At 43.5% G+C, this 222,592-nt stretch overlaps 7 protein-coding genes and 1 non-coding gene across 13 annotated transcripts; 4 read left to right on the forward strand and 4 right to left on the reverse strand.

The window, feature by feature from the left end:
• Positions 1-11,055: 11,055 nt before the first annotated feature.
• Positions 11,056-46,746, forward strand: LIMD1 (LIM domain containing 1). Its single transcript, XM_027793596.2, has 8 exons — positions 11,056-12,445; positions 22,889-22,990; positions 34,314-34,381; positions 35,680-35,742; positions 37,206-37,336; positions 38,450-38,501; positions 39,670-39,738; positions 40,589-46,746. The coding sequence occupies exons 1-8, from the start codon at positions 11,290-11,292 to the stop codon at positions 40,724-40,726; spliced, it is 1,779 nt and encodes a 592-aa protein (XP_027649397.2). The 5' UTR covers positions 11,056-11,289; the 3' UTR covers positions 40,727-46,746.
• A 989-nt stretch (positions 46,747-47,735) lies between these two features.
• Positions 47,736-47,808, reverse strand: TRNAR-ACG (transfer RNA arginine (anticodon ACG)). The gene has a single exon. It is a non-coding gene; the product is annotated as a tRNA-Arg (tRNA).
• A 357-nt stretch (positions 47,809-48,165) lies between these two features.
• Positions 48,166-79,245, forward strand: SACM1L (SAC1 like phosphatidylinositide phosphatase). Its single transcript, XM_055803747.1, has 20 exons — positions 48,166-48,361; positions 55,972-56,069; positions 57,653-57,727; positions 60,189-60,316; positions 61,325-61,474; positions 63,872-63,931; positions 65,471-65,504; positions 68,204-68,305; positions 68,999-69,084; positions 69,275-69,361; positions 69,805-69,873; positions 69,977-70,056; positions 71,844-71,942; positions 74,459-74,597; positions 74,829-74,898; positions 74,986-75,058; positions 75,508-75,601; positions 75,685-75,777; positions 76,426-76,483; positions 77,154-79,245. The coding sequence occupies exons 1-20, from the start codon at positions 48,303-48,305 to the stop codon at positions 77,288-77,290; spliced, it is 1,791 nt and encodes a 596-aa protein (XP_055659722.1). The 5' UTR covers positions 48,166-48,302; the 3' UTR covers positions 77,291-79,245.
• An 818-nt stretch (positions 79,246-80,063) lies between these two features.
• SNRPD1 (small nuclear ribonucleoprotein D1 polypeptide) lies at positions 80,064-86,507 on the forward strand. Of its 3 annotated transcripts, none has more exons than XM_055803752.1 (4): positions 80,064-80,283; positions 80,880-80,956; positions 83,852-84,043; positions 86,326-86,507. In XM_055803752.1, exons 1-4 carry the CDS (start codon positions 80,270-80,272, stop codon positions 86,400-86,402), a joined length of 360 nt encoding a protein of 119 aa, XP_055659727.1. In that variant the 5' UTR covers positions 80,064-80,269; the 3' UTR covers positions 86,403-86,507. The 3 variants fall into 3 exon arrangements, with proteins under 3 accessions (XP_055659727.1, XP_005242270.1, XP_027649540.1); XM_005242213.3 differs by lacking the exon at positions 80,064-80,283 and adding an exon at positions 80,764-80,786; XM_027793739.2 differs by lacking the exons at positions 80,064-80,283; positions 80,880-80,956 and adding an exon at positions 81,021-81,282.
• Positions 86,508-86,779: 272 nt separating this feature from the next.
• On the reverse strand, positions 86,780-108,125 carry SLC6A20 (solute carrier family 6 member 20). Of its 2 annotated transcripts, XM_055803749.1 has the most exons (12): positions 105,841-108,125; positions 105,559-105,767; positions 97,656-97,796; positions 96,830-96,921; positions 95,930-96,157; positions 94,226-94,336; positions 93,590-93,831; positions 92,550-92,712; positions 91,859-92,063; positions 91,004-91,163; positions 89,793-89,958; positions 86,780-87,976 (listed from the first exon to the last, which is right to left on the reverse strand). In XM_055803749.1, the coding sequence occupies exons 3-12, from the start codon at positions 97,768-97,770 to the stop codon at positions 87,827-87,829; spliced, it is 1,632 nt and encodes a 543-aa protein (XP_055659724.1). In that variant the 5' UTR covers positions 97,771-97,796; positions 105,559-105,767; positions 105,841-108,125; the 3' UTR covers positions 86,780-87,826. The 2 variants fall into 2 exon arrangements, with proteins under 2 accessions (XP_055659724.1, XP_055659723.1); XM_055803748.1 differs by lacking the exons at positions 105,559-105,767; positions 105,841-108,125 and adding an exon at positions 101,656-102,281.
• A 134-nt stretch (positions 108,126-108,259) lies between these two features.
• LZTFL1 (leucine zipper transcription factor like 1) lies at positions 108,260-118,822 on the reverse strand. 2 transcript variants are annotated; one of them, XM_055803751.1, is made up of 10 exons: positions 118,718-118,822; positions 117,012-117,136; positions 116,337-116,531; positions 115,793-115,853; positions 114,846-114,914; positions 113,397-113,462; positions 113,211-113,288; positions 110,637-110,795; positions 110,049-110,152; positions 108,260-109,237 (listed from the first exon to the last, which is right to left on the reverse strand). In XM_055803751.1, exons 1-10 carry the CDS (start codon positions 118,718-118,720, stop codon positions 109,219-109,221), a joined length of 879 nt encoding a protein of 292 aa, XP_055659726.1. In that variant the 5' UTR covers positions 118,721-118,822; the 3' UTR covers positions 108,260-109,218. The 2 variants fall into 2 exon arrangements, with proteins under 2 accessions (XP_055659726.1, XP_055659725.1); XM_055803750.1 differs by having other exon boundaries at positions 110,637-110,810.
• Positions 118,823-121,045: 2,223 nt separating this feature from the next.
• Positions 121,046-143,969, forward strand: CRTAP (cartilage associated protein). Of its 2 annotated transcripts, XR_008747465.1 has the most exons (8): positions 121,046-121,642; positions 125,160-125,309; positions 125,930-126,101; positions 129,140-129,268; positions 130,804-130,949; positions 133,375-133,458; positions 142,909-143,023; positions 143,234-143,969. XR_008747465.1 is itself a non-coding variant. In XM_013303091.3 (7 exons), exons 1-7 carry the CDS (start codon positions 121,199-121,201, stop codon positions 143,291-143,293), a joined length of 1,185 nt encoding a protein of 394 aa, XP_013158545.2. In that variant the 5' UTR covers positions 121,052-121,198; the 3' UTR covers positions 143,294-143,969. The 2 variants fall into 2 exon arrangements, 1 of the variants encoding a protein (XP_013158545.2); XM_013303091.3 differs by lacking the exon at positions 142,909-143,023 and having other exon boundaries at positions 121,052-121,642.
• Positions 143,970-150,228: 6,259 nt separating this feature from the next.
• Positions 150,229-194,110, reverse strand: SUSD5 (sushi domain containing 5). The gene is made up of 5 exons (XM_005242210.3): positions 193,868-194,110; positions 185,412-185,589; positions 172,322-172,440; positions 163,360-163,548; positions 150,229-153,703 (listed from the first exon to the last, which is right to left on the reverse strand). The coding sequence occupies exons 1-5, from the start codon at positions 193,959-193,961 to the stop codon at positions 152,421-152,423; spliced, it is 1,863 nt and encodes a 620-aa protein (XP_005242267.2). The 5' UTR covers positions 193,962-194,110; the 3' UTR covers positions 150,229-152,420.
• Between the last annotated feature and the right edge of the window lie 28,482 nt (positions 194,111-222,592).

Genomic DNA, 222,592 nt, shown 5'->3' on the forward strand with positions numbered 1-222,592 from the left:
TCTTTGCTCCCTGTATCTCATGTTTGGGTACCCTACCATTAACTAACATTTTAAGTTGTAAGAAAACGATACTACTGACTGTTAATTCAAAAAAAGGATTTCTTAAGTACTGACCAATAGCCTTGGGCACAGCAGGTAGCCAGAGTGGGGCGGTTTGATATATTTCATATACGTTTTAGAGCCAAGCCAAGAGAAAGGTCAGGCTATTTAGCCAAGCCCTGCCTTAGCCAGGATCCTTCTTTCTCACTGGCATATTTGTGTTGGCTTATACGTGAGAGGTTGAACTTCAGCGAAGTGCTGGAGGTTGTTTCTGCATGAAACGGTATGGAAGTTACTTCCTATGCATGAGCCATCTCAGAGACTTTGGGGGGATTCAAGAAAGGGATGAGTCGGCTGCTAGAAATGCAGCAGTGGGGAAAGCAGACAGCACGCTTTTTGCCTCTACTCCTAGTTCTTGTAGTGCCTACATTGTAAAACTTGAAATATTTTTTTTTTCTGAGGCATTCATTAAGTGGAAATAGCCATCATGTTTCTGAAAACCGATCAGACACTCATAAAATACAAAGCCATTCTCATGCCTCATTTCAGCTATTTTATTTGTACACTGCATTGCCATTATATCCACATGGAAATGTTTATTGTATTTAGCAGATGCTTGCAAAAGGGTTTCCAAAGAAACAATTACAGGGTTCATTGTGTAAGAATGTCTTTTCTTCAACAGCCATTAAACTAAGTAGTCCAAAAAGCCAGCCATTTATGAGCCATTCTGATAGTGAAGAAGTGGACAGTAACAACCAGCTGGGGAGATACAGAGGTCTGTATTAACCCTCCAGCCCAGCAGGCATCCAGACTCTGTATTAGAGCAAAAGGAAACCAAGAAAAATCTCCCACGTTGAAGGTAAATGAGTCCAATAGATTCTGAGGCACTAGGATCAAGACGGCTCGCTATGAGTGTGAGTGCTAGCCAAGCAATGCCATTGTTGGGTTTGGTGTTACGCGTTTTTGGTACCGAAGGTCTAGCTACGTAGCAGAGATGCCAGGCTCAGTGAGCATCCTCAGAGAACATCCCTACCTCTGCAACGAAATTCTTCTGATTTCTGTCGCCTCCTGGACCACACTCGTGCAGATTTTCTCTCCAGCAGTCCTTTGACACAAGAATGACTAAGAAATGGAATATTTATAATGAAGATATGGTCTTTGCAGTTTAAGACTCCAGAAATCTCAGCCACAAAGGAATGCATTCAGACATTCAAACACAGGCCTTCAGTTGGAGTTAAAATAATTTGAATTCCAGTGTCTGCCTGACATATATGTTGTTATAAATTCATAAAACACTCGTTCAGAAGCCCCTAAAAGGACTGTGAAAGAGATCCTTTGCAGTAAAATCTGTAGCACAGCACAGTCCTGCCTTTTTTTTTTTTTTTTTTTTTTTCCTTCCCGCTGTATAAAAGTTTAACACAGTCTGTGGAACCGTTTTAACAGAGATTTTCTTTGGGGAAAAGGTGGCGTGCTTGGTGTAAATAAAAAACTTGTAAAATGTAGAAGGATGAAGAAAGATGTTGTAAGGCCAGCAGCCCTACGGTGCCTTTAAACAAAAGCTGCAGTCACTGGGGCTGAGCAGCAGGACACAGCATTTATTGCTGTTAGCACTGGCCGGTATTTGCTTTTGCGGGAGGAAGTGAATTGTAGATGACATTTGGTGATTCAGGCAAAAATCAAAATGAGGAATGGACTTCTACAAGCTAAAAAAGGCAAGGTGGTTCACAGCAGTCGCACAAAAAGTGTACGGTCAGAAGTCACGCCAGCGTGTTGACGGTAAGTTGAAATTCAGTGGGGTCTAGAGGATACAAAAAAGGTGGTGAAAAAGTGAGTGAGAGAGATGATGCAGAAAGCCTGGCAGAGCCTAATTCCCTGGTGAGCGTGTGTTTGAAAGATGGCAGAGGTGCTGGCCGTGGTGGCGTGCCGTTGTCCTGACAGCTGCTGACATTTCTTACAAGGTTAATCTGCTCTGAAGCACGATCCCATGACTCACAGATTTGGTCTGTGCCTAGATGGGACTGATCCTGATACACGGGCTGTAGCCTGTTACCGAGCCTTTTAAAAATAACTTATCACAGGTGCTTCTTCTCTATTTAACAGTTGTTACTTGTCTCACAGTGCAGATGGATCTTTATGCTGGAGGTAGTATTAAATGTTATTACGGATTGTGCACCCTTGAAGAGTTCAGTGTTTAACTACTATGGGAGTTTTAAGTCTGGGAGGGGATACTGGAGAAGTCAGAAGGAAGGGCGCTGGCGAGCCATCAGTGGAACTGCAGTGTGCTCGTCACACGCGTTAACATGGGTGTGATGCTGCTGTCCTTACTCGGTGATGAGCCAAAGAAGACGTGGGAGATTTGCTAAACCCAGTGGGACAGACCCAGGACAAACTACTCCAAGAAGCGCATCCATGACACCGAAGGGGCGTTTTCTGCATCCTGTTGCTCAAGGTGATAGAAGACTGGTCACAGCACTGATCCAGTCTGTCAAATTTCTTATTTTAAGTGATACAAAATGTAAAAAAGAAATATGGGCACACCTTCTACCCCAAAATCATTCACGCAACTGAATTTCCAAAGTCCAGCCTTCAAACATTGGTTCTGGAAAAATAAAAACTGGCAAAGTCCCGAAAGGTCACTATTACTTTTCCAATGCCACTGATTTCATGAGAAAGGATCTCAGGTGCTGGGATAATGGGGAAACTGAAATGTGCTGGAGACACCACCGTGTAGAAAAATGTGTTACTAGGCATGGGTGTTTTGTAGTCATCTCCATGACTGAGACGACACGAACATACCAACGCTGCTTTGCAATAAGGCAATAGGGCTTTTTACATCACATCAAGGAACAATGTTACAGCTTAGGTCGCTGGCTAAGGCAGTTCTCTAGCCAGGACAGCCTATGCTTCACAAAAAACCTATGTGAGGTTACTGGTGAACAAGCATGTGTTTTTCCAAGCCCTTCACCAGAATCCAAGCATGCTGATTTGGTGCAAAATAAAATCTCTGTGCTCTCTCAGTGACTTACGGGATTAAAGTAACGCCTCAGAAGTGACAGCCGGTTCATGACAGCTTTTTCTGATCTGACTTTGTAAAAGCCTGCTTGTTTCTCCTGGAGGGAGAAAATCCACAGATGATGCAGGTCATAGTGTCTCTATTCCGTGTTTCTCCTTCTTCACTGTAAAGCCTCATAGAAAGCTATCCCCCTTCTCTAAACTTTTTACAATCAACATGAGCTAGAAGGGATGTTAATTAGCACTTTGCAGGTTGTTCCTTCCTAGGGACCTTTGTAGTACATAAGTGTTTTCTAAAAGCTTGGCTCTAAATGAGGACAGGGGGAGAAATCACTGGGGTTTCTTTTCTGGTTTTGCAGTGCATTATCACAGTTCACACACACGGTTCAGGGGATTGGCTTTATTTATGTACGTGTACCAACTTGGAAGAGTAAATGCACTGGTTTTGCTGGATGCTTTTTCTGCTTCTTTATTTTTTCGGTCCCCTCCTGTTCTGATCTGAGCTGATTTTGTATCAAAGGACTGGGCTGTAAGAGAAGGGTTGAATGAATGAATGAAGCCAAGTCCATCACCAGAACCCAAGTGGCGATTGCACTTATGAGCCCACTGATTTCTACCAGTCCAGGTAACATCTGCTTTTGACTTTAAAAAATGTTGCTGGAACTGCAGCCATGTTTTGGGGCTTTTTTTATGGAAATGGGTTTTATGTCTCAAAGAAGAAGCATGAAGCTGATCACAGTAGATCGGAGGCAGTTTTTAGTGTGTCCCAGCTGTAGCAGGAGGAGAACTGAATGGGAGCATTATCTCTGCGCAGGAGGGCACAGGACCAACGCTGTCATCTGCAGCCCAGATGATAAAAAGAGATCTTGCCTGACATGTGGAGGAAAGGTGGGATTTTTTTTCCCCTTTCCTGAATAAAGTGACTTTCCAGCACCATGAAGCATTCTGCAATTCACTAACCCCGTCTGTTCCCAGAGGCCTCAGGTCACACACAGCCTTTGTGTCTCGGGGCTTCTCACCCAAGTAAGCCTTGGGGCGGAAAAGTTCAGCCCTGGTTTTAGTCCTGAAGAGCTGCAAACCCACATCACCTTCCATACAAACTTAGCTCGAGTTTTATGTGTAGTCAGAGTTTGAACAGGTTTTCTTGGGTTTGTAAGTTGTTAGTGCCTCTGAATGGGAGTATTTTTGCCTGGGTGCAGCAATGTTGCTGAGAGAAGTCCTTATGGCTTTTGTTTTACCTGCCAGCCTTTACGGTGGCCATGAGAGACTGGAAACACAGCCAACATCAAGCAGATGCATGTATTTATTGTCAGGTGAACATGGCCCAAACCTGTGAGAGATTTTGATCCCAGGAATCTCATCAAAAGTACCCCCCAATATCGAACAGCCAGGACAGGTCCCTGTATGTTCCCCTGCTTGCACCACACTGATTTGCTCTGCGTTTTAGGCTGCTGAATTGCTCGCTCAGCAAAGGAACACGTAAATGGGAAAAGCTTAACTATAATGAGCCGAATATTCTCTTTCTGCTCGCACTTGTGACACGGCCTGGGACTTTTAGGGCACAAGAAGTTCCTTTATTTGAAAAGCCTGTTCTTCTTCAACATAACTCTAAGCAGGATGGGTATGTTTCTAGGGGCAGAAATGAGCGCCTTTGTGCTTGCTCTCGTAGATACAACACACTCTGGGCTGGCTGCAAGGGGAAGGCCCACAGTCACATCTAAGGCTCTGAACTCCCTTATCTACCACTAGTTTTTTTATACGTGCCAAACCCAAGCATAAAAGGTCCAAGGTTCTCCAGCACAGCCAGCTCCCGCTGCCAGAAGAGACGCACGAGCTGCCGAGCGAGGGGAATTGCTCTCTGATAACCGTGTTTGGTGCCAACAATATACAAAGCGAAATACGTACAGTTGTAACAGCTGTAGGTGATCGAATGCACTGATCAGGAGTAATAAACACAGGACACATAACCGGGGCAGAAAAGAGAGCCATTTAATAACAGAGCGTGACACATTACTGGCGATGGCAGCCTGGGTTTGTTTCTGAGGAAGATTAAGAGAACTGACATAGCAGGAAATGGTTTTCTGCTACAAAGGGAAATCAATTGCCTTTAAATACACAGCAGTGTCATTAGCAAATCTTACTAATTGCTGCAAAACAGAAATACGAGTGTGCATTGCCAGGCAGGCTAAGTCAAGAAAGTATCGTGAAAAGGAATTGTAGAAGCTTTTAAAAATGAATATTTTTCTGAAGTACGTCTCCATCCCTGGAGATCCATGTGGCTGGATGAAATAGCAAGGGTGCAATAAAAATATGCACTTCCCAATTTTCCCATGTGAAAGAGCATTTAAAAACATCTGTTAGTCAGACAGCTTCTCCGAGGACATGCACAGAAGAATGGGGTGGATGCACTGACTGCATCTGGCAAGTCCACTTGAAGTCCACCAAGGCACGTGAGGCTGATGATGGATGGCAGGATGTCAGCTGCCCTGCGGAGTACTTCCAGCCCAGGATTACTAAAGGCCACGTATGTTGGTTAAACAGGTCACAGTGCTGTTTGTGTTAATGCGCTGATAAAGAGGCATGGAAATGGAGCTGGAAAATTCTCCGGGCGAATTCTAGTCCTGATAAAAGGCTCTTTTTTAGTAGAAAATGGAGAAAACGAACTGTTCCATGTTATTTCGAGCAGCAGTAGGAAAACCACCAAAGCTGCCTACGTCATTCTGGTGCAACTCTGCAGCCACCAAAAGCAAGTGTTTGGCTCCATGGAGTGATGGTGAAGGCAGATGGGGGTCTCCACCATCGCTGATGGCACCTGGAGAAACTGAAGAGAGGAAGGCGAAGGGAGTGGCAGTTGAGCACCTGGCAGCCAGCTCTGCCCTTCCTCAGGGAAACTGAATCGCTGCAGCGTCTTTTCCCTCTCTGCGGCTTCCTGGGCTTCTGCTTGGGATCTTGGTAACTCCCCGTGGCTTCTCTCATCTTCCCTGCCTCAGTTTACCCACCTGTGAGCAGGGCCCTCAGCATCCCCACTGAACCAATGCTGCTGGTGCAGTTATTTCAGGAACACAACCCTGAAAGCCTTCCTGCGAAGCATCCCTATCACTCCAGAAAGGCGGTTTGGAAGGCTGTCCCCCGGCCCTTCTGTGCCATTAGCGTTAATTAAATGACTCTCAGTGTAATCCCCTGCAGAGATGGTGTTCCGTAGCAGGCAGCTGTGCAGCAACAGAAGCAAAACATCCCAAGTGTGGACCCACTGCCGCCCCGACCCTGGGGGCAGGGAATGCACAAACCCCGGCTGCCCCCAGCCCCCAGGCTGCCCCTGCAGCTGGGGGGTTAAATGCAGGCAGCAGGCAGGGCAGGCTCCCGGAGGAATGCAGAGGCCCCTGGGGCACTGGTGGGGAGGAACTACATCTCCCAGCCCTGCCTGCCCTGCTGCCTTCCTGCAAATTTTTTGCAAGGTAGAGGCAGAGGTTTGGCCTCTCCACCTCCCCAGCATCTCATTTCTGAGTTCCTGATGCCCGGCCAAGCTGGCATTCCTGCATGCAGCGGCCCCCTCCAACCCTCCCTCTGCCACCTGCTTATTTACCCTGCAGGCCTGTGCATCATCCCTCTGTGTAAAGTGCACGTTTGTTGAAAACCCCTATGAGAAAGCCAAAAGGAGCGTTCACCATTTCCCGGTGCCATTCACAGCTCGGGGATGCTGTGGTGCTGCCCTGCGAGAGCCCAGAGATGCGTTTGCTCCTGCAAGAGCCACGCCAGGCTCCATCCTGAGCATGCTTCTGCTCTATGAACCGCACACTGTTTATATTCTAGCACTGAAGTCTTTATTACTTTCCTGTTAAAACACACCAGAGCACGTATCTCGGGCATGGCAGTGGCGTGCACAGTCCAGGCTCCCGCAGGGAATGACCTGACTGGGACAGCCCCAGTCCCTGGGAGGCAAAAGCACCAGGGATTAGACCTGGAAATGTCCAGAAAGACAAAGGTGTGCTGCCAGCCGCTGGTTCCTCATGCTCCTTCGGTGGCAAACAGGTAGCATGAGGATACGATAGTTGCTTTTGGAGAGCGAGCAAGTGAGCTACAAGTTGTCGCCCAGGCACGTCCTAGTCATCTTTCTCCATAAACTATCCAGCCCCACGCTGATGTTGTGCTGCAAAATCTGAGAGCGTTTTCTCCCAGGCAGAAAAATGATCAGGAGGGCGGGGGGTGGGGTGGTGGATTTCTCCGCATTTTCTCCATCTCTCTGCAACGTGAGCCGGGAGTCAAACGTGGCAGCAAGAAATAAAGGCAGACGATCCCTCCCTGCTCTTGCTCGCCGCTTCGCCGTTCATCAGGGCAGCCTGGCCTCCGCCCCAGCCTGCCGGCATGGGGCTGAAATCAGCGAGCGCCGTTGGGGGCTGCTACCCCCAAACTGCCACCTCCCTCCGCCCCACCAGCAGCTGCGATTGCCACGTGGAGCAGGGCTGGGTTACAAGCTGTCAGCATTATTTTGCATGAGTAAATGCAGCATGTAAGCCTTGCCCACAGGAACAAAACCAGATTAAATAAGCAATGGGGTTTTTTTTTTCCTCCGAGGGGTAGGGTTTAGAATAATTTAATTCAAGTCGGCACGTACATTTTGGTCCTGTGCTACAACAGCAATCCTGGACCCCTTAATTTCTTTATAGTCATGGGTTGTAAAACTCCCAGGAACTACAAAAATGTGGGACCACATCTAATCGCAGCAGAAGGGTCTGCAAGTCAGTGTAGTATTACATCTCTGCTCTAGGAGAAAGTTCAAGTTAATCATCTGCTCACTCGGGAATACCCAAGTCTCACAGAAAAAAAAAAAAATATCCAAGCACGAAACTTCAAAGGCATTTTGCTGCCTAACGTTCGCTGAAAGCATTGCGAATTAAACACCAAAATGCCTTTGAATCGCTTGGCGACGATCTCCCTTCAAAGGCACTTGCCGTCAAAGTGTCTGCTCATGCGTGTGGAGCCTGGCAGGAGGCCAAGCCCGGCGCGACGGTTCCTGATCCGAAGGGCTCCGGCAGCCTGTCCCGCGTCGTCCGCGCGCGCATTGTTCTGCAGACAGCTGATGTGATCCTTTGGCATAGGAAGGAAATGTACTGTACGTAGCTGGTGAAGGTCAGCAGCACCCAGAGAGGCCATTTGGCAAGAAGGCTGCTCCCCCGTTCCCCACCACCCCCAAAGTGGTGAGCTCCTGCGGGTCCAACTGTAAAATGTCTTACAGATGTTAGATAAAAAGTAATGGCAGAAAATGTATGCATGACCCTTAAAAAAGAAAGTCAGGAAAAAAAATAAACAACCATGATCTGAGGGAAGTTATAGATTCTTCCTTGGTTTGTTTGTCGACTGCTGGAAGTAGAGATGTCTGTTCCCAGATACTTCTGTTCCACCAAGGGGTTTGCTTCCTAGAGGTCTGAAGAGCTTCATCTCGGTGTGTTTGAAGAAAAAAACCCCATAGACAGCGGCTGAGTCTCTGATATGCTGGATAGGAGCGTGCCTTCCCTCAACTAACTTTACACCCTTTGGTGAGAAGGAGGGAAGAAGGTGCGAGAGCCATGTGTAATTTCCTTTTCGATTGCTCTTTGTCCACTAATGTCGCAGATTCCTCCCATGAGTAGAAGTGTGGAGGGGTTCACGCTCCCATCCTTATCCACCTGCTGCTCTGTTGCCTTTCCGTCATTCTCTCGGGCTGGCTGTACAAATATGGACTCAACCCATCCATTCTTCAGTACCAACTTTGTTGCTTATCCTTTTAACATTGGGCTCTCCCCATTTTAAATGAGAGCAGTCACACGAAAACTTGGCATCCCACTGAAGCCATCGAGGAGGAGGGGGCATCCCACAGCTCAGTCACGTGCTGTGGTTCTCCTCATCGGCCCAGGACATTGCCAAAGATGGCCTTGCACTAGCCCTTTTTGAGGATGCTCTTCAGACACGGCACTCAGTTTTGGCTTTCACCACCCCAGCTGAGCTTAGCCTCAGACTCAACAGTTTTGGTCAAGTCCCTCAAAAGAGGTGGTCACTCTGGCTCTCGGTAACTGGTGGCCTGAGCCTACACCTGCCTGGCCCAAAGCAGCTGCTAGGGGCCACCGCGACCCCTGCCAGCCACCACATGAGAGGTGAACCCTTTCCACCCCAGCCAGCCCCCAGCTCGGGCAGGGGTGTGCGGCAGACATCCAGGTGCAAGCTGAACCCCCCTGAACTGCTGGGGCTTGTGCCAAGCGGGGCTCAGCCCCCCAGCGCCCCGCTCCTCCCAAGGGAAGCAGGGCTTGTGGGGCCCAGCCTGCGGGAGCCGCCATACCCCTCCTTCCCTCACCGCCACCAGAGGAAGGCTCAGAAGGTTTGATAGACCGGGTTGCTTGGTAGATGGGAGGTTTTCCTGATACTGGGTGAAAGCTCCAGAGCTATTGATCCCTTAAAACCTCAGCAGGCTGTGGTTAGGGGCAGCACATGCCAGGGTCCCCCTTCCCTGGCTCCTGGGGACTGGAGGAGCTCCACTGCTGTGCCTGGCATTCCCACCCACCTGCCTTCCCTGCAAACCAAAAAACCCCTTATCTAACCCAGTCTCCTGCTGGGCTAACTTCTGTGAAGGCCGCTAGCTCCTCGGCTCAGGCTGGAGCCTCAGGCTGCTGCTGCAGAGATGCCTCCTGGAGCTGGTCCCCTCCAGGAGCCTACTTGGAGGCTCCAAACCGGTTTGGAAGTTGCTTTGGGAGAAGACAGGAACCTTTTCCAGGGGCTCCCAGTGCTGTGATCTTTAAGCACATCGGGCCGAAGCTCGCTGGAGGAGGCAGGCCATTTTAGATCTGGCCCCCGTTGCTCAGAAGCACTTTTGTAAGGGACTGGTCAAAGAGGGGAGGGCATGGCTTTGGCTTCTGCCATGGCTTTGGTTTCTGCCATGGCTTTGGTTTCTGCCATGGTTTTGTCACAGCCCAGTTTGTGATTATTAAAGGCAGCAAATCCTCAGGTTCCTTAACATCTGGCCTTACCTACTGGAGCCTGGGGAATTAAAACAAGCCCCGGGAGCGCAGGGGACACGCCTGGGCCCGTAGGATCAACCGCACCGGTCACTTCCCTCAGAGGTGCCACGGCTCCCTCTGCCCCCAGCCCAGCAGAGACCCTGCCGCAGCCCCCCACCTCCGGGCACCCCCAGCTGCGTTTTGCCATAGAAATTCCACACCTGGACCGTGCTGATGGAGGAGAGGGGCTGGGATGCGAGGTATAGCATCACACCGGTAAGTATTAACACCCACGAAGGTGGCGTTACACGCAGTTCTGACACCCCCCAGCACCCCCGGAGCACAGGATTGGGCTGGTGGCTGTGTAACGCGCATGCGGCCACCTTCCGAAGCAGCTATCACCTTAGGATGTCGTCACCCATCTGTGTCCTCCTAGATCTGAACGTCCCCGGCACTGATCTTGCTGCGGTTACTGTCTGTGATGCTACATAGTGTGTGTGTGGGGGTGTTGGGGGGTGTTGGGGGGTGGGGGGGGTGTCACAAAGGCACTGGCGGGGTTGGGGTGTTCCCTGGAGCACCCAGGGGTGCCCTGTACTCCCCAGGGTGGGGGCTGTCCTCCTTGCACCGAGTTGGGGTCCTCTCCTCATGCTCTCTGCAGCACAGGCATGCAGCCACGGCTGTGCATGTAATACGACGTAAAACACATCCATATTAACTAAATTCATATGATGAAGATTAATTGGCGCAACAGTTACAGAATTAGTTTTCCCAACAGGTTGTTGTTTTGTGGGGGTGGGTATTTTTGGGGGGGAGGGGGCTGTTTTTTCACCACGAGTGGGTGCGAGCTTTCGCAAGGGTTTTGCCCCGGGGTTTCAGGCCGCTGTGGCGGTTCCTCAACGGCCCGTAGCGGGCGAGCGACGTGGGGAATAACACCCCTCCCCCACCCGGCCCGCCCGCCCCGCGCGCTCCTTGCGCGCCTTACGTCTTCGCCCCCACACGTGACCTCATCCCATCGCCCGCAGACGCCATCGCGTCGGACCGGTGACGGGCGGCCGCCACGCGCGGCGCGGCGGCGGGGGCGGGGCCGTGCCCCATCCCCGCCTCCTGGCCCCGCCCCCTCCCCCTGTCCCGCCCCCGTCGGGGACGGGCGCGGCGGGAGCGCGGCGGCGCGGCGGGACGGAGCGGCCGGCGGTGCCGGCAGTGGCCCGAGCCCGGCGGGGAGCGGCAGCGGCAGGAGCGGGACGGCGGGGGCCAGCCCGCCAAGCCGGGCGGGATGGATAAGTACGACGATCTGGGTCTGGAAGCCAGCAAGTTCATTGAAGACCTCAACATGTACGAGGCCTCCAAGGACGGTCTCTTTCGGGTGGACAAAGCTGCCGGCAACAACCCCGAGTTTGAGGAGACCAGGCGGGTCTTCGCCACCAAAATGGCCAAGATCCACCTTCAGCAGCAGCAGCAGCAGCAGCAGGAGGAGATGCTGATGGCCGCCCTGAACGGAGGGGCTGCCCTCGGCGCGCCCCGGCCCAGCCCGCCGGCGGCACGGGGAGCCAAGCCGCCCCCCGCCGCCGCCGAGGGGCCGCGCCTCAGGCCGTGCGACGGCGGGGAGCGCGCCGAGGCCCCGGGCGGCCAGGCTGGGCGCCGCGGCTGGGAAGCGGAGCCCGACAGGGCCCCCCGGGCGGGGGGCTCACGGCCCGGCGCCGGCCGCGGGGAGCAGCGGGCCGGCAGCCCCGGCGACCCCCGGGCCGGCCGCGGCGGGCAGGAGAACGGCGGCGAGGCCAGGCGGGGCGGCGGCGGCCGTGACCCGACGGCGGCCGGGCAGCGGTCCTCCTCCTTCTCGCACGCCCGGAGCCCCCCGGCGGGGCCGGAGGAGGGCGCCCCCGGCGCCCCGCCGCAGCACAGGTCCGCCTCCTTCTCGGCCCCCTCGGCGCAGCCCGCGCGCGGGTGTTCGGGCCCGGCCGAGCCCGGCGCCCCCGGGGCCGGCGGGGAGGGCAGCCAGCCCTGGTACCGGGGCGTCCCGCCGGCCTTCCCCCCGAGCTCCGCGCTCGCCACCCCCGGCGCGGACTGCCAGCACGCCGCCGCCTGCCCCGGCCCGGCCGGCCCCTTGGTGGCCCACGGTCACAACCACCGGCCCAACGGTGGCAGCGCGAGCCCCGAGCCGGGCTCCTCGCGCCTGGCCTCGCGCGGGCCGGCGGCTCCGGATGCGCCGCATGCCCCGCACGCTCCGCCGCCGCTCTTCCCGGAGGGTGCGAGCACCGTGCGGCCAGATGCTGGGCACCCGGAGGGCTCCGGCACGGCAAAGGTGAAGCTGCCCTGCCAGACCCTCCTCCCGCAGCCGGAGCAGGGGCCCTCGGTGGCCGAGCTGAAGCTGGAGGCGCTGACCCAGCGCCTGGAGCAGGAGATGGACGCTCGCCCAAAGGCCGATTACTTTGGTAAGGAGGCAGTCTGCCAGGCTGTGTGGAGAGGGTTCCTTGCGAAGGGTCGCTGCAGGGTTTGCACCTGCAGGGTTGTGTCCGCCCATACGCCCGCTTGGTTGTGCTTTTTCAGTTGCTGGCTGGCTTGTTATTTAACTTGCATTTATTGGGCGCGGGAGGTTCTTCTGCCTGCAATGCTTTTTTTCTTTAATCCTATGAAATTTTAAGGTGAAGGTAGTTTAACAGCTTTGTAGGGGGCAGCGCTGAGAAGAAGCTGGAGCAGTGTCTTTTGAAGTGCCCTTCGTTGCCTGCAGGGAGGCACCTAACTTTTCTTGACAGTACTTCTGGTTCTCTGTGTCTTAAAAGCACGCTGCCTGACCACGTGTGGGTAGGAAGGCAGCCGTCAGCGTGCAGAGGAGTCACGCCTGCGTACGCTGCGGGCGCAGAGAAGGGTACAGAGCTCAGGGGAGACTTGCTGGTACCCTCCATGGAGGTGGGCATGGCCGGGCATGCTTGTGGGGTCCCTCGAAGAGGAGTTGTTTGGGGATGAAAGGGGTGGTGGTTTCTCAGACTCTCCAGGATTTCCCTCCCCACCCCCAGGGGCAGGTCCTCATCAGCTGTGAGAGGATCGGTGTATCCTGAAGGCAGCATGGGAGGTGGAAGGCACATTCCTCCCTAAATCTGGGGTCTGCAAGTAGTCCAGACCCAGAGGTTATTGCTGGTGCTTGACAGTGAAAAAGGACCGCTTACATGTGAGGATCTCCCAATAAGAATATTAAGTGTCCTGCTGGATTAAACTGATTTACTACTCCAGGATGGCAGAAGGTCAGGGGCAAATCAAGTGTTACCTTTCCCTACTGTGCCACTTTGCAATTTAATAGCGGGTGAGAGAGTTCAGCTTGTGGGAGAAGGAAACTTGGAAGTTGCTGGGAAGGCTGAGAACTCCACAGTTAATTTAATGAATGACGGAGCAGGTCTAGCGTATGGCTTTTCCTCACGATTATAGACCCACTGTCACAGAAGTAGAAGTGGGGGCAGAATAAACTCCTCAGCCTGGTGCAGAGGAACAGTTTGCATCTGAGGCTGCGCAGGTGCCATTGCACAGGGTCCTGTCTGGTGAGGTTGGGTGGCTCGGCGGTGGTCTGTGCACACAGGAGCAGCCATGGCTTTCACACCAGTCTTTGGGGACGCAGCTGGAGGGACCACTGAGTGCTCAGTTGCAAATTGCGTAACAAAATGTGTTTCTTGGCATCAGGCAGTGGCACTTGCCTGCAGAGGGCTGTGCTGGGATGTTTACCTTAATATCTGAGGCTGGATTCAGCCTTGTGGCAGGGCAGATGTGTTTTTCTTCTGTCACAGAAAAGTGATGTGTTGAGTTGCTGTACTTGGAGCGTTTTGGCCTGGAAACATGTTTTGGTGCTTTCTGTCCCACGCGGGCAGCATGTGGTTTGAATGAGCTCAGGGAGCCTTGTCTCAGGGGTGAGGGGGGCTTTAGTGCCGTGACAAGGAGCACCATGGTAACAAAGATGGAGTTGGGACAACAGTCTCCTGGGAGGTGGTGCTCAAAAGTGGGAGTATTTTGCTGGAGGTGGCATTCAGCTCCACTGGAGACATGTTGGAGGTCTCTTCAACAGACCCCACTGCATGCGTCTTCTCCTCATGATGCAAGTAAATCAGCTGGATCATACCGTGTCCAAAATGCGCATGGGGATGGGATGAGAAAGCCGAAGGACCTAGTAGGTGGTCAGATTTTTGCAGTTTTGTCACAAAATGAGGGGTAGCGCCAGGGGGAAGCTTTCATCCTGTGAAAAATTGGTAGTGAAGCAGGAGTAATTCTGGCAGCACAGAGTCCTGCTGGTCAGGCGGCCGAGTTATTGGTGAGCCCCAGGGAGGGAGGAGGGATGGAGGCTGCCTGATCCCTGGTGTTGTTGTGGTCTTTTGACATCCTCCCGACAGGAGGTTTTACACCAGGATGTAGTGTCTTAGAAATTCGGGAAGGAGGAGAGGGAGAGGGAAAAATGAAATGATGTAGTACTCACGGCAGAGGAAGAAGGAAAGTTTTGTGGAGCCTGAACTCTGGGGGGGAAGGCTCAGCAGATCTGCCCTGTGGAGGAGCAGGACGGGGCAAGTACCAAGGGCAAGTACCAAGGTATTTTAATTCTGGGCCTCCTCCCCCTTGTTTTCTCACTTTTGTTTTCGTTTTTTCGCAATTACCTTACTTCCTTTGGAGGAACAAAAAACCTAGCAGATCATCTGATTCTATCTTTGCTATGCCCTACCCTCAAGCTAGCAAACTTTAGGATGGAAAACAAATTATTTTATGCAGTAGTGATAAAAATGATCAACAGTTTGTTTTGTTGCAGACTTTTCCCCAGCAAAGGGAAGTCTAATGCAGCAGCTTTACAGTACATCTGAGCCAGGAAACAAAACCAGGACTGAAGTGCAAATGACCAAATTGTTTTATCTAAAATACTTTCATCTCTCTTAATTTTGAGTGCTGCTTTTGTAACAGGGGGATTATTTTTTTTTAAGACAGGTCTGTCCATCTTGGTAACATACAGTCCTTCAGTCTGGACCAGATACCTATCATGAACTTTTAATTCTGATCACAGTAAAGGAGCTGCTTTTTACTTTGCTTTGTGACAATGAGTGTTTGTAAATGAAAGACCAGGAAAGGGTAAGCTTGGGGCTAGGTGCAAAATAGGTAGGCTGCTCTGCTGAGGAGTAACAGGCTGGTTCTCGTTATCTGTCAGCACTAGCTTGCTGTACAAAATACTTCTGTCTGCTCAGAGTATGTGTAAGTGAAAGGAAAGAAGCAAACAAAGCCAAGAATTATTATTTTTATTAATAGCGGCCTATGTGTGAGCAGCATGAGCCACACGTGTCTCTGGAAGAATTTGGGTTATCCAAGAGTGCTTTTGAAGCGCTGACTTGATTTATGTGGGCTGTCGAGGAGGAAGTAGGGAGTCTCAGGTATCACCCAGGTCTTAAGCTTGGGGAGGGAAATCCTGAAATTGCTCCTGGAGAGGCTGGTTCTCACGCAGCAGAGAAGGGGCCCCATGTCCCTGCGTGGTGTCGCTGAAAGCCAGCTTAGGTCGTATTCATGTTTTTGGTGTACTGTTTCCAGGGAACACCCAGGAGTGAGGTGCCTGAATCCCACTGATCTTCTGTGGTGTTCCTTTGGATGCACCAGCCTTCATTTCCACTTGGCAAACAGGAATTTTAACTAAACAGGAGGGAATGGGGGAGTTGCAACTGCTCCGCCAGCACCACCCAGTGCAAGGCAGGTGGGTTAGGTGAGGCACCACCATCCCAAGGACTGGTGCTGGGTGAGTTTTCAGGTGAGAGCCAGGCAGGTGCACAAGCAAAGCGAGCATCTGCCTGCACTGTCTGAAAGTGACTTGGTAGGGGAGAGGCCTGGCTGAGAGGTGCCAGGGTCTGCAGCGAGGTTTTACCGTTTGTTTTAGCAGTGCCTGTGGTACCACACCGTTCCTTGGTCTGCAAGCGCAGGTGGATGCTTTTAGAGGTGTAACATGTAGCATTGTGGTTTCACCAGGGCTTATTTCATATAGCTAGATGGAAATCTCTGTCTGATGAAGACCGTCTACACCCTTACCAAGATCTTTTTCTAAAACCATTTTTATAAATAGTTTTCTAGTTATAAGTATTTTTTAGGTGTTGCATTTTGGCTTCCTTATTATTTTAAGCAGAGCTGATAAGCTACAGGTATTTTAGGAGCGCGCCAGGTGTCTCGTTATGCAGCAAAATACTGGGATGCTTCCCAGCAGTCAGGCAGAGAAGATTTCACAGCGAAGTCTGCAGATTTCTTTTCCCCGTGGCAGAAACAGAGGAGTAACCAAATGGCTGAACCCTGTGAAGACCTGGAACCCCAGCGCCTCTGAATCGGTGTCACCAGCTTGGAGGCCAGCAGTGCTGTTCCAAAGTCTTGTGCCTAGTGAAAACACTAATGTTTTACCACTGCCAAAACCACAATTTGTTTAACTTCAAGCCTGTACACATGTGCAGACTTTACCAAACCTTGCTGGTGCACCAGGATGCTTTGGTGGCAACAAGGGTAATTCCAGGGCTGCCAAGTGGAGAATTTCTGGTTAAAATGAAAGTTTTTCTGAGGTTTGTTTTGTACGTGCTTGATGGTAATGGTGTGGTTTCCACTGGGAATGAGTGCAGGCATCCCCCACTGCCTGTCCCCGGGAGAACACCACAGCTGGAAGGAGATGCCAGCCTGTAGCAGAGAGGAGGGAGAGGTGGCAGGGCAAGGTGGGTCCTGGTGGAATGAGAAAAGCTGGAAAGATTGTGGCATGTGGACTAGTGGGTGTGTGCAGATTGCAAAGCTTATCTCACTGCAAGGAACGAAGCAAGTAAGTATGTGTCAGGGATATGGCTCTTCAAGATTACAGCAGTATGCACTTCTCCTCCCTTCCTCTTGGGAGCTCAGCTGGGTTTGCAAGCTAAGGACAAATCTACAAAAAGGAAAAAAAATGGAAGGAGTTGAGGCAAAGTAGCAATAGGCCTTTCAGCCAGGATACTGTGGCAGGGGAGACTGAAAGGAATAAGGAGCCTCATTCATGTGGCACTGGAGTTAACATAGTGTCTGACATTGCTATAGGGTACTTAAAATGTCACTGGTGTGAGTTTGATGGCATTTTTGTACGTTGCTGGCAGTGTGTACGTGACTGTCTACAGCAAAGTCAGAGGTCAAGAATGTGGCATGCAAAAACAGTACAGAAAAATTGCATTTACCTGCTTTGTGGTTCTTTGGGCAGGGAGTACCTGTACGTCTTTGCTGCCATTGAGTGATGACCCAGTTGCCCAGTGGTGAATGGGACCAAACTGCCAGGTTTTCCAAGCACTGGATCCCACATGGGCCTCCGTATCTCCTTGAAATCAGCTGTCTGGCAAGAGTGATTGCGCAGTATTGGATAACGGCACAGTGAGGCACACAATGTGTCTGATTTAGTTTGATGGAGAAGTGGCTTGGTTAAGGTGAGCCGCAGGGAGACGGCATCAGGTTCTGGAGGAGGTCTGAGGTAAAACGTGAAGAACTGAGCGTCTCATTAGGTATGACAGGATGAAATCTTTTCTCAGTGCTCAGTCTTTGAAAAATGTGTGTGCAGGTGGAGTGCTTGGTTCTCCTGCAATGAATAGGTGGGTTGGAAATGCCGAAGCTGTACCTTCACGAGGCATGTGCCAGCTTTCCCCTTACCTTGTTCCCCTTTCCTGCCCTGACGGGGAGGGCCCTCGTGAAGGTTCCACTTCTGCCAAGAGGCATCAGGGTCTGCTTCTGAATTAACCACCTGCGTGTCTGGGCAGATAGGAAAGATGATACCGGATTCTTTACACGCAAAGGCTCTGGGCGTTTATTCCAAATGCAGCTGGGGGTTCTTCAGCATAAATTCAGACTCCTGTAAGGAAAGGGCAAAAAAAAAGTTGTGTGTTGTAGAAGGGTCAAGCTGATTGTGGAAATGTGGCTTGCATGGGAGTAAGTGGAAGGGTGGGACAGACTTACTCTTCCAAGTGTTGTTTCTGGATTAGCTGTACATGCAGACCCGTGCCACATGCAGAATCATCCTGCTGCTGTACTCTTATCTGGGACCAGATTGGCATGGAAATCTCACCACTGAAGCAACACACCATCACATTTGGCTCCCCAAAATTAAGTGACAGGCATAGCAAACCCAACCATGAGCACGTGTAGGAAAGCTTGGCTGTCCTGGATGTTGAGAAGGGGGATGCTGCTGGAAAACCCACAACTTTGTAGATAGATGATGTCTGGCACGTGGAAATAAACCATACCGACCAGTCCCAGAAAATGCTGCTGTTTAGCATGGTTTGCCTTGAATTTTTAGCAAGTGGGATATAGCAAATAACGGAGCCTCCTTCTGGTGAGCGTGAAACAGCAACACTTAGAGGAAAAAATGTCTCTAAAGGCTTTGAGTCCAGCAGTGAATGGAAATAAACTTGTTGAACTTTAAGGGTGGGATTGGCATTTCAGACCGAGCACCGGGTTCGCTTTCATTTCTGACAGCCCATGAGGTCTGCATTGGACCTGTTTGATCTTGTGAGCTGAGGCTGTTCCCAGTGGCAGCCCACCTCCCGGTTTGCAGTGCCGAGATGGAGTACGGTGAGCGCCGGGAAGTGCCTTACAGGGCATGTTGTCCGTCCCAGCTCTGCCCCAAAGGTCCCTTTGTTCAGGCGCTCAGCTGCAGTGCAGGCGGTTGCTCGCCACATGATGCGAAAGGGAACAGAGATTTCTTTGTTGTCCGGAGCCCGGCTGCCCTGCCGGCAGAAATTGAGCCGAAATCAGCAATTTCCATCCCTTTCGCTTTCCAGATCTGGCTACCATTCTGCCGCTGCGCTTGAGCATGGATTTACCGGTGCTGTGCATGTGTGGTGCTTCAGGCTTGTCAGCCTTTTATTTCTCTTTAATAATGCCTTAATAACATTGTCTGAAGTTAAAAGCCATAATTTCAGGGGGGATGTCTGCTCCAGTCGGCGCTTGCATAAGCGCTTGTTACTTCCAGCAAAGTAACCTGAGTGCAGAAATTGGGCATCTTGCTGAGCCGTGGCTACTCGGCATCCCCCTGCTTCGAGCTGAGGACAGAAGTTTTTGCTAAAAGCAGCTCTATGCCAAGAAAATTACGCAGAACCGCTGACTAGTGTCAGCGGCATGTGGAGCTGGACTGATGCTGCTGACATTTTAACTCTGTGTCCTGGGTAGCGGAAAGCACGCTCAGCACTGTTTCGGGAAATAGTCGCTGGAGCTGGCATGGAGCACGGTGCAGAGTCTGGTTTGCAGCAGGATAGGGTTGGATGTGGCTCATGCTGTGCTGCCTTCCATCAGGCTGGCTTTGCACATGTGTTGCCTAGCTCAGTGACTGGCCACTCTCAGCAACAGGTACTGGTTTTTCCTTGCACAGTCTAAGCCGAAAGAACAGGATCATTGTGGCAGCAGGGAATGAAGGGGGAGGGGGGGGGGGGGAAGTAGAAAGGAAAAAGTCAATAAAACCCACCTTTTTTTCCCCTTTCAGGCCAGGTGTGTTGGGAGTCAGAGGTGAAGGCTCAAGTATGTTGCTTAAAATACTTCATCATACTATATTTGGAAGAAGCAAAGACTTATTTCTAGAATAATTCCAATTGCTACTGAGATTTAATTGGCTTTCCAGTAAGATTTAGCAGATACAAGTGAAAACGTAAACTATACATAGATTTGCTGTAGTGCCATTTTTCAGTTGTCAGCCTTGCCACAGCTATAAATATTTATAGCTTGACTGCTTATTACATAGTTGGGTAATTTAGCACATTATAGTTTTTGCAGACAACATTGTTGATTTATTTTAAAAGCCCTTTCATTCCGTGACTTAAGTTTTCATGTTTTGAGGGCCTAAATATTTAAAGAAGTGGATATAGAAGGGTTAATCACGATGAAATGGAGCACCTACTGAAAGCAAGGAGGAAGGATGATGGGGGTGGTCGAGGGGCAGGAGATGGAAGAAAATTTGGGTAAGGATGCAGGAGCCCAGGCAGCTCCTGCAGGACCTGGCTGGACTGTCACCTGTCCCGTTGGGGAAAACACAGGGGCAGTGCCTATGCTCCGGAGCCTAAATGGGATCGACTGGAGGCAGCAGAGGCAGTTTCTGCCCTCCGTGGGGTTTGCATTAGGGTATTTTATAGCAGCTTCGGGTTCCTGCCAGCATCTTTACCGTGCACTGTGTGTGCAGTCAGCTGCTGTGCCTTCTGCCTCCCGCTTCTTCTTGCTGCTCATCCATATTCAGTGTCACCTGGCTGCTTTCTGGAAAGGAGGAAATCAGAGCACGCTGGTGAATTTTTTCTGGAGCAGCCACTCATTGGCACGGGGAAGGGGAAAATGCAGCGCTTGCAGTGCAATAAATACCTTGGTTATCTGGAAAGCCTGGTGGATGTTGTGGAAAGGTTTCGACCAGCAAAATTGGCAGGTTTTGCGCTCTCAAAACTTTCTGCTTGGCACTGTTGTTCAAATTGGAATTTTGTGAGGTGGCTGTTAGCTCTTGTGTCAGATGATTGTGCAGCACCTCAGGCTGCCGCTGAATGTGCTCATTCCTGGGAGAACATATCTATTTGAAAAGCTGAATTTTCTTATCTTCGTCTTTTCTTTTTTGCTTTGTAACGCTTGCATGATTAATCTTTTGCTTTCTTAAATGTTTCTTTCAGTAAATGAGATAAATCTGCTTTGTTCAAAAAGAACCAGCAAGTTTTGCTAACTTGGTGCCAGTCTGCGTGCTGAAGTGGGCCCGTGGCCAAGCTAGCATTTCAGCTCGGGTCAAATTTGGACAAAGCAGAGTAACTAATTATTGTCTGCAGCCTTGTCTCCAGGTTTGTGTCAGTGTGAACTCCGGCTGTGAGTGCAGCGGGGCTTGGAGCAGTGCTAGGGCAGCTTTCAGTATGCTGGTTGAATGCACAGGGGCAGCTGCAGTACCGAGCGCCAGGTCTGCTCTGGGAAAATGGAAGTATCTGCTTTTCAGCAGCCGTGTGTGAGCTGCTGCGAAGGGGTCCTGAGCGTTTTTATCCCCGTAGTGTGAAAACTGGCAGCTGCAGCTATCAGCTGCAGGAGGGAGTTGTCAACCACCCTGGGAGTGCCAGTGTGGTGCTGCTGGAGTTGGGAGTTAGTTTTCAGCACTGTCGTAAGTGCATCATGTTTCTTCCCAACTTTCACCAGACCGTTCCAATTACTGTGGAGCTTGCGGTGTCCCAAAAGATGTGAAGTTTTGTTAACCGCAGCATGACTAAGGATCTCCAGCAGGATGATACTGTCCCTCTTCTTGGCCCAGTAGGAACGAGACGTGACTGACAGTCCCTGCCCCAGGGAGTTTAAGAACCAGTGTAAATGGGACTGAGCAGCAGTGGAAGGATAGACCTGGAGATGAAGTTACATCTGCAGGGTCCTATCAAACCAGAGGCAGAAGCACATCATCTGTTTGTCCTTCACACTGTCTGTCCTGGGTAGAACTGTGTTTATTTGCTTAAACAGGGCTTAAACTTGCTTGTTTCGAGGTAGTTGAAGGGTGATGCTGCTTTAAAACCAGTCTGTGGCAATCACAGTGTAATGCCTGAAGTAAGTGAACTGGTTTGATGTGTCATTTTCCTTGGACAAGGACTTTCTCTCCGCAGCCACTAATAGTGGCTTTGGGTGGCCTTGCTGCATTTCTCCCTGCAAGGTGGAGGGAGCAGGTCCTGCTAGCAGATGCTGACAAGGGTGTGAAACTCAGTAAAATAGTTTTAGATGAAAATGTGAGACTCGAGAGGCCCTAGGTCAACGCCCTTTGTGAACCTGCAGTGCTAAAATCTTCTCCCTGCACTTCTTCACCCGCACCACGGCGCATCTGCCCCATCGCCACGATTCCCATCCCCCATCAGGCAGGTCTCTTCCTGGAGGGTCCCAGAGCAGAGGCTTCCTTGTGAGGTGGAAGTCCTCACCCTTTGCTCTCTGTCTGGCTTGGGGTTTGGGCTGGAGCCCCACACTGGGGTGGGCGCTGGTGGAAATGAGCTTGGCTGTGCCAGCAAGAGAGTGAGCTGAAGAGCTAAATGTGATCATGTCCCTCCTCTGGAGCTGACCCTGCTGTTTAGGTGATGGTGCTGACGGAAAAGCCTGGCTGTGAGGAGCAGCTTGGACTTGCACTTGGGACAGCTTATAGCCAGAAGCTGGCTGTATGTGCTTTCCCTGGCTCTCCTTTGCCCCGAGGGCTGCCTGAGTATCAGCCCCCCTCGGCTGCTGCCACCAGTGGGTGTCCTCTCCTTAAAACTGACTTTTTTCTTGCCTTGTCCTGCAAGAGGCCAGAGGAACATCTGGGCGGGATATGTAGTCAGTACGTAGTGCCTACACTGGGTCTGTGTTCAGATGTGACTGACAGAGGGGAGGGAGGGAGGTGTCAGGTAGTCCAGCTCTGTTTTGGTGGGAAATCCTTAGGGCCTTCAGCAGATGCGACCAGGGTCTGAAATCAATACACTTAAAGGGGCTAAGTGAAGAGGTGTGTTTTCCTCACGCTGGTTGCAACCAACAAGCTTATTTTATGCAATACATAGCAGAAACTGTCAGTCTGTGAACAGCCCTGAGTATCACTTACTACCACCCCAGCTTTTGGGAGGGTCCTTAAAAGTGGTTTTAAATGTATATAAAGGTTTTGGGGAAGGATGGAGATGTCGCTGTAGCCAGACAGGGCTGTTCTTGTGCAGTTTACTTGTTTGCAAAAGGCTTTTGCTGTGGCGGTCTGATGACCATCCTGACTGCTCTTAATAGCATCTCTTAGGGTGGGTGACGCCGATGTTGTGTACATCTTATGGCTTTGGTGAACTGCTGGGTCCTAAGCTGCTGAGTAATGCTGAATTACAGGTGTGGTCACCTGGCCAGTGACCCCAGCTGCCTCACTGAGTCCCGCTTCTGACTTCTTGTCTCCCTCTCTCTTCCAGGCACCTGTGTGAAATGCAGCAAGGGGGTGTATGGAGCAAACCAGGCTTGTCAGGCCATGGGCAACCTCTACCACGACGGCTGCTTCACCTGCGGAGCCTGCAGTGAGTACCCCGGTGTGGGCCCCTGGGGCACTCTTTGGGCTCAACATTTTTCTGGTGTAAAGGGGAAAAGAAAGGAGGTGGTTATTGAATTATCTGCCGGCTGGAGTCTGCTGCAGCTGTATGTCTTGATGGTGGTGGTTTCTGTTTGTTTTTTAAAGGATTCTTGCAAGGCATGTAGAAAAGATATTTTGGATTGTGCTGGCCGTGGTAAGGGGGGTGGTTGTTTTCATTCCTCTGCCTCACAGTTACAGCCACATTTTCTTGCTTGTAAGAGTATTTTTTCAAAGTGGCAGTGAATATGCCTTAGTTAGCACGTGGATGTTTGTTGTTTGTCACGGCAAACTGTACAGCCATCCTGGTCTTTCAGTCTGCAGACCCCAGGGAGAGCTGCCGGGCCGGTGCCATGCCGTGAGTGCAGGCAGGGCGCAGGTGCCAGCAGTGGGCTCTGCGAGTGCCAGAGACACCTTTATAGGTGGAACTGCTGCGCAGTCGATCCAGTGATGGTGTTTTCTTCGTGTGCATTACTTTTACTCTAAAATCATTTTGCCTTTCTGAGGGACCTGCAGTCAAGGCGTCAAATGATGATGAGAACGACTCAGGTTACACATCTTGCTTGTTCTTTCTTCGGAGGAATGAAGCTGTGCCCAGAGACCGGGGGGCATGTCTCTGCCAGCTTGCTCGCTGGTTATTGCAGGGAGGGAGCTGGTTATTATGCCAGAGGTATCAGGCTGGGAGCAGTGATGATGAGCCTCTGTGGAATCTGCCTGAGAAGCAGGGTAAATAGTTCCAGCTGGCCCCACTGACTCTTTGCCACTTGTCAGACCGACATCTAAAGTTTGCTGGAGCGTACAGCACGCTGCAGTGTATGGATCCTCCTAAGCAGCTTTTCAAAGACGTCTGTGATGGAACTGGGGTGAGGAACAGCACGCTTGATTTCAAATCACAGCTGTGATTGTAAGACAGTGGTTTTCCTGGTTTGTTATGTTTAACTCTAGGGCTAATAGCATATTTTAAGAAACATAGCTGTATATGTGGTAGCAGAAAAAAAATATCCATCTGATGCTTTTGTATACATGAGTTTGGTTTTCCCAGATGAGTCTTAGGGGTTTTCTCCTGCATTGTATTTAGAGTTGTAAACTCATCAGGACTGCATGTGTTTTATTTGGAGCTGTAAAGTGGGAGTAAATATAGAAAGATGTGTATACTTTTTAATAATAGCTGAACCTTGAACTGTGCTCATTTCCCAGCTGTCCAACACCAGCTGCCTTGCCTCACCTATGTTTTCAGTAGAGCACTTCACTGGTGACTGACCAAAGGCGGGAAAACTGAAAAGAAAAAGTGGTGTTTGCACATAGTGGCAGCTCCCTAAAGGCTCAGAAGTCAACAACTTGCTCTTTTGTCCTCTCTTGTAAATTAACTTGAAATCTTCTGTAGAGTGGATTCGTGGCTGCAGCCAGGGCTTTGCTTCAGAGACCTCTCAACCTCTGTGGCCAGGCAGTCTCTGAGCTGCCCTTTCACACAAAGTTCCTGTTAAAAATAATCCAGCACTACGTTCGAGCTGTCTTGAATTTCTAAAATTACTACCATGCAACTGGTGCTTTAGAAAGAAACACTTTCAATCCTCCTTTTAGAACAGATTTTACCTTCTTTATTTGGAGACCAGCGCGAGAGGTACTTGCAGTTGCAGAGGTACCAGTGGTTACTTCCATTTATGTTTGTTTGTGTTTGTGTTTGGTTAAAAAATAGCTTAATCCCATTTCTAATGGGGTGGGTTTGTGAAGGCTCAACACTGTTCGCTATTTGCTGCTTATTCTAAAAGGAAGCCCTTTCCAAAGACTTCCAGTGCAAGACAAAAAGGTGTGGGTGTCAGGTGACTTAGATGGATGGAAAGAAGCTAACTTTAGCAAAGTGAAGTCAATTTTTGCTCTTACCCTGGCTGTAGCTGATAAATATGCTGAGGAGATGTGCTGGGGCAACGGGTTTCAAATAGGAAGTAAGGAAAAAAAAATCTAGGGAAAATGGTAGGGGAAAAAAAAACCCAAAAGGATGGGGAGCAATAATAATATTTTCCTGAGTAGAAAATACTGTATTTCCATACAAGATAAAAAAGGGGAATGCAAGTCATGGGAGCGTAATCAAAAGCCTAATTCTACAATTCTACTATCATGTATAAGGAATGTAATTCTACATTCATGTAAGGAATGCTCTGAGGGAATGTTGGAGTTAAGCTCAGGAAGCCAAGAACGTATTGTGGAAGAAAACAGGGTTCCATCCTTAAATCACAAGTATTTGGTAAAAGTCTGAAAAAGGCTGAGAATGGGAAATAGGAGAGTAGTGACTCATGAAGGCTCAAGTTGTTCCCGTTGGGGCAGCGGCCGCACTAAGGTGGAAGGTGGACGCAGCAGTGGGCAGCAGGGTGACGCGGATGGACGGAGAGGAGGGTGTGTGGTGGCATGGGATTCCCAGCACTGGGAGGAGGGTAGTGCTGGAGGGGGGCCTTTGCAGCAGCGGTGTTTCCCTCTTGTGCACGCAGCTCTATGAGTGGCAAGGCTCACAAGAAACCCTCCATTCCGAGGGGTGTTTCCTGCACGGACTGCCCCTGCAGTCTCTTGCTGCAGGGCTTTGCTGCCTGGCCTGTTGTGCTGTAAAGGGGAAGCTGGGCTGACTTTCTGATTCATCAAAGCCTCTTCGTGTTGCGGCTGTTTAACTGTGCTTGGGGTGGCACACAGCATCCTGCCCTGCACTCAGGGAGCAAGTGTACCCGAGGGGACTCCCTCTTTTCAAAGACCGAGGTGGTTTCCCAGTCCCCCAGCTGCTGCGGGGATGAAGGGCACACAGCCCTGTTGTTCACCCAGAGAGGGCTGCCGGCTTTCTGTCATCTGTGCCACTGCAGTAAATGTGAGGAGACCATTTTATCTGCTAGGAAACAAAATATTTGTCCGGATGGTGTTGTCTATCTAGCTGCAAAGCACATCTTGAGCAGCCTATATGGAAACTCTGGTTTCCAGCTGAAACACAGTGCTTTTGAGGTCAAGTGGAGTTCATCTTGGACACCATCCAGTGCAAATTTGTCTTTGAGAAGTCAAGGTTGCTCATGATTTCAATCCTAAAATTTCTGCTCTGGTGGAACACTGAATATCTCCAGTCCAATAAATAAAATACAGAAAATTACCTATTAAGGTAAAGCATATTGTGCTCCAGATATTTATATCTGCTGTCCTGCTGTTCTCCTTTTAGGGGGGATTTCTAATTTTGCTTATAGTTGAATTTGTGTCCAAATGTGCGTTGGCTCCCTGATACAGAAAACAGGGTCTGAGGAGGAGGGGTGTGTGATACCTCGTAGTGCCAAATTTCCTACACCCTTGTTTCCCAATACCACATATGTTCAGAGATAAATGATAAAGCAGTTTGTTGAGCAGAGCTACACATACATTACAGGGTTCAGTTGTCAGGAAAAAAAATGTACTGTTTTATCTGAGCCACTGGCATGTAATGCAGAAAATTTGGCTTAGAGGTCAAAACAGCAGATTTAGAATTATTACTTTGGCATAAATTTCTCATTTGTCTTCATGTTTGTTACAGGGCAGAGGCACAAACAAGACAGCTTTTTGCAGAGAGAGAGGAAAAAACTTCAGGCTCCTTCTGTAGGATTAGTAATAAATTATATTTGCTTTACAGGAGGGCCATGAAAGTAGGTTAAAAAAAAAAAAAAGTCATCCTCGAAACTCATACAGCTATTTCCTGCAAGCTGAAGGTGTCTGTTTCAGTCTTGTTTGTTTTTTTTTAAACTTTGTTGGACAAACAGTTATAATTATCAAATGGTTTGTTACATATTAACCATTTAAGTTAAATCACTAGTTTATGCCTCCTCAGAACACAAAAGATGCAGGTATTTCCAGATGTCAGTGTTTATTATTTGGGTAGTAAATGTGTATATATATATGCCCATATAAATACCTTATAAATGATATAAATTTAACTAGACAGTATTGCTCTAACCTATTGTGGTGTGTTAGTTTTTTCTTTAGGATTCAGCCAGGCGTATATCCAACTGCCACAGGTTGCCTGGAAAACTCTGCTAGAAGCGTAGTTTAGACCATAAGGGTCTTGTACTTGAGCTACTTGGTCCTCAGAGGAAATCTGAAAGCTAAAAAAGTGCAAGGGAAGTGTCAGTGATGACTGTGAAGGAAATCAGTAGGCAAGGAAGGAAGTCAGAAAGAAAGAACTGATTGCAAGGTAGTTTGAAGGAGGATTTGATGTTGAACTACGGAAGGGCCAAAACAAGGACCAGCTTTTGGCCCCTTATTGCAAAGAGGTGGAAACTTGGCATGTTTGCCAGATTACAGAATTCGACCTTTGACATGTCACATTACTGCATTACTTTTCTTTTTCTTTTTTTTTTTTTTTGTAAACTCAGATTAATGATGATGTCTGTGTAAGGGTAACAGGCTGCTGCTCCAGTGGCAGAGTTTGAAATCACACAAGCTGGTTGTCTCTTGCTACTCTCTGGGTATATGTATTTTTCATTTAATATTTCACAATGTAGTTGTGTTTAGAGGTATCAAGGGTCATTTACTAAACGCGGTAGCTAAGCTGTCAAAGCAGTTTTATTTGCGAGCGTAGCCCTCTGCTCGGGCTAATTAGTCTTGCTGCAGTGATTATAAAGCATGGCTACTTAGAGCAATGCAGCTCTTGGTGTCTTTGGGCTAATTACTTTGAATAAGCATGCCCTGTATTGGTATGTAACCCCTGGAACAACAAGGCTGTGTCTTTTTTTTTTATTGGCACCACTAAATAACTCTACAAGTAAAAAGTTGCCTTTTTCTGCAAGTGTGACTTAATCCCAGACAGCAGGACAGCCAGGCTTGCCAAGTGAATTTCCCCACGGTGAGTGTATGGTTATCTTCAGATGCAGAAACTGCCAGCTCTTCTGGTGGAGGCAGACTTTACCGCCTGTAGTTAGATATAAACCCACTACACTGGTTGACACATGTGAGAAATGTGCAGATCTTCAAAGCAGTGTGCAAAGTATTGCTGGTAATCCTTCCTCAGCGTCCCTTCAATAAAATTATCATGCCAGAGCCCACGTAGTAATTTATTTTTTTTTTAATTACCAAAAGTAGTGTCAGAAAAGATTCAGATATGCCTGGTTTTACAGTTTGGAAAATAGGGAAGGCATCAGTGTGTGTTTCTGCTCCAGTCTAAATTCCTGCTTTGTTCTTGCTGACTTCTTGTCTTCAGTCTCTCAGCTCACTGGTGAGAAATCGCCACTGTTTGGCACAAGAAGTGCTTGCTGTAGGTGAGAAATGCCAGGGCAGCCTTCACGGTAGGATGCAGTACTTGTTCCTCTCCTGGCCAAGGTTTCAGGGTGGTAGCGCTTTGGGGTCTGAGCTGAAGGGGCCTTGGCATGGTCCAGGTGTCCTCAGTAGATATCCCTGCTGGAAAGGTGCAAGCGTTCAGCTCACACAACAGGGGATGCGGTCAGGGCTTTATCAGTATGCTAGTAGTTTGAGTCAGCTGCATGTGTTTTAGTACTGGCTGAAATTCTGAAGGCGTTAGGACAATGTGAGAAAAAAGGTTGAAACCTTTAATGGAATACATTTCCAGTCTTTCTGGTCTTTTTATTTTATAATGTCATATTCAAAGTACTGTTTTTTATTAAGAATAGACATGGGGTTAATTGTGCTGTAAAGATTTTAGGGGGTTTCTTATGATGTTTTAGTGGTACCTGTGAGTAATCTTCTGAGTAGCAGCTCAGTAAGCACTAAGGCCTCTTCCATACCTAGAGGAATTTAAAAATTGCTCTCTTATAGTTTTGATGCAGAGTTGCATTCACTGAGGACACAGAGATTGCTTTCTCCTTCTTCCTCCTCTGAGCCTCCACACATTTCAGTGACAGTCGGTGGGTGATGGGGTGGGGAGCCAGCCTAGTTTGGGTGTGTTTTGGGGAACAGGGCAGTTATCCCGAGTGGTGCAGAGAGCATCTGGGCACTGGATTGAAAACTGGTACCTCAGCAGGGACTTGCCAGATAGTACTGCTTTGTCCCAGGGTGGCTTTATCTTACCTCTGAATTTTGAAGCTTCTAGAGGTTTTCCCTAAACAGAAAAACATTTGACTTCCTGCAATGGTTTGCCGTCAGCAAAGGAGAGATGTTGCTCAGTTGTGTGTGGCTTACTGTGGTTTAGCAGTGTTTCCCTCTGAGGAACCGTTTCTGACTTCACCTGTGGTTCTTTGCCGTTAGAGGCAGCTGACCTCCTCTTACGTGTGCCAGAACATGCTTTTGGCTTGCAGACATTAGATCTTTTTCTCAAAGTTGGTGGTTGGTTTTTTTTTTTTACTGCCTCAAGTGTGTGGTGAGAGCTCAGAAGGCATTTTTTGCAATTGTACAGTACAGCTGGTATAGATGAAAGACAGACTGAACATCTTACATGGTAATGGAGCTACTACTGTATCCTAGCACAGTTTCTTCTAACAGATACCCTACCCTCTTGCCTACAGTTTCACCAAAGCTTTGGTCTGACCTGGGATAACTGCTGGTTGATCACACTCTGAATTTACCTGATTTGGAGGATGTGCAGGCATCTTAAGTGACCGTTTCTTGCAACTCCAGTTTAAGAGCGGATTGGAAATAGTGACACTGCTACGTCAGTCTCAGTGCTGCATCCTGCTTTAATGGTGGCCAACAGAAATGGGACAGATGGCAGAAATTAAGTAAAGCTCTCTGATGCCTGACCTAGTCTGCTGCACGTGGTAAGACACCATACTGCCTGTCAGCAGATTATCCATGGAGGGCTCCGAAAATGCATGTGCTGGCTGGGGACTGGTGGGTCTCACGTAATGCTGAACTGTGGGCAGCAGGGACTTTTGAATGGAATGGGGGAGCCAAGGTCTCTGGGCTCTGCCTGCACCTGTTGTACTGCCTGCACAGTGTGCACGGACCAGCGTAGGTTCTTTGATCTGAACCTCCTTGCAGCTTTACATGGGAGAAATTAAAACTAGGGTAAGGACTGCAGATTGAGCCTGAGCCACCTGGAACTGAGGAGGAGCTTGTTTCAATCCTTAGAAGCTAGATGGATGTTTTTTCCAGCCTGCCGTCCCACTAATGTGTCAGGAGGTTACATTCAGTGATTTTAAAACCTGGAATCCTTTTGTATTTAACCTGCCATTAGTGATCACATGTCCAAATTTATCTTACAGCTGTGGTGCTGTTTAAGAAGGACTGATTTTTATAATGACAGAGGCCCAGGGCTGTCAGCATGGAAGGGACCAAGAAGCAGCTGCTGGTCTGCAGTGATTCTTACCAATCCGCTGTGCAGATACCGCAGGGAGCTCCACAGTGCTTAGATAAGTGATAAGTGAGGTCCACACTGCCTCCTCAGTAAGGCAGGGTCCTGGTTGTGCATCCCCATAGAGCCCTGGGATCCAGACGTGGCCCTGTACCATTATATGCATTGAAAGCGATCTCTTGTCTTTGAACATGGGTTTGTGACCTCATTGTCTTTTTAATAAATAATGGAAAAACAACTTCAAAAGAGAAAGTTGGGTCCAGGTCCCCAGCAAGCAAATGATGCATCTCCCAGCATTCTCCTATGGCCGTTGCAAGTCCCTGGCAAATCCCTCTCCCTATGAACTTCAAAAGGAGGGAGCTGTCATTTGAGAAAATGATAGGCAAAAGCACCAGCATCCTGGGAGTGGAGCCTGATGGTATGCCTATTATCACCTGCTAAGCAAAGTGTGTTTATTTTAGCACAGAGGCAGTAGTGACTAGGCTTGAAATATTCTGAAATTGGTGCTGGAATGACCTCGAGGTCATCCTGAAGGTCCCACAGCTAAACAGATCAGACAGATGTGTTAGGGATGAGCAGTACATAAAAGCTCAGGGCTCAAACTTCCTGTGAGGGAGAGGAACAAAAAGGTTTTAACAAGGAGTGAAGAGGGTAGGGTTGAAATGCTGAAGAATTTTAGTTGTCTGAATTTTTTGGGGTGAGAGATTAGCTAAGTTCAGGGTGAAGTGAAAGTGAAATATGGTCAGGAGCCAGCAGCTTAAGGCATGTAGCAGAGCAATTGATCCTGAAAGCAGCAAGCCATGCATTGATATTCATGGGTTTATCAAAGGATATGGTCTCTGTAGTCATCATGATGCATGTTTATAGCGATGTATGTTTGAACCAGGCAGTGACCAATGTGTGATTCCTTATATGCCATTTATGTTCTCAGTCCTTCCTTTCGGTGAACAGCATCCCTGTGCTCAAGTGAAACCTATGCCAGCCTCTGCAGGCACACAGCCAGAAGTATCACTTTTGAGAGGGACTTGTTTAATTTAAGGCACTGTCCATGGCAGGGAGCTCAGCGCAGGGACAGAAGCCACTGCCACGCTGTTCTGTGCTGTGGGGCAGTCCCAGTGCTGTTTGTTTTACTGGTGTGGCCGCAGCCTGGGGAAGTGAGTTTTTCCTGCATCTTGCTTTCCCATATGTATGATGAGGAGATGCTTCCTTACCTCCAAGGAACATTGGGAGAAGTCCATTCTGATGTGGGCAGGGAGAGGCTGAGAGAAAGAAGTTGGCCCTGTTTGCATGCACCACTCCTGCAGTGGTTGCAGGGCTACCTGATTACCCATGTTTTTGGCAAATTCCCAGTTACGTTTCTGACAGGGGCTTAAAGAGATTCGTGGAAAGGAGCTAAAAATACTTAAAATGACCACCTCTTTCCTAAAGAAAGTAATTAAATCATTCCGCCCTTCCGTCAAAGTGTTCTTGGTGTCAGCATCTCTTCTTCATGGGCCCACGTAATGCCAACAGCCAGATTATAAATCCTTTATAAAGAAGGGGTTTATCCCTCTGCTGAAAGAGTGTACAACAGAAGCCCAGGCGCAGTGTGCTGGCTGTGGCACCTTTTCTGAAGGTCTGTTGCCATCAGTCTTGACCTGCTAATGTCATGGGGTTAAAAATACACCGGGTGCAGAATGGCTGGCAGATGTTTTTTTTGTCACCGGTGAAGAGTGGTGTGGTGACAGCGATCCAAACCTCATCCCTTCTGCTGAACGGCTGCTGCTCATGCACCAGCCAGGGCCTTCATCCAAAGGAGCGTCTCCTCGTTGCATGGCTCCTCACCACTGCCAGCTTGTCTTTAAGGAGAGGCATTGCATACAGGTGGAAAGTTGTCTGGGCACCTGCTTATTGCACTGAACTGCAGCCCACACTGTTGCAGAATTTAAAATCAAAGTTAAATGGTTTTTGTTTGTTTTTGATTTTTAAGAGCGCCAAATCCCAATGGTATATTTAAATCAGTGGGAGATTTTCAGGGCTATTTCTTGGTGTATTACGCTTGTTGTTAACTTGCTTAGGACCACCATTGACAAGGGTGCTGCAAATCCCGGGTGTCCCCATGCTTCTCCTTCCCCTCCTCAGGAGCTGGTACCCTGCAACTGCTGGCGAGCGTGCCGGGCTTCCCCGTGCATGGGCAGGCATGAGCGGGGGTTATCTTACAAATACACGCTCTGGGTTATGAGCCCAAAAGCTAACACATCCAAGATTAAGTACCTTTTATTTCGGTGTTGGCAACCTTGGCAAAGCATCAGGGTGGGTGAGAGAAATCGGAGTGGGATGCTTTTGGGTTTGTTGGGTTTTCTTCCATGTCCCATCCGATGCCTGCGTCACTGCAGCAATGGGCTGGTGCCCCGACTCATCTCTGACCTCCGGGTAGCGCAGTTGTCCCCAGCGGGGGTTAGAGGAGGATGGGGGATGAGGACTCTGCTGGGGTGCCTCTGGCTCCCGCGCTGCCGGTAAACACGTGGCTGAGCAACGCCTGCAGCTTAACCACGAAGCTGCTGCATGTGCAAACGGGGCTTCATCCCTTGCGAAGCAGCTGCCGCGGCCTCCGCCTGCCTGGCTGGCTGAAACCTGGCCAGGGCACCGAGGGTCACTGGGGAACGCTGGGCTGGCTCAATTCATGGCAAAACCTCACCGGAGCATCTCCCTTTCCCAAGGAGCGGCGGGAGCTGTTTCCCAGCCGGAGAGTGCCCTCTGGCGTGCTCAGGAGACAGTAAAAACTGTAGTTTACCGAAGTGGTTTTACTTGGCTTCCTCCTTTTCTTAAAGCTTTGCAGGCACCGTGGTTATTCGTTGAAGGCCGCCAGGTAGGTGCATGCCAGAAAGCACCGAAATGTGACCTCCAGGCCAGTCCTGCGTGTCGTCCACATCCACCCGGCAGCTGATGATCACTTTTTTTAATGATGCTTGCCACGTGTAGCATATCAAGCAGGAGGCTTCTGGGGGCCCCCTTGTCTCAGTTCTGATTCCCTTCCAGCAGCGCCTGGCAGGTTCCTGAAAGCACGCAGCTCCGGCTGTGCCCGGGCAGCCTGCTCGCCCTGCCCGGGGTGCTGCTGCCTCCAGGCACGTGTCTGGGGCTCCTTGGCCCAGCAGCACGGGCAGAGCCACTCTGGTGCCCAGCTGCAATTCAACCCCCTGGCTGAACAGGGGAACTGGGCTGCAAAGAGTAAGAGATAGGAGCAGCTTTTTATGAACAAACAAAATCTGGCCCTTTTCTCTGGGGGGAAGGCAGGGCGTTTAGGAGAGGTGGTAGCAGCCTGAGCATGCATTGCCATAGTTACGTGGAACTGAAAACAGATGGTGAATATGAGGCTCAAATACAAAATCTGCAGTAAATATAAATCTTCCCCATATGTAGAGTCCTTTCTTGGAAAAACCTTTGTCATCTTCTTTCTGTTACGGTGTTCTGGTTTGAAAAAAAATATTCTTTAAATGGTTTCAAACTTTTGTTGGCAGCTGCAGTAACAAACGTGCTGGTGGTGAGCGCTCCAGTGTTGTGCTCTGCTGGGGGAAGACCAGGTTGCTGGGTGTTTCAGTGGCTTACGTGGCAGCTGCCAGTTGAAAGCACCTTCTAGTGAAACAGCATTGGTGTGACATTTTGAGGAAGGACGTCAAGCATGGATCACTCTCTGCATGCCCTTTCTTCTTTCCTCCTTGCTCCTCTCCTGGGCTGTTTTCCAGTGTGAGTCAGAGTACCCTCACTTGCTCTGGCCACCAGGTTGCTATTTCATGTTGTAATCTGCCAGGAGGTGGTCCAGGCTTGCAAAGCTACCCCCTCCCACCCAGAGGTGGAACTGTTACCTGGATCCAGTGATGGGCATTCATCAGCCATCACCAGGGGAAGAGGAGACGGGGTTAGTTGGGCTGGAGGCTGGGAAGACCCGTGCTGGGTTGGGTGCTTCTCTACAGCTGTGCAGCAGCTGTGCTTGGATGTCCTTGTTGTCTTCTCCCTGCTCTCTGCTGACCTTTCTCTTTTTTTTGCATTTTTTCCTCAGGTCGAAAGCTGAGAGGAAAAGCCTTTTATTTTGTCAATGGCAAGGTGTTCTGTGAAGAAGATTTCCTGGTAAGCATGCAGCTGACCCTTGTGCTGGCATGTCTCAGCCTCCCCGGCAGACATGCAGCCTTTCTGCCTGTCAGCTTTACTTGTGCTTCACACAGCTCTAGTCCGGCATTCTGCCAGACCCTTCTCTCCACCATTAACCCAGGGCCAGCCCCAACCATGGTGGCTGCCCACATGTGGTGCTGGAAACAGCCAAGCTGGGAGGCCATGGTTTTGCAGCACACAGCCCCTAGTTGAAGCCATAATCTCTTGTGGTGGCTCCTTCAAAGCATGTCTCTGTGGCTGTGCTGTGGAGACAGGAGTGAAAAGGATGGCTACGGAAGAATGAATGAGTGAATTTCCCTTTCCAATGAACTGGGTTTGCTTGGGCTTCTTAATAAATATCTTTCTGTTGCCCTCAATGGGTTTTGTGTGAACGTACCTGAGCATGAAGCAACCCCACAGTCCTGTCCTTGGCTGGTGGAGATAAAAAGCCATATACCCTTCTGCCGTGAGTCCTGATAGATTAAGCCTTCATTGGGACTTGAGAAAGTCATATTTGCCCACTTATTGAGAAGTCTAGTTAAATTTCTGTCAGAGAGAAGTGAGTTAATCTTTGCTCTCATCAGTATATTCTATATAAGCTGAAAATGGAAGGATTTGTTAAATGCGTATAAAACACTTCATTTTTCCACCCTTCAGACAGGACTGAAACCTTAGACAGAGGATGTGTTGTGCCTGAGGTGCATGTCATGGACATGACAGGCTGTTCCTCACCATTAGATCTCAGCAACAGCACCAAAAAAGTTGCTCTGGGCCAAATGTGGCTGTTACCCTAACAGGGAGCTGGGACAACACCACTGACCTTGGAGAAGCTTTAGTAGACCTATGACAGTGTAACCAAAGGAAGAATTTGGTTTCCCAAGCCTATATATACAGATATTGTGATATGAATGTGATAAACACAAGTAGTTCCTGGCTTGTAGATTCACATCATCAAATAAGCATGTAAGTCTGATCAGTAAATGCCTTATTTGCATGTGCATTTATGGTATTTACTTTTATACCTAATTAAATTTAAATTTAGGACTTGGAAGTTACAGGAACTCGTACTCCCTCTGAACACTGGAAGTCTGCTGTCTTTATAGAACATCCTCTGGAGATCCATCCACAGCTTCATGTACTGAAAAAAAGCACTGGATAGTTTAGCTTGTGGAAGAAGTATAGAAAAAGGCCGTGCAAATAACACCCTGCAATGCACTTTTGCTTATGCTCGACTAGCCTTGTGAAATTTTAAGTGAATTCTGTTTTTGTCCTTGCAGTATTCTGGTTTCCAGCAGTCAGCAGACAGGTGTTTCATTTGTGGTCATTTGATAATGGACATGGTAAGTGATAATTGCTTTAGGAGAAAAAAAATCCCACGGCTTTTTAGAAGAATGCATCAAAAGCAAAATATATTCATATCCAGTACTGTCTGTTATCATCTGGTAGTCTGTCTAGTGTGAGATTGGTGGCAGAAAAAAAATCCACTAAGGCTTTTGTTGATTTTTGCTGAGAAGTGAAGCTGGCACCCTGCTGTGTGAGGTGCAGAGGCTGCTCTGCCTGTCATCAGGGCGTGCTGAACAATAGAGCCTTCAGCTCTTTCATCGCCTTTTGGGCTTTCCTGGACAGTGTATTTGTAATCTGCTGGTGCTTCCTGCTCAGAAGCGCCATGCCTCTGCAGTGCTCCTTTGCTGTGGAGGATCGGCATGGCTCTGCTGAGCCTGTCTTTCCTTGTAGCCAAGCTGTGGCTTCCCCTGTGTCTTCAGGATGAAGCTACTGTCTCATTGCCATTTTCTGTGGGTGCTGATACTGTGGGAAACAGGTTTGACCCAGAGTATGTGATCCAGACCTCTGTTCAGATCTGCCCGAGTCCTTGCAAACTCTTCGGTAGATGTGCAGACATCCTGCTGAAGCAGGTGGTTCTGATGAGCTTACAACAGGTATCATCCATTCAAGATGTGCACAAAGCAGGTCACAGCTCTGAGGATCAGCTGGCCTTTAGCCAGCACCAGGCAGCGTTCAGTTTTGGGTGGTTCAGAGGGGGACAAATTCATGGTCATGTAGGTGGTGGTGTATAACTACAGCTGAGGCAAAGAAATTAGGAATTTCTGGATGGTCAGTTCACAGCACGCTTTCCAAGATTTTCTCATGATTATTGTTAATAGTCTTTGCTTTCCTGTTTACACTGGAAAGCATATAAAGTGAGAAAAGCTACTTTATACTCCGAAGTCTGATCGCTCAGCTGATGGACCATGGTATTCTAGGTCGTAATTGCTGCCCCAAAGCTAGCAGGTGAATTGCAGCTATTGAGTTCAACACAGTTTCCATGATCTGTGTTAATTAGAAAGCCAGGCTAGCAAGTACAAAGGTCTTCGATATCTAAGGAATTATGAAAACCTGGCAATAGTATTTGTTGCAGCCTCTCATGGAGAATATAAAGATGTATTTCCTTTTGTTGGCTTGGTATGTATTACCTTGTGCATTGTCTACCTGTTGGCCTCAAAAATTTTTTGCTTTCCTTTAAATTCTGTCACTTCTTTCCTTTGTAAGGCTAAATACCTTGACTGAGACTCTGAATTGTTCTCTTACCCATGCTAATAACTCATTTCTCTGGAACCAGGTGATACATATTGATTCAAGCTGCCCTTTCCATCCTTGTTAATTCTTTTTTCAGATGAGGTGCCTAGAAAAAGACACAGCCCTGCTGATCAATATGCAGCATTGTCTGGTATAAAGCTGTGTGTTTATTATTTTTACCTTTATTGGCTGTTCACATGCATTTTTCCTGTCTCTTGGTTTGTTACAGATCCTGCAGGCTCTAGGGAAATCATATCATCCAGGCTGCTTCCGATGTGTGGTCTGCAATGAGTGTCTGGATGGTGTGCCATTCACCGTAGATTCTGAAAACAAAATCTACTGTGTCAGAGATTACCACAAGTAAGGACAAAATAAACAGCAGAGGTCCACAAGCTAATTTAGCTTTTCAGCTAGCTGGGAAGTGTGGATTAGTAAAACAGGGGCAGGGTTAGAAGCTAGAAGTTTGAGGATGGGGCTAGACCCTAGAAATTCCTAATGTCTCCTCTTGTCCTGTCATTGACTCCTGTGTAACTCTGAGGAAGTCATTTAACGCCTAGGCTTCAGCTGCCCCTTCTGCAAAGCACAGGTAGTGAGAAATAGTGCTCATGAAGTGTTCAGTGAGGTAAGAAATTAGTCTGCTCTAAGGTAAGACTGAATGCTTGTGGAAATCAGTGTGGGTTACTTTTTGAATAGTTGAGGGGCAGAGTTTCACTTTTAAAGAATCGCCACCGAGCCTGCAAAGCAGAACTTACCCAGCTCTAAATTAAACGACTGATAAATCCACTTAAAGACTCACTTGTCATTTAGACAGTAAGATAAAACGGCTGTGCTCTTAGCTGGTAGTTATGATATTAGAGCTGCGTACAATTTGAGTGTCTTTCTGACTTGCTTTGCTCCTTGCTCCATTTTCTGAGCAGGCAGGGTATTACGTGTTGCTCAGGCAGCCCCTGGAGCGGTTCTGCGTTGTGCCAAAACTAGATTTACCTCCGTGTGCCACTGTTGCTCTGAAATGATGCATATGTCTTTGCAATTTAGTTTAATTTAGTTATTTATTTATCATGTTACATTGTGTTATAAAGCCCTAAAGAACCATGCAGTCCTGCAGTATTTTATCTGAGGTTTCCTGCCCCAGAGCTGCCACTTCTTTTGGTATGTTTTTCTGGGGATGGTTCTGCCCAGTTTCTCCTCATTCTCTCTTCCAAATCTCTCAGTAGCAGCCAAGAATTTTTCAGGGGGCTTTGGTTTTCTTCTGGCACTGTGTGAAATGTAAGGTCTCTTTTTGCCTGATGGAGCAATGTGTGCTAAGGATTACTTACAGTCAATGCTGAAATGCGTTTATGATCTCAGGATGCAAAGCTTTCCTGTGGATATGTTATTCACAGCTGCAGCTTTTCTTCTTACAGCCAAGAACATACAGGCCTCTCTTTTTATGTTGATCTATAACTTGTCTTCAATTTCTCATTGCTCTTCCAGAGTTTTAGCTCCGAAGTGTGCAGCGTGTGGGCTTCCCATCCTGCCCTCTGAGGTGAGAGCCTTTTTTCCCGTATGCCCCCAGGGGAGGAGGCGTTGTTTCTCAGGCCCTTGCAGATGGGGAGAGATGATCACTGCCCCCAGTGTGCAACCTTTTGGCCTAAGCTCATAGGCTGTTCTTGAGATGTGACCCGTCTTTTGCTTGATAATGAAGCTTAATCTTGCTGGCTTAGGCTTTTTTCATCTCCTGCAGGGTTATACTGCTGCTAGTTTTATGTTCGCGATACCTTTCCTTGATGTCAATCAATTGCTGGTGGCACTCGTGAATGACCTCTGTGTGACCCCTCTGGGACTAACTTGTTTTAATACTTGGAGGAGGCGACTCTTGGGCAAAACTAATTCAAAATGCTGAGAAATTGTGATATACTGAAATTACCAAATCATTAATGCATGGATAGATGTGACTGTCAGAGAGACTTTTACATTCCTGGTGCTACATCGTAGACAATATCTGCATGTAGAAGAATGGCTGCAGAAGCATGGCCTTAGAATCTCTGAAGATCTGCACAATCCAGGCCTGGTATTAGAATAGGCCTGTAATCAGAATTGTACTGAAGTTGCTGTGCTGAAGTTAACAAGAAAGGTAGCCTTGAGCTATTCTTGAATCCTGAGACCAAGTAATTATGTTGTGCCAACAGGCCGTGGCTGTAACAAGATACAGCTGCTGGGAAAGCAGGTGCAGGGCCAAGGAAGATAGGGACCGGTATGGGAAAATAGGGAGTAACAAACTACGAGGCTGAAGCACAGCAACACAATTAGCTACATGGATAGAATGCTTATTTTAGTCATGATAATTAGGGGTGTGAGAACCACGCGTGTTTAGAGACTACTAACCAATTGTATTTCTGCTTTACAAATATGCATGTGTATCGGTTCTCTATGAGTAGTGTTAGAAACTAATAAAGTTGAGCAAGATGCATAACTCATATTGAGCGTCTTCTTGACTCTGGCGAACCCGTCTTCCAACATCTGCAGTCACTGGATGATGCTTTCCTGTGAAAATAACTGCAGGTGACAGGATTTATTTGTCATGTCCAACCAGCAGCCCAAATGCACAACCTCAACACTGACATTGTCGGAGGAAGCAATCTACAGAGAGCATGTGTCTGACCCTGCTGTAATCCTTTGTAAATTCCCTTCTCTTTTTGCTTGAATGCTTACAGGGGTCTGATGAAACCATTCGGGTTGTGTCCATGGACAAGGATTACCATGTGGAATGTTACCACTGCGAGGTAGGTCAGCAGCTTTCTCAGGGAGTGGGCACCTCATAGTGATAACTACTGTTATTTTTAAGATGGAAATAAATCTCGCTTCCAATTGCAGTAGACGAGCAATTCAAACCTTGCATTGTGTGACCCTTTATATCAGTGGCTGAAAGATTTCCAGTCTGAGGACAAAAGTTTTTGCAGTAATGTCTCAGCTGCTATTTCATTTGCTATCCATAAAGGTATGGGCAAAGAGTTAATTATTACTTTTAAACTTGGCAGTTTATTTGTTAATGAAGGAAACACGGTGACTTGGTAAGGTTTATTGCTGCCTTTCAGAAGCCCTGAGCTCCAGATCACATTAATGTATCTGATTTCCAAGTTAGATTGTTCAAAAACACTAAGGTGGTGACTCACCCCGTGTGGTGTAAGTTACCTTCACTCTTATCGGAAGTGAAGGTGTCATTGGGGCTGGAGAAAGGATATGGCTGCACAAAAAAATCCCAAGAGATGGCAGCTCTTCAACACCAGTTTGTCTCTGTGCAGGGCTTCCCAGAGTGTCTTCATACTAATGCTGTGAATTAAAATACCTAAATGTCTTCTCTCACTCTGCTCATAATACAGTGAAAAGAAGCCCTGACTCATCAGGCTGGTTTCACATCAGTACAACAGCAATTAATGTAATGTGAAGAGGTGAATCCTACCCGAGAGTGTAAGGAGACACGAGCACATTTAAAATACATAGGGTTTCGCCTCACAACAAGATCAAGCTTATTCAATAAAACTGCTTAAGACAAATTTGTACAAGCCTGCCCTCAAAATACCCGTCAGGTGCTTTCCTCCTCGTGTTCTAATAATTTGCACGGCCTCTCTGCAGGACTGCGGGATGGAACTGAACGATGAAGATGGGCATCGCTGTTACCCACTAGACGAACATTTGCTTTGTCACTCCTGTCATCTGAAACACATAGAGAATGGCACAACTCCAGCAGCTGCCTACCAGCACCACTACTAGCCAGCGTGGCCGACATCGGAAAGCTGGGACAGACAACTTGTTACATGATCTCCCTCTCCCCATCCTCAGCTGATTTCCTGTGCATGTTTTTCTGCCAGTTGGCAATATTCCTGTAAAAGGATATGAGAGATTTTTGCTGGATTCCCAGAGTGTCTATGCTTGTGAGTTCCAGCTCTATCAAACCATGTCTACTTGACCAAGAATGTGGCATGTTATCTAAACTGATTGGTTTACTTCTACGTGCCTTTTTCTGCTGTCTGGAGATTCCTCTTGGCTCATTTTGGAAGCTTCTTCAGTGAAAGCACAATTTGCTATCGTGCCTATGAACTCAGATCGTGCCATGCACAATTGAAAAGCCAGAGGCTGGCTTGTCTGCCTGCCTGCTGGGGACATCCCGTCAGTCTACTAAATGTTTCCTGACAAGCACATTTCATCAGATTCCCTGAAGGACATCAAGCGATTAATATCAGGTTTTAGATGCTCTTTTTTTTAATTAATTCTTTAGGAAAAGAAAAGAAAGAGGTCTGTACAAAATGGTGCACTCAGACCTTTCAGTTAATTCCCCAAACTCTGGTATCAAGCCTGGCTTCAAAAGCACCAACTCTCCAAGGACAAACCAGGTGCACTGGCTGGCAGCTGGAGGCTGACACACCATTTCAAACAGAACAAAAAACTGGAACAAGCTAGGCAAAGCTACTGCAATGACTTGGGGCCCAGGCTTCCGTGTCAGCATGATACGCAGGGGCCGGTCTGCTGTGTCAGAGACCGAACAGAGGATCATGTTTGAAAAGGAAAGGTCGGGATGCTGAAAGTGTGGACACGGGGGAAATCCATCCTCATTCTTGCTTGCAGAGCTCACTTTGGAAAAAAGCTCTCTGTACACAGACACTCGCCTGAGTTTTCCAGTTTGTCCCCATGGCTCAGCCCCCAGCCTGGCCACTCCTTTCCATGGTGTTTGCCCAGCACAAAGCCATTTCATAATGGTGCTTATTTAGAGCTCTGGGAACAAACTTGAGATTGTTATGAAGGCTTTGTTACACAGGGATTTAGAGCCCAGCTCCACAACCTGTACTCAGATGAGTATGTTGGTATAAACATATTTGCTCCCGTGAATAATAACAGCTTATCTGAGCAAGGGGTTAGAGGGCACTTACTTTCTGTTCTGCTGAGAAAGCAGAATGGCAGATGGTTTCACTTTTTGAACCCCCCTGCTTTATAGGCAAAGAAATCTGCTCCCTCAATGTGTTAATATGTAAGCGTGCCTGCAGTGCATGTTCTGTAGGTACCAAAGCTGTGCAGCCCCTCACGTACAGGTACAAAGTTATTGTTGAAGAAAAAGCTCTTTAATTTAAAGCCTCACATGCAGTTGGGGATCTTAGCTACCTTTTCCAACATACTGTTGTGGAAAACTAGCTAAATCCTCATGTGTCTATGCTAAAGATGTAAATTTGGTTCTGGCTGGCAGAGAATGAAATGATACTCTTTAATACCTTCTTAGTGAGGAAACTACAATAAATTAGCTGAGCAGTGGTACTGGGACTCCTGAAATGAGTCTGTGCCAAGAACCCACTATGGTTCAAACAAACCTTTTTTCCAGTAGCATGGATGTAGCTAGATAGGTGCTTGAACTTTACATCATGGAGTCAGACTGCCCTGTGTACTCATCTGGAGCAGCACAGGCGCCAGGTAGCAGCAAGCTGCCTGTCTGCTTGTGCTAATAAATACCATAGGCCTCTGTTTTGAGTGGTGCAAGATGCTGCACTCAGCGTTAAACAGAGGCACAAGCATCTGCTGTAAAACAAATGGAGACCGTGGCCTGTTAGCACCCTCCTACACGTCGGTATCAACTTCCTCGGCTGAAATGTGAACGTCCGAAACTGCCCAAGCCTCGCGAGCTTGGTGGTTTTGGTATGCAGTTTCATCGGGCTGACAGATCATCCAGCCTTCTGCCCCATCGAGTCATAAGCGCCTCTACTATTGCTGCTGCCCTTGGGGACAGGGGTGGCAGCAAGTGGCTGGAGGGTCCTGCCCTATAAACCATCCAGAGTTCCAGGTTTGTGTAGCTTGGCTCTGTGGCACCGTTTCTCCTGGGGACATGCAGCCCCTCAGTGAGTGACCAAAAGCCTGAGTGGGGGGATTTTCCCACCAGTACAGGTGGCTCTGGGCCATATCTGTCTTTGGAGAGTTTTACCCGTGAACTTAGAGGAGGTAAAATTGACCTCAAATATGTGAGCCCCCTAGAGCCGTAAATTTAGCCTCCAAATGCTGGATGGCAAAGGGATGGGAGCTGACACAAGATACAACCGGTGCTGCATGCAGGCAGTATGGATCGGGGCAGCAACAGCCGCGGCAGATCCTGTAGTGCTCTCACCCTGGTGCATGGCATCAGCTGTGTCCTGCAGCACAGCCAGGGCCAGGGGGATGTGTATTTCAAGGTGTGACTGTGATCTTAGGACTGTCTGAACCGACTGAGGTGAGAAATAATGCCAGCTGATGTCCCTGGTAAAAAAGTCAGATAGTCCCGGGGAAGTGGTTCCCCTCTCTGAGCTTCCTTTGGCAGCGAAGGCAGGGAGATACGAAGTGGCTTCTGGAAATCAGCTGGAAACACCAGCTTCCATCAGCTGTTACTCTGTCTCTACAATACCTGCTGCTGTGTGGCTCACGCTTTCGCTGGCTCTTGATTTTTAGAGCAGCCCCTCACGCACATTTTCTGGCTTTTGTTTCGGAAAGATCTGAAAACGCCAATGGGACTGAGACTTTCTTAAACGGTGGTTTAAACTGCTGTCTAACTCTTGCAGCCTTCCCCACAACCCCAAAATAAGCAGGAAAGGAGGGGAGGGGGAGAAGGACGGTTTCCCGTTGTGGAAGGCCTGGAGCAGCCTGTGCGGTAAGCTGTCTGCAGGAGCCCCCTTCGCATCACCGGGGAGCTTGGCCTCTGCTCCCACGCCGTGTCACCTTACTCCTACCAGCTGTCCCATGTCCCTCAGCGCTGGGGAAATGAAGGCTGCCCTACTTTCAGTTTTGAGGTCCCGTATAAATTATTTAGTGCCAATGCTCTCCTTTCCTGTATTTACGAAGAGCTAGGAATGACAATGTGAAGCTCTTGCAGATGGAGCGTGTGAGTTCATGCTTTTAAAGCAAAGGCACCTACTGCATTGCTCTGCTCCCCTACGCGTGCTCACTTGCACCGCTTGTATCTTTGGGAGTTTGAATTCGTTTAACCACGTTGTTATTTTTCCTAGGCTGTGGGTGTCTGAGTCCGTGTTGATTGTCCCGGGCTTGTCCCTGGCTCTGCAGCTGCCTGACAGTGGGTCCAAGGAGGGGGGAGGCAGGAGCGTCCTGCACAGGGGAGGCTTCTCCTCCTGACCCCCCCGCCAGACATCTGTGGAGCTGCAAACCCTCGCTGCCTGCTTCCAGGCAGCTCCCCCGCAGGGAGGAACGGGCAGGCAGGTAGCTCTGGAGCTGGAGGTGTGAGAATTGCATCCTCTGCAGAAGAATGTCAGAAAACATGCTGAATTGTGCCTATCTCCTGGCTGATAGCATTGGGTTTTGCTGTTCGTGTGAACTTTGGGGTTTTTATTTATTAAGGTGCTGAAACGTGCTATGAAAAGTTAGTCTTTATTCCTCCCCCAGAGTGCTCTTCTGACTGGTTTTAGGGTAAGGGACCCTTGGAAGTCCCATTGTGCTGGTAATGAGTAACTGTCATGCAAATGGTTATTCAAGTGAGTTCTCTGAAACTTGCTTTCAGGAACCGGCGCTTAATAGATATTTTTTTTCATTCAGATCATGCTGTTAAATTTCTATCATTTAGAATACAGAAACTCATTTAAATCGGGATTCTTGCATGAAAGCTGGGGAAAAGCCCCAGCTATAGAAGCAGCAGACGTTTTTCTGTCATTTGAAGTGTAACAAACACCTGTGTGATCAAAGTGATTTAGGGAACTGCCCTGATGTTTGGTGAGGTCTGTGGCTCTTCAGTTTCCAAGTTTCATTGGGGGGCTTTTAAAATGTTTTCCTAGTCTTTCAGGGTTTAAGTGATTTTTTCGGTAGATCTTTTTACTACAAAGTGACCAGCTCCTTGGTGTGGAAGTGGTGGAGTTCCATCAGCATCAGGTGTGCTGTGGCAGCCTCAAAAGGGGGAGACTGGGCCCCTCAGAGCTGGTGTGGGTCTGGCTGGCTGTTCAACAAAGGGGTTATCTTTGGCTGCCGAGAGAAAAAAGTAAATATCTTCCCATGCTTTTTCCTTGTACTGATTTTTAGCACTGGGAAAATATTTGGCATCCCTGAAATTCAGTATTCAGGTCTGTTCATAAGGACTGCTGTGACCTCTGCCTCTCTCCCCCATGAGTTCACCGCCGTGGGGAGAATCACAAGTGTATGCTTCCTAATGAATTTAGTCCCTATTTTGCACTTCCCTGGAAATCTTACCACTTCATTATTTCAGCAACAGCAAAACCAGGTCCTTGCTGGAAGGAAAATTAACACACGCTCTCCATCCTTACTTTGACCTGATCCTCCGAATTACCTGATTATCGGACTGCTGCCAGTCGATGCAGCAGAAGCTTTGTACTGTTTTTGCTAAGAAAATCACATGAAGGGCTCCATCAGCATTGGAGTTGAGAAGCGCAGGCAGTCCCACTGAAACCAGTAAGATGTGCATGTAGATGAAAATCGATGTGTGTGTGTAGGGCAGTTGGGATCAAGGGCAGAGTTATTTTATTGCAGATGAGACATACTTGAGGGTAAATCTGTGGCAGTGTAAAAGTTGCCTTGAAATGACCACTGAAGTGGACTGTCAACTTTCTTGCTCAAAAAACAGTGTGGGGGTGCACAGAGAAAGAAGGATGCGACTTTAAAAATACGGTAGCTGTAGGAAAAAGAGAGCAGGTGATTACAGAGAGCAGGGGAGAAGGCGGCACGGAGAGGAGTTGTTCTAGTTTGTCGTGTTCCTGGACACTTATTAGAGGGGGTTTTGTGGGGAAGTGCAGCTGCATACACTGGTCTGGACCGTGCTTCTCCCATGTCAGCCTTGGCTTCATGCTCTGTGTTCGCTTTTGGGGTGGCGTGTGCTGTCGTGTCTATGCACGTGGACATACGCGGCATGTGCTGCTGTGAGACACCCGCCCTTCATGCCTCTGTGCCCATACCAAGTGTCTGTAGATGCATTTTGAGCAACTTTCTGTGCATGAGTGTAAGGACAAGTTGACCCAGGCTTCATCACTGGAGAAACATCTCTGGAGTCAGTACTTGTGGGCAGGGAAGGGCTATGGCCAAATACATGTCCCTTTTGCCCCAGATTCTTGAGGCCGAGCGCCTGCGTCGCTGGGAGAAGCTGGGAGGGGGGGTGCATCTCTCATGGCACCGCATTTACGCTTTCATTTTTCTTTTCCATCTCTGCGTCCTGCCACTCGCTGGTTGCAGTGGCGCTAGGTGTGCTTACCGGAGCTGGCTGGGCAGGCTGCCTGTTGTGAACCCAGAGGGAGCCTGGAGCTGCTCACCCACCCTTTTCTTAAGGAGAAGCAACATTAAGCTTTTCAGAGCAATAAAAATCCTCCCCCTGCTTTCTTCCAGGGCAGCCAGAAGCTCGCATGGCAACATGCATCCGTAGCCTGCTAAGGCAAGATGAGAGACGGGAAGAAACTGTCCCCGTGGGGTGGCCAGGCTGCAGCTCCCATGCTGGCACCGGCCCTGGTCCCCGCGCAGCAGGTCTGCGGTGCACGGCCAGGTGGGGACCTGGGCACACACACGCAGGCTGTGGCTTTGCGTGCAGAGAGCAAATCCAGAGCCTCACTAACGATACTGAACGGTACTAATTATTTGGTTTCGTGTTTCCTTCAAAGCTCAACTCTGGGAGAGAGTATTTTAGGTTTTGTGCTGGTGTAACTAACCTTAGCCACCTGTGAACACAGCCCTCTTTTCTTCTGTGCTGTTAAATATTTATAAAGAATGAAGGCCGGCAACGGGAGCGAAGCCACGGGCCTGTTGTGATTTCAGTGATTAAAGACAGTATCATCAAGCAATGCTCAGCATCAAGTCTTTCCTAAAATTACAATGATTGTCATCGCCCAGAGTCCACGAGGAGGAAGTTACGCTGTGAATGATTGTTTCCCAAGCTCTGCCTTCCTCCTGCCCCCCCCCCCCCCCCCCATCAGTGGCTGAGGCTGTGACTGGTCAGGGGAACCTCCCTAGTGGGGTTCACTGGGGATTTTCAGTCCTTCACAAGCAGGCCGTGTTTGCTGCAGCCCCATCGGAGGCTGTCCTGCCCCATCAGAGGCTGTCCTGCCCCAGCGTCCCTCTGGGGAGACCTGGTTCCCTTGGTGAGGGACTGGGGAGGGATGTCTATGGGTGGGAGCAGGCTCTGGTCCCAGCATGGGGCTCTCCTTTGCAGTGCTGGTGGGGATGGGTTCCTTAGAGGGTTTTGGGGTGCCACCATAGGCTTCATTATCAGTGGCCATGCCACCTTATGTCTGAAGGCAGGATGCTCAGGTACCACTGGCGGAAGAGCACCACGGCAGCATGGAGCTATTGGCTAAAATGAAGTGAATAAATAGCATTAACCGTAATTACAGTGTGGGGTTCCCCCTCTTCAAGGCAAGAAGCTGCCCAAAACTGGGGCATGGTACCCAGGGGGTTGGATCCAGTGGGAAAGTGGCCAGGAGGTGCCCCAGGCTGGGTCTATACTAAACCCCCAGAACTGGGCTCCCCGCCCCAGCCAGGGTGCCCAGGTGGACACCAGCCTCCCCCACAGCAGCCATCTCCGAGGTGGCGATTGCGGGGTCAGGGGGTGCTGGCAAGAGCATGAACCCCTGTAATGCCAGCCAGCCCTGGGGTGCTTTGGAGGCCCCTGCACCTGACAGACCCCTACACTGGGGGAATGAAGGTGGCCACGGTGGGTCTGAGCAGGAGCGGGGGCTGCCCAGGAGCGGTGGTGCAGGCAGCACCCTCAGGCTGGAGTCCTGGAAGGAAAAAAGAGTTACGGTGTGGCAAGAAAGGAAAAAAAACGAGCAGCCGAGCCAGCCAGGAGTCGAACCTAGAATCTTCTGATCCGTAGTCAGACGCGTTATCCATTGCGCCACTGGCCCTGCTCGGATGATAATGTTTCCTCACACTGACTTCACCACAGTTCGGGCCTGGGGGCGGGGCCGCCCCCTAGAGGACAGCTAATCCGACACCACCTCCCCGCCGACGCCCCTCCCAGCGGCTCTCCCGGAGCGTGGCTCCCCACGCACCCACGCGCTAGTCAGTCCCCACCGGCTCCGTTCGAACGCCTCCGCCCCTCCCGCTCTCGGCAGCGCGTCACCGTTTAGCGGCCTCCTGCTGGCCCGCGCCGCGCCGGGGGCGGGGCTAGAGCGCGGCGGTCCGGCCAATCGCGGGGCTGGAGAGTCAGGCCGGGCCCTCCCCCTTCCCCTATAGGCGGTGCCCCGCCCTGCGGGCTCGCTAACGTGCCCGAGTAGGTTTGTCCTGTGCGGGGTCCCGTCCCTCGCGGCTGGGGGACGCGTCAGTCTGGAAGGGAGGGAGCGGCCGGGCCGGAGGGGGCGAGAGCGACGCGGAGCCGGCGGCGGCCGGAGACGGACGAATGGCGGCAGCAGCAGGAGCGGCGGCAGCGGCGGCGGCGGCCTACGCCAGCCTGAAGCTGTGAGTGACCCGCCGGGGGGGGGGGGGTACGCGGCTCGGTCACCTGCCGCTACCGGTCCCGCCGGAGGGGCGGGGCGGGGCCGGCCGTGGGGAAGCGGGCGCCTGTGCCCTCCCCGCCCGTCTCGCGCTCCCCTCACGGACCCGCGCGCCCCGGGAGCCCCGCGACTGCCCGCCGCCCCCCGCCGCCGTGCCGTGCCTGCCGCCGCCGCCCCGCCTCCTGGGCCGGCGCGGAGGGCTCGGCCCCAGGCAGCGGCTGCGTGCAGCCCCCGCGGCGGGCGGACTTTGGCCGCGGCACGGACCCGATCCCCTTTCGCCCGCCGCCTGATAGCGCCGCTCCGGGCAGAGGCGCTGCTGGCGGCCACCCGGCCGGCTCCTTTCCGCTCCTGCACACACCGGAGGGCGGGTGCCGGCGGGCCCTACCCGGTGCCCTCCGCGGCGCGGCCGGCGAGCCGCAGTGCCCGGCCCTGTCCCGGGGGCGCCGGCGGAGCAGCGGGCGGGGGCTGCCTGGGGCCCGCCCCGTGGGTGACTCGTAGCAGCTCCAGTGCCGGTGCTGATGTAAGGGTCTGTGTGTACAGTGGCGCTTGCCAGCAGAAGGCTCCTTAAGCGTACTTGCCCGTCAGTCTGTTGTGGCACAGTTGGTTCTTTCATGTTGATTTGTTTTGGGTTTGGGGTTTTTTGGTTTTGTTTTTGGGTGGTGTTTTTTTGATGCCAGCTGATGATTTGAAACGTTTGGGACTCTTCTGCCTAGCACCTACTGTAACTTTTCAAATAAATTCTTCTAACCTCGCGCTGGAATCGTTTTGTTAAAGTTTTTCGGGGGAGAATGTAGCCCTTTGAACTTATGCGTGCCAGATGTTTGCTTGCTGCCTTTTATACAGCCAAAGAAGTTGCGTAACCCAGGCACTGCAAAGTTAAAACTGAAGAGGCGTTTCTGCCATAAGCCCTCGTCCTGGCCGGCTGGGACTCCTGGAAAAATGACTGTGAGCATGAGACTCTCCATGGCTGAAGCCAAGCGAAATGTCCTTGTGTGTCCTAAAGGCATTCCCAGGCTTCTGACCTCTAAAGATTAGCTTGAAACTTTGTAATTGAGTTACTGATGCCATTTTCAGGCAGCGGTATCTGAAAGTGATTTTTAAGCCTGGCTTAACTGTATTTAATGCTCTTGTAAATTTCATTTGACTGTCATCTTTTGGATTCAGAGCAAACAGATATTTCTTACAGATCTGTGTAAACAGATTGACATAACGCTGTTATGTGTTTAAAAATCACTGGGCTTCTTTCCTTATTTTGATTAGGTAGCTGTGTGAGGGTACACAGACACTGGAGATAAAATTGAGTATTACTGAAAAGTAAGGTCATTAGTGATGGCTGAAAGAGTTGCTTATTTGGCAGAAAGTTTTTTTCCTCTTGTCACCTGAACAGTATTTGTCTGTCTTTAAGCTGAATTTGTGATCTTTTTGCCAGCAGAAGAGAAAAGGTAAGTTGTAGGAGTAGCAGTTGTGTGACTTGTAGTACACAGTCATTCCTACTGAGAATTTTTAAGTAAAAGCACTTTTCTGGGTACAGGCTAGTAAAGAATTTTCTCATTTAATCTTAACTAAAAGTAAGCTGTGAATTTTTTTAGAACAAGGCTGTCTCAAATGTGGTTTAACATGAATTATTTTTTTTACAAACTTGAAAACAGTTGTCTCATGTTCTGAAAAACGGGCTTTTTCCCTGTTGTTACACCAAGCTGCGGCGATGCCTGCAGACTTTCTGCCAAGCATTTTAAGATACAGGGCCACAACTTGGGTGATGAGCCAAACTTACTAGGTTGGCAAAGTCAAAGGAGAATGTTCTGAGAAATCCAGGCTAGATTTCAGTTTGGGGGTTTAGTGGTAACAGTGTTTTGGTGGTTTTTTTTAACTGACCTCTCATTTTCACTATGAAGAGGTCAGATACTGCAGTTGCACCTTTTCTGGCTAGTCTGGTGGCCCTCTATGAAGCCACACTGATTGTAGCGCTCTGTGGGGTCCCATTCATTACATGCAATCACAGGATCTAGCTCAGAAGGCAAACCTTATGTTTTTCTATCAAAAGTAGTGACTCAAACCCTTTGTGCCTTGACCAATGTAATCAGACAAGTTCAGGTGATACAGGTAAAAATGCTGGTGCCTAGTGTCTGCTACCATCAGAGCTAGTGGAGTTACACCAGCAGTTATTGGGGAAAACTATTAACCTGAAAACTGCTACCTATAGCTGTCATCTATGTCACGGTTATACTTATTTAGCTTCCTCCCATAGCCTCATGAATAAATTGTAAAATTCAAACAGCTGTTCTAGGTAGCAAGCTAGTAGATGGTAGTGAAGCTACCACTCCAATTAATGAATAAAAACCGATCGGTAAAGCTGTCTGCAGAACAGAGAATTCTGGCTGTTGTTTAGGCTCAGTTAAAATAACTTTTTTCCTTTGTATTTGGATGATGACTTATCTTGCTGATAGCATTCTCAGTATCCTGTGGGTCTCTGATACTGTCTGTTTCAAATTTAACTCCTTTTGCCTACAGTTATGCCTGCATGCTTTGTGAAAGTACTTGTCAGTCATTAGTAGCTATTGCACTTGAACACAGTGCCTTCCACCTGTCTGTATTTGGGGAGGGGACCAAAAGTGCATCTTGTCTTTCTGGGTTTTTTTTTGCTTGTTTTCTAGACTGAGTTTTCAGAGACTGGATAATACTTCTGGAAAAAACAGCTACACATTTTTTTTTCCTACTTAAATTAAGTGGCTGTCATGGACAAGCTCAGGGATGTTGATTGAGGGCATTTATTTATGCAGTAAATTATTTGTCATCTTAAGTGACACTTAACTGGACATAGCTGTTATGAAGCTATGCCTTTAATACGTGCTTTTTTTTTGTTGTTTTAAATGGTATTTCCATTAGTGGTTTTTTAATCCTGGGATTATACTCCCTTTCTTCTCCCTGCAACAACTACTGCTCCATGGGAGATGTTCCAATTCCTTGAGCTGTTTCTGCTTGAGGAGTAATATTTATGGTAGATGTATAATTAGCACACCTGTTCACCTAGAAAATCTGGAATCTCTGGAGTGTTGAAACCATCAGCGTGTTAGCACTGTTACTTAACATGCTGTTGGGACTCTGTGCATATACTAATGCCTTCCCTGTATCTTGCTGCAGACCACTTCGGTATCTTGAGTACAGCAAACGCATTGCTGTGCGGTACAGGGTGTGCTTTTTGGCTTGCTTTATTACAGTATTTAGAGGCTGACATCAAAGATTTTCCTGCATTAGAGCAATGTTAAGTATTTATGGTGAAATAATCAATTACTGAAGTAAGGGTTTGGCGATTGAGGCCTGGAAGGTTTAAATGATATTGAGTGAAGTACTATCTTTAGTTGCCATTAGAGCGCGATGGGTCCTCTTTCATGCTGTATCTGAACACAGGAATATTCTTGCAAGATCAACCAAACTAAAATGTGGGCTGTAACTCTGCATCATCTTCGTGATACACAACAGTGCTTTATATAGTCTAAGTAATGAAGTGAAATTTCACCACAAATATACAAATGAAAAAAAGCCTGATTTTGCACTTGGTGTAAGTGGGCAGAGGTTGATTTTTGCTTTTACATTTCTGTTGTGTTGGGAATCAACACTTTTCTCAGCTTTGAATTGTAGAAATGAAATCTAGTGAGCGAGTTGCTTTATCTCTTGGCAGCAATCCACACAGTTTCAGGAGAAGATTTCAAAATGACATCCAAGTCACCTTCAGTAATATTTGAAACATGAATTTGGTGGTTGCAGTTCAATACCTTTCCTTTTCTTGAGTAGTATCGATGCCAAATATTTCCATTTATCACTCCCTTTGTTCTTTAGCAATACTGAGAAATAGCCCGTGATGATGGTAGTCATGATTTTTTTTTGTATTAGAAAAGTAAGAAGAACCCAAATTTTGTGAAGGCTTTATGTGCTGTTAAGCTGTAAGGGAAGCAAGATATTGCTGTTAAAGTTCTTGATGTTTTGGATGGCTATAGACAGCAGTGACAACATAGCCAAGGAGAAGGTAGGCTATGCTATCAAATATGAAGGTTATACAAAAGCAGAACATGGCCTGTTGAATGGAAACCAGTTTCAAAAATAACTACAGACTTTATGGGCATCTTGAAAATACAGATTTCTTTATTATATTTCATATAATACTAGCACTTGGACTTTCATCTGTTCCTTAATTCATTAAAAGAATAGAATGAATCTGTCTACAGATTCCTACTCATTGTGAATGATCCTTTGTTCAGCATTTAGTATCTCCTAAGATCATTAAAATAAGCATGTGTTATCTTTCCAACCTTGTCATAGACTTACAGACTTGATGCTGAGTAGAGTCTGTGGAAAAACACCATTCTTGCAAGCAGTGTTCATAAGCTTCCTACCTGAAAGAGAAGTGAGAGGCAATCTTAGTTATAGCAGTCTTACAGTTTAAAAGCTCATCTAAATGAGAATGAGACTACTAGCCTAGTTCTGGTAATTGTTAAGATTGTAAATGAACACTTGAGCTGAAACCTTTTTGAGTCTTGTCCTCTTCTTCAACCATATTAATTATAGAAAACTTTCAGCTATTTACACAAGTGAAGCAAGGATGAAGTGATTCATCTTCCTGTTAAAAACTTTGAAGAGCACTAATTCTCCCACTTCTTCTGAAGCAAGGATTTAACATTTTGCAGGGCATTAGGCTTTTCAGTTGGTGTTGTACAGTTGTGTTTTAGGCAGTTTTTAATGGTGATCCCAAGAGAGAAGTATTTAAGTTCTCTCAACTTCATAGGCTAGCAGCTTGATGTCCTCCTGTCCCTCCTAAAAGATGACCAAAACAAAACCACGCAAAGCTTTGAAACAGTCAACAATGAGACTGTTCTAGTGTGCTGCAAGCTGCTGAAGCCTGGAGCTGATTTGGTTCATTGAACTGAAAACAGGCATAAGTTGTCTTGTGTTCTCCATGATGCTTTTGTGACCAAATCTGGTCTTGTAGAAGACCATGGGAAGGAGGATTTTGATTGCAAAGTTTTCTTTTTTTTTGTGTGTTTGTTGAAGGCAAAATGTAGTTTAAGCAAAGTTAGAAATGTGCAAGCATTGTGTAAGAAGAGATCAAGGTGATGAAAAAAAATGTTTAAAAAGGCAGTGGTAGGTGACAGAAGGCAAAATATGGGTGAGGATTTGAAAGAGAAATGCTGGGGGCTGGTCTAGTGATGCAGGGCATATGACACATACTGAGAGACCAGGCATAATTTGCACCTTAATTCTCTCATTTATCTTAACTTGTGGATGGTGAGAGTAAAAGACTTCATGTTCTTCAAGGAGAAATTATTATTCGAGTGTAGTAAATATAAAACTTCTTTATATGATGACTATTCTACACCTGTAATCTTTCTCAGTTGTTTGAGAACAGGCTATAACTAAACACAATGAATGAGTGCTGACACTATGATACTGTCATGGCTGTGTTTTATAATGAAAAAAGCAGCTTTTAAAAATACTGATCATGGATGGAAATACTCAGTTGTGCTCTGTACTGTCAGTGTAAGTGTCTTGCCTAGGTTGTGGTTTTTGTACAGAGTATTTAAAAACAGAAACTATCGTTCTCACAACTTTAGGTGCTATTTTACATCCTGCTGTGTTTAAAGGATTTTTTCAAATTATTTTGCTTAAGAGAGTCAGATGAGTAAGAGTACGTAAGCATCTGTTAAAGGCATAACGGGTCCAATATTAAACTTTGCAGCATCTTTTCCTCAGTTTTTTTTAGCTGGAGTCTTGTGTGTCAACTGATGTCCCAGAAAAAGGTGACTGTTCAACTAAACTGATAGAAGTAGCTGCAGCTTTCTACTGTGGGGAAGAAAGCCTGCTACTGTCTCCTGCCAAGTAGCAATAAGTTCCTGACTGCAGCTTAGATAGCATATCCTGATTTCTTTTTTAGTTCTTTAACAAATTGAGGGCTTCTAAGTATCCTTAAACTTGTCTTGCCCATTCTAGCTGTGTAAGCTTGTTTGCTTTTCACTGTAAAAATGGCTCCTATTATTGTCATGAAACCCCCTTAAAGAGCCAGGGGTGCACATGTGCATGTCATCAAAACTAAAAGCAATGAAAGCAGCGGTTTTAAGGCTTCAGTGTTTAACAAACAGCACATTTGTGGTTCTTAGTCGGATGTTTTTAGTTTCAAAGAAAAAGCATTTCATACATGTACGTGAAAATTTTAAGGAGGCTGTTCTACAAAGGGAACACTGTTGATACATTTACCATTTTAGGGCCCATAGACTTAATTTTCCTTTAAAGAAGTTAAATGACCTGATGAGCACTTAACTATAGATTTCAGTTTGTTGTGTTACGCTGTTTGGGGTTTAGTTCAGTTAAGCATTTGGTGGTCTCTGGCTTTCCTCTAATTGCCCAGAGAGGTTGTAGAACCCTCATCCTTGGGGAGAGTCAAAACACATCCTAAGAAACAGGGTTTAACTTTGAAGTTGGATAAACTTTGAAGCTGGTCCTGCTTTTGGTGGGTGGAAGGGGGTGCTACACATGTTAAGTGGTCCTCTAGACCTCTTTTAACATGGGCTTTTCTGGTCTAAATTGGGATTCTAATTCGGCTTTCTGAAGGATTAAAAATGCACAAAAGATGTGAAGAAATGCAAGTTCTATTTAGGGAGACAGAGCCTAAAAATATCTATCTGGTAGAATAAGTTCCCAGAACAAGATATTTAAAACTCTGATCTCTGCTCTTGTCAAGCCTTAAAGAAAGAAAAAATAATTATGAGAGTTAAGAATGCTAGTTCAAGAGCGTTTGGGTTGGTTTGTTTAGCATCTCCTATGCACAGCTACGAGTCCTTTCTGCATAACTCTTGAATTGTTGCACAGTATAACGTGTCTGGCTTCTTGCAAGTACCTCAACTGGTGTATTTTAAAGAATATTTCTGAAAACTATGTTTAATTTTATGGCTAGCACTGTACTACATACAGTTTTTCTGACAGGAAGGATAGCTATGAAGTCGGAACAGGATGTCAGTGTATGGCTTGTCTGATGTGTTCAGTGGGGAGGGTACATGTTACCTACCCCGTGTGTGTCACACAGCCCTGGCTAACTAAGCTGTGACATGGCAATGCTGAGACACCTGCTTCAATAAACTAGTGCTACTTTAACTTTTCCGATTTTTCTGCTTACTAGACTTGTGTAAGGGATGTAGTACTTGAGGTTGCTATATTAGAAAGTGTTTGATTAAACTTGTGATTTTGAAGTTTGGTTTTGGCTTATCAGACTTCTAAGTCTATAGTTCAAGTTTACATGAATTAGTGGACCACTATGTACACAAACTCACTTACATGTCTTTTAATTCTTGGTTGTTACTGGAATTTAGATTACTAAACAAGCCATAGATTTTGCAAAAACTGATTAGTTTGGCTTATTTTTTTCCCCACTGTCAACATCAGTGGCTGTTGGGAAGCAATCCAGTGAGAATTGTTTTTTGCAGCTGAAATAAGGCTTAATTTTTTTATCTTCTTCAGATTGTGAAGAATAAACAAACCTGAAGTAAGTGTTGCTAAACAAATTCCTTTTTTCTATCCATTCTCTTAAAGGCATATAACACCAGAGAAGTTCTATGTGGAAGCTTGTGATGATGGAGCAGATGATGTGCTTGCAATTGATAGAGTCTCCACAGAAGTTACTCTTACAGGTATTCTCCTCAGCAATATTTCTCAATATAGGCATCTTTGTTCTTTTTGTCTGTCTTGCTTAGGCACTCGGAGAAGAACTTCAGAACCTTAAGTTGGTATGGGGATAATTGTTTTATCTTTAGTTAATTTTTTTAAAACTGTGCTGGGTATTCTGTCCTGCAGAGAACTTTGTTTGAAATGCCTTTTTGCTGTGGGATTGATGCAGTGGGTGACCAGGGTGATGGTGCTTGCCTCTTTTTTTTTTTTTTTTTTTTTTTTTTGGTAAGACTGCCCAGCACAACAGGAAGAGCTGACTCGTCCAAGCTAGCTGGGCTTGGAAGATCAAACATGGGAAGGGTTGAACACTGGGCTTCTGCAGCTTTTGCTGAATTTTTCCAGTGCTGTCTTCTGTGAAAATTCAGGTTTTAGCCTTAAATAAAGCCTATAGAAACAAAACCAGTAAAACGCCCTCACTTTAAATTTGGTTCTGTGTTGCAAATCTGGATTCAGATGTCAGTGCAAGTAGTCTTAAGCATTCTGATGTTGAGGTCTTCAAAATTTTAGGTTTTTTTGAGAGTGTGAAACTAATGCATAAAAACAATCAAAGAACTTGTATTAAATGACAACATGAGATGAAGGCAATGGGTGACTTCCCTTCTGATGCTTCAGGAGTTTGTACCTCAGTATTACTAATCTCTAAACAGACAGAAATGCTACAGTAATATTAATGTAAAAGCAGTCATTCTCTTTCTTTTATTTGGCCTTTTGTATACTTCATGCAGAGCAGTGTGCTCTTCCCACTGATACTTTTGGTGTGGTAGTATAATATTTCAATTTCTCCTTCAAAACTGTAAAGATAGCTATCCCAAATCTTATTAGTCTACGTCTGTTCTCATTGCTGGTGTTCTATCAGAGGAACCTGCGAGGTGCTTAAAGCAAAGGAAAATTCAAGCACTGTATTTCTCTGTTCTGTAGTCTCTGGGAAAATGCCAAACTCTGGTGTGGGTGTGTGTTTTTTAAACTTCTCTAGTATTCCTTCTGTTACCCTCAAAATGTGGATAATGAAAGTTTAATGTGCTAGGACTTTTAAATGATATCTGGATACCTTTTGGATCTCTTAGTATGTTGTTTGGAATACTGTATCCCTTGCCACATGAATGCTGTTGTTGGTAGTTTTGCAGAGATAGATAAAAAAGTGAACTAGGTCTTCTGAAACGGCAATAGACTGAGGCTCAGAAGAAGGAGTCAGAAGTGGGAGGCACAAGCATTTACAGTTTGTTTGTCCTTGATGTCTTCAAAATAAAAAGGTTCTGGAAGCTGACAGGACAATACATTGAGGGGTCTACTTGCTATACTATCATGTGAATGAGGTTGAATTTATTAAATTGAATGGCCACTTTGACTAAACATGAGAAATGCTTCCACATCTTCCCCTCTGTCCCCCCGTCAGGCTTTGAAATCCGGGTGCATTGCTTCTTGTACTTCAGACTCTAGCAAAACTTGAGGTTTGACCAAGAAGCTTTGGCAAACCTAGTTTGATCATTTTTTAGATAGTCCTGAAAGATGCAGTCAGAAATTCTGAATTTTTTCTTCTGCTTTTCAGTTAAGAAAGATGTTCCTCCTTCAGCGGTTACGAGACCTATATATGGTATTTTGGGAACAATCCGATTGGTGGCAGGTAAGGAAAAGAGATCTGTACTCTTTGAAAATACTTAGGCAAAATACATTGCTAAAGAAGCTTTAATGTCAAAAGTAGTATTTGGAAGTGTTTGAGGATACACTTTCGTCAGTATGATGGGCTTTCGTTGTGGCTGCTAGAGGGTGGTGTAGCTGCTCTAAATGTACAGTTAACTGGCAGTTTGTTGAGTTTTAAGGAATGCATTTTAAATGCATGCAAAGAACTTCATCTACTTTTCATAACTATTTTGATCTTAGTTGCAGGACTTGATGCAGCAGTCAAATATTGGGTCATGAAGTTTGACTTAAAATCAGTAATCTTGGCACACAAATAACTTGGAGTGACTCAGGGTGATAGACTAGTAGATGCAGATGTGCAACTAATGGTTGTGTTCCAACTATCCTACAAATATAAAGAAAATTCAACATTAAAAGAAAAAGGACAGACTAGAACAAGTCTGTATTTTGGGGAGTTGTAGGATAAGGTAAGGATAAGCTGTCTGCTTTCTCTGTCTCGATGGCATTCAGATCTAAACAGTTACTGCCACATATAAACCTGATGTGTAAAGTCTGAGCTTCCAAGAAAGTAACTTGCTATTCAAAAGATCTCTTGTGTAGACTTTATTATTTGAGGCTAAAGTAGTCTGAAAAATGGTGTAATAAGAACCATGTATACTGAGTAAGTTTCCATATGCAGAAAGGATTTAGGTTCACTCACTGCAGTATTCTCAACAGAAGCGAAGTATTATTGTGTTAAAAGTAGTAACTTGTGGCAGGATCTGCTGAACTTCATATGCACATATTCTAAAGAAGTGTGGATCTTGCAGAGTAAGAGCAATGTAATGGAGACCTGTGTCTTGGGTACTTGACAAGCCCTGACAGTTTTAAAACTGAACTGCCCCAAAGGGAAATTTTCACAACTTACAGGCTTGATAATGACTTTCATTCATCTGACTATTATATAATATGGACAGTATATTCTTTTACTAGGTTGGATTTTTTCTTTCCACTTCTGCCAAGCTTTGCAGTGTGTGTTAGTATACAGCTGTCAAACTAAAGAAGATACAGTTAAAGTAAATATTTAGCTGAGTGGTGTTAGGCAGTTCAGTTAACAAATAAATGTAAAATTGGTTGCCTATCTAGCAATGCAGTATCTTTAACAAGCATAAATATTCTTTGCCTATTACAGTATTAAGGGGGGAAAAATTGCTGAAGTAACACCTGAAGCTCTGAAATATCAAACAGAAGGTTGGATACCCAGATAGGAAAAGACAACATTGAAAATTCCTGTCAGATTAAATGTATCTATTTGTGCAGCATCTTTGTAATAGTTGTGGATGTAATGTGCTGTTCTCGTAAGGTATCTGGGTTCTGCTGACATACCAGCCAAAAGCAATACTTAAACTTAAAAATGCTCTAGCATGTTTGCATCTCAAGTGGTTGAATATTCCATCTAAATGGGTAACACTAGAGCTGTGGATGTCAAAGTGGGGGTGGCACCTGTTCTTTGACTAATTATATGGAATAGATACCTGATATAATTCACTTGTCCATAAAACTTGGTGTATATCTAGATACAGTAGTAAATACAAATAATGGGTAAACTTACCACATACAATGTGAACTGTTTCTGCTTTGGCATTTATATTTTGAATGCTTTAGTACAAAAATGTACTAGACTTGTGGCTCTGTGCTTCTGTATGGCCTGCTTGTTGATTTGCTTTATTGGAATTGTAAGCAAGCATTTAACGGTTATAAGATGTAGATGCTGAGACATTTTTATCCATCAACATACAATTTAATTAAGAAACTTTTTACTTTAAAAAAAAAAAAAGGGCACCAGAGTAAGGTAGCCTTAGAAATAAGGCTATGTTGTGTTTACCAAAAGTGTAAAAATTGCTTTAAGTGAACTGTCATGACCATGGGTTTGTTTGCTTTGTTACTTATGCATCCAGGAAAAGGGCAAGCTTCCTGTCTTAAATTATTAAAAGAACCCCTTTTCTCCTTGCTCCATTTTGAACCTATTAGGATAAATATTTTTTTCAGGATATGATGAATCAGCTTTTTGGATTCTGAGTCATGCTTCCTTTTGTGTATTTCAGACTTGCTTTCCAAACCACATTCAAGACCATTGGCCACTTTCTGCATTTGCAAGCCTAGAGACTTTCAGACTGTCTCAGGTCTAAAGTGTAGCTGATACTTATGTTGTCCATTTTAAAAAAAAAATTCTTAAACTTAATGAATAGCTCAAGATCTGTGAGCATAGAGAAATGGGTAGCTTAGGAAGTGTTTTGTTTGTTCCATACACTTGCTGTTAAGAACATAGAATATAAAATCCTAGGTGTAAGTTGAAGAAACCTCACTCTTAGCTATTGGTTTCAGTTTTCTGGTATGGCTGTAGGCTGCTTTTCTTAATACAGTGCATCTATTGTTTTTTTAACTTTGCTCTTTCTGGTTTGCAGGCACGTATCTTATTGTAATAACAAAAAAGAAAAAAGTAGGTGAGATTTTCAGTCATGCAATCTGGAAAGCAACAGACTTTGACATCCTCTCGTACAAGAAGACCATGCTACACTTAACTGATATTCAGGTAGGTGGATTGATTAGAGGAGTGTGGGGGAACGTTACCTTATGTTAATGTCCATTACCACAGGACCTAATTTGATGAGACTATGAACATTTTTTAAGAAGCTCTTTGAACTATACTTTTTCCCTCCGATTTGTTCAGGCATCAAATATTGTTGCAGTATTTGAGTATAGGTGTATATAAAGTTATGTCATTCAAGATAACAAACTCACTTTGTGTGACTTAGAATATCATCCCCAGAGTTTGATCTGCATACTGTGCATTTTCCCCCCTCTTGAGATGGCACACTCTTCTTCATGCTCTTCCTGTTAAGTCTTTCTCACAGCTCTGCTATTCTGATAGTCCCTACAGTAAGATGCCTTGCTGTTATCTAATTATCTCTTGCCTAATTTGTAGAATTGTTCAATTACATAATTGATATAAAGGAAGAATTGATATTTTTTTTTGAGGGAGGGAAAGGATGAAGATTGCTTAAAACAGATGTGCTGTGGATTGATAGAGTAGATAAGGGTGGATAACCAACAGAGCTGAAAGGAAATCTGATGCTCTTTCAGGAAAGGAATGAGCATAGTCTTGAACCAGAACAAGATTATTGGCATAATCTTGACAGTAAGTTATATCCTTCCTTTTGCATTGCCATCTTGTTTTGGTATTTTTGACCAAATGGTTTGTAGGATAACTAATGGCTTCCTTTTTGTTTGGAAGTAGCTAGCATTAGTTTTATACCAGTAGCTGGAATATATACCTCACAGGAATACAGTTTTCTACTCTCCCTTCTACTGTTCTTGCAGAATCTGGCTGCAGTGTGCTAGCTAGCTCTAAGTTATCAGTGAACTGGTATCAAAATTGTAATCTCATAGTTTCCTTCTTGTACAGTAATATCTGGGTGATGTCAGGTGTTGCTGGAGCACTAGCAAAGCTAATCTCATCACTTCTAAAAGTAGCAGTAGTTTGAGATATTCAATGGCAATAAATGAGAGCTCTTCTGTCCTCTTCTTCTCATCCCCACAGTTGCAGGACAATAAAGTGTTTTTATCAATGCTTAATCATGTCTTGAGTGTGGATGGATTTTACTTCTCAACAACATATGACCTAACACATACTCTGCAACGGTTAGCGAACACGAGCCCAGAGTTCCAGGAAATGAGCCTCCTAGAGAGGGTAAGGATTTAATTTTGCTTAGTATTTGTCTCAGACATTGTCAATCAGTTCTAAAACTAAAGGAAACTATGTAAAGCTTAGAATGATGTAATGGGACCACAAATTTCAGCAGCACCTGAGCTTAAACCTTTTTTTAACAATGTTTTAGTATGTTAAATGGTAGTAGACACTTAAAGCATTTATGGTCCTCTGTTAAAACTAAAAATGGCTTTACTATTTTAATCACTAGACTAGTGAGACAGATTTATATGTTGCTTAAATGCAAGTCCTTATAACTGAACTAGCAAAAAATAGCCCAATGTTGCTGAACTGTGTAACTAGACTTATTTCTGATTTTAATTGAGTTGTACTGTGACAGTTGTCTGGAATAAGCAGCTGATAGCAAGAGGAAATACAAGTAACTAGGCAAGTGTGCAAAGTATACAGAGTCAAGTTACAATTTGAGTTTGCGTCATAGGGTGCTTAGAAGAAGGGTGGAAATAGCTGTTTTGTAAAGCTTCAGCACATGAGTTTGTTCAGTGCTGCAGTATTTTATCAAAACTGTTAGGAGTTGTGGCTGAGCTTACTAGTCCACCCTTCCTTAAGTCTTATAGCTTGTGAGCAACATGAAGTTCTAGAAATCTGTTCTAGTGTGATGTTAGACTTCTGGATCAGGCAGTTAGAAGTACTTTTTGAACGCTGCTTTAAATGGATTTTAAGAATTCAAAATAAATGAAAGTTTGTCTCTGATTTTAATATTGAACACTTCTAATTGCAACAAGAGGGAGCTAAGCAGAAAAAACTAAGAAAGCAGGTCATTTCTCTGACCTAGAATAAGGGGGTGGACACACCCAAAGTGGAATAAATGGTGTGCAACTTGGTATTCTATTCCAGGATAACGTGGAACAGAAACTGTGGGGTTTATGGCTGTTTCCCTTGGGATGTTGTATTCTGTCTAAACTATGCTTATTACTTATGTTTGAAGCATGAATTCAATATACTGCTTTTGTCTTAAACGCAATTTGAGCTTGAAATTATCTTGTTTCCAGAGTTCCAGAATCTTTAATTTGGTAACTTACTATACGGCAGCATAAACGAGGTCTAAATTGCCTAGGCACCGAAATACTGAAACATTGGAAGTCAATGGTACTTCTTCTTCTTTTGCCAAGAACGTGGCAGTGGAATCATGAGAAGTTGTCTCTTAGTTACAGTAACTATCTAAGCTGGAGAAGCAGCACACAAATATATATATATATATATAAAAATTAAAATCAGTTTATAGTTGGGGACTATTTTGCATTATCAAATGCTGCTCGGCAGTACTCTTACCAGGAAGAGCAGTTGCTGACACAAAAGGATTGGTTTGCCTTACAATTTGGGCACTTCAGGTTGTTTGGAAGGCAAAGTACAGTAAAAAGGCATCAGTTTCAAGGAAGTTCAGATGTGAGATGGTTAAAACAATTTTAATGTCATTTCAGTCATGTGGCTGCAGTATAATGGGTTAACAAAAGGATGGTACCAACTTTGGGTGTCTCCACCTTTGCAAGAGAAGCCTGGCCTGTGGTTGATGTGTGGGTGTCTTGGTTCAGTACTTGTGGGTTTGTGTTTTCTTTTTTAAACAGTGCTGGTAGAAAGAAACAGCCCCAATGCAGGGGGGCACCAAAGCATCATATTGTGTTCTTTCACTAGTCCAAGGTCCTGCAAGTAGGATTTGAACAGTTTCTGGCAGATAGTTGTGTTTGTTGTTTCCTGACAGACAAAGAACTGTTCCAACACCGAGCTTGAATTAACCCTTATACTCAGCGATGTATTGTCTGCTTGCTGCCTCATAAAGCTGAAATTTATGCCACTTCCCCAGAGCCTGCACTAACATTCTGCAGCAAATGGCACTTCTGTAACTAATCTGGTAGCTTTCTGGAACGTGCTCAGCAACCTGCTCAAGACACTTTTGAGGTGAATTAAGAATAGGAAATACACAAAGCTGAAGAGGATCATTTATGCAGTGGAATATAAATAAACTACAAATATTGTTGCTTTCCTTTCAGTTCTCAGAATTGTTGATTGTTGCATACAGGACTCTTTGCATTTTTACATTCTGCCCATTAGGATTATTACCTTACTGCTGTTCTTAATTCTGGATAATTTCTTCAAGGCCTGATTACTTAGGGCAAAGACCAGAATGCTCTTCTGATACTGCAGCTTAGTTGTTGATGGTGTCACATGTCTGAAGAGTCAGGCAGCACCCTTAGAGCTTTGAGACAACTGTTCTTTTTTTAACTTATTTTATTTAGATGTTGAGGATATGAAGGGTACTGATGAAAGAAGGGTGTTCCATCTGGATACTACAGTATTACCTTTATGCTGAACTAAACAGAACTGATGGTCTCTAAAAGCATGTTGGCTTTTTGCTTGCTACAGGCAGACCCACGATTTGTGTGGAACGGACATCTTCTTAGAGAATTTGCTGCTCAACCAGAGGTAAACACTTTGTAATGATTATATTGGTAGAAGACTAATATACTTTTACTAGAAGTATACAAGTTTCCTGTAATTCTGTCTCTTACTTCAGACAGCCAGAATCTAGTGTAATGTGGCTATGCATCTTCTAGTTTAGCACAGTGACACTCTTCTGCTTTCAAACTTCATGTCAGCATCCTTGGTAGTACATATAGTAAAGCTGACTTTTGGAAATGTCTACATTTGAAGATACTGTACTGAGATCATGTTTAATAAACCAAAGGGAAAGTTTGACTGCACAGCATATGCTTCTCAAGCTTTTGAAGTTTAGCTATTTATTTATCTTTAGGTATAGTCAAGGTTCACTCTTCACTTTTTTGGCTAGCATCTTGCTCTGAATGTAGTTTAAATTCCATTTGCTTAGTGAATAGCTCTTAAAGCTGATAATTGAGTAAGACTAACCATTTAGATTATTTCAGTTTATTTCAAATGAGGACTAGCACAGTGTAACCATTGAATTCACTGAGTCCAGCAAATACAAGTGCATGGCTGTGAGCTATAGCTGTAGTACCTCAATGACCAGGCTGATCAAAGCTCCTTCCTAGTAGAGACTTCAGCTGTGTGTTAAACTTCTAAAACTCTCTGCACTACAGCAACCTTTTATCTCTAACAGTACTTCTTATTTATTGAAGTAAATGGCGCACTGCTTCTATTTCTGTCTTGGTCACCTGTGGAGATGTGCTCTTACGTTACAGCACTGTTCTAAAAGGCTGGATTGTGCAGTGCTTCTGGAATGTGAAGATAGGAATTGGTAAAGGGCTGTTGTGCATATTCCAGAGGCATATGACTGGGTATGTGGTTTGGATAGTGCTATGCAAGCAAAGCTTGGGCAATGAGAGAGTAGCAGTGTTGGGAACAGCAAAGAAAGCAAAGTGAAGCTGTTCAATGAAAACAGAAAAAGGGAGATAAATGATATGGGGGGGAAGCATGACCTAATGCTGACTAGAAGTGGCTTGCTATAGTAATAGTTTTAGGTAAAAGTTCTTAGGACTTCTAGTTCTGGAGAACTTTAAACATTCTTGAAAGACCAAGTTTTTCAGGGGTGGCAGGATGGGAGAAACCCTGGAACAAGTGTTTTGAGTATTAATGGCATAAAAGTACTCCCTACTGAAGCCATGTGTTAATTACTGCCTCTGCTTACATCCTGCTGTGGAGGTACAGCAAATACAATATCAAAAGGTTTTCAGCGTGTACTGCTTTATACCTGGCATGTTTGTGGAAGAGTAAATGCCATGTACAGGAGGACAAAGCAGCTTGTTTTTTTGTCAAGGTCATTTAATTGGGATTAGACTTCAACTTTTTCCCTGCTAATAAGGATTATGTATGGTGCTGTTTTCCTTGAACTTTTTTCTCAAAGAAATACTGTACCCTAAACAAAGTAAAAAAGTAATAACTATCAAAAAAAACAAACCCACCACCTAGACAAGGCATAGTCACTCACTTATCCTTTTTGGTTGCTAGTGTTTAATATTTTTAACATGTATTATGTGTGTGTTTCAGATCCACAGGTTTGCTACACCAGTGATGCACGGATGTATCCTTTTATGTTGTAAAGCTCTGTGCTTTACACAGTGTGGTAGTCTAGCAGCAAAATGGTTGCCAGTGAGGCTGCTCTAGTGGCCATGTTGGCAACTGTAACAGAACACAGCCAGAATTAAGTTGTAGCTCAGATATGAGCATCACATTGTTTGATAGCCCACTCATGTTAACTCAAATACTCTGCTTTTAAGGCTTAATGTATTTCAGTTTAGAGGCATGATTTGCACAACTGTCTTACAATGGGATTGAAGGTTAAGATGAATGTGGCAAATACTTACATCAGCCTTAGTAGTACTTTTTATTTTGCTGTAAGTATACCTTCACTTAGCATTTGCTTTGGATATAAAATAAAGGAGAACAGTTTTGACTTGGAGTGCTTTTGGATGTTCCTGTTGACGGTAAAAGGATAAGGAGTTCTGCCGAAGGCTGCTGGAATGCTTCTCCTAGCCAGCTGCTCTTCCTGCACCAACGCTTTGGGTAATAGCCTTTTTAGCAAAGCAATCATGAGTTTATTTTTGAGAGAGGCTGTATGCTGTGAGTAAGCCTAATGCTTTCTGGAGGCTGTGGTGTTCATGCAGTGTGTGATTGAGGTGCTCCTGGACTGGCAGCATGAAAAGGAATAGCAAAACTGGACTGCCCATCCTCCTTCGTTCCTCCATTGCGCACACCCCTCAGGTGTATGCAGGGAATGGCTTCCAGCCTGGGTCTGTTCCAGTAGGACTGTAAGCAGCTGGCAGATCTTCAGTCCTTCTTTCCTGTGACTTCATGTAATGGAAAATGTAGTGGGAGTAAGTGGAGAAGCAAGGAAAGATAGCAAATAGGAACTGTCAAAACAACCGAATCTTTGTCCTGCAGGTCCTGGGTGGAAGAGTCTGGGTGGACCGCAATTAGCAGACTGCAACTAACACCTTCCTCTGTCCTATTTTCACTATATAAATAACTAGCATGAGGAATACCTGTTCTGTTGTAGTTCTAATACAAACCAAACACCTTAGAGAACCCAAGAATTCAAAGAAACTGGATTTTTAGTGACGAAAATGCTAGGAAGAGCCCTAAGCAGACCTGTTACAGTGCCACTAGCAGTTATTTAAATGAAATAAGATTCTTCCCCCCCTATACCCCCTGCCCCATATAACCTAAATACATTTTGCTCGACAGTCTGTACCGGGGTTCAGGTCTTGCAGTGATGAGAAATAATGGGCATACTTAGGCTATAGGTGATAAAAGTCTTGGTTACCCAAACTGTTTAATATTTCCCTTGCTGATTAAAAAAAAAAAATCCCCCTTCTAAGGAAGAGTTCTTTTTTTGTGTGGAAGTAGCCAATAGCAAGTTGTCATTTAAGTTGGACAGATTGCAGACAGAAAATGGGCTGACTATTTCTAAGCAGCTAAGTTTAGAGGAAACCTTTTTTGCAGGAAACTGTTGGCTGTACAAGTGTTGAATCAAAGGGTGTAGGATCTGGCAGTGCTTTTCCACAAAAGCAGAGGAATAGGTCTTTTTTGCAGTCTTAATTCTTGAACTGTGAGAATGTTCTGGATTATGTAGGGCCAGTTTGTATTATATTTTTCAAATTCTTTACAGAGAGTGTGAGTGCACACAAATCAAGATGTTCAGTGTATGCAGCCAGTGTGCTCTTTGACATAGCTTAGGTGCTTGTGTGACACAGCTGCTTTGTCCTAATTAATCATAAATGCAGAATGTAGATTTTACTGTAAAGTGTGCTATTTTAAAAGAGAAAATAAATGGTTTACTTTACCAGCCTTAAGACAAAGTATCTAGATTCCTCAAAGAATAGAAAACTGCAGTATGTTAATACTGCAGCTTGCAGAAAACAACCACTTTGATTTTTTGCTTGCTTTGGAGTTGTGGGTTTCAGTTTTTAGGGGCAAAGGATGAAAGCTTGTGAATTTACCTGGAGAAATTACTCACAATGAATGCTGTTTTTTATTAGACTTGATAGTTTACCATAGTCCAAATAAAGGCAATTATAAGCAGCACAGAACAAGACTGTAAAATGGAAATAGTTATTAATGGCTGCTGTTTGTTGACTAGTCCCGGATTATGGTGTATCTGCCGCACTTGGGCTGTCTAGGCTGAGCAGGAAACCATTCTTGTGTAAGAAGCTTGCACTGGAGATGGTACATGTATATTTTTCTTGGCATTGATTTGAAAGCCAGCCTACTGCTAGTTCTAGCATCTGTAAATGATGTGTGTTGCACTTACAGGTGCAAGGTATAACAGCCCAAGGTATTGATTCTTCTAAAAGCCTAGGAAACATTTTTGAAGTGTGGGGTTCTGTTTTTTTTGTTAAAAGCAATAGGCGTAATAAAATGTTAAGATAGCTTATTTATGGATAAGATGAGTGAAGCACTGAACAGAAGTTCAGAAGTCAGTCCACTTAATGATATACATAGGATCATAAAACAGATTAATCTTTGGAATCCAGTTTTCTCAAAATTAAAGCAGTTTTAATGTGTAGTAATCAGTGACATTGCCTGCAGTCTGTCTTTTTGTGATGCTTATGCTGATGCTAATATTATTCTCTCAAGTTGAATATTAAACTGTTACTGATATGAGTAATGTTTACAAATTTCTTTGAATGTGGTCACTTGGTTCCTTGATGTTACCTACCTCTTGATATATAGAAATATCCTAATGAAATATTGGGGGTTTTCCTTAGTGTTATTCATTAGTTATCACTATGCACTCTTGTTCTATTAATGGCAAGTGTTTTGACTGGCTGCTGGTTTCCAGAAGAAGCTGTTTCAGGGCTGGTGTACGCTACTATGTAAGAGGTAAAATAGCAAATTTATTTTGAAAATAATGCAAACTCTATATGTGTGACAGAGGCTGTTGCTCCAAAGAAAATATTAGCAACCTGTATGATGAACTCAAGCATGTTCTGGTGTTTCTTAAAACTGACTCTTTATTCCTTCTAGACGTAACTGCAACAGTTTTGTAGAGTTTTTAACACTGTTAAATGCAAGTGTGTAATAGCCCTTTTGGCCTAGCAATAGATTCAGCTAAGAGCATTGTTGGCGCTGTCAGGGGAGCCCTAAATAGCGATGTTCTCTAACTCTTTCAAGTTCAGAAGTGAACAAGGAAATGGATTTAAATTACTTTCTGTTATTACTCCCAACATACACACTTTTGAAGAAACTGGCACATTCCACAGTATCATTGCTATTAAATAGTGGATATTAGTATCAAAGCACTCGTATTTAATTTTGTATTAAACTGTTCAATTTCTAAGGCTAGAAATATCAAAATGTGTTAAGTATACTTTGGTTTTTTCAAGTTAAATGTGGTATAGATCATGCTAAACTTTTGCCAAAGGTGTTTTAATTTACAGTCTTCAGGTAGCTCTGTGGTATTTTCATGTTTTCTGTGAGCACCTGAAAGGGAAGGTTGGGAAGCCTTTTGCTGATATACTGTCACTGTACTGCAGCCTGTCTGAGCTGGTTAACGAGGTCTTTTTTCCTACATAGGTATTGATTCAGAAGGACATGCTGCTAACTTTGTTGAAACAGAACAAATTGTGCATTACAAGGGGAGCAAGGCATCATTCGTTCAGGTAAAGTCAATGTAAGGAATGGCAAACTGGCTTAAATTAGACAGAGCTACCTATCTATATATAGTTTCTAAATGTAGATTGTATGCAAGATGTGCATGCACACAAATAAAATAAACCAGTCTGCTTGATTTTTAAATGGCAAGTGAGTTTGTAAGTCTTTTTGTTTAAAACTGTTCCCGTTCTTTTGCAGACCCGTGGATCAATTCCTTTTTTCTGGTCTCAAAGACCAAACCTCAAGTATAAACCAAAGCCACAGATCAGCAAGTCAGTAAACCATGTATGTGAGTGTTTTTTGTATATTGGTGCTTTAATATATTTCTGGGCTTGTGTGTGATAGGGTAACGGATGGTAATTGAAAGAATAAAAATCAGCAGTACTGAATTGAGCTTCATTTTTAAAAAGTAGTAGCGAGAAGTCTTGTACTCCTTAAGATGAGCTCAGAGCCTGACAAAAAAAAGATCCATACATCAATGGGGATAGTTTTTCTGGTTCTTGTTAGCAGCAGCTGCAAATGAAACAGCTGCACGATACTTACGTGGCATGTTTATTAAGGGGAGCTGAGTGGACTCGAGGGGTGAAAGTAGGAATATATTGGCACAATAGAGAACATCAAACAGTTAAAATTATGTGGTATCATCAATAAGATTAGAACTTATTTCTTGTAAACCACAGATCTTAATAGCAGTGTACATCTGTCAACACATTTCCTTTCTCTACTAGATGGATGGCTTCCAAAGACACTTTGACTCACAAATAATTAGCTATGGAAAGCAAATGGTTGTCAACCTGGTATGCTTTTACTTTTTCTTCCTGAAAAAGCTGTTGTTCTTTTAAGCAGGCTTTTGAGTAATACTGTCTTTTTTTTAAAAAAAAAAAATATTTTCTTTCTCAGGTTAACCAAAAAGGTTCAGAGAAGCCTCTTGAGCAAACGTTTGCGAAAATGGTAAACAGCATGGCAAATGGAATGGTCAGGTACATGTGAAGTGAAATGATATGTTCTGTGTTAAGTGAGCATTGCCTCGGAGACCCACAGGGTGATCATCAGTTCCTTGGGAGCCTTTACCAACTGTCTGATTTGTTTGAGTTTTATTTTTATGAAGTAACTTGCATATGACCTATGTCCCTACTTCAGAGGTTACATTCTAAGCAGAAGTGAGACTGTGAAGTGAATATGGGACAAAGAAGAAACAGAATAAAGAAGGGAGCTCAGAGGCAATGGTAATGCTAGTATTGGAGTAATAGTATGCTATGAGAACTGTGGAGATCTGCATTTTAGGGAGAAGAAATCATGCCCTGTAGAACTAGATTCTGGCAAAAGGGTGTAGTTACATTGCTAACCTAGTAAGGGAGTGCTGAGTGTGAGCAAACTGGTATTGATATAAAGGAGGAAACACTGAGGGGAACATGTAATTTAAATGTCTGGACATCAGTGTAACAATGGACCAAGAGAGTGGAGAATGCACTTTAATAACAAGAGAAATTACATCTCTTTGTGGGAATCTTGAGTGCAGGACACAATTTTACAACCTCCCTGTGCTTGCTTTCACTAACTTCTAGAGGGAGGGCTAGCATCCAGCTCCCGCAGATGCTTACCCCTCAGTTTTCCTTGAAACTGCTGCACAGTATTACTGTCACTCCTGTATGTCAAAGGACAAAATCCTACTTGTAAGCAAAAAGGCATCCTGTTTTAATAAGGATTCACTTCTGTCTAAGCATAATTAAGGAATTGCAGAGTATGTTCAAGATGTCCTTATAAATCCTGACACACTTGAACTTTTTTCTGCTTGTATGATGCCCTACTGCTGCCTTCACCAGGGTAGTTATAGATGTCTGTCTCGCTTGTGTGCTGCTTTTACTATCCTCAGGGGTGTCTTCTGTCAGGGTCTGTTTTAGTGATGTTCTGTATATGTTAAAGTAGTGTTTGGTAGCCCCATTTTATTAATGCTGCCAAAATCCTTATTCTTTGTTAATTAGTTTTGATGGTGTTTACCTGCCAGACTAAGACTTGAGGCTTCATTGTGTATATATATACACCTTTTTTCATGCGGATAGTCTTGAAAACTTGGCAAATAATAACTTTTGGATTATAAATACTTGAGGGGAGTAATGTAATGCCCTGTAATTCACAGCTAAACATGTATATTCATGTGTGTTGAATCAAACGCCACTTATTTAGAGTAGCTCTTGCCAGAGTTGAATTGTTAAAATCTTGTTCTAAGTCAGTAGCTTTTTAATTTTCTTATGACAGGCTAGGTTAGCTGTTTAAACAGAACTTGTCTTGGGTTTCTAGAGAGCTATCAAGGGAATTATGCTGCATGCCAGTGAAGAGTGTTGCATTTCAACACCTGGGTCTATTTCAAAGTGAACTGAAGTTCCCAATGCGTTTCCTTGGAAGAGAGGAGGGCAAAAGAATCCTGGTGGAAAAAAGATGTGAAATCAGACGCATATCCTTTCTGTACTTACTGGAGGAAAAATACTAGCCAGAATGTAGTTTCAGTAACTTGAAACGGGATGTGTTTCCCCAGACTAGTGGCATCTTGTAAAGAAATGTAAATGTTGTCACCATGCATGCAAGGGTGCAGACTCGGGAAGATTACAGAGCACTGACAAAATCCACAGATATTTGCTGGAAGGCATATCTAAAGAAAAAACAGTCCTCTGTCACTAGCTGGTTTATAGGTCATATCTTCCCTGTGGGGTTTTGAGACCTTCACTGCAATACACATGTAACCTGAAAAGATGTTTCTCTTTCTGAACAGGTATGTAGCTTTTGACTTCCATAAAGAGTGCAGTCGGATGAGGTGGGATCGACTTCAGATTTTGATGGATCAACTAGCAGAGCAGCAAGATGAGTTTAGGTAAGGCTGTGCAGTCCTTCTGCGCTTTTAAAATGAGACCACTTTCTCATAGGTTCTAGTGCCTTGAGTTAAGGCACAGCAAAACAGACCTGTAATCTTCTAAAGATGTATTCATTAGTGTTTCTGTATCTCTGCTCTCTTGCCAATAACCACGTGCAGGGTTGGAGACCTGGTGGTGGGTAAGATGTATAGCCCTTCTTATGTCCCAGTAAAATGATTTTGAGAATTGTAGCAATCCCGCATTGTGACGCAAGAGCTGCCTTTGTACCTTTGGGTGAAAGGTCAAACAGAGGAATAAGTGTGCATACAACTGAAGCTATTATTTTTAAAAAGTCTCTTCAGGTGGTATTTTTTCATCCAGTATTAATTCCATGTGGTGTTGACAGCAAACTGTTCTGCTACATAGTGTCAAACAGTGCTCCTTCCACAGGCACCTGCTCTCTTGGGTGTTTTCTCTAACACACATTGTTGTGGCACCAAACCTTGGCACTGGCGCTGTTAGCCCTTGCTAGCACAAGTAATCCACAAGGAAACAAATTCTTATTTTGTGTAGTCATATAGAAGTAGATTAAATGTCCCACAAGTGTTTTAAGCACTTCCTGGTCTTTGCTACTTGTAGGCATGTGTAGTGTGTTAAGGAAACTTTACTTTGTTCTGCTTTTCTGGTTGCTTCCTTCCTATACACCTGAAGTCTTGTGCATAAAGCACAAAGTAGGTCAGTTAAAACATTACAAAACTGGTAGTAGTATATTCTACCTTAAAAAAAAGTGAGGTGTGGACTAGAACAGGAGTCTCATGAATTAGATCTCTTGCCTGGAACGAAGGCTATGGGAAAGTAGAAATTAATCAATGATATTCTCTGCCCACCACCAAAAAAAAAAAAAAGCCTAAAAAACATATGACAAGGTGAAGAATAAATGGGCTTTAAGGACTTCAAATAAGGAGGAATAAGTGTGTAGGTTTCCTGTACAGCAAGGATCCTTCATATTCTCAGAATGAATACTGAATCCCATAACTTGTTTACTATCATCTGCCATTGGAGGCTTACAAAAGAACTGGGTTTCCTTGAAATAAAGGAAAAGAACAAAAAAAGGCCGTGTGTTTCTAAAGATACAAAAATGAAGTCTCTTCCTCAAGGTTAGGTTGGCTCTACCTTGCCTTGTTTCATCTAGGGTGACTATTGCTTAAATAGAAACAGAAAACGGAGTTCCGATATTCTCAGAAAATACTTCTGCATCTGTAAGTGAGATAAACAACTCTATTTTCTGCAGGTTAAATCTAGTTGTGAAAGACCTGTCAGAAATGAGAGCTGGCTTGCTGGGTTTGGGGTGGTGGCATGGTGTTTGCTCTTAACTTTTCTTTGAGAAATTACTTATTTGCAGCACTTAAACTGTGTCATTAGTCAGAAATATCTACGCTTCAACTATGCCAATTATTCTACTATCAGTTCTAGGCAAAGCTTGAGGGGAAAATGAAGAACAGGTGTTATTGTCTCCTTTAATCATACAACAATGTAGAACATGTTTTAACAAAACTAGTTCTCAAAGAATGATAAAAATGGATCTTGTTAACACAAGGTTGATCAAAGTAAATGCGTATGCTTCTAAGGCTCTTGATTTTTTAGTACTGCATGACTCTAAGACTATAATCTTGAAATGCTGTATAGTAAGAGTGGGTTGTATGCTAGTCCACATTCAGGGTTCTTAATTGCATAATGGAGTAACTTAATCTGTAGAATATGGTCTGTAAATCTTTAGGCAAGAAAGTTTCACGCTGTGGCAGAAGGACAAGTATAGTTCTGTCCTGTTCACACATCTAGCCTGTAACTTGACCATCATATTTGTTTTACCAGCTCAGTTATCAGACTACTTGCATGCAGTTTAGTATTTAAAGTGAGCTGTTTGTTACCAATTACTAGAAATACCTAGTTTTGTTGATTAAAAAATATTGAGGTAACAATCAGCATATGCAGTTGCAAGAGAACATCTGGATACCCCAGATGTTTGCATAATGGAGAGATAAGTGCGGCAGTAGCACATTTTCAGTAGTGGACTTAAAGATCTGAATACCTTCCTGGAAGAAGCGTGCCTGACTGCTTATATGACTTTTTGTGCAGAGGTGACTGGATTGAACCAGGTGCCCAGATACATACAAATCTGGCTAGTTCTGCTGTTAGACTTTACTAATGATATCTGTGGAGCTAGCAGCCTGTAGTCACTAGAAAAAAAATAAAATGCAAGTCACTGATTTTGCATCAGAAGCTGCTCTTTGCAGTGGCATGTAACTCTGTATTGCTGGTTGGCTATCTAAATCAGAGTGAATACTGCCCTGAGATTACTAAATGTTTTATCAGTGTGGGAGGGGAAGAATTCAGGGAGGCATCAAAGTTCAAAGACATGGCTAAGAACTCTTCATATGCTCAAGACAGCTGTATTTTGGTTGCTAGAATACTTCTGAAAATGTGTGGTTTATATGGACTGTTATCTATAAATACTGACGTCCATTGTGTGTGCTAGTTATTTTCTAGTTGATTCCGATGGTAACATTGTGACTCAGCAGGAAGGAATATTCCGCAGTAACTGCATGGACTGCCTTGATCGAACTAATGTGATTCAGAGCTTGTTAGCACGCAGGTCACTTCAAGCTCAGCTTCAGGTAAATTTTTTTTGTATTCTTGTTTAACAAGCTGGAAGAGGAGAGGCTTTCTGTTTGGAACAGAAATGTCACTTTAACACTACAATAACATTCTGCATACTTGAGTCACTGTACTATGTATTTGAAATGCGTTGGCCAGACTCTTATTTTAATAAACATAGCTTTTTCTGGAAGCAAATCCTAATTTTTCTCACAAACTACTAGTGAGCCTCAACATGCTTTCTGTTTTAGAGGCTAGGTGTTCTGCATGTTGGACAGAGAATTGAAGAACAAGCAGACTTTGAGAAAATCTACAAGAATGGTAAGCTGTTTATAGAGTTCAAACAATCGCTTTTTTCCCCAAACAGAGTACATAACTTCCTTAATCTTAATGTTTTCTTATTCACAGCATGGGCTGATAATGCTAATGCTTGTGCCAAACAATATGCTGGAACTGGTGCCTTAAAGACAGATTATACAAGGCAAGTCAGCCTTTTTTGTAAAGGCCTTCTGGGATTTTGGGCATGTTTGGGATTTTCTTTTAAGTCTTCCTATCTGAGAAGGTTATTAATTTGGGGCTTAGACATTACAGAGTTTTGTAAACTGTAAAATGTAAGTTTTAGTAAAATGTCAGACTAAAATCTACAGAACACCATTCTTCACTGTGTTTGTAGGAAAGGAGAGAAGCCTATTTGGATGTAAAACCAAGAAAATGTGTCTCTTCAAGGGACATATATTGTGGGCTGGAGAGAAGTGTAATTTGTTACATGTGTGGTAATAATGCAGAGGCAACACTAGGCAAATGTATTTACATGCAGGTATTCATTAAACATACTACACACTTGAATAATGAGCTATAAATTCATAAATTCAGGAAGGTAATTTCAGATTTACAGATCTATTTTAAATATCTTTCGAAACTTTTTTGCAGAACTGGGAAGAGAACTCAGTGGGGCTTAATAATGGATGGCTGGAACTCATTAATACGTTACTACAAAAATAACTTTTCTGATGGATTTAGACAAGTAAGTTAAGCTTTTAACATGGGGAAATGTATTTGATAAACATTGCTGTGCATTTTAACTCTTGCTTTCCCTTTCTCTTCCAGGATGCAATTGATCTCTTTCTTGGAAATTATTCAGTGGATGAAGTAGAACCTGCTAGTCCTCTACATGTCAAGAAAGACTGGAAGTTCTTAGCTGTGAGTATGGAGACTATTCATGATTGGAGAAACACGTACAACCTTTTAGTCACTAGTTTCATATGATTAAGTAGAACTTGTCTATTTATTAATGAAGCATCCCTATAATCTGGTTATGTTTCTATGATACCTGCTTGTAGACCAAACCCAGACTGTTCCCTTGACAGAAAACGGAGTGTCCTTGAGGTATTGAAAAAAAACCCACTGCTTGCTTTTCTTTAAGATCTGCTTCACGAAGTGGAGAGGGAGATACTCTACTAGTCACCATCAATGACTGTTTCCTTCACAAGCTTCTTTTGTGGGAAATCTCTTCTCATACAGTCTGTTTCTGCATGAAGTAACACACACAAACTTTTCCTCTCCCTTCTGTTTTTGTGAAACAGGATTTGGGGATGTTATGGGTTTGACTAGTGGCTGGTGTATTTTCTTTTTTAAACAAAAGATGAACCTCAACCTCTCTTAATAGGTTAAGAATTAAAATACACCTATCTAGTAGTTATTGAACACACTCTTCCAAATTTTGGAGCCATCCAAATTTTTTTGTACCTGATAGCAGGTAAATAGCTCTGCAGCACAGGCCATCTTAAAGGAGATTAAGGACTAGATGTGCTGCTATAATAAGTGATTATTCTCCTTCTCTTTCCCCAGTTGCCTATTATTATGGTGGTTGCTTTCTCAATGTGCATTATTTGTTTGCTGATGGCTGGTAAGTCACTGTTTTGTTTAATTTTACAAAAAGTTTGCTCATGTGTGGGCTTTCTATAAATGCTTTCCAGAAACTATTCACTAAAAAATTGCTTTTCAGTCATACTAAAAGGTGTTTGAGCATGGCTCTGGAGGTTGAGGGTTACTCTATAACATTAGTGTGGAAAAACCTGAGGTACTGTAGAAAACAATGTTAACTCTTGTAGAGGTCGCTTTAATAGTGAGTAGACTCTAGTAGTCGCTGAGTAGACATCTAGCTGTATAGGCTGGATGAAACCCCAAAATACCTACCTAATTTTGGGCAGAAAGTCAATCTGGAAAACTTAAATATAGGCATAAGCCTATCTTGATGGATGTCCCCCTAATCTAAATCTGTGTTAGGAGCTGTGAAGGCTTTTTTCCTTCTGCTTTTAGCTTTAATTTTCTGACCTTAGTGCTAATAGATCTCTTGACTGACTTCTGTACTTGTCTGTTCAAAGTCCAAGAACTGTGTGGCAAACAGTTTTCCTAGGTAGAAATGGAAAGAGAAAAGACACCAGTACCCATGAAGGGCTTCTCGCCTCAGCGGACAGCAGATCTCTGAGGGAGAGCTTGAAATATTTTCCTTTTTGTACTAAAAATACTTCCTGTGGTAGCTGGAGATAATAAACTGTTTATCTGACTCTTAACAGGTGAGACATGGACTGAGACACTGGCCTATGTGCTTTTCTGGGGAAGTGCAAGCTTTGGAACTTTTGCTATCATCCTTTACAATGGCAAGGATTTTGTAGATGCACCCAAGCTGGTCCAGAAAGAGAAGATGGACTGAATTTGTGTGTGTGGAAAGCGGCTTGGTACTGAGGATTCCTCAAGCCACACTTGGAGTCTCTACTGACCTGCTTTCCACACCAAACAGTGGTCTTTTTAACTTTCTTCCTTGGCAGCCTTGGGGGGGGTGGGGGGGGGGGTGGTGGGAAAATAATGTCCTTTGCCAGTGGTAGTTGTCAACTGAGACCCGACTCAACAGTCTTAGTTGCAATGGTCTTTGGAATATTGCATTGGTGGAGGGGACTCCACTCTTGCTGAGGTAACGCAAAGGCAAAAGCCAGCTTTCTGGAGTGTGTTAGAGCAGAAGTGGACTGCTTAAGCTCGTAGTCCACCTGGGCTCTTTCAGTTGAATTTTTGGTCTCTGGCTTGACAGGAGAGAGCTCTGATGCTGTTCCTGTGTCAAAACACCCAGATGTTGAAGCATTAATAATGGAGCTTCAAATCGTGGTCTCTGAACAAATACGGCTTCATACCAATAAAAGTCTATTCTGAGATTTACAGCTGGATTACACTTGTGATAAAGTCCGTGTTAAGGAGTCCTTCATGCATATTTGTGTGTGGATTCTTTTCACTAAATATGAAAGATTTTTCAATCCTAATGCTCTTCCAAAATGAGCTTTTTCATCCTGTCTTGTTTATCTAGGACTGATGCATATTCTACTAATTGTTTGGGTGAAAGGACAGTGTAATTGGATGTTCCTGAAGTTGCAGATGTCTTGCACTGTTTCAGTACTACAGTCTCCAGATGAAGATTCATTAGGTAGCGAGTTGAAATACAGAATTTTCTTTCTAAAGATGTAAATGAAATTGAAGAATGTAAAAATCCTTGGCAGTGTTTATGGAACCTTCCTTATGCTAAAGGTCCAAAGTATTGCTTTAATTTTAAGAATGGGTCACAATGTAAAGGTGAACTTCATATTGTTTTGCTAGTCAGCTGCTTCTATTCTTGGTTATGTTGAAGTAATCTGTGATGGAAGGAATAACAACGAGGGGAGAAAGTGTTTAGTCTAAACCCCATGTTTGCACTTGGGAGCAGCAGCTTGCTTTTCATGCATGATACTGTAACACTCTTTAAAAGAGACAAAAAAAGCTACAGAATAATTTGTGCTGGTTAATAAATGTGTGTCTTTAAATTTAGTGCTTCCAAGCTGTATAAAAACAAGTAATCCTAATCAAGGACCAATTTTAAACTATTTTGTCACTTATTTTGTATGGTTTGTTCCAAACCAGACATGGAGCTTGCTTAAGGCGCTGTGCATTGTTTAATATTTCCTGTAAGTACAGCTGTATATTCAGATTGCGAGTATAAAATTTAAATGGGGGGAAGGGAGAAACATGTAGAATACTAGGAGTAGCACAGTTGTCATTATTGAAGCTAAAACACAAAATGCTGATACTTCAGTGTTGCCTTGTGTTACGACTGAAAATATGTACAGATCTTTTTTTTTTTTTTTTGCAACTGTTAACTGTTCATTTTAACCTTGAATGTTTCTGGAGGCCTCTCTGGGTTTCGTGTAAACATAACCTGTTCATAAGCACTAGTACTTGCAAAGTATCTGTTTGCTTCTAGATGCTATAATGGAAATACCAGTTGATGGCTAACTGGAAAATCCTCTAACTTAAAATTTTCAAAGGTGAACTCCATTATGGGCATGAAGTACAAGACCATCCTAGACTCAATATTTGAAAGTAATGGTTTTGGTAGCTCACTGGTAGGTGGTGTTTGAAACTCAGTTCAGTTGTCTTGCAGCCTATAACTAAATCTTTGCATCTTTAAAAAACTTGTTACGGCAAAGACCAAACTGGAATTGCTAGTAGAAATTTGTAAGACATAGAATAAGCTAGGTTTTAGAAGTCGGAAGGCACCTGTATTTCAGAGCTTTGCAAAGAGTCTGTATTTCTAAAATCACAAATGGTGTTCTCATAAATGACAATAAAATATTCAACTTTTCTAGATACACTGCCTGTGGTGCAGTTTGTGTTCCCAAAGTGTTCCTTGGGAGCTCCTTCTTACCAGAAGGATGCTTGGGTTTTGTTCCTGGTGATTGCATGTGAAGATCTTGCTATTCTGTGCGTGAAGACTGATGATCTGGCTCTGCACCCTATGTCACAAATTCGTGTTAGTATCATGTGCCAGTCCTCACAGCCACGGCTGGACCTCTGCGCGAGACCTGCCTGCACCTCTGATGCTTAAAGTCTGCACTGTCACCTCTGCTCGGGGCTAATCTTCCCTCACAAGACTGTCGGGGTTTATTAACCACGGCAATGGGTGCTCGGGGTGGAAAGGCAGGGGGTCGTTCCTTTCCCTCCCTTGCTGCAGGCGCACATCTCCTTTCTTGTAATTTTTTTTTTTTTTTTTAATTGTATCGCGGTAAGAGCTGCACCTCTTCCAGCCTGGGTCTTGTCAGTCACCGGTGCCTGGTCGGTGCCGCACCAGGCTGGGGCTTTGCTCGGTGAGCAGACGGCCGTGCACAGACCAAACTGTTAAAAACGCAATTTCGGATCCTGAGCCTGTAAGTTTTTTAAAAAATTAAATTATTTAAAGGTTTTACGGTTGGGTTTGGGTTTTGTTTTTTTTTTTTTTTTGCAAAGCTTAGACAGGTTTAAAGTGAACTACTCAAATATTCACCGAAAAATATCGCGCAACTTGTTCCTTTTTCTCTAAAGTGTAAGGCAGGAGCGGCTGTACCACCCCCCAGGGGCCCCCTCCCACGGGCAGGGTGCGGCCCGCTGCCCCCCGCCGCGCCGCCCGCGCATGCGCCGCCCCGCCCCTTCCGCCCCGCGCGCAGCGGCGCTTCCGCCCATTCATCGCCGCGCTCGGTGGCCGCTTGCTGGCGCGGGAGGCCGCGGCCTGCTCGGAGCCCTCCGCCTGCGCCAGGCCTCCGCAGCGCCCGCGCCCGGGCCCGCACCGCCCCGCGGCTCGCCGCGCCCCGCGGGCCGCCCGCCGCTCCCTGCCCCGGGCCGCCCGCCTCCCGCCGCTATGAAGCTCGTCAGGTGAGCGGATGGAGGCGGATTGCCGCGCCCGGCCCGGGGAGCCCGCGCGCTCGACGGCTGCCCATCCCGGCCGCGGGGGCGGGCGGCGGCGGCTGCCCACGGTCCCTCGGGCTGCCCGCAGATTGACGGCGGCGGGCCGGGCCGCGGGGCCTGCCGACCCCCGTTAGCCGGCTGTGGGGCCTGGCGGGGCCGTGCGGCAGCGGGGGAGGCGCTCCCGGGGCGCGGCCTGCGCAGGCCGCTCGGCAAAGCCACCCCTGTGAGGGGAACCCCGCCCGGGTCGGGGCGCCGGCCTGAGGCGGTAACGGGCGGCGCCGCCGGGGTGCAGTGACGGCCGCTTGGCGGGGGTTGGCGCGGGGTCCGCGCTGTCTGTGGGGCACCCCCGCTGCCGGGCCGGGGGGCACTCGGGTGTCTGTCGCTTGCAGTCACCGCCTCGCTAAACCGCTCCGTAGGGTCCCCGAGCTCGGGGGCCGGTGGCTCTGGAAGCTCGGGGGTGTGAATACTCGGTATATATTGGCTTTCTTCAACAGGAGGGCGTTAAAAGTGTTAAGGCTTTACGTGGGAGTGAACAATTGATTATTTTTTTTTTAACCCCCTAGGTTTCTGATGAAGCTGAGCCATGAGACTGTGACCATTGAACTGAAGAATGGGACACAAGTGCATGGAACTATCACAGGTACGGCAGGGCGGGTGGGGGGCCTGCAGCAAAGCGTGGCCTTAACGTCACCTCTCTGCTAACAGTCGGCAGCCCTGGCTTGGACTGAGCTTTTTCGGTTTGTACTCCCTCTTGTGGGGGCCTTCTCAGTAAGATGCAGGAGATGTTCTTTTTAATTCAGATCTTTACATACAGCCGTGAGTTATGTTCGTTACAAAAGAGTCTGGGCGATGGCAAAAGCTGCTGGGGACAAAGTGCAGAGCTGTGACCGCCCAGCTTTCGGTGGGCAACCATGAAAACGCATGGAAATTTCAGTTGGTCACGGATCATCTTTCACATCCTTGTGGGTGAGTTCACCCATGGTGAAACTTACGTTGTTGAAACATTTTATAACAAGCTTTCTTTTCTATAAAGTGCTGCTGGGAGGCAGTAGATTTGCTGTAGGCCTGGGAGTCTCTGCGCCAGACTGCAGGCTTTGCTTACAAACGGGCTTGAGGGTGAAGGAAGTAAACTTTTCCAAACTGGTGGCAAAGGCAGTGTAAGCACAATATTTTTTTAGAATTTTAGCAGCATGATAATGTTGCTGAGGTGGTTTTACTACCGTATCAAACTGGTAGTGGATATGCAGCTAAATTTTTATATAAGATGTTTCGGTATATCCGACTTTGATTTGTGAAATTGCAATAAGCGATAAAAATGTTACAGCTAAATCATCAGAAGAGGGACTTCTTTTTTTAATGGTAGCACAGATAAATGGCAAATCTTAAGTGCTGATATGGTCTTACATTGGTTAAATTTTGTGTATAGGCAGTTTTAATGTAAAAAATGAATTATTTCTGTTGAGCTTGGATTTGCTCTGGTTAAAATAATGGTTCCATTATATGGGAATGCATCTTTGCATATATTTGCATAGATTTCCTGAAATGGGTTTGAAGACACATAGCTTGGGCAAAAAGGAATCCTGGTGTTGAGAATCTGGTCCCCTGCTGTTGCCAGCCGTCTGTGTGTAAGTTTGTGGGTGTTACTGTCTAGCAGGTGCTTCCATGTGTCACTGAACTGGAAGTTGTAGGGAAAGCCTTTATGGTTCATTTTATGGTTCTCGTATGTATTGAAAAACGTGCGGACTATTTTTGTTTGCTTTAATAATGTCAATAACAGGTATTGTTCTGAGAATATTGGTGCTAGGATTACTTTAGAGACGATTGGGTATGTCGAAGGGGCACATTGTATACAGTGAAGCAAACCCTTACAGTTAAGCTGATGAATGTGCTTGATCTCCTTCACTCACCCCAGGCTGCCTTTAGGAGCTTTTCTCCCCACTGTTAAAGAAAAGAAAACTCAAACTTGGCAGAGTTAGATTCCAGGGGATTGCTGAGGTGCTTTTTTGGCCAGTAGTATCTTCTGAGATTTGGCAAAGTTCAAAACTGCCATTATTTTGCAGCCAGATTCATCAGCTTTGATTAGACCTGAATGCGCCACCCTGGTGTCTGATTGCAGCACGCTTTGTCGAACCCAGCTAGGTAGGAAGCAAACAAGCTGCTTCTCTCCTGACCTCAGTGTTCTTGCAGGCTTAATTGTTGAGCAAATTCTCTCTCATTCTCTGCTAAGAATCTGTAAAAACTTTGAATGCAATCCCTCTTTCTAAAACGGCAACTTTCCCTTCACACTGGTCCATGAATTTCTGTTTGTGACTGCTGTGCCATCTGCGAACGGTACAAGCTCTTCCTCTCGGTGTGTCGGTTGGCCGGAGCAGGCTTGCTGAAGGGCCCGTTGCGTGTAATGCATACCTTACACACACCGGGGGGGCCGGTCAGGTGGAGTGAGCTGTGAAATCTAGAAATAAGGGGAGAAGACAGAAAAATGCATGGAATAAGCACAGCACAATGGTTCTTCTGGCCTGCCACTCGCTTCCTTACCTTGGCAAGATGCCTTACAGTTTGTCTTTCTGTGTTTATGAAACAAGACAATAATTATTTTTGCCACGAAGGGTTGTTTGTACAAGTATTGGAACACATTAGAATTCTGCTCGTGTGAGTGTCCTGTCACTGAGTCAGCAGGTGCTTGTAAACTGCAGTTTGTATTTTTTGCCTACATTTTTTCATCTGAAAAAGTTAGTTTCATTTTGATCTTAACAGTTTGAGATCGGATTCCACACAAAGCTTGTGATGTGCAAAATAAACACTTAAAACAGGGGGTTTGTTGGGGTGGGGTTGGGGTTTTTTTGGGGTTTTTTTTTTTTTTTAATGCTTCTCAAGGTGTTACTGAATACGTGCATCCAACTGAGACTTTTTTCCAGTTTTGGATTATGCATAGCACAATATAGTGAGCATGGTGTTGATTCCATACATTTTTACATACTGGCTGTTCATGGAGTTTGTAACCACAATGATGGTTCCTTACAGGAGTGTGTTTTACATACTTTCATAGAAGATGCCACACTAGTATTAGATGTATTTATCAGAAAATAACTAGTATTTATCAGAAAATAAGCACTACTTTGGCAGTTGGATTTTTCTAAGGCTTACAGAAAGAGGAAATGATCAATTTAGATTTCTTCCTCAAAGGTTTGTTTCCTTTCTTTTTAAAGGAGTAAAAAGACTAGTATTAGGCTTCTGTAATAAGTGGCGGTTTATTTATTGTTCAGTTCTGACCATTTACGAAATTGCTATTGCCAGAACCTAGATAAAGATCTCTAGCAATGAGGTGTTAAAGACGGCAACTGATAAATTAGGGATCAGGGATTTAAGAGAGGAAAAAGACACTTAATTTCTTTCAGTTAGAGGCTGAATTAATGAGTGGCAGAAGCAGGTGTTAATGAACAGGATAAATCTCAAAGTATGTGCATGCTTAAAAATAGCTAACAAGGGACCATCTTATAGGCTTTCATCCCTGAAATTAGACTTGCTGTTGTTTCAGGGGTGGATGTCAGTATGAATACGCATCTCAAGGCAGTTAAAATGACACTGAAGAACAGAGAACCTGTACAGCTGGAGACGCTGAGCATTCGAGGGAATAACATCCGATACTTCATTCTGCCAGACAGTTTGCCTCTGGATACTTTGCTAGTGGATGTTGAACCAAAAGTCAAATCGAAGAAAAGAGAAGCAGGTTAGTTTGTGCTTTTCCGGTACGTGTTTGTTCTGCCTTTGTATGCATTTTAATACTCTGAATCTGAAGACGTCAGATTTGAGTGTCTTAATATCTGCCTTTGGCAGCTATTTCTTTCATCTTTGGTGGTTTGATACCAAACTAGCTAAGTCTGCCTTGCCTACCTTCTTGGCATCTGTAGAGCTTTCTTTCATGTGTGTTTCCCCGGTTTGCACAGGGAACTTCACATAGCCTAATAAGAAAGTACAGAAAAGCCTCTTGAACAGTGCTGAATGCTTCACTGAAATCTCACTTGGTAATGGGTAAAAACAATCTGTCAGAGAACCAAATTTGAGAGGTGAGAATCTAAGGGAGTCAAGGCTGTATTCGGATGAGCAACTCTCTAGCTTTGGCTCCCAGCAGTGTTCTACTCCGCTTTTCCTGTAACTTCGACACCACACACCCTACACCCCAAAAAAAAGGCTGTTAAAAAACCCTTTTCCCCAGAAGCCTAACAGGCTAGAGAGTAATTCAGTTGTAATCCATACTATTAAAGATTAATATCCAGCAAACCCCTGAAAATCTGTAGCTTGTCTTCAGGCAGCATGTATTTTGCTCAGCAGTTAATCTGTTTGTTTTTAAAATAGTAAGTTGTAAGTGAAAGCTAATTGACTCTAAAATAACGTCATACTGATTCTCCTGTAACTGGTGTTTAAGTATTTGGATCTGTGGTCTTTGATCCATGCATATGTCATGAATTGGTGTGCTTACCTTATTGAAATGGTGTAAGCAACCCTCAGGTGGGTGCAGCACACAGTGCAAGTGGCACAGCTGTTGGCTTTGTAGAGAATAAGGATAAAGCTCCTGAAAACATTTTGCTCCTCTCATGTCCCTTAAAAATAATCTGACCACATGGAAAAATGAGAGCGGCTGGATTGCTTTTTTTCTGAACCTCATGATGTGATGTGAACAGGAACATCTGTGATAGCACTGTCTACCTCAGTTTAATACTCCTTGTATCTTCAGTGTACCAAAGCACTCTGACTGCAACTTGTCGTGCTGTGCTTTTCCCTTGGGCTTCAAAAGTGTGTAACACATGATCTGTCCTCGGGAAATGAGATTGTCAGTGGCAGGCAGGGTGCTGGCTGAGCGATGTACGTGACACGTGTGCCTTGGGTCTGACCACTTAGTGAACACTACTATACTGATGCGTGTAGATGCTGTAATCATTTAGTCAGGTGTTGATGCTTCTGGTTTTTTACAGTCTACTACCAGCAAAACAAGTGATGGCTTGCTTCTTGCAAATTTGTCCCATGCCTCTGGTCTTTCTGTCTTCACTGCATTTCTAACCTACGTACTATCAGATGGCGCAGAATAATTGTTACAGCCTCTTTCTTGAATGTGGATGCTAGTGTGTGTCTCTTACCCGGCCACCCGCCTCCACAGAATTTTAAGTATCTTTTGGGGCCCTAGCCTGACAAACTTGCTTGAAATTAACCAGTGATTTCAAAAGTTTGTAGGTAGCCTTGCAATCTGACAGGACAGGTTATGTTTCTTTAGGAGAAACGGGTGAAATGACATGTTATCACCATATGGATCACCTGACCTCCAGCAGTTGCTCACAGCCTGAATTATTCTGTGGTTGTCTTCCCTTTACCATTAAATAGCAGTATTTAAAAGCAAGAGCACATGGCCAAGTCCCTGGCCTGAGAATCACATCTGAAATTGGCAGAGGCATCATTGAAAACAGTAGGAGCTGTCTGGTGGTGGGATCCTTTCAAAATTCTGCCCTTTCACATGGTGCCTGAGAAAGGCTGAGCTTGGGAATCTCACAGAGTGTTAAAACTCACATTGCCTTTAGCAGACTACTTTATAAACCACAGTGCGAGCTGTGGCAAAAAAAAAAAAAATCTTTTCTACTGTAATGAATAGTAACAAAATAGAATTGTCTTGCATACGCTTTTACTGATGCCTGAAAAGCTAGATTTTGTACAAAAAAAAAAAGAGGAGGAATCATAGTTCTCTGTCAGACTTACCCTAGCATTTGGTAGCAGCCAACTATTACATCCCTTTATTTCTGCAGTGAAGCCACAGACAGTAGTCTGTGGAGGCGGTATACTGAAAAACCTAACACAAAAGATGAAAATATTGTCTGAAACTTCCTAAGCATTAACAGACTTAATATCAGTCTCATCACAGAGGCACAGTGTGTTACATTGTTTATGCTTGAAACAGAATGTGTTAATCAAAGTGAAAGGACTTCTGGGTCTCACTTGATTTATCCTTTTTGTTTCATCTGCTAGTTGCGGGAAGAGGCCGTGGCAGAGGCCGTGGCAGAGGCCGAGGTCGTGGAAGAGGAAGAGGGGGCCCAAGACGATAACTTCTCACCGTGCAACTGTTACCAAATTCTGGGCAATTTCGGCTATTTTTTTGTACAGGTCTTGTTTATGGTATCCATTTCTAATAAACTCAAATGTGAAAAAGTTGTCTTTTCCTGTGTTAGTTAAGTCTGGGGAGGGAGGCAGGTCCTATTTCTAGAGGCTGTTATGGACCAAGCATGCCTTGTGGCTCTTGGTTGTCATCGTCAAGATTTCATCCACCCCTGAAGGCTGTACAGTTGCCTCTTGCTTTTTGCCCCATAGCAAGCAATGGTTGGTGTGCTTTAATGATGTTTGTTTGAAATTAATCCCTCTTCTGTAAGGCACTTGCCATCTTCTAATGTTAAGTAGAAGAACTTCACATAGTAGTAGAACTTCACATAGTTAAGTCACTGTATTAAGAATCCGCATTCCATGAGTGTGTCTCTACTGTTGTTCTTCAGTGTCCTCTTTAAAGTTCATAGATACAATTTTACTGTTTTCTATTACATGAAGCTTAAAGTTAAAGGTATTGCTGTCTTTATAAAAAGTTTACTTAGGGAAATTAACCAGTTCTGTGGAACTGCTGCATTGTTACATCTGATGATTAAAGTATACCTGGATATGAACTTTGTCAAAGCTAATTATATGGCATACTTCTGTTTGGGTGGGGCTTGTAAAGCAGCTTTATCACAGATTTCTTCTAGTGTATTTACAGTGCATCCCTAGAAAATACAAAGTACAGCACAGTGCCCAGTTGCGTATTGGAAGTGGAAGCTTACTTCTTCTGGAGGTAAGAGAACTTCTGCAGCTCATATGTGTGTGTGTGGCTGTATATATAGATATATACATATAAACTGCTTTGCTGGACACAAGTATAAAAGAAGCAGTGTTGGCCGCATTCATCTCATCTCAAATACCGTCCTACTGACTTTTCCCTTGTAGGAAAGGGATTATCACATTCACACTGCAAGACTTGAACAGTTTCATCTGTTGATGAAATACAGATGTCATTTCAAATAACGTGCATGTTTAAGCATGGCTTTCTTGAATGGAAAGGGTATTTGCCAGTACTTTGGTGCAGGAACATGCTTAGTTGGGTGCTCGTGTATTTCCGCATGGGCAGCGCTACAACAGAGTGGAAAAGAATTACCTAACATTGCGTAATGGGTTGATATGCTGGTTAATTTGTGCTAGCTATCATTTTGTGAGCTGCTGTTCTGTTTTTCCCCTCTCTTACAGAGGCCATTGTAAAGCTTCATCTTGTTACAGAAAAGCTTTTTTTTTCCAAACCATTGTGGACCCTCCTAAGAGCACTTTTTGGTCAATGTAGCACCCGCGATTCTCAACTCTATACATAGCCGCTACAAATAATGGTTGCTGCTGTCTTCCAGAAGTGCCCAGTCACAGACGATGGGGGTAAGGTCTTCCCAAATCCTGTTGGCATTCATGCAACGGTTGAAACCCTTTCCCTCTTCAGTCTCTTCCTTATAAAAGTTCCTAGTGCCCCCAGGGGTATGCACATGGTGGATGCCGCCACCAGCAGCCCAATCACCGCCAGGGCGTAGCCTGGGTAATCCTTCGTCACCAGTTGCCCCTGCAAGGGAGAGAAGCAGTATTGGATCTGTGGGATCTGTGGTTTTTAGTGTGCTGGAGTCAGGTCTGGGGCAGAGCTGTGCATACAGAATCACAGAATCATTCAGGTTGGAAAAGACCTTTGAGATCATCAAGTCCAACCGTTAACCCAGCACTGCCAAGCCCACCGCTAAACCATGTCCCTACGTGCTGCATCTATGTGTTTTTCAAATGCCTCTAGGGATGGTGACTCAAACCCCTCCCTGGGCAGCCTGTTCCAGTGCTTGACTACCCTTCTGGTGAATAAATTTTTCCTAATCTCCAATCTAAACCTCCCCTGGTGCAACTTAAAGCCACTTCCTTTTGTCCTACTGCTTGTTATCTGGGAGAGGAGACAGACCCCACCTGCCTCCAGCCTCCTTCCAGGGAGCTGTAGAGAGCAACAAGGTCCCCCCTGAGCCCCCTCCAGGCTAAACCACCCCAGCTCCCTCAGCCGCTCCTCAGAAGACTTGTGCTCCAGACCCTTCACCAGCTTCACTGCCCATCTCTGGACACGCTCCAGCAGCCCTACATCCCTTTTGAAGTGAGGGGCCCAAACCTGAACACAGGATTGCAGGGGCGGCCTCACCCGTGCCCAGCACAGGAGGGCGGTCACTGCCCTAGTCCTGCTGGCCACACTTCAGATACAAGCCAGGATGCTGTTGGCCTTCTTGGCCACCTGGGCACACTGCTGGTTCGTGTTCAGGTGGCTGTTCCAGGTCCTTTTCCCCCAGGCAGCTTTCCAGCCACTCTTCCCCCAGCCTGTAGCGCTGCCTGAGGCTGGTGTGACCCAAGTGCAGGACCCGGCACTGAGCCTTGTTGAACCTCCAGATCCCTCTGCACAGCCTCCTGCCCTCTGGCAGATCAACAGTCCCCGGCAACTTGGTGGCATCTGCAAATTACTGAGGGTGGGCTCGATCCCCTCTTCCCGATCATTGATAATGACATTAAACTACGTATCTAACCAGGACATCTGAGAAGCACTTGCAAGCTGTAGCAGCTCACGACTGTCAGTGCTTTTTTTTTTTTTTTGTCCAACCATAAGAGCTTAAAACTGACATGAACAGAGCTGCTGACAAAAATACTGGGGAAAACTTCTGCAGGCTTTGGTAAAGAGCAGATTTAGGCTTGATTAATGTTTCTTAATGAAACGGCTTGGCCCTGACCTCTGTCAGGTCTCTGTTCCTCTCCAGAGCCCGCGGGCTCATGCTGACACCCAGTCAACATGCCAGGCCTGCCGTGGGTCCCAAATCAGCCACGACATGGAAACAATTGTGTAATTTGTTTCTGCGTGCTAGGAATGTTTCAACAAAAGGTTATGAAACCAGTGATGACTTACCTAATAGTAATTCCGCTGTGATAAATACACAGTTCAGCATCCGTACAAAAGTGTTTTGACAGTGAAGAAAAATGTATAGGGAAATTCTGAAAACTATTCCAGCAGCAGCTCAGTTCTGTGGAAGTAGCACTAATTCTGTTCAAAATGCTACAGTTTGAAAGTAGTTTTTCTGTTTAAAGTGTATTTTTTAAGATCAACAAAATTTTGGTATTTCAAGGGGTCGACTAAGAATTGTAGAGGGAAATTGGTCTGTTTTACAGAACCATTGCATCGTCACTAGGTCAAGTTTTCCCTGCTTTACCTCTCCACAAAATTAAGGGATGGCCCCAGCTCAAGCTGCAAGCTTACAGAAGACAGTTTTGTGGAACAGTGTAGTTGGGAAGGAAGGCTGTGTCCTTGCATTCCTTGAATTAAGGAAAGTTTTTTTTAAAAAAACACAACAAAACCAAACCTATTTTACCTGTGTGGCATCCCACGCTTGGTATTGCAGTGTTCCTGTGAGGATATAGTCGGTGAGGTAAAATATGAGTAGGCTTATAATTAGCAAAGGACTAGCAAAAGCCCACATAATTTTCCAGTACCAGTTTGGCTTGCGTCCAATCATGGTGTGAAGATCTTTCTCAAATCTGTATTTAAAAAAAAAAACAAACAAACCACCATTTTTGAGAATGGCTGTGTATGTTCAATTAATACCTTGATCTGAGTTACTTCAAAACCACCTACAGAATTAAATATGCAAGATGGGAAAGGGGAGTAGTTGACCAGAAGAGTAACAAGCAGAGGCGTATTGTCTGAAGAACTGGCTTAGCGGGATCATACAGTGAGGGTGAAATTGAATAAAAAAAGAGAGCAGGGCTTTGAAAAGGGTCCCAAACTGCAGAAGAGTAGCTAGGAATAGGTACAGCAGGAAAACTCCTGACTAAATAATGCCTGGAGCATAAGTTCGGACCGTTCCTGGTGTAAGCTAACAGAGAAGAGCATTGAAGCTTAAGAGAAAAGAGAAAAGAGCTGTTCTCGCCACTGTTGGTTCAGCTGTCTTTGGGGAAGTACTAGTGCTGGGAGTACTAATGCTGGAATACCGAACTCGTGCAGGAAACCTGGATCTGACTGAAGGCTCTGAACTCCTCAGGGGCGTCATACCAACGTAGGTGCTGTACAGAAACTGTGCTAGCGGACTAACAAAGCAAATACTAAAGCCTTTTCCCTTAGACACCCTGAGCAAACGGCTCTGCTGTTTAAAACCTCCCCTGATGCCGAATCTTGCTTTTACCCACAAGGGATGACTTGGGAGACCAGCAACGCCCGAGGTGACCGTCTCTGAAAGCAGGCTTACCGGCACTGTCGTGCTCGTGCTGAATTACTGCGCAAGGAGGAGTTTTGGCAGAAGGTGCTCTTGAGACCAAAGACGGGAAGAGCAGGGAGCAGCACATACAGCTCTTCAGCTCTCCCCTGCCTGCAGAGAAGGTGTCAGCCCAGCCTGGTCCCCACGCAGCCCTGAGCCAGAGGCCCTGGAAGGGGCCCTGCAGGGCAGGGGAGATCCCCGTTGCCTTGCTGATACCATAGTGTATTTAGCCTGCGCGGTGGTGGTGTTATATATATATATTATCATCTGGGCCAGCAGTCACTCCCCCAGCTATCCTGCCATGAAGAAAGAAGGGTTCAAGCTTTTACCTTCTTATCCCGTAGATGTAACACACAGCAATGGTTTCTACCAGCACAATGAGCAGCAGCGAGAGGGTGGCTGCATAGTCGTTGAATATGTCAAACCAGTAATTTCCAGCCTCCATGGTGAAGATCAGGCCAATCACACAGTTAATGAAACACACAACACCTGCATGGATAAAACAGGGACCCTGCCATTAGCCTGGAAATCTAATTGCGTTGGGAAATGTCATACTGCTTGTGACTGAAGAGCTGGTGGGCTTTCTACTGCTTTCTGTCAAGAAGCAGCTTTCTCCAAGGAGAAAGATAATTCTTTTCCCTTTGGAAAAGACCTATGTGTGTGTGTGTGTGTGTGACTACTCTGGTGTATCCTTAAACTGCTGCTCCTTAGACCTGCACAGTCACAGTCCATCATCCCAGTAGGGTCAAGAGAACCCAGTGCCGTGAGTGCATGCCTCATCTGTGGTTACTGCTGGGCATCCAGCTAAAACAGGTTTTAAGTTGGGGTGACTGATTTCCATGCCTGGCCAAGCAGGGTATATCGCTTGTGTGGCTTTTTGAGGGAGGTGGTTTGCAGCTGGGACACTGGCTATGCGGCCGAAGAGGCACTCGGTGCAGGTATCTAAACATTTGTCTTGGCCATTTGAATGTCACCGGTCAGTAGACACCAGTCTGAAGGAGCTGGGGTGTGCTGGGAAGCCTGCAACACAGCACACGATTGCCCGAGTGCTTTGAGACCTCCTGAAGGAAGGTGCTGGGCAGGATTTCCGAAGGGCAGGCAAACCCTTCCTGCAGCATATTTGCTGTTCCCCGCTCTCCCCTTTGACCTCTCGCTGCACAGCCTACGCTTCAGCCGGTGCTTACCCGAGATCACCTCCTTGGGGAAATGGGTGGCAATGACCTTGCTGTCCGTCAGCGGCGTGAGGATAGCGGCGGTGTTGCCCAGCATGCTGCCGATGCCCAGCATCAGCAGCATGAAGAAGTAGAGCACGGAGTACAGCTGGGGCACCTCCATGTTTTTGATCGCTTCAGAGTAGACTATAAATGCCAGTCCTGTCCCCTGGACGGCCTGCCGGCAAGAAGGGGGGAAGAAATGAGTTACAGGCAGCTCCTCGGCTCGATAAAGGATGTAAGAACAGGGACTTAAAAGACTGACCCTGTACCCGGACAAAATACACCTGTGGTGGTGGTTCTGCACAGCAGAGGCAGATGAGATCTTCACCAGCTTATTCAAACTGCACAGAAGCTGCTGCAGTGACGCTCGTAGCAAAATTATTTGCTCCAGACCTTTAAGATCTGCCCTGTCCTGCAGCTGGAGCCGGAGGTCTGGCTGCATCGCCACCCAGCTCAGTTGCTAATGACCCGAGCGAGCCCCTCGCTGGGCTGAGCCAGTGCCCCCCGCCCCATCCCCAAGTGTAGGAAGGAGCCCCACCGCAGCCCCCGGCCAGGCGGCTCCTGGGAGCGGGGACGTGCCTGCGTGGGGCTGCGGGGCTGCCTGGGCTCGGGAGGAAAGGGGAGAGTGAAGCCCAGGTGCCAGCACGAGGCGGGGACTCACCGTATCTAGTTCAGCTTCCAAGCTGCAGTTTTTAAGCTGTGGCAATAGCTGGGCATATTCCTGGGGGTGGGTGGCCATGAGGTAGTCCTTCATCTCGCTGAGGTTGTCTGCTGTTAAAGAGCCTTCCTCCAGGTCAAAAGCGTTCAGCAGCAGCAGAATCACCCTGGGAAAGACGACGGGAATTTAATGGCTTTCAGGCCAAGGTACAGAATTGAGGCCAGTTTTGCACCTCATCCCCTTCTCCATTGGCCCCCACGCAGGGATGCTCTGCCAGCCCCAGGGCTCCGGTCTCCCCCAGTCAGAACCACAGCAATTCCAGCACCGTGTTGGGACGTGGGCAGAGGGAGCGGCCCCTGTGCCCACTCCGTCGCTCCCAGGCAGGCATTTTGGGTGCCAGCCAGTGCCAGCTGGCGTCTCTTCCCCTTTGCCCTCCAGTCTCACGTCCACAGCCCATCAATTTAACGAGCCTTTTGGCAACAAGCAGGGACTAGCAGCTTGGTTTCCTCTCTGATCAGCAGAGAGATTGAAGACTGTAAAAATGTGAGTAAAAGTGTAACCGCCATGGGCCCTGTGCCAGGGGCTGCATGTGAGCTTGCTGCCTCAGGGCACGATCCTGCAGGCTGCTGGGCACCTCCAGAGCATCGCTGCCAAGGAGGCTGAGCTCCTGGCACTGGGCTTAGCCTTAAACGAAGGGAGCTGAGCATTGCTGCGTTTTATTAACCAGCTTCCGCACACCCCCAGAAGCATGTGCCAGGACCAGGGCACAGGGGATAGTGCCACTGTGACTCGCCCAGACAAACTCATCCTCTCGACCTGGCCCGTGCCTGGAAGTGGCACCCAGGTGTCAAAAGGAAAGCCAGCCCTGACCTTTCGTCTCAGACTTCATCACTTTAAATAGTGCCATTAGCTTTATTAGAGCAGTATTAGATCTGGTTTTGGGGCAGTGCTGGCAGTGCTGCATGCTGTTATTTATTTACTTCCCCTCTTACCTTGCCCAGAATGGCTTGGAATGGAAAACAAGTGAAATACCAGGCTCTTACTTGTTTATACAGCTCTCGTAGTTAAACGTCGCCTTGAAGCCATAGATGGAGAAAGTCACAATGCTGGCAAATATGGACGTGGTACTGTTGATCAGTGAGACGATGACGGCGTGCCTCTCGCAGTTGTTGCTGGGCTCGTTGTAGCTGGCAAACGCAATGAGGCTGCCAAAACCCAGGCCCAGTGAGAAGAAGATCTGCGTGGCAGCACTGATCCACGCCTTGGGGTTCGACAGTTGCTCCAGCTGCAAAACCAGACAGAGAGCAGGAGCATGAAGCTGCGCAAGGATGCCGGGCACTGCCCCTTCCACCCTGCGGGGATGGGCCCCTTCCTGCACCTGTTTGAGCTCGGGGGTGGTTTTGGGGAGGATTACTGCTCAGTCTGAAAGTATTACTGAAAGTAATATGCTACAGGTTGTGTGAATGGGCAGGGCTTTTTCTGCAGGAGAAAGCAAGCAGCTTAAGGGCGCCGTGGCAGAGCATGCTCCAGCCACTCCCAGGCAGTGTTTCCAGCTGCCTGACCTAAGCTACTGCTGCAAAAATTCAATATAAGGAAAAGGAGTATCATATCTTTTAAAAACCTACACATTTGGTAACTAATAACATTTAATGAAAAAAATTGGTATGGCTTTTCTGTACCTTTGGTGTGAACATGTAGATGAGCCCGTTCACAGCTCCGTGAAGCGTTAATCCTCTGATGAGGTATATGATGAGAACACAGTACGGCAAAGAGGCTGTTACGTAGACGACCTGGGGAAAGAAGGGGAAATGCCTTGGTCTAAAGAATACATAAAACAGCTAATCTGCTGTGGGCGGTCTCACTTACTTTGCATAAATCATTTCCATTATTGTGTTTGTTACCTTGTATTCATCTTTGAAAAAATACTTTTAGATACATCTAACTTTAGATCTACGTTTATGGGAGTCAAGTTTTTATTAGTAATAACGACCTGTGCTACTGTTCCCAAAGTCTTCTCTTTGACTGGAGAAATAAGAAAATCTAAAATATTTGCAGCATTTACAAACTGGGTTCCGCAGTATTTAGTGGAGTAACGCCAGTTTGCAACTATCTATCCATCTTTCAAGAACTCACTAGACAAAGGTCATCCATCATCTGCTTTAGAAGGAGGGCGAGCAGACCTCATAAAAGGTCAACTCAAACTTGAATGAAACCATTTTAATTCAGATGTGAAAAAGACTTTAACTTAATGTAACTCAGATGAGGGGGAATGAAATCTTTCAGTTGTCTTCCATGAGCTTTTGATCAAACCCCTGAATTTGTATCTAAAATGTTCGATCTCTGCATTGGAAAAAGACACTTGTGAGGAAAAAAAATAAAAGGGAGAATGCACTCACCTTCTCTTTGCTGGGATGTACCCCAGTGGCTCACGCCGAAACTTACATAAAAACTGACTCATAAAAACCCACTTTCCTAAGCTCTCAGGAAGAAAATTGGCTGAGTAATTACCAATATTCCTCCAATATGCACTTGCCTGTGGTGGCAGCTGGCATCTGCCTTTTCCCATCACACACCCGGAGATGCAGCAGCTTCACCTGCCACTGCAGGACAGCCCTGCACCCACTGCCCAAATCCACTGCTGTTCCTGCACAAGGGGTGCAGGGGAAACCCCCCATGCCCCACCTCCCCGTGATGAAACGCTGCCTATATGATGCTGTTTCAATGCTCCTTGGCTGTTTATTAAATACATTATTCATATTAATTATTTTACAAGCTATCATTTATATTATTATATAAATAATATTACTATATTATTTCTGTTATTATTCATATTAATATAAATAGCCTTTTTGCCCCCAAAGCCAGCTACAGCAAGTTTAAGGGGTTATTCCTAGTTTACAGTCTCTTGGCTTTCTGCATTCAGCTAAGACGATTTGGGGATTACAACCCTCAGCATGCTTCTTAGTGCAGGCTCAGCTAGGGCTTTCCCCCCCCCACTTCCTCACACCTTCTGCTGTGAATAAAAAGTGAGCAACACTGCCTGGTAGATGTCTTTTTTTCTTTACTTCCAAAGGCCAAAGAATCCTGCCGCAGCTTTGCCGTGGCAGATGGCTTTCCGCAGGGCCAGCAGCTTGGTGGCTGGTCTTGCAGCAGAGGTGGCTGCATTTAAAGGATTTTTCTGGATTATTTTTTTAATATCACTCAGTGTTTTGGTTGTGCCTTCTTCAGTTACAACTTAACAGGGTGGCAGAGGCAGCAGGGCTGGCTGCTCGGGGGGAGATGCCATAACCTGAAGTTACAGCAGCCATGGCTGCTGCCTTTCAGCACACATTCATCTTCTCCATGTCCTGCCTGGGCTTGGTGGGGCTGCGCCCGCCTCTCACCTTGCCGGTGGACTCGGTGCCACGGAGAATGCAGAGGTAGACCACCAGCCAGGCCAGCGTCAGGCAGAGCGCCTGCTCCCACTGCATGCTCCCGCTGGCCTCCAGCGATGGAGAGATGTTCAGGGTCTGCCGGTACCAGAAGTACTGGGTGGACGACGTCTTCTCACACTCTTCCTCGTAGCCAGTGCGATTGCTGTTCAGGGGGCAAGTGGCCCATGGCAGGGGGTCCTGGGAGGGAGGGGAGCGGGGAGAGAAGCCGTCAACATGGTGGGGAGAGCTGGGGTGCCAGCAGAGGGTGGGGGGGATGCAGGTGAGGGTGGCTTTCTGCCCACGGCTTGCTTGTCCCTGCATCATGCTGCCTGGGGTTGAGGATGACCCTCTCCCTGGGGATGTTATCTACGGACCCTCCCTCCCTAAGGACTGCTGTTTTCTGATCATCTACCCACGGAACGACCCTCTCCCCAAGGACAGACCCACTCTGACCCTTTTCCCTGTGGGTGACCAGACTGACTTTCTCCTGGAGGACCGAGCCTCTCTGACCCTCTCTGATCCTCATCCCCAGGGCCAACCCTCTCCCCCACCTTCAGACAGACCCATCCCAGGGTGCAGGACACCATGGCCACCACCAAGGCACATGCAAGCATGGCATCACAGGGCCGGCCTTGGCCAGCATTTCATGATGAGAAGAAGATACCACAATGCCCCTGGGGACCCCCTGGAGGGGGACACCACTGCCTCATTTTTTCCCCACCACAAAAGTCCTGGAAGGGTTTCTGGAGCTTTTGGGCTCCCCCACTCCCAACTGATGATTGTGCCATTCAACACCCAGCATTGATGCAAAGCCACAATGAACGTCCGTGGCCACAGCAGGGTCAAGCCGTACCACTGGTGCCCACGCACCTGGAAAGAGTGGAAGAGGTACCAGAAGGCCCAGGCGTTTATCACATTGTAGTACATAGAGAGGAAGAAGGAGACGACAACGCTGGCAACACCTGCGGGCATGGAGAGAGGCACTCGGTCAGCAATGAAAACCCAAAACGCCACTGGCCCCATAATACCCAGAAGGGCACCACAGCTGGCACGCGGAGGGGCTTTGCCCCCGCACAGTCCTGCACACAGGGCATGCCCCTGCTGCTGCAGCTGCTCCTCCTCTCATCAGGGCGATCTTCCACTGGATTTTATACATTAGCCACTGGGGAGTGAATATTCAATGTATTGTTAAAAATAGAATAGAATAGAATAAAAATAGAATAGAAAAAGCAAATTAATGATAGTTTGGGTTATCAGGGTAATTTAATGACGTAATAATGGAGATAAGAGGGGGCATTAGTAAATAGTAGGCAGTGATGGTAAGAAATTAGGGCACTGTTTTATCACTCCATGTCGAGTGGGATCATGGGAAGATGCTCTTGGGGTCAAAACCCACTGCAGGCAGCCCCAGGGAATGGATTCAGCACTCGCCTTCACACCGTAATTTTGGCAGGGACTCACACCTCCAGGGCTAGGGACCCAGCACATTGAGCTGGGGTCTGGCCCCAGTGCCCGACAGGGGACGGGGTAAATACATGCAGTGTGGCGTCTGGATCACCGCTTTGCTCAGCCTGGTGAGACCCAGTAAAACCCCAGCTCCCACCTGGTTTCTCCTCTGAAAGTCAAAAGTTCTCCATTCAAAAGTCACCCGTTTTCCCCAGGTGTTTAAAATTGAAGATGAAAATTGGGAACATACCAACACCACAGAGGTAGGGGCTTATTATTTTCCAGGCACCGATGCTGCCCCGGCGCATGCGCTGCCCCACGGCCAACTCCAAGTAGAGCAGCGGCATCCCCTCAGCGATCAGCATGATAAAATATGGGATCAAAAAGCCACCTGCAAGAAAAAACCAACAGATAGCCTTCAGCAGATGGGCAGCATACTAAACACCACATTGCCCTATTTGTGGTCAAATCACCCTGTTAGTGTCCCAGGAGCTGGCTAAGGCTAGGTCCTGTCTGGCCACCTCGTGTATCAAGGGCATGACACAACCCTGAGGGCATCTCACAGGGTTTCAGGTGGTGCCCCAGGTGCTGGTGGGCGCTGAGCACCTGGGTGCAGGGAATTTTCCACCAGCACTTGGCAGAGCTGGGATTTCCGCTGTTAAACTGTGCCAGTGGCCTGGCTGGTGCAGCAGGGCTGCCCAGGTGCTTCGCAGGCGGTTTGAGCAATGTTCGGGCCGGGGCTGTTAAAGGGTAACTAACCGCCAGTCAGACCTTGCGGGAGATAATGAGAGAAGGAGGACGAGGGAAAGATTTACTTTGTGCGTGGTGTTCTGCAGCAGAGCCAAAGCGCTCAATGAAAAAGTAACAGCAACGTCTGTGTTGAATAGGGTTTTGAGTGACTTGTTGAAGTCTGGCCGGGCTTAAAAAAAACCCCCAAACAACCCCAAAATATCCCCCAAATCCCTATGCTGCGCACACAAGAACCAGAAAAAGGGTGAAGGCTTTTCCCCCAGGGTCCCACCTGTGGCAGCAGACCCCAAGGCCGAGGCACACAGCTTCCTCCCACCCCTCTCTGCTCATCCCTCTCCCCCCACACAGAGAGCCAGGATGGTGGTGGTGGAGGGGAAAGGACCTTCCTACCCAGCAACAAGGATGCGCTTCTGCTTAAATTTCTGCTGGAAAAAAAAAATAATAAATCCTTGTCCTCGACTTGGAGCTCACTTCAGAAAGAGCTGCTGACTGAGTCAAAACCTGGATTTTTGTGAAGGCTTTCCTGTTTCTCTTTTTACAGCAAGCCAAAAATATTTACGTAAATATCTCTTATTTAGGATTTAATCTGCAGCATTAACATTCCTTGCAATGGGCTCTGTGCAGCACCACGGAGGAATGAACTCTGGGCAGCGACTGAAGCAAAGAACTGGAAATAAACACTGAATAATAATCCGGTTTATTCTGGGAATTAATTTCCCACCTCCTGGCTCCCTTGTTATTAACAACCCCTTTGTTAGTCTGTTAGATAACTTCCTATGCCGCAAGGGAGCTGTCGGAGGTTTAAGAGCTCTCCCAGCCACCCTGCCCCGGTGGGGTGAGAGCTGCCCAGGGGAATTTTGCCCTGTACCAGAGGGGGCAGAAAATCAGTGTCAGGCCCTTTGCAAAGACTCTTCCATCCTCCCAGCAGCACTGCCACGTGCTTGGCATCGGCTTTGCCACCTTGCAAGGAGGAGGAGTGCTTTCAGGCTTGTTCTTCGCCCCGATGTCCTCCCACAGCTGGGAGTGCTGGGGCTGAGCCCCCTTGCCCCTTGCTCTGCACCCTGTTTGCATGCAGATCTTGCTCCCGATGCTACTTTTCCCAAACCAAAGCACCTCATGTAAGTGCCTCAGGGCAGCCGTATGAACCATCTCCTTATACACGGTGAACCAGCACAGCTCCACCGACCTCCCCGCTCACTTACACCTGGCGCTGCTCCCTACGGTGCCAACTGCCTGCAAAAACCAGCTCCCAGGACAGACCCCCAGAGCTGGCACAACACACAGAGTGTGCGCTGGGTCTGGTTGAGGCGCTGGGCCTGGCCAGCGGCACCCTTGCCTCTGCTCAGCATCCCACCGGGTGCCCAGGGGCTTCCTCGCTCAGGGCTCAGCGCTGCTGAACACCGGCCCTGCTGTAAACCCATCCCGGTGTCATCCCAGCCTGCTTACGGACAAGACTAACTGCACCTGCGAGGTCTGAACCCCCCGTGCTCTGCTCAGGTCAAGCTCTCTGGAAGAGAGCGAGGAGAAGGAGGCGATCTGCTGACGGATGGAAAGACAGGAGGTCACAAAGTCTGCAAACACCCTGTTTATGAGTGTCATCAGCGATAAGGGCTCTATTGCTGTGTTGGGCAGGACAGGGACTGGCTCTGTGTCTCTCTAGAAGGAAGATGCCAAACAAGCAGTTGCTGCATCCTCCCTAAGCCTGGTGCCTGGCATTATCCAGCTTTTAAGTTCCTGAAATTATGTTTTGTCTGCGTGGGTTTTGCAGACCCCTTAAAAGCAACCAAATCCTTTTTAAGAGGACAGTAAAAAACAATTAAGAAAAGAAAAGCCCGCTGTCAAGTGTTAGCTTCACAGCAGAGAGAGCTACCTCTCCCCTGCGGAATTTACCCAGGGAGGATAAAAATAGTGCATGTATAAAAACATGCTTTTTAGAAAATACTTGGGTTTATTTAATCTTTTTGTCAGGTTAATCAAGCATTCCAGTTTTGGTTACATTTCAGAGAATTTTCACCACCTACGTACACTACTGATGGCTGATAAGAAGAGCCTAAACCACACAAAGCCCCTCACTGTCTGAGTTTTGCTGTCCTTCAGGATGTCTGCCAAAATACGCTGCTAGTGAACGAATCACATGCAGTCTAATTGTGTACAGGTATATTTGCATTTCAAGCTTTGTGCTAAACTTCAGTGTCAGACATGAAGTCTTTACCCTCAAAAGCATCCCTGTAGAGGAATACACCCAGAACTGCATCACGTCTGTCATATCTGCTATCTGAACTGTCTGAGAAAGCTTCAGCCACTGCAGCATCTAGCTTCTACTGTAACTTCACCCTCTGTATTATCTGGATTTTTCTGACCTGATCCCACAGAGCAGCTGTGATGCAGTCCCTGTGCTGAGCTGGCTTTTCAAAAACCAGCATGAACAAACTTCTACCATCACATGTGCATTTAGAAGTAAGCTACAAGCCAACAAAACAAGCACAAAACCAGCAAAAAAGCACTTAAACATCTCAGTGTGCTTCATCCTAAAAGGAGGAAAAGGCAAAAACAGACCAGAAGCAAATGAGGCAGATGCTCACGCCGCCGCTTAATGTGTGACTGAGATGGGTCCAACACTATGACAACAGATGCAGTAGGAGAAGCAGTATAAAACTGGGATGTCTTAAGAGACGGTCTTTATAAGGATTCTTCAAAATGTGGTCATTAAGCAGTGGTAGCTGTATACTAGAGGAGATTATTAGTGTTGGCTTTTAATTAATCTAATTAACTGACATTTGATTTCTGAGGAAGAACTTCTGTGGCTGGTATATGATATAGACATCATCTTTACTCAGTTTGTCCTAGGAGAAGGAAAACTTTCAAAGACTTTATTTTTTTTGGAGCCCCAAAAAATTTATTCTCCATTTTCAAAGCTTCTGGGGAGGCTTTAGCAGCAGAACTCCTGTTGATTAAGGAGTTTCAGCCAGCTTTGAGGCAGACTTGCAGCCAAGTTATCACCTCCTAAAGTAAGGCTTTGTACAAAAGACAATACATTAATGACAGAAGTTTGAAATGATACTGCTGATCCTTAAATTAAATCAGCATAAGCATCTCCCCTTCTCCTTAAGTTCCAAGTCCCCATATGTGAACCCACCAGAAAGCAAACTAGTTTCTGATGCCTCCAGAGTGGTTCAACAGGACAAGAAAGCAACAAATAGTACGTGGACCTACATCTCTCACGATCTCCATCCTTTCAGAAAACAGGGCCTTCCCACTGTTTCTTTGCACTTCTAGGAAACAAGGCCACCATATCGGGGCAGCTGTCAGGTAAAAAAGCTTTATGCTAAAGAATACGTAAAATAAAGCGGCAATAGAAGATATTGCACACCAACAAAAACCCTGACCTCCTGCTCTGCCCTGGACCCCGCTGGGTGGACAGGGCATTAGCACGGACAACATAATCTAAAGCTTGCCACACTCCTCCTCGAGGGAAGCAAGAAATATAAAACCACACTTACCTCCTCCATACATCTGACATAAGTATGGAAACCTCCACACATTTCCCAGCCCCACGGCATAGGAAATGCAGGCGAAAACAAACTGCAGGGGATTGTCCCATAGTGGCCGGGATTTCTCCATTGCCTTCTTGGAGGCAGAGGTTTCAGCAGAGCCCTGCTGCCTTCACTCCTTCAGGTACTCTGCCAGCCTTGCCTCAGACTCCACGCCAGCCCAGCTTGGAGGGGAGGGAAAGGCGGAGGAGCTATGCTTGCCAATTCCTATCAAGCTTTTTAATTACTAATCTTATTAACAGGCACATACTAAAGTAGGAATGCTGGTAAATAGATTATAGACACACACAGAACTATAAAATTGGTACTTTGGGTGAATAGCTGCTTGGGTTTTGACTGGCATTTCTGGGAAGGATGTGAGCCCAGGGATTTTTGTCAGCTCACATGCCAACTTGACACTTGGGAGGAAATAACACTGGGGCTACAGTTTGGTTTTGGAATCAGCACACTCTTTCCCCAAAGGGCTCTCTTCCCCAGGAGTGGCATTCATGTGCATGAGGCGCCAGCTTGGATCTGGTAGCACAGGGAAGGGGTTCCCACACCATCAGGACTGGGCTTAGTGGTTGTCAGAGCTTCCTTTTATTTCCGATATCCTTTGCCCTAAACAGGTCCTTGGGCATCCCGTCACTTGTGCCCTAGTGCTCACCCCAACCAGCCCAGCCCCAGAAGTGGCCCTGAAAGAGTCCCTATCAGCCATACAGGTCCGCAGCCTGCCGCAGCCCTGAGTACGATACTCCAGTTTGACCCTCTGGGAATACCACGCTCCCTCTACATACTCTGTACGTGTGAGAGCATGAAATAGCCCAGTTTCTTTTCACTTGCCTTCAGGCTCAAACCCCACCGCTGCGCATGAGCTTGTCTGAGGGGCTGCTTTTAAAATACTTTTAACCGGCAGGGACCAAATATATACGGATGCCACTGGGAAAAGGTATCCATGGCCCATTGCGGAGGCAGAAGGACCTAGGAGGCCTTTGGGTCACCTGAATGCACACTCAGAAGCCAGGTCTGAACATGAACCCCGTGCGTTTGGGTCCCTGCCAAGGTACACTTTGAGCTCAACCACTTCAGACAGAGGTCTCCCAGCAAAGGAGGCTGCTGGCAGCGTCTGCAGCAATCAAAAAGGGCTGAACAACTCTAAGTACTCAGCTTCCTTCCTCTTCTAAATGTGTTTTTTTTGGATCAGGACTGCGCACCTTTCAGGTCCATTTTACAAATAAGACTCACTCAGCTGCGGCCAGTCTTACTCCTCCAGCACCAGGAACTTGCTCCCTGCCAGCACTGCGTGTGCTGCTCCAGCATCCCATCAGGTGCTGGCAGCGCCGAGACATCCTGCTGTGGGTCCAGGTGAGAACCCCTACCATGGGGCCTCTGGACACAAGCCCAAACTGCAAAGTGTGTCACGCAGTGCTGTTGAGAATGGCAGAACTACTCTGGTGGACTTGCTGACCAGCCATCTGTAGTAGAAAAGTCACAAAGTGGGACGCCACTTCTTTGCTTGCTAGAAGAGGTGACTGCAAGAGCTTTATGCATCTCCTGTAAATGAATCCGTTCTTCACAGTGTGTTTTAACACTGCTAGAAACCAAAGTTGTCATTGGAAAACATCAGGGTTTGCCAAACCCTACCAGAGTACAGCTTTGAGGGAGCTCATGGCTCTTCTGCAACATCCTTGCAGTTCTTGTCTTGCCCGCAGAATTGCAACATGCCACCCTAGCCCTGGAAATACATCTCATGGATCACCCTGAATTCTGCTGGAAGGAAAAATCCAAGGTAGTTTTAGATCTATTAAACTGAAGGACACTGAGAAGCTACAGATATGTCAGCTGTCCCACATCATGAAAACTTTTCAAATTGTTAAAAAGTGAAATGTCTGTCACTACCGGTGGGATTTATTACAAATGATGCTTATAAATAACTTACAGCATTTAATAACTTGCAGACAGGGCAGCCTTAAAAAATAGCACATCACTGGCACTTGGGATGCTTCTGTGTGAATAGATTACTGCTACTGATGAGCGTAATCAAGTTAAACATTTCCTTGGCTCTGTACCTCCTTCCCATTACATTTCAAACTAGTTTACTAATGGACCAGGGACACTGTGCAGGCAGAGGGATGTGGCGTCCTTAGCTCAGGTCAGGCCAGATCAGGTGCAGATGCAATGAAACGAATCCTTGCTTCTCTCACAAACATCAGCCTCATAAGCCACTCCGACCACAAACTACTATGGGTTTTTTTTACAGGCAGTCATGCATATAGGGACCCAGCAAAGTGCCCGTCATCCAGTGGCTCCTTGAGATGGATATTGAGGCTTTCAATACATTTAAAGGTATTTAAACAGATAACATTCAGGAATTCTTGATGTGGGACTTCTCATACACACCTCAGATAATCAATATGCTATTTCTGATGCTCATCAAGATTTTATCTCCTTTGAACTTCCTTCATTTGGGTTGGGGGACAACTTGGGCTCTATCTTCAGGGACAAAGACAAGCCTGTGATAGACATTTTGATCATTTCACTGCTCATGTTCAAGGAGAATTAGAAAGAATTTTTTCCCCCTAGTACCTACCAAATTTGAGAGTGTGGGGTTTGGGGCGGTGGTTGAGAAGGATGGGGGTTCATCTCCACAGCGGGCCAGGGACTGATGGGACAGCATGAGAACTGCCCTATATAAACAGTCAGAAGCTGGTAAATAAAGCAGAGAACTCCATTTCTCACTGTAGCAAAACTGGAAGTACTTAGGTGAAGGTACCAGCTAAAAATCCTGGGCTTGCATCTCTTGATGCCCGTACAGTAAGAAGCCAAGCGCCTTTTCCAGCTACTTAAAATACAGACAAAAGGAGCCCTAGCAACAGGTTGGTAACCATGATTTGAGGGTGTGAGAGAAGCTTAACACTTCTATTGGCAAAAGAGACTGAAAAAAGGAAGGGAGGAATAATAAGCAGTGGTGGAAGAAGTCTGGTATTGACAACTCCTAGGTTACCAGGTAGCCTGGACTTCATTATGGTACATCCAACATGTAGGACCTGTAACCCCTAGATTTAAAAATAAACCCTCTGCACTTTCCTTGATGAACCAGACACATGGGAGGGGGACAAAGTGTCAGCAGTGGCTAGCTTTGGTGTTTAGTACCTCTTATTCCTGGAGGCACTGACTTCCAAATGGAAACATGCTGGCTGTTAGTGTATTAGATGAGTATCAAAGGGGAATGACAGAAGAGACTAAAAAGCTTCTGCAAGCGTTTAGTGATCCTATCAAGAGAGGCAGATATATAGTCAAGAGAGTAACAGCTCCCACATATGGTCTTCCTGTTTGGATTCACTGTTTACAGTTGCTAATCTAAGCTCCGTGTTCCCTTACTTTAGGGGAAAGAAAGAATCCAGCTGGATTTCCAGATCTTTGACAACACACAGACCATGACAACTGTTGGGTGATTGCTTTATGCATAACTGGAGGTTACAGTTACTCCTCTAAGCACTTATTAGACTGCAATTATTCCCTCTAGCTCATCACTACCACCTGCTGCTTAGTTCCAAACTGTAGATGATGCCCTTAAGCTCTGTACCCTGAAGTCATGTTCAGCCTCTTAATCATCCTTAAAACTGTTTTGCATTACTTGAGCCTCCCAAGAAAAGCATGCCTGAGAAAAGTCATTCTTTTTATTTTCCTTGCTTTTCTTTAGCACCTCAGCTCTATGTATCTTCTGACTACGTGGGTTTTTTAGGATACTCCCTCCATGAAGGTGCACTCAACACAGTTCCGATTCACCCAATTGCGCCCAGACCTCAGAACCGGCCTGTGTAAAACAAGAGAGCCACAAACTGACATCTCACTAAAATAAAAAAAAGATACCTGGCCTATCCCGTCAGTTGTTCTGCTTGTCATCTGCCAGTTTGTGCATTCTCTGTCAAACCTTGCCTGCAGTCTGGGGAGATCTCCGGGCAGCTCTCTTGTTCACCAGCAGCTGTCAGTCATGGGCAGCCCTGTCAGAGTCCTGCACCCACCACTCAGCATGACCATTACTTTCTATGGACACTCCAAGACACTACATTAATAGGATCCTAAAAGAAAAACAATAATTAAAAGTCTCTAGATATTAAGACTGTTGAAACAGAATGACATGTATCTACCCACCTTTATTTGGAGAAGAGTCAACTCCAAATAGGCTGCCTAATGTTTCAGCATATGTCTGAGAGGAGACTGTAATAAGAAGGGCAGATCTAGGTGCCTTCAGGGAGTCTGCAGGCAGCCAGAGCAGGGCAGGAATCCTGGGCCAATACTTTCACTGGGACGTTGTCAAAATTAACAGCCTTAGGGTAACTCCCGTGGGAACATTCTCTGCTCAAAGCCAGTTGAGAAACATTTACAGTAATAATTACAATAACAATTCTTACCTGCTCACATACAAACTTACCTTCAAATTACATTCAATTGTTTTTAATGTTTTAAAAGGCACATCCTCCTAGAACAGACCAGACCAAACATTTCAAGCTTGATCCATTCAGCCACTTGACACCCCAAGATGATTCACATTTGTTTCTGGAGGCAGCAAGACTCATTTCACTGTGGTCTGACAGCATTTGGTATCACACAGAAGCCAAGAGCCATCCTTGAAAATGCCAGAAAAGGGGAATCGAACTGAGGAATTTTAATGACATTTTGGCTGCATTGAAATCTAAGTGCCTGGCAGATGACTGTGGGTTTCCCATGGGAAATGTCCAAATTGCAGCTGTCCTCACATCAGTCTATCAAATAAAGACAAGCACTTGCAGTTTAAGTTTCAACATAAATTAGTATTCATCTGAGGACATTTTAAAAAACGGCTATTATTCACAAGAGAAAAACAGATTAAGGAGTACTTTATTAACAGTTAAAGAACATCGGGTAATATACTGTCTCATTAAGATGGTAGCACACAGCACTCCTGGCTCATTTATTAACGACCAACTGCTGAACTCAAGTCACGGTTAGAGCATAGGGTTGTTTGTTAGCTGTCAGAGTTAATACTAGTGAAGCTGAGCTGCCTAGATTTCATTCCCACAGAAAATATTCTTCAGTCTGCAAGCAAAATAAAAACCCACCCAGCCTGAAAAAGATTTGATTCCTGCAGATCAGCCAGTTATAGAGAAATTTTCTTTTTAAATGTTCCCTTCAGGCATAACTAGGGAATTAACAGCTGAAGTAGAAGAAATGGATGATGTCTATTCAAGCAGTATAATGAACTTCCAAAGAACAAAGGCTGGTAAAAGCAGTATTAGAATTTGCGTCTCAGGGAAAGAAGTGAGGTTTTAGAAACATCAGACACTGTCAGGAGATGTTCAGATGTCATCTTCATCTTCAAAATGTCGTACCTATCTCAACAAAAGGAGAATCGCTATTGTATAATGTTCCAGGTCTTCTTTGACAGGTACATCACCTTTGACAGATGACGTATTTTTCATGAGGAGCTCCAAACTAGACCTTTACTTTGCCATTTTGCAACACAAACCAATGAGAGCATCTCACTGATCTCACACACAAAACTGGCAATCTGCGAGACAGGCAATCAAAGTTGGTTTCAGTTTTGCACTGCACAGTTCTCTACAAGATTTGCCTTACTCATCTGAGGAGATAACAAGGTCTGTAACCATGCTTGCCTACAGCCAACTTAAATTTTATTGAGACCTGTCCATACACTGAAGTTGATAGCGTGCTTTCTTGTTAAGATGGTTTCTAAGCAGATAATGAAGGTCTATCACAGAGTCAATATTCTAGCTAAGTCAACAGCCAAAGATTTATCAGAAAAGAGAAGACCAGCAGAAGTCATGAGATTCTTTGCCTTTCTTCACCCTTTGCCTGCCATTTTAGAAACAGTAACCGATCTCAACAAAATTAGTTTTATTATGAAGAAAAACACAATATTCGTGCAGATAAGTACTTCTGTTGGTGTCAACATAATTGCTCTGAGCAAACACAGGCCAGAAAGCTCTTCAGTACATCCCTATTAAGAATGTAACATTTTAGTGACTGTACACAAGGGGCAAAATACTACCTTTCATGAATTTAAACTGACGCTGCATGAGGAGTACGTCACCCCATAAAGCCCAACTATTGCGCTACATCAATAATATCATGCTACAGACACAGGACTTTATCCCAAACCAATCTTGCTTAACCAGTGGGAAGAAAAGGACAAGAGAACTCACAGGCTGCAAGCGTATGGCAGATTTGACTGGGGCATCACTGCTTGAGCAACTTTAACAGCTTTGCCCATATGAGAAAGAAAGGGGAAAAAAGATCCATTTCAGTTCAAGCAGCTCCTGAGACAAGCACTGTTAAATGCCAGTTTCTGTAACACACACCCCCCCCCCAGTCTTTCCCCCAGCCCTGCTACTAGTACGCTTTTTTACAGCTGTTTGACGTGGTATGGCTTTGAGCATGAATCTGTAATTTACATGTTCACATTTCTAGCAATATTCTTTACTGGTTTGCTACTCCTTTCTACAGATACTTAAGAAAACAGCTATACAAAACATTCCTATAAAAAAAAAAATCCAGCTCCTTAAAGATTAAATGTTTGAAAATGTAATGGTTTTATTTGGAGTAAAATACAACATACATATGAACAGAGACAGATTGACAAGTAGAATGCACTATTAAGAGGCTGCCAGATAAATGCAAGGCAGAGGATTATGAGTAAAAGACTTGAGAGAAGTAAGCTGTTTTCTGGTCAGGTTACATTAAGAAAGGAGATGATAACCATCTAAACCCACTGATTTCCCAAGAAAGTTGCTCCCTTAGCAACTTCCCTATGTGTTTTCAGATGATCATCTTAATGTTAAGAATACTGGCAAAATCAGAATCTGTCTTTTGCTATTCAACTTTGTTTCAAATAAATTCAAGTGAAAAAGCGTAACTTCAATTAGTGGCCTTATTTGAAAGGGTCCAGCGCTTCTGCTATGAAGTATTTACCTCACAATCTAATGAACACTCTCTAGAAAATATTACTGACCCTATTTGCTGAGGTATGACATGTCTGGCATGAAACAACATTACAGAATCAGTGGGTTACATTTTTTTTCCTCCTACTTTTTACTTCCACTGACGGCATTTTCACATACAATGCCACTTCATGGCTACACTACCTATACAGAAGTAACAATGGTCCACCTCAAAGACATCAAAACACCCCAATGCTTCTTTTTTTTCTTTTTTTCCTCTTTTCTTAATAAAAATAAACTCCTTTCTTTGTAGGGAATTATGTCAGTTCTTCAATAAGCTCCTGTTTGCTATTTCTCAAGGAACGTTGATGGTTAAAAATTAAAACCATGGTTACAGAAACTAATACCTATAAATTGTAGGTTTACAAGAAAGTAAGGTAGGAGTTTCAGCATGTTATTAGTATTAATAAAAAGTTACTTTAAGCACTAGAAGGAAAAAATATACCATTCAAACCAAAAATTACTGAAAAATAATACCAGTCTACATTTTCTTTCCATGGCAGCTTCTAATAGATCAGATGGTTTCAGTATTTTAGTCCTCTGGCTCATATCTGAGGATTAAACAAATAAAATCATTAGAACAGAAAATACCCAAGAGACATTTTGGCTCTAAAGAAAATATGAAACCCAAGTAACAAATTACTCCCACTAATGACACATTCCTGTTAAGGTTCACTGTACGACTTGGGGCACAGAGAAACATACATAATTTTGAGAATATCTTCTCCTTTTAAAATTGGCTGGTTTAGCAAACAGTAGAATGAAGGAACGACCAGAAACTTAACCACAAATCCCAAAACACAGAGAGAAATTTAGACAGAAGTTTTCAAGTTCTACCTCTGTTGTCCTACTGCACAGGTCTAAGGCACCCATGTTGCCAAAGTTCACTTGACATTTGCAGAATGATAGTGTTCTATGCAATACAATGGCCACGGCGCATCCTCCTTTACTCAATACAGGCCTAATCCTGCTTACATACCGTGGACTTCCATGTCCATTAACACGTGTGGAAGAAATAAGATAATGCCGAAGCATCTGGTACATCTCCCATCTTTACCTCTGTGTGTAGCACTTAGGGCCTTATCTACCACACCCATGAATACTTTGTATCCTCTTCATACTAAATTCTCTCATGACTTTGCTACAAGGTAGCTGCTGTTGCACACACCAGTCCTATTCACCTAGCACCCATTAAAAAGACTGGCTTGCCAAAAAGCAGGGAACAGCCTACCTGAAATTCTTTTTCAGGGAAAACTTACAGCCTGCTCTAGAGACAGCTTCACATTTCCAAAAAGAAAACGGGCGCAGAACATGGATCCAGAACAAGGATCCTCTTTGGACAGGCAGAACAGCATCACTTACTTGGAAAGCTTTCTACGTAGATCCTTTATCTGCTCATTCTTCTTAGTGAGAATCTCTTTCATGTTGCGATAGGCAGCTGTTTGCTGGAATTTCTTCTCCAGTTCCTACATAATAACACCATCAACATATTATTTACATATTACGAAAACAAGGCTAACATGCTTTTTGAAAAAGATAACTTGCTTTTCCTCCTCAAGTTTCAGAATAGTAGTTTCTTTAATTTATTCAAGTCTACTAGATGAAGTCAGCTAGTAGATTCAAATGAGATTACTGGGAGAGACTGAGAAACACAAACTTTATTTTCTAATGAAATCAGGCTAAAAGTCTTCTGAAGACTGGGAATACACATTTTATTCAAAAAGTTCTATGCAGACAGATAGGCAATTTTTAAGTATTCATCTAGCTATAACCACACACTTAGTTGTGTTTTTGTTATTTTACATATAACATGTTTTCCCATGGAAATAACAAAAATATGCAGGCACAAGTGTGACCCAGTAAACCCTGCATCCTGTAGCATATGTTTCTTAAATTACTAATAATTTAAAACGTAAGGATCTCATGTTTACATTATAATAAAACGCTAACCTTTTCAGCTGTGGACAATTGATCCTGAACCTTAAGTAAGTCATGTTTTGTTGTCACCAAGTTCTCTTCCAAGAATTTTTGGTTTGCAGTAGAGTCATTCAAAGTCTTCTCAAACTGGCATTTCAAAGCTGCCACTTTATTCTCCAGTTCAGCGATATCCTGGTTTGCATTAGCCTTCAATAGAAGAAGTTTTTAAAATATGTCAAATGCAAGAGAAGAAATATTTAAAATGTCAAATGCAGAATTCCACATAAAGTGAATACATCTTAATTTTTAATAATTATGTTCACATTTTTCCTGTAAAGCCTAAATTAGAAGTGCTCTAACTGGGAAAAAGAAAAAATGAAACTTAAAGCACTAACTTTGAGAAAAAAAGTTAATTAATGCATTTTAAAGATGGCTGGAATGACCTCTCTGCCAAGTTGAGATTTCAAGTTCTTGTACTTTACTGCCTTAGGAATTAGGTGAAGCCACAGGATGAAGCATATCACAAGAAGTTATTTAGCGTACAGAAGTAAGTTACAGTCTAAGATCTGAATGTCTATGCTATAATCTATTTTTAAAGCAGGTAAAATATCACAGACATTTCAGAAGCTGTTGGTGTAGTACAAGTAGAACAGGATGAAAGTGTTAAGGCTCATATTATCGATCATGTACCAATATTGCTCTGTTACCAGATGCATTACAAAAAGAGCCAAAAAGTTGCTAGTAAAGCAACTTTCCTGTTTCATTGTGAGAAGAAACAACCCAAATTCTTCTGGACATCAGTTCTGGGTCACAAAACATTATATTCATGTCACTGTTTAATGGATTTCCATTTAAAAAACAAACACACACCCTCTCAGGTTTAAAAGCTCAACTTCAAACTGTCAAAAGTATAGTGACTCAGAATGACGCTGAACCAGCAGCGCTTTAAAAAACAAAAATCTAAAACTAAGGAAGCTCTGCTCATTTTTCTGTGCGGAAGGCAAGATTTGAGCATAGGAAACCACTTGATAATAGTACCTGTACAGAAGAAAAGCTATTTTGCATTTTGATACAGAGTCCAAGGCTGCAATGCTGAGAAGCACTACACTGTATAGTGTTTCAGATCAGAATAGACAGTGATCATTTTTCTAAACTGTGACATAAGTCAACTATGTAAAAATTCTAAATCCTCAAGTTAAACCGATCCAACAGAGCAGTTACTCCCAAACTGTTGTTCACACTTGGTGTGTAGAATCATATTAACTATTAAGAAAAAAGAAAAGGTAGAATTCTGCTGAGAAAATGTAAAAGCTGTAAAAGCAAGTGATAGATTATAGAGAGGAAATTAGGACATGAAAGCTGAAGATACTCAGCAGCTCTGACATGGAAGCCAATTCATGTTTAACCAGAAAAGTAGGATGAGACTTAGTTTCAATCTTCTAAAACTACAAATACTATTATCCAGGATTTAATAAACCCCTTTAATATTTTAAGGCTTAACAAAACAGATAAAAATATTTGCCATGACTGATAAATTAAGTTCCCTATTCAATAATATTATTGAATACAGATTTTGAAAGTTACTAGATAAAACCTTAACACATTAAGAAAGCCAGGTACATACCATAAACCAGTTAGAAAGCAAAATAAAAAGAAATCAGGATTAAAATGTGAAAATTAAAGTGGAAATTTTTATGATATTGAAATTCACTTCCAAATCTGTAAACACTGCAGGAATTTTACAAAAGTCACTTTCTCAAAGTAATGGGATTAAAGTGCTCTAATTTTGTTAAAAGTTTGAACTAAAATGTTTTAAGTTTAAGAAACAATCACACATGAACAATCCTTAGAAAACTAATTATTGACGAAATAAAGGTATAAACTTAAACTACTAAGGTGACCTGAACAGATTTATGTCTGTCAACCTGCATGCCTTCTAGGTTTTTACAGCTTGATTTCTGCAGCAGCAAATCACAATGTTTCAAGATTAAGAACCTCAAGTAGTAAAAATAAACAACGAACCATTTTGGACAGTACGTTGATATGGACAGAACTACATAAAATCAAACATTTGCCATCTGACCCATGATCATTGACATTTGTAGCAAAACTTAATTGATCTTTAAGAATATAGGACACTTACATGTCAGTATTTAGGCTTTTAAAATCTGAAGTGAGAAGCAGCAAGTCTGGCTTGTCCATGTCAGTACCAAACATGACAAATGCTTGAAAGAATTAGTGGTTTATTGTTGCTATGGAAACCAGGTTAGATATCATTCTAGATACAATTCTAACAATTGTATCTGTTAATACAAATAGCACTCTGGAATACTACTTCCAGATAGGACCTGGAATACTACTTTCTGATAATAATTTAGTATGTCCTATGTGACACAAAATACATGTCACAACATCAGCTAATGTTCTGGATTATCTGCTGACTGACAGATCAGCAGGACCAGACAACATCAGCAGGAACATGACAATACTAACTTGAACTTTTATATTTGCCGGAAGAGAAACATACCACACAGACCAACTTTTTAGACATACAGGCAACAAGTTGCGTTAAACTGGAGGGGTGGGGGGAAATTTTGATATATTTACCTTTTGATCTCCTTGGATCATCTGTAAATCCTTCAGTGACTTCTCTAGCTTGGACTTCTCATCTAGTGCAGCTGTAGCCTGTGATACATTGAAAATATAAAACCTCAGAAACATACGTTAATTGAAAATCTAAGAATGGGATTCTATGTAAACAGGATTAAGTATCTAAGCTTACAGGGAATTTACCTGTGTTTCTATGGTCTTGAGTCTGGTCTTCAATTTTTCATTTTCTTCTTGGAGGCAAGCAACAGTCTTTGGGTTAATGAATGAGAAAAAGTTTGTGAACACTCCTGTGATATTTTGAATTTTCCAAATATTTCAGGTAAGAAAATTCAATTCATATCTTAGGAAAGCAAACAAGCTCCTAAATGCTTACAAAAATGGCCTTCATAAGAAATCAGTTATCCATTTATTTACTGTGTTTTCTGCCTCAGTCAGCAAGACATTTAAGTCTCCAATTCTCCTCTAATATATAGGACTCTTCATTTAAATTTGGCACATGCTTTACTGAATTGAGATTAGTGAGCTCAGCGTCTTGTTAATATCAAGATTCACAATAAAGAAAATGGCATATTCAAAGACGCAGATCTCATTGTTGCTCTTCATTTGTATTTTCAATCAACAGGCAAGTAAGAACTTGTTCATAGTTCCAGTTTAAAAGGAGACAAATCCAGGTTACCGCTTGCCATGTTCTGTATCACAGGAAATAACCATGTTTTATCAGTCAAGAGTAAATTCATCATATAAACTTTGAACTGTTTTTGAAAAAAAAAAAAAAAAAAAAGACATCGGATGCACATATTCAACAAAAACTGTTACGAAACAGATTTTGAATTTTTTTTTGAAAGAGAACTACACTGATCTACAAGTCTGAATTCTTGAATGCTTTAATTATCTTAATGGGTAAAACCAATTTGATTCGGACACTACTTGACAGATCATTTTGGTAATGCTGGCTAGAAGACAGAAAACACAACTCCTCGCTAAATATCTTGACTGCCCATAACTTAAAAGTGTATTCTAATAAGTGTGTCATTTAAAAAAGCTTCAGTTGAACTAAAGAGTTCAATACCTAATAAAAACTACTGATACCATTAAATACTAGAATGTGTTTTGTAATTCTGAAAATCTTTAGCAAGTGGGAAATCAGACATTTTCAAAAATAGTAAATTCCAAATTCTTTAAGTGACAGTTTCTTTAGGAGGAATTTAACCAACTTAAAAAACTGTGAGTGATACAGAACATGTTCAATAATCTAATAATTTCAGCCAGCTACATATTTTAGTTCACTTCCTTGTTGGAAAGCCAGCCAGCTGCACAGAACAAACTGAATACTGGTTTCTATTAATTTACCTCATCAAACTGAAAAATAAATAATTGCAAAGGCCAAAACATCTTTGCAAAAGGAAGGTCAATATTGTCATACGTATTAGAGACCATAACTGCACAATAACTTTAAAATGCTGTCCAATATTTATTAATTTATTAGCATTTTACCTTACATTCTCCAGTACATTATCTTGACATCTATACAGAGACAGGGACATTATACAAACATTACTGTACAGCTATCCTGTTCAGTTGAACATGAAGAATGGTCATTGACCACAACTGCATGAACAGACAAGTTCTTACCTTGTTTAGCAGCTCTGACCCACCCTCATTTAATGGAGCCAGTTTTGGTTTAATGAGATCTGCACTGGGCTAAAGAAATAACAAAGGGTAATAAAAAAATCATACAGATTTGCAGGAGGAAGAAAAGTATTCCTTCAGCCTGTATATCTATCTATCTACCTATGTGTGTGTGTATATATATATGTATGTATATATAAACTAACGACAGCCAATTCAACTTCACTTTGTAAAGCAAATGAAAGACCTTTTATTTCAAGTCCATTTTTTAATGGTAACTTGGCCCCTAAGTTATATACTTCACTTTCAGCTAAAGTTACACAAAAATACCGCATAGAGACATAACAGGATTGCAAACTTGAGTTTACAAAAGACTACTGATACTGCAGCAACCAAAAGACAAAGGAGTAAGGAAAACAGAAAAAATATTTGAGTGATTGTAAAAGTCAAAAATATTTTTACAGCTCTAAATAATTTTCGTAAGTATTTAAATATAATATATACTAACTAAATGTACCTTTACACTACAAACCAAGTAAGGTGCAGTCATAATCATTCAAGATAAACTAGAGTGTTGCGGAATCTTCTCAGCTCTTGACTCCATGTTGGGACAAACGCATGTCCCAGTCTTACCCCAGTTTCCAGGAGAAGGGAACCCAGGAGCAGATGCTCCAACACATCCCTGGTCTGGCTGACTTTGGGATAAGGATTATGAGGCATGCCCCAGCTATGCAGAATCTGCAATGTGGGAACAGCCAAGGCAATTCAGTGTGAGCCCAGAAGCCAAACTGCAAAATGCTACTATTTGGACACTTTCAAAGATTGTTTTGAAAAAGGGTGGGTGTTTTCTTTTTCTCACTTAAGCACAAACAGTCAGTACTAAGTATTTTAAACATCTGTAATGACTCCACGTGACAATCGATTAGGATTTGATGAAAATAAAACTCTACCTTCTTGTTTGAAGATGTAAATTCTGACTTCTCAAATTCAGCAACCTGTTCCAACAATTCTCTTGAAAAAAAAAAAAAAAAGGAAGTATTTATTTAGTAAAAGAGCTACGCTATGAAACACATTTTACCAGGCTGATGCTATGCTCTTTATTGCATGTAAGATTCAGTACAGAATGAAGTCCTAAGCAAATACAATAAATGCAACAAATCATGTCACGCAATGGTACGGTATATGCATTACAACTGTGAGATTTAGTATCCTTGATTAAAATATAATCTATTCAGACAACAATGGCTTTTTAATCAAATCCCATCACCTGCTCTGAACCGATTAATTCAAGTAAAAGCATTACCAATAAAAACATCTTCCTGACAAATTTGAAATTATTGTGTACCTTGCTACTTTACAGATTAAAGACTTTAAACCGACTATCATTGATACAAGAGTAAAAGAATAGGTTTCTATGGCTAGGAAAAGAATGCAAATAGTCAACGCTCAAGTTTTCTTATTGAGAGGCATGCTGTATAGTCCAATATATGTTACCGATTCTCCAATTCAGAGACGTCTGTCTGTAACTTAAGGTACCATTTCTCAGCCTGCGAAAAGAGCTGCCGCAGAAGTAAAACATTGGTGTAAGTTGTATTTATGAGCTCTGACTCCACTTCACTGTGTACAACAGTCTGCAGTCCATCCAGCATGTCTATCACCTCATCAACTGTGAAGGTCTCCTCAACAAGTCTAAAACAAAGTGGTCAAGATGAGTCATGTATGATAACAGCAACAATTTTGCATTGTTATGAGATCTCTTCAAGCAGGTATCATTCTTATACAATGCAATGTCCTTCTGAAAACATCCACTGTCAGTAGCTATTAGATGACCATGGCACTGCTAATTGGTTACTGTGCTTAAATTTTCCCTTGGAAACATTACAATCACAAATATTACTTCAGTTACAGCCTTGCATCAAATTTAGACATAAATTTAGACATGTCTTTTGAAGCAAGACATAAAGCAATGTCATGCTATCAATATCTATTTTGAACAAATCAGTTTTAAAAGGAGTTGACTTGTAACATTCACAAAATTATTGGGTCTTTCTTCCTCCCTAAGAACGTACAAATGTAAATGGAAAAAAGTTGCCCCATAAATCATTTAAACCTGCAAGTATTGCTAGCACGTTTTGCTCTATTCTTGGGTAGAACTGTCCCTTATGTTACCTGCTGTCCTTAAGGTCCTGGAAACAAGAGTCCACTGTTTTGAGACACAGACCACGCTTGAAACGAGCAAAGCGCATGTAGTTGATGACTTCATGCTGGTGGTGCTCATTAAGGCCCAGCTCTGCCTGTGGATAAGGATATAAGCACAAAGACAAATATATACCAAGTAAAAAGGAGCATAAGCATTGTGAAGACTTCCCTTCTGACTAGTTTCTATGCTTGCCTTCATAGGGTTTATCACATTAACTAGTATGTTAAAAAAACACCACATTTTCCTACGTGTAATCCCTACATATACCTCATATAAGTGCCCCCACTTTAAAAGTGCCAGTACTTGGAAGTAAGGCCTCAAGTGACCAGTACCCTCAGAAAAGTCATACAAAATCAGAGACAGAGAAAATCAGAGGATCAAAAGCAGGAGGACTGTAGGGGAGAGGAAACTCATGGATAAATTTGTCTTTGTATTACATGTGCACATATATAATGCAGCTGAATGATGCATCTTTTATAGGTACTAACAAAAATATACAGGAAAGTATGTTATGTTCCTCTGTTAGTTTATATGTAAAATCTTGAGACTTCCCATCTGCATTTGTTTCTCAACAGCCTATTTGTCCAGAGACAAATATTCCCAGGGCAAAATAAGAAGAAAGTGTTTTTAGATTTGGCTAACTAGCCCTACTATGTATACCTCTCTTTCAGAAGAAAGACTACTGGCATGGCCAATGACACTGGAGTAAGCCTTGCTCATGCAGGTAGCACAAGTCACAATGAGGCAGAGCAGGGCACAAACAGGTTATCAGCACAGTCCCTGGAGAGCTGATGCAACCACAGGTGAAGCCCATTTCTTTCTCTCCAATGGACTTGGTTAGTCTTGCTGGTGTTGGAGACAGCAACGTGGCAACTCAGGCAAACAGTTAATCTGATCACCCTGTCCTTATTAATCTGACTGCACAGGGTAGCTTCGGTAAAAATGCAATACTATGATACCGGGATGAACGATACTGAAAAAGGGGGCACAGATCTTGACTGCCTGGAAATTACAGGTGGTCTAGGAAACAGCAACAGCAGTAAACGCAAGCTCTCACAATGTGGCTGCAAGTCTGCTGTCTCCCCCAGAGTCCCACATCTTGCACATGAGAGAACAGATGAAAAGCTCGATTAACGCTCCCTTTGCTGTTGCTGAGCTTTAAGTGACAAATTTTTGTCCGGCACGGAGAGAAAGGAAGATGTACACCAACACCAGCGCTGAAACCTCACTATCCAGAAAGCAGCCTCGAAAGGAAATTAAACTAACAAATAAGTTAAAACTAAAAACCCACAAAAAAACACACCCCCCAAACACCACCACCCCCCCCAAAAAAAAAAAACCAAGAAAACCCCCCCCCAAACCTAAACCCCCAAAATTTGAATAAACAAATAAATGGCCAAAGCCACTCGTGATGTCCCAGTCAGCCACCGGGGCCGCCACCGGGGCCGCCCTGCGCAGGGCCGAGCTGGGGTGCCGCGGACGCGCAGGGCGCCAGGCGGCAGCAGCGGCCCCGCCAGCCGCTCCCGCACGACGACGGGCCACCCCTTCCCGCGGCCGGACCCCACCGGGCCGCCCCCCTGCCCGGCCTCCGGCGGCACGGAGCCCCCCCATCACAGCCGCGGCACTGCTCTGCCCCGTGATGCCACCCGGAGCCGCGGGCGGCCGCGCTACCCACCATGGCGGCCCGTCCGCCGGCGCCCGGACCGCCGCGGGGCTGCGCGCAGCCGGTTGCTATGGAGAGCGAAGCCTCGCGAGTGCCCTTGCTGTGCTCCTATTGGCGGCTGCCCGCCCACGTGACCCCCCGCCCCCGGGGCGTGCCCCGCGTGTGCAATAGCGCCCGGCGGTGCCCTCTCAAAAGCCCTTGTACGTGCACAGCCCGGTGCGGCTGGGTAGCGGCACAGCGACGGCCCGGGGGCGTCCGCACGCGTGTGTGAGGGGTTTGGTGGGACCCTGCAGTTTGCCTCCTGTGCGGCAAGGGCCCTCCTGGAAAAGGCTCTAGTTTGGGGCTGAAACGAAGAGGGGGCGAGAAAGTGGAAAGGGAGAAGAAAGAAGGCACGGCAGGGCAAGGCAAAAGAAAAAATATTGTTAAAGAAAGCCAAGTAACACCTGGACTTCCAAAAAGTTATCCGTCTCCACGGGCTAAAAGATGTGACCCGTCTTTTTTGATGTGGCAATCAGTGCAATTCTCGAGGAATTTGATGCTTCCAGTCTGTATTGTTGCTATATACAGCACTAAGTTGAGTACGCACTTAGCACAGCCAGAACTAATTGTTTCCACGTGTGCACCCTTTGCCTTGCAGGGCCCTCTCCGAAGGGGAAAGCATGCTCTTCGAACGCACCTGCTGCCCGTTCATTCTCAAGCCTGACTCAAAACACAGGTTTTAGCTGATACATAGGGTAGGGTTTGAAGTCCTCGCTCCTGACAGACTGCCTTTCCCCTCTGGATAGGGGAGTGCTGCTGGCAAGGGCATTTGTCTCCAGCCTTGCCCTGCCTGCTGCTCAGTCAGAGCCACATTTGGACTCATGCGAGGACCTGTCCCTTCACATCAAAATGTTGAGGTTGTTTAACTGAATAGACAGCCTGGCAGCCTTCTGTGCTCATGACACCAGGCTAGCAGACCAATGAATTAGCAAGTATGTGCAAAAAGGAGCACTGGCATCCATAACTGTAATATTTCGGAAAATACCATGCACCTCCTCCTCCTCTTGTGTATGAACCCCGGTCCTCGTCCTTCAACCTCTTGTTCTTCAGGGAACAGGGACTGCTTGGCCTGTATTCCTGCTGCCATAGTCTTCGAGTTTTTAATCCTAAGACATGCTATTGAAGATAGTCCTTTCTTCTCACAAGCTTAAACAAAAAAAAATAAATTTAGAAACACACGAGAAAAAATTATAGAGTGTGGGAACGTTTCGGCCTTTTTTTTTTTGATGCCAACATAAAAATTCACGTGAAATATTCCATTGGCCAAAAAAAAAAAGTGACAGATCTCCACGGTGGCATAGGCACCACAAGCTGTCCCCAGAAACGCTGTCACAGCCACCTTTGTCCTGATTTCATGGACGGAGCGGTTTCTGTTTGCGGACTGTCTCTAGTTCAGCCGCTGCGGAACGAACCCCTCGTTTTGCGCTGCACCTGTGCGCGGCTTTCGAGTTACCCGTTACACGGTGACTTTTCTCGCTTTACCGATTCGCTTCCCGGTGCTGCCGCGGGGGAGCGACCGGCTGCGGTGCTCCATTGCCGGCTGCCCGTAAACCACCACCGGAGCGTGTGAAAGGCAGCGAGCCCTCGATCACCGCCCGACGGCGGCGGCCCCCTCAGCGCGGCCCGGCGCGGCGGGAGCGGGCAGCCCGCTGAGGGGAGGGAGCCTCCTCCGCCGCCACCGGCCCCGCACGGCGCCCCCGAGCCGCCGCCGCATTAAAAACGCACCGAAGTGACTCGCCTTGCCCCGGGGACGAGATGAGGCCCCTGCCCCCCGCAGCCGTGCCCGCCCGGCGGCCCCCCGCGCCCCTCAGGAGCCCCGCCAAGCCGGCCAGCGGGAGCAGGAGCCGCAGCACGACAGGCGGTGGCGGAGCGGGCGCTCCTCAGCCCGCCGTCCCACGACACCGCGCCCTTCCCGCCGGCGCCCGCGGCCCCGCACCGGAGCTCTGCCCGCCCCGCCTCGCTCCGCCTCCCCAGGGCACCACACGGCTCCGGCCGGCCCCGCGCGGGGACTCGCCCCGGCTCCCCAGAGGGGACGAGGGAGGCCCCCCGCCACCCGGGCGGGCAGAAGGGGCCGTACGGCCCGCTCCGGGCCAGCAGCAGCGGTGGCCGCGGTGGAACAGGGTGGAGGCGGGAGGCGGCGCCACGGCCAGTCCGGCCCCGGGCGCCGGCGGGCTTTGGGAGGGGGGGGAGGGCGAGAGAGGAAGGGGCCGGCCCCGCCCCGCCCCTGCTTAGCTCCCCAGGCCGGGCACCGTAAGGGCAGCGCGGCCGCACCGCGGTCCCCGGCCCGGCCCCGCTTCCCGCCCCCGGCCGCGCACACCCTCCCGTCCCCTCCCCTCGGCAGGGCCCGCCCGGCTGCCCCCGCCCCGCCCCCTCCTCCGTGCCCGGCCCCGGCCCGGCGCTCCCCTCTCCCCGCGGCGGCGACGTGGTGGCCGGGCGGCGGCCGGGGCCGCAGCCATGTGGCTGGCGCTGGCGGCGCTGCTGGCGGCGGCGGGGGCGCAGTACGAGCGCTACAGCTTCCGCAGCTTCCCGCGGGACGAGCTGATGCCGCTCGAGTCCGCCTACCGCTACGGCCTGGACCAGTACAGCACCGAGAACTGGCCCGAGAGCGTCAACTACCTGGAGGTCAGCATGCGGCTGTACCGCCTGCTGCGCGACAGCGAGGCCTTCTGCCACCGCAACTGCAGCGCCGCCGGGCAGCCCCCCCCTGCCGCCGCCGCCGCCGCCGGGGGAGCGCTGGCCGAGCTGCGCCTCCTGGCCGGGGTGCTGCGGCGGGCGCAGTGCCTGCGGCGCTGCAAGCAGGGGCTGCCCGCCTTCCGCCAGGCCCAGCCCGGCCGTGACCTGCTCGAGGAGTTCCAGCGCCGTGAGCCCTACAAGTACCTGCAGTTCGCCTACTTCAAGGTGAGGCCCGGCCCTTCGCCCCTCCGCCGGCCGACCGCCTCACCGCCCTGCCTGCGCTCCCCCCCGGCCTCGGCTCCCCCGGGTCTCGCCTGGTGCTCCGCCACCTCCTGCCACGCCAAGCGTGCCTGTCAGTGTCATGGTGTGTCCCAGCGGGGCCTCACTGGAGGTGGGTGCCTGGTGCACCCACTGCTGGAGAAGCCGCCTGTCATGCCAGCCTCTTGCCTGGCCCTCGGAGCGGGTTACTCAGGGCCGTAGCCTTGCTCCCCATCACCTCTTTCACACCAGCTTAGCTGCCGGTTGTCCACCCCACCTCCATTTCTCTCACTCCGTGGTCGGGCCCCCCAGTCCCTGCCCTCCTGGGCTGCCAGCCCTGCGCTGCACTGTCTTCCCGCTGGCAAGCCTTTGGGCCCCTTCCTCCTGCTCACCTCCTGTAACCCAGTGGGGCCAGCGTGTGCCTTGTCTTTCCCTCTGATTGCCGGCACAGTACCGTCCAGCTCCCTTTTCACCAATTTTTCCACCACTCATCCAGCAAGTCCCCTAGATTAGCTCCTCTGGTTCTTCCCCAGCCACTGGACCCTGTTTTCTTGTCCTGTAGTTGTCTTGTTCCTACCCCTGCCTCTCTCATCTTTCCATCCACCTTACTTTCTTCTAACTTTCTCTGAAACTTTTTTCAGACCCTTCATGTCACTGCTGTGCTATTGCAAGCACTCTTCCTTGCCTCCTGTCCCTCAGCGTGTGCATCTTCCTCCCTCGCTCGTTTCTGGTTCAGTTCTTTCAAGTGCAGCAGCCTCCAGCCGCTGACACGACGGTAGCCCGCTGCCTGCAAAACTCTGGTTTTGTTATGGCCACAGGAAGGAATAAAGCAAAAATGGGCTGCTGAAGCATGACACTAATGCTAGCCCTGGTGTGGTATTTACTTTTTGCTCTCAGGTCAGCCAAGACCAGGGACACACACCTCTTTTAACAGGTTTCATCCCATTTTTCTAGCTTCTTGTCATCCTTCTGTCCAGGATCTAACTGACAATTTTCTCCCTCCTACTCATCTTCATCTTCTGTTCTCTAAATCAAGGCACATCCCTCATATCATCCGCTCAGATATAGCAATTACTTGCATTTCAGAGAAATGGGACATCTGTTGGGGAAGTAAACAAGCTGAACTCTTTGGTTAGATTGTTTTCTTTTTTAGGGATTCATTCTCAACATATGCCAACATACCTTATATCAGGTTGCGTGCTTGTGCATTGTTTTTGAGATTGCTGCTTGAAAATACCCATCTCCTTAACTGTTGCTGTGTCTTACTTGTAGGAGTGCCATTTTCTCATGAAAATATCAATGGTTTTCCCAAATGACACAAACAGATGCAGGGAAATGTGTTCTCAGAAAACAGGAACAGTATCCACGTGCACAGTATCACACCAGCATAATTCTGTGCGTGTAAAGCCATCCCTATGACCGTACAGAAGAGCTGAACTTTACAGCCTCTGCACACACAGAACAGAAGGTATCAAAGAGTGGACATTTCTTTTGAGTAACAGCGTGGGTGGGCACACCTTGCATTCTCAAAGCCGTATACGGATACCAAAATGACATCCCCGCAAATGTTCCATTTCTTGTCTTACTTGCTTGAACTATTCATTCCCCCCTCGTAGTATGTACAAAGTTTGCAATGTGTGGATCACAGCAAAAGTAATTCCTACCTACTGGTTCTGATACAGTTAAGTAACTGGCAGGTAGGAATGGGAGAGGAAAATCAGAGAAACGCCTCCCCCCTTCCTTTAAAGTGTTTTGCAGTTGCGTTTGCAGGAGGTTTCAGCGGTTCGGTTCAGTGGTTTTGCCTTTAGTGCCAGTTGTTCATATTGTATGTTTTATTAGATTCTAGTCCTGCTCTGAGCTCTTCTCACTCACTTGGGGAGTTTTGAATGGGCCTTCTAGAGCTACAGACTGCTATGTACAAAGGACTTTTTCCTGGCTGGTGGCTTTCTGAAGAAAGGAATGTCACTTTTCCCACCCCCCCACCCCCACCAACAGCATTTGTAATATAGGAAGAAGGCAGAGGGAAATGCTTTATGTAATTTTTTAGAGTGACCATGTGTTTATTCAGGTGGGTTCCACAGTGAAATTTTGCCACGTCTTAGATCCTGGGAGTAGACGTTTCTTGTTGCTGCTTGTTCCTCTGGAGGGAGCTTTCTCGTAGCCACTGAGTTCGCTTAGGAATGTGTTTCTACAAAAACTTTTTTTTCGTTTTTTTTTGTTAGTGGTGAAAATTGAGATCAGGAGAGAATTATGGACTAAGCAAAAATGAGACACCCATCAGCAAACAGAGTTAAAGCATAAAGCACGAAAGAAACCAGGCATTTGACGAAAGTGCAGCTGAGATTTCCCTTTGCGTTTAGTGCTGCCGGGGCTGACTGAAAGCGCATAGTTTTGGGACAGCAGGGAAGGGCAGCTGGCAGAGCTCCAGTGCTGGGACACATAGCGGCACAGCAGCAAGAGCTCATGTTAGGGGGAAGTCTTTCTTTGGTGCAGTTGTCTTTCAGGTTTCTGTCGGAAACGAAAGGGTACTTTTTATGGATGCAGAGTGCATGTGCGTATATGCTTGTGATTCTGGCTCATAGTTTTATATGTACACTTCCATAAGCTGTTTCAGATGTGAGGTGGAACTCTATCACTTAAACATCAATATGCTGAGTGGGTTGATATGGATCTTGGCTTATGAGGAAAGAGGTTTTAACATTTCACAAATGCTTAAGACTTGTACTTTCTCACTTTTCCCAAATAAGTGTATATATACTATATCGTTTATAAAAACATATAACATAAAAAAATATAAATTCATGCACAGAGAAGTTCATATATATTTGGCACATGCAGTGGTAAATGAGGAATACATACTTCATAAAGCATCTCTAGTGGGGTTTAAAGTTAGTTTAAAAACAATTACAGAAAATCACATAGTACGCTAGGACACGATTATTGAGGAAGTCCCTGCTGTTTGCTCTGACTTTGTAACACCATCAGGAAAATACACTGTTGTAACGTTGTCTTCTGTGCTGCTAGGCAAGTAACTGACATAAACACCCTGCAAACATGGTAAAATGATGGCTCTTGCCCAGTATCTGTAGGTTAGCGTCAGTAATTGCTGTGTGATTAATCCTACACAGGAGCAACGGTATAATCTTGTGCCTTGTCAGCTGTATGAACAGGGGAGGGGGCAGGGAAAAAAAAAGCCTGCTTTTTGACTTAAAATCATCTGTGCTATCTGCAACAGTAATAGACTTTTAAAATAAAAAAAATATTCATAGTGTTGCAGCTAGGAGTAAAACTGAGAATAATTATATCAGTTTTACTGTATGGTCATATCTGTTGAGGCTGTGGTTTCAGCAGAAGTAAGTTTGGGAATATAGAGGCTGCAGGGAAGTTCCTTGACAAAGCCTGGGAAACTCTGAACTGTTTGTTTGGTTTTTTTCCCAATTAATCTTCCCTCCTCCCCTTTCCTCCTCTCCCCATCCCTGTTTAGGCTAATAATCTTCCAAAAGCTATTGCAGCAGCTCACACATTTCTTCTGAAGCATCCAGATGATGAAATGATGCAAAGAAATATGGCCTACTATAAGAGTATACCTGATGCTGAGGAACATATTAAAGACTTGGAGACAAAGCCTTATGAGGTATGCTTTTTATTCAGTCTGGTCTTCTGGAACTGTTTGATTACTCCTCTTACTGTGTGAGATTCAAGGATCTCAATTGCTTATGTGTTCTCAGCTCTTACTCTCCCTCTTGCTGTCTTCCTCTTTCATTGCTGTTCTGCCTTCTTGATGCATTCAGTAATTCTCACCTCCCATGCTTTTCATCATTCTATGAATGAGTCACAGTAAATCATAGACAGTGGCATACCTGAAAGCTACTACATGCAGATCACTACTGGAGCTAAACAGGTGCAGGGAGTTACTCAAATGCATGAGTGCTGTAGCGCACAGCTTAAAATAACTCAGACATTTGGTGTTAAGATCACACTGAAAATCTCTGTCAAAGCCTGTGCTTTAAACTGACACTGTTACTTCTGTCCAGCAGGTTTTTCTGTTGATCTGAAATGGAATTACCTACTCTGCTCTCTAGGAAATATCTGGTAAAATCTATTAGCTATCTGTATTTCTTGTCCTCATTTTCATTGGATAACAGCTTCTATAGTAATCCAGAATTTCGAAGACATCATTTACTGTCTTTGAATTTACACACAGCTTTCCATAGATCTGTTTACTACTGGGTTTCATTTCTGCCAATTTTTTAGAATCTCTTCATCAGGGCTGTGAGAGCATACAATGGCGACAATTGGAGAACGTCCATCTCAGACATGGAACTAGCTCTTCCTGATTTCTTCAGAGCCTATGATGACTGTACAGCAGCCTGTGAAGGCTCCCGAGAGATCAAAGATTTTAAAGACTTCTATCTCTCCATTGCAGGTGAGTGGCTAGGAAACAGTAAGGAAAGATGTTCCAAAAGTGCATTTCCGTTTATCCATAGGTCTGGCTACCAAAGTCCTGTTCCTCTGTTTGCAGTGTGAAATGCGCAGGGTGTCCCCTGCTCCATTTGGGCCAATGGGAATTGATTAGATTCACTGAAAACTGCTTGAATTCTGGTTTAGTCTGTTTTTCTTCTTTTCAGTAATATAAATGAGGGCTGTCAGAAAATCAGAACATGTAGAGGAATGAAGCTGGGTTAATTGATATTGATAATATACAGCTGTGGGCTGGCTTCAGGGGCGGTGGGTTGGCTGGTGTGGATAAGGTGCAGCTGTGGCTGGTTCCTGCTAAGTAGTTAAATAGCCCTAAGGGCCAGATGAAGTGGAGCAGCTAATGAAGAGAGGCCTGGAAGAAGCAGAGGGAGGAGTGAGTGAGTGAGTGAGTGAGTGAGTGAGTGAGTGAGTGAGTGAGTGAGTGAGTGAGTGAGTGAGTGAGTGAGTGAGTGAGTGAGTGAGTGAGTGAGTGAGTGAGTGAGTGAGTGAGTGAGTGAGTGAGTGAGTGAGTGAGTGAGTGAGTGAGTGAGTGAGTGAGTGAGTGAGTGAGTGAGTGAGTGAGTGAGTGAGTGAGTGAGTGAGTGAGTGAGTGAGTGAGTGAGTGAGTGAGTGAGTGAGTGAGTGAGTGAGTGAGTGAGTGAGTGTGTGTGTGTGTGTCCTGGATGTAGGAGAGACAAGGAGAAGGATGATGCAGCAGAGGCAAGAAGCATTGTGGACTGGCCTGAAGTGTATGAAGAAACAGCATGAACAGTAGATGAACCTTTGAGACTTTGCGGGGGGGCTGGCCACACCGGGGCAAGGTGTGGGAGCACTTACTGAAGTTAACCTGGTATGGGATGGTAAAAGCGTTGTTGCAGCCGGCTAGTTTTGAGGGTGCTGCAATAAGAACAGAGAGTTCTTACATTAACGTGGAAGCTGTGTGTCAGAATAAAATAGATGCTTAAGTAGTGACAACTGCTCCATCCAGCTAGCAGCAGTTATCCAGACAAGTCTCTTGACCATTACCTCAGGGTCAGTTTGGCTGCCTTTGAGGCTTAGTGGTTAGCCTGCCTTCAAAGTCTGCTTTGTGATTTCTGTATCACTGGTCATACAGATTTCCTTTCTCATAAATATGACCAGTTTCTGTTGACTATTTTTCATCTTTCCTACAGCAGATTTTTTCTGGCAGATAAGATTTCTTTTTCTGTAGTGTGCAGCTTAAAAAAAAAAAAAAAATCCATTGCTTTGCGAAGAAAAAGAGATGGAACCTTTTTGATGGTGCATGCATTCCCTATGCTCTTTGGTAGCGAAAGAAACAAGTAATTTCTCTGGTGCTCTGGGCTCAGTGTTGTTTGTGTGGAAAATGCCTGCATCTTTTCTTAACAAACTTAAAAATTTGAAAAATGCAACAGAATTTCTATAGTTGCCAGAAGGAAAACCAGCCCAACATTTTGTGAAACATGTTGATACCTGAGCAGCTCCACTGTTTGTCACAGTGTGGAACTGGTATCTGCCAGTACAGCTGACACAGAACAGCTATTGCAGGCTATTCCTCAAGCCTTGCTTTACTCTTGGGCAAAGCAGGCAGGTGCCCAGGACAGCAAATGAGGAGTGAAGGTCAAATGACAGGTAGTAAAGAGGAAACACAGGCCTTCGTCCCCAGGGAGTCCGAGCTCCAAGCCGCCATAAAGGGTGCAGTGTCTGTGCTCAGCTGTGATTGGCATTTGCTGTCATTCTTCCTCCTCAGAAGGAAAGGACAATTCCTAGCAGCAGTGGTGAGAAGGAAAGGCAGGAGTTACCGCATTGTGTCATCATGACCATGTGCACGCATTTCAAATATTTTGTTCTTAAGAAAATTCAAATTTACTTTCACTCTTGTCCCAGGGAGATATATTCTACCTGGAGGTTTTTACTGCAGAAAGCAGATGTAGCAAAGAATGTTAACCAGAAGTATTTGGTGTTTGCACTAGGTACATGTTGATTGATCCCTGAGCAATGAGGTGTGCTTGGAAGCCAGTTGGCCTCGTTGCATGGGATTGTTTCACTGAGGGACTTGCATCTCTGATTTCAAGTGCTGACTGGAATTGAACACTACTGTGTCTGGAGGCTCTGCTGCTCTTGTAAAAGATGGGTCTGATAATTTCATTTGGCCAATCATTTTTAGTTAGCTTCAGTGTTCTTCATGTTAGGAGTTGTCAGAGGTGTAAATGGGGGAAGGGACCTTTGCTGTTGTGCCTTGGTCAGAGGTGGAAGCTAACTTGCTTTCACCTGCCAAATGTGGCTAACAGGGAAACTGAGGCTTTAAAATAGTTCTGTTTGGCGGTGTTGCCTAATGTGATACATCCTGAAGATGCTTGAAATTCTTCGGTGAAGGTTTTCTTGAAGGTAAGATCATCTCTAATCCTGTCCCATTGTAGCAAGCTTTTGTAGGCTGTGTAAACTTGTGAATTTAAACATTTCTGGCTGAAAGTTGTTCTGTAGTGAGCAGCATATTTGTGCCTGTCTTCTCTTCTAGAACATCCAAACTGCAGGCACAAAATGCGGCTGTCTCTGGAGGTTTAATTTGCAATCACCAGTTGTGTTTCTCTGTGACACAGTTGTACTCAGCAGCATGTTTACCTTATTCATGCAATAATTTAATGCAATTGCAAAGGCTATCAAAATAAATAATGAAAAAAGTACTGTTCACAATTATGAAATAACATGATACCCCATAACAACTCCATATAAAACCCACGGCCACAGACTGCCTGTAGGTGTCAGTGAAACCTAACGGCTTAGTTCTCTGGAATTGCAGCTTGTGATCCATTTCAAGTCCAGACCGCACTAATACTCAATGTGTACTTCACATGGAGTTGTAGATGCTCAGTACTTCCAAGCAGCAAGATCCAGATGCACAGGACCCAGGAGAGCATTATAAGGCCAAATTTTAATGGGCAGCTAAAGGGAGGGTTATAACAGCCCACTGTGTGCTATCAATATCCTGTGTTGTTTTCTTCCTTCTAGATCATTACATTGAAGCCCTTGCGTGCAAAGTGCAGTGCGAGAGTAATCTGACGCCCATTATAGGAGGCTTTGTTGTTGAGAAATTTGTGGCCACCATGTACCATTACTTGCAGTTTGCTTATTATAAATGTAAGTAGTGATTTAATATGCTTAAATAACATCAGGATGATGTGGGACAGTTTCCATTCATGATCTTTTTCCTCTCGTTACAATGCTTTAGAATGTAACTAGTGGCCTGCAGAATCTGTATTTTAACCTGTTCTGGGACAGATAGTCTGAGCTGCCTGACATCTTTTTCTCCCTGTGTAACTGTAGTTAACAGACACGGGAGAGAAACGTAATGTATAGAGCCTGTGCTTATAGTCCATGAGTCCCATAAGAGCTGGATTTTGCCCAGGGCAGGCCCTTCCATTTTAAGTTATGCGTGGTTGTAACTGGTCTCCACTTGGGTGTTGGAAAAATGGGGCAGTTACAGAGAAAGTGTGAGCTGATCCATCACTGCCTTTCATTCTTTATATGATACCTACTGCCAGCACAAGTTGCTTACGGTTTTCAGAGTTTCATATAAATGATAAATGTTTATAGTATGTGTATTATATGTTCTTCTGCCTTTCTGAAGTAACTCATAATGTAACACATTAGGGTGAACAAAGGTTCCTATACATTGGAACACATGCAATGACACAGACCCATTTTGTATACCTGTATAAAAAATGCCATGGTTTGATCCAAAAAGCCGTGGTGCTCAAGCTGTCAGGCCCACATGGTTGTTAAGCAGCTGAATATATGGTCCTAACAAGAATTTTTTTTCTTAAACTTCTAACTCATTCAGTTAAAGAGAAGAAAGATTGTGACTTCAAAGTAACACATCTAATGTAACACCACTTATTCTTTTCCAAAAGTACTCAATTTTCAGTTTACTATTCAGAAGTTCTTCCACAGAGAAATCTACAGAGTATTTTGTACCATTCGCTTTTTCCTAGTGGATTCTTACAGTCCTGCTAGATTGGGGCACATGGGGGTTTTGAACAAAGAGGGGACCACTTACCTAACAGAAATTGTAGTGCTTTGGTGCTCAGAGATTACATATTTGATAGGTAAATCATTCATTGCATTTTGTGATTTCTTGAGGAACTAGTTGCACTGCGAAGAGCACGTGTAGCCCTTAACAGCTACTCCTGCAGGCTCCAACATCAAAGGGAAGATACATCCAACCATGTCGCATCAAGCTATTAATGACTTTTGCTTATGTTATGTGACTACACGTTTTACACATTGACTCTTCCCTGTTTGTCAATCCTAGTACAAAGAAGTGGTTTTTTATTTATTTATTTGTTTACTTGTTTTTTTAATAAATGCCCCAATGGGGATCACCAGGCTGTTGACTGATGTTTCACTGATACTGGGATACCTGGGAGGGACGTTTGGTTAGGATTTTCATAGAAGGCCATCAGAGGTAGGTCCCCATTTTTGAATCATGGCCTTACCTGCTTCAGAACACACAGATAGCATATCCTTTTTGGGAAGCAATGTTTTTTTTTCTGTGCAGCTGGCGTGGAGGTAGAAAAAGTGTTCTGTTTCCATCTGAATTTTTCAGAGCTTAGATAATAGTAGGAATTGCTTAATTTACCTTATCTGGATTTTTGTGTGTGTTTATTAATTAGTGAATGACATGAAGAATGCAGCTGCTTGTGCTGCTAGTTACCTTCTGTTTGACCAGAAAGATGAAGTAATGAAACAGAACATGGTCTATTATCAGTACCACAAAGACAAATGGGGACTTAAAGAAGAGGATTTTCAGCCCCGATCGGTAGGTGAATTACTTAAAATGCCTTCTAGAGACATTCAGATATGTTCCTGAAACTCTGTGGGTCAGAGGTTGGGAAAATGTGTTATCTGTTGGTTCTGGAGTTAAAACAGATATTGTTTTATTAAAACCATATAGAAAGTTGTACACAGATATGTACTGTGTAATGCAGACGCAGAATGTCATTATAGTTCTTCCCTTTGTGTTGAAATATGCTACAATAGGATATAATATGATATGGTGACAAGTAAATTCACACTGGTACTTGACTGCTACTTATGCATATCTTTATCTACCTTGATAAATAAAGCAACTGGCCCCTGAAATCTCCTGATGAAAAGATCACGGTGATGATCTTTTGGGCTTTTGTGAATCACTTATTATTTGCCAACATGTAGTTGCCCACCTGCTTGTTATTTCAGGTTCTGTGGGCTTTTAAATGTGTCTGGATATGATAACTCCAGCTAAACTCACTTCCCACTTACTCCATTTGGAACATAGATGGGTGGATGAGGATGGAAGAAGGTTCAGTACTGTATTGCATCTAATTATCTCGGTTAGAATACTGCAAAGAACCCAGAGTAAACATCAGTCCATCCAACAAAGATCATGATCTGGCTTTGAAAAATTACTCTAAAAATGGGTTTCTATGCTGGTCTTAAATTTCCACGTCCAAGGAAATTTTACAGATAAAAGCATCTTTGCTGTGCTTCTTGACTCCTGCAGCCTGGACTCTGACAGTCAGATTGGATTTTCTGTCATTTCTTGTTACCAGGATTTATGTCATGCAACTGAATTAACTGCTTTGTGATATTTGAGCGACTCCTTAGGCATCAGTGGTACGTGGCTGTACAAGTAGTTAGCCATTAAGCAACACATGTTCCACAAATGAAATTTAGTGCCTTCTCTTTCTCTTAGGGCATGGCTTTCTGGTGGAAGAGTTGTCTGAGTTAACCTAGCTGAAGCAACAGCAGGCATCCTGCAGGGTAACATTCCAATTGCCCTTTCCATGTTGCTTCTTCAGACACCTCAGTCATGGAGACCTGTACTGGCCCAGAGGGGCCCTTGATTCTTAATGCTGCATTAATACATCTGTGCAGTGCTTAGGTGATTGACTTTATCTGTAGCAGCACCGCAGAGCAGTTCATGTATGCACCTTACAGGTTGGACTGATAATTACTGTTTCCTTCCTCTCAGGCCAGCCAGCTCAAGTAAGAAATACCACTCCATTTGAGTGAAGGGTTTTTTATTTCTGGACAGCTGTTGCATCCCTTATCCACACACTGGAAACCCAGGCCTGCCCTGCGGAGCCAGCCGAGACTGAGGACAGCAAAAATGCATTTGGTTCTTTCAGGCAGCAGCAGCAAGTCTGAACTCGGAGGGGAAAGGCACCACACCTTTGTCACTGCTTTTTGGGAACAGAATGGTGCTTTATAGCCATGTTGGAGACAATGTTTAATGGTAGTGGGACTGTGGGGTAGCAACAGTATGAAACTGCAAACCACAAACATATTCGGCTTACATGTGCAGCGATGACAGAACAAGGGCCCTACACATGAACTCTGAATGTTTCATTGATAGCTTCTCAGGAGCTGGGGACCACAGATAATTTAATTTTCAAGTATAAAATATTAAATGCACACAGCTGTATTTTCTTGTACTTTGATCCATGTAACTTTGAACAGAGTTGCTTACTGTCCTAATCACTTGCCATGAAAATCATAATGCCTCTGGTTTGTTTTCACAAAGTGGTAATGGGGTGACAGCAGCATTTAGCTCTGGCACTAAGCTCTAGATGTTCTTGGAAAGAGGAATTCTCCTGTTTTCCTCCCCAAGAAGAGTTAAACAGGATTATCAAAGTAGATTACTGTTGGTATTCACAAATATGAGAGTAGGTGGCTGAGGTAAACTGCTGCCCAGGCAAGCAGCTGGGGGAGCGAGGAGGGACAGGTGGGTGACTGAGCAGAATTTCCCTAGCCCAGACTCAGGCTGGGGTGGTGAGTCATTATCATGCAAAATAGCTTAGTGTCTCTTTTTCCCAGAACTGCCTGCTGCCATAAGCCAGTGCACAGGGAGACAGAGACTTTCTCTTGTCCAAAGCCTGCTGGAATGCAGGCACAGGCTGCTGCTCAGCTCTGGCAGTCTCATTCCTTATTTTAAGACTCGCCAATGCTTTGAAACATGAGAAAGGGGAGAGTGCTTTGTTCTTCTCACGCCCATGGAGCCTGTGCTTAGAAAGATCCACAGAGGACATTGGATACGCTGCTTGCTGGTCTGCTGTTTCCTTTCTCAAACATTATAACCCCTCTTGGGATCTACCTTCTACTAAGTCTGGGTCTGACTTCACTGGAATAGTTTCAGGTGGCATGTGATGACACTCCCCTGTCTTGCTACCCTGAAGTAACATTGAAATTTTGGTTTTTGATAGGAGGCAGTTCGATACCACAACATCACCACACTCCAGTTGGAAATGTATGAATTTGCAAAGGAGCATCTGATGGATGATGATGAGGTGAGTTTCCTAGAGAGGAAATCATGGTCAAAACCCCAGCAATCACATTAAAGCGAAGATGATATGTAGATGAAATTCTAGGATTTAGCTAATATGGAAAAACCTTCTTGTAACCGTGACCAATTTATCATAAATTTTTCTTTTGTAAATGCAATATAAGAGACAAGCCCAAAAAACATGACATAGCATTTAAAAAAATATGGACAGCATTAACACAGAGGTTAAATACAATGCACTGAGCCCACAAAAAAAGAAAATCCACTTCACAAGCTGTAACACCAGGGGGCAGAGAAGCAGTGTGTATATATATATATTTAAATTCTAGGGTTTTTATTTCTGAACTGTTGTTTAAGTTATGTTTAAACATCCTTATAATTTTGTTCAGAAGTGACCACCTAAATTATAATTTTTGTCAAAAGGAAGTCTTATCTGTTATTTTTTTTCTGCACAGTAACATTTTGGTAGCCCAGTCTTGCTTCTTAAATGGTTGGAATTCATGGCCAAATAACATATAATGGCTACTATTAGACTGGAAATAAGTAAAGTGGATTTTTTGTGCAAGAAGAGTAGTTAAATTGTTGAAAGGGCATTTCTTTGTCTCCCACAACTGAAATTAAAGTATAAATCATGAAGGTTTTGGATTGCTTTTTGTTTTGCTTTGTTTTCAGAACCTTTCATTTAAAGTTTTTAAAAAATATTCAAATGGTGGAATAGCTCTTTGCCAATGCCAGCCAACTATGTTCAGTTATGGCATGGGGCACGGTACTTGTAATGAGCACTGCTGAGGTCTTTTTTTAGTTAGAAAACGATGGTTTATGTTAAAAAATGAAATCACCTTTGCAATTTTTATATTATCCAGCACATAGGGAGAGATTATGTTTTATAACGGAGAAGTAATAACATGTCTCTGCTGCCTTCAGTATGCTAGTGACCTGAAAACAACTCTATACATAAAATTGCATTGCAAGGTTACCCGACTTTAGGAAGACTTTCCATTGTGATAAAACTCCATGAAAGACAGTTTAATAAGGTTGTTACAGGGTTAAGCTTAGACGAGGACTAGTTTGTATGGATTTTCAGCAGGGTGTGAAATACTTGAGCACTTCTTTATATTCTGTTTTTGGTTTGTGCTTTGCCCATAATGTGTGTTATGTTATGCATAAACCTAACTAGTACTTTTTTCTTCTTTGATATCTGCTGCTTCAAAACACAGGGATGAATAATTAAGGAAGGGGAGAAGCAGTCCATTGTGAGGGCTTTCCCCATGTGTTGTTACAAGAAGGAATTACAGAAGCAGTCTTCAGCCTCAAGCACCATGTATAGAATAAACAAGCATTCATTTTCTGGCATTCATTCCTGTAGACTGTTTCACTGGTGCAACTATAAATGACCTTGCAAACTGCAGGAGGGAAGTGCAGTGGAAACGTCAATTAAACTTTTGGGGAAGTGACAAGGAAGTATCATTACACTAGACGAGCACTAAACAACCAAAATTACTGGGCCTGGTCATGCCACAGATATCCCTACCCCACACTCTAATTGTATTGGGAAAGTTACCGTCCTCCTCTCCTGGGGAAAAAAGTTGAAGGGCTTCTGTGCCCTCCCTTACTAGGGCTGAAGAACCTAGGAGAGATGGAGGCTTGGCTCTGGTTTTTGGTAGTGAACTCATAAATCCCTGGCTACCAGAACTTGTCTTTGGCTGCAGGAGCCTTCCAGGGAGTCCAGACAGAGCAGGAATAGCACAAAGGTAAAACCACTACCTTGCAGTTTCTGCTGTATGGGCAGGACCTGGTAGTGTAAGTGGAATATTTTTTTTAATATTTCTCCTGGCACGGATGGAGAAGTTTATTCCATGGGAATGCTGAAAATTGATGAAAAACCCAGATAAGGTATTACAGTAAAACTTTTATTAAAAATTGTTAAAAATGGGGGCAACCTCTTTTTAGTGCACTCTGTTTATTTAAACCATGTGCTGCTTGGGCCATAGGCCATACCTTATGTGAGTTTCTGTGGTCCGTGTTTGCTGTCTGTGAAGTTGCTTGTGGGCCAACAAGACCATAAAATAATCTACAGAAGAAAATCATTCTCTTCCCTTGAGTGAAGCAAAAAGATTGATGTGGCAAAAGGATCTCTTCCTATGTGAATGTGTCATTATTCCCAAGCGGAGAATCTCACTTTATTCAGACTTCTCAGTGCTCCTGTGTCCCAGATCATCCATGTGTCTTTTTAAATCCCATTAACAAAGCAAGTGAGAACATGTGGCTTCTTCCAATATACATTGCAGTAATTGCAGAGGCTGGAACATGCAGTAATGATTTTTGCATATGTCACTATGAGAAATACTGTCCTGTTCCTGTTACTTTATTAATGTTTTTCCACAAGGAAATGAAAAACTGGTTCATAACTTACATATAACTAACATAGTAGAGGTGACAGAGAATATTAATGCCAACTAGCTACAAATTACATTTTCTTAAAAGTAATTATTATTAAATATCCTTACAGTTTTCCACAGTGAAGTTAAAAGAACATTACACAGTGTTGTCCTCTTGGTTGGCCATGAGTAGTCAAGCTTTTTTATTTCTGTTCAGATGTGTAATGCATAAAGGCTGTAATAGATACAACTAGTGTTGTGCAGATTTAAACAGCAAACTGAAATGTTGTTAAGAGCCAGATACTCAGCTAGTGTAGATATAACTTCAGCACTACACTAATTGTATGAGACATGTTTCTGGCCCATAGTATCAGTGTTCCTGAGAAATTTTTTTTTCAGGGATGGCTACTTAGCTGTTCTAAATTACATAAGAACCACAAGTATTTGGCTGGGATGATCCTACGATGTGATTTTTTTCTTTCTGTATTTAATCAGTAGGTGAAGAACTGTTGGCAGCTTTGACCCAATTTTTTGGCATTTTGTTCTTTTTATTTCTATATAATATGTGTGTCCATTTGTATAGTAGCCGAAATTCAAATGCTCCGTTCCCAAGCGTGATGCAAAGGAGAGTAAGTGTTGAACTGATGTGACTGGTGGAAAGAGAATATACGGAACAGCACCAAAGCACGAGGGCCCAGTGGACTGACTACTGATGGCAAATAATAATCTGAATTCAGCCTATTTTTCTGTTTGGGAATCGCAACATTTTCAGCCTTATTAACTCACTTTTTGCATATGTTCAAATGATTTATGGAAGAACGCTCGTAATGGCAAGTTGTAATTGCAGACCTGTAAACCTTGCCCTGCCTGCGACCTCAGACCAACAGGGCTGCAATAGCACTGCTACACTGAGAAGAGCTGGTGGCAGCTGTTTCAGAGAGACTTGGTATTGTTATGGTCTCTGTTCAACATACGCTTCTTTAAAGAAAAAAGAAAATGTTCTTTTTCATCATCACTTCCTAGTAGAGTTACTGCCCCTGTGGCTGGCTCTCCAGAAGCTTCCTGCTTTCTCAGCTTGCTTCTTTATCTTGGTCAAAGGTGTTCCTCCTTCTATTTAAACAACCTACCATGGGAAGCTGCAGGCATGGTTGGGCTTAAAAGGCAGGTGCTTATCCCCAAGCTGCAGGTGCTGACATAAGGAGGAATTTTTACCTGCCCAGTTTTTCTTAATCTTCTGCGTGCAGCATAAAGCAGGCAAGTGAGCATAAGTAGAGCTCAGAAACAAAGCCACTAGAAGGCTTCTGTTCTCAGTGCAATGGGAGCAATGTTGAAGTTGCTCTGAAACTAGGTTGACTCATGTTTTATAGGCATTATAAAAATTTTAAGAGGAAAACACATTTATTGGATTACTGTAAAATACTATTGTAATAACTGCAGTGTACTGCAATCTGCCATAGCATACAAGAAAAGAACAGTTATGTATTCAGAATAGATCATTAAAAAATGCAATGGAAAGATACCTGAGAAAGTAGTTAATATGAGTGTAAAGAACAACTAAGCTTTTTTAATATTGGGAAAAAAAAACCCTACCTAAAAGCATGTGACAGTGGGTCACACTGTGGACTAAGTATCTGAAAAATAAACAAGTTAAGGGCCAAATAATTTTTCTGCACAAAGAATTGAGGGATTTCCCCCCCCCCCCCCCCCCCCCCCCCGCTAGAATGTGAGGAATGTACAGCCTGGTCTGTGCTGCTCATGGAGGGTCTGGGAGGGCTTTGAGGTGGTTACAGTGAACTCCTGTGTTTTAACTGAAGGTTAGATCAAGGAACTTTTTCTTGGTTGAAGGCTGAATAAACCTTTCAGGCTGAGCCACTCCTTGACACATGCCTTACTGTTATCCCGAAATAATGTGTTGCCCTGCGAAATATGGCTGGCCAGCGGGCTGTGTGGTGTGCATTTGCAGCATATCGGGCCCACAGAGCACATGTCCTCCACAGTCACCCATATGAAACCTCTGTCTTCAGTGTTCCAAGATGGTCATTCACCCTTGAAGAAAATCCACTGCTTTTCATAACCTGACTCTTTGTCACTACTCCCATTAGTTATTCAAATTAGTTACCAGGGCAGTTACAAGACAATTACTCATTAGTTACAGGGCAGCCCTGAGTTATTCTTGCAGAGGCTACCACAACCTTGCCACCTACACCCAATACCTAAGGGAATCAAATCTGTTATTCTGTTAACAAGCTTCCAGTCATTAGATCTTTAACCTTTAGCAAAATCTGAATTTTTGCTATGAAGGACAGCTGGGGGACATTTTGTGGGATACATGTTTTCCTTCTCGGTCATAGATAGTAAGGAAACAAAAAATCCAGCTAATTCTTGCTCTGTGTATTGTCTCTTAAGGCTCAGTTTGTTGTCTGAGTTAGGATAAAGACTTTCTTATTCATTTGCTGATTGTCACACATGAAAGCATGTTCATAATATTTTTCTGTAGTTCTTAATTCATTCTAGAACACTATTATTTTAATATTTTCTGTTACTTCTCTGAAGAACGGGCTATCCCACTGCAGTGCATATGAAATCCCTATAGGAAAGGCCTTCAGCAGGTCTGCGTGGAAAGTATGGGTTATTGCAAGAAAGCTGTTTTTTCCCAGAACTTTTCCAGTTCACACTGAGAAAGGACAAAACAGATTGTAGGTGGAGGTGAGGACCTGTGAATGATTAATATTTGCTACGCAGAAGGCAGTCTTTGCAACCAACTTTGCAAAGTGTCTGGGTCTGTCAGCGAGCAGTACAAGGGCTACTGCTTCCTACTATTTTTAAATGCTGCTGTCGAAAGAAAAGTTGGTGCTGGACCATCAGTCTCAAGTAGGCCATAACTGAGCCATGTATTGGTAGCTTTTCCTCTTTGCTGTTTATTTTAATAGCTGGCTAGGAGTCTCCAAACAGATGTTTCTTCTAAAAGGTTGTGTTTTGTGTGTGTGAATGCAGCATTTAATATTGCATAAGGGCCAGCAACAGTCCCTGGCCCAATGTGTACCTTGGTCTTAGACACTCAGCTTGTGGTAATAAGTGAGGAGTTCTGCATTTTTGTCCTTTTTAGGACTTATTTTTTCATATGATCTAACTTCACTTGGAATAGTGCACCAGTCTCACTAGCCTGGATTAGCTTATTCAGAATTGACCAAGGACTCTTTTAATTTTTTTATTATATCCACCTAGTCAAGTACGCTCCGTAAAACCTTTTCGAATTACTTACTGTGGTACAAAACTTGTTTTTTTCTGTTTGTGCCTCTGTCCAGCTGTTAATCTAAGCCAAGGGTGCTCAATATGCATATCTCACACATAATTAGAGGCTCCAGTCAGATCAGCTTCTGTGATTCTTCTTACCACTCACATCAGTCTGGGAGCATTTCCTTCCTGCTGTCCAATGTCATGCATGTTTCAGGCTATACCTGAAATGGTATATATATACACCATTTAGTATATATAAATTTGGTATATACCATCTTTTCCCATGCATTTTTGCTCTGTCACTCCCACCTTCGACTGACTGTCCCTGGATTGGGAGAGGGAAGAGGTTGGTAGCACAGAGAGGGAGATGATGGGGTGCCAGCAGAGCTCCGGTGCAAACCAGGAGGCGATGACCGTGGACCGAGGGCCAGCTTGCTAATGAGGATGTGCTTCACTGCAGCTGACCAAGCAGTCCGCATGTGCGTACTTTCCAGTGGTGGTGGTCTAACTACCATGCATGTACTGGTCTGGCGGCAAACCCTTCTCTTCCCCAAGCTTAGTCAGACTTCACATACTGATTTACTAGCTGCCAGCCAGCCAGCTGCATCACGCTTTGGGCCATATATTGCTCAAGTCTGGTTTACATCAGCACTGTGTCTGAGCAGCATATTTGTGTAACCTGCATTAGAGCTGGGTGGCTGTTGTCCCCTCTAGTAGCTGGCAGCAGAAAGAATTAGGGGTTTGCAGCTGACTTTGCATGTAAAATTTGATGTTCTTTCTATTAAGGTAGGTAAGAGCCAAAGAGCATACCAGATAACAGGAGGAACACCGTCATGCTGAATGCTTAAATCATATCAGAGAATCATTTCAGACTCCAAATCCGCAGGCCAGCATGAAGTTATTAGGTATCTGTGGGCAGGAGCCTTTTTCCCTGGAATGAACACCTGTGAAATACTTGCCAGCTTCAGTCATGCAGAATGCCTGGTGCGGTGTCAAGTGAGTGCTAATGGGGCAAAGACAGTGATCAGTCTGGTCATAGCTGCTAGTGTGACAACGTGATCAGCTCTTCTGACGTAGTGTTATCACCTTTGCATTAGGCTGCCAACCACACTATAGAAAACTTGCAAATGTTTGACATTCTGACCATGAACACACAAGGAAAAAATACTTTTAATTATGGGGTTGGTTTGTCTTTAACTGTAATCCGGAGTTTTTGCCTTTTCAAAAATAACCAACATCCAGGCAATTTTCCAGTTGTATTACAACGTATGTGTATTGTTTAGGCAAGTATTTTTATATTTTTGCTGTATTTCAGCCTCTCTTACTCTGCAGTACTTCTCATTAGACTGCAGCAGCTTCCATCATACTTTACTTTAGAGATCAATTTCAGGCACCAGAGATTTCAGATTTCAGTAAATTTTTTTTCAAATACTATTGCTTTTAAATACCCTTTTCCATTTAACACTTGGGCTTCGTACATGTTTCTGGGTTTGAAAACATACCAGAAGAAAAAAACCTGAATTCTGTCTGGATCCTCTGTGTCTTTTGAAATATCCTATCTTACTGATGAGTGTGACAATAATATGGATTGAATTAAGTTCCCATATGGTTGAGTTACCAGAGGTACAATATTGAATTTCCCATGTCTTCCTTATACTTAATTCTGAGTCATCCAGTCAGATGTTTATGCCTTTGACTCTACCTCTCGGACTTTTACCTTTTGAGAGTTGTCTTTGCAGGTAGACTGAGGAGAGAAATCCTTTTTAATAGCTGTTACTCTTTCATCACACTGCAATCCTGAGGTGTAAAAGAATCAGTCCAAATTAGACCTGGGACCCCTGTAGTAGACAGCCATATTCCCACTCGCATAACTCTGTTTGGAGTTAATGGGACCTGCCTGTCTCTAGTCCTTTAAGAGGCACCCAACTGCTTGTGCCTACAGTTTTAGGAACTGCTATAAAACTTGACCTGAAGTCCTCTGTGCCTCGGTTTCTGTATCTCTCAACTGCTTGCATAAGTCACTGTGTTGGATCTAGTGGCTATTTTCTTCATGTGCATTTGTGAAGTGGTATTGAGTTCCTCCCACGATTGGGCTCCTTAGGCAATCAAAATACTTCTAACAAAGGAGAACGTGCAGAAATGTCGAATTCCTGTTTTCCAGTTGCCAGATTTCCTGCAACCAGGAAGACAAGTAGGGAATATGAAAGTGCTGGCATTTTTTCTTGTGTTTTTATTGAATTGGGTACTTGGATTTTTTGAACAAATTCAAAGCAAAATAAATCGCCATCCTTCAGGACTTGCTAAAACCACTTCATAGTTGCAAAAACTCAACAGTATTTTGAGATGGAGCTGTGAAGCAGGGAACAAGAGCAGCAGTTATTTCAGCCAGCTTTCCTCCCACTTTTATTTTTGTTTGCTTGGTTCTCATTCTTTCTCTCCTTGCTAATTACACATCTGAAAAATACGATGTTAATATTTTTGATCACTGTATCCGTAATACAATTGTTGTATTCAAAATAGACCAAATTTCTCTATTTCCTTTTATTATTTTCACTGACAGAGGTTTCAATGGCCTTTCCTCACCAGAATAGAAAACTGTAAAATTTAGAGCCTTAAACTGAATGTGTCTGGAAGGTGCTGTCGTCCTAAGGGAATACCCTTCTAGACAAAAATGTCCTTAAAATTTAATTAGTATTTTAAGATACTGTTTGCTGTCTTCATCAGGCAGGCTTAGAAGCCTCATACTGTTCACTAAGGCTTGGAATGGAGGGTGAAGGGAAGAGGGAGAATGAACATCCAAGCAAGCATGACTTGCTTGCAACATAACTATTATAAATTATCATTATTTTAAACTTGAGAGTGAGTAAGAGCTGATCAGATTTTCCAGCAGAATATTTTTCTATCAGAAAGTGACAATTTGTTTTGGGAAAAAAAAAGAACATCTTAAGACCTTTTTAGAATATAGGTTTATGTCCAGAAAGGAAGAACAGGAAAGTTTTAAAAGAACACAGTTAAAACAGTTTAACAGAACATTATAGTTACTAGAATAAAGTGTTGGAAATGTAAAGTTGAGCATCCACATTACCCTTACAGCTCACCATTTGAGTTGTATCAAAGAGTGAAAATATGCAGAGGCATTCCCACGGGGTCTCCCGTCTCAGTCAGTGCTGTTTCTGAACTCTGCATGGAAGGCAAATTGTGAAATACTAGTATTTCTGAGGGTGCCAGCAGATGGGCTGCTACAGTCAGTTTTGAGTAGTCTGAGATGCTGCTGCACGTTTGCTGTTAGCTACTTGCTTTTCGCTACTGAAGGTGTTGCCTTGGGCTGATAGCGATTACAACAGGTTTTAGCTCAGTTGCTGTAGCCTGGCTGACAAGGCAGTGAATTCCAGCCAGTGGGGCTGTATCATCCCATAGTACTCAGGCTTGACTGCAGAAAGACGTTTGACTGTGGTTTATAACACATAAATACGTTAGGAGTAGCTTAAACAAAGTAAGTTGGATTGTTCTTTTGTGCTGGTACCCTGTATTAGTATAATGGAGCTTGTAAATACAATATTTTCAGGCCTGAATCTAAACCCAATATGTTTGTTTCCAGTGTGGAAAACATTCTAGTGTCTCTGGTTCTTTACATTTTTGCTGCATTGAAACATGGCATGTGAAGATCTGTGGTTGAAAATGGAGAAGGTGTGTGCTGAAGGGTATGGCGGAGGGCATAAACAGAGCAGACAGATGTGAAGTCGAAGTTATCGTTCTACAAAACATTTTGCTTTGAATTTTTAAGCTTTCTAAAATTCTTTAAAGTTTTAAGGGATTTTAACAATTTCCTAATTTTACAGATGCTTTAAACATTTATGCCTCTACTGTCCAAGTTTGAGTATTTCATTGTCTATTTAAATACCTGAAAAAGTACAAGAAGAATTACTGGGAAGTGTAACATTTCCTTCTTTTAAGGTCTGTATGTCACTGCAAGTACTTGTGCTACCCCTGTGTGGGCCGTTTAGTTCCACTTTATAGGCTTGTTGTGCTAGCTTCTGTGTGAAGGGTGTTAAAAATATTTAGATTCTGTTATTACGGTTTATGTTTATATTAAAGTAGTTAAAATTTTCCACTGGTTTTGCAGTACAGGGTTAACTTGTTTCTGTTAAATATAATCCTTTCTAGGGTGAAGTTGTGGAATTCCTTGATGAGCTGTTAGAAGTGGACGAAAAGAAGGAATCCTGATGAGTGAAATCACCGCAAAGTGTTTTACAAACGTGAAGACTCACCATTGCTCCTTACTATTGTTTTTGGTCACCTGTAGTTCCAGTTAGATATACCTCAAAGCTGCTCCTTTAAGCTCCACCTTAAGTCACAAGATCCACTCCTGAAAGGTCACTTCTGTGCTGCACTGACTCTTCCATGAGTGTGGCTTTCCACTGTGCATTTACAGAATTGGTGCATATGGGTTTTCCTCCTGAGCTTGCTTTCCTTTACACAAACATGACAAAAGAGACTATCTGTATCTTCTGGGCTGACACTTAAGGTTCCTCATTTCAGTGCTCTTCCACTAAGTTATAACAGTACAGCTAAATTCCAAAGAACTTTTGTCAGATTATGGACCATGGAAAACATAACAGTTCCTCTAGACTTTCTGAGCTGTGTATTGTATTATTTATGTATGTCTTTTTCTGTGATGATGAATAAAGTGATACTGAATCCCAGTGCACCTGCAAGATGTTAAGATACATTCAAATAGCTGAAATAAGATGATCAACAAAGCACAACTAGTGGTCTTGTAAAAAATGCTTAAAGAATTCCGTAAGCAGTGTTAATCTTTCTTAAAAACTAAATTAAATTACATGACATGAAACTGAGGTCACTTATAAATGAATAATAAAGAATTTCTTCTACCTACCAATTCTTACTCTTTCTGTTGAAACAACTTGTGATTCCTGTGTGAGGTCAGGCCAATCTTGTATAAAACAATGGTGATCGCCATACTTAGTGTTCTCTTCTGTAGAAAAGAGTTTGCATGTTTTTTTCAGTCTGGTGGGACTTTTTCATCCGAAAGTAAGTACAAGTGGAGACTGAGGCAATTTTAAGTGGAATCTTGAAAAATATTTGCATGTGAAATCTTGACATTTTTGTTAATTATATGGGGCAGAGTCCAATACAGAAGTACTTTGAAGGCCCAGAAAATACTGTTTTAGAGAAGAGTAGTGAATTAGTACCTCAGGCTACTGAAGAACAGAAATGTCATTGACCACAGACGAGGATTCAGGATTTCATCCTTTGCTTTCCTGTCTTGTTTTCAAGTCCAAGTCCTACAAGTGGTTTCATTCCACTTACGTCAAAGTAGACAAGTGCATTCAGTGCTTTTATGACTGAACCCTGATTCAGCTGAATGAGAGTGAATTGCAAAACCAAAATCTGCTTTAGGTTTTTAAAAAGACAAAACGTGATCTACACTATCTTGCTGAGTGGTTGCTGCTGTAGTTCATCGGTGTTGTAGAAGTACGGTATCTACACCATTGAGTGTCTGCAGAGAATAAGGGGAATCCACAGGATCAGTTTTAAGTGTCCTCTGTCCTGTGGCAGCAATGAAACAATTTTAAAACATTAAATTGTGTGTGAAAGATATTTGGAAGAACAGTTTGGGGTTTTTTTTCTTCTTTAATATAAATCACAACTAATCCACTGAGGTTGATGGGCAGACCATTCTATTCTCAAAATGAAAATCTATTAAGAGCCTTTTAAGGAGATTTACCCATTCCACTTGTGGTGACAAGGACCAGAATCTAGCTTGCTATATGTTTCGAACATAGAGAAAGTGTATCAGATTCCCTTACATTTTCTGTTCCATGCAATATTAGCACTCTATTATAAATTTATATAAGAATTTACTTTTTAAAAGTCACAAGCAGTTGATTGTAAACCATCACTTCCCCATGAAATATATGTATTGTGATGCCCAGCTGGGTTAGCTTCTCCAGTTTGTCCCTAGTTTTTTCCTGCTGGAGGTGTATGCTCAAGGGAGAGGTTACTGCACTGCAGGCCTCTCTTGTCCTTCTGCTTTCCAAACCTGCACAGGACAACTCCAGATTTCCTCCTCAGGAGCTCAACCATTGATGTTAAGGTCATATGCCCAAATAACTTCACCTTTATACTCTAGCTCCCAAATCCAGAAATCCTGCTATTGAAGGGCACGGAGCTGGTTGGAGATGGATGTATCCATGTGCGTTGCTGTCGCATTTACTTTTTTCTCATTGCAGTGTACCAAACTGACTTAGGAGCTCTGCCAAGCACCGGCTGTTGTCTGGCTATTTGTTTCTGTAGTGCCTTCGCTCTTGTGTGCTGTCCGTGGGTACCGCGATGCAAAATCTTAAAGACTTGCAAAAGAGGTGCCTATAACATGTTCCTGGACCTGAGGCTTTCCATAGCTATACATCTTGTGTGGAAATAACATGTGTAAATCAGATTTTGCCTGTTGGTGAAACAAGCAGCATAGACTACAGGAGGTATGAGATGACAGAAAGTCAGTTCCAGGTTCTCTTTGCTTTGCCGCCCAGAATTACTTCTTTCCAGTTAAAAGAACCCCCTTCCCCTCTCCAGCAGTAATTGTCAGATTGCTGTAGTCTCTTTTAAAGAACCCGGTGTGTGGTAAAATGCTGTAATATTTTCACTCTACTGGTGGAACACTGAGCACCGGAGTTAACCTGTTCTGTGATTCATTTGACTTCAGTGAGTTTCACCGGGGATACATTTAGCACCTATGAACCCTAGTTTTTCCTTTTCATCAGTTATTCGACCACTGCAAGTCCCTGGGGTATGATAAATTTCCTGGTAAGCTTGCGATTCTGTCTAAGGCTTCTTCAGCTGATCTCTTTTCATGTCCAGTCATTTCCTCAGCGCTCAACCTTACAACTGAAATCCCCTGCCACTGTGCCTTCTCAGGTGGGGATTTCGTGATTTACTAAGATGTCCATTAGCCAATGATTTGTTCTTCTTAAGCCTACTTTAAGTAAGTCTGATGTCCTTTACCGTTCCATTTAACTTGAGGAGGCAACCGATACTCTTGCAGCCTCCTGAAATGGCACTATATGATCCCTTTTTCATTTTGTTCAAGTGTCTGTGGATTTTTTCTGGCTTTCTTAATTTCCACTACATATGGTCTCAAGCCAGTTCAATCTTAATAAGTACAAGTAGTTCTCAAACCCTTGTTCTTTTCTAATGAGAAATAGCTCCTCTTCCAGTTCTTCAGTATTTATTGTGGCTTTTTTCAGCATTCTCAGGTTCTTTTAACTGCTTTTTCTTTTGCTGCTGCTATTGTTAAATGCCAACATTTACATGTGACTGCAATAAATTAGTGTCTTTTCTTCCACTTCTCTGATCCTGCCAGCTCTTCTTGGGAGGCTGCGGGAATATGGTTCTTGCCTTCCTTCTGCCACCCCAGATTCTTGCAGTTGTGAGTTGTCTGCCTCAGATGTTAGCAGCTTCTGCCTAACCCAATGGGATATTCAGGGTTTTTATTCTGTTTCTTTTTTTGACAAAGCTCACAGTATGATGCTGATGCTCAGGGAAACATCATTTTGTTGAAGCCACCATGTTCATGTGACTGGCTTGAACGTAGCATCAGCACCCTGTGTCTGCTGACCCTGGGCTAACCCTGGAGATGAGATTCATATTGACCTTGGTAGTAGTATAACTTGTTGTAGAGCTGTACAATTACACTTTTTAATAATTGCTCACGTTCTAGTAACAAAGCTGGCTATTTGGGTAGCTGCTGTTGGCCTCTGATCCTCCACTGCTGCCCACCAGCAAGTCTGCAGTAATGCTGAGCATGTTGTTCAGTCACCACTTCAAGGTGAATGGGGGGTGAAGCCCATCTGCTGGCAGCTGGCTGGCACAGGGGTCTGCATGCAACGTGAGTCCTATGCTTGATCTCTTGTTGGATGGCGTCCTGCGTGACAGGGAGCTGCTAGAAAGCTGAAGGTTAAACTGAGTCACAAATGCAGGTGCGCTGAAGCGGGTATTTGGGTATGTGAAAAACACAGGTACTAGCTGTCAGAACAATCTTTCTTAGGTAAGAACCAAAGCCTGGGCAAGGGAAGGGATTCATAGGTTGGAAATCAGTGTATCTGATAGGCTGTGCTAAGTATGTAATCTTTTCCAAATTAATGCCTGCTCTTACTGATAGTAATTCTTCATGTATTTCCAGCTTCTTGCTAATTCATCCTCAGTAGCAATATTCATTAAAAAAGGAAGAAGGGTGGTAGTGATTTTTCTCCACAAAGTTTAATTCTGTTCCCATAAAACAGCATTGCAGGCTCTGTACTTCTGTGTTCAGTGATCCCAATAGCCGATAAAGTCAGCTACAAAACCCAGATCAGTTCTGGCAAATTGAATGGGAATTCAAATGTCCTGCTGGGCCCTTTCATTCACCGTAGTAGTTCTGCAAGCAGACCTTCATCACTTCTGTTGACAAGGCAAGAGCCAAAAGCAAATTCAAATTGCTCCATTTTCCAGAGCTTCACTGCTTTGAAATGCTGATGAAATATAAACCCAAAAGTTAATCGGATGCTGTTTGCAGTTCACCTGGAAAGCCCGTCTGACCAAGGAGATGCCACTTCTTCATACTTGCTGGAGTAAATTCGAGGTGGGTCTCCCCAAGACAAGCTGTCCCCCTGCGAATCCTACAGCATGTCTTGCTTTTACAAAGCTTTTTCTCAATAGACCATTGCCATTAATACCCACCATGTATCTCCACATCCTTTACAGTGAATTATTGGTCTATATTGATAATGAAGGCGGACTTGGAAAATCTTTCAATTTCTAGAGAGTCTTCATGAGACATGGTTTAAATAGCATGCAAATTTTACAGCTTTGAAAACGGAGTTGTGATTAGACAAAGATTTGTTGGATTATAAAAGTACAAGTGTTTATTATGGCTGGTACTGAGAATAAACAGTTGCCTGCATATGCCAGCTACTATGGAAATATGTTTTTAAGTTCTAATGCGAGCTGTAAACCAAAGCTACTTCAGTTAAAAAAATTCAATACTTAAACTGTGGGGAGAAGTAGTTGGTGCCAGAGAAAACATTCCCATTTAATAATGTTTGAACACAGAGCTGTGATGCAGTTTGTAGCAAGGCAGTGAGAAAAACCCACAACTAATCCTTCATTGCAGCTGTCTGAACTTTTGGTTGTCTGCCATACTTTAAACAGCGACTTCTTTTTTCTGGTGACTCAAGGCTTGAATGACCTAGTGTGGAGAGTTTAAGCTATATACAAAAAAGAAGTTGAGCAAGAAGTCGCCAAAGTAAGTTGGGTTGCACACCCAAGCAAATCAGGGGTTTGTGTCTTAAGTCCTCTTCAGTGCCTAGGAAAAAATATTAAAATAAACAGATACCTTTTATTTATTTATTTATTTTTGGCAAGGAAATATTCAATGGTTTAGACACCCATCTCTCCTCCCTCCCCTCTGCTCTCTCTCCTTAGAGTACCAATGATATATGAAAATTAAATTCTGTAGAGTTCTGAATTTTTAAGTTTATAAATGCTAACCTTTTCTGTAGAAAAAAAACTTTCTAAGTTTTCTTTGATTATTTAAAACCTTTCCTTCCCTTTGATTTATCTCACAGGTAGGCCTTTTAAGCAGCATGAAGTAACAAATGTGCTTTTTTCTTGACTAATTCTTCTGCAAAGTAACTTTGGAACTTGCATACTTTCAAGGGGAAATATGGGGGTCAGAGGTGTAACTTTATGTGACTACTAACTTCAAAGAAAAAAATTGAGTCTTTATGCTTTTGCCCCATTCTCACTATCACTTATCTGAAAAGGGGTTGAACATTTAAGTATTATCCTCAGCTGGTGGTAACCCTGTAGTTTGACAAGTCTTACAACTATCTACTCATTTCTTGTTATGACTCATTTTTAAAATGTTCATTCATAGCTACGTATCCTCATCTTTCACAGCTATGTATTATGTTGTATCTTTGCATTACGAATTATTTACTATATATAAAAAAAGAAGAGGTAACTTCTTTTCATTGCAGAAAAAAAATACCTATGCTGGCTTCAATGCCTGTGGCAACAAATCCCCAACGTAATAGCTTTTGAGGTATGCAATATGTACAGTATTGCATAGAGATAGATATATATATTCACATACAGTATAAATACAGTATGCAATAGGGCAGTACAGCACCACAAGCCATATATTATCACCTAGCTGGCAAATGCAAGGATGAGCACAGACATTGAGGGGATTTTAGCCCGAGAGCTTAATACCTAAAATCCATGACCCCAGTGTTTCTGTGCAAAGGGGAGCAAACACCCTTTGGTTACAAGGGCTGGAACCCCCAAACAGTGTCAGCAGTTTGATGTTACACCCCACAGTGTCACCGCCCAGCCTCCCTGACAGCACATTCGTACAGGGCTCTGCCCAGATGCAGCAGCGCGTGATCGACATGAAATGGGGGCCCAGTCAATAGGTAGCTGTCAATAAAGGAGGGGAAAGGGAGGTCATATCAGTCTCAACACCAGTGAGCTGATTCTGGCCAGCCTGTTGCAATACGTGGCTTCCCTAGAGGAGGAATACGTGACTTCTATCTCAGAGCCACAGACCAGTCTCTTAATGACTGGATGTCCCCACCACAAAATCCCTCCTGACATTTCCCCCTTTCCTTTTTCCTTTCCTAATTTCAACCCACAGCTGGCACTTTCAGCTCTTAATTCCCTGCAATAAGTACTCACCCCCTACTGTATTTTGACCATACCATCTTCAGGTTTTGTATTTGCTGTACTAGATTTATTGTTCGCCATCCCTACTGTCTTTGATTAGCCAAGTTTTGCATCCAAAAGGAGGCCTAAGTCAAATGTATCGTTCATGGGCTGTTTATCCCCATCTGTTCATCAGTTTTCCCAAACTCCCTGAATCATGCTGGTGAAGTGAAAACCGTTGAGTACAAACAGATGCTGCTGCAAAAGGGGGTAGATGATCTGAAGCAGAACTGGGCTGGCAGCCTAAGCTAAACACTTTTCAGCTAATTTTTTTAGTATCGAACTGTCTTCTACAAGAATTATCCAAGTGGCAGACCTATCTTTTCTCTATAAACATGTGGGCAAACTGGATGATTTGCACAAGAACACACACAAGCGCTTCCTTTCCTGTTTTTTGCAATTTGATTTTTATTTAAATACCTCCAAAGCATTGTTAATGTACATTTTCTTCTGGTTCATGAGTAACAAGCATTTCTAAGTCTCAGATAAGATCCCTGTACAATTTGTGTTTGTAATTATATTTTGAATCTCATTTTTACATGTTCGGTTCCTGAGCCAAATAGTATTGACTTTTCATTTTGAATGATGCTACACAGAACTGTAACGCATGCTCGTACCTTTCAGTTAAACAATATTTTTAATGGATGTTCCTGTGTTTATTGTTCAGCATATTTCCATGAGATTACAGACTGTATGTTTTAGTTGAGTTAACAGTCTCCATAAAGTTGCTTAGTGCAAAATCCATTGTTTTTTTTTTAAATGTTGCTGCATAAAAAAATAGTTTACAACAGAAATTGTAGGTTATTTCATGGTCTAGAATGCATTAAAGGCATAAAGTCATGCACATGTCAGAGAACACGATATTTACAAATCTGTACAGTTTCTGTCCTTCTTTATTTACTGTGGCTCTTGCCAGGCAATCAGGTTCAACTCTTCTCACTCTGAGGTCAAATTCTCCAAGGTAACATATAGCCGTTGTCTAAACCCGCTTTGTTTCCCTTACCAGCACTGAGGTTGACGGCTGTATGTCTGACGGGCCCAATTCTGCACTCCATTTCATAAAGTCTACCTTCCATGGAGTCAGAGACGGTTGCCATTGTGACTCAAGGCAGAACACAGAAACGGGTGAACTCCACCCGGTCGCCTTCTCTTACTCCAGCATTTTGGTGTGTGGAATTACTGGCATATTTTGGCTAAGGCAGTACAATAGAGTGGCAGATGAATCTATTTCTGACCTGCAGATTATTCACAGTTGCCAGTCTTTCTCCTGTTCATTCAGAAAGGTAAGGAAAAGTATTTTGTGCTAAACTCACCAGAACTATATTAAGCGATTCTAGAAAACATCCTCCCCTCTCTCCCTGTTTATTTTCAGAACTGCTGGATATGGAACACGCTGTTAGAAAAGCCTCCGTGTGTTTACACCAACACCCAGCCTAAAAGCCAAGTGGATGCGATATCTTTCTCTTCCAGGTTTTGCTTTATCTTTAAAACCACAATAAGCAGCACTCAAGATGGATACCCATCTCCCACAGCCAGTGTCCACCCCAGGCACACCTCCAGCTGATGGAAGAGCAGAACGGAGAAAATCAGTCCTTCCACAGAGTTCGTATGGCAGAAGTATCATATGTGGCTTCAGTTGCCAGAGGTCTACTGGCTGTGAATCAGTGTGAAATTCAGCATCTTGGCCAGTCGGTGTCCTGTTCAGAAAAGCAGCCGACTTTATACAGGGTTCCCCTGGAAAGTGCTTTATCGCTGTTTGACACCGTGATAAGAGGCTCTTCATCATAACACCTGGAATCAAAGGTGCTCTGACTCCTCTCCTGCTGATACTCAAGGAAGAATGGCACTTACAGTATTCTCCGAATTCCAGGGAGACATCATGAATTCTATAAAAAGATTAGTATAACAACGGCACTTCTTCACTAAGGCTAAAAGAACGTCTTCCAGAAAAATAGCGTAATGATCCAACATTGGTGGCTTGTTAAATTCACAATGTTGAAGAAAAGTACCTTAGTAATCATTGCAATACTATCCATTAAAGTATGGTAGCAAATAGTTTTTCTTTTTAAGACACATCAGGTAGTAATTTGTTACGGTGGTTTATCCTGACCAGCTTGGGCAGGTTCTAAAAAAGGAACAAGCACCAAATGTGTGGTTGCTCCAAAAACATCCTTCTCCCCTCCTTCTTCCCCTCTTCCACTGAGAATAGACCAAGAAGGCCTGACCAGCCCAGCCATTACATTATAACCAGGTAACACAGAAATTAATCAATTAATTTATTATTAATAGGAGCAAAATGTGAAAGCGGAACAAATTTTAGATGTACTACCAAGCACACTGTGTCCTGCTGGTGTCTCCAAAAGACCCTTGTGATAACAATGTACAGATTCTTTAACTCTGAAAGGTCGAATATACTAAACTGTGATTTCAAAAGGATGAATCTTTTCTGTCTTCTATGTTCTTCTAGCATTCTGTTTTTCTTCTGCTTTCTGCACTGCTGGATTTTAGCATCCATGAGTCATGCGATCCTTCTAGCATCAATAGGTTTTTCTTCCGATTTCTAGCATCTCTGCCAAAAGACCCCTGGTTAGACTTTCTGCATTTCGATGTGCTGCTGGTGGTAGTGGTGGTAGCAATGATGTCTGGGTTGACACCTTCCATTTAGTTTATAGACAGAATTTTTCTGCTGCCGTTTTTTGAAAAACCACACAGCCAGTACGGCTGCAACCAGTAACAAGCAGAGAAGAATCACAATTACTGCTATGATGGCACCTTTGCTGGACTTGGGGCAATCCTCCCCTTCACACGGCTCGGAAGTGGGGACGGGCTTTTCTCCAAGGCCCTGGGTGAGATTTTCTTGCTCAGCTGATTCCTGGGACGATGTATCAGTAACGATATCTGGAGCTGGTGCAGTGGTTGCTACTTGTGCTGGGTAGGTGGTTGTTTCTTCTGGTTCTGCATACGGAGTGTGATCGGAGGGGCTGCCCATCACAGAGGTTTCTGACACAGACATTTTTAAGCTGGTTATGTAAAACAGCATCGTTGTACCAGGCTCCTGAGTCATAGTTTCCAGAGATGTAGTTGGGTGGTCCCATGCAGCATCATCATAACCTCTGCTCATGCTTAAGTTCTCCAGGCCACTCACTGACGTAAGTGGTATCGGTGTCTCATTGGCTCCTTCATCATCCGTCCTCGTTGTTGCTGCCACAATCTGTGTTAAACCCTCCTCTGGGGCTGGGCTACCATTGCCTGGTTTTCTTACTTCAACGTGATTTGGCTGGTCAGGTGTGAGGACGATGTCGTCTTCTGTTCCCATCGAGCCATCAACCTTGTCCCCCTCCTCTTCGTCATCCTCTACCACTTCTTGTGTTACTGGATAGCCATCTAGCCATGACTCGTCAGTAATGGCAACTGCATCTATCTCTGCCTTTGTATCATTAGTCGTGAGAATGGGTCCGATGGGGAAATCCTCACTGTCGTAAAACATTTTGGCACCAGGTTCATCATAAGCTGTCTTCACTCCAATGCGGTTGTCACCTTCAGAAAGCTGTGCTTTAGTGGAATCATCTGTCTCCTTCTCTGATTCAGGCTCACTGAAAGCCTCTGATGGAAACCAAAACAAGTTTTTTTGGCTTAGGAGTGAGACGGGGGACTCGGTTGGTGCCCTGCTTCCTTTTTCAGAAGTGTCTGTGTCCTGAGTAACACCTCCGGTACCTTCAGTTCTTCCTTCCTTTGAACTTTTACTGAAGGAAAGCTGTTCTTGCTCCTGCTCGATTTCCTCTTTGCCATTTATGTGTTCATTCTCAGCAATAGGTATCGATCTGTCATCAGGAAAGTTATCTTCATAGTCAATGTGTGCCTCAGTTTCATCTAGAAACATTAAAAAAAACCACAAAAGCCAACATTTAATTTCTCCAGAGAACTGGGCTCATTTGTCACAAGAAGCCAAGAAGAAAGGTGCAATGAGGAGGAGTGACTTTTAGACTGTTTTTCATTCAGTGTCATTGTTTATTTGAAAAGGGAACGGGCCACCATAAGCTGACAATCAATATCAAGTTGTTTTTTTTTAAAATCAAGATAGGTGTCAATGCTAACTGCTAATATCTTATCTTTCCAGATTTAAAGATGTACACAAATAACTTACTATCTGCAGTTAGAGGATTTTCTTCAACTGCTTATTGCTTTCTCAAACCTTTGCTCTCCCTAACATGACTCTTTTTGCCAGACTTGAGGAAAAATTTTCATCATATTCAATTAAGAAATGGGTGTAGAGAGGAACGTATAGCAAAAAGTGATCAGTTACAAGTTGGACTTTAAACAAACAAACAAACCAGAAGTTTTACAGCAACTTCATCCCTTTTGAGCAAGCTGATTTTAAAGGATTACATTCAGTACCATATATTCAATTTTTTATCATTATACTGCTTTTCTTCGATGACCTTGGTGTTGCAGTGATATGACACCTGGGGCCAGGTGGCCTGAACAGTATTTCTCATTCCATGAGAGCTCTTTAGAGCTGCCTGAGGAAGACCCCACCACCAAAGCTGATACTGAGTTCTGCTCATCTGCATCTGAAGAAACTAAGGTGCACCCATGACTGCAAGAACAGAAAACTCTGTCTCCGACACTTAAAGCCTAATGCCTAGGTATCAAGGTAATACCACCTGTAATCAGCTGTCAGGCTTCCAGTTTTAAGAAACTGAATGTTACCAAAAAGAAAAGAGAAAAAAACCCCAAAACCAAACCAGAAAACTAAACCAAACCAAACCCAAAACCCCCCACACCAACAAAAAACCTGAGTGCGACAGAGGGGTGGATTTATCACAAAATTTGAATTTGATTTCAAAATAACTCCCCATGCCTCAACAGACCTACCACTCATAGCAAAATAGACTTTACTCGATGCATGAATCTAAATGTTTGAATTTGAATGAAATAATGCATTTTAATTTATGTTTCTTCCGCTCTTCTAAAACCTTAGCTCAATGAAAAATTTTCCAAACTAGACAGGGTGGTTGATTTTCAGCTCACACAAGCTCTACTCCATAGAAAGTTGATGTAATTGCTGATATATATGCTGGCATTAAAAGTCCTAGAAAACAGTGCCTTGGGATATGGAAAATAAAACAAACTGAATCATGGTGAGAATTTTTCTTTTTAAGAGAGTGTTTAGTCTTTCATGAAGACAGTGAAGCAATAGACCTGGCATGACACAAGAAACAAGGAGTTATTAGGAGAAGCTGTATTACAAATCAATGCATTCATAAAGTCTTATCTATTTTTGCCTTTTTACACTCAACCAACTTTGAATCATATTTTCATCTGGGGCCCAACTCAGTTTCCGAATGAGTCACATTCTCCTTGGAGACTGCTTCCCAGACTTCTGGCGGAGCCATATTTGGTCTAGTCTTAAGAAAGATTAGAAATATTGTCAAACCAGTCTAACCAAAAACACTTAGTGGTGATACAGCTCACACCAGCTCACTTTTTGCCAGAACAGCTTAAGCCAGGTGCCAGAACAGAATGAGTATTAGCAAAAGGTATTTTTCTTGGAATAGGGTCCAGGTCTACCAGAAACCAAAGCAGTTACACTGTGGAAACCGAAATGTGCGACACAGCCTGTGAAGTGCTAATACCTCTGTGAAAGCTATCGTGCGTGAGAATTGGATGTTCTCAGCGGGTCCTCTCCTCTCACAGCAGGGGTGTGGGGTGAAACCTCCGCATGATAACGCAGTGCCAACAACGGACCCCTCTCCCTCCCGGTCCTGGTCCCCTCATCCACTTGTGTAATCCTCTAGATCCTCTCTGTCCTCTGCAAAGCAGGAAAACCCTTCTGTCTGGTGCAAAGATGACTTAACAGATGGGGGAATCCAGCTCTCAGCGTGGAAAGCTTCCTGGTAGGACTCTCACTTTCCTAATTAATCCTAAAATCTTTTCCAACAGTCTTCCATTAATGACTGGAGGGTACCTCTGAATGCCAAAGCATGTCAGCCACATATTCATGATGCTCTGTGTGGCACTGGCCACTGCTACATAGCACTTACACAAGCCATCAAATGCTAGCCTCACTTTGTCCCTTCTCTCGCTTTCCCTTAGGGATTTTTCTCCCTGGTGCTCTCTTGGCATGGGAACAGTGCCTCGAGCAATTTTGTCACCTTACCATCCAGACTCCTGCACACCTGCTTCACTAAAGTCCAGTGTCTCTCAGGACAGCCTGTGTCTGTTTGATATATATGAACAGGAATGTCATGATGTGAGAACTCACCATGTACCAACTATGATGGCCCCTGTTTCCTCTTTTGAGATGAATCATCACACCAGCCTGTCTTCACCTGTACGTCTCCTGTACCTCTACTTTTGCCACTCATTTACTTGTCAGAATGTGTCATCCAGCTGAGGATGAAACATGGATTTTTACTTTATGGTGTTCTACTGCATGCACACGCATCCATGAACAAAAATTACACCTTGTATGCTTGTGGTGTTTCCTCCAGACCCATTCTTTAGTTAGCGATATGAATGGGCGGCTAGTATTCATCTCATTGACCGTTATGGATCATTGATAAATGCTTAATGGATGCAGTAATATGCTTTTTATAGAGATTGAGGCTTTTCCCCTTTAGCATCTCTCCTGCCACTTACTTTCAGCCCTTAAGAAGAAAGTCCTGCGGAGGCATGTCAGGAAAGAGCACATGCTCCTAGGAAAACATGAGTCCTCAGTCCATCAGAACATGTTAAGGGTCTGTTGAACCATCAGTCAAGCCTCCATCAAACCTGCTGTCTTTGGGCCTGATCCTGCACGTATAGAAATGAATTGGTGCTTTCTTAATGTCCAGCTGAGGGAAGAAAAAGCCCATTGTAGTCTAAAGAGAGCCCGAGATCAGAGCTCATTATGCCCCGCTCGTCACTGCATAAGGGACTCTTGTTCTTTCCGACAATCAGATTGTGACCCGAGTTGTAAAGCTGCTATAATGTATTTTCATGCGCAATCTCCCATATTTGCATAGTTTATAGCAAGGACTATCAACATAGCTAATGTTAGCTTATGGGATACCAGAATGAAAGCAACTATTGAGCGCTCTGACCATCAAAGGAAACACAGACCCCCTTACTCTGAAGCTTTGATTTATATGATCCTGAACTGACTTACACAGTAATAATACTCTATTCTTTCTCCTGGGCCTCAGACCTTCAAACGGGGCTTGGTTTTAGTGAGTTTGTGTTACCATGACAATCTTTTAAGTCAGACGTGAGCTTGATTTTCCAGGAACAGATTGCACGACTTTTGCACTCCTTTTTGCTCACCTCCTCAGCAGTTTCTGGAGGTTTCCAGCTCCCTGAATTTTAGTGTCAGCACTGAAAAGCAATAACCAAAGTAGATTCAGCTCCACCTATTATACAAATAGTTGAAACCTTTATTTATACACATTTTTAAACCAGCTAGCAACTGATTTAAAAGCGGTTGCATCTTCCTTCCTATCCAAGCAGGTCTGGTTCTAAGAGGACCCAGCACCAAAATTAATTAGTCCAAGACCAAAATCTTTCTATATTTGGTCATTGTGACATCTTACCCCTACCCTTCTCTGGCAGACTCCAGGATCAGTGAGTCTTGATTCACTGTCTGAGGGATTACCGGGGCTGAAATGAACATTTTACAGCAGCAGATGCTGAAATGGCATGCTACCAAAGATGTGAAGCTCATTTAAAAGGTAAAATCCTTTTAATTTAGCCTTGTCCTTTCTGGGAAGCATCCAATCCTAAAAAGTTTTCATCTCCTTCAACTTTTGACGCTAATGTGAAAACAGTAACCAAACATAGAAACAGGCAATTCCAGAGAGCCTGGTTTTCCACACTCTAGGATCCGTTTAATTTTTCTTCTAGATAGCATATTGGCATCCAAGCTCTATTTTGAGTGTTGCTATTTTGGACAACCATAAAGTGCACTGCATACTTTGTGGATGTATTTTTGGAGTACAGGAAATTGAAACTTGATTCTATGTAGACCATCATCATAAACATTTCTACTGTATAAAAACATCTTTATTCTAAGAATCTCAAAGTAGTTACAGAAAACATGAACAAGCCTTTAAAGGTGGGAAGGAAAAGAGCAAGTAGACCAACCTGCCTAGATTGGTCAGATTTGTGACCTACAGCATCCCAAAGGATTGTCCATTTGGCTCAGATCAGGCACATGGACACACTTCTCTCAAATCAACCAGAGTATGCTAGACAAAAATTGTGTTGCCTTTTGTCTTTTGCAACAGCTACAAGAAGGTGGATGACTTTTATTCTAGCAGAAAGCCTGCTAATATAAATAAATAACCCATCATAATATTTTTAACTAATTCAATTTGGCAGAATCAGTTCATGCCAGATCAATAATTTACATTAATCTAATACAACCACTCAGTGACAGACCTGAAAAAAGAACCAAAGTTTGTCATCACATTTGTTTTGACAGGCCACGGACATATTTTGTTGCTGATCTTATTTGTCTGTCACAATTCTCCATTTGCACTCTCAGAAGGAAAACCAAAGCATTCCTGAATAAGATCGAAAACCAGAGACGTTTTGTTTTACCCTCCCCATTAAAAAAAGTGAAAGAATTAAATGGTGCTGTCTAGTCATGCTTACAGACCACATGGATGTGAATCAATGCTATTCTTGAAAACTCAGAAAGCAGCGTCTGAAGTCATGAGAACAGTTGAACCAGGCAAAAAGACTGGGAGCTGCAGATGGAGCTTTCAGAGGCGGTCAGAGTCGGCTGAATCCTCCTTACACAGAAATCAGAAGGACGGTCCCCCGTGCGGGAAGGTTAGACCAGCTCTGAACACACCAGACAAGTATTCGAGAGTTGACGCTGGAGAGATTCCTTAGATGTGCAGAAGATACGACCTCTCCTGCCACAAGCTCATAGCTGCCACAAGCTTATAGCCAAGGGAAAAGGATAAATATCTGACATTCTTCTTAGCCAGTTTTAGGGCAGAGATGTGACATGATCTCCCAGCCATCTCATCTGTCTTTGAGGAAGCAAATTCTCAAGGATGCAGCCTAATGCAGTGCAGTCCTGACACATACACACACACACATCCTGAAATGTTAGTATTAATGCTTCTGATACCGAACCTATGGTTCCTTTTGGGAAAAAAATACAAGTGTCACATAGCAACAGTCACTTCAGTCTCTGTGCCTGCAGGACAGCCACAGCAAGGCATGTACACCTCTGCTCTCAGACCTTACCACAATGCCAATCTTCAGGATATATTTTGTGAAACAAATGTGTTCTCTCCATTGAAATAGCAAAAATAATAAACTGCAAAAACCATGTATTTCCCTGTTTTCTGCTTAAGGTTGCTTTGCTGGGTTGAATATCCCTGTGTTTTCAGCTGGAACACAGTGTCTTTTCATGATGAGAAATTGTAGGAAACACTAACTATACAGAGACACTTTTTTTCTTTAAAAGCATCTTGACTAAAAATTACAGTCCATTACCTGGTGTGCGCACTTTACTGTACTTTACTTTATCCAGAATCCACCTAATATAACCCCAAAATTATTTTGTTCATCTATGCCTATAGCCAAGTTTTGCCACATATTTTATTTTGGATTATAGGTGTATTGATGCATAATATACTTTTTCCATTTAGTTTACAAATCTGCCAGCTGCATCGTTGTACATTTACATCCTGGGTGCCAGAGTGGACCATATCTCCTCTGACTGAATCAAAACAGAGAGGAAAGATGATCATAAAGCTACTTCAAAGGACGTTTAAGTGCTATATTTAGATGCCGCTACGATGACAGTTCTTTGCCTTCGTATTTGCTCTGGGTAAACAACTGGGAATGTAAAGCAATGTTTCTACACAAGGGAGAGAAAAAGCCAATTATTGCTATTTAGTCTGATATTCTGCTCGGACAGCTGGGCATGAGAACGTGGCCATTACCAACCCATACAGTAACAGGCAGCTGTAATGCCTGCAAGTCTCAGAAAGCTTTATGAAGCTGGATAAACATCACTTTTGCATTCGCGAGGTGGAGTAAGCAGCAGAGAGCAGTCCAGTGGCTTGCCCCTGGCTCAGAGACAGTGCCAGATGTAGGAACAGGCCTTATATCTTTGCATCCTCTGATGGGAGTTTTTTCCCTGTGGTCCAGCTGTGTTGTTGTGAGAGCATCGGGTCCATTTCCCAGTTCCAGTTGCTCACCCAGCACGGGTGCAGAACAAGGGAATTGTATCATCCAACCAGCCTCTAAAGATAGCACTTAAATGTTCATTGCAGTGGCTTCACGACCATCTTTCCTCTGAAGTCAGCCAGTCAGGACAGGAATGGCCCACTCTGCCCACTCTGCCAACAGGGATATAGCATCTCCATTAAGTCCCATCATTAATCTTCATGATAGGGAAGTTACTCTCTTGCCCCAAAGTGCTTAAAAAGCAGTGTGTGTGCTGGCTTCTGCAGTACTTAATTAATAAATATTGCCCTCTTTTCTATGGACCCAAATTATCTGTCGACTGCAAATCAGGTTTCTTTTAATTGAATTCCATGTTTTGTTCTTTTTAGCTGAATTATTTTACTTTTTTTTTTAATAATGAACACTTGTATCACACACTTCTGTCTTCCCGTAAAGCCTCCTTTCCTGAAAAACTGTGATCAGGAGGATTGAATATATAATTACTAATTTAACACATATTGTATTTTCTTTCCCAGGTCCTTAAAGTGTTTGAAAAACATTAATCAAAGGAAGCCCCTCAGCATGAAGTCTACATTTAAATAACTTTAGAAATCATAATTCACAATATTACATCTGCTCCCAAGTTCCAGTGTTGATGTTTGTGATTTTACAGCCACACTTTCCTATTTCTTTTAAAAATATTTTTCTCTCCCCTGCGGCTGTGTGAAAGTCTCAGGCAAAACAGTGGAAACAGACCATTTATCCAGGGAAAATAGTGCACCACACACAACTTAAATGGCCTGATTCTTTCCCTGCCTTACTTTGGTGTAATACAGTTCTATTTCTATGTGTGATAAAGTCAGCATTTTCACTAACCTCAGTGAAGGAAAAAGAAGTAGCAGTTTGGTGCGGTTTATAGGAAATTCAGACCGGCTGGGTTATCAGATGCAGATACTCTTTTTCCTTCTCTGCATCCAATCTCCTCCTCCACTCCCTGCAGTATTTCACTTAAAGCATCTGAACTGCTGTTTGTAAGAATAGTTCTGGAAGCTGAAATAGTTCAGAAAGGTGTTGGAATTTTTTTTTTTTTTTTGTATGCCTGTACCATTTGGATATGTTTGAATATCTGGTTCCCTGGTGCACAGACATGATCTGTTTCTACTAAGAACAAGTTTGACCTTTTCTCATGATTATCCACTGCCTGGTGGTGTATATTCATGAGTAAAAATAACTCCTTGCAAGTCCCTGGGCATTAAGGAATATACAGGTTCTGAAATGGCTATGCTAACTCCAGTCCATATAGATAACTCAGCTACCCAACAGCTGCCCATTCCTTTGCTTAAAATTTATTGGTTTTGACAGAAATATCATCTTAAAGGTGTGACATCTCTCTGAAAAAAATAGTAAGAAACTCTGATGACTGTTCTCAAATACTGGAAAAATTGTGAGCTCTATGCATCGAGCAGGGTAACGTGAGAAAGGGAATGAGAAAACAGAATTCAGATTGCATCCACATCTGAACCCATGGTACTATTTAGCTTATGTTTAAACAAGGAGAAAGTTAAAAGTTTGTTGCAAAATTTAACTAATATATAAAGGTGGATTTTCTTGAAGGTTTAAATTAAGGAAATGTCATTATTATAATTTCTCAGAGCTTTTGAATTTTACTTCTGGTGGATGTTTTTTTTAATAAAAGCCTGATTCCTTGAGTCAAGTTATTTGATAAGAAAATCCACTTTCATTCCTTTTAATGGAGTGAATATCTGGGTAGATACTGTTGAGTTTGTAGACAAAAATCCTGAAAGCATGGTATGAGATAAAAATTGTATGCCTCTTTATTGGGGCTTTTTTTTTTTAACTTTCTTTTTTACTTTTTTTTACTTTTCCATCTCACTGCTTAGCTTTAACCTGAATTGTATTTCTGCCATTCTGTTGCAGCCATCTTCTGTGGTGTGGGCTGCTCTCTTAACTCACATAGGTCTTTAATTCTCCTAACTTACCAAAAGGAAGCGGCATTTGTCATACATGTAAAGTCAGAAGTTCAAAAGTACTAAAGCAACTAGCAGGAAAGGGCTAGTAAAAGCTCAGATCAGCCAAACTATCTTCGTATAAGCCATTGGACAAAGTCTGGGGCTTAAAAGATGGACAGCTATTGTATTGCCCATTTTGCATCCCAAATAAAAATCCAAGAGCACCTAAAGGATGGTCAGCTCAGTTTAACCTAGAAAACAAAATGAAGTGGGGGGAGCTGCATGTGGGGCTGCTGTGCCCTTGAGAGGTATTGACCCCTGTCCCCATGGGGCCACAGCACCACCACGGCATCTTGACTCTTCTGTAAGGGGGATGCGATCTCAGGGACTCAGCCCGTAGCATCACATGAAGATGTAATGCTAAATGGTGATGAAGCCATGGACAGCCTCAGCCTGTCTGTGGTCAGGCAAGATGCTATTTACGTGGTTAGTGCATGGCTGCAAAAAGACGCCGGCTTTTCTCTGTGCTTGCTCTGGGTTCCCAAAGGTGAGAAGAAACACAGAGTTCTCATTTCTGTAGCAACTCTGTGGCTTCATGTGAAAATAAACACAGCAGAGAATATACAAAACCTGCATTGTATACTTTGTCTGGTAAACAATGTCTCTGGCTCCCCGATGCTGCCGGGGCATGGCTTTTGAACTCCTCTGGAAAAAATACCTCTGGTATTTCTTGTAATGTCCATAGTAATCCCATTGCTTGAGTAAACAAAAGTACATTGAAAAGTTACAAACTTCGTCCAGTAAACAGAATGAGCACGTACAAGATCGTGAACAACTGATTTCCACAAAGGGGCTGATTCTGATATTAATTACACAGGTATTTAATAACCTTTCCATAGGTTATGCTCCAGTAATTAAAAATTACGTTCAGTACTAAAGAAAAAGGGTATTGGGGGGGTGGGGGGTGGGGGAAAGAAGGAAGATGGCGAACTGGAAGGAGGAGGCAGGAAGGCAGGAACTGAGCGATAACCCTGGGATAAGACTCGGTGAATCCCTGAAATGGAGTCAGCAGATTAAAAAAAAAAAAAATAAAAAAAAGATGACATAAAAAGTTCCATTTAAAATTGTTGAATGGCTTCCAACACCCAGGAAGAAACTTTATGCTCATATCAGTATGAACAATTTATCTTCTCCTGTGGTTTACTGGAGATATCTACCAACAGGATTGTAACAGCCCTGTTGGGCCAGCTAAGATGCTGATGGTCTAGTCACCAGGACCACACATGCCCAGGGGACACCCCTGCAAGTTTGAAACCGTGTCAGTTGGGCTGAGGATGAGAGGTTGCGACCTCCCGGAGGGATGCTCCGTGTGCTGGGTGAGCTTACCTTTGACACAGGCCTGAACCTGCCCGTACCACTCCCCACAGCTGTCGCAGAGCAGCGTGAACGCTGTCTCCTTGTTGCCCATGACATACCCCTGGGCGCAAACGTACAGCAGCTCATCCCCCATTTCAAAGCCAGTGTGGCCATGCAGGATGGTGTGGGGGAAGGACGGCGGGTCCCCGCAGGGCTTGTCTGAAAGGAAAAAAGAAATGAGATGGTAGAGACCTTGCAATAGTCTTTAAATGCAGTGCTAACAGCAGACCTGGAAGAGTTACCCTAAGGACAAACTTACACATGTCCACAGAAGCCATACATCTCATCTGATTCATGCCCTTGTCCTCCTTCATAACTATTTTCAGCTGTAATTTGGAAGGTATACATTGGGCTGTAACTGGTATGGAATAACCGTGATGTTATTGATGTGTAGCAGTGATCCATCTTGAGGGGCTTTGTTTCCAATAAGTCAGCCCAGGACATCAGCCTACAGCTGCCTCCTCTGCCTGCTTCTACAAAGGCTAACAAAGGTTTGGGTAGGTTGGGACTGGCAGGCAGAAGCGTGGACACAGTAATTTTTCTTAACGGCAAGAAAGCTTGTGAAATTGTTTAAGACTGGTGTTTTGATGTCTACCGCACTGTAGCAAGCAGGCAGGAGCTGAGCAATAACCCAGTCCACATTCACAGGAAGAAAAGGTCCAGGTGGACACCAGCCATTCTTCAGACTATTTCTAATCTTCTAGTCTTTCTCAGAATCAAAAGTTTCTTCCCAGATACTCAAGATTCCCACATTTTCAGTTAGAGACACCCTAAAATAAGCAGTGACTTTGCTCTTCAACTGAACAACACCCATGGGTAACGTAGCTCTGCTCTCTGTGAGAATCTGAAGAGCTAGATTTATCAGGATATAAAATCTAACAAGATGTTTGATAATATTTCTGCTGCCAGCACCAAAAGCCAGGAAGCAAAATTTACTATAAACAACAACAAAACTGATTTGAGATTTTGTTGCGTGGAAGAGTGCAGAGAAGATGCGGGCAGACAACCGCCAACACCAGTGTAAACTGACTTTTAACTCTCTTTTTTCAGGTTTGAACAATCTTGGCTATTGTTAATCAGGTAGGGCAAAATCTAAAGAACTTCTAAGCATTGCAGTTTCTCTTCTCTCAAAGGTCTTCCTCTCTCAGAAGTGCTCTTCTGGAGGGGGTTTCCGTGTCCCCTTTTCCCCCAGATTTTTTACAGTCCCTTTTGGAATAGACATCTTTGCTAACAGAAAAACAAAGCAAGCAACAAAAACCTTATAATTCAAGAACATGATTTTACCAAGAAACGCAATGGACAAAGTGTGCAGTGCTGGTACAAATAAACACTTCTGTATTCTTTCTCAACACTGGGATTTTTTCCAGTGGTTCTAGAGCCCTTAGTGACTGTGGAAAAGAAACAAACAACTGTCCCACTTGCCAAAGATACTGAAGATTCAAAATGTGCTTTTGACCTGATAAGGAACAACAGAAAATGAGAAGGCTGATAGGTTATAGCTCAGGATTTCTGGTAATTATATGGGATACGGGAAACTTAGGGCCAGATCTGTGTCCTAGTATTGATCTCTCCTGTTGGAAGAGCTTGCCTTGGTACAAAACCCTGATTACTTAGTAGGCTAAGCAAAGATTATGTTTCTTGGGAAGGCTTTTGTTTTCAAGCTGGAGAAGTGACCTCCAAGACCTAGCAGAAGGAGAAACATCTTCAAATAGCATCCTTGGTACTTTACTGGAGTCTGCTTTTAGGACAGCATCAGCACAAGATCTTACAAGCAACATTTCCACTGACACAAATTCGTGCTCAGGGTTTTCAATGGGTAACAGTTTCGACAGGAAAGCTTTTTCACTCTACTTTCTGCAAAAGCATAGGCTTTCCTGCTTTTGCTCCAGGGACATTCTGCAAGATCCTTGCGAGTCCTGGCAGCAGCTTTTCCCATCATTTATCCACTTCTGACCCAGGCATAGGTAAATAGATGTTTATTTAAAAATCTGATGTATTTATGTTGCCAGCTGTTTACCTTGTAGTGAAATAAACATCCATGTTCTGTGAAAGTTCTTTTGGATCAGGCTTTTAGAAATTGTCTGATAGACCTGACTAACCACTGCTCAACTGGCTATGTGAAAAGCATTTGCCACTAATTTAAGGGACAGGCTACTGAAGTCAAAGCTTTGAAGTCTATTCTCCATACTGTACACATACATACATACTGTCTAACAGCTTCAGAAGTTAGTGGGAGTTACGCACACACACACACTGACAGAAAAAACAAGCTCTTGAGGCTACACAAAGCTCAGTTTATGTATAGTCTTATGAAGGTTTGGCATCTGAGGAAGTGAGGAGCAGTTAGCAGCTAATGCCTTTCCTGTGAACTGGTCGGATGAATAGAGATTGATGTGGATGAAAGGAATAAAAAAATATTTTATTGCCTCATAGGAAGGCCACAGACCCCTGCGTTTCATGTACTTTATTTATGTAGCTACTTCCATCGGTACAAATGGGAGCTGTGTATCTGCTCTGAGGGAAGTATTGATCCCAGGGCTGTATGGGACAATTATATGTCGGAGGGTATTCTTATCTACAAAGCCTTGCTTCTTAATCCTGTGGCCAGAGGAAGCAGAAAAGTAACACTTACATTAGTTAAACATGGCAAGCACATTCAAAAAGCACTTTATAACCTTCCAGGAAAGAAGAAAGCTGAAGGGAGCTTTACTGTAAAATTTGGCAACAGATGTAGTAACAGAGAATTATGAGATCCTGAAAGAGAGATCCGTCTGACGTGTGACGTGAAAGAAAAGCAGAGATTTTAAAGATGTTTATGAGCACTGTATGGACAACTTCTGACTCTCTCATATGAGACTTTGCAAGGTCATGTCTTTGCTGCAGAGCCTAAGTGACAGCATGGACAAGCCTAAGGGAAAGCTGATACCCTGCAAAGACATACTCAGGTTCCTACATCCTTTTTGCTGCTGTCCTCTCCCATGTAAGATATACAGGAATTTTCTGGGTTGCAGCATCTTACAACTTCTCATCCTGCTGCAGTCTCAGTTGCTATGACAATTCTTGCTCAGCCTTTTACCAAACCTGTTCTTTCTGGTACACATACAGAAGCAACAGCGGCACAGCAGCTCATCAAACTGAGCCGCTGCTGGGGACAGGCTTCAGGTTTTAGTCTGCAGCCTTTGTACCAGGAGCTGGCAAAGCATGGGCTTGTTTGGAACGACAGCCTGTGCTCAGTGCTGGCATTCAGGCCATATTCTTGCTGGAAGAGAAGAGGCAGATTTGGGCCATGAAGCGTGACAGAGGGTGTGTTGGCAGCAGCTTGTCATGTAGAGGAACAGTAATGCTCTTTGTCAAGGTGGCTACAGGGGTTGCCTGGGGTGGCGACACTGGGAGATCAGGACTGGGCTCCTCCAGTGCTGAACTCTCCATCTGCAGCACTGCTTTCCCCCTCATCTACCCTCCAGTAAACCAGCATATTTTCTTAGTGCTTGCTAAAAAATAAGCCCAATGCATGCTTCCCAGTAGAAGAGCCTGATGTGCTTGATACTTGGGCCTCATCCAGCAGATCTCATGCTCTGCCTGGTCATGTGTGAGGTCACATCTCAGACCTGGAAACTTGGAATCCAGTTCTGGACATTGTGACCCTTACTGGGTTTGCCACATATTGACAATGAGGTCAAACACCTAACAGGGCTCCATACATTGACAGCTGACCTCCAGTAAGCAAGGATGGATTGGGTCACACAGTGGGACAGCACAGCACAGATCTAAGGCAACGCTGAAGGACACAGAAGATCCTCGTGTCAGCAGTACTTTGGCACAGATTGTCTCTTGGAGTGAAAATCACCGCCACAGTCAATAAAGAACTCAGTACACATGGGTAGAAATCAGGGCAGAGTCAACATCTGACAAATGAATGGGAATAAGAGGCAGAACAAAAATTTCAGTGTTGAGCAAGGGTATGTTAGAGCTAGCGATGACTCTGGTTACAGACCTCTTAGAGACTCGGTAACTATTTTTTACAAGGGACAGAAGATGCCTCTTGTTAACTGAATTACAACATTAAGTCATGATTGGCTTTTAGGAGTTATGGCCCCTCCAAAGCATAACTTTAACTCCAAACTGTGTTGGAAGGAGTTTGTGACAGCTGACTTCTGGCAAGGAGTTGACACAAGTCACCTTAAGAACACAGCACCCCTCCTCCCCAGTCCAGACTCCTCCAGAAGCATCTTCTTGATTTAAACTACAAGCATCCCACCAGTTTGTAATGGTTTTTTTGAAGTGTCTTGATAAAATACCGTCTACAGAAAGGAGAGTCTAACATGAATGCAAAAAACTCATCAATGTGAAAAAGATGCAGCCTTCAGCTTTCCTGCCGCCTGGCAGAACTGGGACTCTACCGAAACCTGATCATCTGCAATTGTTACTTTAACTATGTATCACGCTCTGAAAGCTGACATGAAACATCCTATTTGACGTAAAACATCCCATTACAACTGCCTGATTCAGTGTTTTTCCAGAGAGACCACTGGAATTTATAGGATATCATCTCGTCATTAAAAAAATGGAGAACCCAAGTCTTAATGCTCAGCCCTGTGAAAGCTGAGTGTGGATGTTTGTTTTTCTTCTTGATTGCAGAGACACTAAAATATATGGATTTTTTCTTTTTGGATAAAAATATTAGTACAAATAGAGTACAAAGAACCAAAACTCAATCACAGCCAGTGTAAGTGATGCTTGTAAGCTACCAAAGTTTGGATGCCAATACCTCTTTCATCAGATAGGGCTTGTAAGAATTTATTAGTTTAAATGACATCACCAGGTAGCTGGAAAATCAGTCAGCTATACGCAAAGCTCTGGAAAAGAAAACTGTAGCAATGAAAAACTTCACATCCACAGGAAAGCATGGCAAATACAAAGAAATGGTTCAAATATTACATAAAGCAAATCGCAGTTTGCTTGCTCTTGCAAAATACATTTAATGTATTTGCTATATAGAATACACTAATTTATTTTTTTCTTAATGCTGAAAAAGGCAAACTGAAATATGTACATAAGCCATCAAACTTGGATGGGAATCTAGAGCCAGCAGTTGTGTTTAACAAAGTTTGATTTGCACGTATGCTGTATGTTACTACAAGTTGCTGCCTGTTTAGTTTTTCTATGGTGGCAGTAAATCAAAGCCTTATGGAATAGAGATCTTACTTGTTGCCTTTAAATATCAGTGGGTCACTGAAAGAAAGAACCACTAAAACTTGGAGTTATTAACAAAGAGATCTTCCCTTTGTTGCATTTTAAAAAAAACAACACAAGAAAGGGAATTGAGAGGACATATGAAAGTGAATGGTATACAGCCCTACAACAAAAAAAGAAAAAATTAAATAACACTGGTAGGAAGAATCCCAGTTTTCTGTTTTTCTTGCTTTATCCCTTTTATACTCTGAGGCATTTTCTTATGGACTTTGATATAGAATAAATGCACATTCTGTGGGCCAGATCTGACTTATGTGTGATACTCCATTTTCAGAACAGGCAGAATCTAATATATTTTTAGGTAATTTTTGGCCCTCGGGGCTAAGAGAGCAACTTTCTGATCTAAGTAGATACTGAGCTGATACAAAGTCATCTTCCCTACTCTAATGGCTGTGTAAAACATTTGTTTACAAGAAACTGAGAAGACATTTCTCTTGTACCGTGAAAAGTGCAGCTATACTCAGTGTTCATAAAACATTACAGCTACATCTCTCCCTGTCAAACATAACTCTTAGTACTGGTCCCCTGTAAAACATAACTGCTGGTATCAAAGATCGCTGTGGTTTTTCTGTGTGGACGCAAAAAAATCCATTTCAGAAGCACAAAAAAGGTACCTTGTATTTGTAAAAGCCTGATCCTGCGAGCACGCCCGGAGCTGCTGCTGGCATCTGAGCATTGCCCCGGCTGTTGAGGCATGCCGAGGCATGTGCTTAAGCAATTCGACCAAAATAATTTCCATGGTAAATGTTAACTGAGTAAAGATCAATTATAAATCAAAGCCTAAGGAGGGAATTTTGTGACGGTTTGTACTAGAAGTTTCATGGTGGTTTGAGAAGCCTTTTGCACAACCTGAAGAACCGAAAATAGAGTTATGAAGAGTTACTACCATCAGCTTCAGTTTCTGAAGAAGAGCAGGCTGATGTGCCCATTCCCCTTGTCCATCCTCAGCCTGCCAGGCTGCCTGAGCCTTTGGCTGAGCCCAGCCAAGCCTGACAACGAGGGCAAGCTGCTGGGTGTCTGCTCGTTTTGGTAAGATGGGTTTAAAAGAGGAAAGAGCCAAAGCTGGGTGTCTTTTCCACGGGGTCAGGCACAGGTAGGACTCAGCTGTAACCTGTCCCCACAGGCAGTGCTGGCCAGCCATCCTGCACTGCATACAGGTGAGCAAACTGCGGATTCATACCCCTAAGGCAGCCACAGCCCCCTGCCCAGCCAGCTGTGCCTGGACCCTGCATGGAGCTGGAAGAGCCCTGAAGGCAGGGGCGTGACGGGTAGGGGGTGAGGTTAAGAAATAATGGAGAAAGAACCAGATGAATTTTATATGGAACTGCAGATTATTGGTTGGATGGATATGGAAGAAATGAAAGGGCTTTTGGTTATTTTGCATGGGGACATCGGTCTCAGTGCAAGAAACCTGGGATTTATCACTTTTGGCAGGGCAAAACAACTTGCTTTTTGTACTTGATACATAGGTATTAATGCTATTGTAGTACTGTATTTGAAATTGTATCAATTAAGAGCAACGTCCACTTTTCTAAAAGAAAGAAATAACTCAGGAGGCTTCACATAAGAAACAAGTCACTAGTCATAACTTAGATGTGCAGCTAGTAGCTGCAGGTACAAAATGACAGAACAGACACACCGTGCCTGAGGCTGTGGTGCAGGGTTTGCTGTTGCTGCTTTATGCTGGGTATTTACTTCCCCAAACTGGAAGTGCCATTCCTGAGGCATACCATGCTCTTTCGTCAGCCAACATTTCTCTGTACTGTGAAAACTACGGCTATACTCAGTGTTCATAAAACATTACAGCTACATCTCTCCCTGTCAAACATAACTCTTAGTACCGGTCCCCTGTAAAACATAACTGCTAGTATCAAAGATTGCTGTGGTTTTTCTGTGTGCACACAAAAAAATCCATTTCAGAAGCACAAAAAAGGTACCTTGTATTTGTAAAAGCCTGATCCTGCATTACTGTGTGTTATGCTTGCATGTTATGGCTACTAACCTTTCTGGACTTTGCTCTTTTCATACCAACTACAGACGAGGCTCTGCCACACAAATTTGCTTAAGCCTTTCTATTCAAACATCAACTCTGCGTCCAAAATGTTTTATATATTCAAAGAAGAGAGGACCGGATTGTCATCCAGAAATGTTTCTGTGTGTAAGGACTGTTGGGTGAGTACACTGGAATGATCATCCCATTCCGTCACCAGGAAACGCCCTGACTTGTACGAAACAAGTTGTTCAGAAATCGTCTCTTCTTTGCAAAAGAGCCAAATTTTCCCCTGATAGCAAAAAGATAAAGCAAAGGCAAAAGATATGCAGTTTCTGAGTCCTGTGCAGCATTCCCTTCCAACTAGCACTGGCAGACTGCATTCTTATCATCACCTTTACTGCCTCTTTACTGCCAGCAGTGACCAAATGCAAAAGGCAAACAGCTCCTTCCCCGAGACCCAGCATCTACGTGTGAGCTCAGACACAGGCAGGTGGAGAGAGACAGGGGAGCACAAGGGCACAATGGAACAATAGCGGCCAGAGCAATGATTTCAGCCTCCCGCAGCTGTCCCACCCACGGCAAGGTTTTTCTCGAGGCGGGGGGGTGATGACAAAAGGGAGATTTGAAGGAGGACAATGAGAGAGTTTTGCAGATGTTTACAGGGAGCTGCTCCCATATGTGAGGAGCAGCATGGAAGACAGCACAAAGGTGCTTGTGTGACAACACTAGCAGCAGGGTGACGGTGCTGGCATCACTCACAGCAGCACGGAGCCTGGGGTTGGTATCACGAGGGCTGCTTGAGACGATGGTCGGTCAAACTGTCATTGACTAGGTGCACACCAAATAGCAGCACCTCTTCCACATTTCACTTCAACCATGTTTTCATTCCCATTGCTGCCACTGTTTATCAAAATGCCCACCCCCGTGCTGTGAACTTGTTATTCCTCAGTAAATGCCACCCGCTTGTCCCTGCTTTTCTTGGAAATGAGATGCAAAACTTCACTGCAGATATCAACAGTGTTTCAGGCGTTCCCAAACTTCTTTACACAACCCTGCCTACCAGTAACAATTTGCTTTTTGCCTTCAGAATCCAGCTTTGCTTGTGGGCTACACCATTTGAATATCAGAAAGTTTAAGCATCAATTTACATTGGAAATAATTTGGTTTTCAGAATCATCCATGATATATCAGTGTCCCTAGCATGCTGGTCTACACTTGTTAACAAAACAAACCCCAAACAAAACTAATCTGGAGGCAATAAAGTTATTTGCATACAAATGTTGTAAATGGATAGATATGGAACAGCATGGTGTTCCGCAGTTGGAAGCCAGCTCTCTGAGTTACATTCAGTTACAGTGCTGGGTATGGGAGGTGCTTCAGGTTATACTGGTGCCAGGTATATTTCTTTCTGTAAACTGTGTTCTGTGAACACCAAAATGGGTTCTTTCAGATCAGTAGTGCCGTTTGAACTTGCTAAACTGCAGCAAAGGCAAAAGATAATGCAATTTATTTCCTGCAATCCAAGTCTTTGCAGCAGTTGGCTCACCTAGCGGGTGATTACTGTAAAGATTTATTCCTTAACGTTCCCTCTTTGCCTCTCATCAGTAGAAAAATTGAAGGCAAAACTTTTAATGTTACAAGACAGCGATGACTGTGCATTATTTCAATAGTATTATCAATGCTGACCTTCGTCCTTTACACAAAAAGCATCATATTGGTCATTCACAAAGGGATCGGTTTCAATTTTAACATCAATGGCTTTCACGCTCTGCTGTTTGCTGCCCGTCTTTCTGCATATAATTGTCCTAAAATAAAGAAGAAGAAGAAAAAAATAATCAGAAATCTTCTGGAGTTGTACATGCAGGTGAAATTTGGAGATCTTTTATCACAGTAGTCAGGCTTTAGCCTCAGCTTAACTGTTTAAGAGTTGGCACAGAAGGCATTAGTGTGGGAAGACCTATGAAAAAAGCCAAGGGAGAATTAGAGGTAATTAAAAAAGTGTTTGCTGTAGACCAGTTCAAAGCATAGGAAGCAGTAAAAAAAATGTTTATCTTATATTCTGTAATACTTCTTAACATCAGAACAAGCCCCAGAGTATCTAAGGCCACATTCTGCTCTCACATTCCAGCAACACAGATTCCCACCAATGGCACCCAGATAAAAATTAACAGAAAACTCAAGATTTTATCTGAAAGGTTATAAACCATTAGCATTTTATGTTATAAGACCATTAAAGTTGTATATTTAACTGCTCAAAAGCTAACACAGGCCAACTCAGAAAATTAAGAGTTCTTGGAAGAAAAACTGCTTGCTTGTTTCTTAACAAGTAATTCCACACCTTTGTGTACACTCCATTTCTCCTGGTTTGGTACTCAGCAGTACCTGTTCCATCCTGTTGCCCCTCATAGGCCTGAACAAAGGTAGTAAATCTGTATTTGGTTTTACAACTCTGTGGATACTGAACATGAAGGAGGAGATTACTAATTATCTCTTCTCTCAGCTGTACTGGCTGCTTAAAACTAACAAATAGAAGACAGTTTGTTGTAGAAAACACTGGTTTTACTGTTACGCTGAAGGTTACAAAGGCTGGGAAAGTGAATTCAGCCCAGATCTTTGCAGCTGGATATTAATGGTGCAGGGTTTATTTTTTGTGCACAGCAGGTTTGTAGAAGTGCTGCACGGTCAGCTATTCCAGCGAAAGTGAGACAAAAATGCTTTCCACAGAGGAATCCTTCGAGTGGAGGAAATTTATCATTTTGTATTGTGCCACAGCTGAACTAATTTCGCTGTCAGTCCTGCACTCAGTTGGGAGAATAAAATAAATGTTGACTAGCTGCCCATTCACTGAGCGTGGAAAAGATCCAGTGGAAACCCGGCATTTGATCGTGTGCTTAAAATACTGTGTAACAACTGATTTATACAACCGGGCTGAATTATGGTTGTACACGCCATCCTCATTCTGGCATGCGTTAGCTTTTGAGCAGTTGAATATGCAACTTTCATGTTCTTTTAATGTAAATAAACAAAAGTGACATGAAACAAGTCATATGGTGGTGGTCACACAGACATACCAGAATGGTTCCTACCACACTTCTGCTCTGGAAAATGACATGATCATCCCCTGCTGAAAGCCCCTTTGCAATTTCAAATCAAATATGTTTCTTTTGTAAGGAAAACACCCCTTGATTTTTTGGGAGGGCATGTGAAGGACAAAATTATCTGTAAAAGTTTAAAGCCAAGTTTTCTTAGAATTTAATGCATTTAATCCCCAAGTCCTCCAAGTCAGTAATCAGGCACCTAGACAGAAGTGACTTGATCTACCAAAGTGAGTTCAGATGACTAGAAGAATCAGGCCATCAATTAGAAAAATGTTGTATGCCTTCACATATCGTTCCACTAGGTCTTACAAGGCGTAAGTAATGACACAGTTATGCCTTCCTTCAAGAAGTGACTTATGTACCTTAATCTTTCCAATAATTACTCACTCACCCAGGTATCCAGGTCAGTTATGCCTTGCAACACTGACTGGACAAATACTGATATGTCTTTAAACATTTGCGCCTTTTTTTCTGTAATTCTGTACTTAACACTTCAGACTCTCTTACAAAAAAACAATCAAAAAACGAAACAAACCCCACAAAGTTCTGAAGGTTGCTGCCATCATAAAATTCTGATCTCTGAAAATCAGGCCACATGCCTTTCCATGCTCAGTCAAGGAATAAAATTTCTGATACTTGGAAGCCACTTTTGAAAATGTTATCTGAATTTTCTGATCTCTAATTCCAGTTTCTATTGGAATGAAATACAAAATACAATGAGTATTTTGCTTTTGCCCAAAGCACTGTAGTTTCTTTACTGTTTCTTCAGTAGGCTAAAAAATTATCTGTGGGTGACACATTCTTGGTGTATTCAGGTCATCTCCAAAACAGGACACCTGGCTCACATGTGAGAGTCTGTACTCGAAGAGCAAGTTTTTCTTTCTTTTTTTTTTTCCTCCCCCAAGTATTGTACAATGATTTACAAGTTTGTAGTTGATAGGATATATGGATTAATTAATTAATGTTAAGAGCATTTCTTGGCTGCTATCCAATGAGACTGAACTTAAAAATGTGTATCTTGCATATAGTTTTAACATTACACATAAAGAAAGGCTTTAAATGACATTAAGAGTTTTTAAATGTATTTCTCATTAAATTTATTTCCTACATGAATTTTAAAAATCACTGTTCCTATTTCTTCTTTTCCTACCACAGACTAGACCCTGGTTAATCGTCTACTTAGGACTTCAGTTTGGATTTTTGTCATATTAAAATTGATCTGATTAAAACTGTAATTCTGATATTAAAGAAACATACACATGCACATACAAAAACAGAAGAAAAAAAATCTATTTTTTAAGTTTTTTTTTTAAGAAAAAAAAAATCTATCTCACCTCTCCCGTTTCCCCTTCTCTGTCAGTAGTTTCCTACCATGAGCTCAATCCTGCAGGCTTTAAACATCTTCACTGAGATGTTATTACCACTGCTGAAAGGAGCTTCAAGAGTGCTCAGCGTTTCTCAGCAGTGGGTCTAACAATCAGACCTGCAACACCTTTGGCATAGAAATAGTCTCTTTACCCTCAGTAGGATTCCAGGTATGACTAAAAATATACAATAATAGTCCCTTTTCTCTGAGTTCTTGCGGGTGGCTATATGTTTCCCTAAGTCCTAAAATACTAGGTTTTCATCTATAATTATTGATTAAATACATAGGTGTACCTTTGTCCCAATTCTACAAGGTAGGGTTTGACGCTTTTACCTTTGTTACATTTTCCATTGAGCACTGAAAAATGGCTATCAATTCAGAATTCAACATATTTTAAGATTTCTTCAGCAGCAGCATCACCACGCTGAAATAAGAAACAAAAACTCCTACTCTTGCCAGCACACTGCTGAGAGGTTGTGGCAATGTGTCACCTAGTTCATTTCTTTACTATGTTGAATTGTTGCACTAGGGCATGCACCATGACTGGGAGAATGCCACAAACTTCGTACGTTTTTTAGGGATACCTCCACCTACCCAGCCATTTAGAAGAATGCAGGGAAGTTTAAATCTGTTTATTGCTATGTTCGTGTAATAACTGAACCTAAAACAGTCTTGCTCGTTACTCAGTGTGTTGTAATCTGATGCTTAGAGCAGTGCAATGCATGATTTTATACCTTGTATTTAAGAAATAGACGTGATTTTATTTGTCCTTCTATGGAGATCTCTTACGGAAGTAGACATGCTTAGAAGAAACATACTGAGTTCAGACTGCAGATCATCCATAATACTCCTCTATATTTAATACACATCTGCTTGAAACATCTATGTGTCCCTGAAAATTACTCTTACACAGCCATGAGCTTACAGTCACAGCATAAACCCCAGTCACACTTACTGTCTATAGACCATGTAAGCACCATATACTATCGGTAAGGTAAAAAATATACTTGGGAAAGGAGGGGTTTTAGTGGTGTTGACAACAGCTCCTGCTCTCTGATGGAAGGTGGGAGGGCGCCTGATGGTGTCTACTTTGGTTGCTTGACAAGCCAAGCCAAAAACTACTGAGACTCTTCTCAGTCCACTGCTACCCAGCCTAGAAGGGCAACCTGCTTCATGGTGCCTCTTCCCAAGTAAGAAAACAAAGAGAACACAGGGACTCAGCTTAATGCCTGCTGTGCGATATTGTTCATCCAGCTAAGAACAATCGACGGTCCTTCCCCTGTACCTACCCCGAAAGAAGGATCAGAGGCTGGCCAAGCTGATCACTGTTTTCCTGGGCCATGACTCAGATACAGCACTATGTGCACACATCAGGAGAAAATTTAATATATAGCACAATAACGTATGAACTACATTTCCTAGAAGCCTTCCTTTTACTCTTGCACTGGTTAAATTTTTTCTAATCTATTATGTAACCAAGGAGTAATTGGTATATTTTTCACTTCTCCTAATTCCTCTGTTCAAAGAAAGAAATAGCAGAAAAGGTGGCAAGAATAGTATTTATTTCACAATATGCCACAATATGCCATTACATAATACATAACATTAAATATATCATAATAATATACTCGAGCCATAGTAATGACATGTTATTTTATATATTGTATATATGCATGTATAATAAATAGATAATAAACACGTAACACTTAAATATAAATTATAAATTTTGTTTGTAGTAGTACCCACCGGTACTTCTACTTTCTGAGATGATTACATAGCAATTTTGTAATACTTGAAAGCTTTTCATTAAACCCCAGTTAAAACATATGGAGTTAGCAGCTGAGTTTATATGACATAGAGTGAGCCATCAGCACAAAACCCAGTAGGTGGGACGGGGATGTTTTGTAGTCAGTACTTTATCTGCCAGTTGATTGTAAGTTTTGTAGTCTTAGTCAACAAATCCACTGAACGGAGTCAGAACAGTCTTAGGACATTTACTCAAAGTAGTATGAACTTGCATATGGATATATTCAACTCAGAAGAGCATTATTAACAATGTGTTAGCTGAGGCACCGTGAAAGTCTGGTTCATAACATAATATAGCTATAACAAACCTTCTCCTAATTAGAAAATTAAAAACTTCATCGCTTTCCTTAGTCAAGATAAATCTTTAACATTTTGTGCTGATTTTTTTTCATGGGTCAGCTTTGCCACTTGTGTAACTAGTAGTAACTAGGTGAGAGAAAAAAAATCAGTAGTCTGGAAGTCTAACTAGAGGATTTTTATTCTTAGTCTTTCCCTTCTGTAGTTTGGGAAACTGCAAATTATAAAGCTGGCTCTGATGAGGAATAAAATATAAACGACATGTTCATGATTATTGAAGGGAAGAAAATTTCCCTGAAAAGTCATGAAGGGGAGCACAGGTGGGCTTTGGAAAGTCCATTGACTGGGAACTATAGAGGCTAATTTTGGCTGGATGTGACCCAAAGAAAGCAGCTGCTAAGTGTGACATGAAGACATTCCAACAGCAATACTGCCACTGGAAATGTCAAAAGGAGGTCTTACCAAGGCAGAACCAATATCCTTTAGATTCTTAAAAATATACACCAAAATGCAGCCTTTTGTGCTTAAAATTGTACATATGACTACTGAAATAGTAAGGCCTCTGTTCATTAAATAAATATGGCCCATTCATGCAGATTTTCATACTGTAGCCTAGTATGAAAGATTTTATATAGCCATTTTAGTATAATATTGCTATGTACATATAATTTGGGCATTCTTAGTGCATGTAGAAGAGAATCGTGTTGCTTCCTGGCCTGGACCGGTTGGGTGCTCAAAGACATGTCAAGTGTCACTACAAAGTTGGTTTTACCCAATTTCATTTTATGGGCTCTGGTTTAATCCATGGTTTTCATAACAGATGTTATTGATTAGTCACCAAAGGGTTTAAAAAAATACAAAAATGTTTGCTGAATGCTATTAATTTACAAAGAAACTCAATTCTCAGACAAAAGGTTTTCAGATAGGACAAAAGATTACAAAGATTCTAAAAAAAAGGGCAAAATATGTGAAGTTCTTTTGAAAATTAGAAAATCAGCCTCGATCGAACTAACTGGCAAGTTAAAATCCTGGTATTAGTTGGTCTTGTGCATTTGCTAAGAGTAAGCACGTCCCCTTTCTGTCTTCATTTGCTGGGGCTAAACAAACTGATTACCTTTAACCACGTGTGGTGGTCTTGGGCTGATCCTAGTCTGAGCTCATACCTTCTGAGCTTGGACACCAAGAATTACATCGCACTGTCACGGGTGATGTCTCACCGGTGCCTCGCTAAAGCCCTTCAGTACTGCCCTCTCTCCTGGAAGAGCTGCTGGATGTCTTTTAGGAGGGCTGCATTTCCTTCCTTCACGAATTTTATGCAGTAACTTAATTTTACAACAGACCTGCTGCTGTCTTGTGTTCTGTGACTACACCCAGCTCTTTCTCCTGCTCTGCCTTTTCCAGCTGAACTGCTAGCTCAAGGCAGAAATTCCGATTAGTCTTCATGCAATACTGTTAAATTGCACCCCATTTCTGTTACTCAGGCTCTGAAGTCAGGCTTACTTTCCTGTTCAATATTATGATTTTCCTCCGTCTTAACAATGAAACCTAACCTTCTGGCATTAACTAATTTCAGTAGCATACCCCTAAATTTTGTGCCAAAGTTTGCTAAAGTTTTCCTAAAGCCCTCAAAGTTTGTTAAAAAAAAAACTCCCAGTAAAAATACAATTTAAAAGTGCGAATTCCAGCTATGTAAATAGCTACTCTGAGGACTGTGATGCTACAGTTTAGCAGATGGTGTCTTGGGTGTTTGTGCTAGAAAATACATCAAAAAAGTATTTTATTTTGTATGATGCTTTTCCTGAAAAAGTACATTTTCAAAAAAAAAATCCAATTACTGGGCTGTCTGTTTTACAGGGACTGTGGATGTCATACTTTGCCCATGCTGCCTTCCCAGGTTGTGCCAGGAAAAGGTTTACATCCCCCCAAAGCTGATGCAAAGTGCCTCATGTCCACATTGCTCAGTGATATCATTCCTTGGAGCAAATCGACCATGTCCATAAATCAAATTCAAGTCTCTTGACTGACTTCATGTAGAAATCCCTATTCCTGTAACACAATTACTTTGTTTTTTCTCTGTATGGGACTTACTGAGATGATTGACAATGAGAAGACAGCATCATTTTCTCGCAGAGCGTGACCCCAGCTGTGAGCTGTTGGACTGGAGTTTGTGACATGAAGGCATTTCAGAGCCCAAGACCTCCTCAAACAGTTCCATGAGCAATTTCAGTGTTTTGAATTGGACCATGTCCTCCTGTCAGCTGTGTCTGGATTTTTCTTTCAAAGGGAATTATTTGACCTGCCTCACACATCTTTGGGAGCAAATCCATATGCATTATTATCAGGCAGCAGAGCACAGCCTCGAAATAAAACAGAGAGCTTGCCAAAACAACGTATCGTTAGGACTGCTTCTCTGTAAATAAGCAAGTGGGCCTGTTATAGTGTGTGCTATAGATTTTATATATATTTCATGGGGCCCACAAGTCCCAGGGTTTACACACACAGATGAGAGGACTGGCAAGGGTTAGCAACTGACCCTTGTTTCTTTCCCTGGATATTGCTTTTTTCTTTCCCAAGAAATGTGCTGTTATTACCCTACTGCCAGGTGCTGGGCGAGTCCCATGCAGTAGGCAGAAAAAGAAGCAGGTAGTCTTGTGAAATGCCATTTCTGAGTCTTATTATTACATTTCCCACTAGTATCATCTGCAGCGAGGGCCCTGTTGTGCTTGACACTGTAGAAGCATTCAATAGGAGTCAGTGCAAAACCCAAAGAGCTAACAAAAGGAAGGAAAAATAGAGATGAAGTAATTTTCCTATCGGCAAACCTCTGGTCTGTGGCCAGCCAAGAAAAGAACCCCAGTCTTCTGACTCCCACAGCAAGGTTTATTCTAGCTGACTTTTTTTGCTCACTCCAGTTATCCCCTTGGAAATAAATCCTGCAGGGACTGTGTAGGAACCAGCCCAGGGCAATTCCATGCAAAGGAACAGGTTGGCAGCCCTGCAGGGGATCTATTGTAGAATAGAAAGCCCTTGCAGAGCTTCAAAGCCCTTATAGAAGGGATACATGGCTTCATTCTTTTGTAGACGAGTAAGGCACAGGATAGGGAATAGGACAGCTTCAGCTTTTCAGTCTAGAAAAGTGATGGAAATGAGTAAATTTGCTATGAATATCTTAATACAAGCTGCTGAGGTTGTTTACAATTAAAAAAAATAAATAACTGCTTTCTGCTATTCTGTGCACAAGGCTAATCGTAAGAAAAACTGCGTCACGTTCACTTTCCGAATTTCAAAAACCCCAGAAATAAACACAAGACCCTACAGGACATGCTGCCCAGTACTGGAGGACATGACACAAGGTTTTCCAGTATAACATCTGAATTCAAAAGATAGCAGTGAGAGCCCTTCAGAGAACACAGCCACCTTTTTTCATTTATGTTCTGGCAGATGGCTTGCTGGATTTACTGACTCACTTGTCTGACATGCAAATAAATCGTAAGAGTGTCATTTGTAGTATAAATAGATATTAGGGCTTGTCTGACAAATGAGACCTGCCTAACGACATTTCTTTCCCTGAAAGGTAACAATGTGTAATGCTTTATAAGTTACACACATCAGGACTAACTTGTAAATAGTTTACTTCTAGGCTGCTGCAAGAATTTACCCCTTATCTTCTTAACCCCCATCTACTTGTCAGTGGCTCTTCTCCAACAGTTCCCAAGCCCTTGGACCTGCCAGTGACTTTCCTGTGCAAACAGCCCTAAACTCTGAATTGGGCTGGTCTGAACAACCGAAAGCGGAAGACAAAAACGTCCCCTTATGCCTGTGAAAGAGGTTCTGTCCCAGGCTGCTCAAACCACAAAACCACCCAGTTTATTGTCTTTTTGGATTTGCTGGCAGAGATCTCCCTGTTTAATCAATTTCCATCCTACATCGGTGGAACTGAACCCCATTTGTTGAGCCCTGCTGCTTGGGCTCGCCCAGTTTGCAGGGACTGTAGTGGGTTAAAGAGCGCGACGTGAGTATCTCCACCAGCAGGTCGCTGTCTTCTTCCACCCGCATCACTCTGCAGGACGATGGTTTTCAGCACCCTAACTAGTACTCGTTGCCCACCCTGTTCACTTCTGACTTAAAATAGACAAGAGATGAGCACGTCTACCAGCCCAGCTGAGGAGGCAGCAGTCACTGCTGTGGGTCTATAAGAGGTAGGTTGGAGCAAGCTGGGTGGCCACAACCTCATTGGATCCAGCAGAGGATATCCCATTATAACCTCAAAATCTTTGCATACTTATATATGGATCCATACTGACACATGAGTCATCAGAAATTTGACAGTCACCCAAACCGCGTAGTTTTTCTTTGCCCATACAAGAGGCACAGCCCAGAGAGCGGGCACACACATTGGCCCAGTGATATGCCTCAGTCCTAACAGGAGAAACGCCCACAGGTTTCCGGACACTGATTTGGCTGTAAAAATAATAATAAGGACACAAAAGCCAACAGTGATGGATATATTTACTAGGAGTGGGACCGTAATTATTCACTAAGACCATAAAATAGCCATCAGAGGTGAACAAATCACCGACTTGTGCAAACCTGGAAAACTGACCTGGAAAATTGATCTAGAGGTGAAAAAGTCCTTACATCTCTGCTACAGCTCCTCTTCAGTTTTAAGTATGTGGTGGAAGGAGGACTGAAGCATGTCAGAAAATCTGCAACACTATAATGACCTCACTCACATAATTTGTTTGTGTTTACTGCAACTGCCAATGGCTAATCCATTTTTCCTCAGGGGGAAGATCGGGATATTTCTCAGGCACCAAATAAATAAACCAAACTGCATTCTTCTTGAAATTAGGAACTTCTTTCATCATGTTCCCTCCTGTTCATCTCCTTTCTGATGTACACGGTCCAAGAGGATATGGGAGAGTATCAGACTAAAGCTCTGGGATCTGCACTGGACGCCAGTTAGCTGCTGGGAGGAATTCAAGGGTTTAGATCCAACCTATAAAGTGCTGAACAGTTTTGGGCCTGGCATACATGGGTCTCATTCAACCATGTGGAGGTCCATCAAGATAAATAACACAAGGTGTGCCCAGCGAGGAGTCCTTCATTTTGGAAATATTTTTCCCTCCTCCTGTAACCTCCTGGGCATGCTGTGAAGCCTGCTTTCCCCTCCCCGTGTTACATCAGTTGAGTCTGGATTGAAGTTTTTCTGTTTACCAGCTATCCTTCATCCTTGCTTTCACGTTTCCATTTAGCAAGTTAATGCCCAATGCATTGAATGGGTAACTGTATTTTTTATTTAATATTTTAATTTTAATTTTTAAATTTAAGATTTTTTAAATTAATAAATAATTTAATATAATATTTTAAGTGCCTTCTTAATAGCTTTTCCATTCCTTTGATAATTCTTGAACCCTTTATTGAGCCTCCTTTAGTACCTTTCTTAAGATGTGGTAACAGTTGTATATGTAATATTCCAAAGGAGACTGTTACGCTGATCTGTGTATGTGTGTGTGCATATATATGTATATATTTTTCATATTCTCCACCCCATTCCATAAGTACTCTAGCAATTTCGTTTGCTTGTTTGTTTGTTTTTACCACAGCTGCAGTTTGACAGAGGTTTTCTTTGTGCCGTCCATAGTGATGTCCTCATATCTATCCTGGGCTGACAGAGATAAATCAGAACTCTATTTTTTCAAGTAGATTGCATATTTGTCCCACATGTATTATCATTGAGCTCCATTTGTCATCATTTTGCCTGTTCATCTAAATCCCTCTGAAAATCTTTATATTCTGCTTGAGCTTGTCCTACCTGGACAACTTTGTCCTATTTGCATACTTTGCACTTGACTGCTCATTTCCTTCTCCAGAGCTGCATTAACTAACATGAAAACAGTGTAGCCTCTTTACGCATTATACTTTTCCTCTTTTTCCCCCGAGTCAAAAATATCCAGCTCAGTGAACCAAGTAACGTACATTCTGGTGCTTGCCCAGCCATGGGTAAAATAGTCCCAGAGAAGAAAACTATTAAATTCCAGTTCTGAAGAACTATTCTCTCTGATGAAGCTCTCTGGTGAAGGTCAGATGTGGTGACTGCACAGCAGTGGCACGCTGATGTGCCCCCACAAAATCCTTGCTGATAAATAGTTTAGAGACTTGCCTATTAAGGACAGGTTTACTGGAGGAATGGAGTACAGAAAGGTGGAAGGGGTGAAAAATCTTCCTTTCCTTCCCATTGGTATGATGTGTATGTTCTCACATCATCATGGTGTACAATACTATCACTGTATCCAACTTTGATATTGAAGATATTCAGGGATAGGTCCACAACTGGGATATTAATGGTTGTAGCTCCAGTGCCTGCAGTAATTAGTTGAGGATCTCTCAGAACTAACTAGTGGTATTGCTTAGATAAAAGATGGATGGTTTTTCCTCCTACCGCCATCATTTTTTACTTCCATAACACATAATACAGAGGTTGCATAAAAGAATCCGTGCAACCACTTTGCCATGTACTTCCTAGAGATCGATAGCTTTCCTGGCTCTTCAGCCTGCATGGCATCGCAGCAACTGGCTTAAGGAAAAAAGGTTTTAGAGTTTAGATCACTGTCCTATATCCTGAGAGATTTCTGGATTTTTTTTTAAATGACCAGAAGTACATACAAATAAATTTTCAAACCATTTTTCACCTGGAAAGAAAAAGATCAGCAGAACCAGCTGCTTTTGCTTGAGATTGTTTAAACATCACCTTTCATTACTAGTAGCAATTTTCTGTCCTTTTGAAACTTTATGACTGAAAATAGTCACAAACACCAATGCTTACTTAAATAACTGATAACTGTCACAAAATCCAATAATACACTAGATTCTGGGAACTTGGAAAGAGTACCTTGATAAAACAAAGCTTTATCACCATTGAACATTGATAGTAGATGAGATATTACGCTCTAACTCACGAGAACTTTGTGAAGCACCTCAAGGGAATGAGTATACCTATTATGGTAAGGCTGTGGCTGGTAAACCTGCTGAAGAAAAGATTTGACAGAAGGGGCTTTGGATCTACTCATGCTCCTTCTGGACAATTCCTGTATGGTTCCAGCTTCAGAGGCATGAGACATTCATGCCAATCCTCAGCTCCTCCATTCTGTTTTTGGGGTTTTTTTAAATTGAATTTTCTGTGATTTGGTCTCTTTGCCGCATTTGAAACCTGTTCCTGAGGCATGCTGTGAAGACTTCCATTTTGGAAGTGACTGGGAGCTGGGATATAGGTGCTTGCCCAGTGCAGTGCCACATAGCTGGACCTGTGCGAGGCTGGAATGAGTCTGAGTTAGCCTGAGTCTGGGAAGCCCTCATCAGCCCCAGCACAGCGGCATGGTGGCAGGGCCATGCTGCCTCTGGCATGCACCTAGCACCTATGTGGGCATAAGTTCTCAAAACCTTAAATATCACTGAAAGTCGCTTCTGGAGTGCTCGTGAAGGCTGACTTTAGCCCCATGAAACCACAATCGATAGAGGGATCAACAGAGGGAAGCAGCTTCCATCACAGGACACTTTAGTGTTCCTGCTTTGAACTGGTCTCTACGGAGGCCACAATGCTGCCTGGAGAATCTGTGGTGGCCAGTACATCTTTTGCAAGGCAAAGCATCAAGTGACGATACCAGTTCCCTGGTGAGCTTCCTCAAAAAACTCTATCAGGTGTGCGCTATCATGTCTACATACCTCTAATGTCATACCTATGTGAACATGCCTGTTGTCTGTTCAGACATGCGCAGCTGCCTGGGGTAGGTACATGGTTTCCGTGAGGAGCTAAGCTTGCTGAGCTTCTTAAGGCACAGAGAATGAAGGGCCAGTGGCAGCCCAAGCTCCAGCGCCGTGTCCTCATGCTCCGTCGGGGCTCGGCACCCCACCACAGGGCAGGGGGAAAGGAACCGCAACGACACAGTGCAGAAGGGAAGAGGAAGGGGGAATTGCTCCATCTGTCAGCCTCAGATCTGTGAAATACGTGATCTGAGGCTGACAAATATGTGTCCCCCTGAAATATTACCTGTAAAAAATTGATTTTGTGGGGAAAGTGGCATATTTATCTTTATGTCATGGTGCGTGAGCTGTGGTCAGTGTTTTTCACTAATATTTTCAGTCAAGGAGAAAAAACTGCTCGACAGCTGTCATTCATACTTCTCAGGAAGGGTTATACTGTTGTCCTTACCCGGTGGAGCCACTGGCGAGCCATCCTGTGGTGCAGCCAGCGAAAGAACAGTCCAGAACAGCCCTTTTCAGTTCTTCTGCAGTTGCTAAGCGAGCACTCAAGTCAACACAAGCTTTCTCAGCTTCAGCTAAATCCAGACCCTGAGAGTTGTTCTTGGACTCAAGCGCAAACACTTTCCCTGCAGCACCAAGAAAGGACATGTCACTCGTCATGGTATTGTACTCAACAGATATTCAACTAAATTATTGCAAATTATCACCAAATAAAGCCTTCTTGCTTTTCCTAAGTTCATGTTAATGAGCAACCTACTTCTTGGAAGAAATAATTTTATCAGCACTTTAAGTACCTTTGTTTTAGCTTTTCTTTTAGTTCTGTTCACCAACAGAAAAGCAGGTACGGCTAAGCCCCTACTTGTTCCTAGCCCATATGAGAAGCTTGTCTTGCCTCTATAGGACTACGCTTAAGATCTGGAGAAAGCACGACACTCTCACATGCACATATAAAAGTCAGAACATCTCCTGTCGGCTGTAACACCGGAATTAATTGCTAAGCATTTTACAATTACATTTCTATCAACTACGTCTATAAAGTAAGCACAAATCTAAAAGCCAGTATTGCAACCCAGTCTTCCATGTCAGAAATAGATGTGTACTTATTCTCTAAAATCAAAATGATGTAGTTCTATGGCAACTTGTGCCTAAAGGCTGCTGCAAAGCCACTTTGTTTTCATATCTTTCTGGAAAGACAGAATTTTTTTCTTAATGGAAGGTTTTTTTGAATGAGCATGAGAACATATCTAGCATAACAATTTCTTGCGTTGTTTTTATTTTCAGTTCAGTTTATTTTACTTTGATTTATCTAACACTGTGAAAGCTGTAAGGGTGAAAGTTAGAGGTTTTGGCAACTGGGAACAGGGCAGTTGGGGTTTTGGCAATGAAGCTTGAGAAGTTACGGGGCTATGGAATAAACACATTAGCTGAGTGCCTCCAGAAAAAGAAATAAACAATGAGACTTCACAGTGCTGACTTTGAAATTGCCATTAAGCATCTTCTTTCTGAAGATAACATACCTCAGAATACCTTCTAAATTTCAAAGGTACAGGCTGAGGTTCCTTGCAGGTGCCAAAAGACAACTTCGAAGCACTGTTCATTCAGTAAATGCCCAGAAACACTTATGTCTTATTTCAAATGTAGTTTAGTGGCAGTGGTTATATGAATGTATAGCTTCCAGCATGTACCAAGTGTTCACTACGTAGCTAGCTTCACAGTCATAGGATATATTGGCCAACATCAGGAATCCTTCAGACTGATTCAGCCTGATTCTGCACCAAGTGCCACCCCCACTGCAGATAACTCCCACAAATTGATATATCAGAATCTAATCATAAATACAGGGAACCAATACAGGGTAGCTCTGCCCCGACAGCTTTCCATTCTCACCTGTGCACAGTTTAACCCACTGGAAGAATCACAGTCCTTACAGCAAAAAATGCAAAGTTTCTTTCACGTAAACATGTTATTTGTGTTTACATTAGCTAGCAAGTGCAGATGGGTCCTGATGAAGATTCCTACTTTGATGGGAAATCTACATGTGCACAGCAAGAAGTTGTCCTGACTCAGGCAGGTAGCAATTTAAATAAGCCAGACAAGCAGCGATGAGAAGGAATAGAAATTCAGGGTATCCAGAGTGATTTTCTCAGGCAGTTAACAGTAGCTGACCAAGGAATGCAACCCAGCAGCATATATCAACGTCGTAACCACTAGATGACATTGTCCCTTTATTCTCAACTTTAATCAATACAATGAGTTGTAATTAGAACAGGGGAGTTTACACAGAGCAGTGAAAAAAGCAAGCCTCTACAGTCCTCAGCACCAAAACGTCAGGATTCTTTGAAAAATGTCCCAAATAATGCACACGAGGCTGCTGTTCCCAAAGCCATGAATAGATGCAGTGAAGCACGCGTGGCATAGGGAGAGAGGAGATATAAGCATAAAGATGACGGTTTTAATCATTCTTGAGTTGTGGAACAATTTTCATTCGTAAAGGTAAGTAGGGATTAATTGTAATGCTTTACTGAGGTTTCACCCCAGATAAAGACTTGTCCACATTCTGCATTTCACTGTTTGACTGTCAGGATTGAGATGCATCACCAAAGACATATAGGGCACGTTTGTGTAGCATTTGACTTAAATCGTAAATGTTAGTTTGCCATGGCAGTAATCCTTATTTTCCAGCTATTAGTATTTCAGTTACAAGACTTAAAGAAAGGAAAATCATTAAGGATCAAGTTCCATCGAGATGTAATTAGAAGAAATTAAGTCCATCATTTAGTCTTTTTGCCAGTAAGTAACAATTAGTTTTAGAGGAGTTTAGACAGTCAAGACTGAGGCCGAGACAACTCCTTAGCTACTGTTATGTGTTTGCTAGTACTTAAGATAAATTAACTTTTTACTAGAAACTATGAAGATGCTGATCCAAGACAGAGTCTTGTCCTTCAAAAAGGTATCTGGGATGCCCAGACTATGTGGACAAATAGATTTTAGGGTAAGCTAGGAAGGACTTACGGGTTGGGAAAATTACAGTGAACTGCTTTGTAGGAATTTCTGGTTAGCCAGAAGTGGATATAGAAGGCTGACCTGCTTACCAGGCGGACCTGGGAATCTTCTCCAAAGCCTTAGAAGCTCTATGGCTACCTGCCCAGTTTTGAAGATGTACCCTCTCTTTTTTGCCTGATTTCTTACTTAGAAAATATAATAGTAAGAAAGGTTTACTTATCGGATGCTTGACCAATGGAATGATAGCTGGATCTCCAGCACCCTGAGCTGTATCACATTACTGAGGGGCATTACAGAAAAAAAAAAAAAAATACAGCGGACATCCTAGCATCGTAATAAGAAAAATACAAAAGTATGTCAAAACAGGAAATCCCCTTAAATAAATAAGAGTACAACACTGAGATTGAATTCTGCACCTTACAGTGGCACAGCTAACATGCTTGAGACATTAATGTACTGAATTTTTCTCACTTTTTAGCACAAAAGTGGTGTCTTTTTCAAGCTGGAGATCTAAAGGTCCTTGTTAAATATCTGTAAAATTATCTGTAAAATTTTTATCACTGCTAGTTGTAAAGAAAGGTTTTTTAAATAAGGTTTGTCTCACATACTTGATGACATCACAGTAATTTTTGGTGTTGGGGTTGTGAAAATTTTAGATGGTATCCCCTTTCTCTCTAGCACATTGGGACAGTGTGGAGTAGTTGAAATCAGTTTTCTTTCTGAGATAATATCAAGACATGTATTGTCATTCTGTTTGAAATGTGTGAAATTAAATATGAGACTGCTCTTTACTTCCATAAGGCACAAGATGAAGAATCATGTCTTTGTGTTTATTTTTGTGAAGAATGTAGTAAGCCTTTGGTTGTGGTACCTTTGAACAGCCCCCATGTTCGAGCTCCCTCTCAACTCTCTCCCTTCATTTCTGCCTGTGTCTTTTCTTTCCCATAATGATGCGACAGGTAGCGTGGAAATTTGTTTCCAAAACTCTATGTACTTTTCTGAAGCCTTTTTAAACAAAGCCAGTCCCTTTGGTTGCAAGATCAAGCTAAAAATCCATGCAAATTGGTCTTCCTCTGGAGGCTTAAGGCACACCTTGAGTTTAGCAGGTTTAGAATGCAAAATGACCTTGTCACAACAAGTTTCCTTAGGTTCCCCTTTGAAACTAATGAAAAAGTTTTAACTTCAATGGTAAAATGTAAATGATAAGACATAATTCTTCCAACTGTTAAGTAACAGCTGGATTCATAGTTCTGAAGAAAAAAATCACGCTTGAAACCAAAGAGAGTCTCTCTTTAATAACTAGCCTATATTATATTGCTAGCCTCTACCCTCATCTGATCACTTAGCCTCTACCCTCATCTGATCACTATTATTACAGAATATTGATTATATTTGATATAGTGACAAAGGAATCATTTTTACTATTGTTAGTCACTAAAACTTTGTAAGCAAGCAACAGCTGAATATAGTTTTTATTTAAGAGTACCCCAATATATTCTGATTGAAAACATACCCATAGAAGCATAGATCTCGGGGCTTAGAGGGTTCATTTTTATCACCCTGTTTAATTCCTACATAACCAGACTGAAGCTTTCCCCTAGTAATTCCACCATCGAGTCCAAAAATTCATGGCTGAACTAGAGCATGTCTTTTCAAAAGGCATCCAGTCGTGATTCAATGACTCCAAGTAAGGGAGAATTTACAGCACACTTTATAGTAAACTGTTCCAATGGTTCATTACTCTCACTCCACCTTATTTCCATTTTCAAATTTTGCTAGGCTCAGCTTCTAACAGCTGGGCCTTGCTATGTTTTTAAGACTGAAGAGCCATCTACAATCAGATACGTGGAGGAGCAAAAAAGGGACTCTTCAAAAATAAAACCAATCCAAAACCTGTTTCTATGTACTTTTAGGAATCTCAGTGGAATTAGCGGGATTTTCTTGGTTATCAAGAAGAGTTTGGCTAATCTATTTTATTGCAGTAACAGATATAACAAGTTCTTCTGAGGCATATAGGTATGGTTCAAGGCCCGCTGCAATGAGTTCAAAGTTCTCCATGTCTTCAGCAGGATTTGCGTCATGCTTGAAGGAGAAACAGAAAACCGCATAGCAAAATATACTTTGAAATAAAAATGTCTCCCACAAATTATGTAAAATGAAAGCACTTTAAAATGCACGCCTGGCGCGCTGATCTCATAGTGTGGTACTTACTAGTTCAAAGGATAAAACTTAAATCAGTTTCAACAAAATAAATGCGGTGAAAGATGTGCAAATGTGGAGCATAATTTATTTTTACTTAAGTGCTAAAAACTTTAAATTGAGGTAAAAGAGAGCAGAGGAAGGGAAGGTCACTTCTGTACTTCAAGAGCAATTTAATTTCCATTTCTATGGCTGTGTGTAACAATGGCCTTGATTGTAACAGTAAGGGTGGAGGATTCAGTAAAACTGTACAATTACAGACAGAGATTTGGGTAATTACCAGTTCTGCTTAGTGTACTTGAATGTAGGATTTATTTCTGCGAGAAACTAAAGTGAATGATGTCTTCTTTAATTCAAACTGCTTAAAATATTACATCATCAGAAAAACCAGAAAACCTAGGAGGTCACCTTTGAGTTCCTCCTCAGCTAAATTCAGTTTGAGCTTAAATTTTAATTTTACTACATGCTTTAGAATCAAATAGTTGGAATTGTTTATGCATTTATTTTTGAACATACAAGAATGTGCGCTGTTTTGCAAGCAGGAGCCTGAGATGCTTAGACACCTGCTATTCATATGCACGCATCTGGAGACAGCAAAAGAGAAAAAGCATACTTTTTTCCTTTTCTTTACAAAAAAAGTGCAAAGCAAGCCAAAGGAAAGAGCATAGTAGGTTTTTTTCCTACCATTGACAACAGACATATCTGGTTCTAGCTTTTTGTGCCTATCATTATATATTGTGCCTAGCTTTCTGGATTCAGAATCCTTTCCCTTGCAGCCTCTGCAGCCGCTATGCATGGTCACTACCAGATGACTCTCTTGACCAACAGGTCTTCCATGTAACCCAAATTTAGCCAACAGACCAACTCCACTTTGGAACAAATAGTAAAGTTTTGCAATTAGCACAGTCTTTCAATTCAGGGGTGTCTTAGTAAGGTACTTAATCACCATGCTTCTCTCCTGATGTGCTCTGTCTCCGAGCAAGTGCCCTGCAGAAAACTACGATTCAGGCATATGGGTATTTTAGCAGCCATGAAAAGACAAATGAGGGAGTCAAAAATAGTCAGAGGAAACTCCTGTGCGAGATGCACGAAGCTGCATTCTTCTTCTCCTATTCCAGTGCAAATGCAGAGAAATATTAAACAGCCTGCGCTTGCACCGGCATAGTCAAGACCTGTCATGATAACTGTCACGATAATCTGTATTATTCTCCAGTAACCACACTAACAGTGGTGGCACACCACAGTACATCAGAGCAGGAGCAAGCCCTTGGGAAGCCTTCTGTCCATCTGACAGTGACCTCAACAGCTATGAGCAAGCAAATTTCCATCGTCAAAAATCTGCAAAGCGAAACAAAGCTATCTTTGATTTCGGCATTCACCTTGGTCTTTATGGAGCCTATCTGCGCTACAGCAATATGGGCTGCGGTAAATACTAGTCAAAAGAGATCAATTAAGCTTCAAGGCTTTACACCTTCAGCAGACCTCGATGGTCTCCAGTTTTATTGCCTGCTCTCTGTCATTATTTGTGTGCGAGATAATAAAGAGAAAGTCTTCCTTAGGGAAATATGTTGTAACCAGTTTCGGAGGTTTGCTTGTAGCAGGGGCCAGTCTGGATTTCACGGGGTTTTTACAAGGTGAGTTCAAAATCCCTTCAGTGGTTTGCAAAACAGTCAGTTACTTTCAGTTAAAAATAACAAATACACACATACATATGTGTCACCCAGAAAGGTCCTTTGGCACTTTAGTGATGTGTATGAGAGAGTAGCACAGTTGTATTTTCACCTACAACTTACACAAATGAGAAGGTGTTTTCCTGTCTAGATCAGGCCAGAAACTGTTATAAAAGAAAGTATTAATCCTGTTCTGTACTTTCAGATCTTCTTAGATACATAAGCCCACAGGCAGTGGTAAATTTTAAAGTTCACATGAAGTGTTTTCTTCTGTATCAATGTATAATAAGCCAGATGGCTTATAGGGCAGTGTTACAATTGTCTGCTTGAATATTAATATTAGGAGAATATACTGAAAAACATGTTAATAGAGGGACCTGCACATTTTTCACAATGACACTTGGAAGTTAAAAATGGAAACTACAGTAATATAATAATGCTCTACAACGGTAATGCGCTTCAGATATCCTACGCTTTAATGCTTATAATTGCTTTCCCATGCATGAATTTGACAAACTGTTGAATGGCAATTAAAATCTGTCATGAACTGTGCCTTAAAATGATCTCCAACATTATTTTCCCTTTTCTCTTTTAGAGGATGACTGTTTAGGAACCAAGAAGATGCTACTAATTCTATAGAAATAAGACAACTTGGGAGGTGCTTTTGAAAAGATAAGGGAATTGTTCATATGAAGCATTCCTAGCAAGGGAAATTAATTATTCCTGTTCTGTACCCTTTTCTTGCGGAGAACCGTCTTTCATGGGTATGCATTTTCCCCCCTCACTTCTGAGGCATTTCACTAGGGAAGGAATATTTCCCAAAATCAGAATCGCAGTTTTGCCTGCTGCAACACAGTGCAGTTGCCCGACGTATTTCTTTCCCTTTATTCTTAATGAAATGTGTTTTCTTCAAATTTACAGGACAGGGCTCCGTTGTATAAATGGTAATTTACACAAAGTGGTAGAAACATACAAGCAAGATTAATTTTCTCCCTTTGCTTTGCCATACTTTGTCATCAGCTGAAATAAATTTAGGTGAAAGAGGAAAAATACTCCAAGAACAAAAAAAAGAGGGGTTTACTGCCCTATAATGTTTAAGATCTGCTCTGTGGAATAATGCAGCAAAATTCAGTGGTAAAGGATTAGTGTATCAAAATAAAAAAAATCCTGAGATCAGGCATAAATCTATCGCAGCTGTGAAAGTGAAAAAAAGTGGCCATTCAGCATTGCTCTCCCAGGAAAAGACACGGTTGTTTCAAAAATAAATCGTGTTTTTGCTAAGGCAAGCTGGTCGTCACTACTACAGGCTTAATCATTAAAAGGGCAATCAGCTACTGGAAACTTTCAAGGGATACAGCTGTTCAGAGTTATCATCAGTGGGTAAAAATTCCCATTTCAGAGTAACTGGTGGCTGGTGCTTCAGCCAAATTCGTGTCCTGATCACATCCCTCAGCAGCGAAGGGCAGATGAGGCAGATTAGGTGCAGAGAGGTGAGCAGCCATCCTTGGCGCATGTGGTACTGAACAGAAAAGGTTATAAAAGCCTTGACTTCTTGTCTTCCCTTCCTCAAGTACCTGCCTGTATAAATCAATACTGGGGGGCATCTGAATCTGGCAGATGGGGAAGCTCTTTGGAGAAAAGATACTCCTCATTATAAGGAGAGCTCTCCTAAAATAGAGCTGAGTCTTCTTATTCATGTTCTGGCTTTGTTTTGTTATTCTTATTTCCTCTTGAAAAGTTCATTATCCTGTTGTTTTGTTGTAATAAAATAATCTTAGCCTTCTGGGATCTTATTTCCTTTTTCTCCTTAACCCCAGGATATTTGTAGAGTCTCAAAAACCTCTGAATCAGATGTTTCCTAACTCAAACTGGGGCATGTATTTCAGTTTCTTCTTAAAAAAAAAAAAAAAAAAAAAAGTAGTTTTGGTTTTGTTTGTTTTAAGTTTGTTTTTTTTTCTTTCAAGAACACATTTCTACATACAGCTTTCATTACAGCCATAGCAACCCAGCCCAAACTGAATGGGGGACTCACCATCAGCCTGAACAGAGATGATCTGAAGGATGAAGAAGGCAGATCCCACGCCTTGGAGAAAGGTGAGAGAGAATCTGTGAGAGCCTGAAGCCATTGCCCTGCTTGCAAAGCCCTCAGCTGCAGGAGGTTGGCTGCCGAGGCTTTTTCTCTCTCCTCCTCTGCACTTTCGCAGCGGGGTCTGTGGTGATGATTTCAAGGAGCACTTTCCCTCGGCAGGATCCTGTGTCTTGGGTTTGCACGGAAGGCGGGAGGGGTGGAAAAAGAAAGAGGGAGGGAGAGAGGAATCCTTGGCTTGGGTAGTGTGAAGGGGAGGGGAGGTGGGGGGGAGATGTCCAGCCAGCTGGGGTTGGGGAGAGGCTTTATCCAGCCCAGTCTGCAGGGCAGTGCACGCAGGGAGCCGGTGTGAAAAGTCACATTACCCTGTCGGTAAATACCTAACGGATCACGGTGGAAGAAATGTAAAAGCCAGGAGAGAGAGAAAAGGGTGGGGGGTGGGGGAAAGACACACAACGAGCAGAGGAAATCCTTGGCTGAGAGGAGAAGGCAGCTAGATAGCTGGCACTGGGACGCGGCGAGTTTGTGGGCTTAGCTGTGCATCTCCGGAGGGATGGGTTCGGGCATGGGGAGTGTTTTCTCTCTGCAACGTGAAGTCAGCCAGCGGTACGCTGCTGAGAGCTGCAGGTCGGGGGCTGCTGCAGCACCAGTGATGGTCTTCAGGTAAGGGCTGAAGAAAGGTGACAAATGGCATGGGACCCTGGCCACTGAGCCTCCCTGAAGATCGGGATCGGGATGGATTAATCCTGCCATTTCAGATCCCGGGTTCAGGACAGGCATGAGGAGCTGGAGGTCAGAGCAGGAGTCCATCGGCTGGTCTCTGTCAGTGCTCCTGGTACATGTGAATAGTGCTGGTCAGGTCTGAATGCTCTGAAAGCAGCTGATAAAGGGAGTTTCCAGCTCCCACTAGCACCTACAGCACTAACATCTGTCCCTTCTTCTCATTCGTCCTATATTTGTCCTAACACAACCCAAAAGAACCCCCCACAATAAGAGGAAACATACTGGTGGTGATGCCATGATTTATTTCACTAAATACATAAACGGAATAGTTTTGTGTTGCTGTTGGAACTGAGCAGGGCTCAGAAATGTTGTTTTCGTATTCCCATCCTATTTTGCTTTTATTTCAGCTTCTTAAAATTTTTTCCCTTAGAAATTCGAAGCTGGGCAAAAAAACGCTTGGTCTGCCAGAAACTCTGAGCCACCAGGAACAGGAGCAAGGACCTGACCCTCCTCACTGCCACAGGCCCCATGTCCTGCATGGCAAGATGCTGACAGGCAGCTGCGGCATCTCCTGGTGAGGAACCAGCCCCGCATGGGTTTCAGATTGTCTGAAAACGACTCAAGCTCAGGAACTTCTCTATAGGATACTGAAGTAAGCAAGTAACACCATAATGCTGGAAGCTTTAAAACTACCCATGTTTGATGAATTTGGGCAGACAATGCTCTGATCCTGTTGACTTTTAAAGAATTATAGCCGCGTGTCCCTTCTTTATTACCCAGGCATGGCATGTGAATGTACACGCTGAAAGCTTTCAGACAGGTAGCTTTGAATTTCCTGTTCATCCAGGGAACAGGGATGGCAGCAGGTTTCTTTACATTGCCTTGCCAGCCTAAGTCCTCAGGAACACCTCCAGAATCAGAAAGGTGGGCAGTTTCTTGCTCGCTCCATCCTTAACATGGGACAGTTGGCATAACGTAACTACTTAACTGCATTACCTTTCAAAGGAAACTGTATGGTCTGTACAACAGAAATTAACATACATGAGAGAAAAGGAACAGAAAATTGCAGCGTTCTTTGAATGCATTTGTATTTCTTTTACTAGTGACATAGCTAATGGCATAAAATGCAAGTTTAACTTTCTGATACGCTGATAGTTCTACCCCTATTTTAAAAATCAGTGGACACAAGAAGATGGGAGATTTTGAATCTACACACTTTCAGCAAAAGAGCAAAGAGATTCCATGAAGCTGAGTAAGTAATTACAGCAAAGACACAGATATTAACACAGACTTGACGTGACAACATTAACAGCTCTAGGTTTCCTTGACGCTTGTCATAGGGCTGATGACTTTGTTGGTCCTTTGGTGTCCTCATGAGTTTGGCCATGAAAGGACAGTATCTTCCAGATTTCCATCTAAAATTCCAAAGGCTTGTTGGATTAGTTTGCTAAAACTGGATCGTTTCCTTGTGTTGATATATGTAAAGGCATGTTGCCACTCTGGCTCCTGTCTTGGAAAATCTCAGCTTGTATTCTTGAGTAGAACATCTTACTGATTTTAAAGAATTACAGCAGACCACAGGATCTGTTCCTTTTTCAAGGCATGAACAGTTCGTAGAATGACCTGGCTGCTCCTTGTCATCCCATCTCAACTGTAAAGTAAGCCTGTAAGTGTGGAAAGGTAAGGACACTTACCAGTTATTAACTCCTGGAGGGTAAGTAAGTACCTTGCTGCCAAACAGTTGACCTTCCAATCTAATATTTCTATCAGCAAAAATCTCTGCTCCTAATGTATTTTGGAAGATGTACATAAAGCTGAGCAGATTAGGTTTTGTATTGAAATTATGTACACGTTGTTTTGCATTGAAATCAACATTAATCAGGCAAAAATCCTGCCTTTAGATTTTTGAGCTTCTTGGAACCAAAAACTCAAAATGAGATCTGGAAATTAAGATGGTTAGGAACAGCTATAACCTTTTGCTCAGAACCTCTGGCATTCATAGCACGACAGTAACACATTGGTCAAACTGTTCAGTGTATGGTGTACAATGTATTATGACACATTACAAAAGATTAATTGTACATGCAGCTTTACACAACTCATAGATCGTGCCTTCCTTGGGAGCAGTGAATGTGTCAGGGGTGATATTTTACAAAACAGTGCTTCACTATATGCCAACTTTTACATAGGGAGTAAGACACGTGAAAGCACTGGGCCATAAAGTATGTACATACACATATGAATGTACACAGACAAAACACTCATGCACTGTGAGGCACACAATAATAGTTTGGGCATCTAGTACCTGAAGACCATCTATATACATTTATATCTGGAATATGTCATTCAAGTTAGAGTGGATTTTTAATGCTAAATAAAACACCTAAAAGAAATATAAGTGAACAAAGACACATTTGAAAACGGGACCATGTGTATTTACAATAGAGATTATTGTATTTGGTCTCTTCATATCTACTACTTGCAATATTTACTTTCTGCTATTAAAAATGTACATATTATAAACATTACAGATGTAGAGGCTCCAATTCTGCAAATTCTAACACATGACCTTAAGCTTTGCAAGATAAGGACCTAGGATCCTAAGGTCTTGAGCAAACAGACACTCTCAGAAACATTTGCTATCTCAAGCCAAGCTGGGCAGATGTTGGCAGATTTGTTAAAGTGCTGCAGCTGACAAAGAATCTGGTCTTTGAAGAACGCTGGAAAGTCATAGGAAAGGTCGCTTTTCATACCAGAATAAAGCACAATAGAAATAAATTTTCCGTTTGGAGAAAGATACCTCTCTTCTCTGTCACGTCACTAAAGCGTGAGATTGTTTAACTTGTTTCTCTGCATAATGCAATAGCTTCAGATGTTGACAGTCTGCATAATTTAGCTTGAAGAACTGAATTTAAATGGAATATGGGCTTTAGGTGTACTTACCATCCTAAATTTTAATTTGTTTTTAAAAGACAGAGATCTACAATAATACGTGAGCAGAGTTCTGACTAAATTGCTCTAACCAGCATGATTATTAGAATTTATCATACAGTCTGGAACTTCTGAAGTACTGTCTCCAGCCGAAGTTGAAAGGAGATAAGTACAGAAATAAGTGAGGCATACAGCCTGCTATGTGCCCTACACTCGGCTGCAGAGCCTGCATTAAGGATGGCACTACCGGATAACTCCACAACCGTTTGCAGTGACCCATGCCAGGTACGACTTATCATATCCAAACTTTCAGATAACAGTTGATGTATGTAGATGTCATGAAATACTTGATTTCCTACAGTCCAGACGTGTTGGCAATGGCTGTCCCTGGATACAGTGGTGAGAACTGTGGAAACCAAGCGGGTTTAGGGTCTGCAGCTTGCTAACACGTCAACTTGTAAGTCTGCACAACCTCTCCAGACTCTCTGTCTTCACATATAAATGGAGATAATCAACTTTACACACCATTCTGATATAGCCTAATAAATCAACACAAGCTTCTTTATAGATACCTCTGTAGTATCATATCATTCTTATGGGGGACGTCTGCTTTCCCGAAGCCTATGAATTGAGCTGCTGCTAGAAACAGGACATAAAGAATTATGACTTGGCTTGCCAAGCACCATGTAAAGGGATCTGAAATACCTAATAAGACAACATGGCATTTACATACAAACCCTGCAATGACTGACATCTCTTAAAGGATATGGAGCCTGTGCAACTGAAGGCAGACAGGAAATCTTGGGTAGTACTGTACACCTATTGTATTCACGGATACTGCACCTACTGTATATTGGGATCCAAACTTATTCTGCAGCTGTATCCAAGCTTCTAACCCCCAAAAGCCGACTGGAAAAGGGAAAGAAAAAAGAGGGACAGAAAGATTTCTTTGTTTATAAAATGTGAATTATTAAGCAACAGTAACAGAGACAAACATTTTTCAGTGTCTGGCAGTCTGCAACAGTGTACTAGCTGCAGGGAACTTTTTATTTTATTTATACAGAGTGTTTGCACCTAATTAAATGAAAAAGTAGAAATGTGCAGAACTACCTGAAAGTAATTCAGGGAGCTGACCAAAAAAAAATAAAATAAAAAGGAAAAGGCATATGCCCCATTTTGTGGGTGGTGTGTTGAACACAGGGACCTGTGTCATGGTGCTGCTGACTCTGAGAAAGAGCGTGATTCTGACACTTACATCATGTTATGTGGGGTCAGGCGCTGCCATGTGACAGGCCACGACCCCCATATAAATCATTGCCATGTAAACTGTAAAAATCACACTTCATTTCTTGAAGACCGAGCAGTCTCAAGAACAGAATGAAGATATCTGGCCATAAAATGGCAGCCACAATATTGGTGATATACAGAATTAACTCAATTTTTTTTCCTGATGAACAGAGGTAAATCAAACATCTGGCTGGTTTTGATTGGTGTTATTTGGCCAGGGGGAGGGTGATAATTTTTACTTTCTTCTTTTTCTAAAACTGTACAGCAGTTTAATGGGTGAAAAGTATGTAGCAGTGTAAAAAAGCACTCAAGTTCAGCCCAATAGTTTCTCTTTGGTCTCTGTGGGCATCTGTAAAAGTCCGGGTAGAGACAGAACCTAATACCTTGCCTGGATTACTGTCTTCAGCCTGCAACCAAACCACTCCCATTTCATAGTTTCACTCTCCTTGTCTCACACCCTCTAACTTTCACAAGCCACGGTCTTCAGTTAGATGACAGAACACAATTAAATTAAATGCAAGGCTACCTGCATCTACCTGGTCAATAGCTGATGACTGCCTTGTGCTGGGGACATGTGGCATGAGCAAGTGTGGGATGTGACTCATCTTTTCATGGTCCCCAGGCAACAACCAAAGAAAAGCCAGTCTCTTTCTAGGGGTCCCAGTGATGCTGGGAGTCTCCTCTGAAGCAGGGTGCGCACACCAGCACCCATACCTGCATCAGCGGGGTGCTGCACTGCAGGCATTGCTCTGCGATATACTTCACCTGGGTCAACATGGACCAACAAGCTGTTCTTCAGCATTTATCACAGATCCCCACAGCTTCTCCATCCACCCCCACCTTGGGTCCCTCCAGCCAGCTGCGAGCTCCATTGCATGGAGACCCCAAGAATACTGCAAGGCCAGAGCACCTGCAGCAGGAAGAGTTCAGCCCTAGCAAATTTGTAAGGTGCCACCTCTCTGGCACATAGCGCTTGCCATGGAGTTGTCTTCCTGCGGCAGAATTGTGCTTCAGCATCTCAGCTTTGGTTTTCAAAGGGACAGGTCTAGTCCTTCCGTTTGTAAACAGACCCTTGCAAATAGAGGAGAAAGAGGTGCACAGAAAGCTGGAAATAGCATCTCTTAGAGCTGCAAATGTTCCCAGCCAGGGCCGTGGGGAGTATGCAGGGCCATGGTTGTAGCGTTTGTCATGCCTCCAGCATAGCAATTAATTTGCCATTTATTTTAGCAGTCACCTAATATTTTGGCTTTTGAGCCTCAGCCTCCTTCTCCAGCTATTTCCTAAAAGTTTGTTTAACTGCATTATAACGTATGTTCCCTGGACCTTAAGGCATCCTTAATTTCTCACTAGCTGTTAGCTCTGCCCTCTAGTGCTGCATGTAACACGGGAACTGGATGTCGTGTTATAGACCCGTGGCTTTGCCATAAAGCCCAGCTGGTGTTCAAAAGCTGTCTGGTCAGATGCTAAATGGCCAAAAATCTACATGTCGACAAAACTGGCTTGAATTTTTTGTGCCTTCTGGGCGTGGGTTCCCAGTCCATTTGTAGTCATTTAAACAACAGACCTCTGAAATGTATCCCACCCCAACCTCAAATGTAACCCCATTTTACAATACCAACCAGTTCAATTGATATTTATTTATTGCCTGCTTGTGCAGCTCAACTTGTAGCTCTGACCCACCCCACAGGTTATCAGCTGCTGGGGATGTGACCAAGTGCTGCTTTGAGCGAAGCCCAGTGGAGAAATTTCTTCACCTCCGTGCCTGGAGTTCGAGCTCAAGGTGGAATGAACGGCTGAGCCAGAGAGCACAGTGCTCGGCTGAAGCAAAAGGTTTTTATGGCAGGCTGTCACAGTAACCAGACATGGTACAGTTATGAAATTAAGTGAGTTTCAGCAGATGCTTTGCAGTTTGCAAAGCGTATGCAAGAACTTCTGATAGTGCTTTGCACTTAAACAGTAGCATTTTTAAGGAGAGTTTTATGAAACTCTTAACACGCTGTGTTTTCCTAATTCCACTTGGGGAAAATGACATTGCTTAAACACACTGAAGCAGTTAGGACAGTGTTGTTATGTTTCCTAACTCAGCCGTACTGAACGCAGGGAGATGAAGGCATGGCTATTGATACCAATCTTTGAAATGCCTTCTCTCCTTGCACAAGCCAAGCATGTCATTACTAAGGTCACTATAACTTTTTGGTAAAACATTAGAGAATACGAGAAAGGCAAATCCTGAAGAAGCTTTGAGTCTTTCTTGTCACAGACACTTATCCATACTTGGGAAGGAAACACCCTTCCAGCCGCCCCACCTTCCCTTCCTCCTGGTCACACACCTAGCTTTCACAGTCCGGCCTCTTTCACACCTCTCCATGATCTCTCCAAGATATGCAGGTACTTGAGGAGAGTGGAACTGAGCCTCTGGGAGGGTAATGTGTAGGGTTTTATCCAAAGAGCTTTGGAGGAATTAGCATGACAGAGAGTAGATCTGAAAAGCTAATGCAGATGCAGATGGTACCAAGCTACTGTGGGAGTCTGGGGCACTGAAGCATGGAGAGAAAGACGTTAGAAAAGAAAAGATCAAGCTCGTTAGCTCTTGGGCCGGAGAAGCCTAATTTCTGTTTTCTCAACCCCTCACCTACATCCCTGCCCACAGTGTGGCTTTTCATCTTTTCAGAAAATAGGTTTACCAGGTTCCTCTCAAGCTCTTGTCCTGCATCTTTTCTGCATCTTTTCTTCATCTCTTCAGCATCTGGGCCTCATGCTGATGCTTGGCTTGTCTGAGGAGTGGGGGGATGGCTGAAGAAGCAAAGCCAGATTTGCCGGACAGACACAAGGCCAAGGAAAGCACAGCTGATCCAAAGCCAGTGTCAGGGTCTGATGCAAGATGATGGTTACCAGGGGTTCAGAGGTCAGAGCAGGGGGCAGTTGGGTTGGGCGCTATGATGATACTGAGAATGTTGTTTCAAAGAAGATCAAATACCTAAGCAAATTCCAACAGCAGACCTTTACAATGGCTAGGTTACGCTTTGGAAGACTATCTTGCATCTTCTCCCTTTCAATGCAACACTTCATTTTGTGTCAGGGAAAATGGATGCACAATATTCAAACCAGATTCACGCTGCCTGCCAAATACCATCCACACCTAAACTTCATTACACTTTCACCCCTGCAGTACATCCAATCGTCAGGTGTTGACTAACACTTAAACAGCTGTTAAAGCACACCCTACAAGCCATAATGATAACTGGGGTTGGGCAACAACATAATTTGTGTACCAAAACCAGTAACTGGTCTTAACAGCCTATGAGTTAATGTCAGCCCCTTGGGCTGGTCAGCTCTTGCAAACGGGTTGGAGTTGAACAATATGAGAAATTGAGTGGTGTATCCACAAATGCAAGGCTACTACCATTGCAACCGTCGATTTTTATTATAGTAGTGGATTATTATTAGCTAAAAAAAATATCTAAAAATACATTAAATTTAAACTGACATCAAAACACACACTCTTAGCAGCAGAAGTAGCCAGGATATTTTTGATATTAAAATATTTGTTTAGAAAAGAAAAGAACTATTCTCCTTCATTTGGTAAAAGAAAAATCAACACTGTGTGTCCTCAAAGAACTGAACATTTTAGCTCTGTAAGTATAAATAAATTTGTAATAACTCTGGATTCCCAGGCCAGTCCAGAGGTTGAATATTGCTATTGAGGAGACGGTTAATTTTAATATTTTTAAATATATAAATCATATATTTAATTTGAAAATGAAATTGACCCCTGCCCTGAAGTCTGGAACATCTGCAACTTGTAATTGTACAAAGAAGCTGGGAGAACCAAACCAGAACAGAAGCTTTTTGTGTGCACGTGCATGCGTGCATGCACGTGCACATGTGTGGGTGGGGTGGGTGTGCTCGCACGGGTGTATGAGAAAGAGGGAGGGAGAGAAAAAAAGAGAAATATTTTCCTTGCTTCTTTATTTTTGCAGCTCAGGACCTGGCAACAGGTGACTTCCAGACATGGATCTAATATTGCAGACCTCATCATATGCTGATACCTCCCGAATTAGATTTGTGGCTAAGACTTCCCACTTGGAGAACTTTTGATATTTTTTCTGTGCACTTCATGAGCACGTGTTATGTTTCAGTAAATGTATGAAAAAGACACTCTAAAACATGAAATGAAGTTATATTTAAAGCTCAATATTTGCCAAAAAAAAGGTTATGGAATAGGAAGGTTAATTAGTAAGGTACCTGCTAAAATATTTGAATAAATAAACCAGTACTTAATTATACAATAAATACTATCTAATTTCAGTAGCTGAGGCATTCCTGACCAAATTACTTTACTAAAAGCCAATTTTAAAGCAGCAACGAATTATCCACCAGTAAATAGTGCCTAAAATAAGACCTGCTCATTCCAGCTTGGTCTGTGTTCATAGCATATTTATCAGTCCATCTTTCCTCTTATTCTGACTGATCTTTTTTGGTCTCTTTCAGTCTATTTGTTGCACTACTTACTACTAAGACAAGCAGTCTTGTGGGAAGGAGACATGAGTGCATGACAGCTTTGCTCACAAATGCAAGTACAAATATTCTGTGCCTCTGAATGCAATAGAGAAAAGTTTATTTTTTCAGTGTTTCAGCCCTCCTTACTGGCCAGAGTTGTACCACAACAGCAATATCAGTTTCCCATCCCAGCACAGTATCAGTGCTTCTGTGGTTATTCTAAGACTTCTCTGGTTTTGTATCCAGACCTCATTGAAAACACCTCCATCCAGGTAGATCATACAGGGAACCTTCTTTTAATTTGGGCTTTGCATTTGAAATCTGGGGGAAAAGATTCCTGACATCTACCCTAGATTAAGTATGTCTCACCAAGTACAACAAAGGTAAATCTAGCCTCCTGAACTATGCAACTAGTTGCTCTGTGTTCCATACACATCTAGTTCACAGGCTCTAAGAAAGAGCAGATGGATACAAAAAAGAGCACGTCATAGCCAGAAATCTTGCAAATCCACTGACAGATTTAAAAGGAGATAGGAGGCAGTTCAGTGTACATTAAATAGGACATTTCATATTTTTTCGGCAGGGAAACACAAAAACATCTGATAAAAGAGAGCAATGAAAAGACAATTCTATGTCAAATGAAAGGGATAGGAGTGCTACAGGAGACACACTAGCCAAAAATATATAGAGGGGTAAAAGAGGAAGAAATTCTAAAAACGAGATCAACCTTCTACTTTGAAGAAATACCCAGACTTCAGTGTGTTTTGCTGAACTATTCCTTCAAGCCTTCTGAAAACCAGGCATAACAAATACTCAGGCTATAGAAAAGCAGACTGATAGCCCTCAGCAGAGTTACAGACCAGCTAAAGAAAACAAATTTTGCAAATTTAATTCCAGACTGAAGAATTTTAAGAGTGTCCCTCCAACGCAACACTCCTAAAGATCTCTGAATTTCGAGTTAACTTTGCCCTCTAGAAGACACGTATATGCAGAACAACATGAGCATGCAGCATTTAAAAGCTTGAAAACACCTGGTCTCCAAAGATCCACGTACTGCTGCCCATTTGCTTTGGCAGGGCTAATCCTTGGTTAAATATTGGCACAGCTTCAAATCGTTAATAACAGATACATAGCTATTTATAGCCCTGATAGCTTCCAGAGCCCCAAAGCAGCTGCCACACTAAAAGCCTAGGTATATGCAGAATGATATTTCCTGTTTGGTTGCTTTACTTTCTCTTCCTAAATTTTCCCCATTGTGAATATTGCCATCCTCCTGCTTCATCTCCATTTCCATCCTTGCTTTCCTTTCTTTGTTTTCTGTTTCATCTGTTAATTTGCTGCCCCTCCTTCCCTAACTCTCTGTTCTCATGCTTTTATTCATATTAACTTGCCTACTTTCTTCTTTCTCTGTCATCCTACCCTGGACTACAACAAACAAAACAAAATATGAGGGGAACAAGGTGAAGGATTGCAGCTTTAGCGAGCTTATTGCACATCTCATGCTATTTGGCACATGAAGCCTTAGCATAGTGCTGGGGCTTGACTTGAGAAATAGTAATTTTTATTTGGAAAAGATAAAGCAGCTTTCTAGCACACGTGGTTTCTGAGAAAACATTATTCGAGCGTACCCTGAAGGCTAGGAATCCAAAGGCAAATAAAAGAACCTCAAATTGATTATTTTTAAGCCAGAAGGCAAATAAAAAGGAACTCCAGATTGATTATTTTTAAGCCACCCTCATCACGTATGATTTTGGAACACTTAGTGCTGACAACACTGCAACATGGATCAAGCATAGGATTTGCCAAAAGTTGGTCTGAGCTTCCTCCATATGTTTGCTTCCTCTTCTACTCTTACCTATTAGTGCAGGACTTTTAAAGGCTGACTGTTAAAATCTATCGCCTGCAAACTAGCAAAACAGCAGTGTGCACCCTGAGAACTGGTAAAAAGAACCAGCAGCGATCGAAACAGGGAATACAGGAATCTCACAACTGCTGTGCTCCCTCCTTTCTCAGTTCCCAGATGAGGATGGGCTCCCAGTCTGGCTCTGAAGCCAACACAATCTTCTGCTTCATTTCTTTCTAGTGCTGGTCCACCAGGCTACATGTCCTCTTGTGAGCAAGGATAGCAAATAGTGACAAGAATGAGCGGTAGCGTGACAAAGCATGCAAGTGGTGAGCATCATCTGCCCTCAGGTTCCCAGGGGTGAGAAGGGAACATGCTAAGCCACAGCATCATCTTCCTCTTGGGTCTGGAGGTATGTGGTTTCCTCTGCTTTGCTTTGCTTTTAATAGCCTAAATGACATCTCAGTAATGGCTTGGCTTAAACAAGAAACATCTCCAAATTTGATGTCACAATCTTTGTGACAGATGAAAAAGCATTTAACTCTCATCAGCTTTGCATTTTCTACTTTGTTCTGTTAGGAGAAGGAGCAGCAGCATAAAAAAATTACAGAAGTGCAACAGTGTTCCCTGTTCTCAGTTGTTTCCTTCTGTTTGCGTAGCTAAGGTGACTGGCACCCTGGTAGGTATCACAGTGTTTCTGGTTTCATTAACACAAGTTGTACTGGAAATACCACATGACATGCTCCCCTCTGTGCAGCTGCTACCTTATTTTTCAATCATTTTCAGGCATGAATCCATCTATTCCACTCTAAGACAATCTAAAGCTCGGAAATCAGAAATTGTGGGATCCATAAAGGAAATAGCATACAAAGAAGAAAAGCAGCTATTTACAATTATAGCGACTGGGGTTTTTCCAAGAAAGTCTGATTTTGTGTATTCCTCTGCCCACGGTGTTTCAGCTTCTGCGGTGGATAGTTTGATGGATCTGAACTGGAATGACGTTCATTGCTGAAGAGGCAGAAACAAGTGCAGAAACCTTGGCAGCAGTGCTGCTGGCTGTTTGCTGGTGGCGAGGATATGGAGGCTAATTGACAGTGTAACTCAGGACACGCTGAGTTAGGGCTTAATTGCTGCAAGTGAGACATGGAAGGGATTCAGCAATTCCTGCCCAAACTGAACCTCATGCCAGAGTGTTATGGGCACATCACAGAGATGCGTGCCCACTATGGATGTACGTATGTCGTGAGGAAGCTGAATGTTTCTGAAGTCCCAGCAATGCCAGGAAAATGTAGGTTCAGGTTCACCTTTCCAGAAGCGCATCAAGCTCTTTCTGATGTTAACATCAGCCTGTTCCTCCTCTACACAAAGGCACACCTGTCCCCTTCCTGAACCTTCTCGCCATTTTGAAGTATTCATGTTACTGGGTAAACAGGGATAAAACAGGGTCTAAACTCATCCTGGCTCTTTTGTGAACTGCACAGGAAGATGCTTAAAATCAGCAGTAATATCCAAGGCTGAATGAGCATTTAGGAGCTGGCAGAAACTGACTTTTGAAGCAGCATCTTTTTGAAAGTCAAAGGGTCTCAGAGATACAGCCAAACTGTTAGAAAAAATCCTGACTGTAATGCTCATTTGTCCAGTTCATAAATCTGCCTCTCTATTCTTCAAAGTGCCAAAAGCTATCTAGCCAGACATCCAGCTTTTATAAGACAGTCTAACAAGCTGTCTGGCTCAATTAGTTGAACTCTGATGGTGCTCCAGATTTTCAGTCAGCAGACCACTTTGTAAGGAAAATATCTGCTCATAGACCCCGTTCCGTTCCGCTACCAGTAGCTTAATCTACCGTGTTGTAGTTCTAAAAAGTTTTTTTTCAATGAACCACAAGAAAAGGCTCTGCAGTCCATCCACACACCACAGTTTCAGATCCTCGATTCCTCAGCTTTTTTTTCTTGGCCTTCCTCACCGTAAATGGTGGAAGCGATACTTTCTATGGTCTGGTTGTGTACATACGACGGGGAAAAAAAGCCACATACTTGGTTATGATTGAGAAATTCTGAGTACAAAAGTACACTTTGGGATTTCTTCAGCCTGAGCTCACTCTGTTCTTGTATAATCCCATAACGGACTGTTCTATATGATCACAGATGTAAATGGCCCCACAGAAGCTGGACTCTATTACCAAGTTAGACTGTATATGGTTATATCTAATTCCATTATAACTGCTAGTAAAAAGCTCGTATGGCCCAGTTAAACAGATGCAATCCTTATAAAAATACAGGGCTTTTAATCAATAAAGAGTAAAGGAACCACTAGAATTATAGATTTGTTGTGATGCCTCTTCCTAAGAAATGACGATGCTCAAGAAAGTAACCTTTTTTTCCCCAAGCTGCCTGATCAACCTAATTCTTCAAGTTTTACCCTTGGCAGCTGGCATACATACAGGGAGATGCTCTTTTTTTCCTGGCAGCCAAGGGGCAGGGCCATTTTCCCCTCCTGTGTTTCTACTGTTAGCCACAAATGGCTTCAGCAACATTCTCACCTGCGCTCCCATGAACCTGGCTGCTCTGGTGATCCCTCACTACCTACTGCATTGGTAACGCAGCCACACAGACAAGACTTTAAGGACAAAATCCAACCAGAACCCTGAAAAACTGGAGACTGAAAATGCATTGTTCCCCACAATTCCGTGCACGGGTTTCTGTCTTTTTTTTTTTTTTTTTTTTTTCACATTGGCCATGCAAAGCTTCTTCAAATATGTCCTAGTCTCTGACTGAAAACTGAGTGACAAAATTCTCAGTCACACAAAACACAACGAAAAAAGGTAAATACACAATGGGAATGCAATGTTATTAGAGCTCTTATGTGCTTCAGGATTTACTACATTTCAGCAAGCTAATTCAGAAAACACATAGATTCATTTTTGTCTGGGTTTAGGTTTTAGATTTTGACCACCCTCTAGCACCATAAAATGAATCCAAATAAGATGCTACTTCTGTATGCTACAGAGTTAATTTAATTCTGTACCAAATTTTCAGCTAAGTGCTTAAAGCGTTAACACAACAACTTACCATCCTCTACAAAGCAAATATCAGAGAAGAAAAGCTATTTTTAAACTAGCTGCACTGACTTCAATGCATTTTAGAGCAGGCCTTATTTTCATAAACTTTCATAAACAAGTTACTGTGACGTTTTTATGAGAGATAATCATCAGGATTATGTGGAAAGGTGTTGGCACAGTAACACATACAGTGAAACAATTCTCAAAATACTAGTCATTATTCTCAATTATGTTTTGTTTGATTGTTAAAAGCCAATCTTGTTGACCCAGCAATATACACTTGGCTTTGCAGCCACTGTTGCTGCTTAGTAATGTCTTGGGAAATCCTATGCCTTTGAAACTCTATGCAAATCATCTAAAAGGAGCCAACGTTAACACTCAGGCTGAATTAGAAAATAGGAAAATACATGAAGTAAGTAGTTTAAGGACAAAGTTGTCTCTAACTAAAATCAAGCACTGATTCACAGTGACATTATGAAAACACTAAACTGTACATTAAAATTCCTAAACATTGCTGCTATTCACAACAGGCCAACGCAAACATTCGTTATTTCTGTGTCTGAGAGTTAAATTGTAAGTTAGGAAAATGATGTCAGTATAAAAGAATTCAAAACTAATTTTATCTGATTGGCAAGTGAGTTCAAGTACTGAGATACTAAATAAATATTTGACAGCACCATTCCATAATATAATTTATTTCACATATGCACTAAATTAAAAGAAAAGCTTTTCTGAACTGCAAGCAATTTCCAGACAAACCACTACGCAGGATGATGGTGATGGCTTGCTATTGTGTCATGGTAGAGCACCTTCTTACCCTTGCAAAGGTCACCAGAGTTTTGAGCAAATAATCAAAACCACAAGGCAGAGAACAGCCCAGTAGGTTGACTTGTCACATTTGTGACAGGGAATTTCAATTTATACCGCTGATTGCTTCTGCTCATGGGGGAGGAATGTCTGACCTTGTATTTGTGTCAGTAAGACTGCCACTATGGATAAGGAGTTCAGAGTTTTGCCTAGCAATGGGCATTGCTGGGAAAATTCATTCCAGCATGATGGGGCTGTTGTTAAGATCCTATTTAAATCTATGATGTGCCTCAATGAGCATGTGCAAATGTGTTATTCGCTCAATGACCAATACTCACAGGCACACGACGGCATAGAGAGACACAAGAGGTACGCAAGAACCATCAGGTGTGATGCACAGACAGACCCAGAGCTCAGAAATCCTTTCAAAGAGGAAAACTGAGATACAGCGTGCACCATTTTTCTGGTGTATGCTGAAATGGAAGTTGCAGAGCTGCAGTATTTTCAGGTCCCCACAGTTTTGGTAAAGGTAGGTCTATTCGGTGGTTCTTACCAAAGCAGAGTTTCCACAAAAAGCTCTCTTATTTCAGATTCAAGTGAAGAAGGAAGTGTTTCACATCATTACAAGGATCTAGAGCTGCATTTTTAATAATGTAATTATGCATATAGATAATCAGCCTAGTTTAGACCTTGCTGAAATGCTAGGGTCAAAGTCAGAACTGAAATTCTCTCAAATTGGGAGACTGTTATGCAGAATTTTTATTTAAACCCCCATAGAGACAATAAATAGCTGCAAAGTTCAGCTGGTTTATATCCCAGAGGACTTCTCAAGGGCAGGGTTCATAACTAATTATAAGAAAATATAGGTAACACTTACCTCAAATGTAAGCCTTACCTATATGTAATACCATATGCTTTTAAAATACTACAATGTTTTGGATGTTCAATGCAAAACAAAAAGTACTCAATATTAATTACACTTACAAAACAATTATCAAAACATCTTTGCTTTTCCCCCATTACAGCAAAAGGAGGAGAGTTGTAGACCTCTATTTATTACAAAACAAAAGAAGCAAAATGGAAATGAAAATCTGATTGGTATGGTGAGATTAAATTCAGAATTACATTTTTCAGTTTTTTATAGTACCTTTTATGTTTCCTACTTCATTCTCTTCCAGAACTTAGAGAAGCCTGGAATATCTACTGATTATTCTACAAATCATGAAACCTCAACTAACAGTCCATTAAAATACTTGAACTATTACAAGGAAAATTAATACAGACAGTATTGAAGGTTCTACATTAACCTTTACTCTCAATCTAACAGTTTATATCATATGTGAATATACATGCTGTCATCTTCTTGACATACTTTGTCATGTATACAGGGTAATTTTCTTTCTAGAGAGTGCTAATACAGAAAAACGCATGTGTTGTGAGGCTTCACTAATACAATACAGAGTCTGTATGGTACTTTGGCATTTTCTGGATGAAAAGCATTACACACACATAAGCTGTTTCATTAAAAAATCAATTTGGGAGATTAGGAGGAGTGAAAGAAAGAGAGAAAACAGTGGTTCTGAAAGAAAGTAATGTTGCTAGGAAGTCAACATTTTATATTCCCAGGCTTACAGTCCCACATAATTACCAGTATGAAGTAGCTGTTCACTTGATTTATCATTGCAAAATAAACTCCCTTTGTGTGCATGTATGTTCTGTTGCACTGTGGAATTAACTACAATTCGTGGCTATTGAAACACCAGCAATAAACCATTTTCCAACAACGTACAGGAGTCAGAAGACTGACTCAGAAGCCAGTACTTACACAATTACCTACTAGCCTTGTTTCCAAACTTCAGAGGTCTCAGTATCTCCTTTTGCAATTTCTCCTCTTAAAACTTTTAGCCTAAATGTCCATGCACAGATGCTACACACTCCACTTTATGGGAAAGTACACATGCCCCTCAACTGGGCACTGCTTGGATACAGATGTTGGGTTTGTAGAAGTTTAAAAAGGTGTTTGAATGACAGGTTTAGGTAACTTAATGTATAATTTGTAGCAGAAGTTTGGACTATCTTATTATTTCAGACTACAGGGAAATTAACGACTGTTCAATGTAATAGCATCCCTAAGAATATTAATGTGTGGCATAAAGCTGTGGCACACTGAATGACTAGAGAATTTTTTATTAACACCGCAATTAAACAGTTACTGTGATGCCAATGTGTCATTTCAAATTATGTCAGCCTAAATTGGTGAAATTCAATCAAATGTATTATAGCTACACCTGATTCTGACCACACTTGGTTTGTGCTAAAGTGTGACGCATCCTGACATCAGACTGGGTTAAGTGCCAGTCCAGAGCCGACTTATTCTTTGAGTGCTATACAATTGACAGAAAATGCCTTTTTACTACATTTTTAGTAGGTGAAAAATTTTAACATGATCTAAAGGCAATTGCACTGCTCTTCTTTCTCTGATTTTTAATTACATTGACTTTCTTGCAGCTTTTCCTCTCCCATCACCTCCTGCCATCATGACCCTAGTGCAGTGCTGCGTTGTCCCTCAAACTGTACTTGTTTCTCTTCTGGCCTTTTTCTGAGCATAGGCTTCAGCTTCCTGCTGTTATGCACAGCGCCTGGAGAATTGGTTTGTTTTGAAATGAGGATGGTTTACCACCCTGTGTTGTAAATGCCACTCTAAACAGTACAAACACATATGTTGGTTTGGCTTATCCGTGTCTTTCAAATCCCCAGTGTTATGCTCCAGTAAATTTTACCACAGAACCTTTGCAACAGGCACATTCCACCCACTCGAAGCTTAATCCTCTACAAATATGCTCACGCAAACGTCTTGCTTCTCAGTATCATTTTCTAATTAATTTCTATGGCATGGAGTGGTCATTCTTGCTGTCAAGTATCATTCTCATCTGGAAAGGGTAAAAAGACAAGCAAAGAAAACGAAATATGTCTACAGAAATAAAGACCGATAAAGCAACTGGAACTGATAATGTTTGTTCATTAGCGTTTTCAGATTTCACAGCATGCAATGAGGGTGTGGAATTAAGATTCTCAGACTTTTCCTCAGCTGAGAAAGAGCAAATGATGGGAGCAAAGTGATTAACACAGTCACTGCCTCACTCCTGCCTCACTGAACAAGGAGCTTGCCTCTCTCATCATTCCTTACGAAGGGAGCGCAGACACCTTGCTTGTCGACGCAACACATACAACGCACGTAACTTCTGTGGCATCCATTCTACAAAGGCTGCAGCTCATCTGGCAATATCTGCATCCCTAGACTATCTTATCCCTTCTGAGAAGAAACTCTTTCTTGCATCCATCTGCAGGCCAGGTGGAACCTTCAGGCTCCAGGACGATATCAACAGAAGAGGTGAGTAGAAAGGTAAAGCCAGAACAAAGTGGCATCCCCTTGGCTGGGGCACAGCTCTCTGGAAAAGACTCTGGTGGTGCTGGGGGTCATCAGCCAGCAGCACGGAACACCAACCCTGGCAGCAAAGGTGGACAACTGCATTCTGGACTGTATTAACAGGAGCACAGCCAGCAGTGCCAGAGTACTATCTCTGTCTACTCAGTACTCATTCGACCACATCTGGAATACTGCATACAGTCTTGGATGCCCAGTAGAAGATAAATTGGAGTGAGCTCAGTGAAGGGCTACCAGGCTGGTTAGGAAGGGCTGGAATGCTTGTCCTGTGGGGAGAGGCTGAGGGACCACAGCTTGTTCAGTCTGGAGAAGGGAAGATTTTGGGTGGACCTAATAGAAGCCTGCCAGTGCCAGCTGGGAGGCTGTTGTGATGGAGCCAGGCTCTTCACACAGTGGTGCGTGATGGGGGGACAAGAGAAAGCAGACATGAGTTGAAAGAATAGAGGTTTTTACTGGATATTAGAAAAACCTTATTCTCTATTACAATGACCAGGCAGCAGAACAGGTTGCCCAGAAAGACTGCGCTGTCTCCATCCATGGAGGTTTTCAAGATCAAACTGGCTAAAGCCCCGAGCCACCTGCTCTGATCTCAGAGCCAGTCCTGCTCTGAGCAGCGAGTCAGACAGGATGACTGCCTGAGATCCCCTCCAAGCTGAATTATTCTGTGATTCTGTAATTGTAAATGATTATGTGTGCTGTTCAGATGAACAGCTGCTGGAAAACGCAACTTCAGTTACCTTTTCTGTGTTGGTTTTACCCTGTCTGACATTCTGCACCCAGATGCATACTGTGTTGCAGTCTGAAAGATTTTAAGGCTAGTCTAAAACCACGGCTATCTTCCCAACCGGTAAGCTCTATAGGGCTGACTCCTGAGAAATGTAGAGACTTCTGGTGTTCCCATTTGATTTTTTTCTTCCAGCATCCTATCTCCCGAATCCACACCTCAATCCTGTACTGCTGCGGTAATCGGTGAATGCCAGGAATACAGCAGGAGGATGGCCACAGATAACTCGGGTGCAAACATGTAAAATCAGAGAGAAAACATCAGGAAGAGATAATGCTGCAGAATGTTATAAAAGGAGTGTTTGCAAGCAACGTAATTTAACTGGTATGTAAAAAGCTTTCTCTACCTTCTTCGCATAAGATTAGCTTGTTTGCCATCACTTCAGGATTGATACTTTTTCTCAGAACAGTAGAGTATACTCCATAAAGTCACAATAGACGTTATTGGTGGTAATAGCTTAGCATTAATCTCACACTTTAAACAGTGGCAAAACTCTTTCTGCTTGAAACTTGCTATTGCTTCACCCAGCTGTCACCATTACTCTGTACAGCATTTGTTTTTCATCCATCCCCACTCTCTTCCAAATTCTGACTTATCTCCCCAGTTTCAGAGTTTCAGAGATCCTAAGCCCGCTCGGTTTCTGACTGGTTTCTGCCTTTGGTGTTAGCCAGACCGTGACTGGCAGGAAGAGAAAATGCCACAAGGCCAGTCACCCTGCTGCAGAAAACATACACAATGGATGCAAACAATACACAGGCATGGTAATATTCCCATAGATGAACAATGTAGGAAGTTAAGGCACATTCCAACGAGTGACCTTTGATAATACATTAATCAATGTAACAAGGGAGGCATTGCATTTGAATTAGCTAGCCACGAGAATGTGAGACCCGGCACCTAACATCCATGTTGTCCATGCATGCCACTTATAAATATGCTTCCCCTATTGGCAGGTGATGCTTGGGCTCTTCAAGGAACAACCCAGAGGACTTCTGTTTGTCCCCTCCCAGTCATGGGAAATCACTGCAATGTTAGATGGGACCAACAGCAGCTATTCAAGAGACCAGGGCCTCTCCACGCACCAGGTACGTGCTTTTACACCACTTAGCGCTGAAGGCAAAATGTTCACAGACTTCCAAGGAAATCTTAAACCACACCAAATTTTGATCCACTTATAGTGTCATCTTCCCAATGAACTTAATGAAATTGGGACTTTTCCCCTAGCCTAATTAATTTTCCCATTCTGTGTCTTTGAAAGATTTACTCTATTTGAGGTACACTGCGTGTGCATTTGTTGTAATTGGAAAATCTTTATTCCTGCAAAGAGCTCGTCCTCCAGAAAATAAAAACAGCATCATAATACATGTACCGAAGAAGTATTTATTGCAATGGATAACCTCTATGAAAGCAGATAGCATTTCGCTGATAACTTCTAAAAGTCCCTTGGGATTGCTTGGCTGTTTCTGTTTTGCATATAAAGTATAATTAAAAGAAAAAAATATAAGTGAAATTCACAGTATAAATTCTTGAACTAATTTCATTGATGTCAGTAGAATTGCAGTGGAGATTAATTTAGTTCTGTGACTGTCAAGGAAAGAAGCTGTTAAAGGGTTTTTTTTTGGTGCACCTTTATTTTTCCGGTAATGAAAGGACACAAAAATATATTCTGTATTGATCCATATATTGTCTTCATAACACATCCAATCTGAAACAAGTATGATTCACCCTTCATAATTTATTATTCTCTTCACTAACGTGCTTATTAGAACAGATAGTTGAAGGGTTGCCATTAGGATTTTGTCACCATTTAGTGTAAACCAAACTGAAGGTTATTTTTAGATCTCATGTATTCAATATTTAAAATATATTTCCTACATAAAAATGCAGAGATTATGGAAATTTTTTAGAAATATGGTCTTGGCCTTGTTTTCGCATGTTTTTCTATGTTATTGCACACTTTTTTGGATATGCTACAGTATTTCCAATCAACCATTAGTAATAGGTTTAGCAGTTGTTTCAACCTCCCTCAAAATTCTTGTTCTCATTTTTTTTCCATAGAAAGCAATTTAGGGATCCATCTGCAAACACTTGCTATCCAAAGCAGTGCTTGCTACCATTAATAGTCCTTGTGAAATCAAAGTAGCAACTATTTTACCTAGTACTGCAAGCCTGGAGGATTGGAGCTTAGGTTGCAAATATTCATTTAATTTTGGGAGGACATTCAGGCAACCCATATGTCACACTACAGGTGTATACCATGTTCTGTAAACTCCTGCTTTCTGCTTGTCGTGCTACCTCTGATCAGCTGTGCATGGGCCATGCTGTCTCCATGCTTCAGTTTACCTGGATTTAGAATAGAAACAAAAACTGTCCATGGGCATTTGGAAACAAAGTGCTTCACTAGATAATTTGAGAACTAAACGTGCCAGTGACAAAGGTACACCGAGGTCTTCAATGGAAATGTGCCATTCAGAAGAATCGACGAAAAGCAAAATTTTCCGAAAGATCTTACCCTTCCCTTCATTTCTATGTGGGCATCACATCTGTAACTCCCACCCGCAGTTTCTGCAGCAGCACTATCAGAGTCCCACTCAGGGGCCCATACACTAAACACTAAAGAAGAACATCCTGATAACATTAATATTTATGCTTCACTTCATCCACATAACCTTGTTTGCATCTTGAGGCATCTAATTTCAGGTTCCCTATGCAATCAATGGGGATCAGGTGGATTCTTCTCACAGATTATTATAAAGGGAATCAGTTCTTCTAATTTAAGCAGCTAATTTAGATGCCTAAATCTCAGCTGTGTCCAAAGGGTTCATTGAAGCAACCGAATACAAACAAAGCAAGACAAAAGCCTCAGGCATCCAGTTCAAAGTGATAATTTGAGAAGGAATCATCCCTGAAAGGAGCAATGATTCTAAAGGAACCAGAAGACTACAAAATAGGTATCTATGCTATCTCTCTGTCCCTACTGTTCTCCAACCTTTTGTTGGTGACCCAGGTGAGAAAGACCTCTCTGCAAAGTCCAATGTTTCATGCTGTTTGCTTTCTCAAAGAATCAGGCACATTTTTACATATAAGAAATCACAAATAAGAAATATATGATAATGGAAATGGCAGAGGCATGAAATACCTGTTCTGTTAAAGCAACAGCATGTATTCCAAGTTCAGAGAGAGAAGACATGCTGCCAAGTTGTTTGACCACAATCATTTTCATTCTCCATCTAAAATTCTAGTATTTATCTTCTCTGCTTTCATTCAGTAAAACACCACTCAGGTTTCTACCTGCTAAGATGACACAGATGTAATGATTTTTAGTTTACTTGACCAAGAACTAAATACATTAAAAGGCTTTTATTTCACAGTTGCAAACTAATACTAGAAAACTCCAAGACACAATGTACAGCGTAGAACAGGTTTATCAAACATCATTTTCAAACTGCAGAATTGTTGGATGCTATCACACACTCAATTTAAACTCAGATTAGGTCTACTAAATTTTAACAGTAATTTGAGTGCAACAAATGGAAAATTTTTGTCTGGTACTTTTATGCAAACAAATATACATACGTTCCCCCAACACACAAAGCTCAAGGAGAAGTCTTTGCAAAATATCTTCACATGTTTTTATATGTGAACATAAAATACTATATTTTATAATGAGTTAACATGTGTATCTTTTAGTGAGTGGCTTACAGATGTCTGTAGATTAAACAGAAAAAGCAAAAAGCACAGCAGCACAGTGTATGAGCAAAGGATTTTACTGTACTTTGTAAAGGGTATCCTATCTCATCACTCACTGCTTCTATCATCCTAATATGTTTCAAATGAATGCAATAAATGGGAACTGATTCAACGAAGTATTAAACAGTAAGTTTTATTGACATTTATTTTGACACAGACAGAAGATTAGGGCATACAATAAAATACTACTCTACTTGTGAACCTAAGTTTTATTTTTATTTGCAACCACACAAATCTTACTACAGTGACTTTTTATTCCTCTAATTTTGACTTCAGTTTTTTGAACATAGCTCTCAGCCAAATATACTAGGCTACTGGGAAAGCTGTATGCGGTCAAACTGCTACCACAAGTCTGTACTGCATGCAAAGTTAGTCTGTATCTGTGTACTGTTGATAGACATATACAATAGCAGTTAAACTCACGTACCATGTCCTTGTCAGGAACATAAGTCAACTTCCCAAGTTTTTATCAGACTAGTTTTCCCCAGCAATTATCTTCTAAAGGCAAATGTGATAGAAATTTCAACACTTCTTACTTAAACTAGAAATTTGATTAAAAACACATGAGCAGAGGTCCTTCTGCATGGCAAATGAAAGCGTGCTTTGAAATGCACTTTAAATGTACCATGTTAGAACAAGTACATACAGAGAACATTCTGGAGCTGGATGCGGAGGAACTTCTACAGCAGCTCTCTGGTTTTGTGCTTACTGAACTACTTCAGCAGGTGAGGATAACCAATCACATACGCACTTACAGGACTGGTGCCACGGCTTCTCAGAGTGTCACACACAGATACCAACTGTCAAACATTCCCAACTCATTATTATTTGAGTGACCATGGTAAAGTTTACAGATGTTATGTGGTCGAATCCTTGTTCTTTGTATAAAGTAATTCTTTGCTGCAAAGATTCATTAACACAGAATGAGTTTAAAAGCACCTCTGAATTTTTCTGAAATAAAGGAAGGACCAACCTTGACCTCTCAAAACTAGGAAAAACAGGTGTTACAGGAATGTCTTAAACATAAAGCTGCCACACATCTTTCTCTGAATGGAAGTACTGTCTGGCTGACATTCAGAAGACTTCCTTATTTGTATGGGATTTCCTGATGTATGGCAGCTTGATCAGAGCCATTGTACAGGGCCTACAAGCAGGCTGCCATGCATTAAGATGACCTGGGACATACCCACAGACCTGCATATGCACTGAAGCTGGTGACTTTTGGAAAACACTGGGCTGACTGCACAGACATGACATTCTGTGTATACCTGACTGCTTAGGCATCTCCAGACTTGCATATATTTCCTGCTTTCTGAACTTGAAGGAGGCCAATTCTTCTCCCGCACCGCCTGTGGCTTCATTTGAAATTACCCATGTATGTATCTTCTCCAACCAATTTTACACCTTACAATTGACAGAATAATACAAGCTGCAAGCGACTTCCAAAGGTCACCCAAACTGACTTTCTGTTCAAAGCAGAGCTAACTTCAACTACGAGCAGGTTACGCATGGCCTTGTGTGGCCATGTTTTGGAAATCTCCAACAGTGAAGACACCACTGTTCCTCTGAGCACTGTTCTAGTCCTCAGCCACTCTCATGGCCATGAATCTTTCCCTTATATCCAAGTGGAATTTCCTTTGTTGCAGCTGACTACTGTTTCTCAGTCTTCCACAACACATCTTCACAGAGAGACTGGCTTCACCTTCTCTACAACCCCCCTTTTAGGTAGTAGAAGACTGCAGTCAGATCCCACTTGGTCGTTTTGTCTAAATGAACAACTGGTCTCTCCTTGCTTGGCACATGCTGCAGCCCTCAGACACTGCAGTGCTCCTCCACTGGACTCTCTCCATTTTGTCAACATCTCTCTGATGATCAGGACCCAGAACTGCTCACAGTACTGCAGATGCTGTATCACAGGTGCTGAATAGAGGGGTATAATCATCTCCCTCAGTCTCCGAACCACTCCCTTGCTAATGCAGTTTTTGTTGCTATCAGGGCACGCTTCTGACTCATGTTCAGCTCATCGTCCACCAGGACCCCCAGCTCCTTTTCTTCAGAGCTGCATTCTAGCCAGCCCCCAGGCTGTTGCAGGAGGGTTACTGTATCCCAGATGCAGGACTTTGCACTTGCTTTTTGCTAAGTGTCCTGAGACTCCCATCAGCATATTTCTGCAATTTGCCATGATCCCTCTGAATCGCTGCGCTCCCTGCCAGCAAGTCACATGCTTCTCATGATCCTATCCAGGAATGAGGTGGCTGAGGATGCATGGTGTCACTTTGTCAGATCGCTGGTTTGGACCTCCACAGATTATCTGGGTAGGGCAGGATATTCCCAGCCAACGGTATGTGCACTAGCAGTGATATAAAAACAACTTTTGAAAACTTTTGAAAAGGCAACAGCACCACAGAAGTATAAATCCTGGCACAAAGCTAGCATGTACTGGTGCCATGCTTAGGAAAGAAAAACGTTTTGGGAAGTCTTGTTCTATCAATTGTTATGGCAGTACATGAAAAGCCGTGTCAGACATCAAAATTCACCTATTTATGCTCTAATGTGAACCACGTAGTGCATACTAAAAAAGCATCCTAGAAAAGATATACACTCCCTCAACCATTTTTTTCTCATAATGGCAATTAACAGGTGTGAACCTTCTTGCCACAATCATTTAACTTAAGGAAAGATGATCTCCTTCAGATCCAATGTAGTAATTTTACAAGTTAACCACCTACAACCATTTTGCTTCACACTTGTAGTCAAAGTCCTTCACAGCTGAGTTGTGTTAACACAATCTTAAGTAAGCTCTTCATCTGTCTTGGTGCAAGTTAGCTTGAAGCACCACCAGCTAAGCTTCACAAGCCTCTGCTGTGCTGTGGAAGCAAGAGCTGTAACAAACAGCTGGGAACTGTAGCATCTCAAATTTATTTCGCCTGTTCTCTGGGATGTACTTTCATTTGACTTACATAAAGGGGGATGGGGAAGAGGGAAGGAAAGGTCTAACAATTAGCTTGTTTCAAACCAAATGCCTTCAGCCAGCAAGGAAAATTCCTAGAAAAACATACATGTGGATTTATAAGCACAATGCCCACTGACTCACTTCTAGATTCAAAGGAGTCCAACAATCAGAGGTCCTCTGTAGAGGAAGCTACCGCATGGCAAGTGTCCTCCTGTGCTGAAAAGGTTCATTTACTGCAGCCTGGCATCGTTTGGTAACAATACACAGAGGGGAAATCTTCACTGGCTATAGAGCGAAGTTGGGGAAAGCATGACTGGGTGGAATCCAGAAACAAAACTCCTTTCACAAGACTGGACTACTCAGTCTCTGTGATGGCTTTCTGGAACCCAAAAGTCTTTTCTAGGCTGTCGGACCTAACGGCCCAGAGGTTCCAAAGCTGCTGTTTAGCAAGAGCAAAGATCTCCAGAATCACGCTGCTAACTCACCCCTCCCATGGGTGCCACTTGTTTATTTTTTCTGACAAGCATTTAAACTATTTTTCATTTCTTTTAAGTTTGGTAAAAAGGTACGTAAGAAGGGAACTGGGTCAGCATTCAATGAGAGTCTGAACAATTAGGAGGAACTTCAGACAGGCAAGTTAAAAGGCCAAGCTGTTGAACACAGCTCTGCAGCTTACAAAATATAAAAACACATCAGTAATAACTTACATAATTGGTCATTCTAAATTGACCAGTGCACAGGCATTACCTAAAAACCTGATGATTTTAAAAGAATGCTAAAATTAGAACTAGCTGGGAATTTTCAGATGAAAATTTTTTCATCACACAATATTGCTGTGGATTGGTTGAAAACGGGACACTAAACATGGATATATTACCTTAGGCCTTCAGATGTATATACTAAGACATTCCACAGACAAGAAATGGAGAAGACAGACCAGGACGTAGATGCTCCTGTACACACATTTCTGAAGTCTCATTAGATGAATTCTCATCTAATTGCTTATTTGACAAAACTCAAGCCATTGTAGAGAGGGTGTGTGGAGGTGTGTCGAGTATGCTTCTCTTGAATTTTCAAGTGATACCACAACATAGACAAAGAGGAGTCCAGAAATTCAGTAGTGTGGCATTATACATCATTAGCTGGTGCAGATCCAAAGATATGGATTTCACCCCTTCACATCCTAAACAAATACTCAGGTGGCAAATATATGTCTGTCTTCTCTTTCTTGGGGGATGAAACAAGGTGCTTTCTTTCCTATAGTCTTTTTATAGATAAAATACTGATTCAAATCCGTTCTGTAATGTTCCATGCCTTCTGACAGTTTTCAATCAAATGAAAGCTGATTAGGCCATGGAGAGTCTATTTGCACACTTGCCTCCTGTCTTGCCTCCCTTGCACAAACAGATCCCAACTGGGCTAGTTATCCTGAACCCCTCTTCACGGAACATGGTTATTATTTTGCAATCTCCCTTCTTTTTGCAAAGTCAGATATATTTATCTTTTTTTCTTCAGGTTGCTGCAACTTGAACTGATTCTAGCTCCTTGAATTTCTTTCTTTTTACTGTAGTGATAGGAAAATCTGTCACTATCTTTATTATACAGTCCAAAGATTTGCACTGAACTAAAAAAAAAGTCATGGGACGATCATCTTTTTCTATTTATTTTTTTTTATGCAAACCAATAAAATTTAGAAACTGCTAGTCTGCACCTTCTGCAACTCAGCTGAACATGTCTGAATTGTTTATACATATTTCACATTTCTGAGGCTTTCTTCCCTGCTATACAAACCAGATCAACTGTATGAACCGGGTCATTCTCCAAAATCTGGAGAGTGTAAGACAGTAGATCGAGACATGTGCCAGCAAACGGTATGTGCATGTACCAACTATTTCCGTGCGGGTTCTGAGAAAGGACACTTTCGTAAGAAACTATTTTTTACTGTTAATCAAACCAGAATGTTTCATTCCTTAAAGGAATGAACACAGCCAGTTCCAAATAGTGAACTCCTGTTACCCTACAACGGCCACTTATATTTCTTAGAAATGTGAAGGACTAAATCAAGAGAAAACAGTACCTGCTGGGGTAGGGGTAGTTTTTTCTCCCCAGTTTTTCCCATCTCTTGTTTTCCCTGTGGTATTGTGACTGCTGAACAGATGTAACCTGTAAGCGTGCTATTACCAATATTGGATTTGGCTTGGACAGTGGTTTCACACAGGGTGTGTTTGCGGCAGGCAGGCACGCTCTTACTGACAGCACCCATCGCTTCGAAGCGCTTGGCGTTCTGACAGACAAGCTTCCGTGGATTTTTCCATAGCGATCTAGGATGTTATCACCCCCAGTTATCTACACTTGTGGCTGCAACAGGAGCGACCGGCCGCTCTGGCCGCAGCCCCTCCAGTTTACAAGGCAGCACCCTGGATTAAACATGTCACCAGCAGTCCTGTCGCCCCACACGCCAGGCGGGAAACCCGGAGGCGCAGGGGCAGCTACCCTGTGCCAGCAGCACCAGCAGGCCCCGAGGAGTACCCGCGGCTGGGACGGGCGCTGCCTGGCAGCCGCAGCGGCCCCTGCGCGCCCACGAGCCCGC

This window comes from Falco peregrinus, chromosome 5 (assembly GCF_023634155.1).
Source record: "Falco peregrinus isolate bFalPer1 chromosome 5, bFalPer1.pri, whole genome shotgun sequence".
Taxonomy (NCBI): domain Eukaryota; kingdom Metazoa; phylum Chordata; class Aves; order Falconiformes; family Falconidae; genus Falco; species Falco peregrinus.

Coding starts and splice junctions, on each gene's coding strand:
- LIMD1 (XM_027793596.2), top strand. CDS start 11,290: ATGGATAAGTACGACGATCTGGGTCTGGAAGCCAGCAAGTTCATTGAA. Junction 37,337..38,449: donor TGTGTCAGAGATTACCACAA/GTAAGGACAAAA, acceptor TTGCTCTTCCAG/AGTTTTAGCTCCGAAGTGTG. Junction 39,739..40,588: donor TGGAATGTTACCACTGCGAG/GTAGGTCAGCAG, acceptor GCCTCTCTGCAG/GACTGCGGGATGGAACTGAA.
- SACM1L (XM_055803747.1), top strand. CDS start 48,303: ATGGCGGCAGCAGCAGGAGCGGCGGCAGCGGCGGCGGCGGCCTACGCC. Junction 71,943..74,458: donor GAGCAGCAAGATGAGTTTAG/GTAAGGCTGTGC, acceptor TGTGTGTGCTAG/TTATTTTCTAGTTGATTCCG. Junction 74,899..74,985: donor TGAGAAAATCTACAAGAATG/GTAAGCTGTTTA, acceptor TCTTATTCACAG/CATGGGCTGATAATGCTAAT.
- SNRPD1 (XM_055803752.1), top strand. Junction 80,957..83,851: donor AGTGCATGGAACTATCACAG/GTACGGCAGGGC, acceptor CTGTTGTTTCAG/GGGTGGATGTCAGTATGAAT. Junction 84,044..86,325: donor ATCGAAGAAAAGAGAAGCAG/GTTAGTTTGTGC, acceptor TTCATCTGCTAG/TTGCGGGAAGAGGCCGTGGC.
- SLC6A20 (XM_055803748.1), bottom strand. CDS start 101,776: ATGGAGAAATCCCGGCCACTATGGGACAATCCCCTGCAGTTTGTTTTC. Junction 97,797..101,655: donor ATGTCAGATGTATGGAGGAG/GTAAGTGTGGTT, acceptor TTTTTCTTGCAG/GTGGCTTTTTGATCCCATAT. Junction 87,977..89,792: donor AAGCGTGGGATGCCACACAG/GTAAAATAGGTT, acceptor TCTCCCTTGCAG/GGGCAACTGGTGACGAAGGA.
- LZTFL1 (XM_055803750.1), bottom strand. Junction 114,915..115,792: donor TTACATCTTCAAACAAGAAG/GTAGAGTTTTAT, acceptor TTATTTCTTTAG/CCCAGTGCAGATCTCATTAA. Junction 110,153..110,636: donor AATTGTCCACAGCTGAAAAG/GTTAGCGTTTTA, acceptor GTTATTATGTAG/GAACTGGAGAAGAAATTCCA.
- CRTAP (XM_013303091.3), top strand. CDS start 121,199: ATGTGGCTGGCGCTGGCGGCGCTGCTGGCGGCGGCGGGGGCGCAGTAC. Junction 126,102..129,139: donor CTTCTATCTCTCCATTGCAG/GTGAGTGGCTAG, acceptor TCTTCCTTCTAG/ATCATTACATTGAAGCCCTT. Junction 129,269..130,803: donor GCAGTTTGCTTATTATAAAT/GTAAGTAGTGAT, acceptor TTTATTAATTAG/TGAATGACATGAAGAATGCA.
- SUSD5 (XM_005242210.3), bottom strand. CDS start 193,961: ATGGCTTCAGGCTCTCACAGATTCTCTCTCACCTTTCTCCAAGGCGTG. Junction 185,590..193,867: donor CATCTCTGTTCAGGCTGATG/GTGAGTCCCCCA, acceptor TTGGTGCTGCAG/GGAAAGTGTTTGCGCTTGAG. Junction 153,704..163,359: donor GGTTCAGGCCTGTGTCAAAG/GTAAGCTCACCC, acceptor TAATGTTTCTAG/ATGAAACTGAGGCACACATT.